The sequence below is a fragment of the Bos indicus genome, chromosome 8, assembly GCF_029378745.1.
Source record: "Bos indicus isolate NIAB-ARS_2022 breed Sahiwal x Tharparkar chromosome 8, NIAB-ARS_B.indTharparkar_mat_pri_1.0, whole genome shotgun sequence".
Classification (NCBI taxonomy): Eukaryota; Metazoa; Chordata; class Mammalia; order Artiodactyla; family Bovidae; genus Bos; species Bos indicus.
The window spans coordinates 59690811-59964099 of NC_091767.1; the positions used below are offsets into that span (position 1 = coordinate 59690811).

General features: G+C 49.7%; 20 protein-coding genes and 2 long non-coding RNA genes across 51 annotated transcripts; 8 read left to right on the plus strand and 14 right to left on the minus strand.

The window, feature by feature from the left end:
• The first annotated feature begins 3685 nt into the window (after positions 1-3685).
• On the plus strand, positions 3686-9285 carry TESK1 (testis associated actin remodelling kinase 1). The gene is made up of 10 exons (XM_019966151.2): positions 3686-4966; positions 5090-5211; positions 5339-5387; positions 6161-6307; positions 6651-6733; positions 6894-6984; positions 7213-7296; positions 7447-7536; positions 7653-7767; positions 8094-9285. Exons 1-10 carry the CDS (start codon positions 4748-4750, stop codon positions 8984-8986), a joined length of 1893 nt encoding a protein of 630 aa, XP_019821710.2. The 5' UTR covers positions 3686-4747; the 3' UTR covers positions 8987-9285.
• CD72 (CD72 molecule) lies at positions 9227-16726 on the minus strand. Of its 4 annotated transcripts, XM_019966152.2 has the most exons (9): positions 16539-16719; positions 16328-16429; positions 15685-15756; positions 15416-15505; positions 14745-15080; positions 11399-11547; positions 10692-10798; positions 9855-10004; positions 9227-9553 (listed from the first exon to the last, which is right to left on the minus strand). In XM_019966152.2, exons 1-8 carry the CDS (start codon positions 16618-16620, stop codon positions 9860-9862), a joined length of 1083 nt encoding a protein of 360 aa, XP_019821711.2. In that variant the 5' UTR covers positions 16621-16719; the 3' UTR covers positions 9227-9553; positions 9855-9859. The 4 variants fall into 4 exon arrangements, 2 of the variants coding, with proteins under 2 accessions (XP_019821711.2, XP_019821712.2); XM_019966153.2 differs by lacking the exon at positions 15416-15505 and having other exon boundaries at positions 16539-16720; XR_011568097.1 differs by lacking the exons at positions 10692-10798; positions 11399-11547 and having other exon boundaries at positions 16539-16726.
• LOC139184562 (uncharacterized) lies at positions 15743-35261 on the plus strand. The gene is made up of 3 exons (XR_011568098.1): positions 15743-15859; positions 16317-16398; positions 30048-35261. It is a non-coding gene; the product is annotated as an uncharacterized lncRNA (long non-coding RNA).
• A 148-nt stretch (positions 35262-35409) lies between these two features.
• On the minus strand, positions 35410-37015 carry SIT1 (signaling threshold regulating transmembrane adaptor 1). Its single transcript, XM_019966154.2, has 5 exons — positions 36810-37015; positions 36556-36691; positions 36410-36468; positions 36254-36315; positions 35410-36169 (listed from the first exon to the last, which is right to left on the minus strand). The coding sequence occupies exons 1-5, from the start codon at positions 36874-36876 to the stop codon at positions 35936-35938; spliced, it is 558 nt and encodes a 185-aa protein (XP_019821713.2). The 5' UTR covers positions 36877-37015; the 3' UTR covers positions 35410-35935.
• A 4562-nt stretch (positions 37016-41577) lies between these two features.
• Positions 41578-44133, plus strand: CCDC107 (coiled-coil domain containing 107). Of its 2 annotated transcripts, none has more exons than XM_019966157.2 (6): positions 41578-41756; positions 41846-42000; positions 43346-43409; positions 43497-43587; positions 43685-43797; positions 43881-44133. In XM_019966157.2, exons 1-6 carry the CDS (start codon positions 41651-41653, stop codon positions 44126-44128), a joined length of 777 nt encoding a protein of 258 aa, XP_019821716.2. In that variant the 5' UTR covers positions 41578-41650; the 3' UTR covers positions 44129-44133. The 2 variants fall into 2 exon arrangements, with proteins under 2 accessions (XP_019821716.2, XP_070650830.1); XM_070794729.1 differs by having other exon boundaries at positions 43349-43409.
• A 153-nt stretch (positions 44134-44286) lies between these two features.
• ARHGEF39 (Rho guanine nucleotide exchange factor 39) lies at positions 44287-48129 on the minus strand. Of its 2 annotated transcripts, XM_019966156.2 has the most exons (9): positions 47834-48129; positions 47598-47692; positions 47091-47211; positions 46717-46835; positions 46075-46145; positions 45700-45828; positions 45303-45532; positions 44963-45051; positions 44287-44779 (listed from the first exon to the last, which is right to left on the minus strand). In XM_019966156.2, the coding sequence occupies exons 1-9, from the start codon at positions 47969-47971 to the stop codon at positions 44764-44766; spliced, it is 1008 nt and encodes a 335-aa protein (XP_019821715.2). In that variant the 5' UTR covers positions 47972-48129; the 3' UTR covers positions 44287-44763. The 2 variants fall into 2 exon arrangements, with proteins under 2 accessions (XP_019821715.2, XP_019821714.2); XM_019966155.2 differs by lacking the exon at positions 44963-45051.
• A 1927-nt stretch (positions 48130-50056) lies between these two features.
• On the plus strand, positions 50057-63388 carry CA9 (carbonic anhydrase 9). 2 transcript variants are annotated; one of them, XM_019966161.2, is made up of 11 exons: positions 50725-57652; positions 58461-58490; positions 58753-58923; positions 59048-59190; positions 59272-59364; positions 60405-60471; positions 61933-62090; positions 62244-62388; positions 62517-62543; positions 62958-63039; positions 63172-63388. In XM_019966161.2, the coding sequence occupies exons 1-11, from the start codon at positions 57043-57045 to the stop codon at positions 63236-63238; spliced, it is 1593 nt and encodes a 530-aa protein (XP_019821720.2). In that variant the 5' UTR covers positions 50725-57042; the 3' UTR covers positions 63239-63388. The 2 variants fall into 2 exon arrangements, with proteins under 2 accessions (XP_019821718.2, XP_019821720.2); XM_019966159.2 differs by having other exon boundaries at positions 50057-57652; positions 62958-63388.
• Positions 63389-64370: 982 nt separating this feature from the next.
• TPM2 (tropomyosin 2) lies at positions 64371-71769 on the minus strand. 4 transcript variants are annotated; one of them, XM_019966165.2, is made up of 9 exons: positions 71526-71769; positions 70951-71076; positions 67991-68124; positions 67775-67892; positions 67610-67680; positions 67395-67470; positions 66828-66890; positions 66592-66661; positions 64371-64517 (listed from the first exon to the last, which is right to left on the minus strand). In XM_019966165.2, the coding sequence occupies exons 1-9, from the start codon at positions 71637-71639 to the stop codon at positions 64435-64437; spliced, it is 855 nt and encodes a 284-aa protein (XP_019821724.1). In that variant the 5' UTR covers positions 71640-71769; the 3' UTR covers positions 64371-64434. The 4 variants fall into 4 exon arrangements, with proteins under 4 accessions (XP_019821724.1, XP_019821722.1, XP_019821723.1 ...); XM_019966163.2 differs by lacking the exon at positions 67395-67470 and adding an exon at positions 67070-67145 and having other exon boundaries at positions 71526-71768; XM_019966164.2 differs by lacking the exon at positions 64371-64517 and adding an exon at positions 65290-65620 and having other exon boundaries at positions 71526-71768.
• A 5964-nt stretch (positions 71770-77733) lies between these two features.
• On the minus strand, positions 77734-109292 carry TLN1 (talin 1). 3 transcript variants are annotated; one of them, XM_019966166.2, is made up of 58 exons: positions 109070-109292; positions 103014-103176; positions 102672-102769; positions 102291-102420; positions 102056-102208; positions 101662-101804; positions 101430-101557; positions 100650-100710; positions 99928-100032; positions 99457-99612; positions 98606-98707; positions 98357-98433; positions 97946-98126; positions 97675-97788; positions 97455-97563; positions 97049-97257; positions 96828-96926; positions 96372-96422; positions 95666-95833; positions 95175-95469; positions 94438-94604; positions 93473-93601; positions 93147-93263; positions 92932-93045; positions 92594-92728; positions 92301-92429; positions 92045-92147; positions 91689-91897; positions 91250-91369; positions 90847-91044; positions 90521-90660; positions 90238-90331; positions 90031-90120; positions 89791-89913; positions 88369-88512; positions 87736-87897; positions 87352-87492; positions 87084-87265; positions 86755-86887; positions 86485-86586; positions 86231-86401; positions 85998-86147; positions 85787-85888; positions 85582-85701; positions 84707-84853; positions 84410-84576; positions 84137-84320; positions 83921-84046; positions 83705-83821; positions 80522-80707; positions 80290-80397; positions 79691-79796; positions 79371-79495; positions 79143-79268; positions 78972-79034; positions 78680-78862; positions 78403-78531; positions 77734-78291 (listed from the first exon to the last, which is right to left on the minus strand). In XM_019966166.2, the coding sequence occupies exons 2-58, from the start codon at positions 103141-103143 to the stop codon at positions 78166-78168; spliced, it is 7677 nt and encodes a 2558-aa protein (XP_019821725.2). In that variant the 5' UTR covers positions 103144-103176; positions 109070-109292; the 3' UTR covers positions 77734-78165. The 3 variants fall into 3 exon arrangements, with proteins under 3 accessions (XP_019821725.2, XP_019821726.2, XP_019821727.2); XM_019966167.2 differs by lacking the exon at positions 109070-109292 and adding an exon at positions 103496-103658; XM_019966168.2 differs by lacking the exon at positions 96372-96422.
• Positions 109293-109567: 275 nt separating this feature from the next.
• CREB3 (cAMP responsive element binding protein 3) lies at positions 109568-113987 on the plus strand. The gene is made up of 9 exons (XM_019966171.2): positions 109568-109913; positions 110024-110171; positions 110247-110314; positions 110431-110520; positions 112161-112267; positions 112376-112444; positions 113049-113133; positions 113231-113315; positions 113397-113987. The coding sequence occupies exons 1-9, from the start codon at positions 109776-109778 to the stop codon at positions 113711-113713; spliced, it is 1107 nt and encodes a 368-aa protein (XP_019821730.1). The 5' UTR covers positions 109568-109775; the 3' UTR covers positions 113714-113987.
• Positions 113851-125856, minus strand: GBA2 (glucosylceramidase beta 2). Of its 3 annotated transcripts, XM_070794730.1 has the most exons (18): positions 125743-125856; positions 124388-124963; positions 120603-120694; positions 120179-120294; positions 118314-118532; positions 117783-118022; positions 117457-117559; positions 117151-117304; positions 116938-117063; positions 116570-116742; positions 116253-116357; positions 115955-116062; positions 115704-115855; positions 115472-115578; positions 115192-115334; positions 115002-115117; positions 114715-114906; positions 113851-114440 (listed from the first exon to the last, which is right to left on the minus strand). In XM_070794730.1, the coding sequence occupies exons 2-18, from the start codon at positions 124714-124716 to the stop codon at positions 114159-114161; spliced, it is 2757 nt and encodes a 918-aa protein (XP_070650831.1). In that variant the 5' UTR covers positions 124717-124963; positions 125743-125856; the 3' UTR covers positions 113851-114158. The 3 variants fall into 3 exon arrangements, with proteins under 3 accessions (XP_070650831.1, XP_070650832.1, XP_019821728.1); XM_070794731.1 differs by lacking the exon at positions 125743-125856 and having other exon boundaries at positions 115770-115855; positions 124388-125106; XM_019966169.2 differs by lacking the exon at positions 125743-125856 and having other exon boundaries at positions 124388-125106.
• RGP1 (RGP1 homolog, RAB6A GEF complex partner 1) lies at positions 125775-130919 on the plus strand. 4 transcript variants are annotated; one of them, XR_002181281.2, is made up of 10 exons: positions 125775-125903; positions 126272-126408; positions 126697-126780; positions 126882-127031; positions 127298-127444; positions 127628-127755; positions 127954-128143; positions 128693-128844; positions 130257-130334; positions 130593-130919. XR_002181281.2 is itself a non-coding variant. In XM_019966178.2 (9 exons), exons 1-9 carry the CDS (start codon positions 125788-125790, stop codon positions 130272-130274), a joined length of 1122 nt encoding a protein of 373 aa, XP_019821737.1. In that variant the 5' UTR covers positions 125775-125787; the 3' UTR covers positions 130275-130919. The 4 variants fall into 4 exon arrangements, 2 of the variants coding, with proteins under 2 accessions (XP_019821737.1, XP_070650833.1); XR_002181280.2 differs by having other exon boundaries at positions 128693-130334; XM_019966178.2 differs by having other exon boundaries at positions 130257-130919.
• Positions 129141-130096, minus strand: MSMP (microseminoprotein, prostate associated). Its single transcript, XM_019966180.2, has 3 exons — positions 129967-130096; positions 129677-129785; positions 129141-129321 (listed from the first exon to the last, which is right to left on the minus strand). Exons 1-3 carry the CDS (start codon positions 130094-130096, stop codon positions 129141-129143), a joined length of 420 nt encoding a protein of 139 aa, XP_019821739.2.
• Positions 130920-140148: 9229 nt separating the features above from the next.
• LOC139184563 (uncharacterized) lies at positions 140149-153488 on the minus strand. The gene is made up of 4 exons (XR_011568099.1): positions 153286-153488; positions 150322-150406; positions 148615-148740; positions 140149-146078 (listed from the first exon to the last, which is right to left on the minus strand). It is a non-coding gene; the product is annotated as an uncharacterized lncRNA (long non-coding RNA).
• Positions 153489-164262: 10774 nt separating this feature from the next.
• NPR2 (natriuretic peptide receptor 2) lies at positions 164263-182933 on the plus strand. Of its 7 annotated transcripts, none has more exons than XM_070794733.1 (23): positions 164263-165713; positions 166095-166196; positions 166570-166775; positions 172657-172770; positions 173052-173187; positions 173431-173525; positions 173760-173892; positions 174124-174208; positions 174778-174907; positions 175070-175144; positions 175356-175433; positions 175664-175768; positions 175886-175957; positions 178765-178924; positions 179099-179254; positions 179356-179524; positions 179687-179833; positions 180324-180447; positions 180637-180705; positions 181758-181932; positions 182004-182102; positions 182371-182462; positions 182593-182933. In XM_070794733.1, exons 1-23 carry the CDS (start codon positions 165047-165049, stop codon positions 182656-182658), a joined length of 3255 nt encoding a protein of 1084 aa, XP_070650834.1. In that variant the 5' UTR covers positions 164263-165046; the 3' UTR covers positions 182659-182933. The 7 variants fall into 7 exon arrangements, with proteins under 7 accessions (XP_070650834.1, XP_070650835.1, XP_070650836.1 ...); XM_070794734.1 differs by having other exon boundaries at positions 174787-174907; XM_070794735.1 differs by lacking the exon at positions 175070-175144.
• Positions 182934-183031: 98 nt separating this feature from the next.
• Positions 183032-187017, minus strand: SPAG8 (sperm associated antigen 8). Of its 2 annotated transcripts, XM_019966184.2 has the most exons (7): positions 185301-187013; positions 184358-185198; positions 184082-184256; positions 183848-183893; positions 183649-183763; positions 183456-183518; positions 183032-183347 (listed from the first exon to the last, which is right to left on the minus strand). In XM_019966184.2, exons 1-7 carry the CDS (start codon positions 185336-185338, stop codon positions 183171-183173), a joined length of 1455 nt encoding a protein of 484 aa, XP_019821743.2. In that variant the 5' UTR covers positions 185339-187013; the 3' UTR covers positions 183032-183170. The 2 variants fall into 2 exon arrangements, with proteins under 2 accessions (XP_019821743.2, XP_070650839.1); XM_070794738.1 differs by lacking the exon at positions 183848-183893 and having other exon boundaries at positions 183649-183773; positions 185301-187017.
• Positions 187018-187769: 752 nt separating this feature from the next.
• Positions 187770-190233, minus strand: HINT2 (histidine triad nucleotide binding protein 2). Of its 2 annotated transcripts, none has more exons than XM_019966186.2 (5): positions 189911-190233; positions 188456-188596; positions 188254-188358; positions 188076-188148; positions 187770-187955 (listed from the first exon to the last, which is right to left on the minus strand). In XM_019966186.2, exons 1-5 carry the CDS (start codon positions 189995-189997, stop codon positions 187864-187866), a joined length of 498 nt encoding a protein of 165 aa, XP_019821745.2. In that variant the 5' UTR covers positions 189998-190233; the 3' UTR covers positions 187770-187863. The 2 variants fall into 2 exon arrangements, with proteins under 2 accessions (XP_019821745.2, XP_019821746.1); XM_019966187.2 differs by lacking the exon at positions 189911-190233 and adding an exon at positions 189527-189586.
• A 5958-nt stretch (positions 190234-196191) lies between these two features.
• On the minus strand, positions 196192-211386 carry FAM221B (family with sequence similarity 221 member B). Of its 2 annotated transcripts, none has more exons than XM_070794744.1 (7): positions 210676-211386; positions 205524-206163; positions 205232-205375; positions 197980-198090; positions 197625-197822; positions 197314-197433; positions 196192-196958 (listed from the first exon to the last, which is right to left on the minus strand). In XM_070794744.1, exons 2-7 carry the CDS (start codon positions 206161-206163, stop codon positions 196921-196923), a joined length of 1251 nt encoding a protein of 416 aa, XP_070650845.1. In that variant the 5' UTR covers positions 210676-211386; the 3' UTR covers positions 196192-196920. The 2 variants fall into 2 exon arrangements, with proteins under 2 accessions (XP_070650845.1, XP_070650843.1); XM_070794742.1 differs by having other exon boundaries at positions 196192-197170.
• A 314-nt stretch (positions 211387-211700) lies between these two features.
• On the plus strand, positions 211701-236409 carry TMEM8B (transmembrane protein 8B). 5 transcript variants are annotated; one of them, XM_019966189.2, is made up of 13 exons: positions 211701-212232; positions 216524-216713; positions 217047-217254; positions 223619-223752; positions 224042-224310; positions 224909-225234; positions 228420-228513; positions 228669-228792; positions 228870-229012; positions 229222-229400; positions 234350-234496; positions 234629-234745; positions 234989-236409. In XM_019966189.2, exons 1-13 carry the CDS (start codon positions 211707-211709, stop codon positions 235322-235324), a joined length of 2793 nt encoding a protein of 930 aa, XP_019821748.2. In that variant the 5' UTR covers positions 211701-211706; the 3' UTR covers positions 235325-236409. The 5 variants fall into 5 exon arrangements, with proteins under 5 accessions (XP_019821748.2, XP_019821747.2, XP_070650840.1 ...); XM_019966188.2 differs by having other exon boundaries at positions 234993-236409; XM_070794740.1 differs by lacking the exon at positions 211701-212232 and adding an exon at positions 212305-213378 and having other exon boundaries at positions 234993-236409.
• Positions 236410-238745: 2336 nt separating this feature from the next.
• LOC109563027 (olfactory receptor 2S2-like) lies at positions 238746-239710 on the minus strand. The gene has a single exon (XM_070794745.1). The coding sequence runs from the start codon at positions 239659-239661 to the stop codon at positions 238774-238776; it is 888 nt and encodes a 295-aa protein (XP_070650846.1). The 5' UTR covers positions 239662-239710; the 3' UTR covers positions 238746-238773.
• Positions 239711-249780: 10070 nt separating this feature from the next.
• LOC139184404 (olfactory receptor 13C7-like) lies at positions 249781-250780 on the minus strand. The gene has a single exon (XM_070794165.1). It carries the CDS (start codon positions 250778-250780, stop codon positions 249809-249811), a length of 972 nt encoding a protein of 323 aa, XP_070650266.1. The 3' UTR covers positions 249781-249808.
• Positions 250781-260815: 10035 nt separating this feature from the next.
• On the minus strand, positions 260816-261815 carry LOC139184405 (olfactory receptor 13C7-like). Its single transcript, XM_070794166.1, has one exon. It carries the CDS (start codon positions 261813-261815, stop codon positions 260844-260846), a length of 972 nt encoding a protein of 323 aa, XP_070650267.1. The 3' UTR covers positions 260816-260843.
• Between the last annotated feature and the right edge of the window lie 11474 nt (positions 261816-273289).

A 273289-nucleotide genomic window follows, 5' to 3' on the forward strand; every position in this document is an offset into this window, starting at 1 on the left:
AGTCTGTCTCTTGGTGACCCCATGGACTGTAGCCCACCAGGCTCCTCTGTCCTTGGGATTCTCCAGGCAAGAATACTAGAGTGGGTTGCCATGCCCTCCTCCAAGGGATCTTCCCAATCCAGAGATCAAACCCAGGTCTCCCACATTGCAGGCAATTCTTTACCATCTGAGCCACTAGGGAAGTCCAACACTGTATATACCTCATGATAAAAGTGTTAAAACCACCTACAAATTAGTTTTGCCAAAATAATAAAATATAAATCTAATTGTCTCTACAACTTTACTGCAAATACAGGGAACTGAAGAACATGCTAAAAGCTTAGCAAAATTCAGATTCTGAGAAACTCTATAAGGACAAATGACCTGGTTTCTTTAAGAAAAAAACAAAACAAAATGGAGGAGGGGAGATAACGGATGGAGTTAAAGGTTTAAAAGATATCAGCCTCAAAGTATGGACCTTATTTAGATTTTGATTCAAATTAACAATTTGGGGAACTTGCCTGCTGGTCCAGGGGCTAAGACTCTGCAGTCCCAATGCAGGGGGCCCAAGTTTGATCCCTAATCAAGGAACTAGATTCCACATGCTCAACTAAAGATATGGCACACCTCAATAAAGATCGAAGACCCTGAGTGCCACAACTAAGACCTGGCACAGCCACATAAATAAATATTTTTAAAAAAATTAACTTTTAAAACTGAATATAATTCAATGGGGGAAATATGAAAAGCTAGATGCTTGATGGTATTAAGTAATTTTTTTAAAAAAAGTATGACATGGTACTGTGATTTTGTTTTAAAGAAGAATCCGTATCTTTTAGAGGTAACACACTGAAATATTTATTGATGAAATGACATAATGTCAGAAATATGCACCAAATAACTAGGTGGGGGAGAAAAGCAGTAGTATAGATAAAACAAGATTGTCCATGAACTGATTACTGGAGAATCACTGGCATAGAAGGTACAAAAAAGCAGATATTTTCACTTCTACCCAGTCATTTATGGCAACAGTATAACTGAGGCATGGGTAAGTGATTTTGAACAATGGTTCGCCAACAAAATGGTCTTACCCAAGGTAAATAAGGGTTCATTGTTCTATTCTCTTTTTTTCACATTTGAATTTTCCACCTTAAAAAGTTTGAAAAATGACAACAAAAGGATCTTCTAGCAGCCCAACTCAAGGAACATTTCAAGCTCATCTTAGCATACCTCTCTGCACTACTGTTCATTATTCCACTTTTCCTAAACTCTCCATTCCTTGGATTCCACTTGCCACTATTCGTTAAATCATTGGCAGTGAAAAGTATCCATTTAGATGAATACACAGATATAGTGCTAGTTCAGTCACAGACTGGAGTTTCATATTATAATGTAAATATATGTCAGCACTATTCTAAACAGCCTTATTATGACTTTAATTAAATAAAAAAGGCAAAATGTGTATGTGTATACCCTATGTGTACTTCTTAAAATAGGTAAAGGTCCTGACCCTTTTATACAGAAGTTTGAAATTGAAGGTGGCTCAGACGGTAAAGAATTCACCTGCAGTATGGGAGATTTGGGTTTGATCCCTAGGTTGGGAAGATCCCCTGGAGAAGGGAACAGCTACCCACTCCAGTATTCTGGCCTGAAGAATTCTATGGACAGAAGATCCTGGCAGGCTAAAGTCCATGTGGTCGAAAAGAGTCGGACACAAGCAACTTTCAGTTTCACTTGAATTTGAAATTACATTATAAACACTTATACTTTATTCTAAAAAAAGAATTTTATGCACTCTCAAAAAAAATCTCTTCCTATATTTCAGCATGTTTTTTCTGTTTCCTTCACAGACTTCTCTTCGTCCACCTACACTTTATTACTACTGGTGTTCCCTAGAAGTCCATTATCAGCCTACTTCTCCCTCCCTACTGGGATAATGGCATCCACATTCATAGTTTTCTTTTCCATCACATGACCCCTTTATGACAATTACCTACCGCCCCCAACCTGTCCTCCTCCTGTATTCTTGATCTCAGTTGATACTCAGTCATTTAAGCAAGAAATTTTAAAATTATCCTGGATGATGCTCTTTCCCTCCCCAGGACTGACTGGCTTTGGATACTAGTCTGTCAGCAAGTTTTCCCATTCTAGTTGAATGTTTCTTCCTCCCCTTTTCTATTATCCCTATCCTAGTTCAGTCCCTCATCCTCTCCTCAATGAAGCATCATCAGTGCCTCCTTGTTAATCAGTCTTCCTGCCTCCATACAACCACTACAATAATCTGTCTAAACGGGCAACCTGGCTCCTCTGCTTGGAATTACTATTACCAACTACGGATATTCTCAGACTTGGGTAAAGGGTCAGACACGAGTAGATTAAAATATTATATTGCTTAAACAAAAGGAAGCATAAATTCCTAGTGTTTATTGGGCTTCCCTGCTGGTTCAGACGGTAAAAAGTTGCTTGTAATGCTGAGACCGGGGTTCCACCCCTTGGTTGGGAAAATCCCCTGAAGGAGGGAATGGCAACCCGCTCCAGTATTCTTGCCTGGAGAATTCCATGGACAGAGGAGCCTGTCGGGAGGGCTACAGTCATGGGATTACAAAGAGTGGGACACGACTGAGTGACACACTTTCACTTTTCACAGATTTCAACTACAGAAAGCAAACTTACAAATGAAATATTGTAGATGTTAACATTTAATGTGACAAATGAGCTTATTTTGCTGAGACAAAATTGCCTCTGGAGGAATGAATATGATGCATATGGCCTGTCTATACTGGCAGTGGAAGGGCTGTGAATCACTCTGGCTCTTTCTCCTACCCTGTGCGAAAACTTCCCTTGTACCAAGACAGCATCTGACCTTCTCCCGATCCTCCTGCACCGTTTGTAATTTAAGACTGCTTTATTTTTTTCTCATTGGCTCTTAACAATTACGTAGTACGAGGCTCTCACTCCATAAATATGGGATAAGACTCTGTTAGAAGGTAGTCACCCACACGGATGCGGACTGTGCAATTAATTTTCTTTTTAGCTTACCACAGAAATAAAAATAGTACTTTAGAGTTTCTGAAAAGAATTCAGACTTGCTCCCTCAAGCTCTGTCGCAGACTGTTTCGTCCCAGGCCCGCGGCCTCCGCTCCTGCCGGACTCCACTCCGCCGCTAGGTGGCAAGCGGCTCACCGATGCCCACCACCGCTCTTCCCAGACCTGTCACCGGGATCGTGTGACGTCACCCATTCCAGGCGATGATTGGCTATACTGCCGACGACAGGAAGGAGGAGCCAGCGGAGAAGAGAAAGCGTTGGGTACGGCGAGCGCACCGGGTCCTGGAACGGTGCGTGCGCACTCGGGACCTCGCGCCGCTCTAGAGGCCGGTGGCAGAACTTCCTCCCGCCTGAGCCGGCGGACCGGATTCCTACGTAATGGGGGCGGTACCTGTCTAGAGGGGGTCACACTGATAAGGGCCACACTGAGGGGAGGAGTCACGTTGAGAGGCGGGGTCACAATGGCTGGTGGAGTCACTCTGAGAGGTGGGGTCTCTCTGGGCAGAAGGAACACACAAAGGAGGGTTGTCACACTAAGGGGTTCTGGTACACACTGATGTTGGTTGGCAGTGTCATACTGAGAGGTGTCACTGAGAGAGAAGTCTCCGAAGAGTTCCTTGAGGGGCGGGGTTTTGCTAAGGGGTGGGATCTTGAGCTTAGAGGGGCGTCCCTACAGGTGGAGTCTTCTCTTTTGAGAGAGAGGGGCATTCGGACGAAACAGTAAAAGGAAGGTGCAGGCTGGGTGGTCACTTGACCAGGCTCTGGAATCTGAACTTTATTCGAGGGAGGCGGGATGGATGAGGAGGAGTCGGGGCCACACTTGGAATGGGCTGGCCGAGGGCTCGCTGCAGTCTCGGGGCATCACCACCCCCCAAGAAGGTAGAAAGTGTCAGGGAGTCCGGAGATTTAAGGTGTAAAGGTCGAGACCTGGGAAATGGGCAGGCTGGGCCAGGGCGGAGGCTGGGAAGGTAGGTAGGTTGCTGGGCTGCCTCTGATTGTGGCTAGGCCAGAAGGATCCATTTTTCAGCCCTGCGTGTCCTTTGAGCCCAGGAATCTTGCGGCTCCCTGAGCCGAGTTGTCAACTGCCAGTGACCTGAGGGAGGGAGAGGAGAAAGGACTCCCAGGGCAGTTAAAAGACATTTGAACTGCGCGTACGCACAATCAGCCCTTAATTCCCTTCGGGTATTCAGCTCAGGCCTGACCTCATTTGACCCCGACGCCCCAGACCCACTCGCCTAGGGCATAGTGGCTTCCGGTTGCGGGGTGCGCACCTGAGGGGGCGTGGCCGCTGCCCGGAGGCCAGGCTCGAAGGAGTTAATCAGAGGCCCGGCTCAGCCCCGCCCCCGGCAGGCCGCGGAGCCTGAGCCCCAGCGGCGAAGCGGAGCGGCCGCCGCCCGCCCGCCCGCCCGCCCGCCTCCGCCTGCGGGGAGCCTGCCCGCCTGCCCGCCGGCGCCCGGGAGCGCCACCTCCACCGCCCGGCCCAGGCCCAGGCCCAGGCCCTGCGCAGAGCGGAGCGGAGCGGCGTCCACCAGGGCCCAGCTAGCCGGCGAGGCGGGGGCGGGCCCAGGATCTTCGGCGAATCTTCTATTCTCTAGGGCGGGAGCGGGAGCGGGAACCCGGGCGCCCCTGATCCGTCTGGGCCCGCTCCCATGGCGAGCGCGGCCTGCCCGGGGCCCGGGGATCCTGCCATGTGAGGCAGGCCCCGGCCTGGGGGCCCGGCCATGGCCGGGGAACGGCCCCCACTACGGGGCCCTGGGCCCGGGCCTGGAGAGGCGCCGGGGGAGGGGCCCCCGGGGCCGGGGGGAGCGGGAGGAGGCCCGGGCCGGGGCCGCCCCTCCTCCTACCGGGCTCTCCGCAGCGCCGTGTCCAGCCTGGCACGCGTGGACGATTTCCACTGCGCCGAGAAGATCGGGGCCGGCTTCTTCTCTGAGGTCTACAAGGTAGGACCAACAGAGAGGGCAGAGGGGCGGGACCGAGCCTCAGACGCGAGGCTGGAACTAGGGGCCTGGACCCTGGCAGTGTTCCCGACCTGCGCGGGACTAGCCATCCGTTACCGCCCGCAGGTTCGGCACCGACAGTCAGGGCAAGTCATGGTGCTGAAAATGAACAGGCTCCCCAGTAACCGGGGAAACACGCTACGGGAGGTGCAGCTGATGAACCGGCTTCGGCACCCCAACATCCTAAGGTGAGCGGGCCCCAGCCGCTTGCTGTGAAGCTTGCTGGGGGGAGGGGAAAGATCCCGCGGGAAAAGTGGGAACTGTGGAGAGGCCGAGGCTCTTACAGCCTACCCTATCTTTCCCAACCTCCTCCAGGTTCATGGGGGTCTGCGTGCACCAAGGGCAGCTGCACGCTCTTACAGAGGTGAGGATGGGCCAAGAAGCGGGGGGGGGGACCCCCTCACCACCAAGGGGAGAGGGTGTCAGCAGCCCCGTGCATCTGCAGAGGAGTAGTGGGAGGCGGAAGGACCCAGGGGAAGCTTCCCAGAACATCAGTTTAGGCAAACCACAAATAAAAGGCGTCAGCTGGTCCCATCCTTGCTACTCTTTAGAAGGGTGCTGTCCAACAACAGATCTTTCTGCAGTGATAAAAATGTTCTGTATCTGTGCGGTCCAAAACCATAGCCACTAGCCACAAGTTCCTGAGGAGCACTGGAAATGTGATTAGTGTGACAGGAACTGAATGCAATGGCACCACACTCCAGTACTCTTGCCTGGAAAATCCTATGGATGGAGGAGCCTGGTAGGCTGCAGTCCATGGGGTCGCTAAGAGTCGGATACGACTGAGCGACTTCACTTTCACTTTTCACTTTCATGCATTGGAGAAGGAAATGGCAACCCACTCCAGTGTTCTTGCCTGGAGAATCCCAGGGACGGGGGAGCCTGGTGGGCTGCCGTCTATGGGGTCGCACAGAGTCGGACATGACTGAAGTGACTTAGCAGTAGCAATAATTTAAATTTAAATAGATGTTCATGTATGGGTCCGGACTGCCTTAGGATATGAATGAGGGACCCTAGAGCACAGACTCACCCTACTGACTTTGTGATACTCCTGAGTGTCCCCAGGCTTAAAAGTGGGAGACCTAGAGAACAGACTGAAACTTTGATATTCGTTCCCCTTCTCCTCCCATGTCCCAGTATATGAACGGGGGGACCCTGGAACAGCTGCTCAGCTCCCCCGAGCCCCTATCCTGGCCTGTCAGGCTCCGCCTGGCTTTGGACATCGCCCGTGGCCTGCGGTACCTGCATGCCAAAGGGGTGTTCCACCGAGACCTCACATCCAAGGTAGGCGGGCCAGGTGGGTGGAGGCATGAAAGGGGATTTGAGAGTCATTAGATTGTAACTAGCCCATGGATACTGGAAAGTGGATAACAGGCAACATTAGGATGTTGGGGTAGCAAGACATTGGAGTATGGGGGTCTGGGATGAGGGGGAGTGCTCTGAGGGACTGAGAACCATTCTGTTTAAACCAAGAGATGGGTGATGCTGCAAGATTGGGGTACATTGGAGAACTGGGAGATCAGAGGAAGATGGGGTTATTCTGGAATGACAGGTCTTTGAGGTGCATAGTGGGAGATCAGAGAACAGAAGGTGATGGGTATGCGGGGATGCTATATGTATATGTCAGAACTGTCTGATCCGACGGGAAGACCGAGGCTTCACAGCTGTTGTGGGTGACTTCGGGCTGGCTGAAAAGATTCCTGTGTATAGGTGAGGTGAATGCCCCATCCCCCTAAACCTCCCAGAAGGCCCTTATCTAAGCAAAGCCCATAGGCACATTTCCTTTGGGGTGGGGAGTGGGCTGACCTCACCCCCTTTTGTTTGGGAACGGTGTTTGGATGGGATATTCCTGACCACTCTGCCCCTGCAGGGAAGGGGCAAGGAAGGAGCCGTTGGCTGTGGTGGGTTCCCCGTACTGGATGGCTCCAGAGGTGTTGCGAGGCGAGCTGTATGATGAGAAGGTAAGACGTCAACCCTTGAGGTCCCCAAGGCCTTCCAGACACCCTGGAGATTCTCTTGTAAGGCCCCATCCCAAGTTCCTCAGCAGCTCTGTGAGATACTCAGAAGACCCAAGACCTTACCCCTCTTACCCCCTCCAACACACGGCAACTGTCAAGACTCCCGTGAATTCTGACATATTCTGACATGGAACTGTCAGTGCATCCCACTGACATTCTTTCCTATCCCAGGCTGATGTCTTTGCCTTTGGGATTGTCCTCTGTGAGCTCATCGCACGAGTACCTGCAGACCCTGACTACCTACCCCGGACCGAGGTGAGTGATATGCCCAGGTTTAAAAGGATGCACTCCAGACTGGGCAGTTCATAACCACGGAGGGTTCCCAGAAGGTCGAGGCCCTAACTGGGGGCAGCAGGAAAACTGGAGGAAGGCTGACTCGGAGGTGTCTCATCTCTGTCCCCACAGGACTTTGGGCTGGATGTGCCTGCTTTCAGGGCCCTGGTAGGGGGTGACTGCCCGCTGCCTTTCCTGCTCCTGGCCATCCACTGCTGCAGTGTAAGAGCCCCACTCTCCCCGCTGCCCTGCACCCCCGGCCAGCCCAGGCGATGGGAGGAACACTCAGGGACACGCTTTTGGAGCTCTGAGTGAAGCTGCTCGTCTCTCCCTATCAGATGGAACCTCGCACTCGTGCTCCCTTCACTGAAATCACCCAGCACCTGGAGTGGATCCTGGAGCAGCTGCCTGAGCCAGCCTCCCTCCCCCGGGTTCCCCTGACACGTGGTCAGGGTAAGTGAGCACGGCTGAGGTCCTTTTGCTCCTCTCTTCCTTAGAACTCGGAATCATCTGAGGAGACTGAGTGTTTTATTAGTTGAGAAGGCTGGGGGTGGGGGTGCGGTGAGAGGACATCTCTAAGCAGATAGTTTTCTAATTCTAGAGCCTGAGGGAGGGGAACAAGGGAAGAAGAGGTACAGGAGGCTGGCGGGGACATCCCCCTCTTTCCAGAGCACCCTTTTCTCAGCTCTGGTCCCACCAGCCTCCCAGTCAGTTTATGAGGCCCTCAGGGAACTCGGATGAGTGCTGAGAACAGTGACCACAGACTTCTCTGTCTACAGGATCTGTTCCAAGAGGGGGTCCCTCTGCCACACTCCCCAGGCCAGACCCCCGGCTCTCCCGAAGCCGGTCAGACCTCTTCCTACCCCCATCGCCAGAATCACCCCCCAACTGGGGGGACAATCTGACTCGAGTCAACCCTTTTTCACTACGGGAAGACCTCAGAGGTGGCAAGATCAAGCTCCTGGACACACCTAGCAAGCCAGTCGCCCCTCTACCCCTTGTACCTCCATCGCTACTGCCCTCCACCCAGCTGCCCCTGGTGACCACTCCGGAGACCTTGGTCCAGCCTGGGACACCTGTCCGCCGCTGCCGCTCGCTACCGTCATCCCCTGAGCTTCCCCGACGTATGGAGACAGCACTGCCAGGTCCTGGCCCTCCTGCTGTGGGCCCCTCAGCCGAAGAGCAGATGGAGTGTGAGGGCAGCAGCCCTGAGCCAGAACCCCCAAGACCAGCCCCGCAGCTGCCCCTGGCCATGGCCGTGGCCACAGACAACTTCATCAGCACCTGTTCTTCAGCCTCTCAGCCCTGGTCCCCTAGATCAGGACCTCCCCTTAACAACAACCCCCCAGCTGTGGTGGTGAACTCCCCGCAAGGCTGGGCAGGGGAGCCCTGGAACCGGGCCCAGCATAGTCTGCCCCGCGCAGCAGCCCTGGAGCGGACAGAACCCTCGCCGCCCCCTTCAGCTCCTCGGGAGCCTGAGGAGGGACTGCCCTGCCCAGGCTGCTGCCTTGGCCCCTTCAGCTTTGGCTTCCTGTCCATGTGCCCCCGCCCCGCACCAGCTGTGGCCCGCTACCGCAACCTGAACTGTGAGGCGGGCAGTCTCCTCTGCCACCGAGGGCACCACACCAAGCCACCCACTCCCAGCCTGCAGCTGCCTGGGGCACGCTCTTAGCAGTGGGGCCTGTGGTCTCTGGCCTCCACCTTGGCCTTCAGGATGCCCCGTGAGGACGGAGAGCACACGCTGGACCGCGCCAGCCCTGCACAGGCTGAGCAGCTCTTGCCCCTGTACAGGGGAGGCTCAACATGGACGCGAGGAACAGAACATTTCCTTTCCAACCCCTGGGCTTGCTCTCCCGTGGGGATCACTGAACCAGACAATGCATTGCTGACACACGAGACTAACACGTGCAAATTATTTAAAAATATTTCAATAAAACTGCCTGGCTGGCTCCGGGCTGCCCCATCCACTCAGCCCGTGCGCCCTCCCCACCCATTCTACTATAAGAGGTTTTGGGGCGGGAGGGCGAAATCTCTTCTAGAAGCTTCTTCCCCGTTCCCTGGGAACAGTCCAGTTTCTGGGACAGGATCTCCAGCAGGCTTGCCTAGAGATGCTGGGCCTGGGTCAGCCCTTGGCGGGGCCCTGTCTGAGCAGAGTGAAGACACACTGGAGGAAGGCAGATCTTAGGACCCGCAGGCTACAGGTTAGGGCTGAAGGGCACAGGCTCCTGTTGTTGAGTACCTGGAGGATTAAAGCATCAGTGAGACCTGGAGGATTAAAGCATCAGTGAGCTCCACGCTTGACTGCCACTGAGAATCCTCCTCCAGCTCACCCCACCTCCTCCCCAGCAACCTGGACTGCCGCATCGCCAGCCTCCCTTCAGTTCCAGGCCTTCCCTGCCCAACACTCCCTTCCATAAGCAGACCAAGCCCCTGGAGGCTGTGACATGGCTGCCGCCTCCAGCAACAAGTTTTCCCCCTGCCCTCTGTGTGAGACCCTTTGCCCCCAGGCTCCATGCCTCAGTCCCATCCCCCACACTTACCCAGCTCAGTGCAAAGAGTGGTCCCTGTCTGGAGACCTGAAAGCTGACATCTCACAGATGGAGGGAAGAGGAAGGTGACAGGATGAATCTGTCTTTGAGTCCAGATTCGCCCACTTGGTTTCTAGCGTGGGACATTTTGGACTGGGATACCTAAAGGGTAGTGAAGTAGCACAGGGTTAAGCTCTGGCCCCTCGTATCCCATCCTCCCTTCTCTTGCCCTGCACAAACCTAACCCAACTCCTAACTCACCCTGCCTGCTGTGTGTGGGAGGGTTCAGGGACAGGTGTTTGGACTCCGACCCAAAGAGGCACTAGGACCAAGGGAGGGAGAAAATGCCCAAGTTTTCAAAGACAGAAACTTCAGTTAGGTAACTACCGTGCTTCAAGATCCATGGGGTTGGTCCTCAAAGTTACCCCAATTACTTCCTTTCTCACTTCTCTGGGGCAACTCTGGTGCCCCAAGTGGCCTTGACTGAAGAAGTACAACTTCAGTTTGGGTAGCCTTGTTGGCTGTAAAGTTAGACCCGAGGTTCTTCATCAGCTGTAACCCCTAGCTAAATCCTCAACTTATCCCCCTGAGAGAAAAATGACATAGCTCCCAAATTAGTCTTTTTTTTTTTTTTTTTTTTAAGTAACACATGTGCCAGGGACTGCTGGGTACTGGGGACAGAATACAGAGCATGCCTGCCCTGAGAGTTATTAATCAAATAGAAGAAATGGACACATGGGCGATTATAACATCCAAAGTTTTGAAAGGATGACCTGGAGGGAGAGTTCATTACCATGTCTTTACGAAGGTATTATAGAGGATTTTTGTTGCCCCAAAGTCCTAACTTACCAACTATGTTTTGTATGATCAGGCTGCCAGAACGGATTTCTGTGGGCAACCCAGTATTCACCTTGTGGCACCACCTTCCGTAAGTTTCTGATAGAAATCTGAGAAATCTGAAGGGAAATTAAGAGATCAGAGGTGTGTGAGGAGTGCTGGGAAATATTGGAATAGGGGGAGAGAGGGGGTGTCAAGAGGAGGGGAAGGAAATACTAGAGAGACTATGAGCTTCAGCAAGAGGACTGTACCCAACCTTGGTGCATGATATCGCCTCATCAGTGACCATCCCCACACCCTTCAAGTGCCACCCTGCAGATACAAGCTGACCCCTCATTACACATGCATGCATGCATACCCACACGCACATGCTGGGTAAGAATTTCTGCCAGCCTGTGAAGAGTCATTCTGTGGACGGTTCTTGTCACAGGCGCCATTCCCTACGATCCAGTGCACCAGGTATGGAACCTGTCTGCCTGGGAGACCATGAGAGTCAAAGAACCTGTTGAGCAGCCCAGAACTGACCAGAAAGCTGAGATGAGAAACAGGTTAAAGTAAGGATGCCTTGTAAGTTTCAACTCTCATGCCAGCCCTAATCAGTAGGTAGGGCCACCTGGAGCTCTGTGCTGAGAAGCTGCACAGTGCCATCCCTGACTCAGTGACATATGTCCCTTTACCCAACAGAACCCACTACAGTCTTTGAATACGGGTTTGCTTACTGCATATGGATAAGAACTGTCGCTGATTTTGGCCAAATCAGAAGACAGAGATTTACAGTGGCTTTGGCTTTCCATCCAATTTCTCTTAGTAACTGAGATGTAAAAGCAACTCCTCTCATTCTGTATCCATCCCAAGGGACAGCAGGAACCTAAAAAGCAGAAAGAGAGTGACAGCACTGCACTGTCCAGACCCAGGAGGGGGATCTCAACACTCAGCAATCTGGTTGCTAACAATATTCCCTGGAGTGGAACTGATCTGGTCCTTAAACTCTGTAATCTTTTTTTCTTCGACTACCCTGGAAATGCCATACCTGTGCATACTTAGTGAAAGCCTTTGACATTCAACAATTTTACTCCTTAAAAACCGGGGAGGTTTGGATTTCCCTGGTGGCACAGTGGATAAGAATCTGCCTGCCAGTGCAGGGGACATGGGTTCAATCCCTGGTCTGGGAAGATTCTGCATGCCACGGAGCAACTAAGTCCATGCCCTAGAGCCCACAAGCCCTGAGCCCACAACTACTGAGCCCACGTGCTGCAACTACTGAAGCCTGAGAATACCTAGAGCCCATGCCCTGCAACAAGAGAGACACTGCAATGAGAAGCTTATGCGATGAAGAGGAGTCCCTGGTCGCTGCAACTAGAGAAAGCCCACACAGCAATGTAGACCCAGCACAGCCAAAAACCAATCAACCAATCAATTTTTTTCCAATCTGGGAGGTTTATTTGAAAAGGGCTGGTGGTACTATCCCCAGTTCCTGAACAATTGCAGTCTACCCCCCATTTTGGTTAACCTTACCTGGGTCCCCAATAAACAAGTGATCAACGGGCCTCCCATTAATCTCACTGAGCTCCCTAATGCATTCCCCAGCGTATATTCAAAACTTCCCCTCATTCCTCAAGCTCCTAGCCACTAGCTTCCCCTCCAGTCTTCCACAAGTTGACAACCTTGCTTCCTGCTTTGCTGAAGTTGTCAGACACTTGACATGTGAACTCTCCCCATTTTCCTCCCCTCCATCTCAAAATATGTCTCTTTTCTCTCCTCCTGACTATTGGTCAGAAATAAACCTCCCTCTTTCTTTAATATCCGACACCCTAGTCTGTGCTCCTGATCCCAACCCACCTCTCTCTGCCTTGTCCCATCCATCCTACCTCCCCAAAAATCATTCCTTCCCCTCCAATTCCCTCTCTTCTGTCCATATTTTCTCATCCCCACCCAGCTACTCCCTTGAGTTACTGTCCCACAGCAACTTAAAGGAATATAGAAGTCATTGTGGCCAAATGAACGAGGGTGAGGGGATGAGCGGCACACTGAAAGGTAGGTAGGGGCCATGGGGACCAGACTGAGAATTTTTTATTTTTATGTTATGAGCAAGAGAAAGTCAATGTAAGGTTTTACATTGAGGCATTTTGTTCTCTGACTGTATCCCAAGTGCCTGGGCACAGTGCTGGACACAGAGTATGTATTCCATAACTTTTGATGTAATTAATTAACTGACATGATCTTAACTGGAATGACATGATCAGATTTTTGTTTTTAAAGGATCACCCTGGCTGCAACATGAAAAGTGGATTTGGAGGAGGGATGTTTAGAGAAAACATTCAGCAAGCCGTTGCAGTTAAATGCAAATGGATACACAGAACTGGTGGTGGAAAACAGAGGAAATTCCTCTCTGGCAGAGTAGGGCCATCTGCTGAGAGGGTAGTGGGGTACGGAGAGCTAGTAGTGTGGGGTCCCACCAGACGTTGAGACTCGAGTTTTGTGGCACCAAGCAGAATGACTGCACAGCTTGTCACCCCTGGGTGTAGGCATGTGTGTTCATCCAGAGTTGAGATATTGCCAGTCAGATATACCAGAAGGACACTGGAACCAAGGAGTGAGTGGGGTGGCTGAAGTAAGGGGACAGGCCCTCAAATCAAGATGGGGGGAGAAAGAAGTGAAGACAGGTGATGGCTGATGAGAAGGGAGGAAACAGGGGAGCCAGCAGGTTGAAGGCCTCTGTGAGATTGAAGAAGTGTGGGGACCCGTTGTGGTCAGAGTGAAGATCTGAGCCGTCCTTTCAGTGGAAGTGTGGTTTGGGTTGCTGAGGTCTAGGTTCAGCGGTGGGGATGGGGGATGGCAGTGGGGGTGGGCAGTACTGGCATGAAAAGTGAGGCTTGTAGAGAGTGAGAAGGTTAAAGAAACCAGGGCTGCAGGTGTCTGTACATAATCTCTTTGTTTAAAGATTTGGGGGAGTATCCAGATATCCCTGCACTAGACAGAGCCTAACCTCTAGACAACCAGTCCACATGCAGTCCCGTCCGCTCGGGCAGGGGACCCTCCCTCAACCTCAGCCTACTTTGGCAGACCTTCTGTGTGTCCCCCTCCTTCATCCCCACATACTGCTGCACTCCTCCTTTCAAAAGGGATGAGCAATTCCACCCTAGTTCACTGCCCTCCAGGCTCTCTGATAGAGCCTCAGCTGCCTTGCCCCAACTCCAGACTATACCACAACCATCAGTAATTCTTAATCTTTGGGGGAAGCTCAGCTGTAACAAGAATTAAGTAAAGCTATAGTTCCTCTCTCAGAGAAGGCAATGGCAACCCACTCCAGTACTCTTGCCTGGAAAATCCCATGGACGGAGGAGCGTGGTGGGCTGCAGTCCATGCGGTCGCTAAGAGTCGGACATGACTGAGCAACTTCACTTTCACTTTTCACTTTTATGCACTGGAGAAGGAAATGGCAACCCACTCCAGTGTTCTTGCCTGGAGAATCAGGGGAGGGGAGCCTGGTGGGCTGCCGTCTATGGGGTCGCACAGAGTCGGACACAACTGAAGTGACTTAGCAACATAGGCCCTCTCTACAGAAAAACATGTGAACAATCAATTTCACATCCAAATTCAGGGAGTTTCCAGATCCTTGATACTGATATGCCCTGAGCCCTGAGATGAGCCAGATAAGCCCTGAGCTTGCTGCTCTGTATCATTTGCACTGCTGGCTGCCACCCTCTTCTCCCCAAGAGGATCCCACCTTAGAGCTGGATGAAAGTAAAAGTCAGTTGTGTCCGACTCTTGGCCACCCCATGGACTATACAGTCCATGGAATTCTCCAGGCCAGAATACTGGAGTGGGTGGCCTTTCCCTTCTCCAGGGGACCTTCCCAACCCAGGGATCAAACCCTAAATCCAGTAGGTGGCTAGATCCTTCCCCCTGCTGGCCAAGGATGCACAACTCATGTCCATGTCAGCCAGCACTCTGGCTCACCACCCCTTTCCTGAACAACTCAATGGCACCCCAATAGATAGACCCCTCTCTTCAATCCACCCGTCATGGCAGGCCCTCCCATCTCTCCTTTCCCAGAGCAGATACCTGGGGTGGAGCACTTGAAGAAGGGTTGTAGCCTTTCCTGCATACTGTTCAGCCTCTGCTCCAAGTTCATCCTCTCTGTCTCCTTATTTCTCAAGGCCTCTTTCGTCTTCTCTCCGTCAGACTGGCAGGCCTGCAACTGCTGTCTGGTAGCCTGGCCAGCCTTCTGTTCCACCTGTAGTGTTTCCTGACTCTGGGCCAGCTTCCTCCTGGATCCCTGCAAATCCTCTTCCCTCTGCCCCAGCTGGGTTATCTTCTGGCTCAGCTGCTGCCTCAGGCTGCTGTTGGTGGCTTCCAGAACCCTGTTCATTTGCTGGAGCTGCCGAGACACCTGCAGATCTGTTTGGCCATAAAGAGAGATTCAGGACATCATCAGCCATGCCCTGGCAACCCGAGGCTTCAGCATCAGTCCCTTTTCTGCTTCTTGCAAGTTTGCCCTAACAGGCTGGAACGGAATATAAGCTCTGACCGCCTAAAGCTTCAGGGGGCACTGGGTTAGGTCAGGACAATCTAGGAAGTCACTGCGCTCTGCAAACAGACCTGGCTAGAAATCAGCCCAAGGCTGAGGCTGTGATGGTAGTGACTCCCGCCCTGCTGAGGAAGGGCAGCTGTTGGGGAGAGTCGGGGAGAACGTTGTTCCGGGTAAGTGGAAAACCAGGGGCAGCCATACTCACAGCGCACTCCCAGGCAGGTGGCAGCCACCCCGCACAGCAGGCAGGTGAGGAGCAGGCCCAGAACCAGGTACCGCATGCAGGCTGCATGACCTTAGGGGGACAGCGGGTTGGGGTGCGGGGGTGGGGGTGCAGTGAGCCCCACGAAAATTGACAGACCGAGGGGTTGGGGGTAGGGTGGAGATTCGCGGGAAAAAGCATCCCGCGAAGGACGTGGAACACTAGCTGGGCAGCGGGAGGCGCGGGCGGGGCTGGGAGCACCGGGTACTCACACCAGAGAATCCGCCCGGCAGCTGGTGACGTCACGGGGCTCCAGGCAGCTGTTGGCTGCTCCGACTGAGCCCCTGCGGAAGGGAGAGACTCCTGTGAAGGTGGGAAAGCCCAGGAAATGCCCCTTCTTCCCACTCCTACCCCCTCCACCGCGCCGAGACTCCAGTCTGTCCTAAGGTACCTTCGGCCGCCGCTCGGGGCCACCCTTCGCGCTCTCCGGAGCTCCTCATCTCCCCTGGGGCTCCCGTGCCCGTCTTGGGTCTTACCTTATCCTTTCCCCGGGGACCCTCTATAACCCTTCAGGGTCTCCCTTGATCTTTCCCTCTGGGGCCACTCATCTGCCTGCCAAAACCTCCCCAGGAGTGCTCTCCCTTCCTCCCGCTTCCCTCTCTCTCTCCCCTCTCCCTAGGGACTCCCATTTCCCACTGGAGCTCTGCACCCCAACAGGGCTGCCCTGATCCCTCCATAGAGCCCTCACTCCCCGCTGGAAGTTTTATTCTTCCTTGGCTCCCGTGATTGGTCCTCATTCTCTTCCTGAGAACCCCCATCCTTTCTCCAAGGATACTGTCCTCCCAAGAATGCTGTGGACTCCCCCAACTCAAAACATAGCCCCTTACAAACACACATCCCCCAGGCTCCCCAGACCTGCTTTATCCCGTAATCCAGAGGAGGCCAAGCTTGAGGGTCCTCCTGTGCCTGGAGGCACATTCTCATAGGTGAGTTCACCATCTTCATCAGTCTCTGGGTCTGGAGAGAAGAGGAAAGGTGGGATCAGGATGGGGGTCTGTGGGGTGGGAGTGGGGTCTTGAAGGAGGATGGAGCTGCAGAATCAAGGAGCCACTGCAGCTGCCCTTACCGTGTCCTAGCCGGCTGGAGTTGCTCTTCTTCAGGGGAGCCTTCACAAACCGCAGGTCTGCATAGGTGATGGCCTCAGCCATGGTCCTGGGCACCTCTGCTCCCACTGGTCCCCCTCCTCGTCCACCGCCCCGGGGCTACCCTGCCGCTCTCCCTCTGCCCCCTCCCCTTGACCCCTTCAAACGATGAGGCTCTGTGTTGCCTCTGTGACTGACGGCTTCACGCCTTGCCCTGTGACTTCCAGTCACAAAACAGGAAGATGTGAACCCGTTTCAGATAGATGGGCTCAGTGAAGCAAATGGCATCCCTGAGCCCTGGGCAGAGGGGCAGGGGAGGGGAGACTGAGGCCCAGAGCAGGGGGTCAGGTCTGAGGGGGTCAGAGAGCCAGTACTCAGGCCTGGCCTTGCACTTTGCCTGCGCCCCTCCTTCTTGCATCCCAGACCCGCCTTGACAGTGCTGGACTCCAACAACCCACCCTGGTCACCCGATTTGCCCCACACTCCTCTCCTGGCTGCCCAGTCCCTGGGCTTTCTACCTGCAGTCGGAGCTCTTTTATGCTCAACTGACCACAGAGGGTCTCCTAATCACTGCTCCAGGGTGGGGCTCTACCCTCCCATCAGATTGGGGGGTCCTAGTCTGAAGCCCTGGCTCTCCCTCATCCTGGGATTCCCAGCAGATCTGAGTTCCTGCAGGAGACCCCAGTTCGATTCCAGGGTTGGGAAGATCTGCTGGCGAAGGGATAGGTTACCCACTTCAGTATTCTTGGGCCTCCTCGTGATTCAGCTGGTAAAAAAATCTGCTTGCAATGAGGGAGACCTGGGTTCGATCCCTGGGTTGGAACGATTCTCCTGGAGAAGGGAAAGGCTACCTACTCCAGTATTCTGGCCTGGAGAATTCCATGGACTGTATAGTCCATGGGGTCACAAAGAGTCAGACACGACTGAGCAACTTTCACTTTCACTGAGTTCCCAGAATGGGGTTCCCTTACTTGGTGGGCATTTTCTCTCCATCAGTTTGTGGGGTTTCAGGGTGGTCCTGGCTCCCTTTCTGCTGTCGTCCTACACAGCTGCCAGGAATCCCACACTTGGGGAAATTTTCACTCCAAGCCCTTCCTGGAGATGTGGCAGCACTTTGGAGGACGCAGAGGATCTGGAACCAAATTGCGTCTCCTGTGTAAACACCCCCCAGACTCTTACTCCACAGTCTTTCTCTGGCCTCCTCCACCTTTGGTGCCCTACTGGTCACCCTTGTGGCCCATCCGCCCCTTCCTTGCCCCATCCTGCTTGGCAGCCTCTGTGACCCCTGTGTTCTGGTATCAGCTAGACGGAGCAAGCTGAGTCCAGGAGGCAGAAGCTCTGGGACAAGCAGGGCTGGGGGTGAGGGCAAGGGACACCCAGGGACACTCCCGTGTGTGTGCCCACACCACTGACTGTTCATGCATCTTGTTGGGGGTCAAGGAACAGACGGACAAAGGACTTGCATGGGGATGAAGATGGACTGCAGCTTCTCAGAGGGAGAATGGCTGGGTTCTGAGCGGGAAGACTTTGGATCAACCAAGGTTTTACTATCTTCTTAGTTGGGTACTGGCATCTCTCTTACTTTCCTAGTAAAATTCTTCCTTTAAAAATCCCTGCAGGAATTTCCCAGTGGTCCAGTGGTTGAGGAGGCTTCCCAGATAGTGTTAGTGGTAAAGAACTCACCTGCCAATGTAGGAGAGGTAAGAGACTCAGGTTCGATCCCTGAGTCAGGAAGATCCCCTGGAGAAGGAAATGGCAACCCACTCCAGTGTTCTTGCCTGGAGAATCCCATGGACAGAGGAGCCTGGTGGTCTACAGTCCATGGAGTCACAAAGAGTCGGACACGACTGAGGTGACTTAGCACCCACACCAGTGGTTAGAACTCCATACTCTCACTGCCAAGGGCCCAATGTCAGTCCCTGGATGGGGAACTAAGACCCCACAAGCCATGTGACATGGTCAAAAAAAGAAGCCCCTATATTGTTGTTTTACACACAGCCCCAGTAAAAAGGGGGGGGCAGTTGTGGGGAAAGACCAGGGGCTAAGAGGCCTGGCAGATGGAGGACAGGAAATGGGGGCGGGTGTTGCTGAGCAGAAGTGCTCCCTAAAGTTCTTTTACCAGGATGTGACCCCCCCAAAAAAGGGCCCACTTGGAGGGTGAGAAGAAGCTGGGACAAGATAAGGTAGAGAATTGGGAAAAACCCACCCCAAGTGGGTGACATCCGCCCCCTCAGAACCCCCCTCCCCCATCACCGCAGCTGTGAGGAAGAAAAAGGAAGGGGAAAGAGGTCCTCGCCACACGCTAGCAGCTTGCAGTGTATGGTTAGTGGTGTGTGGAGGGGCGCTGAGATGGTCCTGTGAGTCTGACGGGAGCCGTGCCCAACAGTGACACCCAGTTTGCCCCAGAAAAAGTGCCACTGACACAGACGAATACATTTGTCACCTGAGAAACGTGTCGGGGGGAGAGGCAGACGTCCACAGGGGTGTGAGTGTGTAGGCACGCACACACATCCCCAGGCCTCTGCAGTCTGTCGGGGTGTCTGTACGGGGTGACCATCTCTGCCCGAGCCTGTCGTGGGGGTGAGCCCAGAGGAGTCTGTGGCCTGAACAGTGCCTGTGATGGCTGTGGTTTTTTCCCAGGGTGGGAAATGACTGGCCATTTTCAGAAGTCTTTAAAGGTCATGGGTACAGATTCTGCAAGTATTTCCTTCTTTTAAAGCTCATGATTTCTTTCCTAAGGTGTTTCCCTGCAGCTGTTAACCGTCCCTGCTTGATTAGTTTCCAACAACCCAGCCCCCTCCCCTGGGGGAGGAACATGGTCAGGGCCTCCCCGAGACAGCGACAGTGGCACATGTTGTGACTTCCTGGGCCCTCGGGGGCCTGTGAAAGTGAGTGGGAGTGTACAGAGCAGCTGCGGTGAGTGGGGGCGGTCAAGGCGCTTGAATCTGTGGAGCACAGGGCTTGGGGTAGGGACAGCAAGTGTGTAAATCAATTGCAGGAACACTTGCAGGAATTCTGTAAACTGGAGATAATGTCCCAGTTTTCAGAACCTGTATGGAACAGGGCCTGGGTACCAGGTAAAATGTCAAAAGCAAGCTACCACTATGTGCTCAAAAGAGGAATCAATGGGCATGCTGCCTAACTCGCCTGTTGGAGAGGCTTCAGGAGGCAGTGTGCCCAAATGGGGTTGAATGAACTTCACGCTCATAATGCTTTGGATGTCTTAGGCCACCTGGCCTGTGTCTCTGTCCTCTTTAGCTCTTTTAGTGATGGATACACATTTCCTTATGACTCTCTGCATTCCCTCAGTCCTAGATCATCGTATGGAAGATGGTTATGAGAGCAGGGTCTGTCTCCTTCCCCAAGTGTGTCACGTGGTATCTTTGTGATATTGACATACATATTTCCCTCTGAGGCTGGACATCAGAAAGGACATCTGAAAGTCTGACCCGCACCTCAACTGCTCAAATGTCAGGAATGCCTGGGGGATTCTCAGAGCTGAGGGGCCAGTGCTGTACATTTCAGCTTTTCCAGGATCATAATTTCAGCTGAGATCCTAGAGGACAAACACCAGAGCCTATTTTTTGTCCTCTCCTGATCCTCCATGCTCATTTCAGGGAATGGTTCTACAGTAGACAAGAGGAGGGGGCCCAGCTAGGAGCATCGGGAAAGAATTTGCTGTGTGGAAAAGGGCTTGGTGAAGTGCAGCCAATATCAGGAAGTCAAGGAAGTCTCCCAAGACTCTGAAAGTCAGGTTCTGTCCACCTTTAGTAGCCTAACCCACTGACTCCAGGAGGCCCTGATCTCCGGACAGGGTTTGATAGGCGAAAAATGGCCTCTCCCCAGTGTTCACAATCTTAACCCCCAGAACCTGTGCAGAGGTTACTTTGCCTGATGAAATTGTTAATGTGACTAACTTGAGAATCTTTAGATGGGGAGATCACCCTGTTTTACCCTGAAGGCCAATCTAATCATAAGTCCTTGAAAAGAAAAAGTTTTCAGGGTCATGGGAGGAAAGAGGTTCGACCTTGGAAGACAGGGCAGAGAGATGAGGCATGAATAAGATGCTGCAGGCAGAAGAAGGGGACCATGAGCTGAGGAACGTGGGCAGCCTCCAGAAGCTGGGAAAGGCAAAATAACAGATCCTCACCTCACCTCCAGAAAGGAACCAGCCCCGCTGACACCTTGACTTTAAGCCAGTGAGATGTGTCAGAACTGTAAGATAAGAAACTTGTATTTTGTTTTTTAATTTTTGCTGGAGGATAGTTGATTAACCATGTTGTCTTAGTTTCAGGTGTATCAAAAAGTGAATCATTATATGTATACATATACTCCCTCTTTCTTAGAGTCTTTTCCCATATAGATCATTATAGAGTATTGGGTAGAGTTCCCTGTGCTATACAGTAGGTCGTTATTAGTTATCCATTTTATATATAGTAGTGTGCATATGTCAACTCCAATCTCCCAATTTATCCTTCCCCACTGGTAACTGTAACTTTGTTTTCTACATCTGTGATTCTATTTCTGTTTTGTAAGTAAGTTCATTTGTAGCTTTTTTTGATTCCACATATCATATCATACGACATATCATATGATAAGTCATATCATATGATATTTGTCTTTCTCTGTCTGATTTACTTCACTTACTGTGACAATCTCTGGGCCCATCCATGTTGCATTGTTTTGTTCTTTTTTATGGCTGAGTTATATTCCATCATATATATGTACCACATCTTCTTTATCCACTTCTCTGTCAATAGACATTTAGGTTCCTTCTATGTCTTGGCTATTGTAAATCATTGCTGCAGTGAACATTGAGGTGATGCATGTCTCTTTTCAAATTATGGTTTTCTCAAGATATATGCCCAGGAGTGGAATTGCTGGATCATATGGTAATTTTATATTTAGTTTTTTAAGGAGTCTTCATTATAGTCTTCTCTATAATGGTTGTACAATTTACATTCCTACCAACAGCATAGAAGGGTTCCCCTTTCTCCACACCTTCTCCAGCATTTATTAGAAACTTGTATTTTTTAAGCCTCTAAGTTCATGGTAATTTTTTTACAGCAGCAGGAGATAAGTTTCCTGAACTGTGGAGGAAGCATGATGTAATGGAAAGAACTTGGTATAGATAAAGAAGCCAGCACAGCCGCAGTGTGTCACTTTGGGCAAGTCACAATTTCCTATCTGTAGAATATGGGATTGTCTAGATATCTGACATCAGTTAAGGGGATCCTGTCTGGAGATATTGTAGATGTCAATTTTAGCAAAAGCGTCACTGAAAGTCTGTTAAATCGCTTCAGAGGCAGGAGAGAGGACAGCATCATTAAGAGGGTTTGCAGCTCTTTGATCATGGAAGCCAGGGTGCCAGCAGGTCTCCAGTGACTACCTTGGGCCTCTGCTTGGCCCTGTCTTGAATGGCGACCCAGAAAGCGCATTCATATACGGTGATGGCCCAGAGCTCTACAGAAAAGCAAATACACCGAAAGGCAAACTCATGATTCAAATATTGCAGCAGAGCAAGATGATGGCTCCAACCACAGAATGAGATATAATAAAGATGAATAATAACAGCTAACATATATTGAAGAAATGAAATTTGGTGCTTAAAAAATTTATGTAAGCATCAGTTGGAGGCAGTCCTGGCTTAACGATAGTTTATGTATAAATGTTTGAGGCAAGAGGCAGTTACCAGTCGTTTGGAGCTTGAAGGAATCTTAGTGAGCTCAACTCACTTATTTTACAACCTCGAAACTGCACGCAGTAGGCTACAAGTTCATTATGAGTTAGCCATATGACTAGGAGGGCAGGTGACAAAAGGCTGCCCAGCAGGACTACAGCTGCTTTACCACAAATGCCAAATACTGTGCCAGCCACACCTACAGCCCCTTCTAAGGGGTCAGACCCCTACTGATGAGGCAGCCCTAGACCTTCAACGTTGTGTTATGTGACCCTCCCCCCAACCCCTCTGACCTCAGTTGATTGAGATAACCAAGTGGCAGCAGATTCAAGGCTGGTCTGTCCAGAGACCACCCCTCTGGGGTGGCTTGGCCTAGAAATCAAGGAGGATGTGAGGTTATCAAATGCTAGCTCTCAGGGGACTTCCCTGGTGGTCCAATGGTTAAGACTCCAGGCTTCTACTGCAGAGAATGTGGGTTCAATTCCTGGTCAGAGATGTAAGATCCCACGTGCCACGCTTGTGGTATGGCCAAAAAGGAAAAAAGAATTTAGTTTTCAAGAATTTAAATGGGAGAATGTGGAGATAAGCACTTAGGTAGCAGTGGGGAGGCACACAGAGCCTCAGACACCCCTGGCCCCCAGGCCTTCCCACTGGGTGCACTTCTTCCAACTGCCAGGATCTTTGCAGCTTTTTATTGGCAGGCAGTGAGAAGCTGCGGGAAATCAGTGCCTCCTGCCAGAACAGCTCTTAACTGATGACTGGTGGGAACTGGTGTACATCCTAGCAACTCACCCTGGGGAGCTACCTCTGGGGGCACATAGTCTACCCTGGCTTTCAGAGTCCTCCAGTAACTGTGAGCCCCAGTTTTCCACTGGGGAAATTTCCCGAGTGGACACTAAGTGGTATCTCCTTATTAAATTGCATGTCCCTGACTCCTAACAAATTTGAACATATTTCAAGTTTGCTAACCAGTTGAATTTGCTCTTCTATTAATGTTAGATCCTTTGTATTTCCCTCCCCCTGAGAATTTTATTTTGAAAATTTGAGGCCTAAAGGAAAGTTGAAAGAATAATACAGTGAAAGCTTATACATCTTTCATCTAGTATGTCAGTCAAAGCTCAAACTGTTCTCACCACATAAAAGAAATGTTAACTATGTGACATAATAGAGGTGTTAGCTAACCATGGTGGTAACCATAATGCAATATATAAATGGATCACCTCAACACATTATACGTCTTACACTTATAAGACATGGGTTCAGTCTCTGAGTTGTGAAGATCCCCTGGAGAAAAGAATGGCAACCCACTCCAGTATTCTTGCCTAGAGAGTTCCATGGATAGGGGAGCCTGGGCTACAGTCCATGGGGTCACAAAGAGTCAGAAACAACTGGGCAACTAACTATAAGAGCTAAACAGTCTATGGAAGGCTGTTATCTTTGCTTCTGATGCTGAAGTGTGGGGTCTGCAGGGCAGGAAACTGGAAAGCAGGTGGATGAAAAGTAGGGGAGAAAGGATAGACCAGAACCCACAAGGATAGCCTGGAACCCAAGTCAATGTCTCAGTACCTCAGTTTTGATGCTGTGAGTGTCCTGCAAGAGAAGCTGTGTTCTCCCTGACGAGGCACCACTGCTTTGGAACAAAAGCCCAGCAGGTACACAGTCCCAGCCAGGCATTGGCTCTCAGTAAGGACAGGCACCTGTTCCAGGGCTGTCTCTTATGTCATCCTTACTTTCTCCAACGTACTGAAATGCCATGTTCTGATATACATATATACCTAATTTTTTATTCCTGTTTGCTTATTGATTCCCTTCTACTTATTGATTTGATTAACTAGTCTTTGAGCATGTTCTGATCTATTTGGTAAGACAAATCTCTCTTTCTTTTTAAAAAGATATTTGTCCTTGACTGTTCTTTGAGATACAAATTGGAACTATAGTAACTAACAGTATACTTTAATTTGGGGAGACCTGACTTTTTTCTGGTTTTTAAAAAACATTTATTTATTTCTTTATTCGGCTGCATCAGGTCTCAGTTGCAGCACGTGAGATCTTGGTTGAGTCATGGGGGACATTTTTTGTTGCCCCGGTGGCATGTGGGATCTCAGTTTCCCCGATCAGGGATGGAACCCACTTCCCCTGCATTGGAAGGCGGATTCTTAACCACTGGACAGCCAGGGAAGTCCCTTCTTCTGATACTTTATCTTCCCTTCCAAGGAGATGGTTGACAGAGTTCCCTGGTGGTCTAGTGGTTAGGACTCAGCACTTTCACTCCCTGGGAGATGGCTGATTTTCTGTTTGTCCCACGCTCACTTTGTATCTTATAGTTATATTGTATGACTTCATATAAGTATGTATGAAGTAAATTCTTGACTAAATTTACACACTATAAAACTTCCAGTCAATTAAAACAAAAAAAATTAGAGACTTCCCTGGTGGTCCAGTGGTTAAGACTTTGTCTTTCAATGCAGGAGGGGAGGGTTCAATCCCTGGTCAGGGAGCTAAGATCCCACATGCCTAGCAGCCAAAAAACCAAAACATAAAGCAGAAGCAGTATTGTAACAAATTCAATAAAGACTTTAAAAAAAGAAGTCCTGGGAATGTAAGGTACAGCATGATGACTATAGTTAATAATATTGTGAAAGTGAAAGTGTTAGTGGCTCAGTCGTGTCAGCCTCTTTTCATCCCCATGGACTGTAGCCTGCTAGGTTCCTCTGTCCGTGGAATTCTCCAGGCAAGAATACTTGAGTGAATAGCCATTCCCTTCTCCAGGGGATCTTCTCAACCCAGGGTTCAAACCTGGGTCTCCTGCATTGCAGACAGATTCTTTACCGTCTGAGACACCAGGGATACTCCATTGTATATTTAAAAATTACTAAGGTTTTTTTACAGTTAATTTTTATTGGAGTATAGTTGATTTACAATGTTGTGTTAGCTTCTGCTATACAGCAAAGTGAATCAGTTATATATATGCATATATCCACTCTTTTTTAGATTCTATTCCTGTATAGGCCATTACAGAGTATTGAGTAGAGTTCCTAGTACTATACAGTAGATTCCTATTAAGAGAGTAAGTAGATCTTATAAGTTTTCATCACAAGAAAAAAAAAGCTATGTGCAGTGATGGATGTTGACTAGAGGTACTGTGGTGATCATTTCACAATATATACAAATATCAAATCATGTTGTATACCTGAAACTAATATAATGTTATATGTCAATTTTTTAAATTAACATACAGTATTATAGTGGTTACAAGGGTTGTCTCAGCTACTAGAATTCAAATTTCAACTCTTAATGCATTACTAGCTAGTGATATAGGGTAAATCACTTAATCGCCCCATTCCTCAGTGTTCCTTTCTGCAAATCAAGATTGGCAATTGTAATCTATCTCAAGAGGGTGTTGTGAGGATTGCTTAGAAGAGTGCATGGAATTATGATGCTGACTATAGTTGTTATTATTCTAAGAATTTGATAATTTTAGTGCATATTTCCCCATTTTTAATTTGAGCTGTTTATTGCTAGACTAGGAAAAAAGCATATTAAAAAGCAGAGACATTATTTTGCCGACGAAAGTCTATATAGTCAAAGCTATGGTTTTCCCAGTAGTCATATATGGATGTGAGAGTTGGACCATAAAGAAGGCTGATCACTGAAGAACTGATGCTTTTGAACTGTAGTGTTGGAAAAGACTTTTGAGAGTCCCTTGGACTGCTGGGGAGATCAAACCAGTCAATTCTAAAGTAAATCAACCCTGAATATTCACTGGAAGGACTGATGCTGAAGCTGAAGCTCCAATACTTTGGCCACCTGATGAGAAGAGCCAACTGTTTGGAAAAGCCCCTGATGCTGGGAAAGATTGAGGGCAGGAGGAGAAAGGGACGACAAAGGATGAGATGGTTGGATGGCGTCACTGACTCAATGGACATGAGTTTGAGCAAGCTCTGGGAGATGGGGAAGGGCAGGGGAGCCTGGCGTGCTACAGTCCATGGGGTCACAAAGAGTCAGACATGACTGACCGAACTGAACTGAGGAAAAAAGCAATTTGCTTTCATTATTTTATCTTGTATCCAGTCAACTCTCCTAATTGTCTTTATATATATACACACACTATATATGTATATATATAAATACATGCATATCTACTTTATTTGTCTATTTATTTTTGGCTGCGCCGGGTCTTCGTTGCTGCATGTGGTCTTTTGCTTGGTTGCAGTGAGGGAGGTGAGGAGTGCAGGCCTCCGATTGCGGTGGCTTCTCTTGTTGTGGAGTAAGGGCTCTAGGCACGTGGTCTTCAGTAGTTGCAGCTCGTGGGCTCTCAAGCATGGGCTCAGTAGTTGTACTGCATGGGCTTGGTTGCTCCACGGCATGTGGGCTCTTCTCTGACCAGGGATCAAACTTGTGTCTCCTGCATTGGCAGGTGATTCTTAAGCACTAGATCACTAGGCAAGCCCCTGTATTGTCTTTTTACTAGTTTTTTTTTTAACTCGTCTTGAAGTTTTTGATAATACAATCATATCAGCAAAAACGATAGATAGCTTTATAATTTTTCAGATAATCATAATAATCCATTCTCTTGTTATACTGCATTTGGTAAAACTTCCAAGATATGATAAACAACAAGGGTAATAGCAGGCATTTCTGTCTAAACTTTTATTTCAATAATGTGATTTTAGTGTTTCACTATTAAGAACAATATTTGCTGTTAGGATTTCCTAACAGCAAATACTTAGAGTTTTTATTGGGGATGGTACTAAGCTATACTGGCTCTGTTTATTAAATATGAGAGACTTTCTTCTTTTTTCCATAATCTTCACTATGGAAATAGCATGGCAATTACTCTTATTGATGGTTAGATAACACTTAGTTGTGGCATCAATTAAATGCAGTCTTTTTCAAAGGTAGATCCCTAATCACCTTTCTATTCTAGTTTTTTCTAAGATAAGTTGACCTTTTCAAACTTTTCTCTTTGGGGTCAATTTTGCTAATTTATATTTTTCCTGAAATGTATCCATTTCCTCTAAATTTTCAAATTGGCTGTTGAGGAATATTAAGTTGCACTTTTAAATAAATCTTACTCTCTTCTATCTATAATAATGTTTTCTTTCTCATAACTAATCTTTTCTATTTTTAACTCTCTTATTTTCTCTTTACTTATGCTTGTAAGATGTTTTTCTATTTTATTAGCCCTTTTAAAGAACTTTTTTTTAAAGTGTATGCTTTTTAGTATTTTTGTTTATTTTCCATTCCATTCACGTCAGCGTTTGTTATTTCCTGATTACTTTGGCTTCTTTTCTTGTTATTTTTCTAATTTTTTGAAATAAGTAATCCCTTTATTTTTCCTCTTTTAAAAAAAAAAAAGCTTGTTATCTTTATCGTATTTCAGGGATAGACTGAATAATATAGGATACAGGGTAATTGAGAGAGTTTCTGGCATTACACTGTTTTTTCATTCAGCATTTAAATTTTGTGAACACAGTAGTTTTGTTCTTTTTTTAAAGCCAGCTTTCAGTTCAATTCAGTTCAGTTCAGTCGCTCAGTCGTGTCCGACTCTTTGCAACCCCATGACTCTTTGCACACCAGGCCTCCCTGTCCATCACCAACTCCCGGAGTTCACTCAGACTCACGTCCATCGAGTCAGTGATGCCATCCAGCCATCTCATCCTCTGTCGTCCCCTTCTCCTCTTGCCCCCAATCCCTCCCAGCATCAGAGTCTTTTCCAATGAGTCAACTCTTCGCATGAGGTGGCCAAAGTACTGCTGTATTGCAATTTACGTATGTTAAAATTTTTTACATACATTAAATTTCATCAGTTTTTAAGTGTACAGGCCTATGAGTTTTAGGCCATATGTACTTGGCCATGTAACCACAACCAAGAAACAGAAGAGTCCTATCACCCCCAATGTTCTCTCCTACCACTTTGTGGGCAGTCTTCACAGCAATTTCAGCCTGAACCTCAATTCTCTTTGTTGGAGATCAGCATTACCCCTGCTTTCTGTTTATTTGCTTACTATCCCTGTTCTACATCTTTATATTGAAAGTTTCTTTACCATTTTTTAAGTGTGTTTATTTTAAATAATATGAACCAGAATTTGATTTATAACAAAGTCTGACAGCCTTTTAATGGAGGAATTCGGTCCACTCATATTTATGTAATGAGTGATGTATTTGATTTATAATTTCCATCTTACTTATTTTAAATTTCTTTACACTGTTGTGAACTCTTCTTTTCTTTACCTTTGCTGGATTGAATGAATGGCTGTTCATTTTTCCCCTTTGTTATTTGGAGTTCATCCTTCTATTACTAGTTATCATCCCTTGCCCTGGTGGCTCAGGAGTAAAGAATCTGCCTGCAATGCAGGAGACGTGGGTTCCATCCCTGGGTGGGGAAGATCCCCTGGAGAAGGAAATGACAACCCACTCCAGTATTCTTGCTTGGGAAATCCCATGGACAGAGGAAACTTCCGGGCTACAGTCCATGGGGTTGCAAAAGTGTCGGACACAACTTAGCAACTAAACAACAGCAACAGTTCCTGCCCTGCCCTCTATATCGGCACCCATGCCTCTTCAGTGTGTGAACCCAGAACAGCTATTTCCATCCTACTCGGTTTATCTTCCACTTCCTTATTTTCCCTGCCCCCTCGCTCCCCTCTCATCCTCCCAATCCCTCCCCCTTTAGGCACTAGAACACTTACCTTCCCCTTATTCCCACCACCTGATTCCAGAGTTTTATTGATGTAATTTAGTCCTTATTAGAATTTCCCTCACAGTGTCTTCCACAGTGTGCCCCTCACATCTGTTCCAAGGGTCCTTATTTAGCAATTTATTACATGTTATAAATACACATATAGGTATAAATATATAGGTCATGATTCGTTGCTCCCCACTGCTTTCTTTCCTCTTCATCTTCCCCTATCTTGAAGTCTCTGTTCCGATTCATTTGTTGTTTCATTAAAATCTTAAAAGTATTTCTCAGATAAGATACTGAGTGGTTTTTGCAAATTTTCAAATACCTTTCTTTCTTCCTTGGCTGGTTCTGGATTTCAGGCCTTTTCTTTCATTAGCTCACATTCGATTTTGCTGTCTTTTAACTTCCAAAGTAGCAGATAAGAAGAAAGGAACTTCTTTCTGCATGAAAATGTGTATGAGTTCCCATATCCTTAGAGCTTAGAAATTTTAAATTGTATATGACTAAGTGTGTGGTTTTTCTTCTAGTTTTACTGAGATATAATTAACATTATAAGTTTAAGGTGTACAAATAAAGATTTTATGTACATACATCATGAAATGATTATTACAATAAGTTTAGTGAACATTCATCATCTCATATGGATACAAATTTAAAGAAGTATTTAAAAAATGCTTTCCTGTGATAACTCTTAGAATTACTCTGTTAACAACTTTCATATGTCACATACAGCAGACTTAATTTTTTTATCATGTTGTACATTATATTCCTAGTATTTATCTTATAACTGGAAGTTTGTCCCTTTCAACTGCCTTCATAAGTGTGTGTCTTTTCCTATAGATCCAGTCTGTAACTTAAGTCTTTCTTCAGCTCAGGGATATTTCATCTATTATTTAATCATGCCATAAGTGTGGTGTCATCTGCATATCTGAGGTTATTGATATTTCTCCTGGCAATCTTGATTCCAGCTTGTGCTTCATCCAGTCCAGCATTTCTCGTGATGTACTCTGTATATAAGTTAAATAAGCAGGGTGACAATATACAGCCTTGACGTACTCCTTTCCCAATTTGGAACCAGGCTGTTGTTCCATGTCCAGTTCTAACTGTTATTTCTTGACCTGCATACAGATTTCCCAGGAGGCAGGTCAGGTGGCCTGGAATTCCCATGTCTTTAAGAATTTTCCACAGTTTGTTGTGATCCACGTGGTCAAAGGCTTTGGCATAGTCAATAAAACAGAGATAGATGTTTTTCTGGAACTCTTTTGCTTTTTCGATGATCCAATGGATGTGGCAAAAAGCGGAGAAGAACTAAAGAGCCTTTTGATGAAAGTGAGAGTGAAAAAGTTGGCTTAAAACTCAACATTCATAAAACTAAGATCATGGCATCTGGTCCCATCACTTCATGGCAAATAGATGGGGAAACAGTGGAAACAGTGACTGACTTTATTTAGGGGGGCTCCAAAATCACTGCAGACAGTGGCTGCAGCCATGAAATTAAAAGATGCTTGCTCCTTGGAAGAAAAGCTATGACCAACCTAGACAGCATATTAAAAAGCAGAGACATTACTTTGCCAACAAAGGTCTGTCTAGTTAAAGCTATGGTTTTTCCAGTAGTCATGTATGGATGTGAGAGTTGGACTATAAAGAAAGCTGAGGGCTGAAGAATTGATGCTTTTGAACTGTGGTGTTGGAGAAGATTCTTAAGAGTCCCTTGGACAGCAAAGAGATCCAACCAGTCCATCCTAAAGGAAATCAGTCCTGAATATTCATTGGAAGGACTGATGCTGAAGATGAAACTGCAATACTTTGGCCACCTGATGCGAAGAATTGACTCGTTTGAAAAGACCCTGATGCTAGGAAAGATTGAAGGCGGGAGGAGAAGGGAAGGACAGAGGATGAGATGGTTGGATGGTGTCACCAACTCAATGGACAGGAGTTTGAGTAAACTCTGGGAGCTGGTGATGGACAGGGAGGCCTGGAGTGCTGCAGTCCATGGGGTCACAAACAGTCGGACACAACTCAGTGACTGAACTGAACTGATTTAATTATGACCTCTCCTCTCCTGTTCCTTTTTCTCCAGGAACTCATAGAATTTGCAGTTAACTCTCCTGGGTCTGTTCCAGTTTCCCATCTTTGACCACATGATTTGCATCCGCATGTTTTTGTTACATGTTTTGAGATATTTCATCGATTTGATTTTTCTACACCTGTTTTTGAGTTTTAGCTTCACCTTTGCTTTATCTATAAACATTTTTAGTTTTGATAACATATTTTCAGGCTCAGGGAAATCTTTTGTGTTTGAGTTTCACACACATCTCCTCCAGGCTCTCATTTCTTCAGTAAGAGTTTCGTCTGTTTCCTCTAGCAGGTCTCTCTGCCCTCTGGTTTGTTTGCATTCTCCCAGCCTCAAGGACTGAGAAAGATGATCCATCATGAGTTTTTTGGAGAGTCAGGGAAATTCAGCAAAGCCATTCATTGTTCTTGGGAACCTGACTGTTCTGAGATTTCTTGCTGTCCTGAGGCTGCTCTCCAGAAACTTGTCTGCAGGGAATTCTCTCAGCCAGTTCAGGAGAGCCCATGTAAACTTTATCACCTGTAGCTGGGAGTTGCCTGAGAAGTGTGGAAGCTCCTGTAGGATTGCCACATGCCCAGAATCTCCTCATTCTGGGTAGTCTAAGTATAATTGACAGATACATTGATATTCTGGGTTTCCTGGGTGGTGGCTCAGTGGTAAAGAATCCATCTGCAATGTAGGAGCCACAGGAGACTTGGGCTCAATCCCTGGGTTGGGGAATCACCTGAAGAAGGGCATGCAACCCATTCCAGTATTCTCACCTGGAGAATCTCATGGACAGAGGAGGCTGGCGGGCTACATTCCATAGGATCATCAAGAGTAGGATATGACTGAAGCAACTTAGCACACATGCACAATGATATTTACCAAAGACTTAAAAATAGAAGTCATGAACAGTAGGTACCTCTGGGAAGTACAGCTGGGTGTAGGAATGAGGTGGGCGGGGGATGGCCTTTTACTTCGTTTTTTCCCCCCTCTAGTAGGAGTTCTCAACTTTGGCACTTTTAACTTTGGGGGCCAGAAATTGTCTGCTGTAAGTGACTGATCTGAGTGTTTAGCAGCATCCCTGGCTTCCACCCACCACAGACTGATAGCACTCCCTCTCCAGCTGTGACAATCAAAAATGTCTCTGGATATTGCCAAATGTCCCCTGGGGTTGTCACGGTTACTTCTGGTTGAGTACCACTGTTGTATACCCTTTAGATCTATTTTATTTTCTTAACCATGTGTTCACATTATTCCTATAATTAAACATGTGACTGAGATCATGAGACAGAGGAGGAAACATAAAACTGTTGTGAGGAAGCAGAAGCATGAAGTAGAGAAAACACATTAAGGGATAGGAAGCAGGTTAGCAAAGTGGTAAGAAATTTGGGGAAAAAATAAAAGAAGCAGACACAGAGTGATTCACAGGGCTGGAGGAGAAGGAGTGTGAAGACCCACATCCTCCTGTCACCAAGGTCCCCAGTGATGCCAGAATCAGAGATAATAACAGTCTGCATATGCCCAGTCAGATCGCAGACACTGTTATGGGATTCCCATTCCATCCAGCCTCATAAATACCCAGGTGTCCTTACAATAAACACCGCTTTACTTAAGCTAGGCTAAAGGAGTGTATTTCTTTCCAACAAAGGTCCTGTGGATTAAGTGCCCAATAAAGAGAGAGGCCCTCACGTCTTAGGATGAGTAGGCTGCAAATATGGTCTATAAAAGAACTGTAAAAGGAACTTTAGAAAGCTGTTCCTGGGAAGAAGTGGTGGTGGAGGGGGGAGACCTCGGCCATCCATCAAGGCTGGCTCCAAATTCCTCCAGGGCTGTCATGTACAGGAGGTAAAAGATGGTATAACTCTAGCTCAGGAGGCAGAACTGGTGACAAAAGTAACAGGGAAGTAGATTCTGCTTAAAAAAAGAAGTTATAACAATAAGAAAGATTGGAAAGCAGTGTTTGGTAAGGAAGTGAGTTCCCAATCTCTGGAAGCTCACAGGGTGATTTCTGCAGTGGGTATAAGTTTCGGTCAGGTCTGTCAGCTTCCTTTACATCTAGAAATGTAAAAGCTTGGCAAGAGAGAGACTAGATTAACTCACACCATATGCAGAAATCTCTTAGGCTCAAATGGCATGATAGAATAGTTATTAAATCAGAGGAGGGTGGTTGGTGGAGTTAAACAATAAGGAAAGATCTCAGAGGTTTAGCATTTTCAGTTGGCCTTGATCAGCTGGTTTTTCCCCACAGAATTAGTCAGAACTCGTGGTTGAGAGAGGAAAAAAAAATCTAACTTAGTCTGAATTACGCAAAAAAAGGGAATTTATTAGCTTACATAACCAAAACGGAGAAGGAAATGGCAACCCACTCCAGTATTCTTGCCTGGAGAATCCCAGGGACGGGGGAGCCTGGTGGGCTGCTGTCTATGGGGTCACACAGAGTCGGACACGACTGAAGCAACTTAGCAGCAGCAGCATAACCAAAAAGTTCAGGAGGCTGGTCTAGCTCTGGGCATGGCTGAATCCAAGGCTTCAAATGAAATCATTAAGACTTGGTCAGTCTCCGTGTCTCAGCTTTGTCTCCCTTCCTTTGTAGCCAAAACTAGCTTGTAAATTTAGCGTTATCTTGACAGTGCAGAGCAAGGCCAACGCTGGAGGGGCCTTGGCTGAAGGGCTTCTGAGGCCCTTCCCCATCTAGAAGTAATTCCTTTGTTGTTCAGTCGCTAAGTTGTGTCTGACTCTTTGCCACCCGACAGACTGCAGCACGCCAGGCTTCCCTGTCCTTCACCATCTCCCAAAATTATGAAGATTATTGCGCCTTTGATTGTCCCAAAGACCCTGCCTCTTCGCATCTTTAGCGCAATCCTATCCTCCCAGCTGGAATCTTAGAAAGAGGGGGAAAGCTGGGCTGCCCTCCTGCCACCACCACCTCCCCACCGTACTCCACCCCACCCCCCGCAACACGCACCTCCTTCTCCCACCCCCAAACACACACACCCACCCCGACCATGGTGACTTCCCCTGACTCCACCCCTGGGAATTTGCGTAGGACACGGCGCTCCTTCTGGCTGGAAATAGACGTTAGGGAGGGAAGGGAAGCTGCTAAGGAAAGCACCTGGAGCTGTAGAAGGGGAGAGAACTGTCAGGTATTTCATGGTCAGCTAACGAGACGTGGCAAGGGCTGGAGGTGGGGAGTGGACCTTAGAAGGTGTCGGAGGCGGATCTGGCTGCCCCGACTTATTTTCTTGATGTAGGGATCAGTCAGTAAGTTGCCACAGTCCTGGCGTTCAGGCATGAGGACCTAGGCTAGGGGACGAGCCTCGGTGATAAGCAAGATGAGAAGGTAAGAAAAATCCAAGAGTTGTAGAAGAAAGAGAAGGAAGAGGATCCAGGCTTTGGCAACTGGAAGGAGAACAAAGTTCAAATAGCACCCAGCTTCAGACGGACGGCCGCCTCTCGGAGACCGCATGGCCCGAGTTCAGCGAAGTCCCAGGAGAGACTCGGAAGGGTAGTCCCGCGGGGTCGGGACTGCATCTCCCAGCATGCTGTGGGCCGAGCTGCAATAGGCCTGAGCAGAGGTGGTGGCGAGGCCGCGTCGCGTCGGGAGGGGGCGCTCGGGGCTTAGTTCTGAGCGAGCCGAGACCGCGGGCGTTGTGTGAATCCCGTGAGGGGAAGGCGTCTAGGGGCCAAGGTTTGCGGCCTGGATTGAGGGCGCTTTAGACCTCCGCCGCGGTTCCCGGCTCGTCCCAGGAGGCTGGCTGGACCCCAGGCCTTGCGTCTTCCACTGTCAGGGTCTCCTGTCTCCCGGGCCTCGGGCACATTGAGTCGTCTTTAGCACAGCAGCTCTCAGAACCCCACATCCCTGCCGGCGGTTCCCCACGTCCGGTACCCGCCCCTAAAGCCACCTTCCCTCCTACGCAGCCCCAGCTGCCTGCTGTTAACCGCGACTGGGACCTCTTCTGGGGAGACCCAGGTTGGGGTCCTCAGAGGTCCAGGAAGCCTAGAAAACCTACTCTGTGGTTTTCTCTGGGACTCTAAGTGGAAAGGAGAGAAGTTTGGAAGTAAAAGCCTCAGCTTCTCCCTGTTTTCCACTCAAACCTCAGTAGAGTCGGTCAGGAGATCGACAAAGGCTGAAGGGGGAAATGGCCCAGACCTCAGGTCGTGGGTGATGGCCCTGGGCAGGTAGGTCAGAGGCTGGGAAGCTTGAAGACCCCAGGTGATGGGAGTGGAGAGGCTCTGTGTGCAAACCCTGGGGACGGCCTAGCAACTGGACTCCGGCCCCCACCTGTAACACCCATCCCTGCATCATTGATGCTGCGGCCCCTTTTCCCCAGGTAGATGCTCCCAGAAGTGCTCTGCACAGAGAGCAGATTTCACACGCCCACCATGTGGGGCCTGTTGCAGGTGTGTGTCACTTTCTAGGTCAAATCGAAACACTTTTTTCAGAAGTTTTATTTAAAAACTTTGGCACACGACAGAGACGGCAGGATGGAGACTGGTGTTCTGCCAGGCTTCTCAAGTCAGAGACCAGGCTTGGGTTTCTCAGGTCACCGGATTCCAGGACCCGTCCAGCCTGTGGGCTCCTGAGGAGGATACCCCTCACTGACCTTGCAGACTCTTTACCCCTCCCCTACTGCCCACTTCCAGTGTCTGAGGAGACACGGAGTTGTCAGGGGTAGACTAAACGGTGTGGAATGGGAAGGATCTGGAGTTTGGGGGTTGAGAGGAACAGATAGAGGGGGGAAAAAGAGGTGGAGGATGGGGCCGCTGCCTTTTCTTACTCCATCCTCAAGAAACAGGGCCTGCCATTCCTCTGAGAGGTCTCCCTCACAGCTCAGATAGGAAATTCAGGGACCATCAGTCCTGTGACTGAGAAAGGGCTGCCTGTCTTCAGGGGGTGGTTGGGAAACAGTCACGGCCCCAGACGGGATAGCAGTAACCAATGTAACGGCCCCCTGTCTCAGCTGGGTGCGGGATGGCTGTTGGCATAGGCCTGGTCTGGAAAGGAAGCTCGGGCTCTGCGCCCCTGGGCACACACTGAGGCGTAGAGCTCTGGCTCAGGGTCTGAGGCCTGGGGCTTTGGCTCGGAGTCCAGCAGCACCTCCGAGTACTTGATGGGGCTTCCAGGGCTGGGGACTCGGCCCTGAGGAGGCCGCAGCTGCAGGCTGGTATAGCACATCACCTCCTCTGCAGCCTGGAGATGCAAGGCTGTTAGAAGCTCACGGCTTGAGAAATCCCCCACTACCTTCCCTCCCCTCTTCAGCCACAACTGACTCACCCTGGCAGGGCCTCCAGGGGCTGAATCCTGTGGGTCTGGCCCTGGTTCCTGAGACAGCCGTCCTGGGGCAGGGAACAGGAGTCTGGTCACATCTTGTTCTTCCCCCTGCACCCAGGACCTAGCCACTTGCACCCCTCCCCTTAGCCAGCTTCCTACCTGTCTGCAGATAATGTAGGTTCCCATACAGAGGGACGTCTTCCACAGACTCCCCAGAGCTGCAACACAGAGTTTAGGGGATGAGAGGTGACTTGTTGGTAAGGGGGGAACTCTCGATCAGCCCATCTTTCTTGCCCCCCACTCACCGTCCATGTCCTGGCTGGCTCCTGCTCCGGCCACTGGTCCACTGGAACAAGTGCACAGCCAGTGAGATGAGGAGCAGCAGGGTCACAGCCCCTAAGAGGGCCCACAGCCCCCACCCCTTGGTCAGAGAGGGGATTCCTATGGATGTGAGAGAGTGGGGAGGGAGTGTTACTGCCCAGCCTAACCCTCCAGGGCCCAGCAAGTGGGACATGGGGCCACGTGACCCCTCCCCCTGCCCCTGCCCCGCCCAGCTCACCGGTCAGTAGCTCATCCGTGCGATGATCCGTGCAATTGTAGAGTCTGCTCTGGCCTGCTGTAGTCATCCTGGCCTGAACCAAAGGATCAGCCTGATTTATGATCTGACAGCTGTGGCAGCCCCCTTTACTCCCACCCCTCTCTGGGCCTGACCCCCACAGCTCAGCATCTCCAATATCGGTGGTGGCAAAGTCGCTGATTTCCGGGGAGGAAGGGGGAGGGGAGCAAGGGGGAGGGGAGGGATGAGTTAAAGAACAAAGACACCGCCCTGTGCCTGCACCTGCGCCACCCAGTAGCTCTTAAACTTCCGCCCCCACCCCCACCCTTCCCCTGTCTCTGTACCCATTTCAGTCAGAAAAGAGGCAGGCCTGAGTTTATTGAACACTGGGCACGGGAGCTCATGAAGACCCCAAGGCGGGTAGAAGTGGCGTGAGGCAGGACCTACAAGACAAGCCAGGCCTTATGATGGAGATTACTTTCTGCCCCAGGGTGTCTGCCTTTTCTCTCCATCACTGAGTCCCTTGACAGAGAATAAGGAGAGGGAGGACATAATCCTCAGTGGGCATGCTACAAAGTGAAAATGAGATGAGGAGGCCCCCTTCTGCCTACAGTCCCACCACATGCTGAGGCTGCCCCACAACCAAGGGACAGGGGTTAAGAATGACTTTTGTTATTATTATTACTGGTATAATAGTAATAGATTTAGACGATAGAGGAAGCTTGACTCCCTCCTCCAGTCCACTTCATCCAAGCTGTCCCTAAGAACTGTGAACCTCAAAAGTTAGTTGAAGTAAAGAAACCTCTGCCCAGTCCTGTCCTGGGAACCAGCCCAGTGTTTGCACTTGTTCACTTCAGGGAGCGGCCAAGTACCTGCCCCGCCCAGAGACAGCCCAGCCACATGGGATGCTACTGATGTGGGAAGAGGGACTCTAAGTTCCAAATATAAACCTTGGACCAGGGCTCAGAGATCTGTTTTGTCTGGCCCATATGATTTTTTTTTTTTTTCAAAGATTTAAAATCACTGTAGCAGTGTGCCTGGGGTGGGGATGGTAGCAGAGGTCCTGCCACTCTAAGCAATAAGGTATTGTTTGTAAAGAACTTAAAAACAAAACTCACTAAAAGTCAGTGTCCTTTTCATTATCACCATGTTCCAGCAATTCTAAAAAAAAAAAAAATCAGTGATAAAATATTCCTTTCTGAAAAATGTATTTTAAATTATTTTTTGGCTGTGCTGGGTCTTCGTTGCAGCACAGGGGCTTTATCTAAATGTGTTGCTCAGGCTTCTCAATGTGGCGCCTTCTCTTGCTGCCAGAGCACAGGCTCAAGGGGGCTTCAGTACTTGCAGCTCTCGGGCTCTAGAGTGAGGGCTCAGTAGTTGTGGTGCACTGGCTTAGTTGCTCTGCTGACATCGTCCTGACCAAGGATCGAACTGATATCCCCTGCATTGCAAGGCCGATTCTGAACTACTGGGCCATCAGGGAAGCCCTCTGAAAAATTTTGTAGATATATGTTCTAAATTGTTGTGGTTACTGATGAGTTTTAATACTATGTAAAATTCAAATTTCAAATATGTAAAATTCATGGGAAGGACTGAGGCTGAAGCTGAAACTGCAATACTTTGGCCACCTGATGCAAAGAACTGACTCATCTGAAAAGACCCTGATGCTGGGAAAGATTGAAGGTGGGAGGAGAAGGGGACAACAGAGGATGAGGTGGTGAATGGCATCACTGACTCAATGGACATGAGTTTGAGTAAGCTCTGGGAGTTGGTGATGGACAGGGAAGCCTGGTGTGCTACAGTCCATGGGGTTGCAAAGAGTTGGACACAACTGAGCGACTGAACTGAAAATTCAAATTAGCACATTTGTGTTACTTACCCTTTAAAAATATTATAATCCACAACTTCCCTGGTGGTCCGGTGGTTAAGACTGCATGCTTCCAATGCAGGGGGCTCAGGTTCCATCCCTGGTCAGGAAACTAGATTTCACATTCTGCAACTAAGAGTTTGAATGCTGCAACTAAGACCTGGCACAGCCAAATAAATGTTTTTTGTTGTTGTTTTTTTAATATATATATTATAATCTGCATGGAAGTTAATCTGTGGAATCCTAGTTATACAGCTGTATAATCCTAGGTATACAGCTGGCTGTTTATATCCAGAATTAGTTCTTAACAGTTTTTAATTGTTCTTTGGTTTGGGCACAATTTCTGTGTCCAACTCCTATAATATTACATATTCCTGCATCTAACCAATAGATTTAAAAACAAACAATGATAGCACAGTGATTGAAAAGTCAAGTAAACTGAGCTTGAGTAGTTTAGTTCTGCCATTCTAGGTGACCACTTAGTTTTTGTTTATATTGAAAATGTCTGGAATTTACTGTGAAATGGAACTTTTATGAATCTCTGCCAAACATCCCTTTGTTTAAGACTTTCTTTTCCCATTTGTGTGTCTGTTGCTTCATATGAAAGAAACTTTTTTGAAATGAAAATTAATAAAAGGTATTCTTTAATCAACCATGGGTGGAAATTGACAAATGTAGCTATATTCTCTATTGAATATGAATATGCCAAAATTATTTTTGACAAATTTTCAGAAGTTAACTTTAGAAAAAGAAATTATTCATTACTCAGCTAGGTTACTATGTAGGTACAAATTTTTTACCCCTTTCTCAAAAAACACAATAATGTAGCCAAGAAATTCATTACCCTTTCTTGTTCCATAATGTAAATTCAATTTTAACTCTTTTTATATTGTCATGATATATATCTACAAACTCCAATAAAAGAGATAATTCACTGTCTGAATTTCTGGCCCTTATTATTATTATTTTCTGGGCCCTGTTATTTGTTTCATTTACTGTTTATTTGAAGAAGGAAATGGCAACACCTTCCAATATTCTTGCCTGGAGAATTCCATGGACAGAGGAGCCTGGCAGGCTACAGTCCATGGGGTCGCAAAAAGTTGGACATGACTGAGGCGACTCTCACTCCTATGCCACTGATTCGCTGTCAACCTTTAAAAACTGGAGTTCCAGTTTTTTGAAATCCCGATTCATTGATCTATTGGAAAAAAATCAGAAGGGCAATAGTGGGCCCGAATTCCCTAAAGGCAACAATCAGCTGGGGGCCATTTATCATATTACAACTGGCCTGAATCACTTGTTTACATTGATTATGTCAACTGGCTTAGTGTCAGGGTTTAGACTGCCAAGCCAGGTTGCCTCTGGGTATTCCACTAGACAGGACAACTGTCCTGAGTGACGGTCTCTCTCTGCCCTGCCCACTTCCTTTCTGGAAGGACAAAAAGATATACCTGTATTTCATTCATTTATCTAGCACAGCTATACCTCATTTGTTTAATACATACATACCGATTGCTTGCTTATATGTCAAGCTCTGGAGATACAAATGTGAGTGGGAAATGGTGTCTTCCCTCAAAGAGTTCTTGGTCTAATTAGGAATAGGGCCCTATGTATCCTAGACAATTAAAAGACAGTGTGGAAAGGAGAAGGATTACTCAACTCGGACTGGAGAAGGAGCAGGAGAGACGATAGGTGGTGATGAGTGGCAGATCTTATGCAAACAAAAAAGGGTTGAAATCTCTGCCAGCCTCTTACCTGATTACAAACTTAACCTTCCTGAACCTTAGTTTCCTTATTCTTTAAAAAAAACTTTAATTATATTTACCTTTTGGGTCGTCTTGAACACATTAATTTCATTCAACAAGGATTCACCTGATGCCTGCTAGTGTCAGGTGCTGTGCTAGGCTATTGGAATAAACATGGTAAAGAAAAAGAGATATGGCCCCTGCTCTCATGGAATTTACAATCTAGTTGTGTTTTATTTTTGTAATTAATTTTAGTTTATTAGTTAATTTTAAGTAATTTAAATGGTTTATTGAAATATAACTGACATGCAATAGTGGTTTGAAGAAAGTACAATAGCTGCACTAATGAATAAGCCAGAAGTTAAGGGTTCTGTATATAGTCCATGGGGTCGCAAAGAGTCGGACACGACTGAACGACTTTCACTTCCACTTATGAAGGGAACACGCACATACAGGAGGAAAGTGAGATCTGAAAGTTGTATATGGATGTTAGCTGTGCAGAAACAGAGTGACTTCGAAACGTCCCGGAGACAGCTAATAGACAGTCTGGCTATATAGTCGCTCAAGTTAAAATGAGACGTGCTGAGAATGAGCCCCGTGAGGTTGGTGCGCATGGAGGCGCACTGCCTGCGTAACTATTAGAAGCTGACGGATGACACCCCGCAACACGCCGCTCGGCTTCCCCACCCCCAGGGTAGGATCGCTTCTTGGCGGGTTTAGTCGTGAGAAGCAGGGGAAGTCTACGTGCACGGGCACGTGGCACTCTCTGCCCACGGTCCGGGGACTTTCCCCTAGGCGCAAACAAGGAACTAGTCCTCCGTATGTAGCCTAGGAAACAGGCCTTCAGCACGAACTTCCCTTTTACCGGGGCATTCAAGCCCTTTATAGCTCGAGGAGGACATTTATTTTAAGTTAGGGTGAGGAGATTGGTGGTGTGGCATATTAAAAACCACTTCCCTGTATAACCTTCTAAGAATGTAGTCTTCTGGAGGCATTCTGGCTAACAGAACACCTATATAGAGATAAGAAATGAACTAGTTTCACAAATGAACTAAGCTAAGCCCTCAGTCCTATGCAAATAAGGCCTGGCCCCGCCCACACGCTAGGTGGGCGTGACCTCCCTGGGAGGCCCGGGGTGGGAATAGCTGGGGCTGGGGGACGCGCCTGCGTGCGCGTGCACCGGTGCGTCCGACAACGCCGGCGTCTCCCGCGGTCTCCCGTGTTGGCCTGCTATGGCGAGCGTGGTGTCGCTTGCGGGTACGCTGGGGCTGCTACTTGTGTCTGCGCTGCCCGAGGTGCTCGGAGACCGCCGCAGCCCCGACCGCCGGGCACACCCAGGTACCAGCGAGGGCTGCTGGAGGGAGGCTGGGACTGCCCCCAGGCCCCAAGCCCCAGCTGTACTGACCCGCCTCTGCCCTCCTCCTCAGGCGACGCCGGCCAGGTCGGCCCTGCGGCCGCGGAACCCCGGCGGCAGTCGCCGCCGTCCAAGAACCAGCGCGAGCGGGCTCGGTCCGGGGCGCTGCCCTTGGGGGCGCTGTACACCGCGGCCGCCGTGGCTTTTGTGCTGTACAAGTGTTTGCAGGTGCGGGACGACCAGGGGTGGGGATGCCCCGGCCCTGAATCTCGATGAGGGCGCCATGGTACCAAGAACAAGACACGTTTTCCCGTCATTTTGTAAAATGAAGACAGGAGTTCCCTGACTTTACAACATGATGGGGTTAGTTAAAGCATCCCGCGAGGTAATAGATGTGAAGGGCCCTTGGTTAATTTTAAATAGTAACCATTACATTTAGTCCTTCCAACAACCCAGTGAAGAGGTTGTCAGTTGCTCAAGGTCACTCAGAGATAGTAACTGGTGGCCCTAAGATTTGAACCCAGCAAATGGCCATACTATAGTAAGTGCGGTTCCTAGTGAGTTCCCAAGCTTGGCACAAGCAGTTGATTACTGTAGCCAGAGTTTTTAGAGTTCAAGGAACTAAGCAGTCTCAAGTTATCCTCGGGAAGGAGGCCCTGAAATGTGAACTGACAGTACATTTTGTTGAATTAAAACTGTTGAAATGGAAAGTAGTACCTCCCAGGGCTTTTTCTTCAGCCCTGGCCCTATCACTTACGTTGGGAAATAGAGGACTGAGCCAATTTGGAGATGACATTAAACTAGGAGGTCTAGCTAATCATGATCCATAGTAGACTTAACAGGCTAGGATGAGGGGCTGAATTTAATGGTGAAATTTAACAAGGATTGATAAATTCTATTCTTGGACCCAAGTATAGCCTGAAAGAAACTTAATTTTCTTGAGGGCACTGTTCTAAGAGCATTGTTGTGGTTCAGTCACTAAGTTTTGTCTGACTCTGCGACTTCATGGGTTGCAGCGTGTCAGGCTTACCAGTCCTTCACCGTCTCCCAGAGTTTGCTCAAACTTATGTCCATTGAGTCGGTAATGCCATCTCTTAAACCAGAGTAAAGCACCCAGAGAAAACCATGTCAAATGAGCACTGACTGAAAAACATTGGTGCTATTAAATCAGAGAAGACAGGGAGTACGACCGTTGCCTTCAAATACCTGAGGGGCTGTCATGTTGAAAAGATGATTTTGGAAGGCTCTGCTCAGCACCATGAAAAGAAGATAGCGATGGACTGTGTCTGGCTTTGTGTATAAACTAAACCAGAGCTTTATCAAACAATAGAGCTTCTCCTTCCTGGAGGTGTTTTAGTAGATTGAACAGCAACCACTCATGGGGTGTACTGACATTGCTTCCTGTTCTGAATGAGGAGCTGGAATAGATATGACTGTGATTCTCTGAGATTAAAAAAAAAAAAAACCCACTCGTTTTGTCTATCTGGAATTATCCTTGGCCTTTATCTGGCTTTGGAGACTGAGATTATTGAGGTCCTTGTTGCTGCAGTATCCCCGTTGCCTTTTTCCACAGCAGGGGAAAGATGAGGCTGCTGTTCTCCAAGAGGAGGCAGACAAGAAGGATTCATTGCAGTCAGGTGGGTTTTGCAGAGGTCTGTGCTTGGTGGGGGATTAAGGGACAGCAGAAAGTAAGTAACCGTTGCTCTTTTCTCCCATACCCCCAGAGCAACACCTGGCGCAGCTGACACAACAGCTTGTCCAGACAGAGCAACACCTGAACAGTCTGATGGCCCAGCTGGACCCGCTTTTTGAGCGGTAAGGAGAGCAATGACCCTGTAGCTAGAGAGAGCTTGTGGTAGGTGGAAGAGGTGGGGACGGAGATCGGGCAGCCTCTGAATGGACATATCTGCAGTGTGACTACCTTGGCTGGAGCCCAGCAGGAGCTTCTGCACATGAAGCTACAGACCATCCACCAGCTGTTACAAGACAGCAAACCGAACAAGGGTGTGGAGGTTCCAGAACCAGGTACAGGGTTGGGAGGTGAGAGTCTGCTGGAAGTAGAGACAGAGCCTCTGAAACTGGAACATGCCTGATCTCCCCCTTCACAGAGGCCAGCATACCCTTTCTTGAGGACTTCTGTATAGAGGAGGACGAGGAAGAGGCTGGTGACAATCAGGCCTGGGAGGAGCCCCTAAATTGGAACACAGGGACAAGGAACCTAACTCCTCCCAGGGAAATGCAGCCCACGCTAAGGAGAAGATGTAGGAAATCTGCAGCACAGGGCCTCAGTCACAGCCCCCATTGGAAAGAAGGAAAAACAGTGGATGGTTTAGTAAAACAGAGTCTGTTCCTGTGACTGGATGTTCCTGTGTGCTTTTTCCATTCCAGCTGGACACACACACCCACCCACACCCACCCCCCCTTACTAGGTGCCTACGAACAACCAGGCCTTCTTGAAAAGCTTCCCTTATTAGGACATAAAGAGGCCGCCTTCCAGTGCAGGAGCCAAGAAGATAGAGGGAGCTCCAGTTCTTTTATTTGTATTCCTGAGGCCACAGTCATGCCAGCCTTAAGGGCACAAAAATCCCTTTTCTCATATTGCATAGCTGAGACAAAATGGCTTCTCCAAAAAAGAAAACACTACCAAATCCGGTGGGGAGATAAATTATAGAAACTATATATAACATAAAAACAGCCACATTTGCAAAGCTGCAAACTTGATAGATAAACAGCTGTCCACAGACACAGCACCAAACTTATCAGTCCCAAATCCCCTCCTCTGTATTGGCGGAGCTGATTCAGCTGAGTCGGACTTGATGTCCTGATTCTTTAAGAGCTGGTCAAAGGACATGGTGTGTCTTGGTCTCAGGCAAACACAAAATGATTCTTCTCAAACCATGAAGAGTCCGTGTTTTGTTAGTAAGATTCCTTTGTACCCCTGATTCTGACCTATCCCCACAGTATCCTGGACTCTGGAATTGTAAGATTCTGCTAGTTCTTCTGGCTGCTGTGGAGAGAAAACAGTTCAGGCACCGGCATGAGCACTCTATTCTGACAAAATCACCTGGGGTGTTGGACAGGGGCGTGCCTGGGGGGTGGGGGTGGGTTCCAGACAGGAAATAGGCTCAGAAGTGCCATCTCCAGCTCCTGGGCCTCACCACAGCACTCTTCCTGAGGGAAAACAACTTACCTGATGGCCAAAGTCAGACTGTGGTACCAGTGTGACAGCTCCTCCTGGTCTGTGGACATAAGCAGTAGCTTCTCATGGGGAAAGGACAGCTAGAGAGAGATCACCTCTTAGCACATGGCTCAGAAAGGTCCAGCCTTAAGCCAAAGGCCCTGCTATTTCCATGGCAGTGATTTAGGGCTGAAGTGAGAACCAGGTATGAACCCTAAGCCCTGGTATGCTCTCAATGCAGGTGGCTCAGTTCCTATGAGGGGGGCTTAGGCCAAGGAGATGAGTGGTGCGCAGGCACTTGGTATATTTTGGGCCCTTCCTACCCTGCCGAGGGCTCTTGCCTGTTACTTACGCTGAGCAGTCCACCACAAGGGCCTCCTGAGTGGCCAAAGACCCTGTGGAGTTGACACTCGCCCATGGGGTAGAGGGCCCGGCAGGCAAAGGTGCCACTCTGCAGCAGATGCAATGGGGGTCGAGGCTTGGCCATGAGAAGTGCATCAGAGAAAAGGAAGAACATTCGGGGCCGAGGCTCCCCTCGGGGAGGCACCACCAATAGCCATCCCTGGCGTAGGAACCAGCGACCTGAGAGGTGGGAGACCCATTATTCTGGTACAGCTTCAGGACTACAACCCACAAAATGAAAGGGAGGCTGAGAAAATGGGAGGCAGGTGGTATGTGCTGGCAGTAGGGAGGATGGGGGTGAGAAAAGGGCAGTTTGCAGGTTGAGGGGAAGCACACCCATGGACTACCTGAGATAAGCCCCTTTGCTTGCCGTCCACTGAGCAGAGCCTGGATGCGCTGGAGATGCTGTTCATTCTTCTGTTTCTGACCAATGGTGTGGACTCTCTGGGCAGTCTCACTTATCAGCTGGGCAGCCCCTAGAATGATATTCCACACCCCACTCCCAGCACAACTTTGACTTTGGGTGAATGGTGGTGAAAGACAGGCTAATCCAGACATGACTAGGGTCAGAGTCTAATTTCTTCAAGAGTAGAGGCAGGGCAATAGGAACATTGTATACACATCATTGGAAGATTGGGGCATATCATACATGGTTGGAGGTCAGAACCAGAAAGGGAACAGGAGCAATCTCCAAGAAATGCTGTGGAAGAGCAAGAACATACTTGTGAGCTGTTTGTGTTCAGGGCTGTTGGGACCTGTGTTTTCAGCCAAAGCAACAGCGAGATTCTCATACCTGAAATTAGAAGTCTATGAGGGGAAAGTAGAGCTGGGTACAATTTCCTCTGCCTGACACAGATCACCCCCTGTACAAACTTCAGCTGGGGAACCAGGAAAGACCTGCCTGTGGCTGTTTTATCCCCCTCTTCCATCTGGGACTCAGATCCGGGTTCACTCCATATGGCCCTCTTCCATCCCACACTGAAGAGTCAGGGAGGCAGACCAGATCCAAGGTGAAAGTTAATCAACCCAAGGAGGATGCTACAAACAACTGACTATAAGTTCTTAACTCATTCCCAGGGACAGAAATTCTAAGCCTTTCATCTTCAGAAACCTTATTTACTAGCCTTATCACAGACCCCTCACTTCAGCTTAAGTTAAACAATCCCAGCTAAGGGCCTGAGGCTGCACAGCCCAAATACTCCAGTGAGTTCACATTTACTCTTGCAGAAAATTTTGAGGAGCAATTTGTCCCAGGAGAGAGACAGTGGGACAGATCCCATGAAAGCCCACAAAGATTGAGAGCAGCCATCGTACAGATGCAGAATTCTAAGAGAAGTTGGCTGAGTCGGGGTGAGTTCACGCACTGCTGGAGCCTCTGCAGAGGCAGAGGGAGCAGGTCCTGGAGCTGAAGGCCCCCGAACTCAGGGCGACCTTCCTGAAGTCGTACAAATCTCCGGAAATGTTTGTTCTTCTTTAGTTGCTCCTAGAATGAGGAGGAAAGGGTTGGCAGCAGGGAGAGAAGCCACCTCCTTATACTGCATTCTTCTGTGTACACATCCCAGGCCCTCAGGAAGCTGTATGCTCCTGAGAGAACCCGTCTCCCTACTGGAAACTTAACATAGGGCTGGGTACCCACAGGGCTCTATAAATGCAGGAACAATATGAATGAAGTTTGGGTCTCCAGATAAAGAGGAAATGTACAAAGGACAAGGGGAAGGACTTGAAGTTATCAGGTTACCTGCAAGATGGTCCGGGACCTCTCAACATTGGCAGCAAATTGGGTGTAGAGCTCCAGGTGGTTGCAGAAGCCCTCCAACCCCTGTCCCCAGCGCCCTCCTTCGAGGTAGGGAAGCAGCTCTCTGTGTGGGTCAGGACAATAAAAGAGCAGCCCAAGAACTACTCAAGCACCACCTCTCTTAATTCTCATAACCCTGCTCTGGAGGTAGTACGGCCCCATTTTGTGGGAGGAGACTCAGTGGATATGAATCTGAGCAAACTCGGAAATGGTGAAGGAAGGGGAGCCTGGCGTGCTGTAGTCCATGGGGTCGCAAAGATTCCCACACGATTTAGCGACTGGACAGCAAGTGGCTGGAGAACTTGGGCAGATTAAGGCACTGGGTCAAGACCACAGGGGAGGTAACTGGCAGATTCTGGATGCGAATCTGGATCTCCCCTACTCTGAGCTCTCTGCACTGCCAGAAACCCGGTCTCCCTCCTCCTCTCTCCCCACTTCCCTTCTACTCACTGGCTGGCGCCGTAAATGAGTTCCCAGGGCCCAAAGAGGGCCTGGCGCTCTGGTGGTCGCAGGGTACCTTTGGCTCTCAAAATTGCCACGAAGTACTGCGGAAGGAGAGAATACCGGTATGTGGTCCGCAGAAAGAGGAGGCTGGTGCCAAGGCGCCGCTAGGTCACCGACCTAGTAGGCACCCTCCCACTCCCTGGGGTCCCCGCCCCCCCTACGGGAGACTGTGGGGTTCGCACCGTGGCCACCAGCCCCAGCTGTTCCTGGTAGCGCCGCTCGGTCTCCAGCAGCTCCCGGGCAGTGCAGGCGCGTTTCCGCTCCCAACGGGCACGCTGCTCTTGCACCGGGCACCGGGCACCGGGGGCCGGGCTCTCCATGCCAGACTTAGGGGTTGCCACTTCCGGACGCAGCCCGCCGGAGATTCAAATCCAACCGGACCCGGGGGCGGGGCTGCTGGAGTGGGCCCTTGAGGGGAGTACGCCCCCTGGCGCCTGGAGGCTGTGAGCAGGCGAGGGCGTGCGCAGCGGCTCGCTAAACCGCATTAGGTCGGCGCCAGCGAGGCGTTGTAGGTATGCGGCCCCCGCCAGGGCCGGGCAGGGTGCGGCAAGTGGGTGGCCCTCCTTTGAGTGGCACTAAGTTGGAGCAGAGACATTACTTTGCCAACAAAGGTCCGTCTAGTCAAGGCTATGGTTTTTCCAGTGGTCATGTATGGATGTGAGAGTTGGACTGTGAAGAAAGCTGAGCGCTGAAGAATTGATGCTTTTGAACTGTGGTGTTGGAGAAGACTCTTGAGAGTCCCCTGGACTGCAAGGAGATCCAACCAGTCCATTCTAAAGGAGATCAGCCCTGGGTGTTCTTTGGAAGGACTGATGCTGAGGCTGAAACTCCAATACTTTGGCCACCTCATACGAAGAGTTGACTCATTGGAAAAGACTCTGATGCTGGGAGGGATTGGGGGCAGGAGGAGAAGGGGACGACAGATGATGAGATGGCTGGATGGCATCACCGCGATGGACGTGAGTTTGAGTGAACTCCAGGAGTTGGTGATGGACAGGGAGGCCTGGCGTGCTGCAATTCATGGGGTCGCAAAGAGTCGGACAGGACTGAGCGACTGAACTGAAGTTGGGACAGCAGCCTGGACTTTGAGTCAGGATACTTAGGGATTTAGACACTGGCAGGGTCGCAGTGTCCCACCTGTAGAATTGAGCTTCTGTCGTGGACCCATGCCAAATGCTGGGGTCCAGCTGTCCCCAGTCCTTTTATCATTAAGAATCCTCACGGGTCACCAGGTTTTGAATATTTTGGCCGCTGGACAAAAGTTCCTCGGTTTTAAGTCACTAACTCGTTTCCCCCTTTCATACTGATCCAAAGCCTGATAGCCAGTTAGCTTCCAGTCAGCAAATGTCAATAACTAACGTGGTGGGTCGGAATTGCTGTAATTCTGGCCAAAGGTAAAACCTTGGAGTTGATTAGTCTGTGTTACCTAGTCAGAGTTAAAAGGTACTATATTTTCCTTACTTAGTTAGGTCTTTTGGAAAACTGGCAATAGCCCTGGAGGGTAAATTAGCAGTGTCATTTTGTCAGTATGTATGAGATATCTTAAAATGTGCTTACTCTTATGACCCAGCAATTCCACTTCTTTAGTAATGCATCCTAAAAAAACCACTATGTGGACAAAAATATATATACTAGGATGGGTGGGAAAATGTTGTTTGTAACAACAGAAAACTGGAAGTCACTTAAATGCCCAGTGGTAGAGAATTAGCTAGGAAAATTATGGTACAACCATTTGAAGGAATAATATGAAAGCATGTAATATGATGTAAAAAAGCCATTAATTTTGGGAAACACGTAGTATATTGCCGAGAGGAAAAAAGCAGGCCATAAAACTGTATAATACGGTCTATTTAGGTATAATCAGGGAAGCCTGGCGTGCTGCAATCCATGGGGTCACAACTGAACCCATGACTAAGCGACTGAACAACAACAAAATATAAGACTGGAAGGATAAACAATCGAAAGGTAGTTGTGGTTTTTATCTCTGGGTGATGGGACCAAAGGTAATTCATTCAACAAATATTTATTAAGCACCTAAGCTGTAAGAGGTACTGGATCACTAAGGTTAAAGGGGTGAATGGGATCAAAAGGGTGATTTTAAAAATTCCCTTATACTTTTCTGCTTTTCCCAAGTTTTCTGCTCGAGCATGCATGTGTTACTATGTAAATTAGAAAAAAAAAAAAAGTGCTATTAAAAACCACAATGTTAGTTAGAAACCTTAGGCCCCATTACTACCACTGAGGACTCAGGAATCCAAGCCCAAAGCCAAAAACCAGGGTATTGTCAGGGTTCTGAGGTCACCTCTAGCTCTCTGACATTCTAAGAATTCTGAGGAAAGAGAAATGCTGGACTTAGATCAGGGAAAAACAACTTGAAGGGCTTGGTGGAGGCAAGAGAGTTTGGGTCAGACTGTACCTTGGACAGGTCACAGAGGAACTGGTGATACCATATAGGTGGAGCACTGGTTACACTGCCTCAGGTGAATGTCGGACAGTCCACACAAAGAGCTGCAGGGTGAAAGGGGACAGGTCATCTCATGATAACTGGCATCACCATGAGCCCAGGTGATGAGAACAGAGCATAACCCCTGGGGGCACAGTCGGTAATGAGGGTGTCTGGGTGTCCTGCCAGTGTGAGTGTACTTTAGGTGGATGGAAGAGGAGATGGGAATAGAGTCAACTGTGAGCTCAGGTGGGGAAATCATTCAACTGTTGAGGCAGAGGAGGGAAAAGCTGAGCAAGACACACTGAGGACACTTGGGAGACAACTGATTCCCTGGAGACCAAGTGTCCCACAGAGCAAATCAGGCACTATAGTCTGCCTGGAACTGACTCAACCCACAATCTCCCCTAAAGCTAAAGGAAGGGGCAGGGGACAAAGAAGAGGATCAGAGGGCAGTCAACAACCTCTCTATCCTTTAAATTTTTAAAATAAAATCCTGTGGCATGTGGGATCTTAGTTCCCAAACCAAGGGTTGAACCCACACCCCCCACATTGGAAGGTGGAGTCTTAACCACTAGACCACTGGGGAAGTCTATTCTTAAAAAAAAAATATATATATATATATATATTTTTTTTTTTTTAAATAAAAATAAAGGAGTGAAGGTGATTCTTTGGCAGTCCAGTGGTTAGGACTCAGCGCTTTTACTGCTGGAGCCCGGGTTCAATCCTTGGTCAGGGAACTAAGATTCTGTAAGCTGTGTGGCACAGCCCCCCCAAAAAAAATGTTTTTTTTTTTTTTCTCTATCATTTAATTACCCTTAATCTCTGCTTTCAACTAACTGGCTGCTGGAGAAGCTCTCAGGATGCTTTAAACAATAACCACCAGTCATTCCACAAAAATCAAATGCCTTGGGACTTCCCTGGTGGTCCAGTGGTTAAGAATCCACCATGCAATGCAGGGGACATGGGTTTGATCCCTGGTTGGGGAACTAAGATCCCACATGCTGCAGGGCAACTAAACCTGAGCACCGCAACTGCAAAGCCTGCACACCACAACTAGAGAGTTCATGGACCCCAACGAAAGATCCTACAACAAGCAACAAAGACCCCACGTGCCGCAACTGAGACCCAAAGCAGCCACATAAATCAATATTTAAAAAATACTAAATGCCTCTCATGCATCAGGTCCTATGCTAGGCATGAAGATGGGGAATAAGAGAAATGTGACCCATGCCCTTATGAATGCTTTTAGTCCAGCATGACAGACATGGTAAGGAGTCACCATAAAGTGAGATACACATTACAAAGGAAATACAGGCTTCTATGCATGCAGGAGGAAGGGACTGACCCTAATCTAGGGGTCAGGGAGGCTTCTCAGGAAGTAACATGTGAACTGAAGGATGCCAGGAGAATAAACAGAACAAAACTTGACTAGGCAGAGCTGGCAGTGTGGGTGAGGTAGACAAAAAAACAGCATGGATAAGGGATTGGAGATAAAACACACACACACACACACGTGATGCATTCAAGAAACTGCTAGAAGTTTAGTAAGACTGGAGCACAGATTGCAAAGGAGATTGTGATGAGAAGAGACTGGAGACATAGACACAGGCTATAGAGGGAATTTATATCAGTAAGACTATGTCACAAATAATCAATTCAAAGTGGCTTAACAATAATTTATTGGCTCATGTAACTGAAAAGTCCAGATACAGATTACAGTCCAGATATAGGCTCTAGGGTTAGTTTAGCCCCAAGGACTGCATTCCACAGTTCCTCTGTCTTTCATGGTTTTATCTTCATCTTAAGGCTGGCTTCCATTGGAATTACAAGGTGGCTCCCCACAGTTCCAGAGGTTGTGTGCTTCCTTATCCATGTTTGGACAAAATGAAAGTGAGTTCCCTTAGTCATCAAATACTTGAAACACAGAGCTTCATTCTGATTGGCCCCACCTAGGTTCAAACCCATCAAGGAAAACAAGGCAAGAAAAGATGGTACCAGGTTTCTGACTTACACCACTTGGTAGAGGGTGGAAGAAGTAGTTTTGGGGACAGAGGAATTTGACTAGAGGCCTGTTGAATTTGAGATACTTGTGGGAGATCCAAGTGGGGACATCCATTAGGCAGGTGGTTATATATCTGAAATGAGCAGAGTCCAACCTGGGGATACTTGGCTGTCATCAGTTTACAGAAGCCATGGGAGTAGATGAAATTGCCTACAACATGAAGAGAGATGTAGGCAGAAGGCATGAAGGTCTCCAGCTCATCACCCTGTGTGTTCAATTCCAAAATGGCTGATGGTACAGTGGGCTAAATGGTGACACCCATAAAGACAAGCCCGTGTCCTAACTCTTCAAACCTGTGAATGTCACCCTATTTGGAAAAAGGGTTTTTGTAGATGCAGTTAAATTAAGAATCTTAAGATCATCCTGGATTATCCTGCTGCTGCTGCTGCTAAGTCACGTCAGTCATGTCCAACTCTGTGCGACCCCATAGACGGCAGCCCACCAGGCTCCCCCGTCCCTGGGATTCTCCTGGCAAGAACACTGGAGTGGGTTGCCATTTCCTTCTCCAATGCATGGAAGTGAAAAGTGAAAGTGAAGTCGCTCAGTCGTGCCCGACTCTTAGCGACCCCGTGGACTGCCGCCTACCAGGCTCCTCTGTCCATGGGATTTTCCAGGCAAAAGTACTAGAGTGGGGTGCCATTGCCTTCTCTGGGATTATCCTGGTGGGTCCTAAATCCAATGATAAGTGTTCCTATAAGAGACAACCAGGGCTGCTTTCACATTCTGAGATGGCCCACACTCTGTCTGTGAAGTGTGTTCCCTCTAAATAAATCTCCTTACCTGTCAAAAAAAAAAAAAAAGCGACAGCCAGTAGAAGACACATGGACAAGAGAAGTCCATGTGAAGTTGGAAGCACAGATTGAAGTTATGCAGCCACAAGCCAAGGAATACCTGGAGCCACCAGAAGCTGAAAGAGGCCTTTGAACCTTCAGAAGGAACAGGACCCTACCAACACCTTAATTTCAGACTCTTCACCTCCAGAACTATGAGAGAATAAATCTTGGTTGCTTTAAGCTACCCAGTTTGTGGAAATTTGTTACAGCAGTCATAGGAAAATAATACAGATGGTGAGGTGGGCTCGGACTACAGGGCAGTCCCCAGAGCCCTACAAGGGCTGTGATTTGTCTTTGCTTCTGGTCCATGTCTGGGGAATAGGGGGATTTTTCTCCTGCTTCCCTGGTACATAGCTCCCTTCTCTGCAGCCATGGGATAAGCAGAGACATGGCTCTCGATGTCTTAAGACACAGACCCTAATGACCAAAGACTTGGCCTTAAGCAACCACAGAGAAATGTGTGCCAGGCCAAGACAGGAGAAGGGGGGTGACCCAGTCAATCAGCCCTGAGTACACTCTGTCCCAACCTAGGGAGACCCAGGAAACAAGACTCTGGGAGCTCAAACCTGTTCTAGAGTTTGGCAGACTCCCAGTTGCAAAGGCTCGATCCAGGATCAGAGTCCACGTTCCCCACCCAGACCAGAGACATAGTCACACACAGAGACGGAGAGCTCAAGAGACAGCACCCATGGAGAATGGCACTTGGGAAACTAGGGAGCCGGAGCACAGAGCTACACCTCGATGTAGATCTGGACTCTGAAATACTGAGAAAAAGCAGCAGAGACGGAGGGGAGATGTGTGGAGACACCACAGAGAAGTGTACAAGGAGACCCGACAGAGATCTAAAACAGAAAAAGATGGAAACATTCAAAACATTTGGAAAGGGAATATGGAATAAAACTATGATTGGTGCTGGAGAAAGTTCTGGACATGCAAACTTCAGACTTCAGGTAGCATGGTGTTCCTATCTCTGTCCTTCCCATGACTCCCCCATAGTCATTATCCCCTTCTGTCTTATCCAGGCCTATCTAATTTAAATATTATCATGTACCTTCCGTGTGTCTGGGTCCAACCAAGGTCCTGACAACACAGCTGTCCCAGGCAATGAGCTGACCATCAGGAGTGCCTGCTTGGATTGCCATGGATGGCTCTTAATTTAGCTCCAGAAATGGCAACCTAGATTGGTAGACTGATTGGCTCCTAAGATGACCGCTTGGAGTACAGCTGTTCAACCGTACACGTTTTGGCATACCGTATGACAGTCACTCTGACAAGGCACACAGTTTAGGGTGCTGTAGAAATGTGATGCCCCACTCCTGGAATAATTGTGGTTTGACATACACAGGTCATTGTCAGTGGGCTCCCTGAAGGCAGGGAAGCTATCTTAGTCTGGTTTTTCTTAAGCCCTGGCACAGTGATCTGAAAAGAGAAAAATGATCAATAATAAAAGACAGTTGAATATCAGATGGACTCAGTCAAATACTGGACCCTGTCCTTATGAACCTCGAGGCTATTAGAGCAGATATAACGTCATAAATCACCTTAATATGAATTGGATGGTAAGCAAGATTATTAGTGCAGGCAAAGAACTGTGGTGGTTCAGAGTTACCAGAAATCTCTTCCTGTGGTGTAGAGTTGGTCAAGCAAGACTTCCTGGAGATAGCCTTTGAGCTGAGTCTTTTTTTTTAATATTTGGAGTATAGCTGATATACAATGTTTTTGTTAGTTTCAGATGTACAGCAAAGTGAATCAGTTATACATACACATATATCCATCCTTTTCCATATAGTAGTGTTCATATGTTAATCCCAACCTCCTATTTTATCCCTCCCCTCTACCTTTCCCCTTTGGTAACCATAAGTGTCTTTTCTAATTCTGTGAATCTGTTTCTGTTTTGTAAATAAGTTCATTTGTATCTTTTTTTTTTTTGGATTCCACATATAAATGATATCATGGTATTTGTTTCTCTGACTTACTTAACCATGAGAATCTCTAGATCCACCCATGTTGCTGCAAATGTTATTGTTTCATTCTTTTTTATGGCTGTGTAGTATTACACACACACACCCCTCCCCGCCACCCCCCCCCACACCTTCTTTATCTACTCATCTGTCAATGGATATTTGGGTTGCTTCCATGTCTTGGCTATTGTAAATAGTGCTTCAGTGAACATTGGGGTGGTGCATATATCTTTTTGAATTATGGTTTTCTCCAGACATATGCTCAGGTGTGGGACTGCTGGATCGTATGATAGTTCTATTTAGTTTTTTAAGGAAGCTCTATACTGTTCTCCATAGTGGTTGTATGAGCTGAGTCTTGAATAATAAAAGGGAGTTACACAGAAGAGGTAGTAAAACTATATAACACGGTAATGGGTATATAAGTACTGATCCAGAGTGGAAACTGGATGGGACACTCAAGTGGTGTCCAGAGCCTGTTCTGTGCCAAGCATTACTTCTTTAGATAAGAGGTCATAAGGCTAGGAGGGTCCCCAAAGGGGAGTGGGGTAGCAGAAGCACCCTGGAGTTAGAGACTAGTTACAAACCAGACTATAAATTTTCAACATATTTAATTAGCCTATACAACCGTGATGGTGTACATACCTACTGAATATGAGCCCCAGAGAAGAATCTCCTGAGATGGCCTTACTGTCTTCTGATTTGTCAAAGCCACTGGGGCCTTCCTAGAATGTGAGCTACAGAACAGCAGAGGCTGTTCTCCAGGTGAGTGCTGCATCCCTAAGGCCTAGAACCGTGCCTGGAGGACTGGAGGGGGCTCACCAAATGTTAAGTGAATAGGCAGACTGGGAACCCCCAGCCCATTCTTGGGGTCCTCTCACTCTTCACCTCTTTGCACCCATTTTCACCCTCAAATCCATGCTCCACACTACCCCCCAACATAACCTAGTGTGAGATATGGATTCTGTCACTCTCCTGCTCAAAGTATTTGATATCTCTCTTTTGCCCAGGATCCCAGTTCCCCCACTTTTTTTTTTTTTTTTTTTTAAACCAATTGAACTGCTACTTCTTTAAACCCTGATCAGATTTTGCCAACTTCTGTGTTACTTTCTGAGGAAGAATTCATCTCTCTCCTCCAAATATTATGATAGTTTTGCCCTCAGTCACTAGACAGTGAGCTCCTCAGGACAGGGACTGTGTCTTGTTTCCATACCTCTAGCCTGACATATGCTATTATATGCTATGCTATGCTAAGTCACTTCAGTCGTGTCCGACTCTGTGTGACCCCATAGACGGCAGCCATCAGGCTCCCCCGTCCCTGGGATTCTCCAGGCAAGAACACTGGAGTGGGTTGCCATTTCCTTCTCCAATGCATGAAAGTGAAAAGTGAAAATGAAGTCGCTGAGTCGTGTCCGACTCTTAGCGACCCCATGGACTGCAGCCTACCAGGCTCCTTCATCCATGGGATTTTCCAGGCAAGAGTACTGGAGTGGGGTGCCATTGCCTTCTCCGGCCTGACATATGGTAGATGCTAAATAAACAGAAGAGCGAAAGGCATTCCCAGCAGCGAGAAAGAGATGAACAAAAGTGGTCAAAGGTTTGGATAAAAAACGAATAGTTTAATTTGGCTAGAATATGAGGGAAAGTAGTAGGAGATAAAATGGAAAAGTCTCTTGGGTAAGATTTTGAAGGGACCTGATGGAAGATACTTTGCAGAGTGTGGGAAGCCAATGAAGGTTTTTGAGCAGAGGTGTAATACAATGAATATTACATTCAGTTTTAACCCATCAGAGACTCATGAATATATGCAGCTGTCCATTCATATTCAAATTCACATCCCATCTATCCATCCATCCACTCTCCCACCCCCAGACTCCCCCAGGAGCTTTCCCTACCCCTTTACCTGCTCCCTAGCCCAGCCAGGGATGTATATATGGGCAGCTTCCCCTCTCAGCCAGAGGATGTGGGGGCCCCAGCTGCCTGGGGCTGGGAAACAAGCCAGGGTTAGCTGAAGCTGGCTGACTAGCAGTCGGGCGGTGCCAGAGAGAACCTGTATAGTGCCAGGTGGTGCCTTGGGTTCCAGGCTGAGCCCATGACCCCGATAACCTTCTGGCTGGGCACATACCTGCCCCTCACTCCACCCCATTCCCATCTTGCTATCGGGGAGGGGGCACAGGGCCAGTTAGACCCACAGGACTTTGGCTCCATCTCCAAAAGGCCCTTCTGTGAGTCAGCTTGCTCCCCTCCAGGCTTGCTCCTCCCCCACCCACCTCCTATTTCCTATGCACGTACAGCCCGTACACACTGTGTCCCAGGACACCCCACAGTCAGCCACATGGCTCCCCTGTGCCCCAGCCCCCGGCTCCCTCTGTGGATTCCGGCCCCTGCCCCAGGCCCAGCTGTGCAATTGCTGCTGTTACTGCTCCTTCTGGTGCCTGCCCATCCCCAGAAGCTGCTCTGGATGCAGGGTGCTCCCACCACGGGAGGAGATTCATCTGGAGAAGATGATCCACTTGGTGAGGAGGACCTGCCCAGTGAAGAGGATATACCTGAAGAGGAGGACTCACCTGAAGAAGAGGACCTACCTGGATTGAAGACAGACCCAGGAGAAGAGAATTCTCTGAAGTTAGAGGATCTACCAACTGTTGAGGCACCCAGGGACACTGAAGGCCCCCAGAATAACGCCCACAGAGATGAAAAAGGTAAGTGGTCATCAGCTCTGCAAACCTAGGCTCCAGGAGGTTGGTGCTTCCCCCTCATTAAACCCCAGCCCAGGGAGGGATTATTAGGGAAGAAGAGGAGCCTGTGCTCTGACAGTGATTTTTCCCAACCCCCGGAGCTCCCTTGCCACTAGCCCCTTACTCCCTTTCAGAGCTAGATGAAGAGACAAAAAAAAAAAAGGGACACAGATGGAGAGAGGTAAGCAGGAAGAGACAGAAAAGAAAGGGGGAGGTTGGAGAGGAAAAAAAGATCAGAATGTGGAGAGCAAAGTATGAAGAGACAGGAGAGGAAGGAGGGGGGCTGGTACCAGAGGAAGAGCAGGAAGGGTTTGTAGAAATCACCGCATCTTCAGTCTACAGATGAGGAAAGTGAGACCTAGGAAGCGGGAAACAGCAGGTAGAGGAACCTGGTTTCTTGACCCTCAAGCCAGGAACTTTGGAAAAGGAGGTGGAGATCAGAAAGGAAACAGGGAGAGTGGGGAGGAGGGATTTCTAAAAGAGAAAGATGGTCTACTAACCTGGGCCTGGGAACTGAGGTCTCCACCCACTTTACAGACCCTAAGACAGTGGTTGCAAGTGGGCTAGTAGAATCTTTGTGTGGCCCATCAAGCTATGGCCTTTTATCTGGCTGCAACCTATTGTGCCTGATTCTGGTGTTTCTGTTACCTGCTATGCTTTTGTAAGAATCTGAGTTTGTGAACGCTGCTAGTGAGGACGACCCACCTCTTTTTGGCCGCTGGGGAGGGACTGGGCTCAAAGATCAGCCTCTTCATTCTTCTCATTTATGCAGGGGATGGCCACAGTCATTGGCGCTATGGAGGTGAGACACCCACCCCTACACAGACCCAATCTGGGCACCCAGTCTGCTGATGCCCGCACACGCATCCCTCTCACCTCGCATCCACATCTGCCAGTCCCGGACAACACCCGCTGCCTGTCCCCCGCCAACCCCAATCCCCGCATCCTTTACCTGTTTCCCTCCCGGATGCCTCCTGACTCGACCGCATCACTTTTTCTACTCCGCTTTCCTAAAAGTTCCTGATCTTGTCTTCAAACTTCCTGTACACACTTGCCCACTCCAGGCGCTCCGCCATGGCCCCAGGTGTCCCCAGCCTGCGCTGGCCGCTTTCAATCCCCGGTAGACATCCGCCCGGAGCTCACTGCGTTTTGTCCAGCCCTGCGCCCCCTGGAATTCCTTGGCTTTGAGCTCCCGCCACAACCAAAACTGCGCCTGTGCAACAACGGCCACACCGGTGAGGTGGCCTCCCGGGGGAGCCTCGGGGAAGGGGCGGAGTCTACCTGGAGATGAGGGGACGGTGATTGGAAGTTAGGCTGAGGGTGGGGCGGGCCCCGGTTCACCTGCCTCTCACCACACAGTGCAGCTGAGTCTGCCTTCCGGGCTGAAGATGGCCTTGGGTCCCGGGCAGGAGTACCGGGCCCTGCAGTTACATTTGCACTGGGGGGCCGCGGGTCGCCCGGGCTCGGAACACACGGTTGATGGTCACCGTTTTCCTGCCGAGGTGAGCGCGCAGCTGTCCGCGAAGGGTCGAAGTGGAGTGCCGGGTAAGGGATCTCGCCCACTCCTACTGTGTCTTTTCCAGATTCACGTGGTTCACCTCAGCACTGCATTTGAGGAATTTGACGAGGCTTTGGGGCGCCCAGGGGGCTTGGCCGTCTTGGCCGCCTTTCTGCAGGTACCAGCCCTGGACACTCCCCACCTCTGCTTTCCTACGCCCTCGGGCTCAGAATATCTTGCCCCAGAAACTCCCATCCCTGCACCTGACTGTCATCTTCACTCATTAGTTCTTTGATTAACGCCCACTGTGAGCCAGGCTCTGGGCCACAAAAAAAGATCCCGAAACCGTTGATCCTGTCTCCCCGCAGCCAGTGAGGGAGGCTAACAGGGTAGACATATACAGAGGACACATAGTCAAAGAGGTAGTCAGGGAAGGCCTCACAGAGGAGGTAAAACTTGAAGCCTTTGCTAGTGCGAAAGAAAAAGAGATATTCTATGCAGAGCAAACAGTACACACAAAGACTCAGAATATGGCCCATTTGGGGAATGGCACATGTGGGGAATGGTCAAAAGGAAGAGTCATTTCTCTAATACTTTTATAACCCATAATTTCCCCTTTGCAGAATGCACTGAGTCTAGAGAAGCATTTGACTTCTTTGGACTTGTACTGATCAAAGGTACAAACACAATGATTAGAAGAGGCTAATAGAAAGGAAGGATGGTGAGACACCTGTTAGACTCACTGCCTCCCTGACTCATTAACACCAGCCTCACAGCATTGCAGAGAAGCACCTTGGAAATAGCGTGTCCTGGCTCCAAAAGTCAAACTCATGAATTATTAAGATGAATGCAGAGGTACCATGAATACAAAGGTTATTGGGGTTGTCTGTGGCAGGACCACAGAATATGTATAGAGTTAGTGATAAGTGAGCCTGGAAAAGTAAGTAGAGCCCATCGTTGAGAGCCTTGTATCCTAGTAAAATGGCCCCGCATCCTCCTCTTCCTCCTATTTGCCACTGAAAATGAGTCCACCTAGTTAGGTCAGTTTGCAAAGTAGAAGTAAATGGACTTTGAGTAATAATACATAAGATTTTGTGTTTCCCCAGCATTCTCAGAGCTGGGGAATGGGGGAGGATTGTGGGAATCCGAATCACCTATAGGCCTCCAGCCATGACTCTAGATGCATGCATTCATCTGTCTTGCACTGTCACCTCCTAGGAAGGCCCAGAAGAAAACAGTGCCTATGAACAGTTGCTGTCACGTTTGGGAGAAATCACCGAGAAAGGTCAGTTTGTTGGTCTGGCTCCTACTCTTGATACCCTTGTCACAAAGAACCATCCTTGGGGAGCCTCAGGTCTGAGGATGGAGAAGGACTACCTCCCACAGAGAAGGGGGTTGCAGTATGAACTGGCTTACTGTGACCTTGATAATAACTATGAAGCAGAACACAGCAAACAGGCAAAGCTAACTGCTGCCCATAGATTTTTTGTTTAAAAACCAAACAGAAACCAAGATAAGATGAAAACCAAATGAAACCAAAAAACAGTGTTTGGAACTCCAGGGGTTGAGTCTGGAGAGCTAAAATTTTTCTTGAGAACTCTTACTCCTTCAAAGCATCAAATATTTGACTTTATTTTTTTTAATAATTTTATTTATGTTTGGCTGTGCTGGGTCTTCACTACTGTGCAGGCTTTTTCTAGTTGCAGCAAGTGGGGGCTTTTCTGTAGTTGCAGTATGCAGTCTTCTCATTGCAGTGGCTTCTCTCGTGGAGCACAGGCTCTAGGGCATGTGGGCTTCAGTATTTGCAGGGTGCAGGTTCAGTAGTTGCGGTTCCAGGCTCTCGAGTACAGGCTCAATGTGGTGCACGGGCTTAGTTGCTCCGCAGCATGTGGGATCTTTCCCCGGCAAGGGATTGAACCTATGTCCTCTGCGTTGGCAGGTGTTCTTTTACCACTGAGCCACCAGGGAGCCCAGCATCAAATATTTTAAATTTGTAAATAATGTTGGAAATCTTCTTGTCCTTCTTAGTCACTCTAGGTCATTTTAAACTTCACCCAGCTGGATCTTACATTTTGCTAAACTAAAGAGAACTATGCTTTTTGAATTTTTGTGTCTTGTCTTTTATAGTTATAGGTATTTACTTACAAATTATTCAAATTACAAATTATTCAGAAAATTACTCATTTTCTCTTTTGATTCACTCTTGGCTTACATCTGCATTCCAGCATGTTGTCACAGTATACAAAGTAAGAGTGAAGACTCAGAAGAAGGGCCAAGGTAGCAGTTCTCTTACTCTGTGAGCCCCCAAAGCCTTTTACTTTCTACCGAGTCATGTCCTGTGCTGAGTTATAGGAAGGGATATACTCAGTGAAGAAATAGTCTGAGGGAGTTGGGTCAGCTTGGTTTCTGGGATTTAAAAATGTATCCCCAGCCAGGCTGTGACCCAGGGCCAACCTTCATCCCACCAGCTGGCTTCTGAGCAGATCTCAAGGGCCCGAAAAAGTAGCTCCTGAGTTGTAGTCCCTGCCCTCTGGCAGGGAGGCACCCCCTGCACCCCTGTGGCTCAGCTCAGGAAGGTCAGACCATTGACCAGCAGTATATGGCTGGAGCCGAATGGGGACAGAGGGGGACAAGTGCTAGGGAAAAAAAATAAAAAATAAAAATGTACCCCTCTACCCCAGAGCTTTGGTGTGTGTATGAGGGGAAGTCAAGATAGGTTGGACCCCAGCACACATCCTCTCCACAGACTCTGAGACTTGGGTCCCAGGACTGGATGTATCTGCACTGCTGCCCTCTGACCTCAGCCGCTACTTCCGATATGAGGGGTCTCTCACCACACCCCCCTGTGCCCAGGGGGTCATCTGGACTGTGTTCAACCAGACAGTGAAGCTGAGTGCTAAGCAGGTGGGGTTGGGGTGTGGTGGTGACACTGGGGATGAGGAGGCAGAAAGAGATGAAGGGGCCGTGTGGGGGAAGTGGGGGACGTGGACAGTAAGCCTGTGACCCATTTGCTTCTGTGTTATGAGCCCACCCCCCACTGTCTGCTGTCCTCCCCAGCTCCACACCCTCTCTGACTCCCTGTGGGGACCTGATGACTCTCGGCTGCAGCTGAACTTCCGAGCTACGCAGCCTTTGAATGGGCGAATAATTGAGGCCTCCTTCCCCGCTGGCGTGGATGGCAGCCCTAGGACTGTTGAACCAGGTGCCACTTTGTCTACTGATGCTGGGACCCCCTCTCCAGCCACAGGGCCTGCATCCTGTCTTGTGTCCTCACTTGTCTGTCACTGGTGGTCACAGCCCCCAGCTCTAACATCTGTTTTTTCTCTTCAGTCCACCTGAATTCCTGTCTCGCTGCTGGTGAGTCTGTGCCCCCTTCCTTGGCACTGTTCAGCCAGGGGCTAGTCAGGACCACCACTGCTACCTCTGCGTTTCTGTAGAACAGACTCCAAACCCAATAGGATAGTGTTGGATCAAGGTGGGGCTTACCCTGTCATCCCCAGAGCAAGAGTTGGTCAGAATGAAGCTCAAAAAACTCCTCCAATCCTCCTTCCCAAGCCACCTCTTTTGTCTTTAAGGAGGAAAAGGGTGCTTATCTTACCCCTCCTTGTGTACCCACCCCCTTCCCTTAGCTGGCCCCTGCTGGAGACACAGGGAGCAGCAGCGGAACTTCGGACGGAGCTGGTGGGGTGGGGTGCTGGTGGAAGCCTCTCTGAGGGAATCCTACGGGCTCCTCTTCACTCCCTGAGGCAGTCTCTTTCCTCCTCCCTCCAGGCGACATCCTGGCCCTGGTTTTTGGCCTCCTCTTTGCTGTTACCAGCATCGCCTTCCTTGTGCAAATGAGAAGGCAGCAAAGGTATTATACTGACCCTCTCCCTCAGGCCCAGCCCCCACCTCCCCAAGTGGAATCCAGAGCAGCTCCATGCAAATTGCATGCAAATGAGCTCATCCCTGGTGAGATTTCTGATTAGGCTTCCCTGTTGTGTAGACATCTAAGTGAGACCAAAGGGAGTGTTAGCTACCACCCAGCAGAGGTCACAGAGACTGTTGCCTAGAGGCCTGCCACTTGGAGAATACGCAGAGAAGCTGGTCAGAGGAATCCGAGGGGCAGCTGAAGACTGTCCTGTTCATTACACCACTTCCTTTTAAACCTCCAAAGATATTTTTAAAAATGAATATTTCTAATAAAACCTGTGGAAAGCAAATCCTTGTCTCCTAAATCAAAAGGATGGTGCATTCATTTCCTATCACTGCTATAACAAACTACCACAAACTTAATGGTAATGGAAATTTATTCTCTTAAGAGTTCTAGAGGTCAGATGTCCAAAATGAATCTTATGGGCTAAAGTGAAGGTGTCTTCAGGGATGGTTCCCTCTGGACACTCTTGAGGGGAGAATATTTTCCTGCCTTTTTCAGCTTCTAGAAGCCAAGCATTCCTTGGCTTGTGGCCCCTTCCTTGCATCACTCCAATCTCTTGCTTCCATTGTCACATCACCTACAACTGCATTGAAAGGACCCTTGTGATTATGTTGGGCCCACGCAGATAACCTAGAATAATCTCCCCATCTCAGAATCCTTAACTTGACTTCAAAGTCCCTTTTCCCATGTAAGGTGACATTTCACAGGATTAGGATGTGGACATCTTTGATGAGGCAGCAGGAGTCTGCCTAACATAGATGTCATCAGGAAGCGGGCAGAAATGACCTATAGTGTTGGAATGACCGTGTGTGTGTGTGTCTGTGTCTGTCTATCTGTCTATAGTGTTGGAATGACTGTGTGTGTGTCTGTCTCTCTGTCTATAGGGCAGGCTCAGTCTCTAGGCTTAAAATCAGTGAGGCTTTTGGGCTTTCACCCTGCTCAAGTGAAACCAATGTAGTTTTGTGGTTTTGCCTTCCAGTTGTGTTGTGCCCAGCCACCTGCTGGAATGGGGCAGTGCCCCTGACCGCAGCTCCTCTGCCCTGTGGGGAATAAGGGCCAGGATGCTCCTCCATCCCTGCCAGGCTCCTCTGCTCCACACAACCCGTTCACAACCCCTCCTCGGTGAGCCTAGTGCCCCCATCCCTCTGGCTCACTCAGAGCTCCTTCCAACTTCACTTTTCCCCTGAGGCATCCTCTCCACCTTCTCCACTTTGGAAAATTACCACCACCACTGCCAATACCCAAGAAAGGCTTAAAGGGCCCCATCATGCTGGTAACATCAGTTTTATTGGTTGGGTTGGCAGCTAGCCTGGCTGGGGGCAGGGCCAGCCCTCAGAGGTTGTTGAGCTCCAGCAGTGTCTGGTCGAGGGTCTGGTGGATCTCCACGTTCTCCTCCTTGGCACTGGCCAAGGTCTCTGCGAGGGGAAGCAACCCGTGAGCAGGGGTGGGGTGGGGAGACATGAGGGGAGAAACATGGGGAGGCATGGACAGGGGGTGTGACAGACACGGAGCGGGCTGGAGGCATACAAAGACACAAACATTCAGGGATCTGGGGACCCCTTGGGTGGGACAGACAGATGGACTGACCAAGACAGGGATGCCTCACTCAAGGCTTTGGGGCCATGGAGGTGTATGGGAAGGCCCGAGTCATAAACTAATTTACCCTCCTTCTTTAGAAGGTTCAAGAGTTGGAAACAGGAGGAAAGACAAAGACTGAGCCAGGAAAGGGAGTGTCAGACAGATAGACAAACTCGAGGCAGAAAACAGACCTGCAGCGAAAGCCCCCACGTTGCTGGCATCCAGTGTCATTCCAAATGTCATCCCGGACCTTTAACAACCTTACATCCCTCTCCTACACTTCACCTGCCCACTCCCCTTCCAGTCATTCCTTTATATCCTGGAATCTCAGCTGAGCACTCTAAGGGCAGTGACATGCCTGGGTTTGCAGAAGGGCATGTATCTCAGAGGCACCAGAGGGCCCGTGGTGAATGACACAGTCATACGTGCCCACATGCGTCAGTGAGAGTCATGCAGAGGGGGTTCTGGGGTAGGCCTCAGTGTTTTGTGGGTGATCTCAGTGGGGGAGGGAGTCACAAGATTAGGGGTGCCCACAGGAGCCAGGGTCTCAGCAGTGAACCAGTGCTCTGTGGGGGTGATGGCAGTGCTTTAGAGGGCAGGAAAACAGCATGGAGACCAAATGGAGTTTATTAAGCAGCAGAGAGTGTGGAGGCCGACAGTAGAGGGAGGAGTGGATGGATATAGAAGGATGAAGCAAGTGCCAGGATGGGCAGCGGATGTGGTGAGGGCTCTCCTAGGCTGCACCCAGCCTGGCTTTGCAGTGTTGGCAATTTCTGCTCCTCCTGCTGGCCCTGCTTCCCATAGAGAAAATGGAAAGGAGAAGAGAGAGGGGGCCGAGGGCCACGCTGGTGAGGGGCTCAGAGGGAGGTGATGTCATTGAGCGCGTTGTCCAGCTCCTCACTGATGGCCTTGTACTTCATCTTCTGTGCATAGACTTCATCTGGTGGGGGGTCCAGGAGAGGGGGGCCAGGTGGGAGTGTGGGGAGAAGGAATGGAGGGAAAGAGGAGTGGAAGGAGAGAGGGTAATAGAGAGAACAAGAATCAGAGAGAGGTGGATGAAGATGGAATGAGGGAGACAGGCCAGAGAACAGGCTGGACAGCCATCAGGGCCCCCTCCTCTCCTCTCTGTACCCCTATGTCTTTTATCCTTCTCTGTACCCCAAGTTGGTGCTTCCCCAAGGAGCTCCTGCCTCCCCCCAGGGACCTGGGGGCACAGTGCTTTACATAAGCAGGAGTGCTTGCTGCAAGGGGAGGACACTCAAGCCAGAAAGGTCTAAAGTCGGAGAGAAAATTGAGGCTTGCCTGAGAGGGCTGGAAGCAAGAGATGTGGGAGTTATGAAAGTGAAATAAAAGGGAAAGACAGTTTTAGGCACAACGTTATTGATAAGAGTGAGAAGTAGCTACAGACTAGCAAACACCTGGATATTTGTTTTCATTAAATCTAGCTTAGAATAGTATTTTCCATTAATGTTTTTATGAAAACCTAGATATTAAACCAAACAGCTCTCTATTTAATAAAGAGGGTGCTGTACTTGGAGACAGTGTTATCTAGATCAGTGCTACTCAGAGTCTGGTCTGAGGACCAGCAGCATCTGCATTGTCAGGGTGCTTGTTAGACACAGATTCAGTCCAAAGTCACCAGTCACTTCCGAGCAGGACCCAGGAATTTGTATTTTTTAAAAACTCTCTGAGGGGATTCTCATGCCCACTCAAGTTTGCAAAGCACTGGAGTTGATGGGGCTACATCATCTATCTACTTGGATGGGAGGCACAGACTGCCAAAACCTGTGGAGTCCTAGGGGATCCAGTCCTAATTTACCACTGGCAAGTCCCATGGGATAGGAAGATAAGTCATGGGGAGTACAGACCTATTTTGAAAGTCTCGGGGGTACAGAGGAATATCCTTTTTACCTTCCAGGTCATCGATGGTTTTCTCCAACTTTGCCACCGACCTTTCAGCAAACTCTGCTCGGGTCTCAGCCTGGGTGTAAAGGCAAGATGGGGAAAAATGACAAAAATCTAGGCCCTCCCAGACACTATCACTTAAGTCAACCTTCTGTTCTGCCCCTGTTCCCAATTCCTGCCATAGGAGGTCTCTGGTAGGGATTGGGGGGCTTGAAGGTCATTCGGACTGGAAGGACTCTCACCTCCTTTAGCTTCTCCTCCAGCAGTTTGATCTCCTCTTCATATTTATCTTCTTTGGTGGAATACTTTTAGGGACAGACACAGGTCATCAGTACACCACCCCCACAAAGCCTTCATTTCTTCACGGAGCCCCACAGGCTACTCCTGATTTTGTCTCCATCAAACACTGTGCCCCGCCCTGCCTGGGCCCATCGCCTCCCTTCCCTGAAGGAACCCATCCTCACTGCCCCTCTGCCCCCTCTACCTTGTCCGCTTGGGCTTCCAGGGATTTCAAGTTGTTGGTAACAATTTTCAGCTCCTCCTCTAGGTCCCCACATTTACTGCAGGGGGGTGTGTGGCAGGGTGGGATGTGAAGGCACAGTGGGGGAGACAGTGGAGGTGGCACAGTGGGGAAGGGGTGGAGGAGGGAAGAGAAGAAGAGCAAAGTTGTGAGAGTGACAGCAGGCAGAGACTGGAAGCCCCAGGCCCTTCCCGACCCCCAGCAGGTTGAGAGAGAGCAGCCTGAGGTGGAGGGGAAGGTGAGCCGAGAGAAGGTGCCATTGGCCAGAAAGGTCCAGAGAGGTGACTACCTCCTCCTCTGAGGCCATCAGGGACTTGAGGGCCTGATCCATGGTTCGAAGCTCCTCCTCCAGCTGCCTGGCTCGGCTGGGGGCCAGCAGGTAGGGGTCAGAGGCAGGACCTGTCCCTGGGGTACCCTGACTGGGGAAGCACCTCCCACTGCACATAGTGCCCCACAGCCATGGGCTCAGGCCGAGGTTCACTTGCTACCCTGGGGTGTCCTTACCTCTCAGCCACCTCAGCTCTCTCTTCTGAGCGCTCCAGCTCTCCTTCCAGGATCACCAGTTTCCTGGCCACCTGTGGGGATGGGGGAGTGAGGAGGAAATCCATGGTGAATGATTGGGGGTGCCTGGGGTTCAGGCGTGAGAACAAAGTGGAGCAGGGCTGTCACCTCCTCATATTTGCGGTCCGAATCCTCGGCGATGTGCTTGGCCTCCTTCAGCTGCATCTCCTGCAGCTCCATCTTTTCCTCATCCTTCATAGCTCGGTTTTCGATGACCTTCATTCCTCTGAGAGGCAGGGTGAGTGGTGGGGGTGGGGTTAGGTCCAGCAGGGACAGGCTCCCGGCTCCCTCCCCACCCCATCCTCTGAGGACCCCGCTGCCCACCTCTCGCTCTCATCAGCTGCCTTCTCAGCCTCCTCCAGCTTCTGCAGGGCTGTAGCCAGACGCTCCTGTGCCCGGTCCAGCTCCTCCTCTACCAGCTGAATGCGGCGGTTCAGGGAGGCCACATCTGCCTCAGCCTGTGAGTCAAAGGTCAGAGGTCAGAAAGGCTGTGTCTGCCTTGGATGAGGATCAGAGAGGCATCAGAGGGTGGTTAAGATGCTTGTCAGAACAAAGCTAAGCTTTCTGGCCTCCAGACATTCAACCTATTTTTTTTTTTTTCCACTAAACCATCTTCTCCGCAGATTCTGTGTTCCAGCCCAAAACATGCACTCTTGGACAAGCTCCATTCCCCTGCTTCGGGGCCTCTGCTAGCACTGTGCTTAGTCTCCAGTGGGTATCTGCACACAAATCCCCTAGTCCTGTGTGAGAGCACTCCAATTGCTGGGATCAGGTCTGAGGTAGCCCTGACTCCTCAGCGGAGTCTGGCTCAGGCAAGGGGTGGGAAAGAATCAGGCCAACCAGGCCACAGTGCTGCGAAAATCCGCCAATCACAGAATCAAGCTCTGTGATGTCACTGGCTGCCAGGCAGACTCACAGCAGGAAGCTTAGGCGGCAAGCCAGGCTGTAGCAGGAGGCTCTCTGCCAGTGCTGGATACAAGTGGGGGCAGTGCAAGCGCAGTGTGAGTGGCAAATCCGCCACTGATCCTGCAATATAGAGGCAAAATCGTGGAGGTTTTGGAGATGGTCCATAGAAAGGGATGATACCTTGAGAAAAAGAGGACAGAGCAAGAAAGATCCCAAAAAGGCAAAGGAGAGAAGCAGTGCAATTTGGTGTTAAGAGCATCTGCTCTGAGTGACACTGCTGTCTTTGAGCTACTTGTGTGACCTTGGGTAACTTATTTAGTCTCTCTAAGCCTTGGTTCCTCCTTTGTAGAATGTTCTGAGATAATGCAGTGCTTCTAATGCTGGATTAATAACAGACCATTAGGGAGGAAATGAAAAAAAAAAATCCAAGTTCTTTAGCTCCATCCTGGAGCCACTGAACTGAGATCTCCAGGGCAGAGGCTTGAAAATCCTATCTTTTTTTCTTTTTTAAGCTTTCAAGGGATTCTGAGGAGCCTGGCAGGGGGTTGCAGAGTCAGACATGACTGAGCGAGTATCACTCATTCACTCAAGGGATTCTGATGATAAGCAATCTTGGGAAATAGTAAAATAACACACAGAAAGCACTTGAGCAGGTGCCTGCAGAGTCCCCATCCCATAAACATGGGACTCTAGGTTCAGGATTGGAAAGGAGAAGGGACCAGTGCAGGGGAAGAAGAGAGTGAGAGGGGAGAGACAGGTGGCAGCGCTGGGGGAAGGACAGGGGAAACAGCACCATATGTAGAAAGTAGTGTTGCCCTTACAGTCCAGGGGCTAAAGGCCACCTAGAGTGACAGGAACCCATCCTGGGCACAGGACTGGATGACTCCGTGTGCAAAGATTCTGGGGACCGCACTGGGGGTTGGGAAGAATGACTCTGAGGAATCTTGGAGGTCTAGAGAGAGGTGAGACTCTATAAAAGGGAACCTCTCTTCATGGTCATCGGGTAACAAGTGACTCTGGAGAACCTGGGAAGTCCTGGGGCCTGCATCACAGGACTGACTTTTGGCATTTTGTGCTTCTCAAGTTTTTCCCAGTTAGGGATGCTGCTCTCTTAACCACAGGACAGACAGTGCCATCCCCATTGCACAAACGGGAAGCAAGAGAGGAAGGAAAGACTGAGGCAGTGCGTAAGTTAAGTGCTGTGTTCAAGGTCATACAAGTCTGGGCAGTGCTTCCTCTCTACTCCCGGCGCTGCTGCCCCGCTTCCCCAGCTCTGTCCCTGTCCTCCCCTCCTCCTCTTCAGCCCCCACCCAGCTCCTTGGGTTTCCAGGCCTGCCTCCAGCTGCACTGGGCCGTAGTTATTTATAGAGTGTCAGATGCCCAGGGTCGCCTTCACCAGCAGCTGCAGGCCAGTTCCCTTCCAAGTGCCAGGGCGGGTGAAGAACCAAAACCAAAGACTGGAGGTCAGAGAAACCAACCTTGGGGGCAGAGTGGGGTGGGGAACATGGATAATGGTCAACACAAACAGTAATGTCATCTCTGATCTCGGATGTTCAGACCATGCTTATGCTAATCCCCCCATCCACCCAAGTTGAAGCCTCATTTTAAACTTAATCCTGGGTGGAAGGCAAATAGGGAACAGGAGGCAGAGAAAGTACCAGGTCCAAAGTGTTATGGCCATTCTCCTACCTCAAGGTGGGGGTTGGGACTGGCAGGAGGTGGAGATGTCTGGTTAGGAGGTGTGGGGTGGGGAGAGAAATCTCAGAGTGAGCAGGACTTGCCAAGGTGGCTGCCCTGGCATTTGTGGCCTTGTCCCTCTGCCCTGTGGCCTGGCATGGTCTCGAGGCTGACAGCTTAATGAGGGTAAATAAGGGACCGACAGAACCTGAGCTGGGGGCCTAGTGCACAGCAGGGCCACTGGAGCCAGAGGTCAAGGCCAGGGAATTTCTAATGGCCCCCCAGGGGTGTAACTGAAGTCAGGGCCCATCTTTGGATTCGTTTTCTCTCCCCCTGCCCACAGCACCTACACCCACAGCCCACATCCCCAAAATGTAGCTGCAGTTTTCTCTCCATTTTCAGCTGGAGGATTAGTTGAGGTGGAGGGTAAATTCTTGTACTACTCACCCCCACGATGACTCATTGTTTGATCACTGTACATTCTAAGAGCTGGAACCCAATGGAATTGCAATGCTATGTCCTCTGGGGGAAGTGGTAAGTGGTTTTGATTTACCCACTGTCTTGAATTATTTGTGCCAGCTTGCTCTAGCCTGGGTTCTTGCAAGGAAACCCTTTCAGTCCTGCTGAAGAAGGTCCCTCCATCCCCATCTGGGACCCCTTCCAGTGCACTAATTCTCCCACACCCCCAGGTCCACACTCACATCAGTGGCTTTCTTCTCAGCCTGCTCCAGTTTCTCCTGGGCATCCTTCACTGATTCAGAATACTTTTCCACCTCGTCCTCCGTCCCTTTTAGCTTTTTCTGGAGGGCCTGCTGCTCCTCTTCCAGCTGGGAGAGAAAAACATCAGTCAGCCAGGCCCAGGCCCAGGCCCAGGCCAGAGTCAGGGGTGTGTGTGAGGGGGTACTGAGATATTTAGAGGCTGTCAGGGAGGAAGAGGGATATCAGAGGACAGTGGGGGACAGTGCAGCTAGGGGTGTGTAGGGATCTGGTGGGAGTAGAGAGAAAGTTCCCAGCCCCAAGGAGCAGGCCCATCATGGCTCTCTGCAAGGGCAGGAGTGGAAATCTGGGAACTGGGGCTCCCCAGGCTAAGGTGGGTGGAATGAAGTGTGGCTCTGGTGAGGGACCTTCCGGGGTACTGTGAAGGCCCAGCAGCCCCCACACTGGACGGTAGAGAGCATTGGTGAGCAGGCCAGTGGCTGGGGGGCATAGCGCAGGGCCGACCCTGCCCTTATTGTGGGGTGGGGCGGGGGCTGCGCCGGGCCTGGGACCCCCCCACCTGCTTGCAGCGGTCCTCAGCTTGCTTCTTGTCGGCCTCAGCCTGCTCTGCGCGGTCGATGGCATTCTCCTTGTCCAGTTTTAACATCTGCATCTTCTTCTTGATGGCGTCCATGGTTGCAGTGGGGGACGGGCCGGCCGGCGGGCAGTGAGGACCGGGAGAACTGGGCTGGCCTCTCGGACTGGGCGCACGGGTGGCGGGCAAGGAGCACCAAGCGGGACTGGGATGTCCCTGCCGCGCGGGCGCCTAAAAGGCGGGGAGGGACCGGGCGGAGCTGGGGGCCAAGACCCTCCCCCACTGCGTCCCAAACCTTGTAGGGGCAGAAGCACTGCAGGGTCGGGGGGCGCGGCCACCCCCTGCGCCCACCCCCTCGGGACCGCCCCCTCGGGGCCCCGCCTCTCCCTTCTATCCCACCCATCTCCATCCTACCCCCACCCCGCCCGCAGCCGTCGGACGGGAAAGTAGATGGATAGTCGGCTGAAAAAACTAGCGCCGCGGAGGGGAGGGGACCCTGGGGCTGGGGGCTCCGCACTTCTCCTGAGTGACAGCGCGGCCCTGTGGCAGCTGCGGCTGGGGCCCGTGGGGCTATTTCGGGGCTTGAGCTCACGGCAGCTGCCCGGGCACAAGGACCAGAGTGCAGAGTGTTCCCCCCTCAACTGCAGCAGCCGCTGCCCTTAATTTAGAAGTTTCCTGTAAATCCCCTCGGATTAAATGTCTCTTGGGAGGAGGGACTCCTCTGCCACTTTAGTGCCTCAGTTTACCCTGAGTTCCAGACTCTGGCTTTGCGTTACCGACACGGCAGTGACAGCGATGAGTCTCACCAGGGACTTGGGGAAACTGAGGCAGGAGGGGAGCCCAGAAGCCCGGTCGCAGTGCAGATTGAGGCCGGGTTCGCTGCCCCCGAGGGCGGGCCTGACCTCTCTTCCCCTCGCTCCCCGCTTCCAGCCCCTACCCCCGGAGCCAGGGCCCCTCCTCTACTGCCGACCAGCCTCGGATCCCAGCTCCGCGCCCGCCCGCCCCGCCCCCCACGTGCCCCGCATATTTTCCACGTGGCTTCTGCCAGGCAGGACGCTGCGCGCTCCCTACCCCCATCCCCACCTCCACCGGGACGCGTCCCTACGGTCCCTTCCCCGTCCCTCCTCCGGACCCACCCCCACCGCCCTCTACTCACCCCCACCCACCCCCGTTTTCCCCTAGCTTCCCCGGGCGCCCTCCCTTCTCCTCCCCTTCTCCCGGCGGACTCTCCTCTCTTCCCTTGTGAGCCAACTTTACGCTGAAATTTCTTTTCTGCCCTTTTTTGGGATGTTTCCCGTGGGGAGGCGGGGCCAGGCTGGGGCGAGGAAGGCAGGGGCAAGGGTAAGAGTTCTGAGCTGCTGGGCGTCAGCGGCTGAGGGTGGGGGGAGGTGTCCCCCCTGACCGCGGGCGCCACAAACAGCTCTGGGAGCCGGGGCCAGGGTCGGGAAATCTGGGGCACGGGCGTGAAGCTGTTTGTTTTTGTTTTCGTTTTTTCCTCGGGGTGGGGTGGGGGGTGGAGAGGAAGTGGAGAGCTGCCTTGGAGGGGGGAAGGGGAGACCAGGCGGAGGAAGCCTTGTTCCCGAGGGGCAGGCGGGTGGGAGGCCTGGCTTTTGCTGGTGAGGTGGAAACCGTGGGAATCCTGGGTCCCCGGCTTGGGCGAGTTAGGGCGGGGAGGTAGGGGGCGGGGAAATGTATAGATGTGCTTAGCCGACTGCTGCTACATATGGACAAAACTGACTCCTTTTCCCCCAAACTCTTAAAAAGTCGCTTCTAGCCACCCTGTAGCCAGGGTCAAACCCTTGGGAGTCATTAAGAGCTCCCGTGTCCCTCATTCCCCACATTCCCTTAATCCTGTAGGAGGTACTTCCTCCAGATGAAGAAGACTTCTCAGACTTCTCTGGGGTTGCCTTGGGCAGTTCCTTATATTACCTCCTGCCTGAGTCTGTTGTGGTCTTGCTCCTGGTTCCCCAACTCTCCTTGACAGAAAAGTCTTTTTTAAAGTTGATGCAAGTGGGACCCTAAAATCCTTGCCAATGCCTCCTTTAGCCCTCCCTCTTTTGATGTTAAGAATCCACATCTCTTAATATGGTATACAAGGCCCTTTGCTTTGGCTCCTGCCCGCTTCAGCTCTAAGCTACCTTCTTTCACTTCCAAACTCACCCCCAGTGCACAGACTTGTACTGGTGTAGCACTCATACTGAGCTCAGTGCAGGAGCAGGACATCACCATTCTTTTCTTAAAGCTTCCACCTTTTATGCATTCTGTTCTCCCTGCCTTCCCTTGGCTGATTCCTGGTGGCTGTAAAGACAGACCAGGTGTCAGCTTTTCTGAGAAGCCTTCTCTATCGACTCCTCCCTCCCACCCTCTCCACCTCATAGGTGCGTGTTTTTCCTGCAGGCTCCTAACTAACATTCTCATCATAGTCCCCCTTAAGTATAAGGGTACTGTTCTTGTACCTGTTTGCTTCTCCACCTGTCTGTGAACCCTCCAGAGAAGGGACTCTGTTTCAGTTCTGAATCCCCACTGTAGCATAGCATCAGGCATAGAGTTGGCACTTGATAAACATTTGCCAGGTGAATTTTTTGTGCACCAGGTTCAGAATACATGAAGATACTTTGTGGATAACTCATGGTCTAGTGGGGCAATTCTCAAACCTTTTCATTTTAGAACCCTATACACTCTTAACGGAGAAGGCAATGGCACCCCACTCCAGTACTCTTGCCTGGAAAATCCCATGGACGGAGGAGCCTGTTAGGCTGCAATCCATGGGGTCGCTCAGAGTCGGACACGACTGAGCGACTTCACTTTCACTTTTCACTTTCATGCATTGGAGAAGGAAATGGCAACCCACTCCAGTGTTCTTGCCTGGAGAATCCCAGGGATGGGGGAGCCTGGTGGGCTGCCGTCTATGGGGTCACACAGAGTCGGATACGACTGAAGTGACTTAGCATAGCATAGCATAGCATATACACTCTTAAAAATTGAAAGTGGGGTTTGAAGATTCAAAAAGCTTTTGTTGGAGTAGGTTATATCTATCCATATTAAAAAATTCAATGTTTATTAATTCATTAAAAATAAAACAAACCCATTACACATTACTGTGTTGACATACTTTGAATGAAAAATAACTATATTCACATCCCCAAATTAGAGCATGGCAGTTGTTTTACATTTTTGCAAATCTCTTTAATATCTGGCATAATAGACAGCTGTATTCTCAAAATCTACTTGTGCTTTCTACTGTTGCTATGTGTTGGTTGTTTGAAGTACTCTTTAAGAAGAAAATCTAGTCTCACACAGATACGTAGTTGGAAAAGAGATATCCTCTTTTCTGACCCTTGAATTCACTGACCCTTGAACGTGACAGGGGTCTGTGGAGTTGAAAATCCATAACATAACCCTCTATTTACTTGCTTCCTCCATATACATGATTCTGCATCCCTGGATTCAAGTAACCACTGGTCATGTAGTACTGTAAATATCTATTGATCCCAATATAAATGTAACAACCCATGTTGTTCAAGCATCAATAGCATGTATAGCCTTTTTGGGCAATTGTGGATATTATTCTTTGATCCTACATCAAGACTTGACTATTCTCTTAGTGGTTAACTGCAGTGAAGAACCTGACCCTATCAATAACCTTCCTGTACAATGTTTCATTAAAATCCATTGGTTTGTATTGACTTTGGTTGGATCATTTTTTTTTTTACTCGGATAATTTTGTAACAGCATGCATGCATTGGTCATTTGGAAAATGATTCACTGAGCTATGCAGGTGTTCCAAATGTCAACATGTTTCATTATATATTATTTAAAAAGTCATGATGGTTTCAACAGAAAAGCTTGTTTTAAGTTTGGGGAAGCCCTAAAGCTCATGGTGGCAGACACAAGTTTTCTAAAATTTTAGTTTTCACTTGAAACTTTGAATTGTATCATTGGCAACAAGTACTGGCAGGTTTTTCTCTGAAGTGACAGGTTCTGTTTTTGAGAAAAATCTGCCAGCTACTCAAGTCTGATAACTGTGGTTTGTCTGTCAGTCATTCCTGCAGGTAAATGTGGTCTATGAAAAAAGCAGCCAGTTCAGCTCAAAGAACTGTCTAGGTGCTTTCCTTGAGACACCATCACACTTGGGTGGGCACCAGAAAGGTTCTACACATACTCCCCAGTTCAGCACACGGAATATTGAAACACTTGTTACTACAGGACTAAGATTTAACAAAATGAATAATTTTTGCTACTTCATCAAGGCCATTCTTCAGGAAGAAGCCAGCATTTATATCTTACACTTAGTGCATGGTGGTGAAGAATACAGTGACTACGGTAGTTTGGGCTGCTGCCCTGATTTGCACTAAGGCAGCTTACCTGCCAAATGCTCTTTCACTGTCAGTGCAAATGCTGACACTCTGAGAAAGGAGAATAATGTCTTAGTATTACTATGAAAGTAGTCTTTTTTCTATTCCTTTTTGGCTGTGCTGGGTCTTCATTGCTGCCTGGCTTTTCTTTAGCTGTGGTGAGCGAGGGCTACTCTTCCTTGCAGTGTGTGGGCTGCTCATCGCAGTGGCTTCTCTTGTGGAGCATGGGCTCTGGGGTGCGTGGGCTTCATTAGTTGCGGTGTGTGGGCTCCAGGGCACAGGCTTAACAGTTGTGGCGCAGGGGCTTAGGTGCTCTGCAGCATGTGGGATCTTTCCTGACCAGGGGTCGAACCTGTGTCATCTGCATTGGCCGGCAGACTTTTCACCACTGAGCCACCAGGGAAACCCATATGAAAATAATCTTGACCTTATGGACCCCTGAAAGGACGCTGGCACCCCTAGAGGCCTGAGGGTCAACCACACTGTAAGAACTGCTGGTCTAATAGGTATTTGAGTCTCTCCCCAGAAGGCTCCCTGAGGCATCAGTATCAACAGGAACGTGATTGGTCACAGTTTCTGAGGATATGGCAGGGAAGTGGTAGCAGGGGTCAGCAGCTGTCTGGGCTCATAGCTGGAGTTTAAAGGGTCTGGACTACCACTTGTTGGGGAAGTGGTAAAAGGGATTTGATCTCTAAGGTCCTCAGCGATGCCAGGACATTGAATCTGGGGTTAGGGGGCCAGAGCCACACGGACTGCAGTTGCCAGTCTGCGTCAGAGAGGTGATAATACATCTGTGTTTTCCAGCGCTTAGCCTGGGCCTGGCTTAGTAAATATTGAATGAATTAATCACAGGTGACACGAGTGGTAGTAGGAAGCTGGCACCTCCCTAATGGGCTGCCCTGGGGAGGACAAAGTCATTCTACTTTAAACCTACTCTAATGGGGTAGTAGATGTCATGCCTTTAAGGAGGTGGCAGGAGGTGACAAGAGTAGCAGCGGATTGGGTGGTGCTTGTGCTCTACTTGGAGGGAGAAGCAAGGAAGTAACATACTAAGCAACAGGGCTGGTTGAAGAATCATACATGAAAACAGTGGCAGATCTGAGAGGGCTGCCAGGTGGCGTGGGCCATGTGGGCAGATGTGGGAGAAGTGGAAGCGCACGGCACCCCCACCTTCCCCACTCAACCTCCAGGTGAGCGGGGCAGCTGGCACAGGGCTCCCAGCACCCGCCTGGCCATTAGGGGAGCTCTGGCCCCTGACGATGCGGCCTCATGCTTGGATCTGGCTTTTTCAGTTGCTTTCCTTCTACTGCTGTTCTGGGCAGGAGTGGCAGCAAGGCTGGGGAGGGGCTGGAAATGCCCAACCCGGTCAACAGTTGAGCTACCTGAGGCAGCCTCAGGCTGGATTTTTGGCTTGTTAACTGCCTCAACCAAATCTGGCCCTAGTTCTCTTAGGCTCAGATACTTGTATCCATAGGCTTGTTTTCAGCAAAGCTGCTTCTTGAAAATTCGGACTTGGTGAGGGCCTAGGTTTGTTCATGAGTGATGAAGAACAGAGTGCATCCCTGGCAGCCACAAAGAGCACTGGCAGCTGCTGTCCCAGGAACAGAAGAATGACACTTGGTGTGGCGTGGGCGCTGGCCCGAGAGGCAAGGGACAGCAGCGGCCTGACTGCTCAGGGACAGCTTCCTGACTAGGATGACTTAGGGCTCTGCATGTAGTGGGAGCAAGGGGCCTCGGGGCAGCCTTCTGAGCCCGTCAAGCTGGGCCACGGCACTCCATCCCATTCTCTCCCCGCCTGCACTCGGGGCGGGTACCTCCTCATGAAGCCAGGCTGAGGCTGCAGGCAGAATCACCTTTATTGGAGCATGACCTGTTTGGGGCTTACACCCCTGGCCCCCACAGGTAGCTGGGGGTGGGGGGCGGAGAGTATAAAAAAGGATGAGTAGAGCGGAGGCTGTGGGGACTGGCTGGAAGCTGCTGGCAGGGTGGAGCGGGCTGGGGCCCTGGCAGGTTCAGACTGAGGTACAGCAGCGTTAATAATACTCTGGGAACGTTAATACTCTGGGGAGGGGCAGGCACTTAGGGGGCCCTAGGGCATGAAGGCACTTGGAGTCCGGGAAGGGCCAGGAAACGTGCGGCGGGACCAGGCCTGAGGCTTGGCAGGCACTTGGGGGTGCTGGGGTTGGGCAGGCTGGGCCCGACAGCCCAGGAGGCTTTGGTAGTGAGGCACAGTCTCTGGGCTGGGTCTGTGATACACACAAGCGGCTGCCCTAGTGCTCGTCTCGAAGCTCTGAAGGTAAGAATTTGTACTGCTGCTGCCGGATCTGCGCCAGCTTCTTCCGTGCCTCCTCCAGCTCTCGTTCCTTCCGAAGCATCTCTTCCTGGGCAGCAATGATCTGAGGGACAGAGATCAGGGACTCAGTCAGTGAATATGTGCATCAGGGTCTGGGGGAATGGGAACCAGTGCAGGCATTGTGACTGCCCTGCTGACATCCCTCAGAACTTACCTGGGCAATGCCCCCGACCATCTTCTCCTTCACCACCACGGTCTCATTCTCCTGTTCTTCAAAGGCTGCAGCCTTCTGGGCTGCCTTCACCAGGTTGTCTGAGGCTCGCTTCACTGCGTTGCCGGCAGCCTGGGTGGAGAGAGAGAGCAGTGTGAGGTGAGAACTCAGGAAGGTCCCAGCTGAGCAAGGCCCTCATCTCCCTCGCAGAAAGCACGTCAGCGGTGACAGTTGAAACCAGCACAGCTCAAGACACATGAGATGGGCCAGGGGGCCTCACCTGAAGCCGCTTCATTGCCTCAGAGTCCTGGTCGGCCTTGACCTTGCAGGCTACGAGGAGCTGGGCTGTGGAGGCGGCGACCTGCTTGGCTGATGAGATGAGCTTCTCCTGGCTGGCGTGGCCTTGGACAGCTGCATTGGCTGCCTCACACAGGTTGTTGGTGGCCGCAGCCACCATCCGGGCCTGAAGCAGGGAGATTAGGTTAGAACGTGCCTCCTGCCCTGGTCCATCCCCTCTCCAGCCTCTCAAGTGCCTGAAGTGCAGAGGGGCCCAGGGAGAGTTGTACACTCACAGCAGAGATGAGGCCCTGGGACCACTGTCCATCATCCAGTGCGTTGGCTGGAATGGCGCCCACCTGTGGAGGAGGGCAGGAATCCGCTCAGACTTGTGCCCTCCTGAGAGCCTCCCAGAGGAGACCATCATGCCATGTGGAAGGCAAAGCTGGTGGTATCCAAGTCCTTACCTTCCCCTGGGCCACCAGTTCCCTCTGTGCAGCTGAGGCAGCCTTCACCAGGGCGCTGGTGGCTGCTGCGATGGACTTGGCAGCTTCCAGTATCTGCTCCTCAAAGTTCAAGGACTCGTCCGCCTCCTGCAAAAAAGAGACAGAAGTGGCAGACAGAGATGCAGGGTAAGAGGAGGCTGAAGGTGCAGACACTCTGAGCGGAGCGGAGGAGAAGGGAGCAGGGCTGACCTTAGGTTTGGCCCGGGGCTTCAGCTGCTCCAGCTTCTTGGCCGCAGCCTCAATGGCAGCCGCGGCTCCCAGGAGTTCATTCTCAGCAATGACTGTGGGGTCCTCTGGGTCCACCCATTCTGTTCCTGGTGGACAAAGTGAGGTGGGAAGGGGCTAAGGCAGAGCAGGGAGATCAGGAGCACCGGGCAGTGTGCTTACTATCACCAGGCCCTGGCATCTGTGAGGACTCTGCAGAGGCCATCTCTGAGCAGCCTCCCAGAAGCAGAGTTCTCCCCAGAACAAGGGTTTCCCTTCCCTCCCTGCCCCTGGTCACCCCTTACCCTTCATGGCCTCAGCAGCCTGGATGAGCTCAGTGACTGATCCAGCCACACGCTTTGAGTGCACCGTCAATTGCTGCTTCAATTCTGGGCTTGGCTTCTGCAGGGTCTGGGGAAGATGGGGGCAGAGGGGAGAGAGCATCAGATCTCAGCTTCTACCTTGACCCTTGAAACAGGGCAGACCCCACCCCCTCCTGCCACCCCCACCCTAGGCCGCTCCACACTGCAGCCTGAAACAGCACACAGCCTATCCAGGAGCACGCCAGACATCACATTGCATGCATGGTGAAGACAGTGGGGCTGTGTGTCACTCACCGGCTGACAAGAAGCCAGGAGAAGGATGAAATGAGAAGAAAGAAGAGATGAGGAGGTAGAGGAGGGGGAGGTCAGGCGGGAAGAGAGGAGACAAGAGAAAGAGGAGGAGGTGAGTGGGAGAACCAAAGATGCTAAAACTGATGGAGCCCCAGTGGAAGGGAGATGTGGAAACAAGGACACACTCGGGGAGTAGATGGTGGGGTCGGGGGGGAGATCTGAACAGTGCAGGGCCTGAGGCCTGTGTATTCAGGGAGGCCGCTGTGAGGAGCAGACACCTCCCGCCTTACCAGCAGCACGTGGTCCAGCAGTTCCAGGTAGCCATTGGCACATTCCCGGCCAAAGTGTAGGGCTCGGAGCCGCACGTCTGGAGCCACTTCTGGGTGGTAGGCAGCTTCCTGTAGCACAGAGTACACATTAGCCTTAGGATCCCAAAGAGCTCCCAAGTCCCTGCAGGTTCTCCCCTACCACGTGCTGTCCTCAAGCTGCCTCACGCTTCTGCCTCACCGCCGGGATTTCTACCTTGCAAGCCCGGAGCATATCTGCAATAGCACGGCGACTCAGATTGGCTGTGGCAATGACATCCTCCTGGCGACAGGAGTTCCCAGCGGCAACGGCCTTGGCGGTTGCCATGGTGATACCCTTGGTCATGCGGATGAAATCTTCAGGGGTCGAGGTCTTGGCAGGTGGCTCTGGGGAGCAGAAGACCTGTTGGGGTAGAGCAAGAAGAAAACTCCACAGTGAGTGAGGCTGTGAGATGAAGCAGCACTTGTGTGACTGGTTCATTCCTCTGTGTACTCAGTCAACAGGCAGCCACCGAGTAGTTATTGTAGATCAGCGCTTGGAGACTTTCACACATTCACAGCTAACACAATAGAAGGCAGTTGGTCCTCATTTCTGACTAAAGTGATTGGGGAAAGTGTATTTGTTTGAAATTAAAGAAGTACCTTTCTGCTGGCTTTTCATTCCTAAAGAGAAGTCTTAATGTGGCGAGTGGCGAAGGTGGGTAAGGAGCTGGGTCTTAAGGATACAGACAACAGGAGTGCACTGACATAAGTGGCAGAGCACAAATAACCAGGACGTCAAGCGTGAGAGAGTATTAAGAAATGTTCTAGAGCACAGGGATGGCACAGCAAAGGCTGTTGGGACCTTGGGTATCAGAACAAGGAACTCAGAATTTCACACAGTATGTAAAAGTCATAGAAATATTTTGCTGTATGTATTCACCCAACAAATTCAATCCCACTAAAGATCAGCTAGGTTGGAGACTACGTGAGGTGCTGGGGGTGCAGTGGGGAATAAGGTAGACAAGGTCCTGTTGTTCTCATGGAGCTTGCATTCTGGTTTTGGGTACAAATGATAATAGGTGAACGACCAGGGAAACTACACTGTGAAGGGGAAAAAAAAGAGGGTGCTGTGACGAGAAAGAAAAAGGAAGTTCTTTTTCAGAAAGGTGGTCAAGGAAGCCTTTGGCGGAAGGGATGTTTAAGCTGAAGCCTGAAGGATCAGAAGGGGCCAGATGTTCAAAAAACTGGTAAAGCGCAAGAACAAGGGTCTGCAGTGGGCGGAGCTGAGAAGGCAGGGGCCTGGCCCCTGGCCGGGAGGAGAGAAGGGTGAGCAGAGACTGGGGAAGGCAGCAGGGGCCCTGGAGCCTGGAAGGCCCTGGGAAGGAGAGTGGACTTTACCACAGATGCCAGGGCAGTCACTGGAGGATTGTAAGCACTGAAGTGACATAACCTGATTTATATTTTTAAGAGATTATTCTGGGAATTGCCTGGTGGTCCAGAGGTTAGGACTCAGCACTTTCACTGCCATGGTCCTGGACTGAATCCCTAGTTGAGGAGCTAAGATCCCACAAGCTGCACGGTGAGGCGCCCCCCACCCCCCAAAATTATCCTCTGTATAGAGAGGATTGACTGGGGAGGGGGAGGTGAATGGAGAAGCAAGGGGTTTACATAGATGCTATCACATAAACACAGCTAAGGCCTGATGATGGTTTGGACAAGGTGCTGGTAGCAGAGATGGGAAATGAGAAAATGAGGTCTATTTGGAGGGACCACTAAAAGAACTGCTGATGAGCTCAGATGTGGGGAACAATGAGAGAAAGATGTTAAAACGGAGTTTCTGGCTTTAGGAACTGAGTTACTGAAAGGTACTGTTTAGTGATATGGGAAAGAGGAGGGAATGAATGATCAAGTTTGGTAAGTAGAAAGCAATTTCAATTTGAACATCTCTGAGGAGAAGTGAAAACAGAAGATGAGAAAGATAAATTTAGAAGTTAGAAAGATGGGGACTGCCCCAGTGGTCCATTGGTTAAGAATCTGCCTGCCAGTGGAACATGGGTTTGATCCCGGGTCTGGGAAGATCCCGCATGCGGTGGAGGAACTAAGCCTGTGCCACAACTACTGGGCATAACTGAAGCCCATGCGCCTAGAGCCGGTGCTCCACAAGAGAAGCCACTGCAATGAGCAGCCTGTGCACCACAAGGAAGGGCAGCCCCGGCTCGCCACAACTAGAGAAAGCCCACGTGGAGCAGAGAAGACCCAGCGTAGCCAAAAAATAAGTTAAAAGAAAAAAAGATGGAAGTGACAAAGACTGAAGGCAAGGAGACCAGGTAGAAACCGGGCACAGCAGTCACAGTGAGGGAGAGTGCTGCCTGTGGGCTGGGAGAGAAGAAAGGAGAGGAAGAGACTGGAGGAGGGTGGGGCAGGACCTGGCGACGGCCTGCAGGCTGTGAGCAAGGCAGAGAAGTCACGGGCGATTGGGAGGGAGCCTGCTGGACCGGGAGGGCTGTGGCCATGCTTAGTGGGAAGCAGTGAGTCGGGAAAAGAGGCTGGTGGGGAGGCACTGTGTCTCGGTGCTAAGGTCAAACAGGAGGTTGAAAATGACTGAGCGCAGAACTGGAAGTCTACTTGTCAGAGAACAATGATGAGAGGGTTGAACCTGCCAAAGAGGAGTAAGAAGGCGATCGGTGCAGTTCCAGGAAGGCCTCTAAGATTTATCTGGTTGAAGGTGAGTGCAACTATAGAGGAGATGTGAGCGGCAACAGAAAAGCCAGTGTCACAAAGGCCAAAGGAAGAAAGGCTTTCAAAGAGAGGCTTGTTAGGGGGTCCACTGTTTTGGAAATGTCTGAAGAAGATGAAGGCTAAGAAGTGACCCCTGAATGTGGCAACTGAGAGGCCAGAGAAAGTTGGGGTGGGGGGACGAAGAGGGTAGGTGTCAAATGCCAAGGAGGAAACAGGCGAGGAAGGGAGACACAGCGCAGCATGCACAGGAAGTCTGGCAGCGGGAGAAGGCTGCGCGTCAGCGTCTTTGTGTGTGTGTGGGCAGCGCACGCACGCTCACAATCCACCCAGACCCCGCTCCCCAGCCCAGACCCCGCTCCCCAGCCCAGGCCCCGTTCCTCAGCCCAGACCCCGCTCCCCAGCCCAGGCCCCATTCTCCAGCCCAGACCCCGCTCCCCAGCCCAGGCCCCACTCCCCAGCCCAGGCCCCGTTCTCCAGCCCAGGCCCCGCTGCATCAGCCCAGGCCCCGTTCTCCAGCCCAGGCCCCGCTCCCCAGCCCAGGCCCCACTCCCCAGCCCAGGCCCCGTTCTCCAGCCCAGGCCCTGCTGCACCAGCCCAGGCCCCACTCCCCAGCCCAGGCCCCGTTCTCCAGCCCAGGCCCTGCTCCCCAGCCCAGGCCCTGCTGCACAGGTGGGCTCACCGCCAGCTCCTGCCGAATATGCTCCGTTGTGGCCTCCAGGGCGCGCGTGCCTTTGGTGGCCTCATCCTCTACCGCTTTCACGGTCTTGAGCAGTGATGTCACATTGGTTACCATCACCTGCGGGCATCAGAGGAGGGAGGGCAGCATTGTTTTAAGGGGCAGGCATAGCACACTGGTCTACTCCCCGCCTGGGCAGCTGCTCTCTTTTCCTCCCACCTTGGCAGAGTTCTTGAGCTGCCACACAGCAGGGTCGTCGCCGACTTTGCCAGCCGCAGCCTTTGTGGCACTGATGAGGTCTCCCAGGGCCTTGGCCACATCTTTCACTGCATTGATCAGCACCACCTGTGTGCGAGAGCAGAGGCTCCGGTCTGTGGGAGGAAAGGGGGGAACAGGAAGTGGTTCTGGCCAGAGTGAGGCGTGTGGGGCGGATACCTGGGTCTCTGGGTCCTCAGCTCCCAGGCTGGCTGCACCCAGCTTGACCACATCGGCGAGGCGGGTGATGGTGGCCACGGAGGACTGGGCTGCCTGTGCCAGCTTCTCCTGGCTCCCAGCTGCATTCTGCACCAGGACCTTGGTGTCTTCCACCAGCACCTTGGCAGTCTTCAGAATGCCCTCTCTGGGGGACAGCCCAGCCCAGTCAGCTCTTCTCAGGCCTCCCCCAACCCCTCTGGCCCCACACCGCACAAGCCCCAGTTCCCTCCTCACCGGTGGTCAGCAAAGGTTTCGGCACCCTCACGGTTGAGTGTGCCGGCAGTGGCGAACATGATGGTGGTGTCCAGGTCGGCGATGATGCCGGACACAGCGCTGGCGGCTGTGATGCAGGCCTGGGTGCCACGATTCCCAGCCTGGAGCGCAGCCAGCACGTGGGAGACCTGAGGGAGGAGAGTCACGTGGTGACTGTGGCAGAGGCCCCGTGAGAGGATAGGTCCTGGGTCTGGGAGAAGGGACAGAGGAAAGGGCTGGGGAGCACAGCCCCCAGGCCATGGGGACGGGCTCAGTCACCTTCTCAGAGACTCTCCGGGCACACTCTATGAGCTCCTTCTTGGTGTAGGCATCACTAGGGCTACACTGCAGGGCGCCTGCCTTGGTGACCAGAGCTGCGCAGCCGTGCCCCAGCTCCTGAACCCGGTGCTTGATGTGGGCGCCTATCTGTGAGTAGATGAAACAGAGAGACGGATTTTACAAGAGGATTCAGGGATGTCCACTGCACTTGGAGGAGGTACTAAGGACCTAAAAAAGCTCGCGCTGAGGACTAAAGAGGTAGTGAGAAGTACCCTGCATAGACTTGTCCTGTTTCACAGCCTTTAGTCAGGAGGTCTCCTCCTACACATGGAAAATACTAGCCTGTGGGCACCAGCTGTGAGGACCGTGCTAATAAGCACAGCGAGGAGGAGGGGGAGAAGCCCTCATCCTGGGGTATCTGAAGCAGAGGCCACGGCTTACAGTTTGGCGTGTGTGGTTATGGAGGGGTTTGGGTTGGGGATTAGGTGTGTCATGCTAAGATCCAATTACTTGCTTTCTTGGAAAGGCAGGAGCTTAGGGAAGGAAGAGCTTCAGGGCTTTGTAACACGGAACAACTAGGAAGGGAACAAAGGCTTGCGGCACAGTGGAGAAGCAGCCACAGGGAATCAGGGCCAACGGGGGAAACAGTGGCAGCCCAGGCAATCTCTAGACCCTGGGCTACTCCTTATCCCTGTGATGGAGGCTTTGATCCCACCCTTTATGGAGCCCTGATCACTCTTTCATGGAGCAGCCCTGAGGATGAGTTCCCCTTTTTATGAAAGACCCGAGTGGCCGAGGGTGGGACAGCCCCAGAGGCTGACATCATGGGACAAGGGGTAAGCCTTGGGTTTTCTGTCAGGGGCAGGGGAAGTTACCTCTTCATTTTCAGCAGCCACAGCTGCAGGCTTGGCCTGGGAGGCAAGACGCCCATAGTCACTAGTCAGCTGGTTAGCGAGAGGGCCCAGCTCCTCAGGGCTGGTGTTTGACTTGGTTACCTGGTGACAGGAAGAAGTGAATTGATGTCCAAACTCAATGTCCAAACTCTCCAAGAGCAGCCCTCTTATACTCTCCCAAACTCACCATCTCCTGAACGGTGACAGCAATGGCCTTGGCTGTCCGCACCATGGTGGTCTGGTAATCCACGAAGGAACCCTCTGGTTCACCCATTGGTCCTTCATCTAGCTGAGGGGGCAGAATGGCAGAAGGGTAAGGACTGTGGGCTCAGGGACACTGGTCCACAGGCACCTCCGTCCACAGGCACCTCCATCCACAGGCTCCCCAAGACTCCAACCTGGTTGATGGCCTGGGTGATGGAGTCCACCATGCCACCGACGACCCCGGCAGCACTGGCTGCCTCGTTGAGGGTGGTTGTCAGGTCCTCTACGGCCTCTGTCATCATCTGCACAGCCTCCTCCAGGGCTTCCTGGGTGTGAGCTGCTTGCTGTGGGGCAGAGTGAGTGAGCTGGGGCAGGGAGCAGTGGTTCCTGCTTCTCTTACTATAGTAGCAGCCCCTTAGCTCAGTACCTTGGGGTTACCGCCAGCTTCCTTGGCTGTGTATAGCAACTGCAGGGCAGACTCGGCCAAGGTTTTGGTCTGGTCCAGGAGCGCCATCTGCTGTGGGTGGCTCAGGGTTTTGGAGGCAGCACCCACGGCAGCCAGAGTGAGCGGCTCAAAGTACTGGGCCATCTGGGACACCTGCAGCAAGGGTTTAGGATGGGGGTCAGCCTGGCCAGGTACCCTGGTTCAGCCTACCCAAGCCCATGTGTCGCCCCAGGTACCTTGTGTCCCAGCTGGGAGGCTTCAGCCCGGGCAGCGCTGGCCAGCGGCTCAATAAGATGGGAGATTTCCTGCACCGCAGTGAGCATCTGGGTGTGCAAGGCCTGGGGAGGAAGTGGATTTTAGCCCTGACTGTGACCTGCACAGGACCCCACTCTTCCTTCCACACCAAAGTGACCCAGTACCCAGCACGTTCCATACCCTCCATGTGTCTATGAGCTCACTCCCAGATCCCCCACCTTCCTTAAGCCTGCCCTCCCTCCTCCCCTTACCTCCTGAGAGATCCCCTCACGGGGAGCGAGCTGCTGGCTGACTGCAGCAAGAGAAGCCTGGTCAAGGTCCCGCAGACAGCTGTTCAGAGCTGCGATGGCTGTCTCACACTCCAACTGCCCTGGGGCCTTGTCCCTGCAGACGTATCACAGGCTCCAACATCAAGTACACCTCTTGAGCACAAGGCTGGCCCACCTTTCCCTGTACCCCTGAATCTTGGACCACAGATGTCCTCCAACACTGGCCCATCTCACACCACAGTGCCCATCCCTCTGCTCTGTCAGAGGCGTGTGCATCCCCCAGCCACAAGGTTTTCCACCCTGCCCCCTACCTCATGCTTGTGATCAGCTTCTTGATGGAGTCCGAGACAGTACGGGAGTGGCCAGCCAGCACGGACCAGCGTGGTGGGTCCCGCGGATTGACCGCCAGGGCTCGGGCTGTCTGAATAAGGCCCCCAGCACTCTCCAACATTGTCTTAGCAGAGATCACAATGGGCTCCATGGCAGCCCGGCCCTGGGGAGAGGGGAGGTCGAGGGGTGAGTCTCAAGACTCCTTGAAAGATGAGGTGGCCGGCAGTTCATGCGTTCACCCTGCCTCACCTCAGGGCTGATCTGGGCAGGAACACTGGAGAACTCAGGGTTGGACGCAAAGGCGCTCAGATTGTCCACAGCCTCCAGCAAAGGGGCCGTTGCTGCTCGGCACTGGGCACGGTTCTCCTCTGTGAAGGCCCCATCCAGCGCCTGAAGTGGGAGTGACAAGGAGGAGCTCAGGATGGACTGTAGACAAAGGCAGGGAAGCCCAGGTCTCCCTCCTGAGCTCAAAGGGCATGGGGCGGGGCTGGTGGTGACCAGCGCGGACAGGCAAGACCTTGGGCTTAGGCAGGTGTGACTGCGTGAAGGCCTCAGGGAATGACGGGGTGCAGGGGTTGGGGGAGAGAAAACTGGACAGGTCAGGGAGGGGTTGAGAAGTCCAACGCTGGGAACCTTGATGGTCTTGACAAGGTTGGCCGTGCTGTTGGCCACCTCCTTGGCTGACTGTACGAACTGGCGCTTGGCAGTGGGATTGGCGGTTCGGGCAGAAGCCAGGCGGCAGCTGTTACACAGCGCAGACGTGTGTTTGGCCACAATGGTGGCTGCAGAGAGCACCTGAGGAGACAGAGACGTGGAAGAGCCATGTGAGGGCAGGAGGGCCGTGTCTATACTGGGCAGCAGCCCCTTCAGCTTGGGGGATGGACTGCAATCCTTTGGAAGTCTCATTAGGAAAGACAGAGTCACCTGAAAGTCAAAATCTGGGAGACAGATACCCAAAGACGCGCAGGGTGGAGGAGAAAGGAAAATGAAAAGCCGACACACTAATGGAGAAATCGTTCACAGGCTCAGGAGGAGAGTGAACTCAAACCTCCATAGAGAAGTGGTGAGCCTGGCAGTAATTGAAGAAATGATGAGAAACACAGCCAGAGAAGACAATGACCCAGAGAAGCTGTGGGCAGGAGGTCAGCGCTGGGGCTCCACCCTCCTTCCCCACATGTCCTGCATCTCCTCCCGCCATGGGGGTGGCCTGTCCTGGCTCAGCAGCCTTTCCCAGGCTTGCTCACAGTGACTGTACCCCCGAGTTACCTGGGCCTGGGTGCAGCCAGGCTCCCCCAAACTCTGACAGGCCATCTGAATTGCCTGGTTTGCTCGGGCAAACTGTGTGGGCTCCACCAGCCCTTGTTGTCCAGCTTGGCTGTTGGGGTCAGACACGCCAACCAGATATGCAGCCTGTAGAGAGAGGAGTGGGGTGAGGAATAAGGAATATTCCTGAGGTAGGAATAGCCACAGTGGGGACAATGGGGAGCAGGGGTAGGTTCAGTGGCCAGGGTTCTACATGAGTGGAGATACATTAGCAAGCTGCGATTATACTATAAAAGAGGGAAAAACCTCTCCTGTTTTGTTAAATGTGTTCAAACATTTCAGAAGATTAAAAAATGAAAAAAAAAAAAAAAAAGGAAGCAGCACAGTAAGCTTTTTATCAAAATTCAGTTCACCTGTTTACCTGTTTATGTGTTTGTATGTTGGGTCTTAGGTAAAAAGTACTGCTTATTCTAAGTGTTGGTAAAAAAAAAAGTTTGAAAGACACAAAGACACACACACACACACACACACACACACACACACACAGCCTCTTTTAGAGACAGTTCTAATAAAACTGTGGGTGGTGTTAGGCTAATTAACACATAATGCCTCCAGGCTTCAGAGATTTGGAAAGAGGGAAGGGATGGTTGCCAAAAACTGTTTCTCTTGGAAGATCATCGTAAGGTTTGATTCTTACTTCACCCAACACATGGTAGCTTTGCATTTTCTTCTTCATGCTTTTCCAGAAATACGTCAAGCCATATAGAGCAGGCCCCCCAACAGAACAGGGTACAGGGAGGCAGGGAGATTGAAGGACAGGCTGAGAGGATGAGCTCTCAAGTCAGTTTGTTTTAAGGATTCATATACAAAAGCAAAATACTCTGAGCCAATGGATCGTTTTATACTTCGTAATGTAGCAAAAGGCAAGGTTAGGTGGTGACCCAAGTAACGGGGAATTTAACCCCTGGTACTATTCTAACAGTGTAATAATACGTGTGGACTTCCCTGGGCGTCCAGTGATTGAGACTTTGCACTTCCACTGCAGGGTGCACGAGTTCAATCCCTGATCGCGAAACTAAGAGCCAGCATGCCGTGTGGCTCGGCAAAAAAGAAAGTACTCATTATATGAAAATAACGTGCATATGCTAGGCAGGCAGAATACACCAGGCAAGCTGGGGCCAGATTCAGTGGTTGGACAGTGTAGTCCCTACTGAAAGCACCAGGGCTCAGCGGTGACAGTGATCAGAACTGTTGGTGTTCTATGCTTGCTGGCAAACACCTCTACTTTAGGTAGGGGAAAGATCCCCATTTTCCACACAGCTGGCTTTACAAGCGTAACTTTGTCTTCTGCGCATGTGTGTCAGGCTGCGAGGAGGACGGGTAGGGACAACAGGGGAGTTCCAGGGACTATCCCAGGAGGATAACCTGTGCAGCTGCCTCGGTGAAGCCGCAGAGGGCCTTGGAGGCTGTGGCGACAGCCTCCCCAAACTCCGGCAAGTTTCCGTTCTTGGCATTTTGGGAGATGCCGGTCATGGCCTCACCCAGCACCTGGGGAACAGAGGGTATCGGGAGAGTCAGATCTTGTTCTCAGAGGGAGAGGGCAGCCCCTGGCTGGCTCGTCTTCCAACCCTCTCCCGTCCTTGGGAGGGGACTGGGTACACCTACCTTTGAGTTTTCCATGACGCTGTCCAGACAGCCAAAGTAGGACATGTCATTGATGGGCTGGACTGGGTTCTCTAGGAGTTCCCGGACCGTCTGTCGGGTGGGGGAAGGGGCGGTTGGTGGTGAACTGAGATCCAAGACGCCCCCTCACTGCCCTTAGCCAAGAACGCTTTCCTCAACTTCAACCCCATTTAGCCTGCCAAGGCCCACCTCCAATTCCCGCAGGGCATTATCACACTCCTTCTGGCCTGGTGCCTGCTGGGTGCACATACTGATGAGCTGGTTGATGCTGTCGGTCACTGCCCTGGAAGGAACGGGAAGTTGAGTGAATGAGTGCATAGGTCATCACTTCTGCATCCTGCTCACGTAGCAAGTAAGTCTCTAGCCATTTCTTTTCTGTCTGGAACAATTCCTGAGCCAGAGACTTCTTACGAAACGTCCCCTCCCCAGTCTGCTTAATATGCAAGGGCTTGGTTTCCCAGCTCCCACTTACCGGGCAGCTGCAGCCAGCTGACTCTTGAGGGTTGGGGCTGCAGGGTCTGTGGACAGGGCCTTGGCAGCGAGAAGAAGTTTGCTTGAAGACATGGAGATGCCCTTCAAGTTGGATACGACCTGGGCACGGTCCTCCTGGCTCTGTTGAGGGCAAGAAGGCCAATGCATTGTTGAATCTTTTCTTGTCTGTCTCTAAAAGGGATTCTCTGTCCCAGACACCCAATTACAGCTAGAGACTGGGGAGGGGAGGGGGCCAGGAGCAGGTCAGGATTCCGTGGTCACAGAGATGCCCCTGACCCTTGAACCGTACCCAGCTCCCCTTCCTACCGGAGCCTGGCCTGCCATCTCCACGCCGGCTTCCAGGAAGGTGCTGAAGTCTTGTCCAAATCGACCTGAGGCTCGGGCCAGGTCCTGAGGGGTTCCCCGAGAGGCCTGCACCAGCTCTGTGGCTGCCTGATTCAGCCCGGCAGCGGCTTCATTCAGCCGGCTCTGAGCCTCCTGAAAGGTCCCAGTGCTGGGGGGAAGCTGCAGGATCAGAGATAGAGTCAGGAGCAAGGACGGGAGATGACCTGAGGGGAGGCCTGCTGAAGGAGCTCGGGGAGGTGGGCACAGGCCTGGGAAAGCGGTGAGGGGAGGGGGTGCATCTGGGGAGTTAGGGTGATGGAGAGGTCTAGAGGTAGATACTTGGAGTCCTTTGTCCCCATGTCCCCTCACACCCCTGTCCTCCTACCGAGTCACTCAGGAGTCGCTTGCTGGCATCTCCCACTGCCCTCAGGGCATTGTCCACATCACGCTGGCCAGGCAGGCAGCTGACGCAACGGTTCAGGGCCTGGGTCACAGCTTTAGCCACCTGAGGTGGGAAAGGAGACAGGGGTTGATAAGCAGAAACTGGGAGATCCCCGCCTCCACCCATGGGAGCCTCTGAAAGTGAAAGCGGAAAGGGGGTGCTATAGCTGAACAAGCCAGAGTATCAAGTTAGAGTATCAAACTTCCCCAAATGTGGTGCTTGGCTAGGCCCAGGCCTCGCTTTCGCTGAGACTCTTCTACTCAGATGGAGAAGAAGGGTGGAATCCAGAGAGGAGCCACAGTGCTGATGAGACACCTCCTCGAGACAGCCTTCTGAGGGGGTCGGGGGAGAGGGAGGAAGCAGCCTCGGCCCAAAACCGAACCTGGGCAAGCCGCTGCTGGCTCTCAGGGTCCCCTGGATGGCCGGCTGCTTTCTTCGCCTCCTCGATGAGGCTGCTGGCCTTGTCCAGGACATCGCTGGCTGTGTCGAGCACAATGGCTTGCACTGCAGGATCTGATGTCAGGGCAGCTACGCCCCTAGCAGCTTGGGCCAGTGACCGCAGCCCACCTGCCACATCCCGAGCTGCAATGCCTGGGGAGACAATGAGAGAGAAAGGAGGGGAAAAGGTACCTTCACTGCCAAGCCCTGATGCTGGGGGCTTCCTGTGTCGCCCCACCCCTACAGCTCCCATTCCCCCTCCTTCTCCCCACAGGCCCCATCCTGGCCCTGCCCGTGTACCTGCGTAATTCTCATTGCCCTGGGCGACCTCCCCCAGCAGCTGGGCAATAGCGGAGCTCACGGCTTTGGTGCTGTTGCCCAGGTCCTGGGCACATTTCTCCATCTAGGGATGACAGGGAGACTCAGGACTCAGCCGCAGGAGAAACAGGGAAGAGAGAGCTTGAGAAGCTACTGAGAGTCAGCAGGCAGTTTCAACAAATGTTCAGGGCAGCTCTGGGGCATAGGTGAGGAGACTTCAGATCTCACAAGTACTTACCGTCTCCCCAGGCAAGGGCTTCAGCTTGCCGTCTCGAGCAGCTGCCTTCACTTCCTGCAGGTCTCTCTCCAGATTCTGCACCACACTCAGAGCAGAATCCATTTCCAAAGGCCCACACGCTTCCTGAGCCTACAAACACACGGGGTGAAGGGGGAGAGTTTGAGGGGTAGGTGGTACACAGGGTCTCACTCGTGGCTCAGGTTATAGTTATCCATTTTAGGATAGCCTGAACAGATTCTCCGTCATCCCAGGATACCCCCTTCATCTTCCAAAAAGATAGCCAGCTCCCTTACCTTCTGGGCAGCAGTACGGAGTTCAGCCAACGCGGTGCCAAGGTTTTTAGCACACTGACTCAGCTGCATGGCCGATGCTTGGTCCTGAATTGTTGGCACAGAGGCCTTTGCGGCTGCCACCATCTTCCCACCTGGCTGTTGGGGAACAGGTGGGCAGATGAAGCACACCATATGTCCTCTGGGCTTGGGTACAGGGATGGATGAGGGTCAGGATGTGGTTAGCACTGGGGTTCAGTACAGGGAGAGAGACTACTGGCAGAAACTTAAACTGATGAGATCTAGAGGCCCTAAGAGGAGTGGTAAGGGTGTGGTCTGAGTGGTCAACGAAGGGGCCTTGCCTGCAGGAAGCTTTGGCTGGCAGCGATGAGGGCTAGCTGAGCACTGGGGCTGTCAGGCTGCGCTTGGCTCCCTCGGACGCCCTGCACCAGCAGTGGAATCTGCTCTGCCACAGCCTGTGGGTAAAAATGTCATGAGCACCACCTCCCCACAGGCTGCGGGAAAGTCCCCACCTCCCGTACCTCCTCCGGCCCCCATGTGCTTCCTGGCGTCTCACCTTGCAGCTCTGCACCAGCAGGGGCTGGGGGCCAGCAGAGGCCTTGGGAGTGGAGGTTGCATGTTGGGCTGCTGCGATAGTCTGTGTAGCCGAGGCTGCAGCCTGTTTGGCTGCATGCTTTAAGGACAGAACAGTAAGGACAAGGCTCAGACGTTCCTGTCCCCATTCCTCGTCCCTGGCTTACCCTGCCCCTGCTATTCCCTGAGGAAGTAACTGCTGGCACTGAGGATGCCAGCATGCAGCAAGGACACCGAGCGTGCCCCCGCACGTGCCTCCTGATTTCATTCCTCCCGCAGCACCTACACACGCCTGTTTCCCAGCCTCACCTCAAGGCGCTGCACCAGCTTTTTCTTGATGGCGTTCTGTGCAGCGGCATTGGTTGCCATGCGGAGACCCTCTGCTGCCTCCCGCAGCCGCTGCTGTTGCTCCTCACTGTCAGGATTGGCGGCTGCTCCCTGAGAGGTGGCGAGAGAGACAGTGACCACCCAGAATCCCTGTGGATCCTAAGTAAGCGTTTCTCTGATGTCTCCATACTCACACTTGTTTTCTTAAAGTCACTTCTAACCACCCCTGCTGAAAGGTAATCATGGTTGAGACAAGCTCCCTCACGTGGGCAAATGGGGAGTCGTGCGGGCCCTGGCTTCCTTCTGGGATGCTGAAAGCCCTTCCTTAGGCAGGACTGTTTCTGCTTCCCCTCCTGGGAAGTGGCCTTATTTCTTCCCCACTGCCCACAAAATGCGACCAGCAAAGGGGAGTGAGCAGGGCTCTTGGGGACAAGGAGGACACGGTTTAGAGCAGGGATCTCAGAACACCAGAGCAGGGGCCCTGGTTACTCTGCAAAGTGAAGAGCCCAGTGTCCAGGGACCCAGGAATCTTTTGGCTTCTTCCTGCTGTCTTCTACACTTGGTGTTTCTGTGTCCCACTGCCTGGTCCTTCTCTATGCTGATAGCAACAGATCCCCTGGGACTGAATGCCCATGTGCAAGCATTGAGGGAGCAAGCAAGCGGCAGCCGCACAGTAGGGAACAGTCGGAACCACAGACCCTGGACTTAGAGGAAGCAGAGGGGCATGGTCTCCTGTCTGTCAGCAAGAACTCTGCGAGTCACACTGGCTGAAAGCCTGGCGCCATCCGCTCACTGCCGAGGGGTGCATCTACTTCCTCAGTGCTCCTGTATTTGTTCTCTTGTATCTTCTGCTTTTCCCAGGTTGCTCCCATAAATGAGGGTGATTATCTGGACCCTTCTACTTCCCACAGGGCCCAGTCTGGGGGTCTGCACAGAAGGCTCCCTACCTTGGCAGCCTCCACCATCTTGGCTGTGGCATCGGCCAGGATCTTGGCGGCACTTAACAGCTTGCGGGAATTCTCCAGATCACTCTCCCCTTCGGCATCAGCCTTGATGGCGTTCACCAGGTCAGAGGTGGCTTGGGCGAGGATGCGGGCCTGTCGCACCATCTCACCTGAGAGCATAGGCACAGTCAGCAAACAGAGCCAGAGTTGCTGAGAGGGTGTGAGGGTGGGGAGAGAGATGAAGACAAGGTAGATAAGGCTTTTAGGGGCAGCAAGCAGATGCAAAAGTTCTTGAATTGATTTCCCTGAAGTTACTGTTTTCTCGGTTCAGGATCTTGGAAAGGGACAGATCTCTTGGTGGGTTTTGATGGGGGCAGAGGTGACAGGGGTGGGGTGACAGTGGGGAAGACAGTCTCCAATGAGTATTTTCCACAGTCTTAAGTGGAAGAGGCTCTTTGTGAAGGGTTTTGGGAGTGACAGAGTGGAGGCGGGACAGCTCTCTCTTAATAATGCCACTTTCCATCTATTTTTGTGTATACTTTGGTATGATCTTTAACTGCACCAAGGAAGGCAGGGCAGTGATTCTATTCTTGCCTAACGAATAGGGAACTGGAGATTTCAGAGACTGAACACCCAGCCCCGTGCTGAGTCCTCAGTGGGGTGGTGGCAGGTCTGCAAGGAAGAGTCCAGCAGGCTCAGAGAACCTCATTGGGGTTGTCTTCCCAAGGGGGTGTCCTTACCAGCATCACCCATGGAGCTGAAGATGTTCTCGGTGACAGTGAGGATGGTGTCAGTGGCCTGGTCGTAGCGGCCAGCAGGCCCAGCCCCTGTGGCATGGGCCCTCACGTGCTGCAGCAGCTCATTCAGGGCCTGGGTGACAGCTGTGGCCGCAGCACCTACCCCCCGTAACAGCTGGGCATCCTCTGTGGCGGCCTGGGAAGCGGACACACAGCCCTCCACAGCCTTGGCCACTAGTCGCCCAGCCTCTACCAGCTGTTCTTGGCAGACTGGGGAGCTGATAGTAGGAGCCACCACCTGTGGGAAAAGTGAGTGTCAGAGGCGTAGGCGAGGGGAAGGAGTCGTGAGGTGTGGTGTCTGTGGTTCTGTGCTGTTCACAATAGTGATTAGGTTGGACAATGAAGCCTTGGGGGCCAGAGAGATTAGATGAGAGGCTCTTGTGTGCGTGGAAGCATCAGCTCTTGGCGCAGGCTGGCGCACCTTTGGGGCTCACCTTGGTACAGGCCACCAGCTGGGAGGTGGACAGGGCACACTGTGTTGCCGCAGCGATGACCTGGGTCTGAAGCCCTGAGTCCTCTGTTCGCTGGGCCACACTCTTGGCCTTGAGGACCAGGGCAGCTGCAGCGCTTGCCACGGCCTTGGCTAGCTGCATGAGCACGTCCTGTGAGAAACCAGTGGTCAGCGTGGCCTGAGATCCAGCTTGGGGTCCAAGGGCCCTTCTCAGAGGCGTAAGCTGTTTCATTAGTCCCATTGCCTCCAATCACAGAACAGTGTGCAGAAGCAACCAGAACCTACCCAAGCCCCTGCCTCGAGCATCAAGTAGGACAGAACCCCCACCAAGGAACAAACCCACACCGAGAGAAACAGTGTACACCGAAGGGAGGCGGATACACCCGGACGGCGATGGGGAGGGAGGGCAGGCGGGCAGTGCCGTTACAACAGGATGGCAGGGGGGGTCTCTCCCACCCCCAGCATTTTTCTCTATTTCTTCTCCGTCTTTGGTTGGAAGCAGTCACCCTGGAGTCTCAGGAGCAAGTCCCTGCATGACCCTCTGGATCCCATTTCCTCAGGTCCTGCCTGTGCCACGCCTCCCCAGCTCCCGTCGTGCTCTGCTCCCCGGAGGCCAGGGCAGGGGGCAGAGCAAGTGTATGCGGCTCAGAGAGGACAAAGCTGGGAAGGCCCAGGCCAGAGGCCATTACCGTGGGGGGATCGGGGGGAGATGGAAACCCAGCCCCGCTGGGTGCACAGATCTGCATGGGAAATCCAGGATGACAAGTCAGCTGAGGAAACTAGCATGGGGTGGGGAGGGGGCAGCATCCTCTGGGTATGTGGTTACAGGACTAGAAGTGGGGTCAAGAGGCCCTCAAGTTGGGGTGAGGGCTACATATGGGGAGGCCTGGGAAAGACGATAGTGGCCAAAAAAAAATATCACCAATAAGGGCCAAGGGTGAACTAATAGGTTAAGTTGGGATTCAGGGGTTCTGAATTCTTAGCCCCCCAGAAAGGGACTTGGGGGTGGTTCCCAGTGTGATTCCTGGAAAGAGGTTCAGGTTGGCTCTGAGGGGTCAATTTATAGTAGCTGGACTAGAGCTGGATTCAGGATCAGAGGTCACTTCCTAGAAGCTGGGGTTCTGGGGGCTGGGTGAGTCACCAACCTGGAAGTGGGGGTCAGTATCACTTTCCCCAATTTGTTGCAACAGCTCCCCACTGGCCTGGCCCACGTTCCCAGCTGCTTGCAGCAGGTTCTGACGGGGCTGTGGAGAGTGAACACCGGTCAGAAGCTGCCCAGTCTCCGCCAAGATGTCCAGGGGTCCTACACGCCCACGGTTCCCCGTTTCCACCCTGCGATCCCTGGGCTTGGACCCTGGCCCCTGACCTCGGCACTGGCTGGCTGGGCACTGCGCAGCAGCTCTGACACCGCCCCCGCCAGGCCCTTGGCCGCCTGCAGCAGGGGCCGGCCGCTGCCGCCTTCATCCTCCAGCAGGGCAGCAAGCAGCTTCACGCCACGGGACATCTCCGTCAGGTTGGAGGAGATGGTGGTGACCGCACAGCCCACTGCCGTGTAGTCTGTCTCAGCAGGGTCCCCTTGCGGGAGGAAGAAGATGAGATCAGTCACAGGCAGTTAGTCACTCACACACACACATACACACACACCCCACCCCCACCCCCCACGCTGAGGGAGACGCACAGTTCCTTCCGTGAGTCAAGGTGCGGTCACACTCCTGCTTGCACATACTCGCTCTCACACCCCCATTGCCCAGAGACCTGGGCATCCAGCCTACCTGCTGTGAGGTTCACCACAGAGGCGGTACCAGCGGTGATGGCATCTACCTGGGAGTGGATTTCATGCTTGGATTCATCCATCTTGTTCTTACGCCAGGCCTTTGAGGCCTGAGGGGAAGAAAAACCAACCTCAGGATTGGCTCTGCTCCAGTTAACCCCAACCCTGGTCCTTGGAGTTCCAGCTTCAGCACCACTGGCCCTCCTCCATCCCACACTCACAGCGTCCTGGCCCAGAGGGGGCAGAGTGTCAAAGTCATCCAGTGTGGCCTGGGCAGCTTGCACAGCCTGCATGCTGGAGTTGATGGTCCCAGTGAGCGCCTGCTGGGCTGACGTCTACAAGACAAGGAAAAGAGTAACAGAGAACATTTAGAGAGAAAAAATAAAGGAGAGCCTGAGGCCAAGGAGAGGAATATGAACAGGGACACAGGAAAAGACTGCCTAACTCCCAGCTGGGCCCAGCAGAACTGTGGCAGCAGTAGGGCACCCTTACCAAAGGAGGCATGTGTCCTCGGTGCATCTGGCCACTGGTGATCTGCTGCTGGGCAGGTGGCATGCTGCCCACCTGGAAATTCTCGGGACCCGAGGCTCCGGAGCGCATGATGGCGGGCAGGGCCACGGAGCCATGCTCCACCTTCCCCACCCGGTTATACTGCTGCTGAAGCACAGTGGACCTGAAGAGGAGACAATCAGGGAGCGTTCTGAGGACCTCCTCCTCCTCTCATCCCCTTCCCACCTGCTATACCACGTGTGCTTGTCCTGTGCTCTGGGGGGTGTATGAGGCCTCATCACAGCCTGAGACTTGATAGAGAGCCATCCTAAGGACCCCCCACCCTCCCAGTCCTTGGGGTCATTCCGTGCCTTCCCTGACTGAGGAATGGGGTCAGCCCAGCTTCCTTCGTACTTTTTGGGGGACACGGAGTCCTCCAGCATAGTAGACTCCTCGTCTCCCTCCAGCCCAAAATGATCCTTGCTTTTTTTCTGTAGGAGAAAAAAGGAACAAGCGTCAAAGAAGAGGGAAGTGGAAAAGGCAGCCTCTTCTTTCCCCAGTCAGCCATCTTCCAGAAGCTGGGTCCCAGTTTCTAAAGGACCTGCGTGGGGCCAAGGTACAGGAAGAGACGGAGGAGGCGGGGGTGGGGGAGCCAGTGCTCACCTTCTTAAGGATGATGTCGATGTAGCCAGCGATGAGCTGAGCGATCTGCTCCCCCTCGGTCGTCTGCACCGAGTAGTAGCCATCTTGGTAGTCTCCGAAATCCTAGGGGGACAATGAGGGCAGGGCTCAGTGGGGAAGCCTGAGTCAACCTGGGACAGGAACGGGTGGGGCAAGAGCCCAAGGCCGAGCTGTTGAGGGTGCCCTCCCAAGCAAGCAGCCTCTGGGACAACAGCCTTTCTTCTGCCTCCTAGTTCTCTATTTCCCTTGGAGGGAAATACTTTATTTCTAAGGAGTATCTTTACACTACACAGTTTCAAATACATGGCATTTAGGAAATCTCTCTTCTGTCATCCTGATAAAATTGGGAGGACACATTCATCATTAAATGACCAGAGTTAAGGATGAGCACTAATATCCAAAATGGAAAAATCGCCTTTACTAATTTCCCTTCTCAGTGGGGCACTTCCTCAACGTGGGATCAGTCTTCAATTAGTAACGCTGAAACAGAAAGCTAGAGGCGGGGCTACTGTAAGGAGTCGCTGCTGAAAGAAGGGAGGCTTATTTTTCTATCATCTTTTCTTCCCTCACTCCAAGTGGCCTGTGATCTCAGCTTGCTAGTTACAGTTTGGTTCTGCTGATTTTTAAAACTGTTTCATTTTAGCTTCTCTCATTCTCCAGGACAGAGTTTCTCCTCTATTCTAAACTCCAAGTTCCTAACAATAGCTCCAAAGTTCTCCTTTTTTCTGGAATCATTTTCAGGGTACCTACCCCTGCACAGAGGGGTTGGGGAGACCCTGCGGCTGCCCCTTCTTTGAAAACACAGCCCTTTCTCCCCCAAGACCCCAGCTCACCAGGGTGAAGCTCTTGGGAGACGCAGCCCAGCGTTTTATGTTGGTGAGGTTCCATTCCTGGATCACCTCCTTGGTCTTCTCGTCCACTCGCATCACACACTCCTTAGTGATGCCCAGAAGCCTGGGCACCAACTTGTTCTTTCCTTTCATCTTTTCCTATGAGGCAGAGGTCGTGGATGTTATTAGTCAGGAGATCAGATCCAGACCACAAAGGGGTGCTGACAGAGGCAGGAGAGCTAACCTGGGGTGTCTACGGATGGACCTGGACACGGCCACATCAGGATAAAGCACAAGGGAAGAAAAACGCAGGGCAGGGAGAGAAGTGCTGACTAGGGGGCAAGTTTTCACAGGGAACAAAATGAAACTCTTGGGGAATGGCAGAAAATGTGACTCAGGGCAGGGCTAGAGACTCAGAGAGGAAAGGGTAAGGGCAGAGATACGGGTAGGCAGGGAGAAGGGTCAGTAACCCACCTTGACCAGGAAGAAGGAGACACCGTACGTCTTGAGGGAACGGGCTAGCTTCACGTAGCGTACCTTGGCCTCAATCTCACTCATCTGTCCACAGTTCTTGTGTGCCTTTGAGTATGAAATGGGTAAACTTTTAGCAAAATCTGAGTAACATGACATTGCAGACTAGATGTTAAGTTGGGATGTAAACTATGGTAGGAGAATATTATGGGAACACAGAAAAGGTTAAGGGATGCAGGCTATGAGAAAAGAGGTGAGGGGATAAGCTGATATAGACTATGCAGAAGCGATGGTTCAATAAGCGAAGGATACAGTTAAGGGACTTGGAAATGTTCTATAGATGTGAAGGGATAGTTAGGAAGTAGAAGGTCAAACAGAAGGCCTTTTGGGCTGAGGATTCAAAGAGCAGAGATAACACCTTCTGTCTGTACAAAGATCTACTCTTCACAGTGATTCCCTATCTGTCCTTTTCAGGGCAGATAGCTATCCCATGTTAAAGGGAAAGGAAAGAAAACAAGATTATTGAACTGAGTTCCACAGCAGATGCAGTGATGCAGCACAGACCAGAAGCCCAGGTCTTTTGCTTTCTGGGCACAGGAAAGGTAGGAGAACAGCTTGGTGGGCGGAAGCAGGGTAGGGGTGACGAGGAGGGGGTCCATTCAGTCAGTAGGATTAGGCAGCAAAGCTCCCAGGTCATCCCAAACATGTCCCTTGCCCCCATTCACCTGGAAGATCTTACGCTCTCCCTTCTGCTTCACATACTCCTTGGGCAGGAAGTCCTTCAGGCTACACCAGAAAAGGGAGGGTCAGCATGTAGTGGACAGCATCAGGGCTATGTGGGCCGGGGACTGTGGGCCTGGGGGTGTGAGGAGATGTCTAGGAGAGTGTTATCTTTGGGGAGAAGGAAGATTCAAGGCACGAGAGTCTAGATTGTCTCTGAAATTGAAGTGACTTAGTACTAACTCTTGAATGCAGTCTGCATCTCTCTCTACAGGGAAAGAGACTGAGGGAACTTGAGTTGGAGGCTCATTTCCTGGGGAAAAGAATAACTAGATCACAATTTTAGGGAAACAAGAGCAGAAGGGGCTCACTAGAAGGATGACCATGCTTGTAGGAAGCTGAGAAAGCCACATCAAACTCTATATATTCTGAGAAATACCAGTGGATGAGACCTATGAGACTTCTGAAATCTGATGTTTCCTGTGACAAAAATGTACCCTGTTTGCCTCTGGCTATTGCAGCACAATTCTTCAGAGACTCTCAAAAAAGTGACATGCTTGCTTCAGAGGGAGGGGGCAGGGGCAGAGTCTGGACTACTTTCACATTCCACAAGGGAAGAGACACGTGGAGGACGGAGGCTAAACAGGCCCCCATGGGGGTCAGGCCCTGGGAACTCAGAAGAGGAAGCAGGGGAGAAGGCCTGGGACAGAGACAGGCGCACTATGCTAGGGCCATGGTGGCAGGGAGTCCTGGGCCCTGACAGGTATGGGATGAGGGCCACTCACTCGAGGAAGCCGGCCTTGTGCTTCTGCTCATTGTGGGGCCCAAACTGGATCTGGCATTGGAAGCCAGCAAACTCACAGGCCTTGTCGAAGGAGACAGGATGGGAGCCATTCAGGATGTCATCTCGTGCCTGGGGAGCACAGAGGAAACAAATGCTGTGTGGGGAGCAGGGGCGCCCCCCCGCACTCCTGCTTCTCTCCCTGCCGCCCACCACCGGGCCCATCCTCTCCCTACCTGCACGTAGAGAAGGTTCAGCTGGACGGGGTCCCGGGAGTCCACGTTCTGATCTGAGTAGAAGAACTTCCTCCGGAGCAGAAGCGTTTCGTGCTCCTCCACTCCCTGCTCCCTCAGGGTCCGGCCATGGTCCAGCCAGTTCACTGGGACACAGAGGGTCCCCTCAGTGCCAAGTCCCTGCAGCCCTTACACCGTCAGTCTTTGATTTTTTGTTTCTTCATGTCCCGCCCTCTCTAATACATTCCATTCCATGAGTGTAGGACTTTGTTTTACCACAGATGCAGCCCGTGTTTAAACAGTGCCTTGCAAAAGAAAACTCAGAAAATAACGCAGAAATGGCTGCCCCCGACACCCCAGTTGTTTTAAATGCCCTCGCCAGTCCCCTTCTGCTTACACTCGTCATCTGTGTGCAACTTCTGCTTCAGTTTCTCCATCTTCTTTTCGTCTCGCAGCAGTGTCTTGTCCTTTCGTAAGGTCCCTGTCACCTCCTCCTTCTTCTCTTCCATAATCTCTCGAACCAGTGAATATTCATCATGGTTGGTGATGCCTGGGAGAGGGGGTGGGTTGGTAGCATCCCCAGCAGAGTTTTTAGGCTTCTTTCTGAGCCCCCGGCCCCGCACGCCCCTTACCAATGCGGGCACAGATGGTCATGAGCATGTCCGTGACAGTCTTCGAGTCGTCCACCATGACAGTCTTCACGGTGCCGTCCAGCATGCGGATCTTCAAGGGCCTCTGTTTCTTCCTATACTCCATGGTGTCCTATTGTGTCAGAAACAGGAGGGGCCCACTTTAAGCTAAAGATATTACTTTCTTTTTAGGCAGCCAGAGAGGGAAGGAAAGTAGATTACTAAAAGGAAGACTGGTGGCTTGCTTGAAAACAGGGTATTATGACTGCGTATATTAGAAAGCATGGGAGAACTCAAAGACATCAGATATGGGTGCTGAATAGGAGGCAGAAGGAGGGAAGTGATGGCAGAGGATATTGGTGGTCCTTGTGAAGTGATACTCACCCCGTTTCGGAGCATGTAATAATCCAAAGCCTTCCCTGCCTCCAGCCATATACCCTTTTTGGGGTCATCATCTGACAGAAACAGCCCAAAGTCGCTGGCTAAAAGAGAAGATGGGTCAGCTTAGGCTTAAAAAAAAACCCCAATGTAGTTGAATGGCTACACCACTATCCCTTATTATTTTCCCAGTGACCCTGGGCCTAAAGAGGAGGGCAGGGGCCAAGGAACACAGACCTGAGATGAGAAGACTTGGGGGACAAGAGAGTCATCTCCCAAGGCCAAGAGCCTGGGAACAAGAAGGGACCAAGGGCTCCCACCCCAGCCACCTGGGCAGTCAAGACTCACGAGGGCCAGATAGGGCCTCTGGGATCCGCTCACGGATGATCCGACAGGCGTCATACACCATGGTAGACGGCTCAAATTGCATCGTCTTCACCACATTCCCAATGCTGATCTTCAGCGAAAGTGCAACCATGGCGGCGGCTTCTTCTCTCCAGCCTGGCTATACCTGGCCCATGGCATCAGGGCATTAGAATACACCCTCATTGGAGAAGAGGAGGCCCCCCACATGGAGACCCGGGAAAGGGAGTCACCAAAGCAGAAAACAGTGAGCGTGTTTTTTTTAATGATATTAAAGAGTGAAAGATGAGCTGTATCAAAAGGACTAGTCTTAGGCATCTGAGACCTCTGAAGGAGAGGTTGGTCTGCAAGGCACAAAGGCAGGTCTGAAACAGTGTTACCTGAGGACGCACCCCACCCCCAGCACTGGAATCTGGGCCTCCCTTCTTTCTTCCAAGTGTTTCTCTCTTACCCTTGTCCCTGCTCACCTCCTTTCCCAGTCCTGTCTCTGCACTATTTTCACCCTTCTTGGTTCAGTCTTTTTCTCTTTGTCTCTTACTATATCCTTCTGGCTTCTCTCTGTCTGGGACTTCCAGAGCGCTGCCCTGACTCATCACGTGATCTTTCCTTTCACAGCTTTATTCTCCTTCTCTGCAGAATGAAGACGTTATATTAGATAATCCCCAAGGGCTCTTGAGCCCTGCAAACACTGACTTAAGCTAGTCTGGCAGGGAGGCCCAACACTGCTGTTCAAGCCATCCTGGCTTACGTGTCTCAGCTCTCCAGTAACTTGACATGCTGGGGGCCTCCCGGAGCAGCTCAGTCCACATTTGGCTCCCCCAGAAGTCAAGCCAGAATCATGGTTTTTCTAATCCAAAGGGATCTCAAAAGTGATCTAGTCAACCCTTTAATTTTGCAGAACAGGAATCAGACTGGGTATGTGTATGTTTCAAGGCAGCTCAGAGAGAGAGCCCAGTCCCTCTTAACTCCTCAGGCCTTGCTGCTTCTAAGATAGCAGGTTAATACCCAGTTCTCACCATAACTCCTCCTATGCTCTGTCCTCTTCAGTAAGTCCTTCTCAAACACTGCCCTCCAGCTCAGCTGCCTCTCCTGATAGTGTCTTCCTTACAGCTGGCTGGGGACACTAGTCCCACACAGCCTTCCCCCGCCCTCCAGGCTCCACCCTCCATGGAGGTGGCAGGTGGCGCACAGTGCACCAGACAACAAGTCTGCCTGGCAGCTGATGATGTGACCAGCTCCGTCCAGGGATTGGTGCCTCTTACCTAAGAGAGGTGAGCACATCTAGGCAGCCCATTCCCCTCTCTGCAAACTGCTAGTCCCAAGGGGGAGAAAGCACAGCTAGAGGAAAGCTTGGAAGTGGAGGATGGGGTCTTAGAAGCAGAAGGTAGGAAACAGGAGGCAGCAGCTGAGAACCAGGGAAGCTGGGAAGGGGTGTGTTTTTGGAGGGTGAAGAGATGAGGAGAGATTGAAAATCTAGGTAGAAACAGGAGACAGGAGGCAGATGTGGCAAAGGTCTGCATCAGGAGTCTGACAGACAATTTCTGACCTTATAAATAATCTCGAGTCTCCAAAAAGAAGAAACCACAGCTCTCCCTCAATCTTTACTCCCAACAAGAGGGGACCCTCCCACTCTCCCCAGTTCTAGGTCTCTGCCCCCGTCCCCATCCCTGGCACACCTCTCCTGATAGCTGGACAGACCTGGCTGTAGGGTCGCTGGAAGGCTGGAAGGTCTGTCAAGCCGAGGACACACTGAAAAGACCTTCCACCCTCAGCTGAAATTGCACATCTCCCCCCATTTCCTCCGGACATATGGACACCCCCCTTCCTCCTTAAGCACGGAAACCTCTGTTGAGACCCCGATAAGGGAGTTGACTCATGGCTACCCTCACTTTCAGGCTGGTCCTGAGTGGACACCCACAAAGCTACAAGTGGGTGAAGGAGCAAATGGAATCAAATGAGTTGGGGGCAATGAGAGCACAGAAGCGGGCCCCTGGAAGTAAGGGGAGATGCTATCCAATTTCTGTTCCGGCTAGAGAACTTTGCTCCCCTTTCTACTTTCTGTCATGTTTTATGGAACAGCAACAATCCCCCCCCCACCCCCACACCATGTCCCCCTCCCAGAGAGCTCCTCCTCCCTCAAGACATTCCTGAGATGCATTCCAGAGGAGTTGGGCAATTGGGGGGTGGGGGTGTGGGGAGGATAGAGGACAGAGGTCAAATCCCAGCAAGGAATGGAATGTAAGTGTACTAGGGGTAAGGAATTTGGGGGACATGGAGAATATAGTCAGAGCAGATACCCACAGAGGGAGCTGCAGAGAGACAGGGAGTTACAGAAAGGGACAGAGGGAGAGAGAAAGCTGAAGACAGACTCAGAATGTAAGAGGGTTGGGGGGAGTAACACTCAAGCCTGTTACCAAATTTGGCCTCTGAGTCTGTAACCGCGGGGAAGGGGGAGGGCTGTGGGTGAGACTGACATATCCGGCCTCAGGCTGCGGCAGGCTCATTTAGGGCTGGACTGGGCAGCTGAAGGGCTGGACCTGACCTCCCCCAGCATAACCCTTCCCTACCTCCATCCTGATCCATGCATATTCATTTTCCCTAAATGTACCCCAGCCTATGCACAGAGCTCTTTCCCACAAAGTTACTTATAGTCTCTACATACATACACATTATCTCAAGCACACAGCCCCTACACAGCTCCATCACAACAACGTTATCTTCTCATAAAGACTCTGCCTCTGTCATCAAGCACACAACACTCAGCCCCAACGTCTCTCTGTGTGCTTTCTCCTTCCAGTCTTCCAGTGAGCAGTTCTGAGGGCCTGTTGTGGGGAAGGCCCTGGTTTTCAGTGGCTGGGAACCAAGAAGGGTAAGCACTCGCATCTGCCCTCAGCAGAGTGGATAGCTACATACAGAGTTATAATAAAAGGCAGGATGAGGTAAGAACCAAACAGTACGTGCTCATGAGAGAGATCCCTTTCAGGTCAGGGAAAGGGGACTAAAATGTCTCCATGAAAAATGTCATTTGAAGTCAAGATTTAAACAAATAAAGGTAATCAGAAAAAAACAATGATCTATCTTTTATTGACGATATGTCAATTGCTTTGTGTACACAATTTCATTTAATCCTTACAACAACCCTGCAAGGTAGGTGTCGTTATTTCCATTTTTACAGATTAGGAAACTCAGGCTCAAAGAAGTTAAACACTTGCTCAAGGTGCTTGTCCAAAGTCACACAGCTAATAAGTTGTGAAGCCAGGATCCAAACCCAGGTCTTTCTGACTCCAAAGCCCAAGCTCTCTCCACTATTCCAACCAGCCGGAGATGAGTCAGGGGTGGCATTCCAGGCAGAGAGAATAGCATAAGCAAAGGTGGAGAAGCAGGAAATCACGAAGGAGCATTCAGGGAAGTGAGGAGCAGGCTGGCTGAAGCACAGGGTACCTGCAAGTGAGCAGTGATGGGGAAATCAAGGTTAGGATGGAAAGGCAGGGGCGGACTCAGGAAGAGGATGCGGGATTTCACCTACCAGAGGACAACAGGAGGCCAAGGGAGGCTATGATCAGAGAAGGGGCACAACCAGAACTAGACTTCAGGAAACTCACTCTGGCACCTACCTGGGAGGTTAGTTATAAAGACCCTGCACTGGCACAAGTCGGAGGTAATGAAGCCAGAATTAGAAAGGTGGAGAGGAGGATGTCACTCATCAGAAATTTGAAGAGGTAGAACCAACAGGATCTGATGACAGGCTTAACTCAGGAACCAGGGGCCCAAGTGAGGCTGGAGGCCCACAGCTTCCAGTCATCAGCAGGTACTCAAGAGTGCCTGAATTTAGCTAAGGTACTGGGGAGAGGGGAAAGAAAGGACAGGAGGAGGTGAGAATGCAAACATGAGGCTGCCTTAGGGGATGCAGTTAGCAGTCAGTTAGGGGCAGAAAGGATGGGCTTAGTGACTATTATCAGACTGGAAATGGGGGAATAGAAAAATGCAAGGACAGGCTAGGGAAGATAACAGTAGGAAAAATATGGATATAATAAGTTACTGAATCAGCCTGGGGGAAGAGGAAGGATACTTATGTGAATCGAGGCTAAGACAGGGAATGAGGTCAGAGGCCAGGTCAGGTGGTAGGAGGTTGAGAAGAGATGTGTAGTCAGTGGCTAAATCAGGTTAAATGAGTGGAACAGGGGTACAGGGAAGAGACGCTGGCAGTGTCTAAGTAAAGATGGAGTTGACAGGGATGGGCTGACGCCAGTGGCTGGGTCAGGCTGGGTAGGGGACAGTGTTGTGGTCAGTGGCAGGGTCAGGCTGGGAGTGAAAGGGGGTGTGGTCAGTGGCCTGGTTGGGCGTGGGATCAGCAAGACCCAGTTTCCTCTTTGGGTCTCATTTCCTCTTTTCTGTTGGGGGAGTGGGGGAAGGGGATCTATAACTGGACCAAGAAATTAGGAGGCTTAGAATCAGGGAATGGCATATAGCCGGGACTGTGAGGGCTTGGCAGTAGTGCTGAGCTGGTGGTGGGGTATTTAGCAGATAACCAGGAGGTATGTAGGTGAATGAGTGGGTAAATATGGTGGGAGAGTGCTTTAAAATGATGGGAAAGCTCAGATGTGGATGAAGGAAAATGAAGGTGGGATGTGTGGATTAAGAGGTGGGAAGGGAGGCAGAACTGAGGCTGAGAAGGTAACATGAACAGCATGGGAAAGCTAAAGGCAAGGAAAGTATTCTGTCAGTGGGTACGCCTGAGGGTGTGAAATGCAGGGCCAGGGAGGAGAGTTGGAGAGGAAGGCTTAATTTCGAGGGACTGAGGGAAAATGGAGGCAGTAGGGCTGAATTTTCAGAGAATTAAGCCACCCTCTTCTTGCATGGGAACAGTTTCCTTGGTCTGCTTCCCCCTTAATCACCAGTCCCTTCTCCCCTACGCAGTCCGCCACGATTACTAAGCCCTGTACATGTCCTGGGTGCCTAACTCTTTTCTAACTCCTACCTTGTAAACAACAGGATCCAAGAACCCTCCCCCTCAACTGTGGTGGTCACAGCAAGAGCCTGAGGCTTAGAGAATAGAATTAAGCTGAAATCCCTGATGCCAGCAATTCCAACTAGCCCAGAACCCTAGCCTGAAATTAGTCTGTCATTTCCCTGGGCCAAAGAAGCCTTCCCCACACAACAAGGGCATCTACCTACTGCCAATCTCTTAAATTTCACCTGCCTGAGGTCAACTACCCTGACCTCAACTACAGCACAGAAAACTGCCGGAAATTTCTAACATTAACGCTGACCGTAATTTGTCTCCTGATTCCCAGTACTGGATTTGACAGGCATCCCTGTCCTACCACATACCTGAATCCAATCCCTGATCCCTAATTTTGATCTAATTTTTACCTGTAGCACCAACTCCGGACCTTTAACCCTAAATCTTGATCCCTAAACCTAAAGTTCATTTGTCACTTGATTCCTGATTCACCCCTTTCTTGTTTATCCCTTGTACTGTCTATGCTAACCTTCTCTAATCCCTAAAACTGGATTTCTAACCTAGTTCCTGTTGTTGACCCTTAACCTGAACTCTGACAAACCTGAACCTGAACTCTAACTAAACTTGGTCGTTATAGAAAACAAAATAATACCTTTAATCCAAACTTCACCTACACAAAACGCACCTCACACTAATAAATCTAAATTTTAACCCCAGCTTTACACTCCTAAAGCTAACCTTAACTCCTAAAACCCAACTCCACTTAATCCCCAACTCACCCGTTCCTACGCACGTACCCGCTATCAGCTAACCTCAAAGCCGATCCCGGCCCTGCGCCACACTGCCACCCACTCCTCACCCTCCCTCAAAACTATCCCAGGCCGAGGACTGCTCCAGGAAGGGCCTGGCTGCCGAAAAACGGCCTATTTAACTCAGAGCAGAAGCCGAGATACACCGGACGCGAACCTCTCCAACATGACCCGAAACAGACGCAGAAGTCAGGGGCCCTGCCCGCCCGCCTCCCAGGCCTGGCGTCGCGGCCCCACCCTGAGGCCCCAGTTCGCCCGGTCCGGCCTACCTGCGCTGCCCGGCTCTGTGCCCCGCCCGCCGGCCCGCTAACCCGCTCGTTCTCCCGGTGGCTCTCGGGCTGCGGCCTCGCCCTCCCTTCGACACTCTCGGCCACTTCCGTCCCGGGAACGTCCCCCACCCGCGGGCGGCGCCCTGGGCCCGCGCTCTATGGTAGCAGGCACTGCAGGAAGCTGCTCTGGCCCCAGCTCTCGATGCTCGGGAGCCCGCCGACGACCGGCAGCCCCTCCCCAGCAGGAAGCGAGCGTGCGGTGCGGTCCCGAGGAAGCGCCCGAACTGCGCCCTAGTTCCCTTTTAGGCGCTAATCCTTCCTTTTTCTAGCCCGGGGCGGAGCCGCTTCCTCAGAATGCCCGCCCTCAGGAACTGCGGGGGCGGAAGGCATGTCCCCTCTATTTGCATCGCGCCCTGGACGTGGCGCGTACTGCGGCCGCCTCCGCGTCGGGGTCGGGTGGGGGGACTCCAACTCCCGGCATGCCTCGCGGGTATGTTCGTCACTTGTGTTCTGTTGGAAGTCTAGCGGGGAGTGGAGTCTGGGAGGCGTGTCCCGGTTTCAGAGCCATCGCCTGCAGCTAGGAGGAAAACGCCGCTGGAGAGCCGATAGGTGGGGCCGACTGACAGTCGATCGCGGTTACGCCTGGCTGGGGATAGGGTCCGGGTGGCGAAGTGAACTCCTGTGTTTCTGCGCATCTTTTCCGTAAATGTCTCATATGGAGCTGGCGTTGGACCCGGGTGACCACGACCTGCTAGGCTTTCTGCTAGAAGAAAGCGGTGGTTTGGGTGCGGCGCCCGACGAGGCCTTGACGTCTCCGCCGGATTGGGAGCTGCCACTTTCTGAGGTGAGTTGGGGGGCTTTGAGTCGGGGAGGCGTGAGGCGGGTTGGTGGGCGGGGTGTCCCTGAGGCAGGGGGTGGTGATGGTCAAAGCCTGTTAATTTGAACCCTGTGCAGTCTCTGAGCGACTGGGACGTGGAGGATTTCCTGAGCTGCCTGCCGAGTCCCCCAGCAGTGTTGAACGTTTTCAGCAACTCTGACCCCTGTCTTGTCCAGCATGACCACACCTATTCTCTGTCACAAGAGCATGTCTCCATAGATCTCGGTAAGCCTGAAATAAGTGAAGTTTGGGAAAGGAGAGGACTCCAGGGCCTGACTATTCATATTTGCCCTTTTGCAGATAATGAGAGCTATGAAAAAGAGAGGGCTCAGATGACTCCACTGCGTGTGGAGGAGCCGGCAGATCAGGTACTTGACTTGATTTACAGGAGGGTTATTCCCGTATTGCGCGGGTCGGGGCAGTATTCCGCGTTACTTTCTGAAATCCCTTTGCAACTCTGCTGCCCACCTCTCCGGAACCGCAGGAGATTGCTAGGCTGATACTGACTGAGGAGGAGAAAAGGCTGTTGGAGAAGGAGGGGCTTACTTTGCCTGGGATGCTTCCGCTCACTAAGGTAAGTCTCCCATTGTGGGGACGGGGGTTGTGTGTTCCAAGTAGGCCAGTTCTGTTAATTTTGTATCAGTAACTTGAAAAAGAACTGAGGTGAGAGATTAGCACATTTTTGAGTAGGAAGCTGGAGGATGTGGTTAGTATACTGCTTGCAAGGACAGATCCTGGTTTGTAGTGCTTGTATAAGTTTTGGTGTTCTTTTTAACTAAGAATTCAAAATTATCAGGGTAATATTAGTAAAGGGATTTGGAAAGTACTGTACAACCACGGGGCTGTGATACTTATATTTCACTGGTTTCATGCTAATTTACCTGTAGCTGAATAGTAAATTAAGTATTAGAGTTCATCAAGGCTGGATTAAGTAGTATAACAAGAATAAATGTAAAATTTGGAGTTTCAAGCAATGAGTGGCAGCTTCACACGCACGGTATTGTGATACTATGATGAAATCAATGTCTGTTAACAGAAAGGTTAGCTGAATTTTAATTTCTTAAAAATATAAGTTGAGCCAATTCCCTGGCAATCCAGTGGTTAGGACTCTGTGCTTTCACTGCTCAGGGTGAGGGTGCAATCCTGGTCTCACCAGGGTGCAATCCCCTGATCTGGGAACTGAGATCCCACAAGCTGCGAGGTGTGGCTAAAAAAAAGTACAAGTTGAGTCAACAGTGTGATATGGCTACTAAGGAAGAGAATGGGGTTTAGAAGCTGTATCATCAGATTCAGTTGTTGTTGTTGTTTGGTCGCTAAGTTGTGTCCAACTCTTTGCAATTCCATGGACTGTGGCCCGCCAGTCTCCTCTGTCCATGGGATTTCTCAGAGAAGAATACTGGAGTACGTTACAATTTCCTTCTCCAGGGGATCATCCCGACCCAGGGATGGAACCTGTTTCCTGAGTCGCCTGCATTGTAGGCGGATTCTTTACTGCTGAAGAAGAAGAGAAGGCAATGACACCCCACTCCAGTACTCTTGCCTGGAAAATCCCATGGACGGAGGAGCCTGGTAGGCTGCTGTCTATGGGGTCGCACAGAGTGGGACACGACTGAGCGACTTCACTTTCACTTTCACTTTTCTTTACTGCTGAGGCACTGGGGAAGCCCAGTTGTATCATTAGATACCAGTTATCTAATAGTGTTGCCACTAGAAGGGCAGTAACCATCTTGTTTTCCTTTATATTGGCCAAAAAGCTTCTTAAGTTTTGAGCCTATTATCTTTGACAAATATTAAGAAGATGCAGTCCATCCTGAGAAGAGATAAGATGATGAGTTAAAATTTTTGCCCATTTTTTTTTTTTTAAACTCTGAAGAAATGTCAAGTGCTTTAAAATAGCTGAAGACCTTTGTTCTATTATAGCCCCAGAGATTAGGTGCTAGGTAAGTCCAACAGGTAGAAATAACAGAGGCAGATGTTGGCTCATGATAAGGAAGGTTTTTTAAAAAAATTATTATTTAATAAAATTGTTACAATGGTTTGGCTTGTGAGGACATTAACACCTGGTCCTCAGAAGCATTCAGACAGAAGCAGAGTGCCTATTGGTCAGGGAAATTGTAGAAGGAATTTATGCTTTGAGAAGATTGAACTCGGTTGCCTTCAAACTCTTTGGTTTAATGTACCTCTGATGGGATCCCTTTTCCTGTCTTCTCCCAGATGGAGGAACAAGTTCTGAAACGGGTGCGGAGGAAGATTCGAAACAAAAAGTCTGCTCAAGAGAGCCGCAGGAAGAAGAAGGTGTATGTGGGGGGTTTAGAAAGCAGGTATGAAAGGGAGCTGGACTTGGGGGTGGGAGAAACAGGTAATTGGAAGTATGAGGTTTTTGAAGGGAGGATACAGGCCATGTCCCCACATCCCTGTTATTCCTCCAGGGTCCTGAAATACACAGCCCAGAATCTGGAGCTACAGAACAAAGTACAGCTCCTGGAGGAACAGAATCTGTAAGAAACTCTTTCACATCAGGCTTTTCTCATCCCTCCCACTTAATACTGTCTCAATCTTTCTCCTGCTCCATCCTTGATTTCTCACAGGGCATCTCTCACGTATAAGGTCTGATGCTTGGTCTTTAATGGGTCTCTGATTCCATGAAGCTCACAGTAATAGGGAATAAATTCACAAGTATAAGTATTAAGAAGGAAGAGAGGGAGTAAGATCTCATGTGGCAGATGGCATTTGATAGTAGATATGATTCTGGGATGGGGGTGGGGAGCATTCTAGGCAGAGAGGACACAGCTTAGTCCAGTCTGGCTGGAACCCTAACATAGGTGAGTTGGGCCAGAAGGTAGAGAATATAATCCCTGGTGAGGATTGTGTACAGAGCTGATCAGGCAGTGGAGAACCACTGAAGGGGTTTGCAAAAGAAGTTTAAGTCAGGGCAGAGACGTGTGTGTTTGTGTTAATGAGGTCTGATATTTTGGTCACAGAAGAGATCACTTGCAAAAAGTAAGAGAGGATCCAGAGCACACATAGAGAGGATGGCCTTAACAGGAGGGTTTTGTTGTATGGCAAGGTGCCAGGCTGGGGGTGCTCACTGTCCCCTTATAGGTCCCTTTTGGATCAGCTGAGGAGACTCCAGGCCATGGTGATTCAGACAGCAAACAAAGCCAGCAGCAGCAGCACCTGTGTCTTGGTGAGGATGGTGATGGAAGGAGATATTCTTTTCTCAGGTGGCAGGGAGAGGGGTGCAATGCAGAGCCCTTCTTCATCTCTTTTCTCCTGTGCTCCAGGTTCTACTGTTCTCCTTCTGTCTCCTCCTCGTACCTGCTATGTACTCCTCGGACACAAGGGGGAGCCTGCCGGCTGAGCACAGAGGTGAGAGCTCCATGAGGATACCACTAGGGAGGGGCTAGGGGAGAGCCCCAGCCTGCCCCTGAACAGGCTTTGTCTCCTCAGTGTTGTCCCGTCAGCTTCGTGCCCTCCCCAGCGAGGACCCCCCGCAGCTGGAGCCACCTGCCCTGCAGTCAGAGGTACCAAAGGACAGCTTGAACCCTGAGCTCCAGGCTGCTAGCAACTCTTGCTGCCTCTTCCATCTCATGCCCCAGGCTCCTAGAGCAGAGCCTCCCCTGCAATTGCCACTGCCTGATGGTTTCTCAGGGTGCTCCTGCCCAGATTCCATATCTCCCCTGCATGCAAATCTCACAAGAGAGGAAGGATGGCTCCCTACTCCCAGCCCCACATCTGTTATCTTGCAGGGCAGATACTCAGGCTAGATGTGAGGATGTGGGGGCCCTCTTATCAGAGTCTGGTGCCCCCTAGTCTGTGTTCGGAGGAAAGGGAGTAGGAGAGGGCTAGCCTCAGGTCTTGTACCCTGTCAGGAAGCCTAAGGACTCAAACACACCACACTCACTGGGTTTCTGGGTCTTTTATTTGAACCTGTGTATGTCTGTCACCCCATGAAAGGGCGTAAGAGAATCAGATGACCTCCCTGAACACGTCATGCAGTGAGGGGATGGGGTGAAGAAAGAAATAAATAAGTGATTCTGATGCATGGTTCACCCTCAACCCCTCTTTACTGGCATGGTGGGTAGGTAGAAGGGAGGGCATGATTGTCCTGGTGGCTCAGGGTTGCAGGAGACGGGGAGGTGGGGGTGGTGGCAGAGGAAAGGTCAGGCTAAAGGCTGGGCTGTTAGCGCCTCCTTCCACAGTTCACACGGCTCACTCTGGGCTTGGGTTTGCCATGGCTTCCTTTGGTCCACGTTTGGGCCTGGTGCATAGTCCTGTGCCCCGTTTGGATATTGGCCCAGAGGCCTTTTTATGTTGCTGCTGCTGCTGCAGGGCCAGCTGCATGGCCCAGATGCTCAGTGGCCGCATGTAGGCCAGTGAGCGGAACACCCGCCGCTGGCAGTACGCCTCAGGAGTCTGGAAGGCCAGGCCCAGGCGCTCCCACACAGTACGATAGCAGCCTTCAGCTGTCCGGAAGCCCTCCCAAGTCAGGCCCTGTAAGGGAGAGGGGGAAGTCATTACTTGGCAACCCTTGAATAGCTATTTCAGCTGGACAGATGGAGATAATAGGGTCTCTGCCCTCAGGGAGTTCCTGGCTAGTGGGGGAGATAAATTTGGCTCACAGGCAGAAGCCTGAAGACAGGCAATAGAATGCATGCCAAGGAAGGTGGGAGGCTCTCTGGATGGATAAGATGGCATTGAATTAGGTTATCAGAAGTCTGATAGCCAAGGTACAGATGGCAGAGAGCCGGGGAAGGGAGTGAGTTACCTCTTGGATCATGGTGGCTGCCAACCCGTAGACCACGCCCACCCAGACTTCATCAGACTGGACGCTGGATGTGTCGGGAACACCACAGGGCTGCATGCCATTCACAGCCCCCATGGCCCCTCCTGCAAAGGCCTGGACATTGAACTCAAAGATCGTTTGGAGAGCACGGACCACCTGTTGGGTAGGAAAAACCTAGAGGGACAGAGAAGAAACATGGTCTTTTATACTTGCTTCCCACCCCCAGGAAAAACCCTCAGCTTTCTCTAGGACTTCTCCTAGTCTCTCACCTCACTGTCTCCTTCTCCTAGGCCACTGGCCCTTAGGAACCACTGGCCAGCACACTGGTCAGACATGATGCTACAGGACTGAGGCTGAGAGCTGCAGTCGTAGTTGTAGTAGCGGCCTGGAGAGGGAGGACACAGTAAGTCTCCTGCCTCCCAGAGCTGCCTTGAGATTCTTTAGGATTCCCCAACTCACCATTCCACAGCAGCCGATCATAGGCTTCCTGGCCCCGGCTAAGGATGGAAGAAAACTTATTCTGGGCCTCCTGTGCCCCACACAGAGCAGCCATCTGGACCATCACAGCCACGGCCGCCAGCCACAGTCCTCCGCAGTAAGCACTGATGAGGGACACGGGTTGGGGGAATCAGCCTGGCAGCTCCAGCCACTCTCATACAGTATAATAGGCACACTGAGCCCACAATCCCTTGGTGCCCAGTTCCCCACCTCAGGCCCTGGAAATCCCTACCCCCCCAACCTGGGGCCTGTGGTGACCCATCCATCATAGGTTTGGTCTGCATAGCCTCCATTCTCGATGAGTCCATCGTGGTCCTTGTCAAACTTCATTTCAGACTCCATCACGGCCTAAAGAGGGATCAAGATACTGAAGACCGAGATACTAAGAAAAGACAACAGTAGCCAGCTGGGCTTTCCCCAGACACCCAGAAACATGCCACTTGTACACAGACCACTGCACACATGTCCCTTACCAGACACACAGGCCACATGTCCCTCAAGAAACATTGGTCACCCGTCAGGTAATAGTCCCGATAGACCTGCAGCACAAACTTCAGGTTCAGGTCCTTCCAGTCTCCAGTATCGTGGATCTCGTACGCATTGACCCGGAGCCATGGCTCGTCATCTGGGGAGGGGAGGAAATGTGGTCATCTGCACAGTGGGCTCAGGTGGAGGGTGCAGAAACGGAGGGAGAGACACACCCTTGTGCTGGAGGGGCTTGTACCTGGGTCCCCAACATCATGGGGGATGACGTTCCTCCTCTTCACAGGCGCTGTTACCCCACTCATCAGGAACCGCCGCTGTGTCAGGTCCTCCCTGAGAGTGGCCAGAGCTGGGGGAGCAGATACACAAGGGGGGGTGCGGGGCAGGGAGTGGGTAGGCTTGGGGTGGCGCACAGAACTGTGTGTGGGACTCAAGTGAGCAGGATCCACATATGTCTGAGTGGAAGAGGCATCAGGGACCACCAAGGTTCAGGGCTGTGGGGAACTGAGAAGCAGAAGGGGAACAAAAGGGACCCTCACCCATGTCATACTGAAGGCTGAGCTCAAGTTTGGGCCAGAGCATGATGAGGGCGAAGGAAGCATAAAAGTGGACATCGTATGTGTTATACATGCGGTATTCCTGGCCTGGAGAAATGAAGGAGACAACACGTTGCCAGAATTCCTGCTGCTTCTTCATACTGCCCTGCCTAGCTGCACCTCTAGAATTGGGGTGTAGGGCACCATCACACTCCATGTTCTAGCCAGTACCCTGGGATAGGCAAAACCCATCCTCCTGCCGTGGGGCAGGGCACTAACTGGCCTCATGGACACACACCACGCCCCTTGGCAGCCCGTACCTTCAAGGTAGGCAAACCGGCCGTACTCCTGCAGGAGGGGGCGGAGCTGGCCCATGCTGCCCACCAGCTCCTCTGGCAGGGAGTCTTCAGGAACTTCCAGCCATACTGTGCCCCCGTCAGCCAGGAAGTAAAGTTCATTGAACAGTGCAGATTTGTACCAGGCAGGCAAGGATCTGGGGAGGCAGGAGGAGGTAATGGTCTCATGAGGGTGGCACTTCAGGAAAGGAAGGATTCTGGGGTTCAGTGAAGTAGGGGTCCCAAGTGAATCCCAGACCACCTCTGTTGACTTTGGTGGTGGAGAGTGAATCAGAGTCTTAGTGAAAGTGTGAGGGCCTGGGAGAAAGGCAAGAGACGGGCTCCACTGGCACCTGTCCTCCAATACCGGGCTCTGCCAAGCCGAGATCTTCTCTTCCCAGTCGGCATAGTGCCTCAGGGCATAGTGGCTGAGGGCGGGTGCTGCATCACCGTCTGGGCCAAAGAACCTTGTGTACCGCCTGGGTGGACAGAAGGGGAGGCATGAGAACACGGGCTCCACTCAGACCCCCAGCACCATGATCCGTGTACACTCGCATTCCCGTCACCTGTAGTAGACCTGGCCCTTTGCTCCAAACATGATTCTGGGCATGTCCCAAGCCAGTGAGAACTCTAAGCGGTGCCGGCCTCGTGGTGGCAGCTTGCCCGAAACACACACAGCCCCAGCGATGCCCACTCCTTTCTGCGAAGGGAGACTTTTTCCTGAGAGAAGCACAAAATGAGTGAGTACCCACTTTGGCCACAGAGATCCCTGACATAGGAAGAAGGCCTGTTGGTTACCAGGCCTCCCAGCCCTGCTCTGAAGACAGGGACATTCTCTCTTCCCTCCACCTCCCCGTGAGACCCCCCATCACCAGCGAGGGAGTCCAGCTGTCCATCCAGAAGTAGATCCTGCCACACCTGCTGCCCGGCGCTGTCAGGGTCAAAGGCTGTAAGGTGGGTTACCGTTGTGTCTGCCTGTTAAGGGGTCAAAGACTTTGTGAGGAGAAACTCCATAGGTGCGTGGCTCCTGACTAACTCCCCTCTATATCTTCCCGCCTCTAAGTTCCACCAGCTCAAAGGCTACGGTGAGGGTGGGACTCAGGAGTTGAAGAAGTGAAGAGATCACAGTGGATTGGGCTCAGGGGTCAGGCTGAGAGCAGGGCTTCAGGGCAATGCTATAGGGCAGGCGCCTCCATACCGAGAGTCGCGCAGCCACAGCCATGGTGTAGGGATTCGGGGGGGTTGGATGATGCAGCAGCAGCCCCTGAACAGTCTCCCCATCATGCTCCAGACAGAAGGGCTCATTCCACAACCCCCCGGGGGCGTCGTCTTCACCACCAAGTCCGTTCCGCATAGAGAACATGATGGACACTTCCAGGGCTTCATCCCCTTCATTTTCCACATCCCACACAAAGACTCCTACAGGCAGGCTGCTGTCCTGGGAGCAGAAGGTCAGACTCAGATGGCCCCTGTGTAGCCTTTCGGCCCCACTTCCCAGGATCAGTCCTTGGCACCGAGGAGCTGACTCAGATACCCGCTAATATAGTGTCTTCCACTTGCATCTCCCCACATTGCCTGTCTACTAGGAGACAGAAGACCAATTGGTTGGTGGTCCTAGGAAACCAGTGTGAAGTTCATGCCCCACCCCTCTCGCACAGGTCACGACACTTCCAGGAGAGAGAGATCCTGGGGAAGGGAGAGCCCAGAGGAAACCAAGGGGGAGCCTCACCTGGTAGTCATGGGGTAAGATGGGTGTGATCTGGCGGCAGGTGAGGGTGACGTTCTGGCCAGGAAGCTGATAGACAGTCCAGGCTCTGGGATAGAGGGCGTGGTAGAATGCAAAGTACCCACATAGACCCCAGTTCCAGCTGCACAGGACACTTGGGCGCTCCACCGACAGGACTTGCTGGTACACCGTCTGTCCTCTCCGGCGCAAACACACTGTGAACTAAACAAGAAGGTACGTGGGCTGGAATGGGGTAACAGGTATCTCAAACGAGACCCCTTCCCAGAGTGGCTTCTCCCCTGCCAGACCCTGCAGTGGTGACCCACGTCCACAGGCCTTCCCCCTACACTCAGTAAATCACTGCAAATCGTGCCTTCTCCATCTTTCTCCCTGCTTGCTCTCCCTTCTCACTGCTCTGGTCTTAACTGCCCTAAGACTGGCCCGCACCATCTCTGCCCCATCCCATCTGGATTTCAGACTGATCTTTCTTACAGAGAACTCAAGATATATTAGTCTGTGTTTATAATATTTCAATGACTCCCGTGGCCCTCAGGCTAAAATCTAAACTCACCTACCTGGCTTTCAAAGTTTCATTCTTGAGGTGGCCCCTCCCGGCCCATCAGATTCATTACTTGTTCAAGCCCTTATATTTCTGGTCATATCAAATACTGTTGCTTGAGCACAGTACATTTCCTTCTCCATGCTTTTGCGCATGTTCATTCTCCTTTTGGTAATACCCCTCAGGCTTCAAGGCCTAGATCAAATGCCATCTCTCCCCTCAAGCAGTGAGCCATTCTCCTGTGTGCCCCCTACCCTTCTAGTCCAGCATGTGATAATGTGTTTACATTCTGACTCCCTGACTGCTCTGGAGGGTACAGGCTGTGAGGGGTTAATATCTCCTCCCTCGGTTCAAAGTACGCCTAATATCTTTAATGTATACATCAAATAATTTTTTTTTATGTTGTTGGAATAGTAGGTAATGGTTAACATTACAGGCTTGTAACCACAGAGAAAACTGGTTCTGAATCCCACTGCTTCCCTTTACCAACCATGTGACCTTGGGCATGGTACTTAGTTGCCTCATGTGTAAAACGGGCATAATAATGGTACTTCCTTGTAGAACTATCTTTACATATTAAATATTATACAAAAAAAGAGTCATGATTCTGGAAGGCATTCGCCTCAGGATACCTCAGGGATGAGCCAGAGAGGAAGCCTGGGGCCTTGGGCAGGGTTGGTGAACCTGAACTAGGAAGGGCAGTGTCATTAATAGGATTCAAGGTCTGCTAGTCATTTCTCCTTTGAAGATGAGCTGGAGGCCTCCCTCAGACAGGAAGTAGGAACTTGGTGGACAACTCAACATGGGAGGGCACTAGAGACAGATGATGAAAGGTAGCCCACATGCCTCTGGCAATCAAAGGCCTAGCAGTGACGAAGTGGCTGACGGCTGGCAAATCAGGGCAAGCAGTAGGTGCTCTGTGCATGCATCTCTGTTCCTGTGCATTTGCAGACTTTTGGTTTGTTTTCCCTTCTGATCTTTCAAGCAGGTTAAGTGATCCTGGAATTGTCTGACTCTCTGTGGCTGGGGACAGGCTCAACCAGTGGAGCTGGGGCAGCAAGGCAGGTGGGAGGCATTTATTAGAGAAATAAAGGGCACCAGGGGTACCTTTTCTCTTTCAAAGAACATGAACTCTGAGTGTCTCATTCCTATAGTACACTCCAGCACAGGGCTTGGCACACAGAAAGCATCCTGAAAATACTACATGGAATCATGTACATCTCTAATCGCCACATCCTACACTAGCCAAGAGACCATTCCTGCCTGGGAGGTATTGTCCGGGACCTCTGCTCTACCTCCTGGCTCTTACTTGGTTAGCGATGACTGTCTGGTGCTGGTACATTCCAGGATTAAGCTGCCAACGACAGAACTGGCCTCTCCAGCCTCTGGTGATAGTGCCTCCCCCAATGCCACCCAACGGACAACCTAGAGAAAGAATCAAGATGTCAGAGGGGCACGGGAGAAGAAAAAGAGCGCATTTCTCACTTTCTAGACTATAGAGATGGGTTCCCCTAAACCTGGGGTGGGGGGTGAGGGGAGAATATCAAATTCACACACTGTGCACTTTAAACTTATACAGTGTTCTATGTTAGTTATATCTCAATAAAGCTGGGGTGGGGGAACCCTAGGGAATGGGTCAGTGCAATTTAAAGAAGCTGAAGGCTTCTTTGCCTAGCTCCAAGTGGGCCTGGATGCTGCTCTCTCTGACTGGGCAGGACTGGAGTGAGGCTCACCGTAGATCTGTCTCAGGGGCACAGAGTTGATGAGGTCGATGAAAGGTTTCTTCTTTTCCACCTGGGTCTTACGGTACCACCACTGCAAGTACCTGAGGAGCAAGGGGTGCTGTGGGTCAGGGCAAGAGGCTGCAGTCACCTCTCTCTCTTTGGACACTGTGACTTCCCATGTTTAACTGTTCCAAGGACCCACTGCCTTCACTTCAAACTTCTCCTCTCAACTTCTCTGTAGTTCAAGGTCCTCTCATCTTCCCAGTCACCCCCAGTCATGGCACGGGACTATCTTTGTTTCTCCTTTCTACTCCTTAGAAGGAGCTCTCTGATCTTTCCTCACCTCTAACTCCACCACTGATTTAATTTATTCCAGGAGCTTCTGTCTGAGGTGCTGAAAGGGCCAGTTAGTTTCCTGACTTATAATCACCCCCACCCCATAAACAGGCATGTGAAGTCGCTTCAGTCGTGTCCAACCCTTAGCGACCCCATGGACTGCAGCCTACCAGGCTCCTGCGTCCACGGGATTTTCCAGGCAACAGTACTGGAGTGGGTTGCCATTTCCTTCTCCAATGCATGAAAGTGAAAAGTGAAAGTGAAGTCGCTCAGTCGTGTCCGACTCTTTGCGACCCCATGGACTGCACTCTACCAGGCTCCTCCGTCTGTGATATTTTCCAGGCAAGAGTACTGGAGTGGGGTGCCATTGACAAAACTTGAACGGCTTCAATGCAGAAACCAAGGGGTTCCAATGCCCATGGATAAAGATTTGCCCAAGCAAATTCTAGAGGACATGTACATAATTTCAAACAGGCATAGGCTGCTGCAGTAGCTTCTTTTTTAAAATGATTTTTCTTCTGATTATGAAAGGTTGAAAATCTGGAGAATGCACTAGGTGGAAGGTGAAAAAAATCCCACCCATATACATTTTGGGCCATCTTCTTTTAAGTCTTTTTCTTTTTTTTTCTTTTTCTGTCTCTTTTTAAGTTCAGCATTTAAACTGTAAGCTTTCTAATTTGTTCTCTTATTATATCCCAGAAAAACCTTCTAAAACCCCCAACATATCCTGATCTTATCACAGCTCTGTATCCAATAGGCAAATGATTCTGTTTGGGATTCAAGGCTTTGACATCTGTCTCAGTCTATCTTGTATGTGTGTGTGTGTGTGTGTGTGTGTGTGTGTGTGTGTTAGTCGCTCAGTTGTGTCTGACTCTGTGACCCCATGGACTGTAGCTCTTCAGGCACTCTGTCGATGGGATTCTCCAGGCAAGAATAGTGGAGTGGGTCGCCATTTCCTTCTCCAAGGGATCTTCCCACCCAGGGATTGAACACAGATCTCCTGCATTGCAGGCAGATCCTTTACCATCTGAGCCACCAGGAAAGCCCCAGCCTATCTTACTTCCTACAATTTCCATTCAGAGTGGGTCCTCACTAAGCAACCCCTTCCTGCCGGACTCTCTCCCAATTCCACTCTCCTCCCTCACCAGTTCGTTTATCCCCATTGTTCAAGCACACTGCTGATAGCCATGTAATGGGGTAAGTAATCCTGCTGAAGTAGAGTCCTACCTCAAGTCCCTACCTCAACAGATGGTTGGAAGGGCACAATAGATACCCTTCTATTGGCACACCTGTGCCCTTCTAAGGTCACAAATGACACAATAGATAGGAAAGCTACAAAGTGGAATATACATGTCACATATCATCATTACTTGTACGTACACTATCTCAGCTCCCGATCAGACACTGTCCTGTTACTTTAGTGTTCCTCATGTGAGTCTGACATACTTTTCAGTTCCATGGGGAAAGGGACAGCGACAAAGACTTGTTGCTTATTACCCACAGCTTCAAGTACAGGGCAGGGCACCTGGTCTGCAGTCAACAAATATTTGCTGGGTTTGTAAAGAACGTATGTACAAACAGTGGAACATAAGAGAAATGAACAGGGACAGGAGCAAGTGGAGGAGAAATATGATTAAAGAACAGGGAGGGTACATTCTGGGAGTGAGGGGAGACGGAGGGAAGATGAACAGTGGGATGGTGGGAAGGCAGCTCTTCTTTGCAGCTTAGAGGAAACTGGACTTTGAAACTGGTGGCCAGAAAGGATTGCCAAATGGAGGGAGGGCACAGCTCCGATTAGGGCAGTGAGGGAGAAATGCAAGATGTGAAGATAGCAGAACAAAGGAGTGTCTAGCGCAGAACAAGCACTCAGTACATATTTACTGAATGAATGGATTCGGGCTGAAAGCGAGAGCAACCAAAATTGAGTTCTTACCATTCTGAGGCCAAGAGAACTCTGTCTTACTGGGGCTCCTGAGCAGTGTACCCCCAATTCAGCTCCCTCTTAGGGCCTATGTTTCTCTCACACCAATGAGCAGCTGGCTATTCCTGATCTATTTGTCCTTTTCAACCTCAACTTAATCATTCAGAATTCTTGTCTCACCCCTGCATTCTCCTCAGTGCAGGACCTCATCTCATCTCAAAACCCGTGTGTCAGTGATCCCCACCTGTCCTGGGATGGGGATCTGAGTCCAAGGGGTGAGGACAGCTTCAGGCATCTGTGATTCAGCTTATACTTAGGGATGGAAGGGCTAAGATGCCCATGGACAGGTTCTTGTCCTCAGTGTTCCCACCACATATACCCCAAGGTGCTTCTCTCAATACCCTGGCCCCAGATCCTGTTTTGACCCAAAGCCTTTTAGGGTCAAAACTAGCCGAGTCAGTTTCAGAAGCAGCCTGGAGGAATTACTGTGCTCTGGTACAGGGCACCCAGAGGAACTGTCAGAGGAGTCAGACACCCAGGCAGCAACAGGCCCTCCCCACTGCCAAGGGCTTGGGTTAGGTCCATGGGCTCTCCACCCCAGCCCCACAGCACTGACCGCAGAAGAGAAGGAATCTCTACTTAAGAGGCTGTCAAAGCTAGGTTTCCCATACTTGAAGCCTCCCTCTGCAGTTCTGTGTTTACTGTGGCAACTGTCTCAGGATGACCTCAGGGTAATGCTTTCTGTCCTCACAGGCACCTGTCCCTGTTACTGGGTCTTGGTCCCCAACACTCAGTGAGGATCCGGAGGAGTCCTACAGCCTCCTACAGGATAAACTCTCAGCCTGTCTGCAACCCCTTGCTGGGGTGGGGGACCTGGAAATGCTCTGGAAGATTATAACTAATCTCTAGGAACACCTAAGGCAGGGCCATTCTGGTCAAAGGTCTTCTTTGCTTTTTATATCAGGGGCCATCTATTCCAGAATAGATTGAATATTACCTTTCATCACCCTCTCCTTAGGGTTGAGAGCAGGCAGGTTCTCAACCACTCCCTGGAGCCAGAGTTTGAGGAAAGAAGCCAAAGGGTGTTGGGACTATTAAATGCTGTGCCTAAGTGAGTGAGGTTCAGTGAATACTCCAGTTGCTTAGGGGGATCTGGAGTTGAGAACCCTTTCCTTCCAGAAGACAACATTGTATCAGTACTGAAACTGCCGGAGTATCTTTCCTACCTTGTCACAAAGTATACCTAATCCCAAAGGGCAGTCTTCAGAGAAGAGAGAGCACCTGAGAGGGAGCCTAGATTTGTAAGGCTTACTACAAGGCTCAAATGCCCTTTCTTGCTAAAAAGACAAGTTACTGGAAGGAAGTAGGTTGCAAAGAGACCTGACCTGGTCTAACCCTCCAAAACTATGGGCTTAGATGATGTTGGGAATAGGGGCCACCTGACCAGGACAAGGCACCCTCCTGCTTTCTCACCCTTTCCTGCCTCTGCTGGAACAAAGTGAGGCACAAGGTCCTCTAGGCAATGGGATCGACTCACCTCAAGCCCATGCCCAAGTGCTTTATCAGGTTGCTCAGCGAGATGTCATTGGCATTAAAGGGTTTCCTCTTCTCTGCAAACTCGTGAGCCAGGCAGATGCGCCAGCCAAAGGGAGGCACCTGGTAGCCCTTAGCTTTCCCCTCGTAGGAAGCCATCAGCTGCCCGGAGTCCTCCGCACTGCTGTAACCCTGTTCATGCTGGGGTGGACTGTCCTCAGGGATTGGACAGTCTGTAACCTGCACAGCCTCCGTGCCATTTTCAGGGCAAGAAGCCTGTGGATCCCCTTTGGCACAGCTGGTCTGCTCCGAGGCTGGGACTCCGGTTCCCATATTCCCCGGATCCTGGGTCTCCAGGACCTAGGTGGTTTCAGTTTCCGAGCTTTCTGGTACCAAGTATCTGGCCAGCCAAGCCCAGATGCGGACGTGGATGGTTGTTAGGTGTTGTCTAGGAGAGCGGGCCACGGGGGAAAGCTGAAGCGAGCTGGTGTCTCCGTGCAACCAGGTAGCTGTTGCTGCTGCGGCGGCGGCGACAGCAATAAAGCCGCCACGGTCTCACCCTCGGTTGTCTCTCTGGGTCCTGGGCGGGAAGGATCGGGTCTCGACGTCATTGGGCCGCGGTGATTAGCTGGCCCGGCCAAAGGGCGACTGGGCCCACGGAGAGGGGAGGAGCCCCCGGGGACGGCCCTCCAGGCACCGCCCCCGGGACCGGCCTGGGAGTTCGCCGCAGCCCAGGCCCCGTCCCCGGGCCGCGGCACCAGGCCCCCCAGCGGTGGGCGCCAGGTCCCGCCGGCCGGTGTCCGGGGCGGCGCCCGCGCCCGGGTACCAGCCCCTGGGAAGGTGACCCAGGGCGGCCGGCCCACCCAAGCCCCTTCCGGCCTAGCCAGCCCGGCGCTTCCGGCCGGAAGGGACTCGGAGGGAAGTCCCGCCTCTGCCGCGGCCACGCACTTGGCCCGGGCCCGGAGGGGCGGGCGGCCGAGGCCTTCGAGGCACCGGGTACCCTGTTTCAGTCTGGCCCCCTGTTTCGATCTGAGGGGTATCCGAGCTTGGGCGCGAGGTGCCGGGCGGCCGGGGCCCCGGGCTGGGAGGTGAAACCTCCAGGGAAGGGGTCGGGGGTGGCCTGGGGGTCCCGGCCGGGAAGAGAGGGGATGACCTGGCGCCGATAGGGGCGGGGGGCTGGGACCCTAAGCGGCGCCGTCTCCCTCTGCAGTGCCCGGTCAGCTGCCGCCGTACCTGCCTTCCGCCTTCCCGCACTCCAAACCTGGGCGCTTCCCTCTGACACCGTGGTACTGAACGCCCGTTTCCTCGGTCCTCACCCCCAGGCTCGCCCGAGACACCCTTCCCTGCCATGGTACTGACCTCTGATACGCCTTGTTTCCTTCTAGATCCGATCCCGGAGCTGCCATGATTGAAGTGGTAGCAGAGCTGAGCAGAGGTCCTGTGTTTCTGGCAGGGGAGGCCCTGGAGTGTGTGGTTACAGTCACCAATCCCCTGCCCCCAACTGCCACTTCTGCATCCAGGTGGGGACACTGGTACTGAAGAAAGCGGCCCTTCTGGGAGGAAGCCTGGTATCTGTAGTGCTGAGCCAGAGCTCAGATCGTCCTGTGGCTACATCACCACCACCTTGTTCATTGTGCTCTCATTGTAGGGAAGGGCTAGTTAACAGAAGATGTGGGTGACATAGCCCTCAGCTCGCCTTTCCTCTCTCCTCCCCCTGCTACCTATGGTATACTTCTCTTTGTATAATGGTTTCTCTTTGGGGTTCTGGATTCTCTGATCCGGATGACAGCCACCTCTCTGTTGGTCTTCTCAGTGTGGTAGGGAGTTTGGGAGAGCGTTTGTGAGGTCAGGAACTCCCCTCTGATGCCCTCTTTTCCTGCTCCCATAGTGAGGCTCTGGCCTGGGCCAGTGCCCAAATCCACTGCCAGTTCCACGCCAGTGAGAGTCGAGTGGCACTTCCTCCCCCCGACTCCAGTCAGCCAGATGTCCAGCCTGAGAGCCAGACTGTCCTTCTTCCACACCGAGGTTAGAGATGGGGCTTTTGCCCTCAGAGGGATGGAATCATTGTTACCCAATGGTGAAGTTGTCAGATTGTTCCGGTGGGTCATTACAGTCTCTGTCCTACTGGGGATGTGGTGGAGTGTAATTATTGTTTTAGGTGGTGTAAAGCTGTTCCTGTCTCACCTTGAGGAAAAAGGAGTGGCTTAGTTTGGGTTGCCCTGTGTTGGCAGTGCTTACTGCCCTCACTTGCTGTGCTAGCCTTCTCCAGCGCTAGACAATGAGGTTATTAAGTTGCCGTCTTCTATTTTTTAGGTGAGAGAGGTCAATGTATCCTTTCCACTCCACCAAAAATCCTCTTCTGTGACCTGAGGCTAGACCCTGGAGAGTCCAAATCATGTGAGTGACTGCCCCCGCGCCCCTGGATTGCCTTCTGCGGCTCCTGGAGGGAGGACCTCTCTGGCTACTTCCAGCTGCCCTGACTACTGCTTCCCAACCAGACTCCTACAGCGAAGTGCTGCCTGTAGAGGGACCACCCTCGTTTCGGGGTCAGTCAGTCAAGTATGTCTACAAACTGACCATTGGCTGTCAGCGTGTCAACTCACCCATCACTTTACTGAGGGTCCCTCTGAGGGTTCTTGTGCTCACTGGTAAGCAAGGGTTCCTGGAGGGAGGGGCTGGGGAAGAGCCTCACCAAAGCAGTAATGCTCTTTAGAGAGTTTGTGAAAGGGGCTGGAGGGAAGCTTCCTGATCTTAGTCAAGGTGTGAGGGAGTTGGGGAGAGAAAGTCCTGGAGCACAGGTGAGATGCCTATCCCTCAGTTGTGGCGCCCTGTACCTTCAACATTGACGGTTGGCATCTAAAACCCTAACCACTGCTCTTCTCTCCCACCACCTCTCCACTCACTCTCTCTCTAGGCCTTCAAGATGTCCGGTTTCCCCAGGATGAGGCTGTAGCCCCATCCAGTCCATTCCTGGAGGAGGACGAAGGTGGGAAGAAGGATTCATGGCTCACCGAGCTGGCTGGGGAGCGCCTCATGGCTGCCACATCCTGCCGCAGCCTCCGTGAGGATCCTTCCAGAATTGCCCCGCCCCTTCCTCCCCTGTAGTATTCCTGTCTCAGAGCCAGACTCTCCTAACCGCCACATTCTTCTGAGGACCCACAGATAGTTCATGATTATAAAGGAAGGCCCACCTTTTGGACTCCCCAGTATGGACCCCAGGCTTACTGTGTCCGTCTCTCCCCAGATCTGTACAACATCAGTGATGGCCGAGGAAAAGTTGGGACATTTGGCATCTTCAAATCTGTATACAGACTTGGCGAGGACGTGGTGGGGACCTTAAACTTAGGGGAAGGAACTGTAGCTTGTTTGCAGGTGAGAGAGGAGCGGGAACTTTGGGGGAACTGGGCCTGAAGGGTTAGGGTGGAAGGAGAGGGCCTGCAGAGACGGGTGGCATGGAGAAGTGGGTGTCACCCAGGGCCCTCTGGTAAAACAGCATGAGGTTGGGCTGCCCTCCCGCCCAGTCAGCACGTCCCTGTGCCAGCCTACACACCCTTGTCTTCTTGATCGCAGTTCTCAGTGAGCTTACAGACAGAGGAGCGTGTGCAGCCTGAGTACCAGCGGCGCCGCGGGGCAGGAGGTGCCCCCTCGGTGTCCCACATCACTCATGCCCGGCACCAGGAGTCCTGCCTACACACAACCAGAACCAGCTTCTCTCTCCCCATCCCTCTCAGTTCCACCCCAGGCTTCTGCACAGCCATTGGTGAGACCCTGACCATTGTTGGGGGCGAGGGGAGCCCAGGGTAAAATGCTGTGCTTTGGTACTGTATAATGGATCCTGGTTCCTAACACACGCCCAGAAGTTTCCACATCCAACCTCTGACCCTTAACACTTCCTCAGAACTTCAACCTGTTTCTTGGGTGCACGGACCCCTAAATTCTTAACAGCTGTGCAGATCTCCTCTCCCCCTGCCCACTGGGACCCTGTGGTGCACTTATCTCTGATTCCTCACTCTGATTCCAAAGAGCATTTGCTTCAAGCTACCAAGTCCTGACTGTCCCACACTTGGGTTCTTAGGTACCTGATGCTCTTGTCCTTATTGTCATGTTTCCAGTGACAACACACTAGATTTCTTGAGCGAAATTCTCAATCCTGGCTCCCTGCCCCATGACTTCCCTGCTCTTCCTGAATACAGGGTTTCGTTTTTGTTTTCTAATTTACTAACCACATCCTGTCTTTGGCTTTTACTCCTGGCGTCTAAATGCTTCTGCCTTTATCTCCCCCCCCCACCCCCACCCCCACCCACCTCAGTATCCTTGAAGTGGCGTTTGCATTTTGAGTTTGTCACCTCCCGAGAACCCGGTTTGGTGCTCCTACCTCCTGTGGAACAGCCTGAGCCCGCCACCTGGACGGGACCTGAGCAAGTGCCTGTGGACACCTTCAGCTGGGACCTGCCCATCAAGGTGCTGCCTACAAGCCCTACCCTGGCCTCCTACGCGGCCCCTGGCCCCAGCACCAGCACTATAACCATCTGAAACTGACCCACGTGGCACAGCCTTCTTCAGGATCCTGAGAACTCAGCCCCTGGGCTCTAGTAGGGCCCATTGTTCCCACCTGGGGTCCAGTGGCACAGATAATGAGAGACAGGCTTTCGGCTGGAGCGTTAACTTATTTATTCAGAATAAATCAGCAGCTGCTAGTGGTTTCCCTGGAAGTGGCAGCAGCAGTGGGCGGTCAGCAGAAGGGCAGTCAGTTGTGTTTAGCTGGAGTGGGGAGCAGGCGCCGCAGGCACAGGGGTGTTAGCTGAGCCCCACTCTGGGTCGGGCCCTCCCCCTTTGCAGGGCAGCCGAGGGTCAGATTTTTGCACGAGGGAGAACTGGCATGTTCCTGCCTCCTGGCGTACCTCACAGCCCGCAGGGAAGTCGATAGGATGCTGGGACCTGGGGAACCGAAGGATGGGGGAAGGGTCAAGACAGTGAAGGTCCACCTTTCTCCCTGCGCCTCATCCCCTCCCCAGCACTCCTCCCATGTCTCCCCAGTGCCCCCGGCCCTGCAGTATTTCTCTTGCCTGCCATATATGGATTTTTTTCATTTCATAGCAGGAGTACTTTCCCTCCAGATCCATCTAACTCCCCTCTCTCTGTAGCCTGAAGCCTCTCACACCTTCTTGTCGGTTCAGCCAGCCTCTTACTGCTACTCCGTTCGTTCTCACATCAGAGCAATCTAGTCACACCCTGGCCAGCTCTCAGTCCCTCATATCGGAGCCATTCTCTCTGGCCACCTTTGGTCACTCACGTATCACAGCAGCCCACACCGACCGGATGCAGACAGGTGCAGTGGAAGCAGTCCTTGCGGAGCCAAGACTCGCCCAGGGTGAAATATTTCCCCTCATAGTGGCAGGGGGCTGGGGAAGAACAGGAAATGTTAGAGCCAGAGTGGAGGAGTAAGGGCACGCTGCCCCTACGTGTGGTCTCTCCTCTGTCCCAGCTCCAGGGAGTCTGGGTTTGCTGCAACAGGACCACCTCTGAGCCCTTCCTCCCAGTGCCCTCTGCACCCATCCTTCCTTATGCCTCACCCAGTTTTACCTTGAGCCTGGAAGTAGCACTTGCTGTGGACTCCTGGGTGCTGGAGGAGCAGAGATACCACCAAGTAGATGACCCCCCAGCCTCCCCGAGTTCCCGCAGCCTGTCCCACCCAGGGTGTCCTTGGGGCCATTCCGGCAGCACAGCTCTTTCGGACCCTTCTTGGCTTCCGTTCAGGCTGCTCTGGCCTCGTCTTCCTTGGCTCTTCTCTGTTCCTCTCCTTGAGCCTTAGCTTCTGTCTCTCTCCCCTGGGCGCCTGTCTTACACCATCTCCGTGCCCTCTGTTCTCACAGGCTTGGGGATGTTTATAAAGTGAGGACCCTGGCCCCCTGCTGAGTGGAGCTGGAAAAGCCGTAACTCTGTTTCCTGAGGTGAGGGCATGAAAACAAGAGGTCTAGCTTTAACAAGCTGTGAGAGCTGATTCATGCCCCCGCACAGCCAGGGGGAGGAGGGTGGCCGGGGAAGGGGCACTGGACTGGGCACTTCCCCAGCAAGGAGGGGGTGGGGTGAGGGCCCCCAGGTGGTCCCCAGAACTCTCCCTGGCCTGGAGAGAAGGAAGCATTCCACCATCTCCCCCCGCCCCGTAATACACACACACACACACACACACACACACACACTCTCTCCAGGGGTGTGTACGCTGGGATCCCTGCCTGGACCGGAGGGAGGCATTTCCTGGGGATGGCTAATCCTGTGCCCCAGCCAAACCAAGGAGATGCAGTAGGGTGCGACGGCCAGAGGCTCCAGGAGAGCAAACAGGCACCTGGTGTGGAGGATGTTTCTCTCAGACCCCAGGGCAGGGTCTCCTTGCAGTGTCCTAGAGACATGGCTGCCCCTCAGAGGTTAGGGGTGGGGGGCTGGGGGCAGGTGTCTCTTTTTTTTTACAGGCATCCCAGAGATAAGACTATCCATTGTTAATCACCCCAAACACACAGCAAATAAAAGATCTTGCCATATCTGGGAATGGTTCTTTTCAAAGAGGAACATCTCTAAGTGCCCTCACGGTATGGGTCATTCCAGTTTTCACAAGAGAGGCCCCTCTTTTCTCCTATGTTACGGAATGAGGATTTAGGAACGTATCCTCTGACATCCTCTTTTGGATTTCCTGTAGGTTGTGGAGAAGCTGAAGAGAGGTGATTAAGAGCATAGGTTGTGGAGTCAGACTCTGGATTTAGATCCTAATTCTACTAAAAAGCTATGTGACATTGAGCAAGTTAGTTCACCTTTCTAAACCTGTTCCCTTATCTGTAAATTGGAATAGTGATACCAACTCATAAGACCATCAAGAGGATTCCATGAGATAATGCATGTCATGCTCCTAGCGCTGTGCCTGGCACATAGCCCTCTGGAAAGAGTAAACTGCTGTGGTCAGTGCTAGATGTTCCATTCTTTGAATGATGCAGAGGAGCCCTGTGTGCACGGCCCACAGCTTCTGTTGGGGCTGCTATAGATTTTTTTCACTTGCACACGTATGCTCCTTTCATCCTACTACTTCCTTCAAAAATTACCTCCAGGATGGTTTTGGTCCTTGTGTCTTTGAAACTCTAAATGTGCGCTTTGAGAACAGAGTTGCTGATCAGCCTCCTTTTCCTAGGTCAGAACCCTCACTTCTTCACGGGAAGACATATCAAATCCTTCCAGCTAACTTTGGGACTCCTGCTTTTTCTCATAAGGTTTCTGAACCATTTCTTCCCATCCTCCTGTGAACTCTCAAGTTCTCCTTTCTGACAAGTCTAATGCTAGCCTTTGGTATTAATTGCCCCAGCCACACCAGATTTCTTTCACTATTTCACACTCCAAAGACCCCTGTTCCAGCTATCACTCTCCTACCAACAAGGTCAATCACTTTGGCACTTATTCTATTTTCCTTCTAAGTCTCCAGTGCCATTTACCCCTAGACTACCCCTCCCTGTAACCCAGTGGTTCCAATCCAACTACTTCTAGAGGACTACCCTCCCTCTCCCCTTGTCACCATTCAGAAACAGCTTCATCAGTCCTCCGAACTCCCTATCCTTTTCCAAGAAGACAGCTTACATGGCTGGAGATGAGGACTGTACCGCACCTTCACCCTAGTCAGGTCTGATATGCTTTCCATCTCAGGAGCAGCAAGAGGAAAAAAAAAATGGAAGCAGGGTGCCCTGATGTAGGCTGGCATGTGGGAGGCATGGCCTTGGAATTCTCTGGGCTGGAGCAGGTGGATTCAAAGGCTTGACCAACACAAGGGCCCAGAAATCCTGTCAGTGGCCAGTAGCTCTGCTGCTGCCTTTGTGGGGACAGCAGCTGACACTCTTGATGCTTGGACCATAGACTTCCTTCTGCTCCTGCAACCTGGAGCCAACCCCATGGGGGGCAGACACTAGTGAGAGAGCTTGAAGGGAGTGGTGGTCATGCTGTAGGCAGAGGGGAGCCAGTGGGGATTGGTGTGTGAGAGGTCATGGGACAGGGGTGAGAGTTCCCGCCTGTAGTGAAGAGGAGGTAGGCACACAGGGGCAGGAGTAGGGGGCTGCTTCTGCAGGAAGTCTGGAGCGGAGACAGGAGCCCTCTCCAAGAAGTTGCAGGGTAGGTGTGTGGCGGGGTGGTTGAGCCGGTTTCTTGCAAGCCTGCTGGTGTGCGGGCTCATGTGTGCATCTGTGGAGCTTCTCAGGACCAGGGCCACCCTTGTTGGGGTGTGTGTGTGCGCGCGCGCGTGTGCCTGGGGCATGGCTGTCGGGGATGCCAGTTGTGGGGGGCGCGGCGGTTGGCTTTCGGGCCGGGAGGGACGGCTGGCTCGCGCTGCCTACGCGGGGACAGAAAAACATCCGCCGGAGGCCCGGCCGGGCGGCGCTCCAACCGCGCCAGGCAGGTGCGCGCCGGGAGGAAGTGAGCGCATTCCGACGCCCCAGCCGGACAGGACCGGAGGGACTGGCAGCGGCCGTGGGGAGATTTGGGGGCCAGAGCCCCAAGGGGCGGCTGGGAGTGAGGAGCCCGAGGAGGGTCGTGGATGCGCCGAGAGAGAGTTGGGGGGAGGGCCCCCGAGGGGTCGGGGTCTGGGTTTCGTCCAGGGCTTGAACACCTAACAGACGCCCACCGACAGCCCCCGCCAGCTCCCGAACCCTCGGGAGAATTCAAGCCGAGGGAGAGGAGCCCAGGGGCAATTGAGAAAGTCGGGGAGGAGGCTGGGAAGGGCAGCGAGGAGTGTGGGGCTGTGGAGCGAGATCGCTGTTGGCTGGAGTACGGGACAGGCTTGGGCCGCCAGAGCATTAGATGGAAGGCCACCCCCGCCCCCCACACACCCCCCCAGGTGGGAAGGGAAAATGGCCACCCCCCAGATGCCGGTGCACCCCGAGAGTGAGAAGCAGGTTAGAGAGGAGTGGGAGTTAGGGCTCTCAGGGTCCCATTGTGACGAAGTCGTTGAAGACCTTGATTAAGGCATGGCGATAAGGAGTCCGGACTGGCCCCGTAGGTAGAATCGATGGTCTCTTAAGTAATAATGAGGAGCTTGGAGGCAAGGTTATCTGTGTCTAGCACTACTACCATCTTTGGTCTTTGCCAAAGGGCTAAGCATTAATCCTCTACTTTTTATAGTCATTTAAAATTGCATGGCTACATTTGTCAAACAGCTTAAGTTATTTGAATTTTTAAAAATAGAAAAGTTGAAGAATCTGATTCAGTGTTTGATTTAAAACTCAAAGTTTAGTTACATGGCATCGAGTCTTTTCCTTTGTCTTGCTTTTGCGCCTCGTTCCTGTCACTGACGTGTGGAAATTCTTGTGTTGTTAATGCCTCAGTTCTGTGTCAGTGGCATAGAACTTCTTTTCCTGTCCCTCATCTATGGTCTTTATTTTTAACTCTAACTTTTGTCTGTGCAGCCCTTTAACCTGCAACTATATATCCTAAATCCATTAAAACATTTCATTGGCATTCAGTATAGAAAGACAAGTAACAACTTTACCATATATGTTAGGTTACTTATTGTCTTCTGTGGACGTGTGTGTAACTATAAAGTTTCTATATTTACCTTGTGGCTGATAAAAAGAGATACAGCTAAAGTTGTGTTATTCAATAATATTTATGTAAACAGCAATTTATTAGTCTGATTTCTCTTCTAAAATCAACTCTACAGTGTCAGAAACTTACACTAATTCTATCATGATCTTTTAAATGTATTTTATCCTGGGCCAAAGGCAATTGCAAGGATTAGGATCGTTGTAATTTATTTTAAAGATCCTTAAATTCCAGTTACTTTTGGCTCCACACAAGGAAATCTGGGTCAGTTAATTTTTTTAAAAGAAAATAATTTCCTACTTTGGGCTCTGTTCCTCTCTCCCGTGCTGTTTCAACCCCAGCCCTACCTTATTCCCAGTGGCTTTTACCTTCATTCCTTCTTTGCTCTGCTGGGCATCTTTAGAGGAAAACTTCACACCAACTTCCTCCACCATAAATTCTCTCCCTCCTCTCAACTCTACACTTCTCTTTGCCAACATACACCACTGCTTCTTCATTGATTTTTTTTTTTTTTTTAAAGCCTGCAGCCCTTTCTGGCTCTTTTCCATCTTAAACTCTAAACTCTCTCATATTGAAAATCTTTTTCTTCCTTTCTCTTCGGTAAAACCTGGGATTTTTAAAGGGTTAGACCTTATTTATTCTGCATGATCCACTTTTGTCTTCTTTCCTCTTCTAACACCTTTTTCTTACTCTGAATTCTGTACACTCTATTATGCTTACTTTCAGCACGGGTTCAACCTTCTCCTTGTGACTAAACATTCTTCCAGTAGATATAGCACAAGATTCTTTTTCCCCCCATTATATTTCCTACAAAAATAAAAAAGTTTTCAAATTCACTTCTACTTCAGTCTCATCTGCCCACATTTTGCATCCAGAAGCATGACTGGGCTATTATTGGAAAGTCCCTTGAGTGACCACTTAAGCTTGGTGTTGTACTAGGTAGTGTATAGTGCATTTCATCAGCCTGGTGCCAGATTCCTAAATTCTTACCAGTAACAGGTGTTATCAATGTGTGTGTGCATGAATGTTCTCATATACATGCATATACCAAAGTACACAGACAATAGAACCATAAGTCAGTATATGACTATGAATATGTCTATTCAGTATATTTTACATTATGAGCAAGCCAAATACATTTGGGAGTGGAAGATCAGGGTGGGTAGATTCATAGCTAGGATAGAAGGTTAAGAGACAATATCCTTTGCCATTCTTATTCAGATGAGGAAGAGAGGAATCATTCTTCTGGAGATGAAGGGACAGTTTGAAGGTGACTGAGTTTCAAGAGTTGAGAGACATGACTTGTAAGGTTGTGGTGAATGGCGAGAGGATGGGGTGAAGGGGCCAGAGTCCCAAGAATAGTTGCTGTACCCAGACAACTCATATTCTCTCTGGCAGAGAACATAAAAGATTCTTTGGTTGTAGTACCGATTTCAACCATAGTCAGGTTTCCATTGATAATCTATATTGAAATTGCCCTGTGTTGTCGCTGTACCATTGGAACTATTACCAAATTTTTCTTTTTAACTTTTTCTCCTTACAAATTGCTATGTAAATGATAGCCCCCACTACTAATAATTAACCCCCAGCTAAGCAGCAGCAGCAAACACCATTAATTCTATCTGAGTTTCTTATCTATTTAGATGGTTCAATTTTTCATGCTTGCCCCACAGTCTACTTCTGATAGTAGTAACCTTTGAAATTCCATTTATGACTTTCATTTTTATCTCACTTATAAATTGCTATTAAAGTTATAGAGTCAAAACTAGATACTGAGAAGGCATCTACTTCTTTATTATCTCTGGAATATGACCAAGGAGGTCTTTGCTTGACTGTCTCTACTGAATGGAATGGATTACTGCCATCTGTAGTGGAAGCGGCCCGTTCTGTGGTCAGCTAGCTTTAAGTTACTCGCGTGTTGTTCAGCAGAAGTCTGCCTTGCTAGCATCTCATCCATTCCCACAATTCTGCTCTTTGAAACAGTATGGGGAAATTGACTTGTTTTTCAATGCAGCAGCTCTTTAAAGATTTGAAAGAGTTTGTTTTTTGTTAGCTATTTAAGCTTTTTTTCCTTTACTCTCACACGGTTCAGTAGAACTTTTCTATTATGCTGGAAGTGTTCTCTACCTGTCCTGCCTAATCAGTAGCCACTAGCCACATGTGCCTGTTGAGCACTTGAAATGTGGCTAGTGTGACTGAGGACTGGAATTTTAAATTTTAGTTAATTTAAATTTAAATGGCCAGATGTGACTCTTGTGTTAGTGTAGTTCCAAACTCCAGGAGTTAGTACACTGTCATATGAGGCTGTCTTTCGGCTGCTCCAGAAATCTTATGGTCATCTCAGACATAGTAAAACATATGTAACTGAGCTCTTTATCTGTCTGGAGGCCAGTCTTACATGTGGTCACACCTGGGAAAGAAACACAAACCCAACCCCAAAGCCCTAATGAGTAATGTCAGTTTTTACTGGACATTTCTTAGAAGAGATAGAAAAGGAAGCTTATATCTCATCTCCCATATTTCAAAAGCAACACTGAAAACAAAAATCCCTCCTTTAATCTCTGTCCCCGAGAGTCCCTGAAGTCCCTCTCGCTTATCTTTCCCCTTCCTCCTCTTCTCTGACCTTGCTCCTCCATGCTCCTAGAACACCACCTTTGCCCCCTTCTCCTTGAAGAAGGGTTTCTGGGCGTACACTTCCTCCAGCTCTCCTTCCCTTTCCTTGTCTCTGCTCAGTGAAGCCAGGGAACTTTTTCTGGATCCATCTTTCTTGGGGGGTGATTAGGGCTAGAAGGTCATAAATAATTACATTTTTCCTTTCTTCACATAATTCCTGATTTCTTTCTAAGGGTCCTCTCATTTTTTTTTTTTAAATCATTGTTGAGAAATCCTTATTTGTCACTGTTTAGAAGAAGTGTCTCTAACAGTTTGTTTTCATTCCAGATCTATTCTTGGCCAACTCTAAAACTACTTCTTCACAGTTTCTTCATTTTCTTTCTTTTTGCTTCTGTGATATTTTAATAGATTTATCTTCTCTTCCCTGGTCTTCATGGCCTACATCCACCAGGAGTGCAGCATTCGTTTCCCACTGTGGTCACCCAGTGCCTTGTCCTCCCTTGATTCCCCTCTTAGCTCACCACTGTTGTCCATACCCGCCTCTCTTTATTATCTGTTATTTTCATCTTCTCCTTATCTGCGTGTGTACTAAGTCGCTTCAGTCATGTCCAACTCTTTGTGACCCCATGGACTGTAGCCCGCCAGGCTCCTCTGTTCATAGCATTCTCTAGGCAAGAATACTGGAGTGGGTTGCCATGCCCTTCTCCAGGGGATCTTCCTGACCCAGGTAATGAATCTGTGTCTCTTATGACTCCTGCATTGACAGGCGGATTCTTTACCATGGGCACCACCTGGGAAGCACCACCCCCATCTGTATTCTTTTTAAATCACTATTTAAAATAATCATTTAGGGGTCTCAAGTGATTTCCAGGGGGTCTCATATAAGTCTCTGTACTATGACCTAAGAATATGTAGGTAGCATTGATTTCTGTTTTGATTTCTGATTTCTGATTGGGAGGTGATGGGGTTGAGGGGCAGAATATCCTTTCAACCATGGCATTACTAATGTTTTGGGCTGGATAATCCTTTGTTGCAAGAGTAGTTCTGTATACTGTAGGATGTTTAGCAGCATCCTTAGCCTCTACCCACTGCATGTCAGAGGTACCTTCTCAGATGTGACAGCCTAAAGCATCTCCAGACGTTGTCAAGTGTTCCCTGGAGGGAAAGTCTGTCCCCCGCCCCCACCACATTCAGAACTACCATGCTAGAATATCAGCTTTCTGAAATTGATCAATACCTTTTCTCCTCAACTGCTGATGTGTTTGCTTAGCCCAAGTTTTCAAAACTGTGATCTTTGTCTTAGGAGGTAGCTTCTTAAAATTTCAGGTTTGTGAGCTTATCCTGTATCTCCTGAATCAGAAATGCTAGAAGTAGAATCTGGAAATCTGATTTTTGTAAGATACTACCCCCTTTCCCCAAAGTCTGGTAATTCTTATGCCCTAGGCTTGACCCTCTGTGGCATAACTGCTGCATTACCCGCATTTTTTCCCTGCAAGTCTTCCTGGTACTTCAGCTTTGCTTCCGCTCTTGGCCCCACAATGCCAACACAAATAGGGAGGCCTCAGGTTACTAGGACAACCAGGGCACAGGAAACCATAAAGTCTCAGCACTCCCACAGGCATCACAGACTGGCTATGCCAGCTTGCTTTCTCCTTAGGGACTTGGTCCTACTTCCTAATCCCCATCCCCAGATTACCCAGACTGGAAGAAACACAGGCCTAAGCCACACACCCTGATTTTGCAGACCTCATGGTGGAATATGGAATGGATGGATAAAGAATTGTGAATGAAGCTTTCTTACTAACATTGATATTCCAGGTCACCTTGGTGATAATTAAATTTTGTTACCTGTGAGAATTACATTCCCCTGAGAACTGATGAGATTACAAGTTTGGAGTCAGGCTGCTTCCATTTATTTATGTTATTTATATTTGTTTCTTTGGAGCTTGAGTCTTAGATCTTTTTGAATCCCTAGCTAGATGTTTTTCACAATTTGCTTTGGGTTAAAAGATTTAGCAATCTACTTCTGATACACTGGGACCAGCTAATGTTTCAGTTCAGTGCAGTTCAGTTCAGTCTCTCAGTCGTGTCCGACTCTTTGTGACCCCCTGAACCGCAGCACGCCAGGCCTCCCTGTCCATCACCAACACCTGGAGTTTACCCAAACTCATGTCCATTGAGTCAGTGATGCCATTTAACCATCTCATCCTCTGTCGTCCCCTTCTCCTCCTGCCTTCAATCTTTCCCAACATCGGGTCTTTTCAAATGAGTCAGCTCTTCACATCAGGGGGCCAAAATATTGGAGTTTCAGCTTCAACATCGGTCCTTTCAGTGAACACCCAGGACTGATTTCCTTTAGGATGGACTGATTGGATCTCCTTGCAATCCAAGGGACTCTCAGGAGTCTTCTCCAACACCACAGTTCAAAAGCATCAATTCTTCGGTGTTCAGCTTTCTTTATAGTCCACCTCTCGCATCCATACATGACTACTGGAAAAACTATAGCCTTAACTAGATGGACCTTTGTTGACAAAGTAATTTCTCTGCTTTTTAATATGCTATCTGGGTTGATCATAACTTTCCTTCCAAATTTAGTAAGAAAATAATGGTTTCCAGATAATGAATGTAGGTTCTATTTACACTTTATTATAAAGCTAGTCATTTATTTCAAGGAAGACTATCTGATTTGATTAACTCTTTAAAGCCTTGAAGAAGTGCAGATCTCTCCTTTTAGGTAGATGCTTAGAAAATGTTGATTTGATCCAGAAGTGGAGCTAGCCACGTTTGTGGAACATTCCTGGCAGGCCAGAGCAAGAGAGAGTAAGTGGGGTGGTGGGGGACGGGAATAAAGTAGACTTGAGAGCTCTTCTCAAACAATTGAAGGACTGTCCTTGGAGAAGGAAATGGCAACCCACTCCAGTATTCTTGCCTGGAGAATCCCATGGATGGAGGAGCCTGATTGGCTACAGTCAACGGGGTCGCAAAGAGTTGGACACGTCTGAGCGATTTAACTTTCAACTTTCCTGTGGAAGAGAGCTTAGATTTACTTGATTTAGCTTCACAAGGTGGAATAAGGACCTTCATTTCGGATGACAGTGATGGGGAACCAGTTTTGACTTAACAGGGAAGAACATTTGAACAGTTAGAGGATCTCAAATGGGAGTGAGCTGAATTGTTAGGCAGTGAATTATTTGTGACTGTATTGCTTGCATAGAGGTTAGATTACCATCTGCACAAGATTTAGATGTTAAGCTGGATTTGACATGTAAAGAGAAACAGATTTATCAGAAGTCAGTTCATCCTTTCTAATTTGATTCTGTGGTAACTATTAAAATCATTACTGTTTTTCTAGACATCTCTGCCAAACTTACCCCCTTGAGTCATTGAATATTAGAGTTAATAATAGAGCCTTTAAAGATTTCTCAAATGTTGTATCCCAGTCCTCTTGATTTCTCAAGAATGCCTCAGAGGTGTAACGAAGTGGCTGGGAGGTATAATGAAGGAGAGCTGGGGCTCTGAACCCTGTCCCTATGAGAGGAGCAGGGGTTTTGCTGGGAAAAAAAAACCCTGAAACTTAAAGCCCTGATATTCCAGGTTCTTCATTTTATTGACAGAGAAAAAGATATGGAGCAAGAATGTATATTACCAAATATCACACAGCTAATGAATTTCAGTCTTAGAATTGAAATCTAGCTCTTCTAATTCCAATCATTGTTTTTTCCACCCTACTAGTCTACCTTCTTAAAAATTCAGTAAAATTTCTCTCCATTTTTCTGACCACCACTGTAATCTAGAGTGTTGTTTCTTTAGATCTACTCCTCTGTTAGCCACTGAACCAGTCTCCCTGCTGTCCAGGGTCTCCTTCTTGTCTATTATACTTGCTGTTGCCGTGTTATTCTTCATGAGACTTTGTCTTCATCATGAGATTTCTCTGCTCAAGAACCCTTATGTTGCCTGTAAGAACTTCTGAGCCTCACACGTAGTTGGCATTCTTTAGAATCTTTGTTCAGCCAGATGAACTTGAGCCCATTCTCTTATGAGTAATAAATGGGCTATGTAATAGATTAACTGAGTCCCACCCTATCCATAGACTCCAACTTTGGTGAGATTTTTGTGTACATCTTTAATCAGAAATGATGAGACGATACAAAAGAAATAGAAGATCACAGCTCAGGAAAAGCATGTTGTGTAACAACATGTATAATATAATCCAACTTATATGACACATACATGCATTTTTAAAAACAAAAATGGGATATGTAGAAATTGGAAAAACACCACCACCACCACCAAACTGGTAATAGACATTAACTCTGATGGAGGCGGGGAGATTAAAAAAGGATGAGGGGTAGGGGAGGGAGGTGGGAAACTTAAAATATGTATTTCTCCATGGAAGAAAGCCTCACAGGATGGATGGGAAACCTAAGAAATGAGGCTTGGAACTGACAAGAGAAAGAAACTGCTTGGTTGTCTTGCCTGGCTCCACTGCAAGCCATGTCTTTGCCTCTTGCATTACTCTTTGAAAGAAATAAAGAGTTCCATGAGATTATTTAATTGGCCAAGCTTAAGTCAAGGGCCATCTATGGCTCTATCAGGATAGAGAGAGAAAGGGTCTAGGGGAAGGAGTCCCTAGGATATCCCTTGGTTTCTGTCAAGGGAGGACAGACATTTAATTTTATTCTCCCAACAGGGCTTTGTATGGAGCAGAAAAGTTAATTGCTGGACAGGACATTAGTGTACTATTATGCAATGACGCCCCACTCCAGTACTCTTGCCTGGAAAATCCCACGGACGGAAGAGCCTGGTAGGCTGCAGTCCATGGGGTCACTAAGAGTCAGGCACGACTGAGCGACTTCACTTTCACTTTTCACTTTCATGCATTGGAGAAGGAAATGGCAACCCACTCCAGTATTCTTGCCTGGAGAATCCCAGGGACAGAGGAGCCTAGTGGGCTGCCATCTTGGGGTCGCACAGACTTGGACATGACTGAAGCGATTTAGCAGCAGCAGCAGCAGCAGCAGCAGCAGCAGCAGCAAGATGCTGGAACTAGAAATGACAGGAGTTCATTGAATTCAGTCACCCTCCCCCACTTCTTATCTATCAATACATCCAGATCCTAGGCCTTCCTTTTCTTTTGGTTCAACCAAGCCCCCTGGTGTGGTTTTAGACTTTACTAGTGGAGGGGTAATGAGTTAAGGGGATGGAGGAAAGGAGAAGGGTAAGGTAAGGCAGGTGGAGAGGGAAGTTAGCAGATATACTTTGCTTTCTTCCCTTTCTGTGCTTGCAGAGAAAGCCTTTTCAGTGACTGACAGTTAAAAAAAAGAAGATCATAATAAACATTTGTGAGCCCAATTACAAATAAAAACCTTATCCCTCTGGCTATTCTAACAACCTGCTCCTGATGGAGAAGCTATTCTTCCACTGTGTGCCACATAGAGTGTGGTCAGGGAGGCATTTCTGTCCATCTGCCTGCCATGTGTGTGTGCTGCCCTCTTTGGAAGGTCCAGACGCCAGAGTATATGCCAGAAGTATTTTGTTTTCTCACAGTGGGGATTCTTTACTTTTGAAGCATTAACCTGATAAAAAATACCTTTTTGCACTTTTTAACATGGGCTTCCCTGGTGGCTCAGCTGGTAAGGAATCTGCCCGCAATGTGAGAGACTTGGGTTCGATCCCTGGATTGGGAAGATCCCTTGGAGAAGGGAAAGGCTACACTCCAGTATTCTGGCCTGAGAATTCCATGGACTATATAGTCCATGGGGTCACAAAGAGCTGGACATGACTGAGCAACTTTCACTTTCACTTTAACATAGCTTAGGCCTGACTTTTTAAAAATTAACTCCAGTTAATCACAAGAGGATGTATGAATTCACACTCTAACTTCTGTGAATTGCAAAGCAAATTCCTTGATTTTCTGCTGATAAGAGAATCTGTTCCTCTGGTATGTTTCAGGGGCTGATGGATCAAGGATACTCTTATACTACAATGGATTGATTAACCTTTGTAATGACTTGTTGGCCAGCCATTATTGATAACCAAAAAGACTTAACTCCTTAACTGTTGTAAAATAATTATTTTTTCAACTTTATTGAAATATAATTTACATACAAGATGTGTCCATTTTATTTATTTTTTGATTTTATTTTTTTGCTTAAAATTTTTTAAATTGTCTATCAGTGAGTTTGACAGAAGTATTGTTAACTTTGTGACAAAAACATGCTAGTAATATCTGGTGGCTCATAGCCAACTTTCAGTGATTATAGTCTCTTCATATAATTACTCACGGTAATCCCTTTTATATAAGCATCTTAAAAACCTGCTTCTCTCACTAACCAAGCCTGACCAGTTAGAAGAGTTTTAAAAGGACAACAAATCTTTTTAAATTACAGAAGTAATACACATCTGTGAAAAATTCAAACAAGATGAACCCATTTGAAATGTGTAATCAGTGAGTTTTGACAGGTATCTACATCTATGTAATCATCTCTGCAGTCAATATGTAGAACATTTCTGTCACCCTCCCCAAATCTCCCTTTGCCCATTGCAATCGTCTCTCTCTACCCCACCCCAGACATCCAGTGATCAGATTTCACTGTAGATCAGTTTTGCCTACTGTTCAGTTCAGTTCAGTTCAGTCGTGTCTGACTCTTTGCGACCCCATGAATTGCAGCACACCAGGCCTCCCTGTCCATCACCAACTCTCAGAGTTCACCCAAACTCATGTCCATCAAGTCAGTGATGCCATCCAGCCATCTCATCCTCTGTCGTCCCCTTCTCCTCCTGCCCCCAATCCCTCCCAGCATCAGAGTCTTTTCCAATGAGTCAACTCTTCGCATGAGGTGGCCAAAGTATTGGAGTTTCAGCCTCAGCATCAGTCCTTCCAAAGAACACCCAGGACTGATCTCCTTTAGAATGGACTGGTTGGATCTCCTTGCAGTCCAAGGGACTCTCAAGAGTCTTCTCCAACACCACAGTTCAAAAGCATCAATTCTTCAGTGCTCAGCTTTCTTCACAGTCCAACTCTCACATCCATACGTAGAGCTTCATATAAATGGAATCATATGGTATGTATCCTGTATATGGCTTCTTTAATTCAGCATTATGCTTTTGATATCCATCCATGTTTCTGTGTATATCAATAGTTCATCCCTTATGTTGTGGGGAAGTATTTCATTGTTGAATATACCACAGTTTATCCATTCACCTGTTGATGGACATTTGTTTCCACCTTCCAGTTTTGAACATTCCCATACAAGTCTTTGTGGATATGTATACACTTTCCTTGGACAGATAACTTGGAGTGAAATCTTAGGTCCTGTGGTAAGTGAATGTTTAACTTGATAAAGAAAAAACTGCCAAATTTCTCCAAAGTGGCTGTACGATTTTATAGTTACCAGCATTCTGTGAAAATTCCAGGTTTCTGCATCTCCATCGGCACTTGGTATTGTCAGTTAAAAAAAAAATTATTTTAGTAGGTGTGTAGTGGTGTCTCATTGTGGTTTTAGTTTGCATTTTCTCAATGACTAATGATACTGAACATCTTTTCATGTGCTTAGTTGCTACCTATCTTAAATTTGGTGAAGTCTTTTTAAATCTTTTGCCCACTTAAAGAATTGGAATGTTTGGCTTCTTGTTATTGCATTGTAATAGTTCTTTATATATTCTTTTTATTATAAAGGTTTTAAAAGTTTGGATACAAGTCTTCTGTGAGTATATGAATTGAAAGTATTTGCCCATGTTAGTGACTTGCCTTTTTATTTATTTATTTTTAATGGTATCTTTTGGGCTCCCTGGTGGCTCAGAGGGTAAAGCGTCTGCCTGCAGTACAGGAGACCTGGGTTCAATCCCTGGGTCAGGAAGATCCCCTGGAGAAGGAAATGGCAACCCACTCCAGTACACTTGCCTGGAAAATCCCATGGACAGAGAAGCCTGGTAGACTGTAGTCCGTGGGATTGCAAAGAGTCGGACACGACTGAGCAACATCACATCACTTTGAAGACCAGAAGTTTACATTTTTGATGAAGTCTAATTTCTTACTTTTTCCTTATCTAGTTAGCCCTTTTTGTGCCCTGCATAAAAATTTTTTGTTTATACCAAAGTCACAAAGGTTTTCTCCTGTGTTTTCCTGTATATCTAGAAGTTTTATAGTTTTAACTTTCACATTTGGGTCTGTTTATGTTTATGATCCATTTTGGTCACTTCTTAACTTTGTCCTCGCTGCACAGCAGATGCAGTAGGAAAGGAAGAATCTAAAAGACCTCTCTCAAAACCGGATGTACTCTAGAACAGAATTATTAAACTTTTCTTCTGTGTCTTGTTGTCTTCGTCTAATATTGCGTACTAACTATTTACTAGTAAAATATGTATCATCACCTGCTGTGTGAATCAGGCACTAGAGATACATTAGTAAACACACTAGACAACATCCTTGCTCCACAGAGTTCACGTATTAATGGGAGAGGCTGTGTTTTAGTGAGTAGCCACTGTGTGCATGGCTAAGTCAAGAAAACATTACTGCCTCTATCTCTGATTCCTCAAGTATTAGATCCTTGGCAATACACTTATTATATGATTGAGCAAGAACCTCTTTCCACAGAGGGTCACCAATCTGTAGAGAAAAGGGAATCTCAGGTTGTATACAGCCTGCTACAATGCAACACAGGAAGCAGTGTAGCAGTACTGGATGGAAAATCTGGGCTCGCGCTCCTGTTACTACTAAGGCACAGTGACTGCACTTAACGTTCTCCTCCTTGGTTTAAGCTAAACAGTATCTTGGAGTATCTTTGTCTCCAGTCCTACTTCTGATGTCTTTGCCAAAAGAGTTTGGTAATTGTATCTTCAAATAACTCCTCAATCTCTTTCCTGATAGCCAGAGAGCCAGATATCTTCTATAACTAACCATTCATATGTCCTTTAAAACTAGCCATAATTTATTTGTGTTAATTATTCCACCATTGTTCAAGCCACTGCAAACATCAGTAATAATTACCACTTACTATGAACATTTATAAACTAGTACTAACATTAGATAACCAGAGAGGAAGTGGTGTTAATTCAGAGCAGAATGAGATCACTACGGCTTCTTGTTGTTTAGTCACACAGTCACATCTGACTCTTTGTGACTCCATGGACTGTAGCACGCCAGGCCTCCCTGTCCCTCACCATCTTCCGAAGTTTGCCCAAGTTCACGTCCATTGCGTCAGTGATGCCATCCAGCCATTGCATCCTCTGACACCCTTTTCTCCTTCTGCCCTCAATCTTTCCCAGCATCAGGGACTTTTCCAATGAGTTGGCTGTTCACATCAGGTGACCAAAACACTGTAGCTTCAGCATCAGTCCTTCCAATGAGTGTGCAGAGTTGATTTCCCTTAAGATTGACTTGTTTGATCTTCTTGCTGTCCAACGGACTCTTAGGAGTCTTCTCCAGCATCAAAGTTCAAAGGCATCAATTCTTTGGCACTCAGCCTTCTTTACGGTCCAGGTCTCACAACCATACGTAACCAGTGGCTTAGGCTGACCTTTAAAGAAGAAACAAATCTTGAACTAGACCTCAAAGATAAGTAGGAGTTTGGCAGATATGAATAAGGAGGGTTGATTAATTTAGATTAAAGGATTCGAGAAAGAAGAGATTAAGGACCAGCACACACACCATGTGTATCATCAGTCGCCTTCATCTATCAATAGCGGATGTCTAGACCATCATGGCCCTCATTCTTACTGAGCCTGGACACAGCCCAGTAGGACTGGAACTGGATAATAAGGGGGAAAATGTAGATATTAAGTGGAGAGAAGCTCAGTGAAAATGTGTGACCCTGGAGGTTAAGATGTGGGTCATCTCTGTGTGGAACAGGGAAGCCCTTGGTTCAGAGTCTGTGAAGGGTTCCTGTTGCATCTGTGCTGAAAATACAAGCATCTGAGAAGTGTGATAGACTTTACAACCAGGCTCAGGAAGATAGTGCTGGGAAAGACAATGAGATTTAGTCTGCCAGAGGGTGCTGCTCAGGTTATTTCTAGGCTCAGAATGACCCAAGAGTTGCACCAGCCAACAGAATCTGCAGCAAACAGGGGCAAGGGAACATTGTCCTAGAGATGTAGGAAGCCAGAGGATCACCGGCTCAAGGAATTCAACTCTATCCTGCTGCTACAAAGTCCCCTTCCCATCTAACATCCAGATCCATCTCTGGTTAGAGAAGCAGGGAGAGGCGACTGTGTGAGAGACAGAGATATTTTCATTCAAGAGAGTCTCAGCAGTATCTTTGTTATTGTTCAGTCGCTAAGTCGTGTCTGACTCTTTTCCAAACCCATGGACTGTAGCCCACCAGGCAAGAATACTGGAGTGGGGTGTCATTATCTGCTCCAGGGGATCTTCCCAATCAAATCCATGTCTCCTGCATTGGCAGGCGGATTCTTTAGCACTGAGCCACCAGGGAAGCCTGAGCAGTGCGGGACTGAATATGGAATGATGCAGGCCTGTGTACATGTTTCCAAGAGGGGCTGATTGGGCCCATCTGAGGTAGGTTAGGATGGATGCTCTGTGCGCTCTGTGCGCTCAGATGCAATGGGACTGCCTACACATGTGTACCTGCCTCAGCACCACCAGTGACTCAGCACTGGTGCACCCATCGCCAAGGAAGAACCATACAGCTGAAACACATCCACTCACCTAGCCTGGTCAGACACGGGAGGAAAGATTCCTGTGATCTGCTATTTCCACTGGCATCTACATTTTATCTGATCTGACTCACCTTGAGGAGCCCATTTTTTGAGGAGTCATATCCAAATTCCTTGGATTTTGTCACTGACTCATTTTCTCATTTATTCTAATATTAACTGAGTCTTTTATGCCATACAGTGTGCTAGGCACTGAGGATATACCCTTTAGTAAGAAATAAGGGAATAAGCACAAGTAACTATAATAAAGTTTGAGCAATATTAGGTTTGGAAAATATTACTGAGAAAGCACAGAACATTACTGGAATACACATTTTTTTGGGGGGGATCTTGTCTACAAAGGAAACAGTGATGTTTACTCTGTGATCTTAGGAGTGATTCTGAGGTGATCAGGTGAGAGGTGGGAAGAATGTTTCAGGAAGAGGGAACAGTATGTGCAAAGGTGACAGATATGAAAGGAATGAAAGAAGTTCAGTGCATACGGAGCCTAGACGGGGAGGGGAGGGATGTTATGTGAGACGAGGCTCAAGAGGTAGGCAGGGGTCAGATCATGGTGCACAGTGAAATCCATGAGTAGGTGTTTGTAGTTCATCCGTGTTCCACGCAGAGGAATGCCATTGCCAGCGCTGCATTTTGGCTGTTTTATACACGGAGGACTGGAGAGGATCAACACTGGATGCTGGGAGACAAGTTGAGGGGCTGTTACATCGGTCCATGTGAAAAATGATGGTGGTTTGGACTCTATAGGGTAGAAGCAATGGAGAAGTGGATGGATTTGAGGACATATTTGAGGGTATATCCAGCAAGACTTGGATGTGGAAAGTAAGGGAATTGGAGAATTCAAGGATGCCTCGGGTTTTTGGTTTGAGTGTGTGAGTGGATGGTAGTATCACTTACTGAGTTAAAGAACACTGTGGTGGGAAGATATCTGGTGAAGAAATCACATCAGGTTTTGGACATCAGAGTTCAAAGTGCTTGCAAGGCCATCAAGCGAAGAGATCCAGTGGACAACTGGATATATTAATTTAGATCTGGCAGAAATGGACTGGTGATTCATCTTTAACATGTAGAAATGGTCATTGGAGTTATGAGTATAGATAGAACTGTGGACAGAGGGTTGGGTGGAGAAAATCTAGAGTAGAGCCTCAAGAAACACTAATCGACCCAAGAGAAGGAAGAGTCAGTTCGAAACTGGGAGAGAACTGCCTGTCAGTTGGAAGAAGCTCGCAGTGTGGTGTCACAGAAGGTGTGCTATTATAGATGGCTCTAGAGACGTGTTAGCATTTGGCTGGACTTGTGATGGTGCTGAAGCTACCTATAATGTCTGATGGGGTAGGTGGCCTACAGAGGACCAGAGGAGCACAGCTGGAGCTCCTTGCCTACCTTAGTGACCTGGCAGCCTTCTGCCTGTCGAATCCGAAGAAACCTGGACTCTGGGAGATAGCAAGGACTCCGAAGAAGGAAATCATTTCCACACAGATGTGTTCCTCTCAAGGCTCTGCCTTTAACCTGGTGAGAAGTTCCGAAGAATAGAGTGAATCCTAGTCTATGGACCTGAGACCTCCCACAGGTTTTGTTGCATTCTTATCGCTTCCTAGAATTGTATTCTCATGTTTTTCTCTGTCTTCACCACTCTGATTCTGATGCCCAGTTGGTTCCCCTAATTCTTTTTTTTTAATAATTTTATTTATTTTGCACACGGGCTTAGTTGCTCTGTGACATATGGGATCTTCCCAGATCTGGGATCTAACCTGAGTCTCCTGCATTGGCAGGCAGATTCTTCACCACTGAGGCACCAGTGAAGTCCTCGCCTTGGTTCTTGATCTTTAATTTAGTTTAGCTAGCTTGCCCTTTCTGAGAAGTAGCCTCCATATATACATACTTTTCTTTTTTTTTTAAATTTTATTTTATATTGGAGTATAGTTGACTAACAATGTTGTATTAGTTTCGAGTGTACAGCATTCAGTTATACATATACATGTATCCTTTTTCAAATTCTTTTCTCATTAGGTTATTAATACTGAGCAGAGTTCCCTGTGCTGTACAGTAGGTACTATTGGTAATCTATTTTAAATGTGTATATGTATACATATTTCTAATAACCCCTTTGCTTGGCTGGCCAGCCCTGGAAGATACCTCCTTATGCACCCCTAATGAGCAGTCACCACAGAGCACAGCCCTGTTTTATGGGCCTAGGTAATGTAGATGTTTCCTTTACCCTCTCTGGGGGTGCTGGTGGCCCTGGGCCTTGATAGTCTATTCTCAGTCATCTCCTTCTCTTCTGTTTTGCTTGACTGAAACATATTTATTATGTTAAAGTGGTTCTACCTTTCAGTGAAACTTGGCTTTTCTATCTATTATTCTGGACTAGTATCTGGGCCCAGTCTTCCTTTCTTTTTTCTTTTATTTCTGCTCTGATCTTTGTGGGGGGTGTTGTTCTGCTTTTTCTAACTGCTTTAGGTGTACGGTTAGGTGGGCCCAGTCTTACTCATGGCCTTAAGGCTTTTGATAACTTTTCCTGTGTAGTAATATTCTGTGGCACTTTCTAGCATGTGCTTTCTTTCCTGCCAGGATTATTCAAAAATTGGCCCCAAATTGCCATCCTCCTATTCCAAAAGTCTATAACCTCTATGTTCCATGTACTGGGTCTGAGGAATGCCTGTAACCCTTAGCTTATTTCAGGACCTATGATCTACATACTCTGGGTCTACATAATGAATCTATAAGCCCAGTGGTGGCTTGAAATTTCTATATAGAATCTTAAGGGAAGAAATCTGGTTGGAAGGGGAGGGAGGCAGTTAAGGAGATTTGTTTTGAAGCTGAATCCATAAGAGTAGTGTGGTCAGCCAACTAGGACCAGCCACCAGAAAAATAAAAAACAGAGTTATGACTAATAAAAATATATACTTTGTTCATATAAGTGAGTTTTATAAATACAGAATCTAAGGCCTTTAAAAAATATTTTGTTGGCTAATTGTTTCATTTACTTAGTTTCTTCCTTCTCCAAACAAAGTATGATACCATTAACCTGACAGTTTTAAACACATGCTTTGCTGACTTTTTCTACTTGTGTGTTGTTATTTGGTTTACTTTATGGCATGGAGGAAGGAGTTTACAGCCGTTGATGCCAACAACTCTTCTTCAGATCCTCCAGTCTTTTCCTTGGTGAGTCATACTGTAAAATTCTAATCATTAGTGTTGTGCAATATCAAAATGCCTTGCATATGTAACAATGACAGCACACTAGCGCACACCCAGGGAAACAAGGTCATGTTACACCTGAAACTGAGGTGATAGATAATGCCATGACTGTGGATGAACTCACCGAGGAAGTGATTTACGGGGAGAAGAATGCAGAAAGCGGCAGGCTAGAGCATGAGGCTAGTGTGGAGGGGAAGACCACAGTTCCAAGGAGGAAGAGGATCCCCACCACAGTGAGTGATCGGTGGACACTGAAACGGAAGGATGACTGGGAGGATGAGCTGCGATGGAAGCCATGGTAAGAGATTTAACAAGAAGGTGATGCTGACAGACAGTGCCAAGTGTGTCTGAAGTAGAATGGAGGAACTTACTGTCATCTGTAAAGTATGAATTTCACTGGGCTCTTCCTCATCTCAACCATTTATAAAAATTTTACACTAGATGATTCAGTTCTATTCAACAAGTATTTATTGAGCTGCATACTGACTGTGGTGGGGTTGTATAAAACAGGCAGAAAGTGTCTTAAAGTAATATGTCTTTTTTTTTTTAAAAAAAGGTTATTTTTACTTATTTATTGGCTGTGCCAGGTCTTCGTTGTGGCATGCGGGATCTTTAGTTGTGGTATGTGGGATCTAGTTCCCTGACCAGGGGTCGAACCCAGGCTCCCTGCTTTGAGACTTCAGAGTCTTGACCACTGCACCCCCAAGGGAAGTTCCAAGTCATATGTCTTTATAAATAAATCTCCTGGTTAACTTGTAAATTAAAAACCCCATCAATTTTGACTGGTGTATTGGTTAAATGCAAACTACAGACATAGTTCAGTGGCATTTAAAGAACATCTTTTGGTATCCTTTCATCCCTATGATACCTTTTTTTTTTTAAAGAAAAGTCTGCATATAATTTTTTCTTACTACAAAAGTGATACATAATCATTGAAAGTTAAGTTATTCATAAAATTATAAATTATAACATAGTATCCCCCCAGAATAGTTATCCTTAACATTTTGATTTATTCATCCCAGGTTTCGACTAGGTATGTATATGTGTGCATGTTTAATGAAACTGGGCTCATTCCATACATTTTTCAACCTTCTGTTTTCATGTAATGATGTATGGTGAACAATTTTAATATCATACATCTCTGAAATAGTGTTTAGGGGGCTGTGTGGATTTTAATGTTTGAGTACAGTATACTTTTAAAAATTTTTATAGGAGTCTAGTTGATTTACAATGTTGTGTTAGTTTCAGGTATAGAGCAAAGTGGATCAGTTACACATGTGTCTACTCTTTTTTAGATTCTTTTCTCATTTAGTTCATTACAGAGTATTGAGAAGAGTTCTCTGTGTTATGCCATAAGTCATTTTTAGTTACATACTTTATATATTAATGTACTATATTATACTATTATATGAATAGTATTGTATATATGTGAATCCCAATCCCCCGATTTGTCCCTCCTCCCTCCTTTCCCCTCCTGGTAACCATAAGTTTGTTTTCTACATCTGTGACTCTGTTTCTGTTTTGTAAGTAGTTCACGTGTACAATTTTTTTTTAGATTTCTCATATAAGCAATATTATATGATATTTGTCTTTCTATGTCTGACCTACTTCATTCAGTATGACGATCTCTGGGTCCATCCATGTTGCTGCAAATGGCATGATTTCGTTCTTTTTTATGGCTGAGTACACATAGCTGATTCTAAGAAGATGATGGTCAGTGGTGGTTTGATGGATGGTGCATAGATAACCTCTTGGAGACACATCCACTGTCCACCTCACCACCAGCAGGTGAACCCTGTGCGTCCTCTTGCTCTTTCAAAGACTCTTAAGGTTAGTGCTCCAGCTCACTTTCCCCTCTAAAGCCTTCAGTTTTCCCGGGCACATATGAATTTAAGAACTCTCTACACTCCTGGGTCATCAGGACACTCAGCGTCCAGCACCCCACACCCCTATAAGAGCACATGCACCATCCCTCAGACGCTGGCCACTGGAGCTCTGGACAAGGCAGGCTGCCCAGGCCCATCACTGGATGATCCAGTGGGCTGACTAGGTATGTGCTTAGGGCAAAGCGGGGCCCCCAAATAGATTTGGAGGAAAAGATTTTTGAGATATATACATATATATATATATATATATATTTTTTTTTTAATGTGCAAGCAGTTACTATGGGAAAAAGTCAAATTTATTGTACTTAATATTTACACTTACATTGTGTTGTATTATAAGTATAGAGGATTGACTTTATTTTCATTGATTTTTTGGCATACCATAATCTAAATTTTAGTGTTTAGGGTTTCTAAAGACCCTAACCTAGCTGTGTGAAGGTCCATTCTCTTTAATTTATCGGAATTTTAGGAGCGGGGGAGAATTCCTTGTCCTTGTCAGCAGCCTCTTCTGGAACCAAATTATCCTGAGGACAGGGAAGTAGTAAGTCCATAATGCTTCTTCCTCTCTCTTTCCCCCATTGCTTTTCTCTCTTATTCTTGTGTGTTCTTTTGGGAGAAGAGGAAAATCAATTCTGTCTCTTCATTCCTCTGTGTTACTCACTCTGGACCCACACCAATAGCAGTGAGCTTTGAATTTAGCAATGGTGAAATCAGGGTCTTTGCTCTCAATAGCAGTCAGTTCACTTTTAGCTGCCACATATCATGTTCAGCCAGGAGAACATTAACTACTGTAAGTGTTTAAATTAGAGGGAACTTCATCCAGAGAACTAGCTATACAAGTGAAGGAAGACCTGGGAAGTTATTTAAGGGAAGGCAAGGCAACCCAGATATTAGCAACAGCAGGAATCTTCTGTCATCCCTAGGCTGGGGGAACAAGGATGAGTTAGAAGCTGGAAGGAGTGCCTACCTGAGGGCAGCGGCAGCCACAGGGAACACACAGGTTCTGCAGGAGATGCTGGCCAAGGTGGAAGGAGAAGGGGAGGAAACATTCTCGCTCTCTCACTTCCTACTGAGTTCTGTTCTTCTGCCAGTGCCCTTTGTTGACAGGATTCAGTAGGGACTCCAGGAGCCATGGGCTCAGTCTGTGACTGTCAGACTTGCTGAAGAGGGAGCGGCATGGATCTGATAAGAAATAGGCCAAGGACAAAGGGGTGAGTAGGACAGGAAGGAGCATGTCAGCACTTGGCCACAGCAACTGGTGTTTGTCCTTCGTAGTTAGTACACTTCTTGTGTGTGTGAGGGTCAAGCAGGGAGCTATATTCTGACTTATTTTTGTGTCCTCTGAAGACCTCTCAATAAAATATTTGTTATATTGAACCAAATTTGAACTAGAGTTTCTAACTCCTGGTCACGTATCACTGACTGGCTCCTCTTCTTAGGCTTTTCAATGAGGACATGAAAATTTTGAAAACCTTTGCACATTTGTTATGAAAACAAGCAGACTCATTCTTTTCAAAGATTTCACCTTTCCAGAATATGACTTCAAACTGCTGATGCTGGGGTCTAGTTTCTCTTCTTTGGGTAGGAAATATCTGTAATGATTACCATAATAATGAACATGTATACCATGCTGGACAACTTAGAACACACTTTTACATTTATTTTCATCATGAGTAGGTTTTAATATGGGGATCCTGGAATCCGTTTATTTGTCCTCTGTTAGATTACTATAAAGTTTAGGTTTGAAAGAAAAACACCAGGGTTCTTTTCTTGTTTTCTTCTGAACCACAGATGGTGGACCATCTTCTTGCCCTTTTTGATAGACAGTCTGGTTACTCTCAGTAGTTGGTGGGTCATGTTCTCAGCTGCTGTTTGGTGGGAGAGACTGGCATCACATTACTGCTCCATCTTTCTCTCTCAGATCTAGCAGGTGTTTGAGGACAGTGACTGTCTCATATACTCACATAGAGTCTCTGCAGTCATATATAGCACACCTGTTGTTTTTAGAGCCCTATTCTCATCCAAATATGTATATATGTACAGTCGACCCTTGGATAATGCGGGGCTTTTGGGCGCCAACCCTGCAGGCAGTCTAAAATTCACACAGAACTATATAGTTGGCCCTCCATGTGTGGGTCCTCATCTGTGGTTTCAACCAACTGTGTAGTACTGTAGTACCGATATAATGGAAAAAAATCTGCATGTAAGTGGACATCATGGCATGATACTGAAAAATAAGTTGAATAGTGTTAAGCAATCAGAATAGTTTAGATTAAACATTTCATTTAGAAAACTGACATCTAGCACAGACTGCTTCTGAGTGTATGCCTGTCCCTAAATGTCTGACCTTCCAGGATTTGCTTTATCTGCACAGATACCACTCCTTCCTCCTACATATACACGTGAACTGTCTCTTCCTGACTGCTTTCTCTTAGCTTAAGGCTTGTTAATCTGGGGTCCTTTGGCCTTCAAGGCTTTCAGAAGATCCTGGGTCCATGCATCCCCAAAATGATAATGCAAAATTTTGTGTGTAATATGTATACGTGCCTTTTTGGGGAGAGTGGGAGTGAGGAGAGAAAGTGTCCATGGCTTTCATTCAGTGTTCTGCCCCCAACCTATCTCTGTCTTCTTTCTTATTTCTGCCTAAACCTTTAACTCCCAGTTCTTTCCCTCACTCAGAAGATAGCTTTGCATCTTCATTTTGGAATGCAGTTGAGCTCTTTATTTTGTATAACTTTTCCTTCACTTCAGCATTCTATAGAAGATATTGAGTTCCTATTTCCCTGGAATTGGTTACTAGGGTCTAAAAATGAGGACAAAGAAATACTAAGCATCACACATCCTGGAGAGAGCTGCAAATGGCCTGGGTCAGTCAGCCTCTCGAGGTAGCCCAACTGGTCCTGGTACCTCTAAGCACTAACCCCACCCATCCCTCATCACCTCATCACCTCACCTCGATTCCAGTCTGTGTAAGGTGTACTATGACTCAAGGGAGGGAGTCATGAGCCTAGCAGCCAATACCTCCCCCTTCTTTTGCCCCCCAAACCAAGCAGGAGGGTATCAAAGAGAGTCTACAGAAAGAGACTAACTTCTGATTCCCTGGCTAGACTCTCTGTTTGGACAATGGACTTATTTAGCTCTGCATTTATCTAAGAAGAAAGGCAATTAAGTGTGGAAAGACAGAGAAGGGGCTTAGCAGTAGAATAGCCTGCATTCCTTCTGTTTGTCTTAGCATGGGCATGTGAGTTTCTTGTGGTTCTGGGGACATGGAGGAAGATAGCTGGACTTGAGCCATTCTGCTGGTAGTCCATGCAAGAGGCTCCCCGTTGGACAGAGGTTAAGAGGGTTAAAGGGGCTGGATGGTCTACACTGGGGCACAACTCAGTGGAGAGGTCTCACAAGTGCCATAAGAGATCTGGCATCTTGATGTCTGTCAAACAACAGTCTGGGCTGGCCTGTCATCCACAGCCAACAGTGGTTTGAAGTAACAATTACCTAGAAGCTAGACCCCCTTCTAGAGAACCTTCTAGAGAAGTAGAAGAAGAGGTGGAGAAGCCATAGGAGGGAACAGGCTCTCCACTTCAGGGTCCTTCAGCCATGGCTCAGGTTGGGCTGGAAGAGGGAAGGAGATGATTTCTGTGTTGGATCTGAGACTAGAGTTTAAACGAGTTGGGTTGGACCAAGCTTTCACATAACTAAAAGGGAGCAGAGAGACGTGGAATCTGTTTGTGCTGTTGTGAGGCTGTTGTGTGCTGTTTGTGCATGTCAAGGCACAGAGGAAGACTCTTATAGGGTGGGTGGGAGTGTTTATACCCATCTGAGTTCAATGCTCAACCAACAGTTACATTGATTTATCACTAAACCCATCCCTGAATCCACTGTCCCATCTTTCCCTTCAGTCTAAAAGGAAATAATTATTTTCCTGTAAAGTGAATTCCTTCATCTGTACTCTTGTTTATTCATTGAGAGAACATTTATTTGATGTCTTAAATTTATTGCCAGTGTTGAGGTACAAAGGTTAAACATGAAGGAATTCTTTCCCTTGTGGAATGCACAGATTAGTGGGGTAGAGTAGAAGGTAACTACCTGCTTTAAAAACAATGTATTAAGGGTTATTAAAAGTGGACTGGAAGGTCTCAAAGAAGAATAGCGATCAGAAAGCAAAAGAAGACAAGACATTTCAGGTTAATTGAAAAACAGTGGGTATGGACTACATGCACTGTGTCCACTTAGGGAACAACAGATGGTTCTGTTGGGAAGGCAGACTTGGCAGCAGAGGAGGCTGGATAGAAAGGCAGGAGGCAGATCCTGATGGGCTAACCTGCTTGTTCTCTACCCTGTAGATGATGGTTCTTCATAGCAATGGTACTTCCCTGGGAGGGGTGTTATGGACATTTGTGGGTCATTTTTCATTGTAATGTGATGGAAGGTGGGTGCTACTGGCATTTCAGTAGTTAGGGGCCACAGATGCTAGACTCTACAATGTGAGAATAGTTCCACATAGTTTAGAATATATTGTTTTAAAGTAGATATCTGCTTATTCCACTAGGTCGTATATTTTATGAGAGAAGTACTTTTTTTTTTTTGCCACACTGCACAGCATGTGGGATCTTAGTTCCTGACCAGGGATCAAACATTTGCCCCCTGCAGTGGAAGCCTGGAGTCTTAACCACCAGACCACTAGCAAAGTCTGAGAAGGACTTTTATCCTGTTAATCTTTGTACTTCAACACTAGCAATATGTTTTTGATGTCAAACGTCCTGAGTTCAGCATAATTTTTGAATCTGGGCTATTGTTACTAATTCTAATATTGATGTATAATCTAGTATATTTTTTAAATGATATGGCTTCTGATCTTACTTCTTTTAAACCCTAGCTTACTCATTCCATACAATTAGGTACAAGAAACTGAGTGTTTCAGTAAGTCTTCTATATTTCATTATAAACTATTGTTTTTTATTTCTCTTTTGTGTTAGATTTAGGACATTGTATTGGTGTTTTGAAATTATGTGTATAGATCACTTATGTATTCCATTCTAGGAGAGTAAGGGTGCTATTATTTAAAATGTTTATTAGAAGAAGGGAGACTTAGGTCTGATAGGATCAAGAGCCACTATCATTGGTAGCCATTGGTTTCCAAAGTATTGTTGGAAGCTACAGAGCTCAGATGTTTTGCTCACGAGCTCCCTAAAATAGCAATAACCTCCTCACACAGCTTTACACTGAAATCTAACATTTACTATTCAAGTTAATAGGAGGCAGAAAATACTAATCACTTCATAAGTTGAGGACTGATTGTAATCATAAAAAATATTTCATGATGATTTGATGAAGTAGATTTTAACTATCTTATGGAATAACGCATGCCAAATACAAAATAAGTTACTGAACTTTTTATCCATAGATATTTTTCAGTGTATGTGAATTTTTTGGTGGCCCATAAAACTTTCCAATTACATTTTTTATTGTTTGTTTGTTTTTTCTTTTAAGTCAGGTTGCTGCTGCTGCTGCTGCTGCTAAGTCACTTCAGTCGTGTCCGACTCTGTGCGACCCCATAGACCGCAACCTACCAGGCTCCCCCGTCCCTGGGATTTTCCAGGCAAGAACACTGGAGTGGGTTGCCATTTCCCTCTCCAGTGCATGAAAGTGAAAAGTGAAAGCGAAGCCGCTCAGTCGTGTCCAACCCTCAGCAACCCCATGGACTGCAGCCTTCCGGGCTCCTATTGAGGTATAATTTATAGATGGTAAAACCCAAATGTGTACTCTGGTTACTTTTAAAAGAAAGTATGTCACTGATGTATTTCCCTTTGGCTATGCCGATTGTAGGAAATCCCAGAATGGGCTTAACACCCCATTTCCAATGCCAGGTTTTACCCATAATAGAAGTCTGTATCTGGTGAGGAAGACAGGAAGCCCCAGTAGTTTAAGGCACTAACTAGCCTTTAAATGTCTCCCTAGACCAATGTGTTCATTTACATATCTGTTTGTTGGGTGTATTTACACTCTAGAACAATTCATCATAGTAAAGTTTGGTGGAGTGAGGGACAGGCCTTTCTTTTGTCAAGTGTGGGAAGGACTGTGTGAGCACAAGTTCATTCTCCAGCAGGTGAATTTTTGGAAACAGTTCATATGGAAGACGAGGATCTGGAAATGAGTTCCCTTGAAACCATCTGTACAGACATGGCCCGTGGAACATCCTTCTGTCCTCTCCCTGTTTGGAAGCTTCCACCCAGAGGTTCAGGGCCCAGGAGCTCTGTCTGAGAGAGCGCTAAGGGCAGAGGGTAAGGAGTTTGGGGCTCACCTCTACTACTTTACCTGGAGCACCTGGGCTTCTTTTCCATTTAATATTTAAACTTGTGTTTGAAGGCAGGGTTTTGCTGCTAAAAACAACACTTTGCAAAGCACAGCTTCCATGGAGAATCAGAGACAAAAGTGTATGGTGGCTTCTCCTGACAATTCTTAAATGGCTTCTTAGGAAATCACTGGCTCTCTATGAAAAAAACTATTCTTCTGCACTATCTTTTCACAAAATTTGTGTTTGTGACACTCACAGTATGTACCAGGTGAGTTCCCTTAACTTTTCTTGCTTTCAGTCTGTCTGCCAGCCAATCCTACATTGCCACTATGCTGCTGCTGCTGCTGCTTAAGTTGCTTCAGTCATGTCCGACTCTGTGCAACCCCATAGACGGCAGCCCACCAGGCTCCCCTGTCCCTGGGATTCTCCAGGCAAGAACACTGGAGTGGGTTGCCATTTCCTTCTCCAATGCATGAAAGTGAAAAGTGAAAGTGAAGTCGCTCAGTTGTGTCTGACTCTTAGTGACCCATGGACTGCAGCCCACCAGGCTCCTCTGTCCATGGGATTTTCCAGGCAAGAGTACTGGAGTGGGGTGCCATTGCCTTCTCCGACATTGCCACTATAGCTACTCTTTATTTTCTATGACATAATTCAGCCACACAAAAAGAGTACAATTTTGTCAAACCTTGCTTCAGATTTCTCCTCCTCTTCCAGTCTTTGGCTTCTCCAGAAAAATCCTAAGCATAGCAGAAGATTAAAATAGAAATTAATACATTTCCATTCTCTAGAAGCTATTGTTTAGGTCTATAAGATCGTATTTCCTTTGCTTCTTTTTATGTGAGATTTTTGTAAATTGAGCAGGACTTAAAAAGTGAGGGGACACATGCCACTTTTTCTCAGTGAAAGATTTTGTGAAGAAACTAGAATTTTAAGTATAGTGCAGAAAGAAATATAATTGAAAATATTTAAGACTTTGTGGCGTCAGATACTCCCAAGGAGTAATAAGTCATTATTGAGGATGGTAACAATGGTGAAGAGGGGAAATAGGAACATGGGGAAGCAGTATATGAACCTGGGGGAACAGGCCGAGTGTAGAAGAGCAATGGGAACCACTGGGACCTTCTTGGCCACCCACAGAGGTGTTAGTCCAGGCTTGGAGGGAGCAGATGGGTGGAAAATGGGTTCACTTGGAGCTTGAATCATCACAGAGATAAAAGTGCATGGTGGCTTCTCCTGACAATTCGTAAATGGCTTCTTAGGAAATCACTGGGTCTCCATGAAGCATTTTCCATGGAAAAAAACTACTCTTCTGTACCATCTTTTCACAAAACTTGTGTTTGTGACCCTCACAGTATGTACCATTTCAGCTTTTAGGATACATATCCTAATAGGTAAGTTAGAAGCCAGGGTTTGATTTGAAAATGTTTTAAAACATTTTAACTTAGAAAACTGTGTGTAAATTCAAAGTAAAAACCTTTGATCCTTTAAACAATAAGAGCAGCTCTTTGAGAATATTACATATGATAAGAAGGTGACCTCAAAGTCTAGAACCATGCTGTATGGAGGGGGAGGGGAGTCAGGAGGGGGATGGGAGCGGGCCACATGACCAAAAATGGGGGTTTGACTTGTTTTCCGGCTTGTCTCTTTCCCTCACTGGGACTATAAGAAATAATGTAGAATTATAGTGAGGTCTTTTTTTCCTTTAATATGTTTCACTATTATTTTTTTCTTTTTTTGGTTTTTGGCTGCAGCCACAAGCCTTGTGGGATCTTGTGGGATCTTTGTTCCCAGACCAGGGATTGAACCCACACCCTTGCAGTGAAAGTGCAGAGTCCTAACCTTTGGACTGCAAGGGAATTTCCACTATGTTTCTTTTTTTATACTGCATTCTCCTCTCCCTTACCAAAATGCTGCATTTGAAAATGTATCTTTTCTGTCTTATTTTATCTTACTTTCCATAATTGCTCTCTGTCCTCTGTTGGCAGGTTTTCTTGGACCTGTTTTGTGTGCAAAGCACGTATAAGTCAAAGCCTTTTTCCGCAAGTGAGGTTGGTTAAGCAGAGAAAAGACAGCGAGGTGTTTTGTTTGTCTGGAATCCTATGGGCTTGGAGGCACAATCTGGTGTACAGCAGGCCAGAGGGTCTGGAGTTAGCTGTGATATCAGGTAAGTTACAAGTTCAGTACTAAACTGGGAGTCTGTTTGGGGCATCAAGGCTTAACATGGAGATTGTCATGAGCCTGAATCCCATGTTGGTTTCAGAACTCAGCAAGGGTCTTGAGGCTCCTTTGGCCAGAGTGTGACAGGCCTCAGGATTTCTTTGTAATAAGGAACAGAACAACTTGGAAACTACCATAGCTTCTGTGGTTGTTTAGTCGCTAAGTCATGTCCAACTCTCTGCGACCTCATGGACTATAACCCACCAGGCTTCTCTGTCCATGGGATTTCCCAGGGAAGAATACTGGAGTGGGTTGCCATTTCCTTAGTAGTTAGCTAATTTGATGCTCCACAGTTTAGTTCTGGATCAGATATGAGTTGTTTCGGCTGGCCCTGTCCCAGAAGAAATTATAGAGGGTGTCTGCGAAGTAGTATGAGGCGTTACCAACCCTCCAGAGAGAAAGTTGACTCCTAGCTGGGTGCTGCTTAGGCCAGCAGGACCTTTAGGCTTCCAAGGCTTTGCATGAGTAGCAGTATGGCCACCAAATAGTAAAAATCTTATTGTCTATATGAGGGAGAACATAATTAGATGATTAGAATATATAGATATAATCAAAGTTCTCATTTATCTAACATTTTCGGTCTCTTCTTGCAAATGAAAAAACAAAAAATTTTCACTGGGTGTTAATTAGAAACAGCATTGCGGACTTCCCTGGTGGTCCAGTGGTTAAGAATCAGCCTTGCAATGCAGGGATGTGGGTTGCATCCCTAGTCAGGGAATGAAGATCCCACATGCTATAGAGCCACGAAGCCCGTGCTCTGCAACTACCGAGCCTTCGTGCCACAACTGGAGAGTCCATGCGCTGCAAGGCATGATCCCTCATGATGCAGCAAAGATCTTGCATGATGCAACTAAGACCAAAAGCAACCAAAAAAAAAAAAATAAATTTTTTAAAAAAGAAATAAGAAACAGTATTAAACAGTTAACTTTATTTCCCTGCCCTTCCCACTTTATAGTCTTAGTGGCAAGTTGGAAGGAAGAGGGAAGGGGCAAGATGCTTGAAATGATATATCATGTATTTGAACTCATCTGGAGAGTCTGGGCAACAGTGGTGTCTGATCCTCCCTCTCTTGGGTCTGCAGGTGTTCTAGAGAGACTCTTTTGGGTCTTTGGTGGCCATTACCCTCTAAGCATAGCTTCACATGGTAAGTTCCATGAGTCAGCAAATATCTGTCCAGAGTCCACCTTAGAGACCAGGAAACCTGTATTCTAGTGTCTGATCTGCTATTAAGAAGCCACAAAGGGGACTTCCCTGGTGGTCCATTGGCTAAGACTCCACGCTCCCAATGCAAGGGGTCCAGGTTCAATCGTAGTCAGGGAATGTAGTGTAGTGTAGTGTCAGTCGCTCAGTCGTGTCCGACTTTTTGCGACCCCATGGACTGTAGCCCACCAGACTCCTCTGTCCATGGGATTCTCCAGGCAAAAATATTGATGTGGGTTGCCATTTTCTTCTCCACTAGTTGGGGAACTAGATCCCATATGCTATCGCGCTCTGCAACTAAAGACCCCACATACTGCACGGAAGATGAAAGATACTGTGTGCCTCAGCTAAGACCCTGAGCAGAAAATTTTTTTAAAAAGAAAAAACCATGTAGAGTTGGGGGAGAGGGGCAGGAGAGGAAGCTACAGGACTTCCCTCTCAGAGACTCAGTTTTCGAGAGGAAGTTATGGGACTTCCCTCTCAGAGACTCAGTTTTCAATTATCTTTAAATAACAGGAGTGAACAATATATTTATAAGATTCCTCTTAGCACTGAAATTCTGTGATTCTGGCAGAGACTGTGTCATTTGGATTTGCTTCTCTGATTAAAATGTGTGTAGTTGCTTGAAAAGTATTTGGTTGATTGTATGTGAAGCTAGAGTCATGTCTTTTTCAGGTTGTCCCATTACCCTTTTGTCTGGTCTATCCTTCTTTTCCTTGCTCAGATAGGATGAAGTTTCTTTGCACTAACAGTGTCAGGAGCTGGAACTGGAGTTACAAGTCTAGTTTAAAGAGCTATCCAAAGGTTTCCATTTCTACTGGCTTGAGGGCAAAAGAGGTTGTTGGGGGGCTTGCCTTTGGCCTCTGAGCCCAAGGGATTCCAAATGAATGCTCCGCAAAGGTAAGCCTGTATCATTCAGCTTTGTGCATTCATCCCCATAGCTTGTGCAAGGCAGACAGTGTTCAATAAAGAAATATTGTACCTGAGAATAAAATGGCATTGTCCTTTAGTTCCCTCCCCAAACCACTAGGTGTCGCCTCCACCTCAGAGAAACTAAGCCCCTCCTCTCCCTGCACACCCACCCTTCTCGCTCTACTCCGGGAGCTCTCAGCTTCTTGGAATTGTGATTGCTGGAGAAGTGGCCTGAAGCAGATGCACTGTGGCTCTTGGGAGGGGGGAGGAAAATGGGTTGATGTGCATCTCCTTAATGACAATTTGAGGAAAACTCCCTAAGGTCCCATGGCAGTTCCTCCCAGCAACCATGATTTCATCCCTCCCAAGCTAGTCCTGGCAATCAGAACAGCTCCTCCAGATCTGGGGTGTCTGGGGTGAGCCTTCTAGGCTGGATGCTTAGGAGGGAGGGTGGAACCCAAAGGGGACACAGTGGGCTTCCACTGCTGGAAATGTTCTGCTGAGTCAGTCCCTGAGCTTTTGTCGGTTGCGAGCCTGGGCTGTGAAGGAAGACAAAGAGAAGAGGCTGTTCTGGGGTCCTGCCCAGGAACAGATGGTGTGATGGAAGCCCAGTGGGCTGTGGTGGCCTCTGAGGACCCGGGAGGGCACAGACGGGGCGTAGGGCCAGGAAGAGAGATTGGAGAGTTAAGTCTTAAGGAAAAGGGAGACTCATGGACTTCGTAAGGACTAGGGAAAAATCGGTCCTTGGGACACCTTGGTCCTGGAGGGGCCTGTTCTTCCAGGAGCAAGCATGTTTTGCTGGTGAAGAGGAGAGAGAGTTCGCAGCAGTGAGAAGGGTGGTGTGGCTCGCTAGGTGGAGGACCAGTGAGGATACCAAATACGTGGGGGTTCCAGACTTCTTCCTGAGGCTGGAGTGTCTGAGGGACTCGGGGAAATTGAGAAAGGAGACCCTAAGAAGAGCGGGATGTGCGAGGGCCGTGTAGAGAGGCCCTGGCTCCTGGGAGTGACATGGACAGCGCGCGCTGGGGTGGCCCGGGGGGCCCGGAGGAGACCGGGCAGGCCTCAAAGTGAGGGGACGCCCTGAACCTCGCCGGCCTGGGAGGCCCTTGCGCGGCGCCCCCTGGGTGGGTGTGAGACCTGGGAGGTCCCCGGGCGGCCGGGTAGGGGTGGGGGGGGGGCGGGGGGGCGGGTTGGGGGAGACAGCAGGCGCCGGAGGGTGGGGCCGGGCGGGGGAGAAGGAGGGGCCGCGGGGAGGGGGCGGGGAAGGCGCGGGGCGGGGGCGGGCGGCTTGCCCGGGGAGTCGCACTCGGCCGCCGCCGGCGCAGCGAGCGGAGACGGCCGGGCCGCGGCGACCTGACCCGGACGAGCGGCGCGCCCGGGGGCCCAGGCAGGGGGCGGGAGGAAGCGCGGGGCTGCGCCGGCCGCCCGGGCCCAGGAGAAGCGGAGCAGAGAGGAGCTGGGACACGGGCAGGGCCGCCGCAGCTCCGGATGGGACCAGCGCCCTGGGCCCGTTAGTCCAAGCAGGAGCTTCGGGAGAAGCCTTCTCCGGGAGATTCACCCCTGCCTTCCCTCCCCTCCGGCCCAGGCCTCGCTTCGCTCCCCGCCGCCCATGGTCCCAGTCCTTCCGCCGCGCCAGCCCCCTCCCACCTTACCCCCCTGGTCCTCCTTTCCGCAGCTCTCTGCCCTCCTAGCCCCTTCGGCCGTGAGGTGCCCCCCAGGCCTTCTCTTTATACCAGCCTGTCCCCCACCCCCACCCCATCCCAGTCTCGGATCCCCTTTTGCTCCTCAGCTTCAGATTCATCAGCCGACTTCACCCCTCACTGTCCACATCCCAGTCACAGGCCCCCTCGGTCCCGCCGTCCTCCTGCCACCCTACCCTTAGTCCTCCTCAGTCTCTGCCCTGGGCTGCTGGACCCAGTCCTCACCCGCTCCCTCCTTTTCCTCGCCCATCCTTGCCCCTCTCCTGTGTCCCAACCCTCCTGGCTCATCATCATTTCTCTTCTGGCGGTCTTCCCCTGGTTCCAGGCTGGGTGGTGCTGGTGTCTCCCCCGTAGGCCCGCCTGGCCCAGGGTTCTGGGGGCGGTGGCGCCGCCGCTTTCTCCCCATGGCACTGCCATCTCTCCTGCTGGTGGTGGCAGCCCTGGCAGGTGGGGTGCGTCCTCCCGGGGCGCGCAACCTGACGCTGGCGGTGGTGCTGCCCGAACACAACCTGAGCTATGCCTGGGCCTGGCCACGGGTGGGTCCCGCTGTGGCGCTTGCCATGGAGGCGCTGGGCCGGGCGCTGCCCGTGGACCTCCGCTTTGTCAGCTCTGAGCTGGACGGTGCCTGCTCTGAGTACCTGGCCCCTCTGCGCGCTGTGGATCTCAAGTTGTACCATGACCCCGACCTTCTGTTGGGCCCGGGTTGCGTGTACCCCGCTGCCTCTGTGGCTCGCTTTGCCTCACACTGGCGCCTTCCCCTGCTGACCGCGGGTGCTGTGGCCTCTGGTTTTTCGGCTAAGAGTGAGCATTACCGAACCCTGGTGCGCACTGGCCCCTCTGCTCCTAAGCTGGGTGAGTTTGTAGTGATGCTCCACGGGCACTTCAATTGGACTGCCCGTGCTGCCTTGCTGTATCTGGATGCTCGCACAGATGACCGGCCTCACTACTTCACCATCGAGGGAGTCTTTGAGGCCCTGCAGGGCAGCAACCTCAGTGTACAGCACCAGGTGTATGCCCGTGAGCCGGGGGGCCCTGAGCAGGCTACCCACTTCATCCGGGCCAACGGGCGCAGTGAGTGTGGCCCGGGCTGTGTTAGGGCTAGGGGAGGAGGGTTGCGGTGTCCCTGGGGCTCAGCACTGGGAGGCTGTAGATGTAGATAGGTGTTGAGGAGCTGATGGTGGTGGTTGGGATCAATAAGCAGACATGGATGGAGCTCCTGGGAGAGGCCCGAGGCATTGTATTGGGGCGGGGGGTGGGGTGGGGTGGGGTGGCGGCGCTGCTGGTGGCCGTTCACAGGTAGTGTGAACAAGGAATAAGATAGCATGGAGGGTGAAGCTTGGGTCAGGGAGAGTATGGGGTTGGGGGACGTTGAATCTGGAGAGCAATGTGAGTGCCCTGGAGTAGTGAATGTAGTTGATGGTCACTCCAAAATGTGTGCCTGTCTGTGAGCAGAGACTTCTCAGACTGGGCTGCCAAGACCCCTTGGAGGCATAAGAAGAGTGAGGACTCTGTTAATGGGCTTTGAGGTACAGCAGATTTGGTGGGGAAAGACAGGTAAAGCTCACACTGAGAGAAATTCTGAGCAATCAGTGCCTTTGAGCCTAGGGAGAGGCAGGGCAGAGTGGGGGAGTGAGGAGGTCTGGGTGGGGAGCAGAAGGCAGGGCTCTGGGAAGGGGAGGGGCTCTAGGGATAGCTCCCTTCCTTTGGAGTCTGGAGTCAGGCTCTGACTTCTGCCAGATGGTCCTTATGGCCCCAGGGTACTTATGACATAGACTCCCAAGGGGAGGGATGGGGCACATCTGGTGGGTGGTTGATAGGTTCGGGCCTCTATTCCTTGCTAAGTGTGCAAATGCAGACGGTCAGAAAGGGGGCTGTTGAGGGTCCCAGCCCCTCTCTCAGGGGCCCCTCTGTCATGTACCTGCCGCAGTTGTGTACATCTGTGGCCCTCTGGAGATGCTGCATGAGATCCTGCTGCAGGCCCAGAGGGAGAACCTGACCAACGGGGACTACGTCTTCTTTTACCTGGATGTCTTTGGGGAGAGTCTCCGTGCAGGCCCCACACGCTCCATGGGCCGGCCCTGGCAGGATAATCGCACCCGGGAACAGGCCCAGGCCCTCAGAGAAGCATTTCAGGTATCATTTGAACCAAACTTGAAGGAAGGGGGAGAGGAACTTTTGGGGGATTCTCTTTCTCTCATAAGACCCCACAGAAGCCCCAGCAATAGGGGAGAATTGTAAACTATAGGGGTGAAAAAGGACAGAGGATTTTCTAGCCTAGTCTCACCTTTGTGGCTCTTTCTCAGTGAGTCTGCCAAGGCCACCTCTTAAGATCTTGGAATGGCTGGCTTTCCTAAGTACCAATGGTAGATATACTGTCAGGGAGAAAAGTTCAGGAGAAGATTTAGTCCCAGCCCCTGGGAGGGCTTCCACCCTTTCTGAAGAGGTGAGGCATGATTGCAGTACAGTTAGATATAAGTATGAGATAGGATGTGATTATGGGTCCTGGAAGAGATGCTAAGAACTTGAGTGGTTCAGAGGAGAGAGTCACTGTGGGCTGGGTTTAGGGATGGCTTTTATAAAGGAAGCAAGACTCTATTGTGACTTTAAAGACAGATGTTGTTTTCCTAGTCAGAGTGGGAAAGAGGATCCAGGAGGCTAAGAGAAAAAGACAGGAATGGACCTGTTTGGAGGTCCAAGGCAAACTGACCTGATAAGAAAGAGTGGTTCACTTGGGACAGATTATAAGAAATAATGTTGCAGGGGTAGCCTCAGCTTAAGAAGAGCCCTGAACCTAAGATTGAGGTGCTTGGACTTGAATGGCTGAGTTTTCGAGGTTGGTTTGTGTTTGTTTTTTGTGATGAGAAGTATACTGACAGAATTCAGGTTGGATTGGAAGAGGAGAAGATGGGAGGCAGTGAGACCACCTGTATGTGCTAGCCTAGAATGAGGCCTAGAGGTATGGGCTTGAGCTGTGGTAAGGATGCGTGTTTGCTCATTTGTGTCTGACTCTTTGCAACCCCATGGATTGTGGCCCGCTAGGTTCTTCTGTCCACAGGGTTTTCCAGGCAGGAATACTGGAGTGAGTTGCTATTTCCTTCTCCAGGGGGTGTTGATGATAGCAGGAATGAAAAGAAACGGATGTGAGAAACAACTTGTAGGGAGAAGGGACATGACTCTGTTCACTTCTCTGCTCAAAACTTTAAATGACTGATTTCCTACTGAATGAAGTCCTGACTCCTTATCATGACCTTTAAGATTTTCTACAGTCTGTTCTCAACCCACTTTTAAAATCTTACTTTCCAGTACTGCTGAGTATGTCAGCGGCTAGACCTCTCTCAAATCCGCGACCAAACGCTGCCCCCCGTCTTTATGCTCTCTGCTCCTTCTGTTCACAGTGCTCTTCCTCCCTTCACCCCAAATCTCTGCCTCTTAAAATCATACCCATGAATTGCTCCCCTCTTCTTCCACCAATTTTTCACCGATTTGTGTGCATAAGTATTTTTTTTAACTTATTTATGCATATCCCTCCTTTTCCCAAAAGGATTTGAGGTGGCATATGGGATAACCTTAAGGTCCTTTCAACCCTTAGATTCTAAGTAGGTATGTATAAGTGCTGGACTTGTTTGGCCACCTTCTTCAGTAAGTGAGGTTTTATATGACTGGTTTTTTTTTTTTTTTTAAATTGGAGGATGGTTGCTTACGATATTTGTGTTGGTTTCTGCCACACATCAGTAGGAATCAGCCACAGGCATACATATGTGCCCTCCCTCCTGAGACCCCCTCCCATCTCCCTCCTCAGCTCACCCCTCCAGGTTGTCACTGAGCACTGGGTTGAGCTCCCTGTGGCTGTGGTGTGATTTTGTATTTGGTTGCATCTGACTGTGAATGACACATCTGTTTGCCCTCCTGAGTCTGTGACTGTCACACATGAACACAGGCAGTGACAGGACAGGCTTTGTTGATACTGTAACTTTTGCCTAAAACGACCTTCTCACCTTTTGTCTGTCTGAATAAGGCATTCTTTAGGACTCAGATCAGTTATCTTCCCTTCTAGAAACAATCCCTGAATCCTCAGGCTGGACCGGATTTCCCACTGTTGTGTCGAACTGTCTGCTCTGGAAGTTACTATTCAGTCAATGTTTGAGTCACCTGAAGACTGACTCATTCTATTCGAGTTTATTGAGCACCTGTTAAGTCCCAGTCGCTGTGCTAGGTACTAGTATACAGCAGAGAACATGACAGATATAGTCCCTGCCTTTTTGGAGTCCACATCCAGTAGAGTAGACCAACATAAACAAATAAGCAATAATACTAGTACAGAACAAATTGTGATGTGGTATGGTACTTTAAAAAAAAAAGGAATGGAGTGGTTTGAGAAGAGAGTAATAAGGGAATTGTGCTTTCGCTACCGTGGTCAAGGAAGGTCTCCCTGACCCTCCCATATGGGAAGACTCCACAGCCTTCTGGGCCACATTTTCTTTGCTGAGGGAACATCTCTCTCTCTTGTGGGAGAATTCCTATCAGCCAAGAGGCCCCAGCACTTAGGATAGGGGAGGAGGGATATAGTCCACTAACAATTAGTTACTGACAATTGGTCTTTCAACATTGTGGGAAGTGGGACACCCACCCCTCCATGCAGTCAAAAATCTGAGCATCACTTTACAGTCGGGCCTTCCCATCAGAAGTTCCACATCTGTGGATTCAGCCGACCATGGATCATACAGTACCGTGGTCTGTGTTTACTGGAAAAAAAAAAAGCCGCATCATCAGTGGACCCATGCTGATACCTGAGTTCATACCCATGTTGCTCAAGGGCCGACTATAAATTAATTCTCAGCTCTCCCACTCACTGTAGGCATTATTAAGACAGAAAAGCAAAGAGAGAGGTTTTGCTACAGTATAAGAGAAGGGGCAGTCAAGAACATGCCAACGGGAAAATCAAGGTAGTGAGGTGGGGAGAGAGGGTGATGGGGTATCCTCTGACAAAGCTCTTCTTAGCCTTTTCTGATCCTGAAGCCGGGCAGGGGGTTAGGGAGATTGTGTGGTCAGTTTCAGACAAGGATGAAAGAGCAGAGAGGCCACACCCCAGACATACCTGGCCCACTGTGGTCCTGGACCAGGCTAACCTGGAGAAGGCGGCAGCAGAGGTGAGGAGCTCCTGATACAGATATCCACGGCTTTCCAGGCGGGTGTCGTGCCCAAGGAAAGGGTCCCGGCTCTTGCTGGATACTAGCTAGAGTTGGGGAGGAGACCCTAAAATTAAGTATGTTGCTATGATTTTTAAATGTCATTAAACCGTAGCTGCTAGAGGGCAGGGATCATACCTATCTGTGTAGTCCATGTGCCCAGCACGTGTTTACTGAGTTAAATCAAGGTGTGTGTTGGGAAGAGGGGGACAGAGTCAGGAATTGTTCTAGAGAGGAGTAGAGCTGGCAGATACTATAAACCGAGATGATCAGTCAGGAGAGGGGAAAATAAGTAGATACAGTGGAGCTAAACAAATGACTCAGCTCTAAGGACCCAGAGCCTCTGTCTGGACATTTTGGAACATTAGACAGACTGGCCCAGAAACCCAGGCAGAAGCCACCACCTAGGTGACCAGCATGAGACTGGGTTACAGAGGGGGGACTCCAGCATCTAGAATGGAAGTTAGCACTAAACCAAGGGCTGTGTGGGGCAGCATCTCTTCTAGAGACCACCATTCTGTCCATTAATCGGGGTTAGGTGTGGGTGGGCCCACAGGCTGAGCCAGGTGTCTGCTGCCCTTCCACATTTCCTGGGTGCCCTTCTGGCTTCCATCACAGCTGCACTCATTTTTGGCAGCCTTTGCTTGCTTTTTTTTTCCCACCTGGGGTCCCCTATGAAATGGGACACAATGACCTACCTCTTTACCTTCTCTCTAGCCCCTGAGCAAGAACAGCAATTCTTTGGAGGTTCTTCTGCTTCTCTCTCTCTTTTTTAGTAGCTAGTAACCACAGCAGAAGAGTCTAGCATAGCAGTTTTCAATGTGTGGTCTTGGGATCCTGGGGGCCCCTGGAATCCTTTTATGGGGACCGTGAGGTCAAAACTATTTTAAAAATACTGAGATGTTATTTGCCTCTGTCACTCTCATTCTTCCATGATTGTACAGTGGAGTTTTCCAGAGGCTACGTGATGTGAGATGATGTCATCACTCTGGCAGCTATAGAAGGTGTGCTTGTGTATTCTTGTGCTTTAAAACTTTGTCAGTTTTTATTTCTCCTATGGTAAATATTGATAGATGTAATCCAAATTACGGACTCCTTGGAGTCCTCCGTAATTTCTAGTAGTAAGGGGTTGTGAGACCAAAAACATTTGAGAACTGCTGTTCTAGCAAACAAACAAACCTAGGGAATTACTTTTTAAAAAGCACTGGAAATCTATTATCAACATTTGTATTGAAATGTAAATTGTGTGAAGCCTGATCTTTTCAAGTTTCTTTTTGTAATGTTTAAACATTTTATTTATTTATTTTGCTGTGCTGGGTCTTCATTACTGCGTGTGGGCTTTCTCTAGTTGTGGTGAGTCAGGGCTACGGTCGTTGCAGTGTGTGGGCTTCTCGTTGCAATGGTTTCTCTTGTTGTGGAGTGCGGGCCCTAGAGCGTAGGCTCTGCAGCTGTGGCGCATGGACTCAGTTGCTCTGTGGCATGTGGGATCTTCTCGGACCAGGGCTCAAACCTGTATCTTTTGCATTGGCAGGTGGATTCTTAACAACTAGACCACCAGGGAAGTCCCTCGAGTCTTTTAACTAACTTTTTGCACTGTCAACCATATCCTACCTTTCTGTTTTTATTTTATTCATTGAGTAAGTGTTCCTGAATGAACCCTTCCAGCCCCACCCTCAGTCTCCCTCTCCTTTTTAATTCTGCCTGACAATGGGAGAGTATTAGCAATGTGTGGTCAAGCATTCACACGCTCCAGTAAGAATAATTACCTCAGTAGGCAAACTCTAGTCTATATATTGAATATGTGTTATAAACTGACTTCACTATTTCGTACCTGGAGTGAATTGATCTAGAATAGATCATAAGTAATGTATCTAGTATCTCTACAGTACTTTAGGGATTAAAGACATGGATTAACACAATTGCTAGAAATGACTAGTTTTAATCTTTCATTTCACAAAATATATTGATCTAAAGTCTTTCCCCAAAGTTGCCATGCCAGTTTTCTGACCAAGGCAGAGAGGCTAGTGATTGTGGAGGCCTGAGGTGCAGGCCGAGACCAGGAAGGGGGAAGTGTGGGAGGGCGGTGGGAGCCAGGCAGGCACCCCCGTGGAAGACAGAGAAATGCTGACCGTGGCCAGTGAGAAGTGTGCACAGCTGAGACCACATGTGTCACTGGCTTACCTGTGAGGTGTGTGTGGGCATGGGACCGTGTGCTTTCCTTGTGACTCATGACTTGTGGGACTAGGCTGGTATGCAGGGCAGTACTGCATATAGTGGGTGTTCTACACACGTTAAAGGAATGGGCTCGTGGCTTTTTACCGATGGAATCACTGTCTCAAAGTATTTCCCCCACTTGTCATAGGACCTGAAATCTCTTTAACTCACTGGGTGGAAGCACTGGGCCAACATTCTGCTGATAGTATTAGCAGTATTAACACCAGGGAGAGAAGCTGTTGCTCAGGGTTGTCCTTGCTGGTAACAGGTACCCAGAAAGGAAGGGACCGAGGAGCCTTGAGGGATAGTAGGAGCTTCAGGAAGATGAAGAGCCCATTTGGGGGATGGAGTTGACTTTGTCTGTTTCTTAGTCTCCACATTCCCGGAACCATCCATAGACAGATGGTTCTATCTACCTTGTATGGAGGAGTGCCACCCCTTCTCCCAGATGTATTAAACACACACACAGAGTGTTTAGTATCCTCTCAGCCTTCAGGGTCAGCCATGTACATTTTATATCATGTGTATTTCACCACGTCTCTCTATCCTGCTTCCTCTCTTCCCCTAATTCCCATCTTGAATCCTTTTCACTCTGCCATGTGCTGTGGATCCAGACGGTATTGGTCATCACATACCGAGAACCCCCGAATCCTGAGTACCAGGAATTCCAGAATCGTCTTCTGATTAGAGCACGGGAGGATTTTGGTGTGGAGCTGGCCCCTTCCTTGGTAAGCAGATCTCTCTCTCCCTGAGAGTCAGGCCAGGCTTTGAGGAAAGGCTCTTCTCCCTAACTCAGAATACAGCCTTGGCCACAGAGCCAGCCCTACTGTGGGGGGCTTCCATCTGGGTTTTTCCGTCTGCCCTAGTGAGGCAGGGATGGCCCCTTAGTTATGGGAGGAGGGAAGAAAGCAAACCAGGAGGAGAAGAAGAGACCTCAGAGATGGGAGGGGGGCTGGAAAAGGGGCCTGGCAGGACCTTTGGAGAGCACTGCTGAAGTTACCACCCCCAGATGAACCTCATTGCTGGCTGCTTCTACGATGGGATCCTTCTGTATGCCGAAGTCCTGAACGAGACCATACAGGAGGGAGGCACCCGGGAAGATGGACTTCGAATTGTTGAGAAGATGCAAGGACGAAGATACCGTGGTAATGGAGAGGGTCAGATGAGGGCCAGAGTGCTGCTTTCAGGCTCAGGAGTGGAGTGGGCAGAGGCAAACACAGACACCAGGGGCAGGAGAGAGAGTTAGCTGGGGTCAGAGCACCCGGCTGAGGTGGACACATGCTAAGAATGGGGGCAGGGACGGACCACCAGGTAACTAGAGGGCTTGGGAAGATAGGAGAGGGACCAAGGGCAGATCTCCAAGTAAGGGGTGCTCCTTTCTGTCTTAGGTGTAACTGGACTGGTCGTTATGGACAAGAACAATGACCGGGAGACTGATTTTGTCCTGTGGGCCATGGGAGACCTGGTTTCCGGGGACTTTCAGGTGATGGGGGAGGAGGCAGGGAAGAGAGTGTGGGGCCCACAAACCCAGCTTTTAGGATCCTTTTGGGGGAAGAACCAAAGGCACTGGAGGCAGGGCCTTACTTTCTCTCCTGGAGCTGCATGATAGTGGTGGGGGGAGTGGCAGGTTGGGGAGAAAAGCAGCAAAGTAGCTGGGTATGGGGCGAGGAGGCTGGTGGGAGCAGGCCTGTGGGCCCCGTTCTCTCCATCCTCACAGCCTGCAGCCCACTACTCGGGAGCCGAGAAGCAGATTTGGTGGACAGGACGGCCCATCCCCTGGGTGAAGGGGGTCCCACCCCTGGACAATCCCCCCTGTGCCTTTGACATGGACGACCCATCCTGTGATAAAAGTGGGTGTGTGCAGGGACTGGGAGCAGCTCTTCCTCCCTTTGCTTTCCTTTCTCTTATTCCTCCTCATGCACCCCCTGCCCCCGACTCTTTGCTCTGTTTCACCTGTCTCCTCTACCCCCTCCCTCCTCTCTACCTCGAGATGGGTCTGCTCCCTGCACCTAAGAGCATCGCCCCCTTCTGGCTCACAAGGCCACACACAGTCTTTCTCAGGGTCCCCCTCTCCCCTTCAGCTCCACTTTCAACTCTGGCAATTGTGGCACTGGGCACAGGAATCACCTTCATCATGTTTGGTGTTTCCAGCTTCCTCATTTTCCGGTGAGTTCTGAGCTTTCCGCTGACAGGCTCCCTTAGCTGTAACTCCGTCGTCTCTAACCTTTCTTGTCATTTGTCTTTTAGCCTTGGTCTTGTTTCCCCGCCCCGACTTTGGTCTGGACTGGGTACACTAGTTTAGAATTACTGATTTTGAGTGGGGTCTTCTATGGGCAAAGGTGAACTTTCCATGGATGCTACCATGGCACTAGTGCTACCACCTGCCAGTGCAGGAGACATAAGAGATGTGGGTTCAATTCCCTGGAGGAGGGTATGGCTACCCACTCCACTGTTCTTGCCTTGAGAATTCCATGGACAGAGGAGCCTGGTGGGCTGTAGTCCATAGGGTTGCAAAGAGTCGGGCAGCATTTTAAGCAGGTACTTTATTTTCAGCCTCTGTGTTTTTACATAAGCACAGGGCTTGTGTCCGACCCACAGAGAGTGCTTCACTCTCTCTCTGTCCTGTCTCTCGGTGTGACAACTGCAGCCTCAAGAGCTGCCAGGAAGCCCCCGCCACCCTGCAGCTGGCTTCTGGGGTGGTAGGATCGGGCTTGCCAGTCAGCTGAGGGGTGCAGTCCTTACAGAAAACTGATGCTGGAGAAGGAGCTGGCCAGCATGTTGTGGCGCATCCGCTGGGAAGAGCTGCAGTTCGGCAATTCAGAGCGATGCCACAAGGGTGCAGGCAGTCGCCTCACGCTGTCGTTGGTGAGCCCTCCTCTCAGCTGCCCCTCCGCTTCCCTCTGAGTGCCTGTCCTTTCATACCCTGGACCTTTCCCAGCACATCAGCCTGTAATGATAGCGCCTGCACCACCACCACCATCTAATGTTCCTTTCATCCTTCCGCCTCCATGTTGCCCTTGGCCCCAGCGGGGATCCAGTTACGGCTCGCTCATGACAGCCCATGGGAAATACCAGATCTTTGCCAACACCGGTCACTTCAAGGTGAACAGTCATCCGCTTATTCTGGTCCCCACCATTTCATCCTGTCTCATCCTCATCTTTCACCTCTTCCCGTGACCCTCTGCCCCTTGTCAGCCTCCTCTCTCTGTCCAGCTGAGCTCCTGGGTGCTCCCACAGTTCTCTAGTCTTTCCCAGCACCCAGAGGCTCCTTCAGAGATTCACGTTCCTCTTCCCCTTTCACCCCTACCCTCAGGGAAACGTTGTGGCCATCAAGCATGTGAATAAGAAGCGCATTGAGCTGACCCGGCAGGTTCTGTTTGAACTGAAACATGTAAGTCCTGGTGTATGGGTTGAGGGCCCAGGATAGACACGGATGTGGAAGGGGAAGGAGAGGACTAGGGAATAGTAATACTGGCTGGGAGGGCAAGTGGGTCATTTGTAAATGACTTTGAGTTGTGAGTACAATTAAGAGAAAGGTCCTCTCCTGTAGTGGTAGATTTCTGTATCTAATTTTTAGCTCTTTGAATTCTCTTTTCTTCCTTTTTTTTTCCTTTTGGCTAGATGAGAGATGTTCAGTTTAACCATCTCACTCGCTTCATTGGTGCCTGCATAGACCCTCCCAACATTTGCATTGTCACCGAGTATTGTCCTCGTGGGAGTTTACAGGTGTGGGATCTAGGTGGGGATTATGGGGCCAAGGGAGATAGACCCAAAATTACATCAACTGTGTGGGTGACAGTGGGGCGAGGATAGTCACATCATCTATTCCATGTCACCTACCAGGATATTCTGGAAAATGACAGCATCAACCTGGACTGGATGTTTCGTTATTCACTCATTAATGACCTTGTTAAGGTGAGTCTTCCCCACTCCTTGAGTTCATCCACATTAATAATGCCTCCTTTTTTCTGTCTTTGCTTAGGATTTCTCTTCCTGGTCCTCTAAAAATTCCATTCTCTCCACTTCCCCTTATTCTGAAGATTGGCTAATAATGGGTAAACAAGGGATCTGGGGCTTTCAATTAGGAGGAATGAGTTTTATTTGCCACAAAGAGTCTTCATAGCAAACTTTTGTTTTCCTACACTAGACACCTCAAATCTCTCTCCATCATCCTTTTATTTTTTTTAACCTCCAAGAGTTTATATTAAAATCTCTTAGCAGGGAAAAATGAATGGGGTCTTCAAACATACTTATCTTCTGGGTTTTTTACTCTCATTTTTCTCTGTCATTTACCCTCTAGCCAATATTTGGCACATTTGCTCTTTTGTTCAGAAAAACTGAAATTCAAAAAGAACATTTTACTAAGTAAATGTAAAGTTTAAATTTACATAAAAAAAGTAAGTTTTACTTACTTCTCTAAATAAAACTGAGAAGCCAAGGAAAACGATGCTGATCATTTGGTATCTAAGATACTGCTGCTACTGCTGCTGCTGCTGCTGCTGCTAAGTCGCTTCAGTCGTGTTTGCCTCTGTGCGACCCCAGAGACGCCAGCCACCAGGCTCCCCCTGGGATTCTCCAGGCAAGAACACTGGAGTGGGTTGCCATTTCCTTCTCCAGTGCATGAAAGTGAAAAGTGAAAGTGAAGTCACTCAGTCATGTCCGACTCCTAGTGACTCCATAGACTGCAGCCTACCAGGCTCCTCTATCCATGGGATTTTCCAGGCAAGAGTACTGCAGTGGGTTGCCATTGCCTTGTCCATCTAAGATACTAGGCTTCATCTATTTTCAAGTGACCCAGAGATCCATGGATTTGTGGAGATCTAAATTTGCATCTTGGAGAAGGCTGCAGTCCATGGGGTCGCTAGAGTTGGACACGACTGAGCGACTTCAATTTCACTTTTCACTTTCATGCATTGGAGAAGGAAATGGCAACCCACTCCAGTGTTCTTGCCTGGAGAATCCCAGGGACGGGGGAGCCTAGTGGGCTGCCATCTATGGGGTTGCACAGCAGCAGCAGCAAATTTGCATCTTGCATATGTGTTTAGAAGCAAGTCCCTGGGTCAGTGAGCTAGCCTAGTGGATCACCTATACCACACCTGATCTGGCTTTGGTTATTCTGATGAGTTCTAATGAAGTTATTTTAAAAATTTTGTGTGTAATGTAAAGTTTGCCATCACATGAGAGAGAAATTATTAGGTCACGTTGATGTGGTACTCAACTGGAGGTGTGATGATAAATTATAAGAAAAACATGACTCTTAAGAGAACAATGATTTGATGGAAAGGTGATTTATAACAAATCCAGAAGCCTAATCATATCTATATTCACAAATTTGGAGATTTCCAAAGGTTTGTTGATGTCAAGATGAAACAAATAAGAAGAAAGAGTTCACAGAGACTAGAGTTTTGAATTGTTTAGGCCCAAAGCTAAACATTTAGAAGAGTTTTGGTTAGCACTGTATCCTTTTTTTATTCCACCCAAACTGACTTCCCAGGGGAAGCATCACTCTATCCTCTTAGGACCTGCCTTAGAGTCCTTCACAGGCAAAGGTTCTCTCCTCTCTGGCCCTGTGGGGTCAGAAGTTTCAGGCTTCTGCATTGATTTGGCAGCTACCTCCTACCTTGGTCCATTTTCCAGAGTTTTTTTAAAAAATTATTTATGTCTCTATTTTTGGTTGTGCTAGGTCTTCACTGCTGCATGTGGGCTTTCTCTAGTTGCGGTAAGCAGGGGCTACTCTTCATTGCAGTGCATGGGCTTCTCATTGCAGTAGCTTCTCTTGTTGCAGGGCCCAGGCTCTGGTGCTCAGGTTTCAGTAGTTGTGGTTCACAGGCTTAGTTGCTCTGGGTCATGTGGGATCTTCCTGTACCAGGGATTGAACCTGTGTCCCCTGCATTGGCAGGCAGATTCCCACCACTATGCCACCAGGAAAGTCCTAGGTTTTCCTGATTTACCATCTTCTCCACTTTCTCTCTGGTCCGCATTCCCTCTAGTAGATCACTTTTCTTCTCCATCTCGACCTGCCTGCCTGTTTATGATTATATGTTAAAGTTTCCAACTGGCTTATCTTCCTTGGTGCATTTAGGTAGTCTTAATACCTGGATCTCAAAGCACGCCTTCCTGAGCAGTGGCCAAGCGTTTGAGGCCATCACGGGTGTAGTATTCTTGGAGTTCACCCTCATAGTTCTGTTCCCTTCATTACTTGGAAGACAAACTACCCTTTCCAGGGTAATAGCTGATAGCTCCCCTTGTCCCTCTTCTTATGTATGTCTCCTGTCCCTGGTGCTTAGGCGCTGATATACTGCTTAAGGTACCAGGAAGAGATGGTGGTGGTTTAGTTGCTAAGTTGTGTTGGACTCTTGCAACCCTATGGAGTATAGCCTGCCAGGCTCTCTGTCCATGGGATTTCCCAGGCAAGAATACTGGAGTGAGTTGCCATGCCCTCCTCCAGGGGATCTTCCCAACTCAGGGATCAAACCCAGGTCTCCTGCATTGTAGGTGGATTCTTTACCATCTGAGCCACCAGGGAAGCCCATGGAAAAGATGACTCTCCTATTTTTGCCTGCTTCTTTAAGTGGAAACTGTACAAATGATGCCTTCCAAAATTAGCATATTGTTTTTATGGCCCTGAGATCTTTAGACAGCTAGCTAATGCCCATCTCGTGGAGAGGGGGTATCCTAAGCCAGATATGATCCAATCCTATGACTTGATCTGTATCCTGCAGGGCATGGCCTTTCTCCATAACAGCATTATTGCATCCCATGGGAGTCTCAAGTCCTCAAACTGTGTGGTGGATAGTCGTTTCGTGCTCAAAATCACAGACTATGGCCTGGCCAGCTTCCGATCAACTGCTGAACCTGATGACAGCCATGCCCTCTATGCCAGTGAGGCCTTTCCCCACAACCCACTTCTGCATTGCCCTCCCCTGGCCCTGATCATTTCCACTTAGCGAGGGTGGGAGAGGGAGATGGAGTGGCAGTACTGTGGCGAGTATTATGCGAATGAGCCCAAGTGGGCTTGGGGATTCCATCTTTGAGGACCTGGTTCCTTCTTTTCAGAGAAGCTGTGGACTGCCCCAGAACTGCTCAGTGGGAACCCCCTGCCAACCACAGGCATGCAGAAGGCTGATGTCTATAGCTTTGGGATCATCTTACAGGAGATAGCACTTCGCAGTGGGCCTTTCTACTTGGAGGGCCTGGATCTCAGCCCCAAAGGTAAGTCAATCTACTACCCAGCAAAAAAAAAAAAAAAATCTACCCAGCGCTTCCCCTACCTGGAGGACCTTTTCTTCAACCAAGCCTTTGATCACCCTCAGAGATTGTCCAGAAGGTCCGAAATGGTCAGCGGCCTTATTTCCGGCCAAGTATTGACCGGACGCAACTGAATGAAGAGCTAGTTTTGCTGATGGAGCGATGTTGGGCCCAGGACCCAGCTGAACGACCAGACTTTGGACAGATTAAGGGCTTCATTCGCCGCTTTAACAAGTAAGAGGGCATGACGGGGCAGGGGCTCCCCAGGGATAGAGGCCTCATCAGTCTTAGTGGATGAGGTGGGGCTGGTGTGGCCAAGAGGGTAGGTGGGCTGGGTAGAAAGCCCCGGAGCCTTGACCATCTTGGAGCATGTACCATATCATGGCCTCCTTCCAGGGAAGGAGGCACCAGTATATTGGACAACCTCCTGTTGCGCATGGAGCAGTATGCCAACAACCTGGAGAAGCTGGTGGAGGAGCGCACACAGGCCTACCTGGAGGAGAAACGCAAGGCTGAGGCTCTGCTCTACCAAATTCTACCCCAGTGAGACTTCTGACCCCTTCCTGAATTTTCCTTTGGTATCTGCTCTGTTGCTTTCTACCTCATCTAGCTCCTGACAACTCCCTTCCTAACCCTCAGAACCCTGCTTTGTCACATCTTTGCTACCATGAACCCATTCTGGCTCTAGACCATGTTTTTCATTCTGTCTCCAAATGAGCTGTGCTGCCTTCTTCCTGGCCTCCTATCCCTTCTTCTTAGGATGCTGCTCTACCAGAGCTTCACTCCAGTGAGTATAGGTAGAACAGTCCCATCTTAGGACATTTGGCCTGCAGCCCCAGGGATCCTCTTCCAACCCCCACCACGTGTCCACCCTATCTTGCTCTGGACTGTCAGGACTTCCCAGCCACCTTCCTTCTCCTCCCCTAGGCTCAGCTTTCATGTTAGAACCCATCTCTGCTCCAGCCATACACTCTTTTCCTCTCCCTTTGCCCACTTCTCTGAGTCTGGCTTGGACTGTACCCTTGCCTCCTAGTTCAGTGGCAGAGCAGTTAAAACGGGGAGAGACTGTACAGGCTGAGGCCTTTGACAGCGTTACCATTTACTTCAGTGACATCGTTGGCTTCACAGCTTTGTCGGCAGAGAGCACCCCCATGCAGGTGAGAGACAGGTTAGGGGCCAGGGATGGGGTGGGGACCTAGGGAAGCTTAGCTGGGGCATAGAGAAACTTGATAATAGGAAAGACTAGCTTGTTCTGGAGTTTCCATATCTTGCCACGGCTCGTGTGTTAAGAATTCTTAGAAAGTCAGGCACAAGTTTTGAGGCCTCTACTTTCCCATCCCTTTTAGGTGGTGACACTTCTTAACGATCTATATACATGCTTCGATGCCATAATTGACAACTTTGACGTCTACAAGGTGAGAGCTGGGGCCGCCCTTCCACTGACAGTCCTTTAAAAACCAGTCTCCCCAAACCCCACGTGCCTTACCTGCCCCGTGGTCAGTTTTCCTGCTTGAGTCTCCAGCATTCCAGTGCTGGAGTGCCCTTTATAGACAACTGAGGCTCTGGCACTGTAGTTGTACATCCCAGTCTAATCTCTTGTGAATCCTTGAGGCTTCCCTAATCAGAACCATCACAAGATCTAGTCTGCCACTTTTTGCCTGAGGGTATGGTCAGAGTCTAGCCATCTTTTCTCTTCATCCCCTCGACATGGAGGGAGCATACAGGATGTGGGTATAGAATGATATATTGGGATGAAGGACAAGCTATGTAGTGAAAGCTTTTTGTTGAAGTCATTGAGTCATTTAAGGTAGGCTTTATGGTGCTTGGGAGTAAAAAACGACCTGACTTTGTGGCTAACTGTGTGGCCTTGGGCAAGTAAGAGAAGCTCCTTGAGCCTCAGATATTTTATCTGTATGATGGGAATAATAGACTTATTGTGAATAAGTGCCTAACATTGTGTAGATAATAAATACCCACTCTTGTCCCTTCCCTTTGGATTCACTCTGCCATCTCTTATTTACCATAATGAAGAATTCTGATAAACTCTTTATTCGGATTTACCAATTGTTTGTATTTCCCATTTGCTTTATTAAAAAAAACTTATCTATATATCCATATAATTTTTTTCTGAACCTTTTGCAAGTAAGTGGCAGACACAGTGCCCCTTCATTCCTAAATAAGTCTGTGTGTAGTTCCTAAAAACCAGGACCTTCTCTAACACAGCTTCAGTACAGTTAACAAAGCCAAGTGCCTGCTTTCTTTCCTTTGACACTTTGGGCTATGTAGGGCTTATTTCATTGGGCCTGCTTCTCCCAGATTCTCAGGACTGGGGCACTTATTTGGCAGTCACTGTCTGGCTTCCTGGCTGCCAGGATGACTCATAGTGGTACTCAGCTTGTCTCCTCTTACTCTTCCCCATGCCCATTGATACAGATAGAGATGACCTTTTTATCCCCCTCTCAATCAGGTAGAGACGATTGGAGATGCCTACATGGTGGTATCTGGTCTCCCAGGCAGAAATGGTCAGCGTCATGCCCCAGAAATTGCTCGTATGGCCCTGGCATTACTGGATGCAGTTTCTTCCTTCCGCATCCGCCACCGACCCCATGACCAACTGCGGCTACGCATAGGGGTCCACACAGGTAGGGCTGATTCTCCCTCCTGCTCTCGTATCCACTTTCCCCAGGCTCTTCCAACCTGTTTCTTCTCACAGGGCCCGTCTGTGCTGGGGTCGTTGGCCTGAAGATGCCCCGCTATTGTCTCTTTGGAGACACAGTGAACACTGCTTCCCGAATGGAGTCTAACGGTCAAGGTGAGACATCAACCCTCAACCTCAGCCCCAGCCTCCATCTGGGTTGGCCTTTTCTTCTTTTCAGAGTTCCTCCAAATCTCTCAATTGGATAGACTGCAGTTCCTGATTTCCCCGTCCTTGGACATATTTTGGTTCTAGTGCATGTGCCCTGGGAAGACTGAGACCCTCCTGAGGGATGGTGGTTGGGTAAAGCTCTCCCTGATACTGCAGTTCTTCGGTTGCCTTTTCTTTGATTCCTCTTTCCATCATCTCTCTTGTCCTGCCCCAGCCCTGAAGATTCATGTCTCCTCTACCACCAAGGATGCCCTGGATGAACTTGGATGCTTCCAGCTAGAGCTTCGAGGGGATGTGGAGATGAAGGTGATGGCAGGCCACAGGGAGGGAGTCATGGAAAGGGAGGATCAACGTGACTGTGGAGGCTGTGGGGGAAGAGAGGGAGGTACGAGGAATAACAGAAGAATCTGAATTATCTCTGCTCCCCCAATTCCAGGGAAAAGGAAAGATGCGAACTTATTGGCTCCTAGGAGAGCGGAAAGGACCTGCTGGGCTCCTATAAACCCTACTTCTTCCCAAGTCAGACAGTCCCCTGCTGCTGGTACCTGGGTGGGCAGTAGCCATCATCTCTCCACACATCAGAAGTGGACATTGTCACATGAGATGGAAATCAACATGCATAAAACCCCCACCTTATATGGAAGCTGTTGCCCTTTGCAGCTCAGTCTTGTACATATACCTGTCCCTCTCTGGCCTGGTCTCCTTCCTCCCTACCTTCTGTAAATATCTGTATCTAGACCAGAATATTTTGGCCAAATATAAAACAAACAAACAAAACAGTTTGTGACATAGTCTGCGTTAGGGGCGGCGCCAAGGAAAGGTTCTGGGGTATGGAAACAGTAACTCACAGAATCACTGAATCAGCAGTCTCAGGATGAGAGAGAACACTTTTTATGTGAAACCCTGTCACCAAGTACAGACCAAATTCATTTCCTCCCCACCTCTCCAGTTGAGAGAGAAGGAGATTCCATATTCCACATCTACTTCCCTCCTCAGCCCTTAGATAGGAGTAGTTCAACCCCCTCCACCACCCTGCCCCCCTCCCTGACAGGCAAGGGAAGATATTTCTCCGTGTTGGGAATAACTCTCAGGTTCAAAGGGCAACGGCTGCTCTAGAGACAAAGGCACAGGTGTTGAGAAACTGCAGTTCTTCCGGAACGGTGTGTCTAGTGTCCTGATGTTACTGACACCCTGGAGGAGTGCCAGAATGAGGACGGGGCCTGCTCTGCCCCAAGCCAGGACAGAACAGCCTCCTCCCCTCCTTTCACCCACTCCCAACAGCCAGTCACCCTCACATACCGGTAGCTGAGGTGCCCTCTCTAGCCAGAAGGTTTCAGGCTGCTCTGTATGGTAGTCGTGGATCTGTGAGGGAAATACTGCATAACTCTTGGCCTGAAGAGTTAACTCTTCAGCCTCTGGGCTGGCTGCTTTCCCACAGCCTGTCAGGACCCAGCTGTACAAGGGTGGGGGGTGGGGGTGACCGCGTTCTTACCTTTGTTGGGGCAGGAGGCCCTGCCTGCACCAGCTCCTTTTTGTAGTCGTGGTGTGTCACAGACTCGACCTCAGAGTCCTTCCTTGTGGGTTCCTGCTCTGCCTGCACCTCTTTACTACAGAGACCTGGGGAGTGTCAAGGGCATTCTCCACTGACTTTTGTCCTCTCCCTCCCCATTTCCCTTCACCCAGCATCTCACCAGATTTGTTGGCGCAAGAGCATCTCCAGTATGGCTTCACGCTTCCCTGGGGGAGGTCAGAGAATGGACAGAATAGAGGAGGCTGCTTAAGAAACAGGCCCAGAAGAAACAAAGTTGGGGAAAGGAGGAAAAATTGGGTTTTGTCCTTATACCCCTCAGACAACCATAGGCCCACCTGATATTCCTTTTTTTCTCTACTGAACTCATTCTTGCCCATTCTCTCATGTTTCATACCTCGAATTGGCTGACAGTGGCTTTTTGGGGGCTGGTATGAGTCTTTCTGGGTGGTGCAGGAGGACGTGGGTGACTGTGGCTGCAGGGTCAGCAGTCCCCGGTGTCCGTGTCGGAAAAAGAAACTCTCAGAGCCATCCTGCATGACTGGGACTTGATCCAGGTAGTTGGTGGCTCTCTGTAGGCCCCAAGTTGAGTGACAATGATATCCTTCCTTGTACCCACCCCCATCAACTGGGGGCAGCCTTCAAGAAAAGGGAGCAGGTCAAACCTTAATACCTCCTCCTCCCAGTTGTAGAGAAGGCACTGGCCCCGTGGCAGTGTTTCACTGAGAACTGTACTCTTCCCTTCAACTTCGGGGGGCTTCCACAGCCCTCGGGCACCAGGTTCTGAGACTTTCAAAAATTTCCAGGATTGTTTCTGCGGTTCCCAGTGACAGTGGTGTTTGCAGCCGGTATAATTAGGGATAAGATCTCCCCTGGGGTTTCTGAAGCCTACAGGAGCAGAGAAGTTGAACCTAGGGCCATGGCCATGGCCTGGGCTATGCCTAGAATCAATAGCAGGACCAAGATCAGTGCCTTGACCAGAGCCACCGCCAGGACCCTGACCAGAGCCACCACCAGGACCAGGGCCATGGCCAGGACCTCGACCAGAGCCACCAGGACTACCACCAGGACCAGAACTGGAGCTAGGTCCAGGGTCAGAGCTGGAGTCAGGACCAGGGCTAGAGCTGGAGCCAGGAACAGGGCCAGAACTGGAGCCAGGAATAGGGCCACGGCTAGAGCTAAGGTCATTTGTAGTATAGGGATTCCGAGCAATATGGGGAAAATAGGCAGGCTGAAAGCCGAGTCTCCCGTGGCTTATCTTGTGGGTAAATCTGGGTCCAGTGTAGCGCTCTGTCAGACTGTCAGAGGAGGGCTCCGTGAGCAGGTTCCCATGAGAGTAGGGGGCTGGGCTCTTTGTCCATAATGCAGCTGCTCTGGCAGTGGAGGCGGCTGTGGCAGCTGCTGAAGCTGCTGCGGTTGCAGCTACCAGGGCAGATCTATGACGGCCATCCCAAGAAGAAAAGGGATCGGAACTGGACCCTAGTCCGTCCGAGCTGGGCTGTAAGTCTAAACATCTGAAAAAAAAAAAAAAAAGAAAGCGGCAAAGCTGTCAGAAGCACAGCAGTCTGTTAACTTCCTTGTCCCCTTCCGCCCGCAGCCAGAGCTGTGGCTCTCACCGCGACTGCGATCTGTCAGTAGACTCAGAGGTCTCCATCTTCCGACGCCAGCTACCGGGTTGCCATAGGGACGGCAAATCATGCCAGGAGACTGCGCAGAACTAGAGCTGGGCGGACGTGGAGGGTCAGGGTGCTGGCAAGTTCTCTGCGGGGCGGAAGTCTTAAACCCGCTGTGGTTTGGTATGGCTGCCTTCCGTCTGGATTCCCTTCCGCGTCAGCCCGGCTCTTAAAGTTCCGCTGGCCTCCGTACCTAAGCAGAACTTTTTGAGGTTTTCTAAGGTGGTTCTATGAGGTCGCACAGAGTCACACACGACTGAAGTGACTTAGCAGCAGCAGCAGCAAGGTGGTTCTTCCAGTCCAGCGTTTCTCATGATGTACTCTGCATATAAGTTAAATAAGCAGGGTGATAATATACAGCCTTGACATACTCCTTTTCCTATTTGGAACCAGTCTGTTGTTCCATGTCCAGTTCTAACTGTTGCTTCCTGACCTGCATATAGGTTTCTTAAGAGGCAGGTCAGGTGGTCTGGGATTCCCATCTCTTTCAGAATTTTCCACAGTTTATTGTGATCCACACAAAGGCTTTGGCATAGTCAATAAAGCAGAAATAGATGTTTTTCTGGAACTCTCTTGCTTTTTCTATGATCCAGTGGATGTTGGCAATTTGATCTCTGGTTCCTCTGCCTTTTCTAAAACCAGCTTGAGCATCAGGAAGTTCACGGTTCACGTATTGCTGAAGCCTGGCTTGGAGAATTTTAAGCATTACTTTACTAGCATGTGAGATGAGTGCAATTGTGCGGTAGTTTGAGCATTCTTTGGCATTGCCTTTCTTTGGGATTGGGATGAAAACTGACCTTTTCCAGTCCTGTGGCCACTGCTGAGTTTTCCAAATTTGCTGGCATATTGAGTGCAGCACTTCCACAGCATCATCTTTCAGATTTGAAATAGCTCAACTAGAATTCCATCACCTCCACTAGCTTTGTTTGTAGTGATGCTTTCTAAGGCCCACTTGCCTTCACATTCCAGGATGTCTGGCTCTAGATGAATGATCACACCATCGTGATTATCTGGGTCGTGAGGATCTTTTTTATACAGTTCTTCTGTGTATTCTTGCCACCTCTTCTTAATATCTTCTGCTTCTGTTAGGTCCATACCATTTCTGTCCTTTATCGAGCCCATCTTTGCATGAAATGTTCCCTTGGTATCTCTAATTTTCTTTAAGAGATCTCTAGTCTTTCCCATTCTGTTGGCTTAAAGCTCAACATTCAGAAAACGAAGATCATGGCATCTCGTCCCATCACTTCATGGGAAATAGATGGGGAAACAGTGGAAACAGTGTCAGACTTTATTTTTTGGGGCTCCAAAATTACTACAGATGGTGACTGCAGCCATGAAATTAAAAGATGCTTACTCCTTGGAAGGAAAGTTATGACCAACCTAGATAGCATATTGAAAAGCAGAGACATTACTTTGCCAACAAAGGTCCATCTAGTCAAGGCTATGGTTTTTCCTGTGGTCATGTATGGATGTGAGAGTTGGACTGTGAAGAAGGCTGAGCGCCGAAGAATTGATGCTTTTGAACTGTGGTGTTGGAGAAGACTCTTGAGAGTCTCTTGGACTGCAAAGAGATCCAACCAGTCCATTCTGAAGGAGAGCAGCCCTGGGATTTCTTTGGAGGGAATGATGCTGAAGCTGAAACTCCAGTACTTTGGCCACCTCCTGCGAAGAGTTGACTCATTGGAAAAGACCCTGATGCTGGGAGGGATTGGGGGCAAGAGGAGAAGGGGACGACAGAGGATGAGATGGCTGGATGGCATCACTGACTCGATGGACATGAGTCTGAGTGAACTCCGGGAGTTTGTGATGGACAGGGAGGCCTGGCGTGCTGTGATTCATGGGGTTGCAAAGAGTCAGATACGACTGAGTGACTGAACTGAACTAAACTGAACTGTGTTTTAGAACTAAACTAAACTGTGTTTTAGAACAGGCACAGGGCTGAGGTATCAGTCAAAAGCCTACCTCGTGTGTTTATGGAGGGACATTTTTTCAAAGCTTTTAAGGACGAAGAGGCATCAGACAAGTAGCTCAAAAGCAAAATGGTGAGACATGGGGATTAGCCAAAGGGTAGCCAGTTTTTTTTGGTGTGATTATTTCTCTTCCAGTAAAAGGCCCTCACATTGACAGTCCTTATAGACCCCCCTTAGAATGTGGCTTGGCATGTAAATTGAGCAAGTCTTGGGATTCAGTCTCTTCCTATCCATTCAGGCGAATTCCTACCACTACTTTTCTAGAAGCCTGCCCCAGGTAGACCACGAGTCTTGAGCTCAGAGATATATAGGCAAATACTCCTTTACAGAATGGGATTCCTTAAGTGTCTCAGACCATAGTCAAGGGGGATCATAGTCTTGAATCAGTTTTCTTTCCTATTTGTAGTATAAATCTTTATATATTTAAGACAAGGATCCAGAATTGAGGGAGAGCAAGTTTATTAGCATCACAGGGTGCCGTTTTCCCCCATCCCATCCAAACATCCAGGTCTGGGGTCCCTGGTCATTTGGTAGGTTCAACCTGGAGGCCACTGGAGCTGTCGGCCCCCAAGTACGTGAATGTGTAGGTGATACACAGACTGTGCACCCAGCTTGCCATCGTTGATCACTGAAATGGAGTTTTGGGTTGGGGGTGAGGATCATGGGAAGGTCAAAGAATGGTCACACAGAGGGGCAGGTATGAGAATTAACAGTCGAGGGAAGGGCTCAGGGGCCAAACATCACTCACCAAGTCGGTATCCATCACCCAGCCCCTCAGCCTTTGCTGTTTCCTTGGCCACAAGGAGAAGGTGTCCAAGAAGCTACAGGGAAAGGGGAGGGAGACAGGTTGCTTCATTTATAAGGGAGCAAAATTTCTAGAGGAATACAGGGCTCCCCCAGCCAAACCCTGGCCCTGTCCTTCCCACCTGTTGGTCTTCCTCTTCAGCCTGGCTAATCCGAGGAATGGGCTTCTTAGGAATGACGAGAAAGTGCACAGGAGCCTGAGGGGCCACATCCCGGAATGCGAGACACTGGGAGCAGTGACAGGCCAGAGGCCAACATGTTACTTCAACAGGCTGGATTGTATTTATGAAATTCCTAGGGGGGTGGGTCCTAAGGGCACCTCACCTGCTGGTCCTCATATAGGATGTCAGCTGGGAGGCTTCTATCCAGGATCCGGGAGAAGATGGTTGGGGCTGCTCCCCCAGGAGCTGCCTGCTGGGCCTTGGCTACTTCATCCCCATCAGTCACACCTGCAGCTCCTCGGACCTGCAGGTGGGTCAGACACACCCAAAGGAGGAAGTTGGCAATACCTCTCTCATGTACTTAGGTGGGGCTGGCAAGAGACTGGACTCTTGATGGCCATTAACTTCACCCTTCTAAGAACCTATTAGTGGTTCCCACTAAAAGAGAGAGTTCCTCACTTTCACAGTATCAGCAGCAGGGAGTAGGCCCAGATAATGCTGGGCCTGGTTATATAACAGGCAGTATTACAGTGCAGGTCTCAGCAATGCGATTGAGTGCTGCCCCTGAAGCACTAAGGAAACATATCCCTGTTCAGGTGAAAGGGTGCCAAGTGAGAACCCAGAGGCTTATGTCCTGGTTCCTATTTTACTACTTTTTTTTTGTTTAGTAGTGTGTGTTTAATTGTGAGTTTAGTCGCTCAGTCTTGTTCGACTCTTTGCGACCCCATGGACTATTGAATTACCTTAGGTAAATCTCTTCTCTCAGCATCAAATATAAAGGGGTGATTTGTATCATCTCTTAAGACTACTTTGGATCTCTTTGTTTATGTTTCCACTTCCATTACTTTTTGTCTGATCTTTATGCTGTCTTACTTGTTTTATTGAGGTTTAATACAATTGCCCTGTTTGACACCAGGGCGTCTGGGTGTCACACCTGACCTCTTAATGTGAATTTTGCCTCCAGTCTCCTGAATCAGTGGAGGGAGGAGTTGAGTGCACACAACCCCAGCCCCAGGGAACTGAGGGTAAGTCTCAGTTTCCCAGGGGCTGAGAGAAGGCTGAAGTCAGAGGTGTCACACTGTGGGAGAAAGGAATGAGGTGCATGACTCCTTGAATCGTTCTAGTAAACGGGGAGAAGAATGGCTCCCTCTAATTCTGCAGGGTGGGGGAGGGGGGTGGGGAGGCGGGGTAGGCCTTCGGTTGGCTGGTAAAGGGCAGCACATGGTGCAGTGACCTTGTGTCGACCTCGGGGCCAGGGCCTGTGTGTGGCATAGGTCATCGCGGGCTCGTTTCTCCCGCGGCGAGGTTTTAAGAGAGGCCACCTCGACCATCAGTCCGACCTCGGCGCAGAGCCCTGGAGTTTGCGCTGTGGGAGGGACAACGTACCCCGCCGGGCACTCAGGCTGCGGTCCCGCGAGGCCTTAGGGCTGCTCTAGCCCCGGGGGGGGGGGGGGTTGGGGGGGGGTTGGGGGGGTGCGGAGCGGGGGTGGGGGGGGGGGGTGGAGTGCGGGGCGGGAGTGGGGGGCGGGGCGGGGGAGCCGAGGAGGAATGCAGACCCCGGCCCTGGAGAGAGTCAGAGCCCGCGGGACCCCTTCCTCTCCCCATAGCCACCTCTCACCTGCACCCCCCGAGGCCCTGCCACTGCCACCGCCACCGCCCGACGCGCCACGCAGAGCCCGGCGGCCAGCACCACTGCCGCTGCCATCTTTCCCTCGGCCGCGGGAACCTCCCACCTGGGCCAGCAACTCGAGCTCTGCAGCCTGTTGAGGTGGGGCGGCGGGGAGCCGGCGAGCGACTGCTATTGGCTCTGGCCGAGGCCGGAAGCGAACTCCGTCATCCCATTGGGTAGCGTTTCTGGGCCTGGCACTCCACTGGCTCCGCCGCCACGGTCGTTGCGGAATCTTTTCATCCCATTGGCTTCTTGTGCCAACTCGAGGGTGAATTTTTTACTCCATTGGCTTCGTCCTCTAGTCAGAGTGAAAGTTCCTATACCATTGGGTCCCCTCACTAGTTTTCGCTGTGAGATAGTTTCTCACTCTATTGGAAGGACTGAGCCACCTAGAGGTGGGATTTTCCTCCAATTGGCTCTCAACACAAAGTCGGCCCATCTTAGGCTGCGGCTCCCGAGTAGTGGGGCTTTCACCTTATTGACACCGCCTAGTCGGGTCGGGCCCCTATTGGTGGGCTGAGAGGAAGGGGGCGGTGCTCCGTCACCTGCCGCGCAGAAGCTCATTGGCCAGTAGGAGGGCGGGGTTTGGAGAGGTGGCCACTTGGCGCTTATTGGCCCCAGGACACTAGTACGGAAGTTCCAGACCGCCGGAGTACCGGGGAAAGAAGCGGGTGGGGGACGCCCGGCGAATAGGGCTGAAAGTGAATAGGGACGTGAAAGAAAAGAAAGTGAAGTCACTCAGTCGTGTCCAACTCTTTGTGACCCCATGGATTGTAGCCTACCAGGCTCCTCTGTCCATGGGATTTTCCAGGCAATAGTACTGGAGTGGATTGCCATTTCCTTCTCCAGGGGATCTTCCCGACCCAGGGATCGAACCCAGGTCTCCCGCATTGTAGACATTTTAGTTCGCTGATTCCTAGAATGTCCACTTTCACTCTTGCCATTTCCTGTTTGACTACTTCCAATTTGCCTTGATTCATGGACCTGACATTCCAGGTTCGTATGTAGGGACGTGATCTTTTTTTAACTGGTGGGATAATTACCCAGAATTTCCCCCACAAACAGTTTCAGCCTCTTGACCATTTCAAAGGTGTTTACTTACTCGTCTGAGGGCAATTCCTTCTTAGTTTATGTGCTTGTTCACTCCAAGACTAAAAGTTCTGCAGTTTGTTTTCAGGGCGGTTTTGCATTTTTCTTTCTTTCTTTTTTTAACGGGAGGGGCAGGAGTGTCCTGTTGCACGACTAATAAGCAAAGGACTGTGTGTCCAATGTCCTTTCCTGTTCAGAATAAGTGGTCCACATCCTGACAGAATGTGGTCCACTGGAGAAGGGAATGGCAAACCACTTCAGGATTCTTGCCTTGAGAACCCCATGAACAGTATGAAAAGACAAAATGATAGGATACTGAAAGAGGAACTCCCCAGGTCAGTAGGTGCCCAATATGCTACTGGAGATCAATGGAGAAATAACTCCAGAAAGAATGAAGGGATGGAGCCAAAGCAAAAACAATACCCAATTGTGGATGTGACTGGTGATAGAAGCAAGGTCCGATGCTGTAAAGAGCAATATTGCATAGGAACCTGGAATGTCAGGTCCATGAATCAAGGCAAATTGGAAGTAGTCAAACAGGAGATGGCAAGAGTGAACGTTGACATTCTAGGAATCAGCGAACTGAAATGGACTGGAATGGGTGAATTTAACTCAGATGACCATTATATCTACTACTGCGGGCAGGAATCCCTCAGAAGAAATGGAGTAGCCATCATGGTCAACAAAAGAGTCCGAAATGCAGTACTTGGATGCAATCTCAAAAACGACAGAATGATCTCTGTTCGTTTCCAAGGCAAACCATTCAATATCACAGTAATCCAAGCCTATGCCCCAACCAGTAACGCTGAAGAAGCTGAAGTTGAATGGTTCTATGAAGACCTACAAGACCTTTTAGAACTAACACCCAAAAAAGATGTCCTTTTCATTATAGGGGACTGGAATGCAAAAGTAGGAAGTCAGGAAACACCTGGAGTAACAGGCAAATTTGGCCTTGGAATATGGAATGAAGCAGAGCAAAGGCTAATAGAATTTTGCCAAGAGAATGCACTGGTCATAGCAAACACCCTCTTCCAACAACACAAGAGAAGACTCTACACATGGATATCACCAGATGGTCAACACTGAAATCAGATTGATTATATTCTTTGCAGCCAAAGATGGAGAAGCTCTAGACAGTCAACAAAAACAAGACTGGGAGCTGACTGTGGCTCAGATCACGAACTCCTTATTGCCAAATTCAGACTTAAATTGAAGAAAGTAGGGAAAACCACTAGACCATTCAGGTATGACCTAAATCAAATCCCTTATGATTATACAGTGGGAGTGAGAAATAGATTTAAGGGACTAGATCTGATAGATAGAGTGCCTGATGAACTATGGAATGAGGTTTGTGCCATTGTACAGGAGACAGGGATCAAGACCATTCCCATGGAAAAGAAATGCAAAAAAGCAAAATGGCTGTCTGGGGAGGCCTTACAAATAGCTGTGAAAAGAAGAGAAGTGAAAAGCAAAGGAGAAAAGGAAAGATATAAACATCTGAATGCAGAGTTCCAAAGAATAGCAAGAAGAGATAAGAAAGCCTTCCTCAGCGATCAATGCAAAGAGATAGAGGAAAACAACAGAATGGGAAAGACTACAGATCTCTTCAAGAAAATCAGAGATATCAAGGGAACATTTCATGCAAAGATGGGCTCGATAAAGGACAGAAATGGTATGGACCTAACAGAAGCAGAAGATATTAAGAAGAGATGGCAAGAATACACAGAAGAACTGTACAAAAAAGATCTTCACGACCCAGATAATCACGATGGTGTGATCACTGACCTAGAGCCAGACATCCTGGAATGTGAAGTCAAGTGGGCCTTAGAAAGCATCACTACGAACAAAGCTAGTGGAGGTGATGGAATTCCAGTTGAGCTATTTCAAATCCTGAAAGATGATGCTGTGGAAGTGCTGCACTCAATATGCCAGCAAATTTGGAAAACTCAGCAGTGGCCACAGGATTAGAAAAGGTCAGTTTTCATTCTGATCCCAAAGAAAGGCAATGCCAAAGAATGCTCAAACTACCGCACAATTGCACTCATCTCACACACTAGCAAAGTAATGCTCAAAATTCTCCAAGCCAGGATTCAGCAATATGTGAACCGTGAACCTCCAGATGTTCAAGCTGGTTTTAGAAAAGGCAGAGGAACCAGAGATCAAATTGCCAACATCCGCTGGATCATGGAAAAAGCAAGAGAGTTCCAGAAAAACATCTATTTCTGTTTTATTGACTATGCCAAAGCCGTTGTCTATGTGGATCACAATAAACTGTGGAAAATTCTGAAAGAGATGGGAATATCAGACCACCTGATCTGCCTCTTGAGAAACCTATTTGCAGGTCAGGAAGCAACAGTTAGAACTGGACATGGAACAACAGATGGTTCCAAATAGGAAAAGGACTACATCAAGGCTGTATATTGTCACTGTGCTTATTTAACTTATATGCAGATTACATCATGAGAAACACTGGGCTGGAAGAAGCACAAGTTGGAATTAAGATTGCCGGGAGAAATCTCAATAACCTCAGATATGCAGATGACACCACCCTTATGGCAGAAAGTGAAGAGGAACTAAAAAGCCTCTTGATGAAAGTGAAAGAGGAGAGTGAAAAAGTTGGCTTAAAGCTCAACATTCAGAAAACGAAGATCATGGCATCTGGTCCCATCACTTCATGGGAAATAGATGGGGAAACAATGGAAACAGTGTCAGACTTTATTTTTTTGGGCTCCAAAATCACTGCAGATGGTGATTGCAGCCATGAAATTAAAAGATGCTTACTCCTTGGAAGGAAGGTTATGACCAACCTAGATAGCATATTCAAAAGCAGAGACATTACTTTGCTAACAAAGGTCCATCTAGTCAAGGCTGTGGTTTTTCCAGTGGTCATGTACGGATGTGAGAGTTGGACTGTGAAGAAAGCTGAATGCCGAAGAATTGATGCTTTTGAACTGTGGTGTTGGAGAAGACTCTTGAGAGTCCCTTGGACTGCAAGGAGATCCAACCAGTCCATTCTAAAGGAGATCAGTCCTGGGTGTTCATTGGAAGGACTGAGATCTAAAGGTGAAACTCCAGTACTTTGGCCACCTCATGTGAAGAGTTGACTCATTGGAAAAGACTCTGATGCTGGGAGGGATTGGGGACAGGAGGAAAAGGGGACGACAGAGGATGAGATGGCTGGATGGCATCACTGACTCGATGGACGTGAGTCTGAGTGAACTACGGGAGTTGGTGATGGACAGGGAGGCCTGGTGTGCTGCGATTCATGGGGTCGCAAAGAGTCAGACAAGACTGAGCGACTGAACTGAACTGAACGGTAAGCTCCATGCCTGACATTTTCAGTGAGTCAGGCGGGTTCGAAGGATGAGGGAAAATGCCTTATGGCTAGGTTAGAAGTATATTTTGTTCTGCTGGAATATACATTTTTTGACATCAGAAACATGTGATCACAAAATGTTAATATACTCTAATATACTCAAACCAGGTAAGTTTTAGTCTGATATTTAATACAGGGCAAAAGTCACCACTGTGTCTTTTTTGTTTTAAAGCATGTGACCTGACATATATAGACACTCAAGAAATATTTGTGGAATGGATAACATTTGGTTATTTCTTTCATTTCCTTTTCCATAATATATAATACATATGTATTACATATTACATTCTTATTACCATTTCTTATCCTTTTCACAATTTCCCATAGTATTACATAGTCTATATAAATATTTTGTAATGGCTGCATAATATTAATACTTCTTTAAATGAGTTTATCACAGTTTATGAGTTTAAATGAGTTTGTTGTTGCTGCTAAGTCGCTTCCATCGTGTCTGACTCTGTGTGACCCCATAGACGGCAGCCTACCAGGCTCCCCGTCCCTGGGATTCTCCAGGCAAGAACACTGGAATGGGTTGCAATTTCCTTCTCCAATGCATGAAAGTGAAGTCGCTCAGTCATGTCCGACTCCTAGTGACCCCATGGACTGCACCCTACCAGGCTCCTCCGCCCATGGGATTTTCTAGGCAAGAGTACTGGAGTGGGGTGTCATTGCCTTCTCCGTTAAATGAGTTTACCATTCTTTTATTGTTGACTGCTATTTGAATTGGTTTTAGTTAATGGTCATCGTGGTGCTAATTCCAAAATAACCAGTAATAAGGAATTCTACTTCTGGAGATAGTAATGATTTCTTTTGAATAGCCATATTAGAGAGTCTTTTCTGCTTCTGAAGGCAGACATTTGACCCTGGGATTTCCCCCAGGAGTTCTAGCAGTCAAAGTTGCATTCCTTTCCTTGGAAGAATAGATGACCTCATTAAATGTGGAAATGTACATTGGCCTTTTCTGTACCCTGGAGGCTACAGTAGTCTGTGTGCCTGTGGAGAAGGGCAAGAGATAAGAGGTGCTGGGATGTAGGAAGAGGAAACCAGCCAGGACTGGTAGGTGAGTACAAAACACTTTGAAACTGGTTATTTCTTTGGGTTCTTAAAGACACAGGTAGCACATAGGTCCATCCTATTTTATAGACCCAGAAACAGAGGCTCTGGGAGGGAAAGTGACTGGCCTAAGATCATAGAGCCCATTACTGTCAGAACCTGCTATTCTCCGTTAGAATCATGTATGGGCTTCCTAGTCAACTCCCACACATTCACCCATTCTGGCCCCCGGCCCCTGGATTCTCTGCTCCAGGTGCTTGTGATCACTTGTAGCTGCTCTCTGAAAGCTGCAACACTCTGTGGGTTCTGGCCACTGTCTCCTGTACTTTGATCCCTACCACTGCATCTGCTACTGGACCTCATTAGAGACTTCTGTTCCTTTTTTAAAAAATCTGTTGATTGCATCCTGGCTTTACTTTTTTTTCTTATTTGTGTGGTCAGCTCCCTCCACATCCTCAAGCCTTCTTTTGGCTTATTTTCTTCCTCCCTGACACTCTTCCCATCACCACCCATTAATCTAAATATTTTGCTTCTCTGCTCCTCTGACTTGGTTCCAGCTTCCAACTATACCTGAATCCTCAATTACCCACCCATCAGGGTTTTCTCCAGTTCCTTTCTTTAACCTTCCCAAGCCTTTATCCCTCTTCCTGTCTCCTACCCGCCCACCCCCCACTCTTATCCCCTTCCTCCCCCACCAGAAACTGACCTTGTCTCCTACGTTCCCAGGGGAGCGTCCACAGAATTCTACTCCCTGCAACTCAGTGAGGGCCCCATCCTTTCTTTCTTCTTCCTGGTCCCCAGAAGTGGTGTTTCTCCTGTCCAGACTGAATCCCTTCACCTCTGCCTTTACCTCATCCTCTCCTTCTGTCTTTGGGATCTGTCTTCCCTAGGCATTTCTCTTTTTCTACTGTATCCTTCAAGGTCTTTTTCTCTACTGGTCTCTCCTAACTAAAAAGAATGCTTTTTTCCTAACTAAAAATTGCTTTCTTGATTCCACATCCCCCTGTAGATATTGTCTGACTTCTTCCCTGCTCTTTTCATCTAAGCTTCTTACAGAAATGCCTTCACACTTACTATTGTTTGGTTCCGCTTTCCACTGCACCACCAAAACTGCACTTTCTGAAGTCACCAAAGACTTTCTAATTGCAGATCTGATGGACACTTTCAGTCTTTATCTTCCTGGAGCCCCCAGCTATATCTGACATCAGTGCTCCTTCTTGAAATCCCTCCCTTGAAGCCATTCTCTCTTCCTGATGCCAGAAATAGCCTTTTGAATGCACGTGGGGTGGAGGCAGATGGTTGGATCTACCCTGTCTCTTGCCCCCCTGGAGGTGCTAACTCCAAGGTCCTAGGGTGTCTGCCCCAGGCTGGGCTCTCTCTGCCTCATACAGAGTCAGTCAGATTCCAGTGGTTTTCTCTTTATTGCTGATCTGGGCCAGGCTCACAGAGGCCTGCGCCAGGTGTCGACAGTGTCTGTCCCTGGAGAACGGAAGAGCAGAGGTGAAAGGGTCAGATACGGGGCTTAGATGGAGGGCCAGGCTGGACATCGCGTGGGCTAGGGAGCCCTGGGGGACTAGGGTAAGAGCTGGGATGGCCAGAGAGCCCCTGCTTCTGGAGGGCCTCGAAGTCAGAGTGGTTGATGATGGCTTCTTGGAGGGTAGGCATCTCTGCAAAAGGCACATAGTCTGCTCCTGGGGGTATAAATCAGTGTGGGTGTGGGCTGCAGGAAGGAGGGGCAAAGTAGTCCTGGGTGGGATGGCTTAGGGCAGGAGTGCCTTCAGCTTGGCTGATTATAGACCCTTGAGTGGGCCCTGAGCCCAGGTTGCCCTCTCACCGTGTGGCCTCCCTCCTCGCCGCCGGGTCTCCTCAGTCTCAAAGAAAGTCTCATGTTCCTCCCAGCGCCGGTCACAGGCCGCACAGAGGAAATTAGACTCAAAGCAGCTGCAGCAACAGCCTAAGGCAAGGGGGCAGCCAAGGAGAGTGCAGGGAATTCGGGCTTCCCTAGGGGCTGACCACATCCTCACATCTTCCTCACCAACTGCATGCCCAAATCTCTCCTCCCAGTTCCCCATCTGCATCCCCAAACTACTTGCAGCCTATCCAAACCCATGCCCACCCCTGCACTCCCCTTGCTTAAGAAAGTACCTTTGACCCTGCAGGAATGGGACCCAGTAGCTGTGTGGTCTTCATGGCTGTGTTTGCAGCGACATTGGGCCCTCCAAGACCTGGGGTCAAAAGTGGCCCGTCTCTTGAGCCAGAACTCACCCACCTCCTCTGGGCGTGAGGGGATGAAGCAGAACATGAGGCAGCGGCACTGGCCCATGTTGCAGGGCACGGATATGTCTGTGAAGAGGGTTAGACCAGCACTTGACAGGGCTTGGTCTTCCCATGTCAACGTCTCCCCCAAACCAACACACACACACACACACACACACACACACACACACACACACGCTCTCACACATCTCAACACACGACAGAAGACAGTTACCCTTCACACCTGAGATGATCTGGTGCTCTCTCAGCAAGTGTCCACAAAAGCACTTGGACTCATCCCCAATTCGGAAACAGTCCCATAGATAATGGGGGCAGCGCCAGCCAATATAGAGACCTGGGTATGGAGGGATTGAGTAATAAGGGAAAGTAACAAGGAAAAATCTCTTCTTGCTATTCTTTGGAACTCTGCATTCAGATGTTTATATCTTTCCTTTTCTCCTTTGCTTTTCGCTTCTCTTCTTTTCACAGCTATTTGTAAGGCCTCCCCAGACAGCCATTTTGCTTTTTTGCATTTCTTTTCCATGAGGATGGTCTTGATCCATGTCTCCTGTACAATGTCATGAACCTCATTCCATAGCTCATCAGGCACTCTATCTATCAGATCTAGGCCCTTAAATTTATTTCTCACTTCCACTGTATAATCATAAGGGATTTGATTTAGGTCATACCTGAATGGTCTAGTGGTTTTCCCTACTTTCTTCAATTTAAGTCTGAATTTGGCAATAAGGAGTTCATGGTCTGAGCCACAGTCAGCTCTTGGTCTTGTTTTTGCTGACTGTATAGAGCTTCTCCATCTTTGGCTGCAAAGAAAGCTTCTCCATCTTTGGCTGCAAAGAATATAATCAATCTGATTTCGGTGTTGACCATCTGGTGATGTCCATGTGTAGAGTCTTCTCTTGTGTTGTTGGAAGAGGGTGTTTGTTATGACCAGTGCATTTTCTGGGCAAAACGCTATTAGTCTTTGCCCTGCTTCATTCCATATTCCAAGGCCAAATTTGCCTGTTACTTCAGGTGTTTCTTGACTTCCTACTTTTGCATTCCAGTCCCCTATAATGAAAAGGGCATCTTTTTTGGGTGTTAGTTCTAAAAGGTCTTGTAGGTCTTCATAGAACCATTCAACTTCAGCTTCTTCAGCGTTACTGGTTGGGGCATAGGCTTGGATTACTGTGATATTGAATGGTTTGCCTTGGAAATGAACAGAGATCATTCTGTCGTTTTTGAGATTGCATCCAAGTACTGCATTTCGGACTCTTTTGTTGACCATGATGGCTACTCCATTTCTTCTGAGGGATTCCTGCCCGCAGTAGTAGATATAATGGTCATCTGAGTTAAATTCACCCATTCCAGTCCATTTCAGTTCGCTGATTCCTAGAATGTCGACATTCACTCTTGCCATCTCTTGTTTGACCACTTCCAATTTGCCTTAATTCATGGACCTGACATTCCAGGTTCCTATGCAATATTGCTCTTTACAGCATTGGACCTTGTTTCTATCACCAGTCAATGCAAAGAAATACAGGAAAACAACAGAATGGGAAAGACTAGAGATCTCTTCAAGAAAATCAGAGATATCAAAGGAACATTTCATGCAAAGATAGGCTTGATAAAGGACAGAAATGGTATGGACCTAATAGAAGCAGAAGATATTAAGAAGAGATGGCAAGAATACACAGAAGAACTGTACAAAAAAAGATCTTCACAACCCAGATAATCACGATGGTGTGATCACTGACCTAGAGCCAGACATCCTGGAATGTGAAGTCAAGTGGGCCTTAGAAAGCATCACTACGAACAAAGCTAGTGGAGGTGATGGAATTAAAGTTGAAGTATTTCAAATCCTGAAAGATGATGCTGTGAAAGTGCTGCACTCAATATGCCAGCAAATTTGGAAAACTCAGCAGTGGCCACAGGACTGGAAAAGGTCAGTTTTCATCCCAATCCCAAAGAAAGGCAATGCCAAAGAATGCTCAAACCACTGCACAGTTGCAGTCACCTCACACGCTAGTAAAGTAATGCTTAAAATTCTCCAAGCCAGGCTTCAGCAATATGTGAACCGTGAACTTCCAGATATTCAAGCTGGTTTTAGAAAAGGTAGAGGAACCAGAGATCAAATTGCCAACATCTGCTGGATCATGGAAAAAGCAAGAGAGTTCCAGAAAAACATCTATTTCTGCTTTATTGACTATGCCAAAACCTTTGACTGTGTGGATCACAATAAACTGTGGAAAATTCTTCAAGAGATGGGAATATCAGACCACCTGATCTGCCTCTTGAGAAATTTGTATGCATGTCAGGAAGCAACAGTTAGAACTGGACATGGAACAACAGACTGGTTCCAAATAGGAAAAGGAGTACATCAAGGCTGTATATTGTCACTGTGCTTCTTTAACTTATATGCAGAGTACATCATGAGAAACGCTGGACTTGGAGAAACACAAGCTGGAATCAAGATTGCCAGGAGAAATATCAATAACCTCAGATGTGCAGATGACACCATCCTTATGGCAGAAAGTGAAGAGGAACTAAAAAGCCTCTTGATGAAGGTGAAAGTGGAGAGTGAAAAAGTTGGCTTAAAGCTCAACATTCAGAAAACGAAGACCATGGCATCTGGTCCCATCACTTCATGGGAAATAGATGGGGAAACAGTGGAAACAGTGTCAGACTTTATTTTTTTGGGCTCCAAAATCACTGCAGATGGTGACTGCAGCCATGAAATTAGAAGACACTTACTTACACCTTGGAAGGAAAGTTATGACCAACCTAGATAGCATATTCAAAAGCAGAGACATTACTTGGCCAACAAAGGTTCGTCTAGTCAAGGCTATGGTTTTTCCAGTGGTCATGTTTGGATGTGAGAGTTGGACTGTGAAGAAAGCTGAGCGCCGAAGAATTGATGCTTTTGAACTGTGGTGTTGGAGAAGACTCTTGAGAGTCCCTTGGACTGCAAGGAGATCCAACCAGTCCATTCTGAAGGAGATCAGCCTTGGGATTTCTTTGGAAGGAATGATGCTAAAGCTGAAACTCCAATACTTTGGCCACCTCCTGCGAAGAGTTGACTCATTGGAAAAGACTCTGATGCTGGGAGGGATTGGGGGCAAGAGGAGAAGGGACGACAGAGGATGAGATGGCTGGATGGCATCACTGACTCGATTGACATGAGTCTGAGTGAACTCCGGGAGTTGGTGATGGACAGGGAGGCCTGGTGTGCTGCGATTCATGGGGTCGCAAAGAGTTGGACACGACTGAGCGACTGATCTGATCTGAACAGGGAAAAATAGCCTAAGCTCCGCCCAAAGTGTTCTTACCTCTCCCTCCATGTGTCTCTATCACCACCCACACATCCTCCTCCCTGCCCCTTTAGACTTTTTGTTCAAGGTTTTCTCATCACCCTACGAGTGTCTTCAGAGCCTGTCCCACCCGAGGATCCATTCCACCTGTGTCGGCCTGTCAGAGGTGACTGAAGACAGCCTTCATTTCTGAGCAGGAAGATTATTATAAATGAGCTTCTGTGTGATGATGCACATGTATCTTGCTGTGTTCTCTGTGACTGTGGGATTCTCATCTCCTCCCCTCCCAACGCTAGAGCCCACCTTTGCTTGGTTTCCTTGAAGTGTCTAAGGTGAGGGCAAAGGAAGATGATGGGCCAGGTGCAGAGTAGGTGGTGGAGATTGGCTCCTAAGGAGCATGGTGGTGAAGGGACCTGAAGAGGAGGAGGTGGGGCAGCCCCAGTGCCATGAGGAAGGAGGCGGGCTTCCCTCACTTCTTCAGGCTGGCACTGTCATATGTCCCTTCTACATTCCTGAGGTTACTGAACTAATGCCCTCTGTGAACCTGAGAAGGGCTGCCTATGGTTCTCCAAGGTTCAGGAGAAAAGGGGAGGCCAGAAGTCATGAGTGGGGTGAACAGCAAAAATAGAGTCTTGTGAGGCTAAGAAAGGAGGCATGGGAAGGAAGAAGAGCCTAAGCTGTATCCCTGAGAGCAGGCACTGGCCAGAGGCTGCTGCCCTTGAGATGAGAAACAGTCTGGCTTCACAATTAGTCTCACCACAAGGCAAGGGTGGTGCTGAGTAAATGTGGGAGGAGATCCAGAGCCTTTCCCACTCAGGTTTTCTCATCCTCTGTGAGAGCTGAGAGTATCCCAACTTGAAGTCAACAATCCTGGGTCTCCCCCTCAACCCCCCAGGAGTGGGGCCTTCAGCTCTAGGACTCTTAATCCTATTTAAAAGCTCCAGTGAACTGCCATCTCCATCAAAAAGTTGTCCCTGATTTCCCCTTCTGTCTAGGAGTCCCTCTCCTCCTGCCTTCCATGACTCTTGTGCTACCCTTGTCACATCACAGTGCCTTCTAGTGGACTGTTCACTTGTATTCTCCTTCCACTGTGAGTTCCTCTAAGGCAGGGTCAGTCTTTTCATCACTGTTTTGAGTCCTCACACAGGACCTGGTACAAAACAGGTGCTCTGAGAACATAGAAGCTTGACTGAATAAGCGATTGAGCAAATTCCTTTAGGAGGGAAGAGAGACCCAGTATTTCAGGTAAAACCCTGAAGTTCCATAAGGAGAATGAGAAAGAGTCAAGTGTCCTCTGCTCTTTGACTCTGGCCAGGACCACAATCCACAATTCTGTGCCTGTCAAACTAGGTTTTCTTGTCTTACCCATGGTCTCTTAGCATCTGAAGCCTGTCCAGATGTGGCTTTTGGCTTTGATGCTTCTGACTTACACCGCCAGCCCGTTGTATTAGTGCCCCATCACACCAGGGAAGCTTGGTTGAAAGGGGGCAGAGTTTAGACCGAGTCACAATGAGGTTGGGTGGAGGCTGGCATTCCACTGGAGGAATTCTGAACTCTGTTTAGAATAGCAGGATCCAGTGCATGAACAGGTGAGGTGCAGAGTTGAACAAGGGTTCAGTTCAGCTCAGTCGCTCAGTCGTGTCCAACTCTTTGCGACTCCATGAACCGCAGCACGCCAGGCCTTCCTGTCCATCACCAACTCCTAGAGTTCACTCAAACTCACGTTCGTCGAGTCGGTGATGCCATCCAGCCATCTCATCCTCTGTCGTCCCCTTCTCCTCCTGTCCCCAATCCCTCCCAGCATCAGAGTCTTTTCCAATGAGTCAACTCTTCACGTGAGGTGGCCAAAGTATTGGAGTTTCAGCTTTAGCATCAGTCCTTCCAATGAACACCCAGGACCAATCTCCTTTAGAATGGACTGGTTGGATCTCCTTGCAGTCCAAGGGACTCTCAAGAGTCTTCTCCAATACCACAGTTCAAAAGCATCAATTCTTTGGCGCTCAGCTTTCTTCACAGTCCAACTCTCACATCCGTAACCATCCATGGTCATACATGACCACTGGACAAACCATAGCCTTGACTAGACGGACCTTTATTGGCAAAGTAATGTCTCTGCTTTTCAATATGCTATCTAGATTGGACATAACTTTCTTTCCAAGGAGTAAGCGTCTTTTAATTTCATTTAATTAAATGAAATTAATTTATTAAAGCGTCTTTTAATTTAAAATCACAGCAGTCACCATCTGCCATGATTTTGGAGCCCAAAACAATAAAGTCTGCCACTATTTCCACTGTTTCCCCATCTATTTTCCATGAAGTGATGGGACCAGATGCCATGATCTTCGTTTTCTGAATGTTGAGCTTTAAGCCAACTTTTTCACTCTCCTCTTTCACTTTCATCAAGAGGCTTTTTAGTTCCTCTTCACTTTCTGCCATGAGGGTGGTGTCATCTGCATATCTGAGGTTATTGAGATTTCTCCCGGCAATCTTGATTCCAGCTTGTGCTTCTTCCAGCCCAGTGTTTCTCATGATGTACTCTGCATATAAGTTAAATAAGCACAGTGACAATATACAGCCTTGACCTACTCCTTTTCCTACTTGGAACCAGTCTGTTGTTCCATGTCCAGTTCTAACTGTTGCTTCCTGACCTGCAAATAGGTTTCTCAAGAGGCAGGTCAGGTGGTCTGGTATTCCCATCTCTTTCAGAATTTTCCACAGTTTATTGTGATCCACATAGACAAAGGCTTTGGCATAGTCAATAAAGCAGAAATAGACGTTTTTCTGGAACTCTCTTGCTTTTTCCATGATCCAGCAGATGTTGGCAATTTGATCTCTGGTTCCTCTGCCTTTTCTAAAACCAGCTTGAACACCTGGAGGTTCACAGTTCACATATTGCTGAAGCCTGGCTTGGAGAATTTTGAGCATTACTTTACTAGCGTGTGAGATGAGTGCAATTGTGCAGTGCCCCATAGATCAAGGCCTGGCCTGAGGGCCTGGGAGAGTCAAGTTCAAGCACTGTTGTCGGAGTCATTGCTCATCTTTCAGATGAAGAAGACTGAAGTTTGAGCTAGAGGAATGGCAATTATACCTCAGACTCTATAATCCCCTTAATGTGGGACAATATAGAGTGGGCTGTGCATTCCAGAGTAGGGCCTTCTACTCTGCCTTGATTCCAAACCCTCTTCCTGTTATAATTGGACGAGGACTGGGGAGGAGACATTATAGGGGATGCCATTTTGACTGCACAATACATTCATTTCCATGATCACACAGTCTCATTTGCATGATAACATCTCTTATGGTTAGAACATAACTCTATTCCAATCAATAGGGAAATAAACCCCCTTCCCCCAAATGCAGTGATACCTATTGAATTCAGTTGAGAAATCCCAGAATCCTCATAACAGGTCAGGTGACCTTCTTACCGAATTCCTACAGACGTGAAGTTCAGTGACACAGATGCACGTGTTCACACACAGAATGGTGTGTGCTCACATGGTTCACATGCACACCCTTTATATACAGACATAGTGAAGCCTGGCATGCCATTAACAGGACCGTCTAGAATACTACTTCTGGGCTGAGACTTGGAGTTAATGGGACTAGAAGACATGGCTCTCTTTGGTGAGAAGACTTAGAGCTTTGGATTTCCAGGTGATCATGGGTTTGGCATTCAGGGATCATGGCCTTTTTTTTTTTTAACTTTTAGCTGCACCATGTGGTGGGATCCTTGTTCCCCCACATCAGTGTCAGGGGTCAAACCTGCACCCCCTGCAGTGGAAGTGCAGAGTCTTAACCACTGGACTGCCAGGGAAGTCCCCATGACAGCCTTTTAATACATTTCCACCAAGGGGACTAAGGCCTTTTGCCTTGTTAGAGCAACAAGTCACCTGGAAACTGTCCAGGGTCCTGGGCCATCTCTGCTTTAGGATCTGTTTGGTGCAGGTTACCTGAGCCCTAGTTCAGCCACCTGTTCCTGCTTGGCTTTATATGAATATCCTCACTTTTTGTCTGCATCCACCCTCATCTACTTTGGCCTACCCATCTGCTCCCCTCCCAGATTCCAGGAAGGTGGTGGTGCCATTTTCCACAAGGGCTATCCACTGAAGGAGCAGGTTCCTAGATCCTGTTGGACAGAGGGATGGCCATGGGCCTCTCACAGTTCCCTGAAAGGCTGCCTGGGCTCACCTGTTTGGATGGCATTCAGGGCTGCATCCTTCTCCCATTGGAAAAGATAATTCACTTGCGTACCAAACTTCTCTCTGTGCATTGCCTTAGCCACACCCACCAGGTCTGCCTGTTTAGCAGGGACCACTGGGTGGATGGTGTAACCTGGGGAGGGAAAGGCTAAGTAACTAAGGCGAAGTGAGGAGGCCCCAAATCTAAGAGAAGGGGCCAGGTCACAGAGTAACCCAATCTCCTCCTCCTGAGGCAGGTCAAAGACAGTGCTGAGAAAAGGGGAATGAGCAGGAGCAATTACGGCTGACTCCTTTCTTCCCCTTCTTGCCCAGCCGGTGTTCAGGCTGAGCTGCGTGAGTATTACTGTCAGCGACATCCATCTCTTTCTCGCCCTCTTCTTCCTCTTCCTTCACTTTTGTAGATGTGTCCAAGTAGACCTGGGATGGAGAGCCTGAAAGGGAGTGCCTTGGAAAGCCTTCAAATTCAGAGGTGTGGATGGACCTCTTTGCCCATGAGCTCTCGCTGGAGGAAGACTCAGAGAAATCTTCCTCTGGATTATCAGGGGAGGCATGGCCTAGTGACGAAGTCTGAAAAGCAAGTTGTTGATCTAGGACTTTGGGGATGTGGGTTTCCAACTGGGTCTCAGGGGTAAGGGTCTCCAAAGGGACTTCAGAGGCAGAGTGTTCTAAAGGGGTGGTAGAGGTGGAAGGCTCTACAGGGGCTTCAGAGGTGTGGATGTCTAAAGAGGTCTGGGAAGTGGAGGGCAACACAGGAGATTCAGAGGCAAGGGACTCTAACAGGGTTTCAGAGACGGCGGGCTCTAAGGGGCTTTCAGGGATAGGGGGCTCCTGTGAGTCCTCAGGAGAGGGGTCCTTTGAAGAAAGGCTCTCTTCTGCATCCAAGGTGGTATGAGGCTCTTCTGTGACCTTGTCTGCTTCCATCTAGCGGTAGAACAGGGTACATGTTTCATTAGGTTAGGATTAGAGGGTCTGCAAGTCAGGATTCACAGGGGGCTATGGAATTAAGATAAAGCTTTTAATGCACCTGAGATATGACTTGGGGGAAGCCAGATGAGCTCTGGGCCAGGGCTTGGTGCTAGGAGGTTCACCCATGTGCCTAGACCCAAACTGCGTACTGAAAGTCTGAAGCAGTCAGAATCCCATCAGTAGATGGTAGCAGAGAAGGGATCCTGAACATAGCATCTTGGCTAGTCCGAGAGCAGGATTCTGGGTGTAATTTAGGATCATAGAGGTCAGGCTGTGAAGTTCTAGAGACTGGGAAGACCAAGCCAAAGTGGGGGTTTGCTCCGAAGAGTGCAGGATGCAGTGACCACAGTCTAGTCTTGTCCAAGGACCCCTCCCTGCCCTTGGTAATGTCATTCATGTTCAGTGCTTCAGCTACTTCCAGTTATATGTTGATGACCCCTAAATCCATATTTCCAGCTCAGACCCTGAACTTCACAGTCGTACCCAACTGTCTGCTAGACATTGCTAAATTGATGTCCCACAGGTCATCAAAACTGAACTCTGGGAATTATCATGGTCTTCTCCTTTCCTCTCAGCCCACATCTTAGAATGGGCACCAAAGACTATATTTCCTATCTTCTAAATATCCCACAAGTCCATTCTCTCCTCTCCTTTCCCTCCCATTTTGTTCAAATTCTCATAGTTTTCTACCTGGATTATGTAATACCCTTGCTCCTCTGCTGCCTTTCCTAGCATATTAATCTAATCGTCCATTCTTTCATTGATTTATGTAACTTATGCTTTTAAAGAGCCTAATCTTAATACTTTTACTCAGGCACTGGACTCAGCTGAAAGAATCTAGAAAGGAGACCAGTTAACCAAAATGACAATACAAATGAGTTGGTGTTGTGCTGGGGTAAGCCCAGGATGCTGTGGAGACTGGGGTGTGCCTAATTTATCTTGGAAGGATGTCCAAACGGGGTCATGCATGCTAAGTCACTTCAGTTGTGTCTGACTCTATGTGACCCTACAGACTGCCAGGCTCCTCTGTCTATGGGATTCTTCAGACAAGAATACTGGAGTGGGTTGCCATGCCCTCCTCCAGGGGATCTTCCCAACCCAGGGATCGAACCCACATCTCCCATGTCTACCTGCATCAGCAAGTGGGTTCTTTTCCACTAGTACCACCTGGGAAGCCCAGGTACAAAGGGTGTCAGTCCTTCTTAATGACCCAGGTGTGAGACCTTTCTGAAATGGCATTCCTTTGCCTAAAAACAATCAAATGACTCAGCCTAAGGATTAGGTCCAAATTTCTTGGCCCTGACATTCAAGGCTTGTCATCATTTGAAGCACTGCCTAAGGATTCCAGCCTTACCTTCTCCTGCTCTCTACTTTGGTCCATGTTCCCCAAATACTACATTTATCATTTCTTAAACTCATCAGAATGGGTGAATTTAACCCAGATGACCATTATATCTACTACTGCGGGCAAGAATCCCTTAGAAGAAACGGAGTGGCCATCATGGTCAACAAAAGAGTCCGAAATGCAGTACTTGGATGCAATCTCAAAAATGACAGAATGATCTCTGTTCGTTTCCAAGGCAAACCATTCAATATCACAGTAATCCAAGTCTATGCCCCAACCAGTAATGCTGAAGAAGCTGAAGTTGAACGGTTCTATGAAGACCTATAAGACCTTTTAGAACTAATACCCCAAAAAGATGTCCTTTTCATTATAAGGGACTGGAATGCAAAAGTAGGAAGTCAAGAAACACCTGGAGTAACAGGCAAATTTGGCCTTGGAATATGGAATGAAGCAGGGCAAAGACTAATAGCATTTTGCCAAGAAAATGCACTGGTCATAGCAAACACCCTCTTCCAACAACACAAGAGAAAACTCTACGCATGGACATCACCAGATGGTCAACACCGAAATCAGATTGATTGTATTCTTTGCAGCCAAAGATGGAGAAGCTCTATATAAGTCAGCAAAAACAAAACCAGGAGCTGACTGTGGCTCAGATCACGAACTCCTTATTGCCAAATTCAGACTTAAATTGAAGAAAGTAGGGAAAACCACTAGACCATTCAGGTATGACCTAAATCAAATCCCTTATGATTATACAGTGGGAGTGAGAAATAGATTTAAGGGACTAGATCTGATAGATAGAGTGCCTGATGAACTATGGACTGAGGTTCATGACATTGTACAGGAGACAGGGATCAAGACCATCCCCATGGAAAAGAAATGCAAAAAAGCAAAATGGCTGTCTGGGGAGGCCTTACAAATAGCTGTGAAAAGAAGAGAAGTGAAAAGCAAAGGAGAAAAGGAAAGATATAAGCATCTGAATGCAGAGTTCCAAAGAATAGCAAGAAGAGATAAGAAAGCCTTCCTCAGCAACCAATGCAAAGAAATAGAAGAAAACAACAGAATGGGGAAGACTAGAGATCTCTTCAAGAAAATCAGAGATACCAAAGGAACATTTCATGCAAAGATAGGCTCGAAAAAGGACAGAAATGGTATGGACCTAACAGAAGCAGAAGATATTAAGATGTGGCAGGAATACACAGAAGAACTGTACAAAAAAGATCTTCACGACCCAGATAATCACGATGGTGTGATCACTGACCTAGAGCCAGACATCCTGGAATGTGAAGTCAAGTGGGCCTTAGAAAGCATCACTACGAACAAAGCTAGTGGAGGTGATGGAATTCTAGTTGAGCTATTTCAAATCCTGAAAGATGATGCTGTGAAAGTGCTGCACTCAATATGCCAGCAAATTTGGAAAACTCAGCAGTGGCCACAGGACTGGAAAAGGTCAGTTTTCATTCCGATCCCAAAGAAAGGCAATGCCAAAGAATGCTCAAACTACTGCACAATTGCACTCATCTCACACGCTAGTAAAGTAATGCTCAAAATTCTCCAAGCCAGGATTCAGCAATACGTGAACCGTGAACTTCCTGATGCTCAAGCTGGTTTTAGAAAAGGCAGAGGAACCAGAGATCAAATTGCCAACATCTGCTGGATCATGGAAAAAGCAAGAGAGTTCCAGAAAAACATCTATTTCTGCTTTATTGACTATGCCAAAGCCTTTGACTGTGTGGATCACAATAAACTGTGGAAAATTCTGAAAGAGATGGGAATACCAGACCACCTGACCTGCCTCTTGAGAAACCTTATATGCAGGTCAGGAAGCAACAGTTAGAACTGGACATGGAACAGACTGGTTCCAAATAGGAAAAGGAGTAGGTCAAGGCTGTATATTGTCACCCTGCTTCTTTAACTTATATGCAGAGTACATCATGAGAAATGCTGGGCTGGAAGATACACAAGCTGGAATCAAGATTTCTGGGAGAAATCTCAATAACCTCAGATATGCAGATGACACCACCCTTATGGCAGAAAGTGAAGAGGAACTAAAAAGCCTCTTGATGAAAGTGAAAGTGGAGACTGAAAAAGTTGGCTTAAAGCTCAACATTCAGAAAACGAAGATCATGGCATCTGGTCCCATCACTTCATGGGAAATAGATGGGGAAACAGTGGAAACAGTGACAGACTTTATTTTTTTGGGCTCCAAAATCACTGCAGATGGTGACTGCAGCCATGAAATTAAAAGACGCTTACTCCTTGGAAGGAAAGTTGTGTCCAACCTAGATAGCATATTCAGAAGCAGAGACATTACTCTGCCAACAAAGGTCCATCTAGTCAAGGCTACGGTTTTTCCTGTGGTCATGTATGGATGCCAGAGTTGGACTGTGAAGAAAGCTGAGTGCTGAAGAATTGATGCTTTTGAACTGTGGTGTTGGAGAAGACTCTTGAGAGTCCCTTGGACTGCAAGGAGATCCAACCAGTCCATTCTGAAGGAGATCAGCCCTGGGATTTCTTTGGAAGGAATGATGCTAAAGCTGAAACTCCAGTACTTTGGCCACCTCCTGCGAAGAGTTGACTCATTGGAAAAGACCCTGATGCTGGGAGGGATTAGGGGCAGGAGGAGAAGGGGACGGCAGAGGATGAGATGGCTGGATGGCATCACTGACTCGATGGAGGTGAGTCTGAGTGAACTATGGGAGTTGGTGATGGACAGAGAGGCCTGGCGTGCTGCGATTCATGGGGTCGCAAAGAGTCGGACACGACTGAGCGACGAAACTGGACTGAACAGAACTGAACCGAACTAAACTCATCAGGGCCTTTCCAAAGAGGAAGTTTGTGTCAGAAAGTAGGGGGAGAAGTAGGATGATGGAGAGGAAGGTAGCCAGACATTCAGCAAAACGAGAAAGGGGTCCTGAGAGTGAATAACCACAGGATGGGAGGAACAGAAAGGGAAAAAAGGGGAGGAGGGACCTGAGTGGAGAAAAGTGGGGGAGGGAGAGGATAAGGATGAAAAGCAGAGGATGGGAGGGGGTTGGAGTCAGGTGGGAAGGGACAGGAAGGTATTAGGAGGAAGTGGGATGCGGATTTGGAGGAGGGCCACTTGAGAGACTACATACCTCTAGGCTTTGTCTCGTCTGTTACAAGTCTTTAGGTCAGGATCTTGTCTGAAGCGGGACGGGGAGGTGTTGGCCCCGAGGGAGAGAAGGCGCTTGGTTGTGGACTAGCCCTGGCAGCAGGCGTTGTGTGCTGAGCCCTTGCCTACAAGTTACAGCTTGAGGAAGGGACTTGGACACCTGCAGAAATTCGTGAGGGAGTTCGGGCCGGTTCTGAGGAAGTGGGGGAGGGGAAGGGACGAGGCGGTGCAGGGCCGAATGAGGGAGAGGCTTGACTGAAGCCTCTGGAACCCTGCCCCGGAGTGGAGGATCCGTCACCAGGGCAACCGGAACGTTTAGTAGTCACCGTGGCAACAGCAGTCTGGTCACCTCCTCGGTGAGTGAGGTCTCCTAAGGGGCTGCGTTGATCTGGAGGGACAAACCTAGAGGGTTCACTTCTGTTAAGGGGGCTTTGCCGGATTTCTGTGCGTGGTTTTTTGCGGGATCTTTGTGAGACTCTGAGAGTCTCTGAGTAGGGTCTGCGGATATCTGTGGGGACGTCCGTGGTGTCTGGGTTTGTGAAGGTCTCTGTAGGGTTCCTATGAGATGTCTGTGAGTTGGTCAGTGAGGGTTGTGAGGACCTTATGTGGGTGTCTGGACTCAGTGGCTGGGGTGAGAAAGGCGGGGACTCGGGTAGCGGGGATTGGGGCGGAGTCTGTCCTCGAGCCCAGCGGGGGCCAAGTAGGAGACCAATAGAATAGGGCCGGGGGCGGGCTTTAGTGAGAAGGACCAATCGACCTAATCGGAGGGCGGAGCGTCGTACAACGTCAGGCGGAGGCCGCAGCCGCGGGGCCTGGTTATCGCCTGTCCAGCGCAGCCCGGAGTCGCCCAGGCCTGAACTCCTACCCAGTCCCCGGCCTGGCCCCAGCCGGCTCGACTCCGGCCCTAGGCCCGCGAGGACACCGGAGGCCACCCCCGGGGGGTGGGAGCGGAGCCGCGGGTCAGCTCAGCGAGCGCCCGCGCTGGCCTGTCCGGCCCCGCCCCCGCCCCGGGCCATGGCTCAGCCCTTGTCCCGGCCCCTTGTCCTATCCCGTTCTGGGCCTTGGCCCCCGACCCCGCCCTCGCCCCGCTTCCCAAATCGGTTCCAGTTCCCGCCTGGGTCCCAGCGAATGCCCAGATCCAGGTTCCAGCTCAGGCGCCCCCTCCAGTCCCTGACCTGGGCCCCATCCCAGTCCCTGGCCCTGTTGCACCTCTTTCCCCATATCCCAGCCCGGCCCCTGTGCCAACCCCATTCTCAAAATTTGCTTAAGCCCGGGTCCCAACGCCTGCCCTTGTTCGAGCCCCCATCACAGCCCCTCCTTCCATCACACCCCCTACCCTTGCATAAGTCCCTGTGTCCAGCCCAGCCCAACTCTTTATCCCCGTCTGTGCCCTCATCTCTGTGTTTACCCAAGTCTCTCCCACTGCCCACCTCTCACTCTCATACCCCGCCCCTCTACCAGCCTCGACTCAGGTCTGGGCTCCAGCTGCCGTCAGCCTTACTGCTGCTGTTGCTGTTGTCTGTCCTTGGCCCAGGGGCTGGTGAGTGCAGAGCAGGAAAGAACGAGGCAGGGATGGGGTTCTGGCAGGGAGGGGTGGACTGGAGGGATTCAGGAGAGGTGGGACGTTGGCAACCAGATGGCTGGGGAAGAAGCAGAGAGAAATAGGGAGGAGGAGAGAAGTCTTACATAACTGAGAGGAATTGGCAGGGTCAGAATAGTGGCAGCTGTGGGCTTGAGCTCAGCAGGTGGCTGACAGAGACTGCATGGTTTTCTTTCTGGGGGTCTATCTGGACTCCACTTTGACTCTTCCAAGGAAGTCTTGAGTGCTTTGTACCGGCTCGTGAAGTTTGATGGGGGTGAGTGTCCCCCAACAGAGAACTTCTAGTCAAGTGTGGGAAGATCTGGCCTAAACCTTTGACGTACTGGGCATACATTGAAGCAGGGTTAAGAAAGCAGTTTTGAAAATAATGTGTAGCAAACAGATGGCCACGGGTTAGTTGCCATTATAATGAGTTTTCTTCTTGTAGTGAAACTCGTTCCAAATAAGTTTGATTTGCTTAGGAATTATTTCTGACACTTTCAGAGCAGGGTTGAAATTTGGAGACTGTTTTACAGATAGGGAAACTGAGGCACAGCAAGGGATCAATTGACCTGAGGTCATATGTGTTGACAGTGACAGTGTGGGGCTAGAAAACGGCTTCCTGATTCCTACCCTGTCCTAGTGTTGTTGTTTTTTACTGTAATATATGCCCAATAGGAAAACAGATCCAAGTGCAGAAAGGCTGTAAGCACAACCTGTCTTCTCCCCTGTCTGCCCACAAGGGGGCTTCATCCACAAACTTTCCTCATCTGCCAGTTGTCAGCCCAGGGGAAGTGACTGGGACAGAAGGAGATAACCAGCTTCCTAATGGGTGGAAGGTGGGTAGAGGAGGGGGTCCCGGCTGTAGGACATGTGCCATAAGGATGGCTCTGTAATAAAGAGTCTTCATGGCCCCAGCCCCCAGCCATCTCTGGTGGGTAGCACTCTAGAGGGGATGAGGAGGTGCCTGAGGAAGTCTTTGGCAATAACAGCTAGCAGAGCAGCTGGAGGTAGCGGGCTGCATTCAGAGTATAATCTCGAGGAGACCAATGCATGCCAAAGGTCACTGCTCCTGCAGAGGTGCGAGCTCTGTGTGGATTCTCACAGGTATCTGGGTGCTTATGTGTCTGTGTGTGTACCTGTGGGATCTGTGGGAATGCTGGGCATATGTAGTGTGTACACGCTTGTGTGTTGGTAAGCATAGGCATACGTTTGTTGTGTGGTGTGAGCCTGTGTGTCCTTAGTGTCTGTGTTATTGTGGGAGGGAAAGGTATGTGTTGTGGCCCATGCACGTTCCTCTTCAGCTCTTCTTGCTCCTCCTGCAGACAGATGACTGAAGTGTCACCTCCAAGTGGATAGCTCCTTGGTTGGAGGCAGTGTTGGGTGCCTCCCACAATATATATAAGTAACCCATCTGCCCCCAGTCAGATTCCTTGAAGGGCTCAGTGCTGGTAACTGCTCAGTGTTGATTACTGCTGCTGGCAGAGTGGGCACTCAGCCGAGACAAAAGCCAGGTCAGTTTTTCAGTTTGGGTGAGGGGAAGTCCACTCTGTTGAGCCCAGTTCATAGTTTCTATCCCTGCCACCCCAGGTTCTTTGTTCATGAGCCCATTAGGAGAGGAAGGTGATTATCAGTCACAGAGCTATAGAAAGTTGAAAGATGTGGGTTAAAACATGATTGCCCAGAAGCAGGTTCCAGTGCTTCGGGAGGATTGTAATGAGGCTGAAAAAGAGCACTGACTAGGCCGCACAGCAGGCAGGGCCGCCCTGAGTACAGTTAATGGTCACTGGCCTGCAGGGGTGCTCTGTGACCTGGTGATGGGGAGAGGTTTCCCTGAGCAGGGACCGGCAGTGTCACGGGACTGCGACGGCACTGTCAGTCTCAGCACACCCTTGGATCTTTACCTTGGACTTGTCTGACTGCAGTTGCATAACCCAGGCACGCCTTGCCATTACAGGAAAAGACCTTTTTGTGTCACTAGCAGGGCCAGCCTGAGCCCACGGGTGTGTGTCTGTGTGTTTCAGGTGGTGATGGAAAATCACCCTAGCCTCATTTGGAAGCGCTGGTGCATCCAGGACAGGTTCATCTGAGCTTGGTGAGGGCCTTCCGCCTGCTTCCTCTGGGACACAGAGCTGTAGGCCTAGTGACACCCCAAACCAAAGCCTGCAGTGAACAGGGCTCCAGGTGCTTTCTCAAACATCTGCCCTCAGAACTTCTCGTTTCCTCCTGGCATCCCCAGCTGCTTTTACTCCCCTTTCCCACCAGCCTATTCTGTGACCTCTGTAGGCCCTAGCCACTTGCGGGTGGCTTAATTAGTTCCTCAGTTTTGCAGGCCATGCCATTGTTCCTTTAATCACAGGGCTCTTTGTGCATATCTGTCCATTATTTCCTAAAGGTCACTAGCTACTTTCACCATCAGCTCTCTGAGAACCTGCACTGGGGGGCCTGGCCACCATTTTTTCTAACATTGGCAATGGCCCATCCAATGACCCATCCCTAGTACCAGCCTTGAGAAGGAGAAGGAGGAGCCCTTTCCTAATTCCAGCAGGGGGTGCTCAGTACTCTGCTTTCCTGTAATAATAGTATCCAGGCTATTCAGCTCTTGACTTTCTGCCTCACCGTTGTCACTGCCAGGGCTCCTAGGAAACCTTTCTTTCCCATCACTTGTTTCATTTCCCTTCATCCCTTTTGAATACATCACTGCTGCTCTGTGAGCCTCTTCAGTTCCTGGGCAGTGCTCAGCTTGCAAGGTGGCAGGTCTTTCTTGCTGACAGTTGAGAGCAATTATGTGATCTGAACTGCACAGACTAGCCTTGGGTGTGACTGCGACTTTTGAAGAGCACAGGCCCATCTAGGGCCAGTGACCTCCACCTACAGAGGATGGCTCTCTGCAGGGTGACTTGAGGTTGTTGAAATTCAGTAGGGCCAACCTTGACCTGTGCTCGCTCCCTCCATCAGCAGCCTCCCTTTCCAGATGCTTCTTTCTCTGATACTTCACATGCCTCATTTTGGAGTTATATCTCCCTTCTCCAGAGGGAGAGACTGTCAGCATAGGCAAGACCCATGGGTATTTCCTCCGTGGCTGAAAAATCCACTCAGGGTCTCCCTTACCCACTGCCCTTACTTTTGTTCTAAAGTTGCTAAAGTCCCTGACCTTCTCATCTGTCCTGAGGGCATCCTTCTGGGCTTCGCTGGGGCTGGTGTTCAGTCTGCAGAGCAGTCAGGTTCCCCAGAACTTTTTGTCCTTTGGAGCCCTTTTTGATTTGGACCCTTTTCTATCCAGCTGAGCCACTGGGTTCTTTTCACTGTGATAGCAGCCCTGGTGCCTGTGTGTTTGCCTGGCAGTTGCTTACACCAGACTGTCCTGCTCACCTGTTGCACTCTGCTCCTAATGGCCATGATCAGGTATCTAGGCATTTCAGCTATGAGGACCACATCCTCCCCACCTCCCACCCCTGGCTTCGCTGGATATGAATGTTCCCAAGCAGTTTGAGATTCTACTGTCTCACCACTTGACTGCTTCCCTGGGCCAACCTCCAGGAAGTGTCCCCAGCCCTCCCTTCTGAATCCCGGAGGCCCTGCTGTCCTCTCCTTTACTCCTCTGCTGGGGCTCTTGTGTGGCCTGCCAGCTCCTGTCCTTGCCTCTGCCACCCAAGCAGGCCCCTTGCAGCCTCACCACACTTTCCCCTCCCCACTGCTGCCCTGAGCCAGTGTACAGACAGCTCTTGTGAAGCTTCTGAGAGTTTTTATTGCTCCTGACCACAGGGGAACAGAAAGGGGAAGAAAATAACAAGGAAGTTTCACAGTCCCATGCTGACTCCCAAGCCCACAGGTGGAGTTCCAGGCTGCTCAGTAGCCTGGGAACCCGTGCCACTGTGTGCAGGCACACGCACATGCATAACGCACGCACTCATGCCCACCATCCACACCTGTTTTGTTAGGCTTGGTGAGAGGAGAACAATGGCTTCTAAGTGAGGGGCAACTGTGGGGATTATAAAAAGCGTTCTGGTTTTGGATTGAGACAGATCAAGGTTTGAGTCCTCCGTTTGGTCTAGGTTTGAGCCTATTTCCTTACCTGTAAAGAGAGGTCATTTCCCCCAAGGTCAGTGTAAGGGTTAAAGCAGGTGATGGCAAGGGCAGCAGGAGACCCAGTTTGTTGAGTGGGTGTTTGGGGGGTGCAACCTGTTGGGCCTGGGGTTGGCTGGGAATGGCCTGTCCTACTTTGCTCCTTTCTCTACCGTCTGCTCCCCAGGAGGCCTCTTCCTGACTGACTACTCCACCTGCTCACCCCGCAAGCTGAGTCCCTTCCGCTCCTTTGCCAGCACCGAGCTCTTCCATTTCCATGTGCCTGAAGACACGTTCCTGGCTGTGTGGAATCTCATCATCTTCAAAGAGCAGGGAGGGACCTTTGGGGACCACTGCCCAGACCAAAGTGTGACCGTGTGAGTGTCTGAGTTAACCGCCTGACTCCATCCCGTGCCAACCCCAGGCCACTCTCCACCCTAAAATGAGACCTTATGAGTATCTAAGCTGCCCTCCCGACCCCTGGCCTTCGTCCAGATTGAAGTGTCCTGAGTTCTGTATGACTACATGAATGCCCAAGCTGATCTTTTTCCCCTTATGTCTGACCCCTGACCTGGAACCATTTTATTGTGTGGGTCAGTAGAGGGAATCCATTTGTTTTACTGGTGGTGAGTGACATTTCTTTCTTTTCCCCATTTCCCATCTCTTACCCCATTGCCTGCTTTCCCTTTCTCTTCATTCTGGTCCCCCAGGTATTTCCGGTCTGGGGCACCCCCTGTCATCAATCCCCTACACACACACTTCCCAGGGGACACAGCTGTGCCTGGGGTTTTCTCACTGACTCTCAGCTGGACACTGCCCAACCGCACCTCTGGCATCTTTAACGTCAGCAGCCCCTTACCTGGGGACTGGTTCTTGGCTGCCCACCTTCCCCAGGCCCATGGCCACATCTCTGTCAAGGTGAGTTGATGCTGTCCAGGGCAGGAGGGGCCAGAGCTGCTTCTCCATCTCTGGGCTACTTGGCATTCCAGCCTTGTGCCAGTGTGGAAAACAGCCTAAGGGTGGCTGGGGTGGGGCACAGCTAGAGGTCAGCAGGTCACCTGGTGGGCCAGAGGCCATGATCTGCAGGAGGCACTTTGGGAGCCTTAGGAGACACCGTGGGTCCAGGTAAGCTAGAGGGAAAGTCCAGAGCCTGCCATCAGAAGCCTGGTACTGGGGAGTGGTGTCCCTTCCTATTGGAAGATGCAGGGTTAATCACGGTGGTCAGAAGCCAGCCAGGGACTGGTCAGATGCTGCGGCACAAACCCAAGGCTAGTCTTGTTCTACGTCTTGGTTGGTGATAGCCCTGCAGAGTCTTGTAGGCTGCAGCCCAGTCATTAGTCCCTCTGGGAGTACGTGTTCCTTTTCTATCATAATTTCAGCCCCTACAACCTTATGAAGAGGGTAAGAGAACACTCAGTGATAGGCAAGCCCTTTTCCTGTTAAGAGGAGGCTTTGGGCAACTGGTGTCCAACCTGACTGTTGCCCTCCTTTCTCCCAAATATCAGTGATTGCATAGATCAGAGCTTCTTAAAGTCTCCAGTATTGTGGGGTCAAGGTCAGGTCGCTTCTCTGTTGTGGTTTGAAGGGAAGGAAATGCTGCTGAGTTTTCCTGCCACTCTCAGATACTGGGCAGGCTGGCCCTCTTCATCACAGGGAGAGGATTTCTTATTCCTGTCTGTTAGCAGGAAGGGAGATTGGGACACGGTGGCCATGTCAGAGTGGGATGGCCAGGTGTGTGGTGCCAGCGGTAACGGCAGAAGCACAAGCGTGAGCTGAGCAGGATTTAAAGAACAGGACACAGAGAACAAGAAAGTGAGTGGGGTTTGGCCTCTGAGAACTGGGAGGAGCAGAAATCCCCAGTCAGGTGAGGATTCGACCAGCTGTCTCTCTCCAGGGTGAGTTCCTTGAGGACAGGCGCTCTGGACTGTCAGACTCCCCTTCCCCTCCTTCTGAGGCCCAGCGTTCAGAGGTGTTACAGTGCTTTTGAATGAGCTGAGAATTACACAGGGACAAGTGTGCTGGCCCTACTGTTGCCAGAGATGGGAATGCAGGCTGATGGGAACTCAGGCTGAGCCCTCAGTGATAGGTTTTCCTGTGAGTGAAGGATGGGAGAACTTCCTTTCCAGGCCTGGAAGCCCTCTGGGTGAGAACATGCTGGGAACTTGCCCAGAAGTGGCTCTGGGCTCTAGGTTCTTGATTCCCGTCAGATCCAAGGTCTCTTATATTAGGAGGAATATCTTCTTAGGTCTTTGGCCAAATCCCAGAGAGCTTGTTTGTGATCCCAGCTGTGATCCTTGACTCTGTCTGTGAGATGAGAAAATCTTTTGGGAGCCATGCTATAGTTACCCAACAACCTTTCTGATTAAACCAGAGGAACCTGGCGCCTAGGCCTGGGCTGCAATTGTGGGAGCTGAAGCCTGGTTAGGCGAGATCAGAACCAGGCCTGATGTGCCCACGTGCATCTAGAGACAGCTAGTGGGGCCTGAGGAACTTGGTACTGCAAGCCGGAGTCCTAGCCAGGACAGATCTCTGGGTGTGGTGAGAGAGAGAACGGGCACAGTTACGCCTTACCCGGGAGTGGCAGCTGCGAGTGGACCCCATGACAGCTGGAGCTCTCCAGTCAGCCCTGTTTTAGAGGCTGGGGGAAGGGGGGCCAAGGATCTTCTTTATGTTTCCTCTAAAAATTTGATTATCTTTTGGAATCTCATATGGGCCTGTAGGATTCTTTCTTTAAAAGTGTATTAAAAATTTTTATTTATTTTGCTTGTGCTGGGTCTTCACTGCTGCACACGGGCTTTCTCTAGTTGCGATGAGTGGAGGCTACACTTTTTTGCTGTGCATGGGCCTCTCTTATTGTGGTGGCTTATCTTGTTGCAGAGCACAGGCTTCAGTAGTTGTGGCTTTTGGGTTCAGTAGTTGTACACAGGATTAGTTGCTCTGAGGCATGTGGAATCTTCTGGGACCAGATTGAACCCATGTCCTCTGCATTGGCAGGTGGATTCTTATCCATTGAACCACCAGGGAAGTCCTGGGCCTGTAAGGGTTCTTAAGTTCTCTGGTTAATTCTCTAGAAGCAAGCCTATTGGAGGGTTGTCCAGGGCATTCCTGCAGAGCTCCAACTTCTTGCCTTGCCTCCTCTTTGTCCCATGGTCCTGACTTCCCATGAGGCTTAGTAACCCCAGGAAATTATGTGGGTTCAGGAATATCCCTGGGTGGGGACTGAAGGGTGCCGGCAGTAAGAAGGCAGCAGTGTTCCTCAGCTTTGGGGATGAGCTCCCTTTAGACCTTAGTCTTTGCACACCAGCTTTATCACTGGCCTTGGGTTGGGTGCTAGAGATACAGATAAATAAGATGTATATTAGTGAGATATGGAAGTCATTTTAAGAGGACAAAGGAGAGGTTTATAACTCAGCTGGGTGGTGTGGTGGAGAGGTGGTTTTAGGTTTTAAGAAACTGTTAGGAAGTGAGATCTGATTTTGAGAAAGCAGGGAAGGGGTCATTCCAGGTGCTGGGAGTAGCATGGGCTGAAGGTGAGAAGGGAGGGCTGAAGTGGTTCAGTGTGAGGGTGAGTGAGGGGGCTGGAGTGGTGAACAGGGGTCAGATCAGGAAGGGTCTAGAAGCTAGAGCTTTATCCTGAGAGCAATAGGGAGCCTTAACATGTTGTAAAAGGAAGGTGACTTACCTGGTCCAGGCTACTCTCCTGGACTCTGGTCCCACACTTCTGCGGGCCTTTGTGTGTGTTATTTTTACTTTGTTACTGTGTTCCTAGCACCCAACACAGAGCCTGGCACATAGTAGGGGCTTGGCAAATTTTTGTTGCCCTTCTGCCATCTCAAACTCGTGTTTCCGAAACCAGTATCATTTCTCCTTCTTTCCGTCAACCTCTTTTGTCTTAACCTCTGCCTTCCATCTCCTTGCCTGTCTTGTGTTGGAGCATGTGTTCATCCTCTGGTGTCCAGCCAGTCTGTCCTGAAAGGCTGGCCTTTGGGTTTTGGGTAACATCTGGCACCCAAATGCCTTATTAGGAGAGGTTCTCCAAATGCCTGGGGCACGGTTCTCCTTGAATGCTTCCTCTTCCCAGCTCCAAGATTTGAAAGCAAATGAAAGCAGATAAAATAATGAAAACAACCATAAGGAAAGAAAAGGAGCAAATTCAGTTGACTCCACCAGCTCGAACTTAAGTGTGGCTCACTCAGCATCTCAACCGAAGGGGTTCAGATCTGCTAACCATCTTCCTTCTGTTCTTCCTCCTCCTCCTAAATTATTTTATTTGTATTTCAAATAGGTAATATATGCACCTGGTACAACATTCAAAAGGTACAAAAGGCATACAGTGAAAAGTAAGTCTTCCTCTTCCCTTCATCCCCTTTCGGTCTCCACGTTCCCTCTCCAGAGTTAACTAGTAACTAGCTATTACCTAGTACCTCTTTCCTCTTGAAATATTTTCTTCTCTTGTCCTTTGTGACTTTATAGAACCATCCTGGTTTTCTTCCTGCCCACCACCCCCTCCTCTGTCTCCTTTCCTGGCTTCTCCTCTGCTTGATCTGTTTGTGTTGTGGTACCCAAAGCTTGGTCCTGGGATAACTCCTTTTTATTTCTCCATTCTCTTACTAAGTGTCTCCAGCACAGTAGTTTTAAATACCACCTATAAGTTCATGTCTTCCAAGAGTTTTAAGTGAGCCCTAATTTATTTGTATCTCAGATTTTATACTCAGCGGCTTACTTGACATCTCCGATGTCTAAGACCTATCTCAAACTTATCAAGTACATATCCAAACAAAGCCTGAAGTCAGGAATCTCTTTAATTCCTAATTCACTTCTCCCAAGTCTAAGCCTCTTCATTCTCTAATCTTCTCAGTAAGTGGCACAGCTAGTCACCAGTTGCTCAAAGCCCCACATTTAGGGGTCATACTTGATTCTTCTTTTTCCCTTATTTCCACACAACTAATCCATAAAGAAAAAGTCTTGAGACTCTCTTCCTAAAGCATGCCCTGGATACATCTACTTCTCTGTTCACTCTTAGCACCTTCCCTCAGCCATCTGCTGGGCCGTCACAGTAACCTCCGAAGTGGCCTCTTTGCTTCCACTCCTGCCCCCTGCCATCTGTCCAGCGCTCATTTGCTTCCATGTTGATTGGTGCCAGCTAACTGTGGGCTGGAGCTGTCTTGAATGCTGGAGTATTCCCACAGAGATGGCCACAGAGACCAAGATCTTTGGGCATCTTCAGCCTGCAAGCCTCACCCAGAAGCTCAGGTGCTTCTGTAGAAACTTAGCCCACCTGTACTAGTACAATCTAGGAATCAGCTGAGGGTCTTCCACGCTAGCTTCGTTCAGATCACTTCTCACTCCACTTCTCATTTTGGGCCCTCCTGGTTTCTCAACCTGCCTCACTTTGGCCCTACTCCCTCCATGACTGCTGCTGTTGACTGAGTTTGGATGCTCTCGCTTGACTTTTGTCTTGGCAGCTCTTGAGACCTGACTTCTGGTGCCCTCTCTGTGGTTCTGTGTCAGGGTGAAGGTTCGTGCACCTTCCCTGGTCTCCACTGATTGAACACTCGCGTCCACAATAAGGGAGGTGTTAGACATGCACACAATATAGTTTCAGGAAGAAGCACATCTTAACCAGAGAGGTCATGTCCACTGATCCTTTGTTAGGCCAACAGCAAGCAAGACATGGAACAAGGTGTTTCCTCCTTCTGGACCGTCTAGTAAGGATGGGGGCTATCTCCTGAAGTGTGAGTCCCCACCCTCAGGGTCATTAACCGCAAGATATTATGGTGGTGATTCCTACCTTAGGAAGTGGGCTCAGTGAAATAACTCATGAGAGTATTTCTGGTCCTCACCAAAGATGAGGGACATCTGCTTTGTATAGCAGAGATGGAGGTTTCTGAGCAACAAGGTGGGTTCAGGAGCTTTCTGAAGGGACCTCTTTTGACGCTTGTTCTTTAACTCAGCAGGTATTTTCTAGCACCTAGTATGTGCCAGGTGGTGTGATAGGTGTTGGGAATGCAGTGATAAAAAAGACACAGGAAAATTCCAGGCAGAGGGTAATAAGGTGTTCCGGACTGGCACCCATCAAGGCCCCTTTCCAGCCTTGTGGATCTTTGCTACAAGTCAACAAACAAGCCTTGGCTGGCTTGTTCCATGACAGGGAACTCAGTAGGATGTCAGAGCCTGGAATTCTTGTCCCAGATCAAGGCTAATGGTGTGTCTTGGTCAGAAGAACTAAAAAAGTGAACAGTGGCCTCTAGTTTATTGGGCTAGTGTAAGGCAGTTTGTCCAGAAGATGAGAGAAACCTAATAAGGCCCCCCCACCCCGCCACCCTGCTCCCCTGAACTGCTAGGACTGAGGGCCCAGAGAAGTGCAAATGCTGGAACTAACGAGCCCGTCCTCACTGGAGATGCTGCAGCTGCCTGGGCCCGGGTGGTGTCCCCTGAGTAGAGAAGTGTTAGTGATTTTATCCAGAAGAGCAGCTCGGGGAGACGTGGTGGTTCTCCTCCAGTGACAGAAGGAACCCAGGCTTAGACAGAAGGAGCGGATGTATCTGGGGCCCCTGAGGCAGAACGATATGGGGAGACAGAAGATAGGCTTTGGCTTCAGAAAGGTCACAGCTCCCCAAGCTGGGTTGATTCACTTATTCATTTATCCGGCAAACGTTCATTTGTGAGGTGTGCACTTTACATTAGGTTTTGTGTCTGGAGGAGCAAAAATAAGACCAGGTTTCTGTTTTCAAGTTACCTGTAGTCTGGGAATTTGCCTGCGGAGGTAGGGTGACTCTTCCCTGGGGGTGTTAAAGCAGAGGCTGGACAGGTATTAACACTTGGGGAGGGCAGGTAGAAAAGGAAATGAGAGATTCAAATGGGGCAAGGGGGGAGGTTTGGACTGGAGGCCTTTAAGGAACTTTATTTGGGGGGCATGCTAGTACCCAAAGAGTGCTGATTCCTGTGGGCTTGGTAGGTGAATGGGCTGGTTTGAAATGACCTTGATGGGCTGTCTGGGGGTGTGCAGGAGGGGTTACTAGAGGAAGGGCAGGCAGGGCCTGTCAGGAGGGGCTTGGATTTGAGCCCCTAAACCTCAGTGGGGTTTGAGGCCCTCAAAACCCCAATCCTGAGGATCATAGCAGACCCTGCAGACCAAGGAAGGACCCAGAGCCTAGAGAGACCGTAGTCACAGCCCCAGAAGCAGGAGGGCCAGAGGTCTGTCCCACCTCCGCAGGCTTTGGCCTCGCTTTAGTAGTGCATTGCGGTCTCTCCCCTCCTGCCACCCCTGCTTGTGCCTCAGGGTCTCCAGGATGAGTGTCAGTACCTCCTCCAGCCACAGCTGATTGTCCGGCGTCTGCTGGACGTGGCCGTGCTGGTGCCTGGGAGACCCTCCGAGCAGACCCTCTCCGCCCACAATCGCTCAGCCCTGTACAAGTAAGTCGAGTGCTCCCCCAACCCGGGCCCTTCCCATCTTCCTTCCCTGGCCTCAGTCTGCCTGCTGATCCTGCACTCCCCCTGGCTAGCCTGGACTGCTGGGCCACCCAGAACCCCAGGGTGGGTCTGACCCCTCCCTCTCCCCTAGCATGGAGGGGAAGACCAGAAAAGGCCTCCTGTTCTCCTCTGTCCTCCACCTCTCCATTCTTCCCAGTGTTCCCCTCATCCTGTGTCCCTCTCACCTCTCTGTACCCTGTCTTTTCTCATCTCCACCCTCCCTTCTGCCCAGGGTCTTCGTGCCCAGCTTCACTTACAGAGTTTCAGCACAGCTGGTGTGTGTGGGGGGCCGTGGGGCATCCGCCTGCCCCCTGACACTGCGCCTACGTCCCAAGGCCCCACCCCTGCACAACTCAAGCTCTGTGGCCTGTGGAGGAGCCTCGGTATGCCAGCTGGAGCTGGCACTGCCCCCTTGGGGGCACTGGGTCTACGTGCGTGTGGAGACACCATCCCGGGGCCCTGGCAGGACCGTCCGCTTCCAGCTGTGCATGTGGCTGCAAGGTCAGAAGCCCTGCACCTGCCCCAGCCACCTGGCCTGTGCTGACATTGTGGCTGGGAAGAGGCAGGCGTGATGGCTGTGCTCGTTGGTCCTCGGCCATGTCCCTGTGACCTCCCCAGCACCATCCGGCTTCCTTATTCCCCAAAGCCCTCCCACTTGGAGCTTCAAGTCATGAGAAGGCCTTCAGGTCACTTTTGGTACCTGACTTAGGCTTACTAAGGGACTTACTCTCCTTGATCTAACCTCCCAGTGTAATGGGGCAGGCAGGGACAGCTAGGACCTTTGGGACATGGTTCTTGCCAGAGCCCTTGCAGGCCAGTGAGAGGGTCCATCATCCGTTTCAGCACTGCCCTCACTGCCACTGGGGAGGGAGAGATGACCTTCAGTCCCTCCAACATGACATGCCACTAGCTGTGACCACTAGAAAGTGCCTGGACCCAGTCCTGTGACTTTAGATGCCAAACGCCACAGGGATATTTGCTTCGAGTTCTCTCCCTCCCCACCCTCTCTTAAACCCTGTGTGGCTCAGATCCAGTGTGTGGTAGGGCTGCAGGACTGGGAGGGCGGCAGGCCACGGCTCAGATTTCCTCTGCCCCACAGAGTGCCCACAGCCCAGCCTGTCCCGTGCCCTGGTCCCTGGAGCTGCTATGAACATGCCCCAGTCACTGGGCAACCAGCCGCTGCCCCCAGAGCCACCATCCCTCAGGACCCCTGCCGAGGGGCCTGGGGCCACATCCCCACCTGAGCACTGCTGGCCGGTACGCCCGACGCTGCGCAATGAACTGGACACCTTCTCCGTCCACTTCTACATCTTCTTTGGCCCCAGCGTGGCCCTCCCTCCTGAGCGCCCGGCCGTGTTTGCCCTGAGGCTGCTGCCAGTGCTGGACAGCGGAGGTGTGCTCAGCCTGGAGCTCCAGCTCAACGTGGTACTCTTTGTGGAGGGCAGGGAGGTGGCCCTGTGGGGGAATCTGAAGGAGAAGATGTCAGGGGTGAAGGGGCCCTTACCTCCTCCAGGAAGCCCGTCCAGGTTGCTTCCAGTTTATGGTTAGAGACTATGCCTCAGCCCACTTCTGGTCAACAAATGTGCTCTGAGCATTTACTGCAAATGGGCTGGGTCAGCCAGGGCAGCTCAGAGGGATCCAGATTTCCCGTTTTGTAGGCTTACCTGCCACTCACTAAAGGCCTCTCTCTGTGGCAGGTGTTCATTGTTCCTTACGTATCTCTTGTGATGGGGAGCTTACCGCCTATTGAGGCCATGCAGTCCATGTTTAGACAGCTCTGATTGCTAGAGGCATTCTTGGCATTCCATCAAAATTTGTCTCCATGGATTTTTGCCCACTGATCTTTGTTTTGTCCTAGAAGTTATATCCAGTAGTCTACTCCTGTCCTTTTATAAAAAAAAATTAATAGACTTTATTTTTCAGAGTAGTTGTAGGCTTACAGGAAAATTGAGGAAAGTAAATTGAGTCCTCCTCTTTCCCCACGCAGTTTCCCCTATTACTTACATTTTATGTTAGTGTGGTACATTTGCTGCATCCCTGTCCAGTCTTTCAGATGCCTCTCAGCCTTGCCAAAGCTGAACAACCTCCACATCTGAGACTTCTTTTCCTCTGCTGTCTCCTCTGGTCATACTTCTGGTCATCATGCCTCTGAAACAAGTGATCCCAGGTGGTCTGACCTGGGTGGCAGGCAGTGTTTGTACAGCCTGAGATCAAGGTACCTCTTTCAGCTGCTGCCTCACCTGAGGCTTGTGGTAGACTAAGACCTCTGGATCGTTTTTCTTTACTTCCTGTTTTTGCTTCAAAACAATTAGATACATTTGCTTTTTTATTATAAAAATGATAGGATCACATATAAAAACTTTGGAAAATAGAGGAAGATATCCCCCGTAACACAACTGCTTAGCTTTTTGGTTATATGTCCTAGTCCTTATCCACAGTAACTGATGTGTTTATCAAGTTGTAACCAAGGACCACACACATCTTCATGCTCTGAGCATGGTTCATGTGAACAGCTGCCAATTCCTATCTTGTATTTTTGCAGTGCACTTTTTAACCTGAATGGAAGAATTTATGTTCATCTTTGAGGCATTGCCTAACATTGGTTTGAACTGTGGGTCTTTACTACTTTGTGTAATTCACACACTTCTAAACCTCTTAGTCATTATTTTCAGCACTGAACAAGACTGGGCTGAGAGCAGAGCCCTTTCAGGCCTTTGGCAACTGTCTTGGGTTGGCATTGATCTAATTATTTATCTACTGTTCCCTGAGCCAAGAATCATTAATCATTTTAACTTTACTATTCCTCAGCTCTGGGGCAGGGACCATTTTCCTATCAGTCCATCTGATACCTGGTTTGTGACTTGAGGTGGTATTTTGTGGGACATGGCTCAGAACTTTCTAGTGATCCTGCTGGTTAGGACAGAGCTGATTCTTCAACCCCAAGACATTCCTTATTTTCATACTCAAATTTTCTCTGACCGTGTTCTGGCTAAGACTGTACATATTTTGTGTTTGCTTATTGCCATGCCTTTAGGCAATGACAGTGAAGCCTCGATTTGACCTTGAAACTGTAGAACCTGTGTCAGAGCCCAGCCTCACGCATTCTCTTCCTCTGTTTCTGGAAAGGAGAGGCCTGCCTCCCCTACTGTCTTGCCCTGTCACTGTCTGCATTCTTGTTTATTTTCTCTAAAGGGCATCTGCTTACATTCTATCATCTGCATGCCATGACACAGCTACATACCTCAGAGCACCTGTTCTATTTATTCTGAGAGGTATATTGGTACACCTACTCTGATCTTTCCCTCCAAGCATTTTGATGTTTTCCCTTGCATCAAGAACTGGACATTTGGAACAGAGAACTGCATACCTAGAGGACATTTTCTGGTTCCCACCAGAATGGCTTTTGCTGAATAAAACTTTGGTGTCTTCTGGGCTTGCGTTGAGGGAAGTTAGGAGCAAGTTGCATGAAGTTCACTCTTGCAGCTAAGCATTGGAGACGGGGCAGCACACAGTGCTTCTTTGATATGAATTTAACTAAGAACCATCCCTCTGGGTGCAGTGCTTCTCCCAAGACCCTGATTAACTTATCGCGTGGACTCACATTTCTAGTGATCCTGCTGATTAGGACAGAGCTGATTCTTCAACCCCAAGACATTCCTTATTTTCATAATCAAATGTTCATCTTTGAGGCATTGCCTAACATTGGTTTGAACTGTGGGCCTTTACTACTTTGTATAATTCACACACTTCTAAACCTCTTAGTCATTATTTTCAGCACTGAACAAGACTGGGCTGAGAGCAGTGATGAACTCACATTTCCTTGCTTTGGTTGCTTAAAAGTCAGCATCAAATATATGGCTCACATCTAGGTACAGACTTCCTTTTCTTATCCTGATGTATAAATTTCCCTCATGCATTTATTCTGGCCTGTTATTTGTATTTAATAAGCTGCCCCAAATCCTTCTTGAATGAGGTGAGCTTATGAGATCCTGTTACCTTTATTCTTGTAGACAACCCTTTTCATTTAGTCCTGTGGATATCCAGTTTCTTTCAGTCCCAGCCAGGTTGCTACATTTAGTCCTACAGGTGTTCTCTTACCACTAGTACCTAGAATCATTTCACCTGAGGAATCGTGTGTATCTTTACACACTTCCTGCTTTCAGGTTTATGTGAAGATGTGATGATGATTTATGAGCTGCACAATTGCAGAGCTTTTTTACAGCTAGTTTCTACATCCAGCAACAGTGCTCTTCTTCTCCCCCCACCCCCCCAAAAAAGCTAGGTAGGACTGAAAAAGTGGGTGCTGTCTCTTGCCTAGGCAGAATTTAAACAATTCTGCCCAAAGAAAGGGTTAAGAAGTGGCCTTGGCTTCTCATCAGTCTTTGAAAGATCTCTGCTATGGAAGATCTGGTGATGGTGTTTCCCCATTTTTTGGTTGTTAGAGTGAAGGGGGTGGGTGTGCTTCCTGTGGGAGCACCTACAGGACCAGGGGTGTTAGGTGAGGGCCTGGAGGAGTTTCTAGGGAAGGGTTAAGAGGTGGAGGAATCTGGGGGTGGTGGTGGGAAGACCTGGAGGATGTGGCAGCCTCATGTTTGTATCTGCCTGCCCAGAGCTCCCTGCGCCAAGAAAATGTGACAGTGTTTGGATGCCTGACTCATGAGGTGCCCTTGAGCCTGGGGGATGCCGCAGTGACCTGTTCCAAAGGTAGGGTGAGGAACTGGGGAAGAAGAGGGGCTGGAAGACCAGGGCAGGGGTAGGGTATGGAGGAAAGATGGGCTAGGGCGTCTGGGAACTGAGGGCAGGCGGGTGAGGGTTCTTTAGGTCCTGACCCCACACTGGCTTCTCCCTTCTCCCCTCAGAGTCCCTGGCCGGCTTCCTGCTCACGGTCAGTGCCGCCTCCAGAGTGGCCAGGCTGAGAATCCCGTTTCCGCAGACGGGGACCTGGTTCCTTACCTTGCGCTCCCTGTGTGGGGTGGGGCCTCGGTGAGCAGGGCGGGGCCTCGGTGGTGGGGCCCGGAAGGATGCGCCTGAGCGCCAGGTGACGGCGAGTTTGTGCGCAGGTTCGTGCGATGCCGAAACGCGACCGCGGAGGTGCGGCTGCGAACTTTCCTGTCCCCGTGTGTAGATGACTGCGGGCCCTATGGCCAGTGCAAGCTGCTGCGCACGCACAACTACCTGTACGCGGCCTGCGAGTGCAAGGCCGGTGAGCAGGCTGGGCTGGTGAGGGAGCCCGCCTGGGGCGGGAGGGAGGGAGATGGTAACCTATGTAGCAGGGTTTGGAGAGGGTGGTGCGGGGTCAGGGTACCCTTCCCTGGCAGTAACATAGGGCCTGACCAGAAGGGCCAGCAGGAGTGTCTGCTGAACCCTGGGCTGCCTTCTGACCTCTTCCACCCTGTGCCTGTCCCGTTGCAGGATGGCGGGGCTGGGGCTGCACGGACAGTGCGGACGCGCTCACCTACGGGTTCCAGCTGCTGTCCACACTACTGCTCTGCCTGAGCAACCTCATGTTTTTGCCACCCGTGGTCCTGGCCATTCGGAGCCGATATGTGCTGGAAGCGGCTGTCTATACCTTCACCATGTTCTTCTCCACGGTATGCGGTGCCATCAGTGTCTGCACCGAGTCCTTAGCGGTGGTGGTGGATGAGGGTCTACATTTCCACCATGGGCCTCCCGGGGTTTGGAGCTGTCTCTCTTCACTGTCCTCTACAGCAGGGCTTCCCTACCGCTTCCTATCATGGCATGCGATAATAGATATCATATCTTCCTATCATAGAACACGATAATTTTTATAAGACACATGGGAATAAATGAACAAGGCTGTTTGCGACTTAAGATAACGCCACTACAGGCAGCATGGGGTCTTCAGCATCCCGCACCCTACCTGTCCACTCTAAGGGGTGAGGGGACCTTTACCTCAACACGCTAGCCAAGAAGCTCAGACCTACAATACGGAATTGTGTCTACACAATTCCCCTGAGATGCTTATATCTAGGGATCTGTTCATCTCATCCGTGGGCTCTTGGCATCTTGTGATGTACAGTGCCTACCTATGAGCACTGCAAACGTCTTAGATGGATTCAGGCTTCCATGTTTCTTAGGAACAAGGATATCACAGAAACCAGTACATGCCTCCCTGTTGTCCAGTATTAATAGATCAGACCTCTGTCCAAATCACAAAAATTCTACCTGTCATCTTAGGAGGAAGTGGGGACTGAGGGGTCATGTTCTAAGGTCCTGGATACTTCTCCATAGGTGAGGAACAGTGGTTGTAACTGTGCCATGCAGTGAGACCTTGGCCTCTTAAGCTGCATGAGAATGGCACACCCCAGTTTTGTCTGAATGCCCCCCCTTTTAGACCTGTTCTGACAATGCTCCATTATACTTTTATTTTCAATATTCTCCTCTCTCTTCTTTATTGCCAGATGCCCTTTATACTGTTGCTCACCAAATCTTCCAGCAACAGCAGTTTCACCAGTATATTCTTAGTTGTGTGCAGATATAATGTGGTTCACAATTAGTAAGAACATCTAAGTGAGTTAGGAGCCTAGAGCATGTGAGGAGAGTTTATCCAGTCTCCTGCACTTCACAAGGCATCCTGAAAATTGGCCCCAGGGTGTTTAGTACCAGATGACTCCTCATCATCTGGGTTTGATGGCATATCATCCTGAAAAGAAAAGACCTTCCCCTCGTAGGAACACTGTGGGGGCCAAAAGTGCCTGGTCCCACGAACAATGCCTCCACTTTTGTAAATAAGGCAGTAAGCAAATGATCACGGAGAAGATACTGGCTCTGAGGGGTTGCCTAAAGTCCTGCTCTAACTCCTGCTCTTTTCCCATGTGTGCCAAAGTGTAGAGCTACTTGTGATTCCGTTTTCCCAGGCAGGATCCCTCTAGTCCCTCTTTCTTGTTCTTTATTTAGCGTAGACTTCATTCATTCCTCAGCAGTCTCCGTGTAAGGACCCATCGGTCCTACTGCAGGTGTCAGCACCAGCACCGGAGGCGGCAGTCTTCTCCTGTCTTAAATCCAGGACAGTCTACATCTGGGAGTAGTGTGTTGATTCCTGTCCAGGGCCTGGGAGCAGACAGTAGCTTTGTTATCCAGGAGTTTAAAGTGCAAAATGTAAATGTATTTTAAAAAAAGACAAAACAGGCTACAAACCCAGCACTTGATTTTGTATGTAGCTGATAGTCCTGATGCTGGGAAAGATTGAGGGCAGGAGGAGAAGGGGACGACAGAGGATGAGATGGTTGGATGGCATCATTGACTCGAGGGACATAGATTTGGGTGGACTCTGGGAGTTGGTGATGGACAGGGAGGCCTGGCATGCTGCAGTTCATGGGGTCGCAAAGAGTAGGACATGACTGAGTGACTGAACTGAACTGATAGTTCAGATAATGATAACAGAAAAAACACATCTGCTGATACACGCTGTGTGTCAGACACTGCTCATTGAATCCTTCCCATAGCACTGTAACAATGGAGAAGTACTGCTATTATTATTATCATCCCTTTTTTGCAGATGAGGAAAGTTTAAATACTCTGGTTAAGGCCTGAGGTGAGTGGAGAAACTGGACTTATCACTCAGCCTGCCTCTTGGTCCCTCTCATGTCACCACTGAGCTGTAGGGCTGTCCTTGCCCCAGGCAATGAGCATGCGTACATACATTCCCAACCTGAATCTAGCTTCTCAGAAGCCCAGGAGTATGTGGGGATACTAATGACCTCAGGTTAGTAGTTCTTAAACTCTTAAAGGAGAGCCAGCCAAAAATAATTTGGCTTATAATTTGGTCAGAAATTATAACCAAGCCATATATTAGAAAGAACAGGGAAAATGTATCAGACATGGAGGTTGTACATCTCTTGCTCATACAGCTCAAGCCACATGTCCTTCCCAGTGCTAGAGACCTCATAATTGGATCCCATAAGACCCAGACAGAGCTGGCATTCTGGGGCCCCGGCAGCCTTCCTTGCTGATTACTGAGATCCTGGCTGCAAGCCCACCTACTCATTATTCCACCTCCTCTTCTATTCCTCACATCAGCACAGTCATTCTCAGTGGCCCTTGGCAAAATGCCATGATGTTTCCAAGAGGAAACAGAAGCAGAAAATAAGAGAACAGCAGTAAGTTTCAGTCTATCCTGAGTATAAATATTCCCATCTTCGTACAGAATGAATATATTTGCATCTCCAATTTAAAATTCTGTAGTGCCAGGATACTCTATTTGGAGCATTAGATGAGCTATATAGTTATGTTATAAAAATATAAAAATCCACAGAGAAGAACAATTTAGGATAATTTTCCAAAATTACCTTATAAGTAAAGAGATGGCCAAAATTGAGGAAGATGTCAGATTATACTAATGGAAGCCAGTTTGTAGTCTGAATTTGTTTTCTTAAACCTCCCAGTCTTTCTGTGTTATTTCTACCACTTTTTATTGGTAATGCAAAAGGAATATTAACCTAAAATTTAGTCCACAATTTTCTGTGAGACAACAGTAGTGCTATATAAACATAGATATTTTTTTGTATAGGGGAAAGTCTGTTAGTGTGGGGATATTATCCCATGAATATACATGATATAAAGTATAAGATGACTAACATTTATTGAGCACATACTGTGTGCCAAACATATAGGAGAGTATTCCAGACTTTCAGGGTAGTCTCTCCCAGGTGCCACCATATATAACCCAGCCTTCAGTTCAGTTCAGTCGCTCAGTCATGTCCAACTCTTTGTGATCCCATGGACTGCAGCATGCCAGGCTTCCCTGTCCATCACCAACTCCCGGAGCTTGCTCAAACTCATGTCCATCGAGTCGGTGATGCCATCAAACCACCTCATCCTCTGTCATCCCTTTCTCCTCCTGCCTTCAGTCTTTCCCAGCATCAGGGTCTTTTCCAATGAATCAGTTCTTCGCATCAGGTGGCCAGAGTATTGGCATTTCAGCTTCAGCATCAGTTCTTCCCACGAATATTCAGGACTGATTTTTAGGATTGACTGGTTTGATCTCCTGCCGTCCAAGGGACTCTCAAGAGTCTTCTCCAACACCACAGTTCAAAAGCATCAATTCTTCGGGACTCAGCTATCTTTATGGTTCAACTCTCACATCCATACATGACTACTGGAAAACCATAGCTTTGACTAGATGGAACTTTGTTGGCAAAGTAATGTCTCTGCTTTTTAATATGCTGTCTAAATTGGTCACAGCTTTTCTTCCAAGGAGCAAACATCTTTTAATTTCATGGCTGCAGCGATTTTGGAGCCCAAGACAATAAAGTCTGTCAATGTTTGCCATGAAGCGATGGGACCAATGCTATGATCTTAGTTTTTGGAATGTTGAAGCTCATTCCAGTATTTGATACAGCCAGTTGCTTCTAGGTTATGGGTAAATGGTTACACCAGTGAAGTTTGCTTAACCGTATTTACTATAAATTGTGTCTTCTGGTTAGAGATGGCAATGAATGGGTGCCATGGCAATCGATAATGAATTCTGCTCCATGAATAACAAAGCAGGCTGAAGCACTGCAGGTAGAAGAGACAGACATATGCGTAGAATATATGATGACAAGATGCTGTCTCCTCCAGGTTGAGGAGTTTTAATGAAGTGAGCTGCCACAAGTTATTGGCTGGTTCCTCTAACAAATTGTGCTGCATGATGGAGTCAGTGATGGACTTTACTGATGGCATTTTGGACATTGAGAGGTGACAGTGGCCTGGTCAGGACTGGTGAAATGTAGATCATGTTGTTCACCTCACCCTGAAGCTTTAATTAACTCTACCCCTATGGGTTATCTGCAACTTAAACAATCTCTTTGACCTTTTAGTATACTTGGATCAGTTGTAGATCAGTCATAGAATATTAGAGAGCTTATTCCAGTTCTACTTGTGTCCCCAGCACGTTCCCTTCTTAAACTCCTTAGTACTCTATTCTTTGCTGTGTTTCCACAGTGTAGGGTAGGTGAACACTGTCCCTTCCCCAAGGTGCCATGCTCTTCTCCATGGCTTTAGAGACTGCCTTTTTAATTACTGCCTCCTGCCTCCATGTTATTGGGTGGGAAGGGATGCAGAGGACCAGTTAGTCCAAGATCTGAAGGTGAAACATAACTCAAGAGTCTGAACTATCAAATGAGGCTTGGGGTTTGGATTGACCAGGAGGTCAGAGTCCAGCCCCAGAGCTTGGGTCAGGCTGAGGATTACATGTGGGACCCTGTGTGAGTACAGGGAGCTATAGGCAAGGATTGGCCTGAGCTTGAGAGTCCTGGCCTCCCCCAGGCCTGGTGCTCTGACAGGACATTCCGGAAGCAGGAGGATTAGGAAGGTGAGGCCGAGGTTCAGGGCTGTCGGGTACATGCAATAGGACACAGACTGGCCTCTACCATACTCTCAGGGGTGGGGAGTCAGGCATTCCCCAGTTCTGCTCAGTTGGTTCCCTCTGCCCTCTGCTTTTCTGACAACAGCATTCCACCCCGTGGCCTGTTTCTCCAGCTTTGTAGACTGGCTCTCTGCCCTGAGTTCTCTCAATGCTTGTCCTTTCTTCCTCCAGTTCTACCATGCCTGTGACCAGCCTGGCATTGTGGTTTTCTGCATCATGGACTATGATGTGCTGCAGTTCTGTGACTTCCTGGGCTCCTTAATGTCCGTGTGGGTCACTGTCATTGCCATGGCTCGCTTACAGCCTGTGGTCAAGCAGGTCAGTCTGGAGAGGGCCCTGGGGGACAACCATTGCCCAAATCTATTTGAAATTCACTTCCCGACCTCTCCCGGGGGCATGGCCAAGCACCCTCACCACCCTGGCCCAGCCCCTGGAGACCTCTTTCTCTAGGTGCTATACTTGCTGGGGGCGATGCTGCTGTCCATGGCTCTGCAGCTTGACCGGCATGGACTCTGGAACCTGCTTGGACCGAGTCTCTTTGCTCTGGGGATCTTGGCCACAGCCTGGGTAAGGCTGGGAGGGCTGGGGGAGGGGAGGTCCCAGCAGGACTTGGGTGCAGGTACTTGGGTATCCACTTTCCAGTTTAAGGTGGGCCCGGACCTTGTTGTCATCACTCTGCTGCTTACAGAGCCGAACTCGTCTCGGCAGACGCCGAGGGTCACCACCAGGGCTCAGGGGACACCTGAGAGCGACCGGCTCTGGCCTAGGTTCCAGAGTAGTCCCTGAGCCCCACTTCTCTGCCTCCCCCAGACAGTACGCAGCGTCCGCCGCCGGCACTGCTACCCGCCCACGTGGCGCCGCTGGCTCTTCTGCCTGTGCCCGGGCAGCCTCATCGCAGGCAGTGCCATCCTGCTGTATGCTTTTGTGGAGACCCGAGACAACTACTTCTACATTCACAGCATCTGGCACATGCTCATCGCTGGCAGTGTGGGCTTCCTGCTGCCCCCTCGTGCCAAGACTGACCGCCGGGTCCCCTCTGGAGCCCGGGCTCGGGGCTGCGGGTACCAGCTGTGCATCAATGAGCAGGAGGAGCTGGGCCTTGTGGGTCCGGGAGGGGCCACTGTCAGCAGCATCTGTGCCAGCTGAGAGGGGCTTAGGGCCGGCCCTGGGAGAACTGGAACCCTTCCTCAGGGCACAGAGCCCTTCCTGGGGTTCCTCCTGGGAGCATGGAGCCCTCTCAGGGCTAAGAGACAAGTTGTGTTTCTTGAGGACATGGAGTCTTTCTTAAGGACATGGAACTCTTCTGGGGACCTGGCAACTTCCTGAGGGCCAGGAGACCTCCAGCATCTTCAGGACTGGAGCCTGTGCAGGGCCACCAAGCCCCCTCAGGACTGAGGGGTCCTGCCCAGGGTGTGGAACCTGCTGAGGATGTGGAGACAGAGCCCTAACAGGACACAGCTTTGTCCCTAAGGAGATGGAGTCCATCTTGGGGAAGCTGAGTCCCCTGTCTCCCAGCAGCTCAGCCTCTCTGGCCTTGGCTTCCTTCCCGGGGGCAGTGTCAGGGCCGTGCTGCACTGCGAGGGGGTGCAGGACAGACAGGGCGGGGACTGGGCTGGGGGTGCTAGTACCCTGGCGTGATACAGGTGGAGTCTGGTGTGTCTCCAATGAAGAATTTCCTGATTCTGTGCTGCCCTTTTTCCTGTGGGCAAGGGTCTGGGGAAGAGGAGGGAGAGATGGACCCTGAGGAGAGGGGCATGGGTGACGCAGCCCAGCTGGCATGAGCTGCTGGAGCAGCTTCCTGAGGCTTTTGCCCTATTGGGTCAGGCTGCAGCAGCTTGGAGTACAGAGTTGTGAGTGTGTGTGTGTGTACTTGATGAGATGATGCAAATCAGTGAAACAGACCTCCTTTGTGGTGCCCACACCCAACAGGGAAGGAAGCTGAGGGCTCAGGAGATGGGATGAGCTGGTACGAATCTCAGATGTGCAAGATATATCACAAGACTGTAGCTCCTTTTTCAACCCCCATTTTGCCCCTGTGCCAGAAACGTAATCTTTTGTCATTTTGGATATTCTTCTCTTTCCACAAAGGTCACAGCCAAGTCCCAAGGGTTTTGTATAATGCTGAGACGTGGAAAGGGTGTCCTCTCTGGTCAGAAGTGTCCATATCCCATACATCCCCTGAGATTTCATCCCCCATCTGATCCCCAGCCAGTAAAGTTTTCAGAACACTAGTATAGTGCCTAGCCTGGTGTGTGATAAGTGTCCAATATATGTTAGCTAAAGATCCAGAGGTGTTTGGACATGAGAGGCAACAGCAAGGGGGAGACAGAGGGGCAGAAAGACTGATATTAATGGGGAACTGTGTCTGGAAGGTATCTGTGGGTGGAGTGGGGTGGAGATAAGCAGCCAGTGATGAGGTTGGGCAGGTAGATGGGATCTGGCTTTTATCCTAGGAGAGATGGGTAATGGTATCATTGGAGGGGTTTAAGCCAATGAGTAGCATAATCAGATTGGTGTGGTTTTCTGTTTTCTTTTTTCAGACAGGTTTTTTTTTTTTTTTAAGTAGTGCAGAGGATGGATTTTAGAGAGTTTGGCACAACTGTTGCACACTCAGAGAGAGAAGGTGATGGTGGTGTTAGAGGAAGGAGAGGACTGACCCGGGAGCAGCTGTGAGGTGGATGCTCTGGGCCGTGGTGATGGATCAGATGTGTGGGGCAGTGAGGGTGAGAGGACACCTCTGATGACTGCCTGGTGTCTGGCTGGGTGACTTGGGGTGTTGGTGCTGTTCCCTGAGAGGGTGACAGACCTTTGGGGGCAGAGGGATGAGTTCAGCTGTGGGTAGTTTAAGTGTGAGGTGCCTTTGGGGAGGGGAAGGGCCAGCAGGAAGACCTTGCTGGACAGAGCGGTTGAACCAGGTCTGAAACCCTGGTCTCCTGGCTCCACAAATGGGGATTGTTTGCTGTATCCTGACTTGTTTTGGTGACTTCCTGGAAGGCAGGCCCATGGCCACGAGATACTGCTGCTCCCCATTCGTGTCCGTCCACATGTTCAGACTAAGCTCCTGATGGCCTGGAGCAGCACAGGATCCAGTCCCCAGGTGTGACAAGTGACGGCTTCTGAGTGACAGTTCAGTTCAGTAACCCTCTGTTGGGAAAGCTCTGTGTGAGCTGAGGAGACAGGTCCCCACAGAGTCCTGCCCTTGAGGCTCCCATGATATGTTATGAAATATCATGGATGCAAAGGAGACAGGAATAGATACCAAGGGAAAGGTTCCAACAAAGTGCTGTGGGACGCAAAGGAGAGAACCCCTATAAAGGGCCAGGAAAGGTATGTCAGAGAGATGGTGTCTAAGCTGCCTTGAAAAAAAAGTCCTAGGTCTCCCCAGAGAACAGCATGAGCAACAAACCAAGATGCGACACAGTACAGACACTACGAGGGGTCGACTGTGTGAGAGGTGAATGGAATATCGGGCTGACAGGGTGGAGAACCTGGTTTTCGAGTTCTGAGGACTCAGCTGAAGAATGTGGTCTTCCTTCTGTGGTAAGGGGGAGGCATCATAGGTTCTTGGGTGGTGAATCAGCCAGAATTTGGCCAAAGTAGCAGGACCAGTGTGAGTGATGTAAGGCTTTGTTGTAGAGAACAGAGCTGTCATTTGTGGGAGCTGCAGGAGAAGCCTGTGCCACGCTCGGCCTCTGTACTGGTGTCGCGTCTGAAGCTGCTCTCGGGTGGCGTGAAGGGGCAGGTGGGGACAGACCAGCACCCAGGAGGACACACTGGAACCCGTGTCTGGCCCTCACTGCCTTGGACTCAGTGACACTGGTGACCCGCGGGAGGAGCTGGCACTCTCTGCATTGGAGCTCCCTTCGCCCAGGGCTCAGAGCAGCTGCAGGTGGCCTGGCAGGAGCCCGAGGGGCTGCACGGACAGCAAGTGAGGGCTCCACCACCTCAATGTGGCCTTGCCTCTGCCTTTCCATCTCTTCCAGATTCTCTTGTGCTCAACCCGAACCCAGAACCTGAGAGCAAAGAAAGCTCTGTGAGGCCTGGATCTGACCTAGTTAGAATGCCCCAGTCCAGAGTCTCCACGCGCCTGCTTAACAGCACTCTCTGGGGTGATTAACTTGACAGCAGCCAGTGAGGGACAACTGGTCAGAAAATGGCAGCTGTAGAAATCGATAGTAGCTCCTGGGTGAACTGTAGGGTTTGGGGTCCTCACCAGCCCCTTCAGGAATTCCTCAGTCCTCCCCCTCCTTCCAGATATGGGGCAGGTGGGCATCCCCTTCCCTTGTGATCCTCCCTGGCCTGTGCCTTGCATTGGCCTATGCGGTGGAAGTGGAAGTAACACCTCACTTCTGAGTGGAAGCTTTAAGAATCCTCACAGGCTTTGTCATTTTCCCCTTCCTTTTTGCCATTTGGACCAGTAATGTGGTAGCTACTTTATCACCCTAAGGCCCAGAGGATGAAGAAGATGAGTCAGATCCCCCAATCAACCTTGGAGGACCTGCAGCGTAAGCGAGAAGAAAAACATTTGTGGTTTAAAGCCACTGAAATTTTGAAGTCATGACCACAGTGTAACTAGTCTGTCTGGCCTGACAGACTTAGAGAACAACAGGAAAGGGGGCCATCTTCCTGGAGAGATCTCCCCTCAGCAGAGCTATAGTGGCAGCTTTCACCTCTGCGTTCCTTAGGCTGTAGATGATGGGGTTCAGTGAGGGGGTCACGACCCCGTAGAACAATGCAAGGAGCTTATCCAAGTAGAGGTCCTTGGCCTTGGGCTTGAAGTACATGAAGGAGATAGTCCCATAGAAAATCACCACCACTGTGAGGTGGGCAGAGAAGGTAGAGAAGGCTTTGTGCCGGCCGGCAGCAGAGGGCACCCTCAGGATGGCAGTGAGGATGAACACGTAGGACAGGAAGATGAGCAGCAGCGGGGCCAGCGTCAGGACAGATGAAGCCACCATTAATATCAGTGCATTGAGAGAGATGTCCCCACAGGCTAGTTTCAGCACTGCTAAGATCTCACAGAAGAAGTGGTTGATGATATTGTGGCCACAGAAGGGGAGGCTCCAGGTGAGAATGGATTGGAGAAGGGAGTTGGCAAAGGCTGCCCCCCAGCTCAGCGCCACCATCCACGTGCACGTCTGCCGGTTCATGAGCTCTGAGTAGCGAAGCGGCTGGCAGATGGCCACGTACCGGTCACACGCCATCATGGCCAGGAGCACGCACTCTGTGGAGCCCAGCGCCAGGGTCAGGTACATCTGCAGGGCACAGCCAGGGAAGGAGATGGTGCTTTGGGTTTCCAGGAAGTTGGCCAGCATGAGAGGCACGAAGGAGGATGTGCCACAGATGTCCATGAGGGCGAGGTTGCTGAGGAAGAAGTACATGGGGGTGTGCAGGCGGGGGTCCAGCATGTTCAGCCCAATGAGGAGGGCATTCCCCAGCACGTTCACAGAGTAGATGCCCAGGCAGAGCACAAACAGGACCATCTCTAGGTTGTGGTGGTCGTGTAGCCCCAGCAGGACAAACTCTGTCACAACCGTCTGGTTTGCCCCATTCGTCTCACTCTCCATCCATCTCATTCTCCCTCTTTTCCCCTCTGCACCATGAAGGTGTTGGATTAAGCACCAGTGGGCCTGGGAGCCAAGCAGCCTGGATGTGTGACCTGGGACGGGTCAGCCCTGCCTCTGGAACTCAGTTTCCCATCATTACAATGAGAGAATGGACGTCAGGTCTGCAAGCCAGCCCCCTCAGTTCTGTGGTTCTGGTGTAACTTAAAGGAGATGGGGTCCATTCTAATCACCTAGTCTCTTCTCTCTTTTCCCCAGGAGGGCTCTGTGGAGACAATAGACTTGTATTCAAGTTCCCCATACTCCTTTTGAATCTACAGTGTTCTTGGGTGTTAAGAGGAAGCACATTTACTGGGTTATGACTTCATGTGACTGAATGATGCTCATAGGATTTCAGATTCATTCACTCACTGAAGATTTGTTGAGTGCCTACCTCTCGTTGGGTGTTGTTTAGATGTTGGGCTATAGCTGCTGCTGCTAAGTGCCTTCAGTCGTGTCCGACTCTGTGTGATCCCACAGACCGCAGCCACCAGGCTCCCCCGTCCCTGTGATTCTCCAGGCAAGAACACTGGAGTGGGTTGCCATTTCCTTCTCCAATGCATGGAAGTGAAAAGTGAAAGGGAAGTCACTCAGTCGTGTCCGACTCTTAGCGACCCCATGGACTGCAGCCTACCAAACTCCTCCATCCCTGGGATTTTCCAGGCAAAGTATTGTAGTGGGGTGCCATTGCCTTCTCCATGGGCTATAGCAGTAAGAAAAATTCGTGGACAAAAAGATGCCACAATTGTAACAAGTGCTGTTCCTCTTTCTCAAATTAAGTGGGATGAGCTTGGGAACACAGGTGCATGATGAGTGATGGTCACCTCATTCCTTTGGGCATAAAGGTTGAACATTTCTACTGCATAGGATGTACAAGCCTTATTCTGGTATCCCTCCTTAAGATCAGACACCATGCATTGATTTTTAAAAGAATACACTAGAATATACATATCCCAGTAGAGCCACAGGTCACAACATTTAACCCTGGTCCTAAAAGCCGAGTGAGTCTCCTCTTGGCTTCCATATAGCTTTTTAGGATAAATGATATTGACTATAATATTACACAGAAGGGAAGGGCAGGTTCTAGTCTGGCAGAGGTGTCCTGGGTCACTGACCCTGTCTATAAAGGGAGGGTGGGAAGAGACCACAGTCTTTGCCCAGGAGCCTCCATGTCTCTTCTGAGCTGGTCTCAGCCCCTTGGGAAATGCCAGTGACAGGAGGGAGCCAAGTGTCAAGTGCTGGATGGAAAGCTGTCTTGTGGCCCCTGTGATCCCTGGTCTGAGGGACAAATAGGAGCTGATGGGAAACCTTAACTTGTCAGAAGATCAAATCACCCGTCCCTCAGTCCCTTCAGAGCTACACTGGCTGTGAGGCCAGGTTCCTGTAAGCACTAGAGTCCTACCGTCCTAGTGCTGCATCTTTCCCCGTCATGCACCTGCTCAGTCACTCAGTCGTGTCAGACTCCTTGTGACCCCGTGGGCTGTAGCCCAGCAAGCTCTCTGTCCATGGGATTTTCCAGGCAAGAATACTGGAGCAGGTTGCCATTTCCTACTCCAGGTCCTGTCCTTTTGCTCAATTGCATCTATCATCGTAGGGCCCGATGGGCTCTCCCTCTTCTGAATAAACCATGTCTTTTCCCAGAGCTACAGCTTTGCCCAGGAAGTTCCCTTCTGTAGGCAGGTCCTTGGTCTCTTACCCAGTGGAGGTGCTGCTTCTCTTCTTCAGAGCACGGTTCATCTCTTCTCCTCTCCATCTTGAGCCCTGCCGAGTCACCTCTCCCTTCTTCCTCCCACGGCCCTTGGCCATCGTCTTTGTTCCTGTGCTGCACACCTGTCTCCTCTGCCCCACTTGAGAGCAGACTCGGTCACGTTCCTTCCAGCATCTCATACAGTGAGTGCTGCCAAGGGCAGTCCCTCAACAGGTAGTCCACACATGTTTCAAAAACCCAGCACTGCGTAACAGGATCAGCACTAACCAGATGTGTGATGTTGACCAAGTCACTTGGGTTTGAGACTCAGTTTCCTTTTGAAAAATGGGGATTCTGTGTAGTCCAGATGAGACTCTAGAGGAAAGGTCTGATGAGTCTCCTAGCAATGCTGCAGATCAGAGATGACACCTTCAACCATGGGCACATGCCCGATCTATCTGCCCGCCTCCCAGACAAGACCTCCAACATCTGTCATGACGCCCTTCTGCCCAGAGTCTGTGCTGGTTTTTCCTCTCCAACCTAAATCAAGATCATTGTTAAGGGAGTTTATGAAACATACAAGGGTAGTTGATTAACCTGGGTCAGGCATTAACCATCAATCTAATCCATGTAAACATTTTAAGGTAGGGATTCTCTTGCTGAAGTTTGGCAGAAAGGTAAATAACTGCCCGAGTGTGATGGCTTATTCATTCAGTCTTTCAGGAAATTATTATTGAGCACCTACTATGTGCTGGGTGCTGGGAACACAGAAGAGGCAGATGTGCCTTCTACCCTCGGAAGTGTACAGTCCTGTGTTTACAGTCATCCCCTTGTCTGTTGGTGACCTTGGTCATATCCCTCTCTCTGGGCTTTAGAAACATCTAGATTTTCTTTGAATCTGGCATATAAAGACAAAATAAAACTTGAGGTCAGGAAAGCAGAAGTTAAAAGGAAGCATCTCTCCTAGGTCATGACTTCATGTGGCTGGATTAAGCCTGCAGCTTAATTTAAGATTTCATTATAAGAACTTGGTGTTTATTGGGTGTGTTGCTACAGAAAGAACTGCTGCTGCTGCTGCTAAGTCGCTTCAGTCGTGTCTGCCTCTGTGCGACCCCAGAGACAGCAGCCCACCAGGCTCCACCAGCCTTGGGATTCTCCAGAGAGAACACTGGAGTGGGTTGCCATATCCTTCTCCAATACATGAAAGTGAAAAGTGAAAGTGGCTCGCTCAGTCGTGTCCGACTCTTAGCGACCCCATGGACTGCAGCCCACCAGGCTCCCCGGTCCATGGGATTTTTCCAGGCAAGAGTACTGGAGTGAGTTGCCATTGCCTTCTCTGAACGAAAGTACTGGCAACCTCCAATTGTGACCCTGGATACAGGTGTGGGGAGAGTTTTCAGGCAGATAAAAGGTGGGATACCACCTGACTCTGCTTTTCTCTTCCCCGCCCTTGTCTCCATCGGAGAGACCAGGTGGGAATGGCATGGTCATCAGAGGGCTTTGTCCTAGCCTCTGGCCTGTGCCTGCCCTAAGCTCCTACCCATCCCTTTGTGCTGGCCTGCTCCAGCCTCAGCAGACCACTCCCTGCTGGTGGACAAACCCCACAGGCTCCTGTCCCCTCCCTTTTCTCCTGCTTTCCTCTGGCTGGAGCACCCTTTCTCCCCCACCCATCTTCCAAGGCTCAGCTTTACACCCACCTCCTCCCTGGCGCTGACCTCTCAGACGTCTCCACAGCACTGGCCGTCCTGACACCGTGACGCTCACACAGCCGTTAGCACATTTGGTTTGTTGTGTGTGTCGTTCCCTCTCACACAATAGACCGCGAGCCACGGAAATCAAAGGACTGAGTCCAGTTAACCCCCAACTTCTCCAGCACCCCACACAGGAGCTGCTGTTTGAGATCCCGGGCTTTCCTTCTGCTAAAATCCTGATCCCAGATTTCTTACCTTAAAATTGCCCTCCTTTCCTTTTCCCCACATGCACACGCAGGATGTGATTGCTGGGAGGACTAAAACAACAACCTTTCATGAGTGCAGGTTCCCACAGCACTATTGCCAGGATACACTCCATTCCAGGGCCCAGGATGCCCATGTGGAGGTCACAGGGTCACAGCCATGGGGGTGCCATCTCCTGCATGGAAGAACTTCTCTCTGAAGAGCTGAATGAGGAGAGCAGTGGGTTTCCTTACAATTTAAGAGTCTTATCAGAACGCATTCAATCAGAAATTAGGAACAGCACATGAGGCAATGGGCTTATGACCCCAAAGAAATGAGATACTCTGTTTAGGAAATACCATGCTTCCAGGTTACTGACAGCTTGGACTGCAACATGGGCTCAGTCAGGGACCACAGAGAGCAGCTCTAGTTCATTTAGTCCATCAGTTGAGATGAACTGAGTTTTGCCTATATTCAAAATGGATAACCAACAAGGACATATTGCACAGTACATGGAACTCTACTCAATGTTATGCGACAGCCTGGAGAACAGGAAGGGGTTGGGGGTGAATGGCTACATGTGTATCTATGGCTGAGTCACTTCCCTGTTCACGTGAAACTACCACAGTATTGTTTATCGGCTACACCCCAATACAGAAGTTTAAGGTCTGAAAATAAAAAAGATTTTACAGTGGAGAAAAAAAAAGATGGGCAGAGTTTTCCTAGAGTAACACACAACCTCATGATTTTAGTGACTTACCAGGACGGAGGTTTAGTTCTCAGACTTTGTAGCACTGCAGGTTTTCAGGGGGCTCTGTTCCAGGTTGTCATCCTTAGAGACCCTGGCTCCACCCTCTGGGATGTCACCAGTTCTCACAGCTGGGGAAGAACACAGCAGAACATCTCACACCAGCAGATCACTGCGCCGACCCAGAAGCGAGATGCATCCCATCTGTCCAAAGCCCACTGCCCTGTGTAAGCCTACCGCACGCCCAGGATGACCAGACATACTGCAGGGTGTTTGGGCACGATGGTGTTTTGCACCAGACTCAGGAAACTACTCTTGCATCTGTCTGCCAGGTCTTACACTCCATCATTTCCTGGATAATCCGGTTTACAGAGTGATAGGATATTGAGTGTCTCTGAGAGTCACTAATTCTCTCCCCAGTTTAGGCAGGATATGCCATGGAAGGAGCCCCGGCCTGGGAGTGAGGATCCAGGTTTGATTCTTGCCCTTGTTCCCTTTTTCCTGTTTGACCTTGGTTCAGTTTCTCCTTATGTGATATGGAGCCATTCAATATATATGATCTCTGGTACTCTGTACCATCTCCAAAACATTCCCTCATCTTTCTAGGAACTTCAACCCAGGTAAATATCATATCAGGTTTGTTGGCTGGTAAATCTATATTGAACAATTTCATACTAATTTTAAGCTTCAGACATGATTTTAAAAGGAAGGTGAGGGGCACAAGAAGAAGAAGCTCCTGTTACTGTGTCCCAGAAGTGCTCATATCTGGATTCCTATGTCACTCCTCCTCACTGTGATGGCAGAGCCAGTGAGTGTGGGCTTTGGAGTCAGACTGCCAAGCCCAAGTCTGAGATCTTCCAGTTACCACGGCTTTCTCAGCCTCAGTATCCTTACCTGTAGAAATAAGAGTAGCATTTTCTTACGGGATGATTTTGAGGATCCAGTGAAAGGTCTTAGCACAGAGCTTGGCACAGGGTGAGTGTTCAGTAAGTACTAGTGGATATTATAGTATCATTATGTTGCCTTCTCCAAGCAGATATTCTGGTTTCTCTATGTTTAGAAAAGATTTTATGAGAATAGTCAACATGCTAGATGGATTCTCCTTGCCTCCTACCTGTTGGCCCAGTGACCTTGGTATCAGCAGGTGGCTGAGCAGATGACAGGTGTGGTGACCCAAGGCTTGGGAGAGCAGAGTGAGGGAGTGCTGAGTTCATTACCAGCAGACACATTGTGCTGGGGTGGGCCAGGATCGAGGCCTAGAGCCCCCGAGGCCCAGCCTCCTGGTCCCCTGCAGCGAAGACATCTCTCTTGCTCCCTGCCCTCAGGGACCTTGCAGTCCCTGCCCAATTTAAAGTTCAGACTCTGCAATGACACAGGTTTGCAGACTTGGCATGATGGGGCTTCAGAGACCCTAGGTTACTTGTGGTGCCCCAGAAGGGCCTGGCTGGGTGAGGTGGGCACAGGAGAGACCCTGGACAGGAATTGAAGACCAGATCTCACTGCAGCCCTGCTCCTTGGACCTGAGGCTCAGGGGCTGTGACCCTGTGTCCTTCAGGTGGGTGTCCTGGACTTTGAAATGGAGTGTGTTCTCGCAAGAGTTCTGTGGGAACCTGCACTCATGAAAGGTTGTTGTTATAGTTTAGTTGCTAAGTTGTGTCTGACTCTTATGGGACCCATGGACGGTAGCCCACCAGGCTATCTGTCCATGGGATTTCCTCCACAGAAATACTGGATTGAGTTGCCACTTCCTTCTCCAGGGGATCTTCCTATCCAGGGATGGAATCTGTGTCTTCTGCATTGGCAGGCGGGTTCTTTACTACTGAGCCACCAGGGAAGGTTAAGGAAAGTGTATTGCTGTACAGGGTGAGGCCTGGACACTTGCAACAGACATGGAGTCAGGGTTTTAGCTGGTTGTGTGAGTTTCTGCAGGTCCGCTTTTCTGTTTCTCTTCCCATGCCATTCTCTTTCCTTCACAAGGAACAATGACAACTTGACACAGCTCAGGGATTAAAAAATAGCCTTAAACAACACAGCAGCAGTTGCAAATTTCCCCATTATACTATGATTTGTCTCTTGGAATACTTTTTCAAGAGCACAGGTCAAAATAAAATATTGGAAGATTGTCACCACTTATTCTCCAGGTGCTCAGGACTGGGGCCGTCTTGCCACCCTGTGGATGCCCCAAATATGCTCTCTCCAGTCTCCCACCTCCTCCAACCTGCTTGTCTCATCTTGCCCATCTCTCAGACTGTCTCTCACGGTGGTGCGATATCCACCCAAAAAACCCAGAAGCTCAAGTACCAAACCACAGTCTCCTCCTTCCTCAGCCATCTCTGCCATCAGCTCAATGTCCTCAGCTCCATGCTCTCTGCCTGACCGCCCACCTGGCTCAGGCCCCATCCGTGCTTCCTCACTTCCTGCCCTTGGGCATGGGGCCTTCTCCTCTGTGCTCTATCTGGAGCCACATGATCTTCCATTTCTCAAAAATAATACTATCTTTTAAGTTCAAAGTCATGTTCTTTTAGAAGTATTGAACAATGTTGGAAAGAATAATTAACAAAACAGTATTTATCTGTAATCCCATCTCCCAGAGGAAATAATTGTCAGCTAATATTTTGTCCTGGTTTTCTAGATACATACTTATTCATATATCCTAAGAAAAATACCTTTAAAATTAGGATTATACTGAGTACAAAGTTACGTGTATTACTTTTTTCTATTAATTACAGTGTGAGCATTTCAAATTATCAAATATTCCTCAAAAAGTAAGATTTCTAATAGCTGTGTCACAGTCTATCATTGGGCTCCATCAGGATTTATTTCAATATTCTGCTATGGTTGCCCTTTAAGAGTTACCAATTTTTGTTACCACAAATAACTCTGTGATTAACATCCATATATATGCTTTACATAAATCTGCACCTCTAGTAATTTTCTCAAAGAAACTCCTAGAAGTAAAGGTGTCAGGTCAAAAGGTATGAAATTTAAAATCTCTTGATTCATACCCATAATTTTAATAGCTGGGATTCAGGACACAGTCAGCAGAGCACAGAAGGCCCTGAAGAGGGAGACAGAGATGAGAAAGAGGGACCCCACCCAGGAAGGAAGGATCAGAAGGGGCTTTCTGGAAGGGGGCTGGGGTGGAGGCATTGAGTGAGGATTGAATGTGTGGTCATAATGCTACGATGCTGGGGGACTGGTCTCTGTGGTCCCCAGTGTCCATATTGCATTCCTCACCTGTGATTTCCATCACCCCATCTGATCCCCAGCCGGGAAAGCTCTCAGAACTCTGGCATAGTGCCTAGCCTGGTGTGTGATAAGTGTCCAGTATATGTTACCTAAAGGTCCAGAGGTGTTTGAACATGAGAGGCAACAGCAAGGGGGTGACAGAAGCATAGGAAAGACTGATATTCATGAGGGAACTGTGTCTGGAATGTGTGTGTGGGTGGAGTGGGGTGGAGATAAGCAGCCAGTGATGAGGTTGGGCAGGTAGATGGGATCTGGCTTTTATCCTAGGAGAGATGGGTAATGGTATCATTGGAGGGGTTTAAGCCAATGAGTAGCATAATCAGATTGGTGTGGTTTTCTGTTTTCTTTTTTCAGACAGGTTTTTTTTTTTTTTTAAGTAGTGCAGAGGATGGATTTTAGAGAGTTTGGCACAACTGTTGCACACTCAGAGAGAGAAGGTGATGGTGGTGTTAGAGGAAGGAGAGGACTGACCCGGGAGCAGCTGTGAGGTGGATGCTCTGGGCCGTGGTGATGGATCAGATGTGTGGGGCAGTGAGGGTGAGAGGACACCTCTGATGACTGCCTGGTGTCTGGCTGGGTGACTTGGGGTGTTGGTGCTGTTCCCTGAGAGGGTGACAGACCTTTGGGGGCAGAGGGATGAGTTCAGCTGTGGGTAGTTTAAGTGTGAGGTGCCTTTGGGGAGGGGAAGGGCCAGCAGGAAGACCTTGCTGGACAGAGCGGTTGAACCAGGTCTGAAACCCTGGTCTCCTGGCTCCACAAATGGGGATTGTTTGCTGTATCCTGACTTGTTTTGGTGACTTCCTGGAAGGCAGGCCCATGGCCACGAGATACTGCTGCTCCCCATTCGTGTCCGTCCACATGTTCAGACTAAGCTCCTGATGGCCTGGAGCAGCACAGGATCCAGTCCCCAGGTGTGACAAGTGACGGCTTCTGAGTGACAGTTCAGTTCAGTAACCCTCTGTTGGGAAAGCTCTGTGTGAGCTGAGGAGACAGGTCCCCACAGAGTCCTGCCCTTGAGGCTCCCATGATATGTTATGAAATATCATGGATGCAAAGGAGACAGGAATAGATACCAAGGGAAAGGTTCCAACAAAGTGCTGTGGGACGCAAAGGAGAGAACCCCTATAAAGGGCCAGGAAAGGTATGTCAGAGAGATGGTGTCTAAGCTGCCTTGAAAAAAAAGTCCTAGGTCTCCCCAGAGAACAGCATGAGCAACAAACCAAGATGCGACACAGTACAGACACTACGAGGGGTCGACTGTGTGAGAGGTGAATGGAATATCGGGCTGACAGGGTGGAGAACCTGGTTTTCGAGTTCTGAGGACTCAGCTGAAGAATGTGGTCTTCCTTCTGTGGTAAGGGGGAGGCATCATAGGTTCTTGGGTGGTGAATCAGCCAGAATTTGGCCAAAGTAGCAGGACCAGTGTGAGTGATGTAAGGCTTTGTTGTAGAGAACAGAGCTGTCATTTGTGGGAGCTGCAGGAGAAGCCTGTGCCACGCTCGGCCTCTGTACTGGTGTCGCGTCTGAAGCTGCTCTCGGGTGGCGTGAAGGGGCAGGTGGGGACAGACCAGCACCCAGGAGGACACACTGGAACCCGTGTCTGGCCCTCACTGCCTTGGACTCAGTGACACTGGTGACCCGCGGGAGGAGCTGGCACTCTCTGCATTGGAGCTCCCTTCGCCCAGGGCTCAGAGCAGCTGCAGGTGGCCTGGCAGGAGCCCGAGGGGCTGCACGGACAGCAAGTGAGGGCTCCACCACCTCAATGTGGCCTTGCCTCTGCCTTTCCATCTCTTCCAGATTCTCTTGTGCTCAACCCGAACCCAGAACCTGAGAGCAAAGAAAGCTCTGTGAGGCCTGGATCTGACCTAGTTAGAATGCCCCAGTCCAGAGTCTCCACGCGCCTGCTTAACAGCACTCTCTGGGGTGATTAACTTGACAGCAGCCAGTGAGGGACAACTGGTCAGAAAATGGCAGCTGTAGAAATCGATAGTAGCTCCTGGGTGAACTGTAGGGTTTGGGGTCCTCACCAGCCCCTTCAGGAATTCCTCAGTCCTCCCCCTCCTTCCAGATATGGGGCAGGTGGGCATCCCCTTCCCTTGTGATCCTCCCTGGCCTGTGCCTTGCATTGGCCTATGCGGTGGAAGTGGAAGTAACACCTCACTTCTGAGTGGAAGCTTTAAGAATCCTCACAGGCTTTGTCATTTTCCCCTTCCTTTTTGCCATTTGGACCAGTAATGTGGTAGCTACTTTATCACCCTAAGGCCCAGAGGATGAAGAAGATGAGTCAGATCCCCCAATCAACCTTGGAGGACCTGCAGCGTAAGCGAGAAGAAAAACATTTGTGGTTTAAAGCCACTGAAATTTTGAAGTCATGACCACAGTGTAACTAGTCTGTCTGGCCTGACAGACTTAGAGAACAACAGGAAAGGGGGCCATCTTCCTGGAGAGATCTCCCCTCAGCAGAGCTATAGTGGCAGCTTTCACCTCTGCGTTCCTTAGGCTGTAGATGATGGGGTTCAGTGAGGGGGTCACGACCCCGTAGAACAATGCAAGGAGCTTATCCAAGTAGAGGTCCTTGGCCTTGGGCTTGAAGTACATGAAGGAGATAGTCCCATAGAAAATCACCACCACTGTGAGGTGGGCAGAGAAGGTAGAGAAGGCTTTGTGCCGGCCGGCAGCAGAGGGCACCCTCAGGATGGCAGTGAGGATGAACACGTAGGACAGGAAGATGAGCAGCAGCGGGGCCAGCGTCAGGACAGATGAAGCCACCATTAATATCAGTGCATTGAGAGAGATGTCCCCACAGGCTAGTTTCAGCACTGCTAAGATCTCACAGAAGAAGTGGTTGATGATATTGTGGCCACAGAAGGGGAGGCTCCAGGTGAGAATGGATTGGAGAAGGGAGTTGGCAAAGGCTGCCCCCCAGCTCAGCGCCACCATCCACGTGCACGTCTGCCGGTTCATGAGCTCTGAGTAGCGAAGCGGCTGGCAGATGGCCACGTACCGGTCACACGCCATCATGGCCAGGAGCACGCACTCTGTGGAGCCCAGCGCCAGGGTCAGGTACATCTGCAGGGCACAGCCAGGGAAGGAGATGGTGCTTTGGGTTTCCAGGAAGTTGGCCAGCATGAGAGGCACGAAGGAGGATGTGCCACAGATGTCCATGAGGGCGAGGTTGCTGAGGAAGAAGTACATGGGGGTGTGCAGGCGGGGGTCCAGCATGTTCAGCCCAATGAGGAGGGCATTCCCCAGCACGTTCACAGAGTAGATGCCCAGGCAGAGCACAAACAGGACCATCTCTAGGTTGTGGTGGTCGTGTAGCCCCAGCAGGACAAACTCTGTCACAACCGTCTGGTTTGCCCCATTCGTCTCACTCTCCATCCATCTCATTCTCCCTCTTTTCCCCTCTGCACCATGAAGGTGTTGGATTAAGCACCAGTGGGCCTGGGAGCCAAGCAGCCTGGATGTGTGACCTGGGACGGGTCAGCCCTGCCTCTGGAACTCAGTTTCCCATCATTACAATGAGAGAATGGACGTCAGGTCTGCAAGCCAGCCCCCTCAGTTCTGTGGTTCTGGTGTAACTTAAAGGAGATGGGGTCCATTCTAATCACCTAGTCTCTTCTCTCTTTTCCCCAGGAGGGCTCTGTGGAGACAATAGACTTGTATTCAAGTTCCCCATACTCCTTTTGAATCTACAGTGTTCTTGGGTGTTAAGAGGAAGCACATTTACTGGGTTATGACTTCATGTGACTGAATGATGCTCATAGGATTTCAGATTCATTCACTCACTGAAGATTTGTTGAGTGCCTACCTCTCGTTGGGTGTTGTTTAGATGTTGGGCTATAGCTGCTGCTGCTAAGTGCCTTCAGTCGTGTCCGACTCTGTGTGATCCCACAGACCGCAGCCACCAGGCTCCCCCGTCCCTGTGATTCTCCAGGCAAGAACACTGGAGTGGGTTGCCATTTCCTTCTCCAATGCATGGAAGTGAAAAGTGAAAGGGAAGTCACTCAGTCGTGTCCGACTCTTAGCGACCCCATGGACTGCAGCCTACCAAACTCCTCCATCCCTGGGATTTTCCAGGCAAAGTATTGTAGTGGGGTGCCATTGCCTTCTCCATGGGCTATAGCAGTAAGAAAAATTCGTGGACAAAAAGATGCCACAATTGTAACAAGTGCTGTTCCTCTTTCTCAAATTAAGTGGGATGAGCTTGGGAACACAGGTGCATGATGAGTGATGGTCACCTCATTCCTTTGGGCATAAAGGTTGAACATTTCTACTGCATAGGATGTACAAGCCTTATTCTGGTATCCCTCCTTAAGATCAGACACCATGCATTGATTTTTAAAAGAATACACTAGAATATACATATCCCAGTAGAGCCACAGGTCACAACATTTAACCCTGGTCCTAAAAGCCGAGTGAGTCTCCTCTTGGCTTCCATATAGCTTTTTAGGATAAATGATATTGACTATAATATTACACAGAAGGGAAGGGCAGGTTCTAGTCTGGCAGAGGTGTCCTGGGTCACTGACCCTGTCTATAAAGGGAGGGTGGGAAGAGACCACAGTCTTTGCCCAGGAGCCTCCATGTCTCTTCTGAGCTGGTCTCAGCCCCTTGGGAAATGCCAGTGACAGGAGGGAGCCAAGTGTCAAGTGCTGGATGGAAAGCTGTCTTGTGGCCCCTGTGATCCCTGGTCTGAGGGACAAATAGGAGCTGATGGGAAACCTTAACTTGTCAGAAGATCAAATCACCCGTCCCTCAGTCCCTTCAGAGCTACACTGGCTGTGAGGCCAGGTTCCTGTAAGCACTAGAGTCCTACCGTCCTAGTGCTGCATCTTTCCCCGTCATGCACCTGCTCAGTCACTCAGTCGTGTCAGACTCCTTGTGACCCCGTGGGCTGTAGCCCAGCAAGCTCTCTGTCCATGGGATTTTCCAGGCAAGAATACTGGAGCAGGTTGCCATTTCCTACTCCAGGTCCTGTCCTTTTGCTCAATTGCATCTATCATCGTAGGGCCCGATGGGCTCTCCCTCTTCTGAATAAACCATGTCTTTTCCCAGAGCTACAGCTTTGCCCAGGAAGTTCCCTTCTGTAGGCAGGTCCTTGGTCTCTTACCCAGTGGAGGTGCTGCTTCTCTTCTTCAGAGCACGGTTCATCTCTTCTCCTCTCCATCTTGAGCCCTGCCGAGTCACCTCTCCCTTCTTCCTCCCACGGCCCTTGGCCATCGTCTTTGTTCCTGTGCTGCACACCTGTCTCCTCTGCCCCACTTGAGAGCAGACTCGGTCACGTTCCTTCCAGCATCTCATACAGTGAGTGCTGCCAAGGGCAGTCCCTCAACAGGTAGTCCACACATGTTTCAAAAACCCAGCACTGCGTAACAGGATCAGCACTAACCAGATGTGTGATGTTGACCAAGTCACTTGGGTTTGAGACTCAGTTTCCTTTTGAAAAATGGGGATTCTGTGTAGTCCAGATGAGACTCTAGAGGAAAGGTCTGATGAGTCTCCTAGCAATGCTGCAGATCAGAGATGACACCTTCAACCATGGGCACATGCCCGATCTATCTGCCCGCCTCCCAGACAAGACCTCCAACATCTGTCATGACGCCCTTCTGCCCAGAGTCTGTGCTGGTTTTTCCTCTCCAACCTAAATCAAGATCATTGTTAAGGGAGTTTATGAAACATACAAGGGTAGTTGATTAACCTGGGTCAGGCATTAACCATCAATCTAATCCATGTAAACATTTTAAGGTAGGGATTCTCTTGCTGAAGTTTGGCAGAAAGGTAAATAACTGCCCGAGTGTGATGGCTTATTCATTCAGTCTTTCAGGAAATTATTATTGAGCACCTACTATGTGCTGGGTGCTGGGAACACAGAAGAGGCAGATGTGCCTTCTACCCTCGGAAGTGTACAGTCCTGTGTTTACAGTCATCCCCTTGTCTGTTGGTGACCTTGGTCATATCCCTCTCTCTGGGCTTTAGAAACATCTAGATTTTCTTTGAATCTGGCATATAAAGACAAAATAAAACTTGAGGTCAGGAAAGCAGAAGTTAAAAGGAAGCATCTCTCCTAGGTCATGACTTCATGTGGCTGGATTAAGCCTGCAGCTTAATTTAAGATTTCATTATAAGAACTTGGTGTTTATTGGGTGTGTTGCTACAGAAAGAACTGCTGCTGCTGCTGCTAAGTCGCTTCAGTCGTGTCTGCCTCTGTGCGACCCCAGAGACAGCAGCCCACCAGGCTCCACCAGCCTTGGGATTCTCCAGAGAGAACACTGGAGTGGGTTGCCATATCCTTCTCCAATACATGAAAGTGAAAAGTGAAAGTGGCTCGCTCAGTCGTGTCCGACTCTTAGCGACCCCATGGACTGCAGCCCACCAGGCTCCCCGGTCCATGGGATTTTTCCAGGCAAGAGTACTGGAGTGAGTTGCCATTGCCTTCTCTGAACGAAAGTACTGGCAACCTCCAATTGTGACCCTGGATACAGGTGTGGGGAGAGTTTTCAGGCAGATAAAAGGTGGGATACCACCTGACTCTGCTTTTCTCTTCCCCGCCCTTGTCTCCATCGGAGAGACCAGGTGGGAATGGCATGGTCATCAGAGGGCTTTGTCCTAGCCTCTGGCCTGTGCCTGCCCTAAGCTCCTACCCATCCCTTTGTGCTGGCCTGCTCCAGCCTCAGCAGACCACTCCCTGCTGGTGGACAAACCCCACAGGCTCCTGTCCCCTCCCTTTTCTCCTGCTTTCCTCTGGCTGGAGCACCCTTTCTCCCCCACCCATCTTCCAAGGCTCAGCTTTACACCCACCTCCTCCCTGGCGCTGACCTCTCAGACGTCTCCACAGCACTGGCCGTCCTGACACCGTGACGCTCACACAGCCGTTAGCACATTTGGTTTGTTGTGTGTGTCGTTCCCTCTCACACAATAGACCGCGAGCCACGGAAATCAAAGGACTGAGTCCAGTTAACCCCCAACTTCTCCAGCACCCCACACAGGAGCTGCTGTTTGAGATCCCGGGCTTTCCTTCTGCTAAAATCCTGATCCCAGATTTCTTACCTTAAAATTGCCCTCCTTTCCTTTTCCCCACATGCACACGCAGGATGTGATTGCTGGGAGGACTAAAACAACAACCTTTCATGAGTGCAGGTTCCCACAGCACTATTGCCAGGATACACTCCATTCCAGGGCCCAGGATGCCCATGTGGAGGTCACAGGGTCACAGCCATGGGGGTGCCATCTCCTGCATGGAAGAACTTCTCTCTGAAGAGCTGAATGAGGAGAGCAGTGGGTTTCCTTACAATTTAAGAGTCTTATCAGAACGCATTCAATCAGAAATTAGGAACAGCACATGAGGCAATGGGCTTATGACCCCAAAGAAATGAGATACTCTGTTTAGGAAATACCATGCTTCCAGGTTACTGACAGCTTGGACTGCAACATGGGCTCAGTCAGGGACCACAGAGAGCAGCTCTAGTTCATTTAGTCCATCAGTTGAGATGAACTGAGTTTTGCCTATATTCAAAATGGATAACCAACAAGGACATATTGCACAGTACATGGAACTCTACTCAATGTTATGCGACAGCCTGGAGAACAGGAAGGGGTTGGGGGTGAATGGCTACATGTGTATCTATGGCTGAGTCACTTCCCTGTTCACGTGAAACTACCACAGTATTGTTTATCGGCTACACCCCAATACAGAAGTTTAAGGTCTGAAAATAAAAAAGATTTTACAGTGGAGAAAAAAAAAGATGGGCAGAGTTTTCCTAGAGTAACACACAACCTCATGATTTTAGTGACTTACCAGGACGGAGGTTTAGTTCTCAGACTTTGTAGCACTGCAGGTTTTCAGGGGGCTCTGTTCCAGGTTGTCATCCTTAGAGACCCTGGCTCCACCCTCTGGGATGTCACCAGTTCTCACAGCTGGGGAAGAACACAGCAGAACATCTCACACCAGCAGATCACTGCGCCGACCCAGAAGCGAGATGCATCCCATCTGTCCAAAGCCCACTGCCCTGTGTAAGCCTACCGCACGCCCAGGATGACCAGACATACTGCAGGGTGTTTGGGCACGATGGTGTTTTGCACCAGACTCAGGAAACTACTCTTGCATCTGTCTGCCAGGTCTTACACTCCATCATTTCCTGGATAATCCGGTTTACAGAGTGATAGGATATTGAGTGTCTCTGAGAGTCACTAATTCTCTCCCCAGTTTAGGCAGGATATGCCATGGAAGGAGCCCCGGCCTGGGAGTGAGGATCCAGGTTTGATTCTTGCCCTTGTTCCCTTTTTCCTGTTTGACCTTGGTTCAGTTTCTCCTTATGTGATATGGAGCCATTCAATATATATGATCTCTGGTACTCTGTACCATCTCCAAAACATTCCCTCATCTTTCTAGGAACTTCAACCCAGGTAAATATCATATCAGGTTTGTTGGCTGGTAAATCTATATTGAACAATTTCATACTAATTTTAAGCTTCAGACATGATTTTAAAAGGAAGGTGAGGGGCACAAGAAGAAGAAGCTCCTGTTACTGTGTCCCAGAAGTGCTCATATCTGGATTCCTATGTCACTCCTCCTCACTGTGATGGCAGAGCCAGTGAGTGTGGGCTTTGGAGTCAGACTGCCAAGCCCAAGTCTGAGATCTTCCAGTTACCACGGCTTTCTCAGCCTCAGTATCCTTACCTGTAGAAATAAGAGTAGCATTTTCTTACGGGATGATTTTGAGGATCCAGTGAAAGGTCTTAGCACAGAGCTTGGCACAGGGTGAGTGTTCAGTAAGTACTAGTGGATATTATAGTATCATTATGTTGCCTTCTCCAAGCAGATATTCTGGTTTCTCTATGTTTAGAAAAGATTTTATGAGAATAGTCAACATGCTAGATGGATTCTCCTTGCCTCCTACCTGTTGGCCCAGTGACCTTGGTATCAGCAGGTGGCTGAGCAGATGACAGGTGTGGTGACCCAAGGCTTGGGAGAGCAGAGTGAGGGAGTGCTGAGTTCATTACCAGCAGACACATTGTGCTGGGGTGGGCCAGGATCGAGGCCTAGAGCCCCCGAGGCCCAGCCTCCTGGTCCCCTGCAGCGAAGACATCTCTCTTGCTCCCTGCCCTCAGGGACCTTGCAGTCCCTGCCCAATTTAAAGTTCAGACTCTGCAATGACACAGGTTTGCAGACTTGGCATGATGGGGCTTCAGAGACCCTAGGTTACTTGTGGTGCCCCAGAAGGGCCTGGCTGGGTGAGGTGGGCACAGGAGAGACCCTGGACAGGAATTGAAGACCAGATCTCACTGCAGCCCTGCTCCTTGGACCTGAGGCTCAGGGGCTGTGACCCTGTGTCCTTCAGGTGGGTGTCCTGGACTTTGAAATGGAGTGTGTTCTCGCAAGAGTTCTGTGGGAACCTGCACTCATGAAAGGTTGTTGTTATAGTTTAGTTGCTAAGTTGTGTCTGACTCTTATGGGACCCATGGACGGTAGCCCACCAGGCTATCTGTCCATGGGATTTCCTCCACAGAAATACTGGATTGAGTTGCCACTTCCTTCTCCAGGGGATCTTCCTATCCAGGGATGGAATCTGTGTCTTCTGCATTGGCAGGCGGGTTCTTTACTACTGAGCCACCAGGGAAGGTTAAGGAAAGTGTATTGCTGTACAGGGTGAGGCCTGGACACTTGCAACAGACATGGAGTCAGGGTTTTAGCTGGTTGTGTGAGTTTCTGCAGGTCCGCTTTTCTGTTTCTCTTCCCATGCCATTCTCTTTCCTTCACAAGGAACAATGACAACTTGACACAGCTCAGGGATTAAAAAATAGCCTTAAACAACACAGCAGCAGTTGCAAATTTCCCCATTATACTATGATTTGTCTCTTGGAATACTTTTTCAAGAGCACAGGTCAAAATAAAATATTGGAAGATTGTCACCACTTATTCTCCAGGTGCTCAGGACTGGGGCCGTCTTGCCACCCTGTGGATGCCCCAAATATGCTCTCTCCAGTCTCCCACCTCCTCCAACCTGCTTGTCTCATCTTGCCCATCTCTCAGACTGTCTCTCACGGTGGTGCGATATCCACCCAAAAAACCCAGAAGCTCAAGTACCAAACCACAGTCTCCTCCTTCCTCAGCCATCTCTGCCATCAGCTCAATGTCCTCAGCTCCATGCTCTCTGCCTGACCGCCCACCTGGCTCAGGCCCCATCCGTGCTTCCTCACTTCCTGCCCTTGGGCATGGGGCCTTCTCCTCTGTGCTCTATCTGGAGCCACATGATCTTCCATTTCTCAAAAATAATACTATCTTTTAAGTTCAAAGTCATGTTCTTTTAGAAGTATTGAACAATGTTGGAAAGAATAATTAACAAAACAGTATTTATCTGTAATCCCATCTCCCAGAGGAAATAATTGTCAGCTAATATTTTGTCCTGGTTTTCTAGATACATACTTATTCATATATCCTAAGAAAAATACCTTTAAAATTAGGATTATACTGAGTACAAAGTTACGTGTATTACTTTTTTCTATTAATTACAGTGTGAGCATTTCAAATTATCAAATATTCCTCAAAAAGTAAGATTTCTAATAGCTGTGTCACAGTCTATCATTGGGCTCCATCAGGATTTATTTCAATATTCTGCTATGGTTGCCCTTTAAGAGTTACCAATTTTTGTTACCACAAATAACTCTGTGATTAACATCCATATATATGCTTTACATAAATCTGCACCTCTAGTAATTTTCTCAAAGAAACTCCTAGAAGTAAAGGTGTCAGGTCAAAAGGTATGAAATTTAAAATCTCTTGATTCATACCCATAATTTTAATAGCTGGGATTCAGGACACAGTCAGCAGAGCACAGAAGGCCCTGAAGAGGGAGACAGAGATGAGAAAGAGGGACCCCACCCAGGAAGGAAGGATCAGAAGGGGCTTTCTGGAAGGGGGCTGGGGTGGAGGCATTGAGTGAGGATTGAATGTGTGGTCATAATGCTACGATGCTGGGGGACTGGTCTCTGTGGTCCCCAGTGTCCATATTGCATTCCTCACCTGTGATTTCCATCACCCCATCTGATCCCCAGCCGGGAAAGCTCTCAGAACTCTGGCATAGTGCCTAGCCTGGTGTGTGATAAGTGTCCAGTATATGTTACCTAAAGGTCCAGAGGTGTTTGAACATGAGAGGCAACAGCAAGGGGGTGACAGAAGCATAGGAAAGACTGATATTCATGAGGGAACTGTGTCTGGAATGTGTGTGTGGGTGGAGTGGGGTGGAGATAAGCAGCCAGTGATGAGGTTGGGCAGGTAGATGGGATCTGGCTTTTATCCTAGGAGAGATGGGTAATGGTATCATTGGAGGGGTTTAAGCCAATGAGTAGCATAATCAGATTGGTGTGGTTTTCTGTTTTCTTTTTTCAGACAGGTTTTTTTTTTTTTTTAAGTAGTGCAGAGGATGGATTTTAGAGAGTTTGGCACAACTGTTGCACACTCAGAGAGAGAAGGTGATGGTGGTGTTAGAGGAAGGAGAGGACTGACCCGGGAGCAGCTGTGAGGTGGATGCTCTGGGCCGTGGTGATGGATCAGATGTGTGGGGCAGTGAGGGTGAGAGGACACCTCTGATGACTGCCTGGTGTCTGGCTGGGTGACTTGGGGTGTTGGTGCTGTTCCCTGAGAGGGTGACAGACCTTTGGGGGCAGAGGGATGAGTTCAGCTGTGGGTAGTTTAAGTGTGAGGTGCCTTTGGGGAGGGGAAGGGCCAGCAGGAAGACCTTGCTGGACAGAGCGGTTGAACCAGGTCTGAAACCCTGGTCTCCTGGCTCCACAAATGGGGATTGTTTGCTGTATCCTGACTTGTTTTGGTGACTTCCTGGAAGGCAGGCCCATGGCCACGAGATACTGCTGCTCCCCATTCGTGTCCGTCCACATGTTCAGACTAAGCTCCTGATGGCCTGGAGCAGCACAGGATCCAGTCCCCAGGTGTGACAAGTGACGGCTTCTGAGTGACAGTTCAGTTCAGTAACCCTCTGTTGGGAAAGCTCTGTGTGAGCTGAGGAGACAGGTCCCCACAGAGTCCTGCCCTTGAGGCTCCCATGATATGTTATGAAATATCATGGATGCAAAGGAGACAGGAATAGATACCAAGGGAAAGGTTCCAACAAAGTGCTGTGGGACGCAAAGGAGAGAACCCCTATAAAGGGCCAGGAAAGGTATGTCAGAGAGATGGTGTCTAAGCTGCCTTGAAAAAAAAGTCCTAGGTCTCCCCAGAGAACAGCATGAGCAACAAACCAAGATGCGACACAGTACAGACACTACGAGGGGTCGACTGTGTGAGAGGTGAATGGAATATCGGGCTGACAGGGTGGAGAACCTGGTTTTCGAGTTCTGAGGACTCAGCTGAAGAATGTGGTCTTCCTTCTGTGGTAAGGGGGAGGCATCATAGGTTCTTGGGTGGTGAATCAGCCAGAATTTGGCCAAAGTAGCAGGACCAGTGTGAGTGATGTAAGGCTTTGTTGTAGAGAACAGAGCTGTCATTTGTGGGAGCTGCAGGAGAAGCCTGTGCCACGCTCGGCCTCTGTACTGGTGTCGCGTCTGAAGCTGCTCTCGGGTGGCGTGAAGGGGCAGGTGGGGACAGACCAGCACCCAGGAGGACACACTGGAACCCGTGTCTGGCCCTCACTGCCTTGGACTCAGTGACACTGGTGACCCGCGGGAGGAGCTGGCACTCTCTGCATTGGAGCTCCCTTCGCCCAGGGCTCAGAGCAGCTGCAGGTGGCCTGGCAGGAGCCCGAGGGGCTGCACGGACAGCAAGTGAGGGCTCCACCACCTCAATGTGGCCTTGCCTCTGCCTTTCCATCTCTTCCAGATTCTCTTGTGCTCAACCCGAACCCAGAACCTGAGAGCAAAGAAAGCTCTGTGAGGCCTGGATCTGACCTAGTTAGAATGCCCCAGTCCAGAGTCTCCACGCGCCTGCTTAACAGCACTCTCTGGGGTGATTAACTTGACAGCAGCCAGTGAGGGACAACTGGTCAGAAAATGGCAGCTGTAGAAATCGATAGTAGCTCCTGGGTGAACTGTAGGGTTTGGGGTCCTCACCAGCCCCTTCAGGAATTCCTCAGTCCTCCCCCTCCTTCCAGATATGGGGCAGGTGGGCATCCCCTTCCCTTGTGATCCTCCCTGGCCTGTGCCTTGCATTGGCCTATGCGGTGGAAGTGGAAGTAACACCTCACTTCTGAGTGGAAGCTTTAAGAATCCTCACAGGCTTTGTCATTTTCCCCTTCCTTTTTGCCATTTGGACCAGTAATGTGGTAGCTACTTTATCACCCTAAGGCCCAGAGGATGAAGAAGATGAGTCAGATCCCCCAATCAACCTTGGAGGACCTGCAGCGTAAGCGAGAAGAAAAACATTTGTGGTTTAAAGCCACTGAAATTTTGAAGTCATGACCACAGTGTAACTAGTCTGTCTGGCCTGACAGACTTAGAGAACAACAGGAAAGGGGGCCATCTTCCTGGAGAGATCTCCCCTCAGCAGAGCTATAGTGGCAGCTTTCACCTCTGCGTTCCTTAGGCTGTAGATGATGGGGTTCAGTGAGGGGGTCACGACCCCGTAGAACAATGCAAGGAGCTTATCCAAGTAGAGGTCCTTGGCCTTGGGCTTGAAGTACATGAAGGAGATAGTCCCATAGAAAATCACCACCACTGTGAGGTGGGCAGAGAAGGTAGAGAAGGCTTTGTGCCGGCCGGCAGCAGAGGGCACCCTCAGGATGGCAGTGAGGATGAACACGTAGGACAGGAAGATGAGCAGCAGCGGGGCCAGCGTCAGGACAGATGAAGCCACCATTAATATCAGTGCATTGAGAGAGATGTCCCCACAGGCTAGTTTCAGCACTGCTAAGATCTCACAGAAGAAGTGGTTGATGATATTGTGGCCACAGAAGGGGAGGCTCCAGGTGAGAATGGATTGGAGAAGGGAGTTGGCAAAGGCTGCCCCCCAGCTCAGCGCCACCATCCACGTGCACGTCTGCCGGTTCATGAGCTCTGAGTAGCGAAGCGGCTGGCAGATGGCCACGTACCGGTCACACGCCATCATGGCCAGGAGCACGCACTCTGTGGAGCCCAGCGCCAGGGTCAGGTACATCTGCAGGGCACAGCCAGGGAAGGAGATGGTGCTTTGGGTTTCCAGGAAGTTGGCCAGCATGAGAGGCACGAAGGAGGATGTGCCACAGATGTCCATGAGGGCGAGGTTGCTGAGGAAGAAGTACATGGGGGTGTGCAGGCGGGGGTCCAGCATGTTCAGCCCAATGAGGAGGGCATTCCCCAGCACGTTCACAGAGTAGATGCCCAGGCAGAGCACAAACAGGACCATCTCTAGGTTGTGGTGGTCGTGTAGCCCCAGCAGGACAAACTCTGTCACAACCGTCTGGTTTGCCCCATTCGTCTCACTCTCCATCCATCTCATTCTCCCTCTTTTCCCCTCTGCACCATGAAGGTGTTGGATTAAGCACCAGTGGGCCTGGGAGCCAAGCAGCCTGGATGTGTGACCTGGGACGGGTCAGCCCTGCCTCTGGAACTCAGTTTCCCATCATTACAATGAGAGAATGGACGTCAGGTCTGCAAGCCAGCCCCCTCAGTTCTGTGGTTCTGGTGTAACTTAAAGGAGATGGGGTCCATTCTAATCACCTAGTCTCTTCTCTCTTTTCCCCAGGAGGGCTCTGTGGAGACAATAGACTTGTATTCAAGTTCCCCATACTCCTTTTGAATCTACAGTGTTCTTGGGTGTTAAGAGGAAGCACATTTACTGGGTTATGACTTCATGTGACTGAATGATGCTCATAGGATTTCAGATTCATTCACTCACTGAAGATTTGTTGAGTGCCTACCTCTCGTTGGGTGTTGTTTAGATGTTGGGCTATAGCTGCTGCTGCTAAGTGCCTTCAGTCGTGTCCGACTCTGTGTGATCCCACAGACCGCAGCCACCAGGCTCCCCCGTCCCTGTGATTCTCCAGGCAAGAACACTGGAGTGGGTTGCCATTTCCTTCTCCAATGCATGGAAGTGAAAAGTGAAAGGGAAGTCACTCAGTCGTGTCCGACTCTTAGCGACCCCATGGACTGCAGCCTACCAAACTCCTCCATCCCTGGGATTTTCCAGGCAAAGTATTGTAGTGGGGTGCCATTGCCTTCTCCATGGGCTATAGCAGTAAGAAAAATTCGTGGACAAAAAGATGCCACAATTGTAACAAGTGCTGTTCCTCTTTCTCAAATTAAGTGGGATGAGCTTGGGAACACAGGTGCATGATGAGTGATGGTCACCTCATTCCTTTGGGCATAAAGGTTGAACATTTCTACTGCATAGGATGTACAAGCCTTATTCTGGTATCCCTCCTTAAGATCAGACACCATGCATTGATTTTTAAAAGAATACACTAGAATATACATATCCCAGTAGAGCCACAGGTCACAACATTTAACCCTGGTCCTAAAAGCCGAGTGAGTCTCCTCTTGGCTTCCATATAGCTTTTTAGGATAAATGATATTGACTATAATATTACACAGAAGGGAAGGGCAGGTTCTAGTCTGGCAGAGGTGTCCTGGGTCACTGACCCTGTCTATAAAGGGAGGGTGGGAAGAGACCACAGTCTTTGCCCAGGAGCCTCCATGTCTCTTCTGAGCTGGTCTCAGCCCCTTGGGAAATGCCAGTGACAGGAGGGAGCCAAGTGTCAAGTGCTGGATGGAAAGCTGTCTTGTGGCCCCTGTGATCCCTGGTCTGAGGGACAAATAGGAGCTGATGGGAAACCTTAAGTTGTCAGAAGATCAAATCACCCGTCCCTCAGTCCCTTCAGAGCTACACTGGCTGTGAGGCCAGGTTCCTGTAAGCACTAGAGTCCTACTGTTCTTAGTGATGGATCTTTTCCTGTCATGAGTATGCTCAGTCATTCAGTCGTGTCCAACTCCTCATGACCCCATGGACTGTCGCCCAGCAAGCTCTCTGTCCATGGGATTTTCCAGGCAAGAATACTGGAGCATGTTGCCATTTCCTAACCCAGCTCTCCTTCATTCCTCTTGCTCAGTTGCATCTATCATCATAGGGGCCAAAGGGCTCCACATTTTCTGAATAAACCACGTCTTTTCCCAGAGCTACATCTTTGCCCAAAAAGTTCCCTTCTGTAGGCAGGTCCTCCGTCTCTTACCCAGTGGAGGTGCTGCTTCTCCTCTTAAGAGCACGGTTCATCTCTTCTCCTCTCCCTCTTGAGCCCTGCCGAGTTACCTCTCCCTTCTTTTCCCACAGCCCTTGGCTGTCGTCTTTGTTTCTGTGCTGCACACCTGTCTCCTCTGCCACACTTGAGAACAGACTCAGTCACATTCTTTCCAGCATCTCATACAGTGAGTGCTGCCAAGGGCAGTCCCTCAACAGATAGTCCACACATGATTCAAAAACCCAGCATTGCGTAACAGGTTCAGCACTAACCAGATGTGTGATGTTGACCGTCACTTGGTTTGAGACTCAGTTTCCTTTTGAAAAATGGGGATTCTGTGTAGTCCAGATGGGACTCACAGAGGAAAGGTCTGATGAGTCTCCTAGCAATGCTGCAGATCAGAGACGACACCTTCAACCACGGGCACATGCTGGGTCTGTCTCCCTGCCTCCCAGACAAGACCTCCAACATCTGTCATGACCCCCTTCTGCCCAGAGCCTGTGCTGTTTTTTCCTCTCCAACCTAAATCGAGATCTTTGTTAAGCGAGTTTATGAAACATACCAGGGTAGTTGATTAATCTTGGTCAGTCATTAACCATAAATCTAATCCGTGTAAACATTTTAAGGTAGGGATTCTTTTGCTGAAGTTTGGCAAAAAGGTAAATAACTGCCCGAGTGTGATGGCTTATTAATTCAGTCATTTGGGAAATTATTATTGAGCACCTACTATGTGCTGGGTGTTGGGAACACAGAAGAGGCAGATGTGCCTTCTTCACTCGGAAGTGTACAGTCCTCAGTGTTTACAGGCATCCCCTTGTCTGTTGGTCACCTTGGTCATATCCCTCTCTCTGTGCTTTAGAAACTTCTAGATTTTCTTTGAATCTGGCATATAAAGACAAAATAAAACTTGAGGTCAGGAAAGCAGAAGTTAAAAGGAAGCATCTCTCCTAGGTCATGACTTCATGTGGCTGGATTAAGCCTGCAGCTTAATTTAAGATTTCATTATAAGAACTTGGTGTTTATTGAGTGTGTTGCTACAGAAAGAACTGCTGCTGCTGCTAAGTCGCTTCAGTCGTGTCTGCCTCTGTGCGACCCCAGAGACGGCAGCTCACCAGGCTCCGCCATCCTTGAGATTCTCCAGGCAAGAACACTGGAGTGGGTTGCCATTTCCTTCTCCAGTGCATGAAAATGAAAAGTGAACGTGAAGTCGCTCACTCATGTCCAACTCTTATCTACTCCATGGACTGCAGCCCACCAGGCTTCCCTGTCCATGGGATTTTCCAGGCAAGAGTACTGGAGTGGGTTGCCATTGCCTTCTCCGACAGAAAGAACTGCTGCTGCTGCTAAGTCATTTCAGTTTTGTCCAACTCTGTGACCCCATAGACCGCAGCCCACCAGGCTCCTCCGTCCCTGGGATTCTCCAGGGAAGAACACTGGAGTGGGTTGCCATTTCCTTCTCCAATACATGAAAGTGAAAAGTGAAAGGGAAGTCTCTCAGTTGTGTCTGACTCCGCAACCCATGGACTGCAGCTCACCAGGCTCCCTGGTCCATGGGATTTTTCCAGGCAAGAGTACTGGAGTGAGTTGCCATTGCGTTCTCTGACAGAAAGAACTGGCAACTTCCAATTTGACCCTGGATACAGGTGTGGGGAGAGTTTTCAGGCAGATAAAAGGCAGGATACCGCCTGACTCTGCTTTTCTCTTCCCCGCTCTTGTCTCCATCAGAGAGACCAGTGGGAATGGCATGGACATCAGAGGGCTTTGTCCTCGGCCTCTGGCCTGTGCCTGCACTCAGCTCCTACACATCCCTTTGTGCTGGCCTGCTCCAGCCTCAGCAGACCACTCCCCACTGGTGGACAAACCCCACAGGCCCCTGTCCCCTCCCTTTTCTCCTGCTTTCCTCAGGCTGGAGCACCTTTCTCTCTATACTCATCCTCCAAGGCTCAGCTCACACCCACCTCCTCCATGGTGCTGCCCTCTCAGACGTCTCCACAGCACTGGCCATCCTGACACCGTGACGCTCACACAGCCATTAGCACAGTTGGTTTGTTGTGTGTGTCGTTCCCTCTCACACAATAGACCGTGAGCCACGGAAGTCAAAGGGCTGTGTCCTATTTACCCCCAACTTATCCAGTCCCCGACACAGGAGCTGCCATTTGAAATCCCGTGCTTTCCTTCTGCTAAAATCCTGATCCCAGATTTCTTACCTTCAGATCACCCTCCTTTCCTTTTCCCCAAATGCACACGCAGGATGTGATTGCTGGGAGGACTAAAACAACAACCTTTCATGAGTGCAGGTTCCCACAGCACTATTGCCAGGATACACTCCATTCCAGGGCCCAGGATGCCCATGTGGAGGTCCCAGGGTCACAGCCATGGGGGTGCCATCTCCTGCATGCTAGAACACCTCTCTGAAGAGCTCAAAGAGGAGAGCTGTGGGTTTCCTTGCAATTTAAGAGTCTTATCAGAACACATTCATTCAGAAATTAGGAACAGCCCATGATGTATTGGGCTTATGACCCCAAAGAAGATACTCTGTTTAGGAAATACCATGCTTCCTTGTTACTGACAGCTTGGGCAACATGGGCTCAGTCAGGGACCACAGAGAGCAGCTCTAGTTCATTTAGTCCATCAGTTGAGATGAACTGAGTTTTGCCTGTATTCAAAACGGATAACCAACAAGGACATATTGCACAGTACATGGAACTCTACTCAATGTTATGCGACAGCCTGGATGACAGGAAGGGGTTGGGGGTGAATGGCTACATGTATATGTATGGCCGAGTCACTTCCCTGTTCACCTGAAACTGCCACAATATTGTTTATAGGCTACACCCCAATACAGAAGTTTAAGGTCTGAAAATAAAATAAGATTTTACAGTGGAGGAAAAAAAGATGGGCAGAGTTTTCCTAGAGTAACACACAACGTCATGATTTTAGTGACTTACCAGGACGGAGGTTTAGTTCTCAGCCTTTGTACCATTGCAGGTTTTCAGGGGGCTCTGTTCCAGGTTGTCATCCTCAGAGACCCTGGCTCCACCCTCTGGGGTGTCACCAGTTCTCACAGCTGGGGAAGAACACAGCAGAACATCTCACACCAGCAGATCACTGCGCCGACCCAGAAGCGAGATGCGTCCCGTCTGTCCACAGCCCACTGCCCTGTGTAAGCCTACCATATGCCCAGAGGATGACCAGACACACTGCAGGGCATTTGGGCACGATGGTGCTTTGCACTAGACTCAGGAAACTACTCTTGCATCTGTCTGCCAGGTCTTACACTCCATCATTTCCTGGATAATCCGGTTTACAGAGTGATAGGATATTGAGTGTCTCTGAGAGTCACTAATTCTCTCCCCAGTTTTACTCCTCCTGAGAGGCAGGATATGCCATGGAAGGAGCCCCGGCCTGGGAGTGAGGATCCAGGTTTGATTCTTGCCCTTGTTCCCTTTTTCCTGTTTGACCTTGGTTCAGTTTCTCCTTATGTGATATGGAGCCATTCAATATATATGATCTCTGGTACTCTGAACCATCTCCAAAACATTCCCTCATCTTTCTAGGAACTTCCAACCCAGGTAAATATCATGTCAGGTTTGTTGGCTGGGAAATCTAGTTTGAACAATTTCATACTAATTTTAAGCTTCAGACATGATTTTAAAAGGAAGGTGAGGGGCACAATAAGAAGAAGCTCCTGTTACAATGTCCCAGAAGTGCCCATATGTGATTCCTACCTCACTCCTCCTCACTGTGATGGCAGAGCTGGTGAGTGTGGGCTTTGGAGTCAGACTGCCAAGCCCAAGTCTGAGTTCTGCCATGTGCTAATGGCGTTCACAGCCTCAGCCTCCTTACCTGTAGAAATAAGAGTAGCATTTTCTCATGGGATGATTTTGAGGATCCAGTGAAAGGTCTTAGCACAGAGCTTAGCACAGGGTGAGTGTTCAGTAATCCCAGGGATGGGGGAGCCTGTTGGGCTGCCGTCTCTGGGGTCGCACAGAATCAGACACAACTGAAGCGACTTAGCAGCAGCAGCAGCAGTCGATATTATAGTATCATTATGTTGCCTTCTCCAAGCAGATATTCTGGTTTCTCTATGTTTAGAAAAGATTTTATGAGAATAGTCAACATGCTAGATGGATTCTCCTTGCCTCCTACCTGTTGGCCCAGTGACCTTGGTATCAGCAGGTGGCTGAGCAGATGACAGGTGTGGTGACCCAAGGCTTGGGAGAGCAGAGTGAGGGAGTGCTGAGTTCATTACCAGCAGACACACTGTGCTGGGGTGGGCCAGGATAGTGGCCCCGAACCCCCAAGGCCCAGTCTCCTGGTCCCCTGCCACATAGACATCTCTCCTGCTCCCTGCCGTCAGGGACCTCGCAGTCCCTGCCCAATTTAAAGTTCAGACTCTGCAATGACACAGGTTTGCAGACTTGGCATGATGGGGCTTCAGAGACCCTAGGTTACTTGTGGTGCCCCAGAAGGGCCTGGCTGGGTGAGGTGGGCACAGGAGAGACCCTGGACAGGAATTGAAGACCAGATCTCACTGCAGCCCTGCTCCTTGGACCTGAGGCTCAGGGGCTGTGACCCTGTGTCCTTCAGATGGGCGTCCTGGACTTTGAAATGGAGTGTGTCCTCGAAAGAGTACTGTGGGAACCTGCACTCATGAAAGGTTGTTGTTATAGTTTAGTTGCTAAGTTGTGTCTGACTCTTATGGGACCCATGGACAGTAGCCCACCAGGCTACTCTGTCCATGGGATTTCCTCCACAGAAATACTGGATTGAGTTGCCACTTCCTTCTCCAGGGGATCTTCCTATCCAGGGATGGAATCTGTGTCTTCTGCATTGGCAGGCGGGTTCTTTACCACTGAGCCACCAGGGAAGGTTAAGGAAAGTGAATTGCTGTACAGGGTGAGGCCTGGACACTTGCAACAGACATGGAGTCAGGGTTTTAGCTGGTTGTGTGAGTTTTTGCAGGTCCACTTTTCTGTTTCCCTTCCCATGCCATTCTCTTTCCTTCACAAGAAACAATGACAGCTTGACACAGCTCAGGGACTAAAGAATAGCCTTAAACAACACAGCAGCTGTTGCAGATTTTCCTGTTATACTATGATTTGTCTCTTGGAATATTTTTCAAGAGCACAGGTCAAAATAAAATATTGGAAGATTGTCACCACTTATTCTCCAGGTGCTCAGGACTGGGGCCGTCTTGCCACCCTGTGGATGCCCCAAACATGCTCTCTCCAGTCCTCCCACCTCCTCCAACCTGCTTGTCTCATCTTGCCCATCTCTCAGACTGTCTCTCACGGTGGTGTGATATCCACCCAAACAACCCAGAAGCTCAAGCACCAAACCACAGTCTCCTCCTTCCTCAGCCATCTCTGCCATTAGCCCAATGTCCCCAAGAGGTCTCAGCTCCAACCTCTCTGCCTGACCGCACAGCTGGGTCAGGCTCCATGGGTGCTTCCTCACTTCCTGCCCTTGGGCATGGGCTCTTCTCCTCTGTGCTCCATGTGGAGCCATGTGATCTTCCATTTCTTAAAAATAATACTATCTTTTAAGTTCAAAGTCATGTTCATTTTAGAACTATTGAACAATGTTGGAAAGAATAATTAAGAAAACAGTATTTATCTGTAATCCCATCTCCTAGAGGAAATAATTGTCAGCTAATATTTTGTCCTAGTTTTCTAGATACATACTTATTCATATATCCTAAGAAAAATACCTTTAAAATTAGGATTATACTGAGTACAAAGTTACATGTACTACTTTTTTCTACTAATTACAGTGTAAGCATTTCAAATTATCAAATATTCCTCAAAAAGTAAGATTTCTAATAGCTGTGTCTCAGTCTATCATTGGGCTCCATCAGGATTTATTTCAACATTCCGCTATGGTTGCCCTTTAAGAGTTACCAATTTTTGTTACCACAAATAACTCTGTGATTAACATCCATATATATGCTTTACATAATTTGCACCTCTAGTAATTTTCTCAAAGAACTCCTAGAAGTAAAAGTGTCAGGTCAAAAGGTATGAAATTTAAAATCTCTTGATTCATACCCATAATTTAAATAGCTGGGATTCAGGACACAGTCAGCAGAGCACAGAAGGACCTGAAGAGGGAGACAGAGCTGAGAAAGAGGGACCCCACCCAGGAAGGAAGGATCAGAAGGGGCTTTCTGGAAGGGGGCTGGGGTGGAGGCATTGAGTGAGGATTGAATGTGTGGTCATAATGCTACGATGCTGGGGGACTGGTCTCTGTGGTCCCCAGTGTCCATATTGCATTCCTCACCTGTGATTTCCATCACCCCATCTGATCCCCAGCCGGGAAAGCTCTCAGAACTCTGGCATAGTGCCTAGCCTGGTGTGTGATAAGTGTCCAGTATATGTTACCTAAAGGTCCAGAGGTGTTTGGACATGAGAGGCAACAGCAAGGGGGTGACAGAAGCATAGGAAAGACTGATATTCATGAGGGAACTGTGTCTGGAATGTGTGTGTGGGTGGAGTGGGGTGGAGATAAGCAGCCAGTGATGAGGTTGGGCAGGTAGATGGGATCTGGCTTTTATCCTAGGAGAGATGATCAATGGTGACATTTGAGGGATTTAAGCAGATGAGTAGTAATATTGGATTGGTGTGGTTTTTGTCTTCTTTTCTAAGACAGGTTTTTTCTTTTTTTTTTTTTTAGTTAGTGCAGAGGGTGGATGTTAGAGTCTGGCACAGCTGTTGCACTATCTGAGAGACAGAGGTGATAGTGGCATCAGAGGAAGGAGAAACTGACCAGGAGCTGCTCTGAGGTGGACGCTCTGGGCCGTGGTGATGGATTGGATGTGTGGGGTGGTGAGTGTCAGATATATACCTCTCTGATGACTGCCCGGTGTCTGGCTGTGTGATTAAGGAGTGCTGGTGCTGTTCCCTGAGAGGGTGACAGACCTTTGGGGGCAGAGGGATGAGTTCAGCTGTGGGCAGTTTAAGTGTGAGGTGCCTTTGGGGTTCCTGGAGGGGAAGGGCCAGCAGGAAGACCATTCGGGGAGAGCAGCTGGACCAGGTCTGGAACCCTGGTCTCCTGGCTCCACAACTGGTGGTTCCTTGCTGTCTCCTGACTTGTCTCGGTGACTTCGTGGAAGGCAGGGCGTGGCCACGAGATACTGCTGCTCCCCACTCCTGTCTGTCCACATGTTCAGACTAAGAGCCTGACTGTCTGGAGCAGCACAGGATCCAGTCCCCAGGTGTGACAAGTGACGGCTTCTGAGTGACAGTTCAGTTCAGTAACCCTCTATCAGGAAAGCTCTGTGTGAGCTGAGGAGACAGGACCCCACAGAGTCCTGCCCTCGTAGTTCCCACATGTTGTGAAATATCATGGATGCAAAGGAGACAGGGATAGATACCAAGGGAAAGGTTCCAACAAAGTGCTGTGGGACGCAAAGGAGTGAACCCCTATAAAGGGCCAGGAAAGGCTGTATCAGAGAGATGGTGTCGAAGGTGCCTTGAAAGAAAGTCCCAGGTCTCCCCAGAGAACAGCATGAGCAACAAACCAAGATATGACACCTTATAGACACTAGCGAGGGGTCGACTGTGTGAGAGGTGAATTGAATATCGGGCTGACAGTGTGGAGAGCCTGGTTTTCGAGTTCTGAGGACTCAGCTGAAGAATGTGGTCTTCCTGCTCTGATGATGGGGAGCAAACATAGTTTCTTTGGTGGCTAATGAGCCAGGATCTGGACAAAGTGTCAGGACCAGTGTGAGTGATTAAGGCTTTGTTGTGGAGAACAGCGCTGTCATTTGTGGGAGCTGCAGGAGAAGCCTGTGCCACGCTCGGCCTCTGCACTTGGTGTCGCGTCTGAAGCTGCTCTCGGGTGGCATGAAGGGGCAGGTGGGGACAGACCACCACCCAGGAGGACACGCTGGAACCCGTGTCTGGCCCTCACTGCCTCGGACTCAGTGACATCGTGACCCCAGGAGGAGCTGGCACTCTCTGCATTGGAGCTCCCTTTGCTCGGGCCTCAGAGCGGGTGCAGGTGGCCTGGCAGGAGCCCGAGGGGCTGCACTGACAGCAAGTGAGGGCTCCACCACCTCAGTACGGCCTTGCCTCTACCTTTCCATCTCTTCCAGATTCTCTCCTGCTCAACCTGAACCCAGAACCTGAGAGCAAAGGAAGCTCTTGGAGGGCCAGTGGAAACCTAGCTGGATACTCCAGTCCAGAGTCACACAGGCCAGCTAACCAGTGCCTCCTGGGTTGATTAACCTGGAAGCAGCCAGTGAGGCACAGCTGGCCAGAGAATGGAAGCTCTAGAAACCTCTAGTAGCTCCTGGGTTGACTGTAGGGTAGTGTCATTGTCACCAGGGTCTTCAGGAATTCCTCAGTCCTCCCCCTCCTTCCAGATGTGGGGTTGGTGGGCATCCCCAACCCTTGGTGTCAGCGCTGGCCTGTACCTCACATTGGGCAATGAAGTGGAAGTGGAAGGAAGAGGTCATTTCTGAGTGGAAGCTGCAAGAATCCACACAGGCTCTGTCATCTTCTCTTCTTCTTTTGCCATTTGACCAGCATGTGCCATATGGCAGATGCTTTGTCATCTTGAGGCCCACAGGATGATAAAGATGCAGTAGATCCCCCATCCAATCTCTGATGGACCTGCAGCATAAGCAAGAAAAAGAACCTTTGTGTTTTTAAGCCTCTGCAGTTATGAAGTCACACCACAGTATAACTAGTTCCCAGGTGGTGCCTGTGGTAAAGAATCCCCCTGCAATACAGGAGACATAAGAGATCCTGGTTCAATACCTGGGTCAGGAATATCCTCTGGAGTATTCTTGCCTGGAGAATGCCATGGACAAAGAAGCCTGGCGGACTAGAGTCCATAGGTTCCCAAAGATTTGGACAGGACTAAAGCAACATCTGCTGGATCATTGTAAAAGCAAGTGAGTTCCAGAAAAACATCTATTTCTGCTTCATTGACTATGCCAAAGCCTTTGACTGTGTGAATCACAATAAACTGTGGAAAATTCTGAAAGAGATGGGAATCCTAGACCACTTGACCTGCCTCTTGGGAAACCTATATGCAGGTTAGGAAGCACCAGTTAGAACTGGACATGGAACAACAGACTGGTTCCAAATAGGAACAGGAGTACGTCAAGGCTGTATATTGTCACCCTGCTTCTTTGACTTATATGCAGAGTATGTCATGAGAAATGCTGGGCTAGAGGAAACACAAGCTGGAATCAAAATTGCTGGGAGAAATCTCAATAACCTCAGATATGCAGATGACACCACCCTTATGGCAGAAAGTGAAGAGGAACTAAAAAGCCTCTTGATGAAAGTGAAAGAGGAGAGTGGGAAAGTTGGCTTAAAGCTCAACATTCAGAAAACGAAGATCATGGCATCTGGTCCCATCACTTCATGGGAAATAGATGGGGAAACAGTGGAAATGTGGCAGACTTTGCTTTTGGGGGCTCGAAAGTCACTGCAGACAGTCATTGCAGCCATGAAATTAAAAGATGCTTACTCCTTGGAAGGAAAGTTATGACCAACCTAGATGGCATATTCAAAAGCAGGGACATTACTATGCCAACAAAGGTTCATCTAGAGAAGGCTATGGTTTTCCAGTAGTCATGTATGGATGTGAGAGTTGGACTGTAAAGAAAGCTGAGTGCCAAAGAATTGATGCTTTTGAACTGTGGTTTGGAGGAGACTCTTGAGAGTCCATTGGACTGCAGGGAGATCCAAACAGTCCATTCTAAAGGAGATCA

Excerpts from the sequence above, each read along its gene's own strand:
- LOC109563027 (XM_070794745.1), bottom strand. The coding sequence starts at position 239,661 with ATGGTCCTGTTTGTGCTCTGCCTGGGCATCTACTCTGTGAACGTGCTG.
- SIT1 (XM_019966154.2), bottom strand. The coding sequence starts at position 36,876 with ATGACTACAGCAGGCCAGAGCAGACTCTACAATTGCACGGATCATCGC. Across the intron at positions 36,692-36,809 it reads CACGGATGAGCTACTGACCG|GAATCCCCTCTCTGACCAAG; the intron begins GTGAGCTGGGCG and ends TCACATCCATAG. Across the intron at positions 36,170-36,253 it reads CCCCTGGAGGCCCTGCCAGG|GCTGCAGAGGAGGTGATGTG; the intron begins GTGAGTCAGTTG and ends TTGCATCTCCAG.
- GBA2 (XM_070794730.1), bottom strand. The coding sequence starts at position 124,716 with ATGGGAACCGGAGTCCCAGCCTCGGAGCAGACCAGCTGTGCCAAAGGG. Across the intron at positions 117,305-117,456 it reads ACAGCTGGACTCCCTCGCTG|GAAAAAGTCTCCCTTCGCAG; the intron begins GTGATGGGGGGT and ends TGCTTCTCTCAG. Across the intron at positions 116,063-116,252 it reads CAGCCTTCAGTATGACATGG|CTCTGGCCACTCTCAGGGAG; the intron begins GTGAGGGTCCCT and ends CTGCTCCCCCAG.
- ARHGEF39 (XM_019966155.2), bottom strand. The coding sequence starts at position 47,971 with ATGGAGAGCCCGGCCCCCGGTGCCCGGTGCCCGGTGCAAGAGCAGCGT. Across the intron at positions 46,836-47,090 it reads GGTCCCGGACCATCTTGCAG|GAGCAACTAAAGAAGAACAA; the intron begins GTAACCTGATAA and ends TCCTCATTCTAG. Across the intron at positions 46,146-46,716 it reads CCTCTGCAGAGGCTCCAGCA|GTATGAGAATCTCGCTGTTG; the intron begins GTGCGTGAACTC and ends TTCTAATTTCAG.
- FAM221B (XM_070794742.1), bottom strand. The coding sequence starts at position 206,163 with ATGGAAGCAGACAAGGTCACAGAAGAGCCTCATACCACCTTGGATGCA. Across the intron at positions 198,091-205,231 it reads CCTGAATGCCATCCAAACAG|GTCTCTATATTGGCTGGCGC; the intron begins GTGAGCCCAGGC and ends CTCCATACCCAG. Across the intron at positions 197,434-197,624 it reads CCATTCCTGCAGGGTCAAAG|GCTGTTGCTGCAGCTGCTTT; the intron begins GTACTTTCTTAA and ends CCCTTGCCTTAG.
- RGP1 (XM_070794732.1), top strand. The coding sequence starts at position 125,788 with ATGATTGAAGTGGTAGCAGAGCTGAGCAGAGGTCCTGTGTTTCTGGCA. Across the intron at positions 125,904-126,271 it reads ACTGCCACTTCTGCATCCAG|TGAGGCTCTGGCCTGGGCCA; the intron begins GTGGGGACACTG and ends CTGCTCCCATAG. Across the intron at positions 127,756-127,953 it reads GAACTGTAGCTTGTTTGCAG|TTCTCAGTGAGCTTACAGAC; the intron begins GTGAGAGAGGAG and ends TCTTGATCGCAG.
- LOC139184404 (XM_070794165.1), bottom strand. The coding sequence starts at position 250,780 with ATGGAGAGTGAGACGAATGGGGCAAACCAGACGGTTGTGACAGAGTTT.
- TLN1 (XM_019966166.2), bottom strand. The coding sequence starts at position 103,143 with ATGGTTGCACTTTCGCTGAAGATCAGCATTGGGAATGTGGTGAAGACG. Across the intron at positions 85,702-85,786 it reads CTGTCACCGTTCAGGAGATG|GTAACCAAGTCAAACACCAG; the intron begins GTGAGTTTGGGA and ends TCCTGTCACCAG. Across the intron at positions 80,398-80,521 it reads ATATGCTCCGGGCTTGCAAG|GAAGCTGCCTACCACCCAGA; the intron begins GTAGAAATCCCG and ends TCTGTGCTACAG.
- LOC139184405 (XM_070794166.1), bottom strand. The coding sequence starts at position 261,815 with ATGGAGAGTGAGACGAATGGGGCAAACCAGACGGTTGTGACAGAGTTT.
- MSMP (XM_019966180.2), bottom strand. The coding sequence starts at position 130,096 with ATGGCCCCAAGGACACCCTGGGTGGGACAGGCTGCGGGAACTCGGGGA. Across the intron at positions 129,786-129,966 it reads GTGCTACTTCCAGGCTCAAG|CCCCCTGCCACTATGAGGGG; the intron begins GTAAAACTGGGT and ends GTTCTTCCCCAG. Across the intron at positions 129,322-129,676 it reads GGTGTGGGCTGCTGTGATAC|GTCCCAGCATCCTATCGACT; the intron begins GTGAGTGACCAA and ends TCGGTTCCCCAG.
- NPR2 (XM_070794733.1), top strand. The coding sequence starts at position 165,047 with ATGGCACTGCCATCTCTCCTGCTGGTGGTGGCAGCCCTGGCAGGTGGG. Across the intron at positions 172,771-173,051 it reads TGGAGCTGGCCCCTTCCTTG|ATGAACCTCATTGCTGGCTG; the intron begins GTAAGCAGATCT and ends TACCACCCCCAG. Across the intron at positions 175,958-178,764 it reads TCATTAATGACCTTGTTAAG|GGCATGGCCTTTCTCCATAA; the intron begins GTGAGTCTTCCC and ends TGTATCCTGCAG.
- CD72 (XM_019966152.2), bottom strand. The coding sequence starts at position 16,620 with ATGGCTGAGGCCATCACCTATGCAGACCTGCGGTTTGTGAAGGCTCCC. Across the intron at positions 11,548-14,744 it reads CTTCAAGTGCTCCACCCCAG|GTTCCTGCTGTCCCTTGGGA; the intron begins GTATCTGCTCTG and ends TCTGCTTTTTAG. Across the intron at positions 10,799-11,398 it reads ACAGTTCTTATCCATATGCA|ATTTCTCAGATTTCTATCAG; the intron begins GTAAGCAAACCC and ends ATTTCCCTTCAG.
- CCDC107 (XM_019966157.2), top strand. The coding sequence starts at position 41,651 with ATGGCGAGCGTGGTGTCGCTTGCGGGTACGCTGGGGCTGCTACTTGTG. Across the intron at positions 42,001-43,345 it reads TGCTGTACAAGTGTTTGCAG|CAGGGGAAAGATGAGGCTGC; the intron begins GTGCGGGACGAC and ends CTTTTTCCACAG. Across the intron at positions 43,410-43,496 it reads GAAGGATTCATTGCAGTCAG|AGCAACACCTGGCGCAGCTG; the intron begins GTGGGTTTTGCA and ends CCATACCCCCAG.
- CA9 (XM_019966159.2), top strand. The coding sequence starts at position 57,043 with ATGACCCCGATAACCTTCTGGCTGGGCACATACCTGCCCCTCACTCCA. Across the intron at positions 58,924-59,047 it reads GTGCAACAACGGCCACACCG|TGCAGCTGAGTCTGCCTTCC; the intron begins GTGAGGTGGCCT and ends CTCACCACACAG. Across the intron at positions 59,365-60,404 it reads TCTTGGCCGCCTTTCTGCAG|GAAGGCCCAGAAGAAAACAG; the intron begins GTACCAGCCCTG and ends GTCACCTCCTAG.
- TESK1 (XM_019966151.2), top strand. The coding sequence starts at position 4,748 with ATGGCCGGGGAACGGCCCCCACTACGGGGCCCTGGGCCCGGGCCTGGA. Across the intron at positions 6,985-7,212 it reads GCGAGCTGTATGATGAGAAG|GCTGATGTCTTTGCCTTTGG; the intron begins GTAAGACGTCAA and ends TTCCTATCCCAG. Across the intron at positions 7,537-7,652 it reads TGGCCATCCACTGCTGCAGT|ATGGAACCTCGCACTCGTGC; the intron begins GTAAGAGCCCCA and ends TCTCCCTATCAG.
- HINT2 (XM_019966186.2), bottom strand. The coding sequence starts at position 189,997 with ATGGCAGCGGCAGTGGTGCTGGCCGCCGGGCTCTGCGTGGCGCGTCGG. Across the intron at positions 188,359-188,455 it reads TCCTATATGAGGACCAGCAG|TGTCTCGCATTCCGGGATGT; the intron begins GTGAGGTGCCCT and ends CACTGCTCCCAG. Across the intron at positions 187,956-188,075 it reads GGGTGATGGATACCGACTTG|TGATCAACGATGGCAAGCTG; the intron begins GTGAGTGATGTT and ends ACTCCATTTCAG.
- TPM2 (XM_019966165.2), bottom strand. The coding sequence starts at position 71,639 with ATGGACGCCATCAAGAAGAAGATGCAGATGTTAAAACTGGACAAGGAG. Across the intron at positions 67,681-67,774 it reads CGGACCGCAAATATGAGGAG|GTGGCCAGGAAACTGGTGAT; the intron begins GTGACAGCCCTG and ends CCATCCCCACAG. Across the intron at positions 67,471-67,609 it reads AGAGCTGAGGTGGCTGAGAG|CCGAGCCAGGCAGCTGGAGG; the intron begins GTAAGGACACCC and ends GCTGGCCCCCAG.
- TMEM8B (XM_019966188.2), top strand. The coding sequence starts at position 211,707 with ATGGCTCAGCCCTTGTCCCGGCCCCTTGTCCTATCCCGTTCTGGGCCT. Across the intron at positions 216,714-217,046 it reads CCAGACCAAAGTGTGACCGT|GTATTTCCGGTCTGGGGCAC; the intron begins GTGAGTGTCTGA and ends CTGGTCCCCCAG. Across the intron at positions 228,514-228,668 it reads CGCAGTGACCTGTTCCAAAG|AGTCCCTGGCCGGCTTCCTG; the intron begins GTAGGGTGAGGA and ends TTCTCCCCTCAG.
- SPAG8 (XM_019966184.2), bottom strand. The coding sequence starts at position 185,338 with ATGGAGACCTCTGAGTCTACTGACAGATCGCAGTCGCG. Across the intron at positions 183,894-184,081 it reads CCACTGTCAGCCAATTCGAG|GGAAGCGTGAAGCCATACTG; the intron begins GTATGAAACATG and ends GACCTCCCCCAG. Across the intron at positions 183,348-183,455 it reads AGAGGGCACCTCAGCTACCG|GGTGTCAGTAACATCAGGAC; the intron begins GTATGTGAGGGT and ends GCACTCCTCCAG.
- CREB3 (XM_019966171.2), top strand. The coding sequence starts at position 109,776 with ATGTCTCATATGGAGCTGGCGTTGGACCCGGGTGACCACGACCTGCTA. Across the intron at positions 109,914-110,023 it reads GGGAGCTGCCACTTTCTGAG|TCTCTGAGCGACTGGGACGT; the intron begins GTGAGTTGGGGG and ends AACCCTGTGCAG. Across the intron at positions 112,445-113,048 it reads CTCCTGGAGGAACAGAATCT|GTCCCTTTTGGATCAGCTGA; the intron begins GTAAGAAACTCT and ends GTCCCCTTATAG.